A 249,714-nucleotide genomic window follows, 5' to 3' on the forward strand; every position below is an offset into this window, starting at 1 on the left:
GGATATTAGGAAAAACTTTTTCACTAAGAGGGTAGTGAAACACTGGAATGCGTTACCTAGGGAGGTGGTAGAATCTCCTTCCTTAGAGGTTTTTAAGGTCAGGCTTGACAAAGCCCTGGCTGGGATGATTTAACTGGGAATTGGTCCTGCTTTGAGCAGGGGGTTGGACAAGATGACCTTCTGGGGTCCCTTCCAACCCTTATATTCTATGATTCTATGATTCTATGACTTGCTGGCCTGCCCCCCCCATCCCCACTCCTTTGGAGGAAGGAGAAGCAAGGACCCCACTACCACCTCTTCTGCCTGGGTCCTCCCCTGGCTGGCCACCGCCTGCTTGCTGCTGCTGTTCCTGAGCCTGCTGCCCCGTCAAGGAGGAGAAAGACTGTTGTGAGAACTGTGGAGGGGACTGAGTACTATAACTGGACTGAGTGACTAACACCTGTGCTTCTGGGGTGGTGGTAGCCTCTGCTGTTGTGGGGGACCAGGGGAGTGGCATGAAGCCCTCCCCCAGTCCAGCTGCCTCCCCGCCCCCCACCTTCCACCTCCACCACTGCCACCCCCTCCACTGACCCAGCTAACTACCAACATCTGCTGCTCGCTCCTTGACGGGGCCACCTGCTCCCATCCCCACCACCACCACCTGGGACTGCCTGAAGCAGCAAGCAAGGACTGGAGTGAGCCCCACAAGTGCTCCTGGGTGCACTCCCCCCTCCCCTTTTTTTGGGCTTGGTCCCCATTCCCCGGTTGCATTGGGCGGGGGTGTAACAACGCTGGTTCTGGCGGGACCCAACTGAGAGTGCCAATTCAGGACAAATTGCTCTAAGCAGGGCAGTTACAACCCAAGGCTGGGGTTTCTATGCACACCAAGGCAAACCAAACCAGCCAGACAGAGAAGACTTTGGTTTTACCACACTGGCTAACCACAAGTCACACAAGCAATTCCCTTAGACACTCCAGTTTCTCAGTATCACCATCAATGCCATTCGTTATGGGGACAGATGGTTATGAAAACCAATACCCCAGTAAAAGAAAAAAGGGTCTCTTGATGCCAAAGGACCAAGCCCCAGACCCAGGTCAATACACTAATCAGATCTTACCCACAAATCACACTGTTGCCAATCCTTTAGAATCTAAAATCTAAAGGTGTAATCATACAGGGAAAAAGATATAGATGAGAGCTAGAATTGGTTTAATGGAATCAATTACATACAGTAACGGCAAAATTCTTAATTCAGGCTTGTAGCAACGATGGAATAAACTGCAGGTTCAAATCAAGTCTCTGGAGAACATCCACACCTGGGATGGGTCATCAGTCCTTTGTTTAGAGCTTCCTTTTGTAGCAAAGTCCCTCCAGAGATATGAAGCAGGATTGAAGACCAGATGGAGATGAGGCATCAGCCTTTTATAGTCTTTTCCAGGTGTAAGAGCCGTTCTTTGTTCTTACTGTGGAAAATTACAGCAAAATGGAGTTTGGAGTCACATGGGCAGGTCCCTGCATACCTTGCTGAGTCACGGGGCTTATCTGCCTTCTCTCAATGGGTCAGTTGTGTAGCTGTTGGTCCTTAATAGGCCATCAAGCAGGCTAGGCAGAGCTGACACCAATTTATCTGGGGTGTCACCCAGAAGCATAGCACAAGTTTGAACTACAGACAGTATAGAGCCAATATTCATAACTTTAACTACAAAAATGATACACACATATAAACAGCATAATCATAACCAGCAAACCCTAAACTTGTCTTAGACACCTTATTTGACCCGCTTTATACAAGATTTGGTGCCACTACTCGACCTTTGTTGCAACAATGTTGCAACATCCTTTTCTGCAGAACTGCTGCCGAGCCATTCGGTCGCTAGTCTGGAGCAGTGCATGGGATTCTTCCATCCTAAGTGCAGGACTCTGCACTTGTCTTTGTTGAACCTCATCAGATTTCTTTTAGCCCAATCCTCTAATTTGTCTAGGTCCCTCTGTATCCTCCAGTGTATCTACCTCTCCTCCCAGTTTAGTGGCATCTGCAAACTTGCTGAGGGTGCAATCCACACCATCCTCCAGATCATTTATGAAGATATTGAACAAAACTGGCCCCAGGACCTACCCTTGGGGCACTCCACTTGATACCGACTGCCAACTAGACATGGAGCCATAGATCACCACCTGTTGACCCGACAATCTAGCCAACTTTCTATCCACATTACAGTCCATTCATCCAGCCCATACTTCTTTAACTTGCTGGCAAGAATACTGTGGGAGACTGTGTCAAAAGCTTTGCTAAAGTCAAGGAATAACATGTCCACTGCTTTCCCCTCATCTACAGAGCCAGTTATCTCGTCATAGAAGGCAATTAGGTTAGTCAGGCATGACTTGCCCTTGGTGAATCCATGCTGACTGTTCCTGATCACTTTCCTCTCCTCTAAGTGCTTCAGAATTGATTCCTTGAGGACCTGCTCCATGATTTTTCCACGGACTGAGGTGAGGCTGACTGGCCTGTAGTTCCCCGGATCCTCCTCCTTCCCTTTTTTAAAGATGGGCACTACATTAGCCTTTTTCCAGTCGTCCGGGACTTCCCCTGATTGACATGAGTTTTCAAAGATAATGGCCAATGGCTCTGCAATCACATCTGCCAACTCCTTTAGCACTCTCGGATGCAATGCATCTGGCCCCATGGACTTGTGCTCGTCCAGCTTTTCTAAATAGTCCCAAACAACTTCTTTCTCCACAGGGGGCTGGTCCCCTCCTCCCCATGCTGTGCTGCCCAGTGCAGTAGTCTGGGAGCTGACCTTGTTTTTGAAGACAGAGGCAAAAATCCATTGAGTACATTAGCTTTTTCCACATCCTCTGTCACTAGGTGGCCTCCCTCATTCAGTAAAGGGCCCACACTTTTCTTGACTTTCTTCTTGTTGCTAACATACCTGAAGAAACCCTTCTTGTTACTCTAAACATCTCTTGCTAGCTGCAACTCCAGGTGTGATTTGGCCTTCCTGATTTCACTCCTGCATGCCCGAGCAATATTTTTATACTCTTCCCTGGTCATTTGTCCAATCTTCCACTTCTTGTAAGCTTCTTTTTTGTGTTTAAGATCAGCAAGGATTTCACTGTTAAGCCAAGCTGGTCACCTGCCATATTTACTATTCTTTCTACACATCGGGATGGTTTGTCCCTGTAACCTCAATAAGGATTCTTTAAAATACAGCCAGCTCTCCTGGACTCCTTTCCCCCTCATGTTATTCTCCCAGGGCATCCTGCCCATCAGTTCCCTGAGGGAGTCAAAGTCTGCTTTTCTGAAGTCCAGGGTCCATATTCTGCTGCTCTCCTTTCTTCCCTGTGTCAGGATCCTGAACTCGACCATCTCATGGTCACTGCCTCCCAGGTTCCCATCCACTTTAGCTTCCCCTACTGATTCTTCCCGGTTTGTGAGCAGGTTAAGAAAAGCTCTGCCCCTAGTTGGTTCCTCCAGCACTTGCACCAGGAAATTGTCCTCTACACTTTCCAAAAACCTCCTGGATTGTCTGTGCACCACTGTATTGCTCTTCCAGCAGATATCAGGGTGATTGAAGTCTCCCATGAGAACCAAGGCCTGCAATCTAGTAACTTCCGTGAGTTGCCAGAAGAAAGCCTCGTCCACCTCATCCCCCTGGTCCGGTGGTCTACAGCAGACTCCCACCACGACATCACCCTTGTTGCTCACACTTCTAAACTTAATCCAGAGACACTCGGGTTTTTCTGCAGTTTCATACTTGAGCTCTGAGTAGTCATACTGCTCCCTTACATACAGTGCAACTCCCCCACCTTTTCTGCCCTGCCTGTCCTTCCTGAACAGTTTATATCCATCCATGACAGTATTCCAGTCATGTGAGTTATCCCACCAAGTCTCTGTTATTCCAATCACATCATAATTCCTTGACTGTGCCAGGACTTCCAGTTCTCCCTGCTTGTTTCCCTGGCTTCTTGCATTTGTGTATAGGCACTTGAGTTAACTCGCTGATCGTCCCTCTTTCTCAGTATGAGGCAGGAGCCCTGCCCTCTCGCACGCTCCTACTCGTGCTTCCTCCCGGTATCCCACTTCCCCACTTACCTCAGGGCTTTGGTCTCCTTCCCCCCATTGAACCTAGTTTAAAGCCCTCCTCACTAAGTTAGCCAGCCTGCTTGCGAAGATGCTCTTCCCTGTCTTCGTTAGGTGGAGCCCGTCTCTGCCTAGCACTCCTCCTTCTTGGAACGCCATCCTATGGTCAAAGAATCCAAAACCTTCTCTCCGACACCACCTGCGTAGCCATTCGCTGACTTCCACGATTCGACGGTCTCTATCCAGGCCTTTTCCTTACATGGGGAGGATGGTCGAGAAGACCACTTGCACCTCAAACTCCTTTATCCTTCTTCCCAGAGCCATGTAGTCCGCAGTGATCCGCTCAAGGTCATTCTTGGCAGTATCATTGGTGCCCACGTGGAGAAGCAGGAAGGGGTAGCGATCCGAGGGCTTGATGAGTCTTGGCAGTCTCTCCATCACATCGTGAATCCTAGCTCCTGGCAAGCAGCTGACTTCTCGGTTTTCCCGGTCGGAAAACCGGGTGGTGTTGAAGACCCCACCCAGGACCAGGCACTCGAGAGGATCCAGGGTGCCGAGGAAGGCCGATGCCTGCTGGTAGAAACGCACTTGTTCTGGGCCTGTGTTCAGGGCGTAAACATTGACCAGGTGTAATGTCAGCCCCTCCACACAGGCTGGATGTGCAGCAGGCAACCCAGCACGACCTCGGCGAGTGCCTGGTCCTGGGTGGGGACTTCAACACCACCCTCGAGGACCGGGACTGCTCAGGAGTCGAGACATCCCAGGCAGCCGCGGGTGTCCTCAGGGAGATCGTGAACCATCACTCCCAGGTGGACGTCTGGCGCGACCATCACCTGGACAACGATGTCACCTTCACCTATGTCCGGGTGGAGAAGGACCAGTCATGCCACTCCCGGTTGGACCACATTTATTTCTCGTGTTTCCATCTGGCAAGAGCCCACGCCTCCGGTGTCCGGCCAGCCCCATTCTCGGATCAACACTTGGTGACCGTGACGGCTTCTCTCAGCTCGGAGAGGCCGGGGCTGGCCTATTGGCATTTTAATAACAGTTTGCTGGTGGACGTGGGCTTTGTGGCGTCCTTCTGGGAGTTCTGGCTGGCTTGGTGGGGGCAGCGACACGCCTTCCCCTCGGCAAGGCAGTGGTGGGATGTGGGGAAGGTGTGCGCACGGCTCTTCTGCCGTGACTACACCCGGGGCTCCAGCCAGCGGAGGGATGCAGTGATAGGGCAGTTGGAGCGGGAGGTCTTAGAGATAGAGAGGCGTCTGGCCTCCGGACCCGAGGATCCACCCCTCCGTGCAGCGTACCGGGAGAAGTGGGAGGAGCTCCAGGCCCTGGAGGACCATCGGGCCCAGGGCGCCTTCATTTGATCCCGCATCTGTCTCCTTCGGGAGATGGATCGCAGCTCCTGCTCCTTCTATGCCCTGGAGAAAAGGAGGGTGGCCAAAAAGCATGTCACCTGCCTCCTGGTGGAGGATGGCACCCCCCTCACGGATCCAGAGGAGATATGTGGAAGGGCCAGGGCCTTCTATGCCAGCCTCTTCTCCCCGGATCCGACCGATGCCTAAGCCTGCAGGGTGCTCTGGACCGAACTCCTGACGGTCAGCGCGGGCGACCGAGACTGGCTGGAGCTGCCTCTCTCTCTCGCCGAGCTCTCAGAAGCCCTCCTTCTCATACCCACCAACAAATCCCCGGGCATGAATGGGCTGACCATGGAGTTCTGGGACATCCTAGGCCCGGACTTTGTCACTGTCTGGGCCGAGTCCTGGCAAAGCGGGGTCCTCCCTCTCTTGTGCAGGTGAGCCGTGCTTGCCTTATTGCTGAAGAAGGGGGACCTCTGCGACCTACAGAATTGGCATCCCATCTCGCTCCTCAGCATGGACTATAAGGTTGTAGTGAAGGCCATCTCGCTGCGGCTATGGTCCATGCTGGCGGACATGGTCCATCCCGACCAGACCTACACCGTCCTGGGCCGGACCATATTTGATACCTTGTATTTGGTCCGGGGCTTCTTGGAGCTGGGGCGTAGGGATGGTCTGTCGTTCGCCCTCCTGTCTCTGGACCAGGAGAAAGCATTCGACAGGATGGACCACGGGTATCTCCTGGGCACTCTGCGGGCATTCGGCTTTGGGCCCCAGCTCTTGGGCTTTCTCCAGGTGCTGTATGCTGATGCGGAGTGTCTGGTCAGGTTCAACTGCACCCTGCCCGAGCCAGTCAGCTTCGGGCAGAGAGTACGGCCGGGATGCCCCCTCTCGAGCCAGCTGTATGCTCTGGTGATCTAGCCCTTCCTCTGTCTCCTCCGCTGGAGGTTGACAGGGATGGCACTTCAGGAGCCAGAGCTGCAGCTGGTCCTGTCGGCGTACGCCGACAACGTGCTCCTCGTGGTCCAGGACCCGGATGACCTGGTGCAGGTGGAGGCCTGCCAGGCCGTTTACTTGACAGCCTCCTCCGCCCGGGTCAGCTGGGTCAAGAGCTCTGGTCTGGTGGTCGGGGACGGGTGGCAGGCGAGCTCCCTCCCACCCGCACTTCAAGCCATCCGGTGGAGCACGGGTCCGCTGCTCTATCTTGGCGTTTATCTATCTGCCACGCATCCTTCTCCACTGGAGAACTGGCAGGGTTTGGAGGCCAGGGTGGGTGAGCAGCTGCGGAGATGGACAGGACTGCTCCGATGTCTCAAACTTGAGGGAGGGTGCTGGTGCTGAACCAGCTAGTTCTGTCCACGCTCTGGCACCGGCTCAACACCCTGAGCCCGACCCAAGGGATCCTGGCCAGGCTCCAGAGGATGGCTCTGGAGTTTTTCTGGCCGGGGCTGCACTGGGTCTCTGCAGGGGTCCTGAGTCTTCCCCTGGAGGAAGGAGGACAGGGCCTGGTCTGCCTTTGTAGCCAGGTCCATATCTTCCGCCTCCAGGCCCTGCAGAGACTCCTTTACGGTGCAAGTAGTCCGGCATGGAGCACGTTGGCACACACCTTCCTCCGCCTCCTCCGAGGGCTCCGATACAAACGGCAGCTCTTTTTTCTCCACCCGAGGGGCCTTCTGCGAGACCTCTCCGAGCTGCCGGTCTTCTACCAGGACCTCCTCCAGACCTGGAAGCTTTTTTCAACGTCCAGGTCCTTTGTGGCCACCAAGGGGGCAGACCTCCTGTTACACAGCCCCTGTTACACAGCCCCAATCTACGTGTGCAGGTGGCAGAGTCTCCCTTGGTGCGCTGGAGGTTGGTCCTGGCAGAGACCACCAGAGTCAGAGAGCTCCTGGACTACAACGGGGGGACTGGGTGGCGCCCCGCGTGCTCAGTCGACGCATGGGGCTCTCCACCTTTCCAACCCCCAGGCGCGTACTCCAGGAGGTGGAGGCCGCCTTGTCACCCATTTCTGTCATCTTCCTGTGGCGGGCCCTGCGAGAGCCCCCACACCCCCAGCCCTCTGGACATTTTTCTTTGGCCCCTGTTCTGCAAGCCCCCCCGGCCTCCCCACTCCCACACACCGAGCCAACTGCGCTCCCTGCAGCCGGTTCACTTCCGAACCATGCCCAGGGACCAACTGTACACACTCGTGTGCCACACACTGCATTTCCTCAACCTCGCGTCCTGCTCTGACACCAAATGGTAGGACTATCTTCCACTTAAAGAGGGTGAGGAGCCAGCCTTTATTCCACCTTGGTCCCACGGGCTGCCGGGGACATCGGTTGGCGGCTCCTTCATGGAGCCGTGAGCACGGGCGTGCACCTGGCGTGGTTCACCCCTATACCCGAGGCCTGCCCCTTTTGCAGCGTGAGGGAGAACCTGGCGCACGCCTATCTTGAATGCACCAGGTTGCAGCCCCTATTCCGGCTCCTCCAGAACCTCTTGTTGAGGTTCTGGCTGCACTTTTCCCCGCACTTGTTCCTTTTTGCACATCCCATCCGTGGCCCCATGAAGTCGCGAGACCTCCTGGTCAATCTCCTCCTGGCCCTGGCTACAGTCTCCATCTATAAAACCAGGAGGAGGATGTTGGACCAGGGGGTGCTCTGCGACTGTGGGGCCTATTTCCGTTTCTCCCTCGTCTCATGCATCCGGGCAGAGTTCCACTGGGCAGCGTCCGCTGGCTCCCTTGTTACCTTCGCGGAGCAGTGGGCGCTGTCCGGGGTTCTCTGCTCAGTATCCTCATCCAGTACCCTCGTTTTGAACCTATGACCTTCACTCCGATCCCTGTTTTTCATTAGTTGTCCTCCGCATTTATTTGGTCCCTGGGTCCAGTGGTCCCTCCCGCTAGTCTGGGGGAGGGGCCTTTAGAAGTGGGCGGGCTTGTGCCCGCCCACCTCCCGGGTTTCCAATACAACTACAGCAACTAACACAGGTCCATACCATGACCATGGAAGCCAATCCTACAGAGACGGGGTTACTGGGTTACTGGGGAAGAAAACAAAGGAAGATGAGATTTCTCTCCCTTCTTAGCATAGGTGGCAGGTATAATAGGCCAGAGGAGGCTAAGTCTCCCTTGGCGCAGCCACTGCTGACCTGCCACCAGACGCCTGAGCTTCCCTTCCCTGTGCTGCTCCCTTCCCCGAGGCCCCCACCGCCCGCCGCTGCCTGGCTGAGTCCCTCCTCTCCTCCACTCCACCCGACCTCTCTGCAGGTCCCCACCACTTACTGCATCCCTCCTCTCCTCCACCCTCCTCCTACCTCATGAGGCTCCTCTGCCCACCATATCCCTGTGGGCAGAGGGAGCCTCATGGGGAAGGGGGTGGAGGAGAGGAGGGACATGGCAAGTGGCAGCAGGGGGGCTGAGTGGGAGCAGGGACGGGGCCTGGGGCGGAGCAGGGACGGGGCCTGGGGCGGAGCAGGGACGGGGCCTGGGGCAGAAGAGGTGGGGCTGTGGGCAGAAGAGGCAGGACAGGGAGCTAGCCTCCCCCGGGGAAGCTTCACTTGCCGCCAATGCTTTAGATCCCAGTGGCTTGGAGGCATGGGAGTGCTCCCACCTTTTTGTTTTGTTCTGTTGTGTAAATGCTGATAGAAGTTTTCTTATAAAACTTTGCCATCTCTAGACACTCCAGATTCCTTCCTCAGGGCCTGAACAGGTCTCGGCAAATTGCCAGTCCCGCTTGTGAAGTCCTGGCTGCTACCTCCAGGCCAAAACAAACCAGTAGGGACCACAACCACCCATGGAGTCCTCTTCCAACACCTGCACCAAGTTCCCCTGCCAGGGATTTTTCTTTCTCAGCATCCCCACGGTTGTGCTGCTCAGTCATGCCTCAAACCTGGGCTTTCCTGTTCTCCAGCCTCCTGGAGGCAGCCCAGTCCCATGCCACACGGGGTCTGCTATACTGTCCCCTTTAAATCAATGCCCACTGTACTCCAAGGGTAGCATACTCAGACAGCGGGGAACTTGCCCTTTCACCCAGGAAAGTCCTTAGCTCTGCTGGCTATCTGCAAATCTCTCTTCCTTCCATCCCAGCGAAGGAAGGATTTACATAGGCTCTTCTCCCAGCATGCCTTGATTCAGCCTAGGACTACAGCAGCCTTGGGAACTACAAATCCCAGCAGCCCCTCAAAGCTGAGAAAGTTGGCTGGGGGATGAGGGGATTCTTGCTGACCATGGAGCCTATTTCTTTTGACTTGTTTATATCATGCTTCTGGGTGGCTTCTTCTGACTCCCTAATGTTTCCCATAGAGACGGGATAGATAATAAGACAGTAAATATAATAATGTAACTATATAAATCCTTGGTATGCCCATATCTTGAGTATGGTGTGCAGTTCTGGTCGCCCCATCTCAGAAAAGATATGTTAGAAATGGAAAAGGTACAGAGAAGGGCAACTATAATGATTAGGGCTACGGAACATTTCCCATCTGAGGAGAGATTAAAAAGATTAGGACTTTTCAGCTTGGAAAAGAGATAACTAAGGGGGATATGACAGAGGTTTATGAAATCATGACTGGTATGGAGAAAGTGAATAGGGAAGTGTTATTTACACCTTCACATAACATCAGAACCAGGGGTCACCCAATGAAATTGATAGGCAGCAGGCTTAAAAAAAAATAAATTACTTCCTCACACAAGGCACAAGTCAACCTGTGGAACTCATTGCCAGGGGATGTTGTGAAGGCCAAAAGTATAACTGGGTTCAAAAAAGAATTAGATAAGTTCATGGACGACAGGTCCACCAGTGGCTATGAGCCAAGATGGTCAGGGCCTCTATGCTCTGGGAGTCCCTCAGCCTCTGAGTGTCAGATGCTGGGACTGGACAACAGGGGATGGATCACTCGATAGTTGCCCTGTTCTGTTCATTCTCTCTGAAGCATCTGGCACCAACCACTGTTGGAAGACAGGATACTGGGCTAGATGGACCTTTGGTCTGACCCAGTATGGCCGTCCTTATGTTCTTATATTCTCTGCCTATTGTCCCTTACTGGATTCCTCCTTCTGAGCCTGGGACCTCACTTCTGTTCCCATTTTCATCATCTTGAGCCATTCAGTTGATCCCTGGGTCCTTTGAGCTCTCCCCTTTGTTGGGGGGCGGGGGTGTTGCTGTTTGCATGCTGTTTGCCATATGGGGATCTAAGGAACCCTCTGTGCTAAGGGGAGCTCCAGCCCACCTTGCAGCTTGGGACTGGACAGAGGCAGCCATTCAAAGCTTCTCCTTGCATTCACACCGCCCTCCCAAGAGTGCTGTTGTGCAGAGGCCTCTCCCCTGAGTCATCCAAGGGATCAAGAGCCCAGATCAGTCTGTTACATAAAATTGTTCATGACAATCAGCAAAAGCTGGAGACAAACTGGGACAGAAGGGCAGAAAGGCCACCCAAATCTGGCCAGGTGATGAGCCTCTGAATAAAAATCTCAGTTCGCACATGCTCAGTAGAGACTTGTTAGTGTTTGGTGGCTAAATTTTTCGAAGATTCTATCCACACTGAGCGTGCTCGATCACATGGCTGCCAGGGTGGAGCAGGACCAAGGATTATTATTATTTGTTGGGATTGCAGTAGTTGGTAAGCCCCAGTCAGGACCTGGGCCCTATTGTGCTAGGTGCTGAGACCAACACCCGTCATCCTGCCCAACATTGTCTCATTGTTTCCTTGGGCTCCCCTGTTGGTCTGTCTGTCTCCACCTGTTGTCTCTTGTGTTATATTTAGATTGTCCTCTCTTTGGACACACACACACATACACAAAAATACAGTCCCTGTCTCAAACATTCCTATATCTTTACAAGCTACTCCTCTCTGTCTCTCTTTGGCCCCTTCTGTGGAGTAATGACCCCACGGGGATATTTCTAACGCCTGTCTCTCAGCATATTTAGGGTAAGAAAAGCAAGAAATGAGCAAAGCCAAAGGCGGAAAAGAGGCTGTGCCATACATTGCTGAACCCCAGAAAGGTGAAATCACCCCAGAGACACGCTTCTAGCTGCCAGACTTTAGTTTGCACACAACTCCCAGCTCTCTGATCCATTCCTTGGCTCTCCCACAAAGCCGGAGAGCTCTCTGTGGAGGACCCAGGCAGCCATCTCTTCAGCCATCCCCCAGCGATTTGTACTGTAATATAGGCGAGGCGGTTTCCCCTGGGGTAACCTTGGGAGTGCAAAATATTCACCTCACATTAGAGGAATTCCAGGAAAGAAGCAGGGGCAAAATATAGGTCGGGCCGGAAGACACAAAAGTAGGAATGGAAACCTGGGTGTCACCAGTGTCCTGGGGTACGGCCCTGCGGCAGCAAGTCTCAGAGGCCAGGCCTACAGACTCATGTGATGGAGCTAAACATAGCAGGGTAAACTTTCCCGCTCGGGCTGGAGTTTGGCTCCAAAACCTGGAGCTGGGAGGGGATGGGGGGGGAAGCCCAGTCTCAGAGCCTGAGCTCTAGCCTGAGCAGAAACGGCTACATTCCTATTTTTAGCCCTGTCGTGCAAACCTGAGTCTGTAGAACCAGACTCAGACTCACGGCTGTGGATCTTTTATTTTATTCTGCATTGTAGACGTGGCCCTGGGACCCATGCCTCCTTGCTAGCCCCTCCCAGCCCCACAGACATGTCGAGCGATAGCACTGACCAGACATCACCCTGCCTAAGTGAACACGGGGGCGTCTCGGGGTATGAGACCAACTCCCCACATGACCCTCTGGGGCTTCCTAAACAGGCAAAGCACAGAGCTGCCCAGAGGATCTCCATCTACCCATGTAGCCAAGGCAGCTGGCAGAGCACATAGAGACCAAGTGAGTTCCCCAAGGCCACCCAGCAGTCTAGTGGCAGAGCCCAGAACAGGTTTCCTGAGTCCCAGCCCAGCACTCTATCCACTAGGCGGCACTGCCTCTGGACTCAATACTTGCCTGTTGCCAGCCAGGACAGACATGGCTATAACGAACACATTGCACCCTCTACTCCAGGCAGCATCGCCAGAGCTGCAGGTGCATGTTGCAGACACTGAAGAGACTCTGTGTTTGCTCCCCCAACAATCAGTTCTGCCAGACATCTCCTCCCTGCTCAGAGAGATCTTATCTGTGAAGGAACCTGAACACGCCTCACTCTGCAAACACCCGATCCTATCTCTGGATACCGACCGGATTAACCAGGCTGTCTGCTGCCCAGGATTGGCCTTTGCAGTTACAGGGCTGTAGGCACGGTACCGGTCCACCCCCTGCTGCCCAGCCCCGGGGTATGAGTCCTAAGACCCAGTTCTAAATGGGACTTGTGCCATAAGCACGCCAGCTATTGTCTAGTACAGAGGCTTACTTCTCCCCCTGCCTGTGATCCTGACTGGAGCAGGTACTGGGGTCCCCAGGTTTTATGGCTAGCAAATACTGCTGCGTGTACAGCACCGGACACCCAGAGCCTTTATTTTTACACAGAACAGGCGCAGTGTGGGTCAGCCTTCCACACAGACCCACCCCTGCATCTCAACCCTGCTTGGAGGGCGCTCTTTCAGGGGCAACTTCGGAGCTCAGCCTCCCTGGCCTACTCATTCCCTTGCCTCTCTGAAGAGGGCCAGTCAGTGGCGGATATTTCATGCAGCTCTATTACGTTCTGCTCAGAGTTCACCAGGTCACTTCCCAAAGTGCTACCACATACTATAGCTAGCAGAGAATACCAATGACCCAGGGTCACTGGTATACTCAGGGCTGACCCTAAAGAAAATGGCGCCCTGGGTCCACTTGTATTTTGGTACCCCTGGACTCCACTGCCTCCCTCTTGCCTCCCCACCATCACCCCTGTCCTCCACTGCCTCTCCAGGCTCCCACCCATCCCCCCATCAACCCTGGACCACACTGCCTCCCTGGGCGCCCGCCCCCCCCGCACAATCATCCCCCAGCTCCGCTGCCTCTTCCTCCCTCCATTGCCCCGAGCTCCCTTCTGTGACCTCTCACCCGAGGCCCGCCTTGCTCTTTGCCTTTTGCGCATGGTGCCCCTCTGACCACGGCGCCCTGGGTGGTCTCTCCAGTCACCCACCCATAAGGCCAGCCCTGGGTGCACTGGCCATGGACCTAAAATTAAAGGTTCTCTCTCATCACCCTTCCCCTGAACCATCAAATCTCCCAGACAAGGTGGCTGGACCAAGGTGTGAACTATGCCAGTTTAGACTCAAAAAGAAAAGGAGTACTTGTGGCACCTTAGAGACTAACCAATTTATTTGAGCATGAGCTTTCGCGAGCTACAGCTCATTTCATCGGATGCATTCAGTGGAAAATACAGTGGGGATAGATTTCCACTCCATACGGCTAAATTCAGTGCCTTGCATAATGACAGGTTTCAGAGTAGCAGCCGTGTTAGTCTGTATCCACAAAAAGAAAAGGAGTACTTGTGGCACCTTAGAGACTAACCAATTTATTTGAGCATAAGCTTTCGTGAGCTACAGCTCACTTCATCGGATGCGTGAGCTGGGCCCCAATTTCAGCCATCAGTGGCCTGCCCCAGGAGAAGCTCCAGCTGTGGAAACCTTTAGAATAGACAAGCTAAACCACTGTCAGCCATGACCGACTTGGGAACAGTGCTCACCGCAGTTTATACCAGTGCCGCCAGTTTCATTTCAGTGAAAGAAATGTGCAAGGTAGATTGCCCCAGCTCTCGCTACAGCTTCCCTAAAGTGGGTCAGCAAAGTGCAAAAAGTGACCACAGTGGAGATTCTGAGTCAGAAAATATTTATTTCCTCTTGCTTGCTCCCATACAGAATTTCCAAGCTGCATTTAACCATGGGGGAAAACCAGAAAAGGAAGTCACTCATCACAGTGTTTCAGAGTAGCAGCCGTGTTAGTCTGTATCTGCAAAAAGAAAAGGAGGACTTGTGGCACCTTAGAGACGAACCAATTTGTTAGTCGCTAAGGTGCCACAAGTACTCCTTTTCTTTTTACTCATCACAATCTATCTGAGCTGCAGTGAGTGAATATCCGCTAAGTGGAAGTTTGGTTAGAAAAAGGCCAAACAGATACTGGGATGTGATCACAGTATTTCTGAAGGAGCCATAAGCAAAGCCACCAACATGTACAATCCAACCACACAGCTCCCCATCTAGCCAGTGGCCCAGAGCTTGAACTATATTTCAAAGCATTTTATAGAGGTCTCAAAGCGAGATCCCCATTGACCTTAATGAAAGTGGCACTAAATTATCCAGGTGGTAATTTAATAATTCAGGGGATAATGTTTGGCACGTCCAGCCATGTTTCTGATGAATGTAACAAAACATCTTCATCTGAATATCTACAGGGGTATTTATTATCATATTTCACTCATACACAGCACATGGTGACCCGGCTAATCTGCACTTCCCATTGAGTTCATATAGCAGAGGGAAGTCTAAAAATCCAAAGTATGGTGGGTTCACACTTAATAAAACACCAAAGGGTAGTGTTAGGGTTCCTTCCCCACTCTGAACTCTAGGGTATAGATGTGGGGACTCGCATGAAAGACCCCCTAAGCTTATTCTTACCAGCTTTGGTTAAAAACTTCCCCAGAGTACAAACTTTGCCTTGTCCTTGAGCAGTATGCTGCCACCACCAAGCGTTTTAAACAAAGAACGGGGAAAGAGCCCACTTGGAGATGTCTTCCCCCCAAAATATCCCCCCAAGCCCTACACACCCCCTTTCCTGGGGAGGCTTGAGAATAATATCTAACCAATTTGTTACAAAATCATCAAAGACCCAAACCCCTGGATCTTGGAACAATGGAAAAATCAGTCAGGTTCTTAAAAGAAGGGTTTTGTTAAAAAAAAAGAAAGGTAAAAATCATCTCTGTAAAATCAGGATGGAAAATACTTTACAGGGTATTCAGATTCAAAACACAGAGGATCCCCCTCTGGGCAAAACCTTAAAGTTACAGAAAACAGAAATAAACCTCCCTCTGAACACAGGGAAAATTCACATAAACCAAAAGATAAACTAATCGGCCTTGCCTGGCTTACCTCTACTGGTTGCAATATTGGAGACTTGGATTAGGATGGGTTGGAGAAGATGGATTTCTGTCTGGCCTCTCTCAGTCCCAAGAGAGAACAACCACGTAAACAAAGAGCACAAACAAAAGCCTTCCCCCCACCCAAGATTTGAAAGTATCTTGTCCCCTTATTGGTCCTTTGGGTCAGGTGCCAGCCAGGTTAGCTGAGCTTCTTAACCCTTTACAGGTAACAGGATGTTGCCTCTGGCCAGGAGGGATTTTATAGCGCTGTATGCAGAAAGGTGGTTACCTTTCCCTTTATATTTATGACAGGTAGGTTAAGAAACAGTTTAACATTTTTAGCAATTACTTAGAAGAAAACATAAAAGCATCACTGAAAATTTGCAGATGACACAAAAATTGGGAAAGTGGTATATAACGAAGAGGACAGGTCACTGATACAGAGCGATCTGGATTGCTTGGTAAACTGGGCACAACTAAACAATATGTGTTTTAATACGACTAAATGGATACATCTGGGAACAAAGAAGGCAGGCCATATTGACATGACAGGGGACTCTACCCTAGGAAGCAGGGCCGCTGAAACAGATTTGGGGGGCACGGTGGGTCATCAGCTGAACATGAGCTCCCAGTGCAACGCTGTAGCCGAAAGAGCTCCTGTGATCCTGAGATGCACAAACAGGGGAATCTCGAGCAGGAGCAGGGAGGTGATTTTCCTTCTATATCTGGCACTGCTGCGACCACAGCTGGAATCCTGTGTCCAGTTCTGGTGCCCACAGTTCAAGGATGTTGGTAAATGGGAGAGAGATCAAAGAAGAGCCACAAGAATGATTAAAGGCTAAGAAAACCTGCATTACAGTGAGACACTCAAAGAGCTCCATCTATTTAGCTTAACAAAGAGAAGGGGTGGTTGATCAAAGTCTATAAGTATCTACAGGGGGAACAAGTATTTAATAATGGGCTCTTCAGTCTAGCAGAGGAAGGTCTAACAAGAGCCAATGGCTGGAAGTTGAAGCTAAATAAATTCAGACTGGAAATCAGATGTACCTTTTTAATAGTGAGAGTAATTAACCATGGGAACAATTTACCCAAGATCATGATGGATTCTCCATCACCGGCAATTTTTAAATCCATATGGGATGTTTTTTTCTAACAGCTGTGCTCCAGGGATTATTGTGGACAGTTGTCTGGCTTGTGTGTCTCACAATGGTCCCTTCTGGCCTTGGAATCTGGGAATCTATGTGAGGGAGTGTAAATCCAGTGAGAGATGTCTAAGGACCCAGTCCAGCTAACACCTTAATCTTGCCTCTGCTGCTTCCTACTGCGAGGAGTTCTGCTGACTGCAGACTGCAATGAGCATGCAATGAGTAGCCAGCAGCACACCCCGGAGTAAAGTGCCTGCAGAAACAGGCCTGTACCCATAGCATCCAAGCACTATAAGGTGTCTCGTGGGATCTGGGAGCTTTCTAAGGAGATCAGAACCTGCACCATGGCCCTGAGTCAGGAAAGCACATGAGCCGCACTAATTTGAAGCATGTGTTTAAGTGCTGTATTGCCCACAGCTGCTTTCCTGCCCTGGATCCCATGCAAGGGGTGCTAGGGGACCACCAGAGTATGCAGGGCTGCAGAATGCCGGACGGTGGGTATTCTCCAGCGGGGTGCCCTTGTGAGTCCCTGTGCTGATGGCAGATCATAGAATCATAGAATATCAGGGTTGGAAGGGACCTCAGGAGGTCATCTAGTCCAACCCCCTGCTCAAAAGCAGGACCCATCCCCAATTAAATCATCCCAGCCAGGGCTTTGTCAAGCCTGACCTTAAAAACTTCTAAGGAAGGAGATTCCACCACCTCCCTAGGCAACGCATTCCAGTGTTTCACCACCCTCCTAGTGAAAAAGTTTTTCCTAATATCCAAGCTAAACCTCCCTCACTGCAACTTGAGACCAGTACTCCTTGTCCTGTCCTCTTCCACCACTGAGAATAGTCTAGAACCATCCTCTCTGGAACCACCTCTCAGGTAGTTGAAAGCAGCTATCAAATCCCCCCTCATTCTTCTCTTCCGCAGACTAAACAATCCCAGTTCCCTCAGCCTCTCCTCATAACTCATGTGTTCCAGACCCCTAATAATTTTTGTTGCCCTTCGCTGGACTCTCTCCAATTTATCCACATCCTTCTTGAAGTGTGGGGCCCAAAACTAGACACAGTACTCCAGATGAGGCCTCACCAATGTCGAATAGAGGGGGACGATCACGTCCCTCGATCTGCTCGCTATGCCCCTACTTATACATCCCAAAATGCCATTGGCCTTCTTGGCAACAAGGGCACACTGCTGACTCATATCCAGCTTCTCGTCCACTGTCACCCCTAGGTCCTTTTCCGCAGAACTGCTGCCTAGCCATTCGGTCCCTAGTCTGTAGCTGTGCATTGGGTTCTTCCGTCCTAAGTGCAGGACCCTGCACTTATCCTTATTGAACCTCATCAGATTTCTTTTGGCCCAATCCTCCAATTTGTCTAGGTCCCTCTGTATCCTATCCCTGCCCTCCAGTGTATCTACCACTCCTCCCAGTTTAGTATCATCCGCAAATTTGCTGAGAGTGCAATCCACACCATCCTCCAGATCATTTATGAAGATATTGAACAAAACCGGCCCCAGGACCGACCCCTGGGGCACTCCACTTGACACCGGCTGCCAACTAGACATGGAGCCATTGATCACTACCCGTTGAGCCCGACAATCTAGCCAACTTTCTACCCACAGATCTAAGAGGGTCAGTGTCTGAACATGTTGCGTGCTCCGTTAATGGTTCTGCAGCATTTCCATGGGGCCACATGCTACGTGGGACCATATTTGTTAGTGCAATGCCCAATCCTATGTGAAACCATGTGACTGGGTCATGGGACCCTTGACGGTTGGCCCCAATGCAGGGGCTGGAGCTCCTTTTGGGATGGCTAGTGGGTACCCAGTGATGCTGGACAGAGATTCCGAGAGTGGGGGCTCATCCTGCCCTGCTCTGCTCTGCTCTGAGTTTGCTGGCTGTGACCTTTTGCAGGATCTTTAACAGCAAAAGCTTTGCTCCCAACTGTGTGTTGAGTATTTTTGTTAACTGGAAGTTAATAAAAAACAAGATAATAAAAGCCAGCCTGGCTAAATATCCCATCCCCTCTCAGCTGCTCAGGATTTGCTTCCTTGGTGTGGGTGATGTCATAATGCCATGAGTTCCAGAGTCACCAGAGAGTCTCCCAGGAAAAGGAGAGTAGACAATACTTTAATTTCCAGCACTAAAAAGAAAAAGGCAATATTGTCTGGGGTGTGCAGGGGAACCTCTGCAGCCTTCTTCCCATCGCAGGCAGCTATTGGGTCAGAATCCTTTTGAAATAGAACTCAGTGATCTCTGTCTCGCCTGGGTGGTTGGTGATGCGGATGGGCTCGCTGCTCTTCTGGGAGGTGCAGAGAAACCAGCCCGGGTAGGTGGCTGACTCGAAGCGGTGGGTGCTGCCTTCGGGAATGTTGTGGAAAGTGAAGCGAGCGGCTTGCTCCTTGTCTTCAAACAATTCCATTATTTTCTTATCCTGAGCGGGGAACAGAAAGGAAGATGCCGTTGCAGGAAGCTGGATTATTTCCTGGGAACAACATTCCCTGGGCGTTTAGCCCTTAGTTCTGCTCGCACATCGGTGAGCTGACTGATCAGGAGTTCTGCAAGCGTCTCTGTTATTCCTAACCAGCCTCAGGACCAGCTAGGATAACAGTTATCAGCCTATTGGTTATTTGTGCATGGTCACTGTCGGCAATTGGTCACCAAAGTCACACGCTACTGATCCTGCTCGCTGATTGGCTGAATGTAGTTTTATAAACAGGGGACTAAGAAATCGTGAATATCCCTGTTGGCAGGTGACAATGGATGGTTATCTATCCCTTCCCCAAACATTTATGGGAACATAAGCCCACTCGTAGCAAGGGCTTACCCGCCTCTGGCTTTGGGCCTGTCTGCTGCCTCGGTTTCCCTTTCCTCCCCGTCAAGGTTCCTCCCCCACTCTGAACTCTAGGGTACAGATGTGGGGACCTGCATGAAAAAACCTCCTAAGCTTATCTTTACCAGCTTAGGTCAAAACTTCCCCAAGGTACAAAATATTCCCCCCGTTGTCCTTGGACTGGCCGCTACCACCACCAAACTAATACTGGTTACTGGGGAAGAGCTGTTTGGACGCGTCTTTCCCCCCAAAATACTTCCCAAAACCTTGCACCCCACTTCCTGGACAAGGTTTGGTAAAAAGCCTCACCAATTTGCCTAGGTGACTACAAACCCAGACCCTTGGATCTTAAGAACAATGAACAATCCTCCCAACACTTGCACCCCCCCTTTTCTGGGAAATGTTGGATAAAAAGCCTCACCAATTTGCATAGGTGACCACAGACCCAAACCCTTGGATCTGAGAACAATGAAAAAGCATTCAGTTTTTTACAAGAAGACTTTAATAAAAAATAGAAGTAAATAGAAATAAAGAAATCCCCCTGTAAAATCAGGATGGTAGATATCTTACAGGGTAATTAGATTCAAAAACATAGAGAACCCTTCTAGGCAAAAACCTTAAGTTACAAAAAAGATACATAGACAGAAATAGTTATTCTATTCAGCACAATTCTTTTCTCAGCCATTTAAAGAAATCATAATCTAACACATACCTAGCTAGATTACTTACTAAAAGTTCTAAGACTCCATTCCTGTTCTGTCCCTGGCAAAAGCAGCATACAGACAGACACAGACCCCTTGTTTCTCTCCCTCCTCCCAGCTTTTGAAAGTATCTTGTCTCCTCATTGGTCATTTTGGTCAGGTGCCAGCGAGGTTACCTTTAGCTTCTTAACCCTTTACAGGTGAGAGGAGCTTTCCCCTGACCAGGAGGGATTTCAAAGGGGTTTACCCTTCCCTTTATATTTATGACATCCCCAAAAAGAAAAGGAGTACTTGTGGCACCTTAGAGACTAACCAATTTATTTGACTGAACTTCATGCTGCCAGTGTTTTCTCAATAACTCTCCCCTTCCGGGAGCCTGGTTTATTAGCACAAAGTTCTAAACACACAGATCTTCCCTGAGCCTTCCTAGGGGGCTCACCGCCTCGGGTCCAGGCTCTGAGTCCACTCCCTGCTGAGCCATCCTTCCTAGCAGGTCTCTCTCCCAGCTCTTCCAGCTCTGCAGAGACCCTCTACCTAGATCTCCTTGCCAGCTCTTTCCTAGAAGTGAAGCGAGCATCCACCCCCAGGTCTGCTCTCCCTGCAGTCTCCTCTGATTGCCCTCATATCCTGCAGCAGGCCTCGTACACCCCATCACATGACCCTTGTCTTCATTCCCTCCACCCAGGCAGGTGGGCTAAGATTGGCAGGGTCAGATCAAGATGAAAGGGTCAGATTGCCCTATGACGCTGTCCATACGGATGCCCATGAACCGTGCATCGCATGGGGCCACAAACATGGCAAATGGGGCAGCAGTTCAGAGCTCCAATGCATTTTATTAAGCACCATTCAGTCCATATTGGACCAGCTCCATGGTGGGGAGAGAAGATACCTTCATCAGCTCCGCTCCTGCCGGTGGCAAGGACAAATCCCGCTGAAAGTGAAACCAACCAGTGCCAGACTGTGGTTTCAAGGCCTGGGCAGGTGGGCTCAGAAGCTGAGGGGCAGGGGTCGGACCCTGATTTCCCCTGCCCCCATTGTGTCTCCATGATGGGGCAGGGTCCTGGGCAGGGCCTGCTGTCCCTCAGCTTCTTGTTGCCCCCTGATGGGCACATGGGTCCTACTCACCAAGCTCCCACGTGGGCAGCCTTATCCGGGAACCAAGTCCACCCCACTTAGCCCCCAGCACTTGTCTGATCCACGAGGAGCCCCGCAATGGCCAGACCGGAGCAGCCCACTGCCCCAGCTACTTCAGGATCCCGTCCCTGGTGGGGGCCACAAGCTGCCACCTCAGAGGAAGGTGCAAATTCTGCCCCCCAAGGCTGGTAACTACCCAGCTGAGGACACTCACCTCCAGCTGCAGCTTGGGTTGGGACAACGTTCCGCATGACAGGCAGCTACTTCCTCCCTGGACGCCCAGGATGATGGGGTACTGTTTGCCCTGTACGAACCGGTTAGGCACCACACTGAGTTTCTCTGCAGGTGGAACATGAGAGGGCTCAGGTCTCTAGACTGCCAAGAGTCACTTTTCCACAGGGGCACTCAAATGCCAGCGAGAGGCAGCATTAATTCACCCCCCCAGGGAGCAACCATGCAGGCAGCCCTTGAACCACAGACCTGGCCCCCTTGTGCCCCAGCCTGGCTCCTGCTCTGCATTGAGCTCCCTTTCAGAATCCGCTGGGCTGGGGAGAGCGAGAGATTCAGTACACAGATTTCCTCCTCGCCGGGCACCACCCCGGAGAGGGCAACATGGCCCTCAACTCCTCTCTGCCTCGGCTGGGGGAAAGCAGCAGGACAGCCAGCAAGAGTGGGAAATGAGAGGGAGCATGGAGCTCACCAGGGTCTGAGTTGGAGGCCTCGGCCACAAGATTGTTGCTCTGCAAGCGAATGACCTTCTGCTTGGCGTCACGCAGGGTGAAGATGAACGGCATGGGGAGGTCCAGAGGATTGGGAACACCATCTTCTGGATGATCGGGAAAGGCAAAATGTTAATGCAGGATCTTTAACAGTAGAAATTCTCCTATGGTGACGAGGACATCCGTCCTAAAGGGATCTGCCCCCCCCACCCCCCCGACAGCCCCATAGCTCCTTGCACTCATAGAATATCAGGGTTGGAAGGGACCTCAGGGTCATCCCCTCCTCCCCTTCATTGCCCTGCAATGTCATAGCTCCCGGCACCCCATGACCCCTCAGTGTGAATGGTGAATTCAGCTCCTTCCCTCTTAACTTGTCCCCTATAAACTATCCCAGGGTGAGCTCCTTCAAGGAAGCAGGTAACTGTGCGGGGCTTGCTGCTGCCCCTGCATCCGGTCCCCTGGGCTGTGCTCCAATGATACAGACTGGACTCTAAGAAATTGCATCTCTCTTTTCATGAGAGTCCGCTCCCCGGGAAGGATCTGGAAACTGGAGTTTTCCCCTGACATATGACCATAAAGCGAGCTGCTAGATCCCAGGGGAGATGGTTTAGACTGCACATAATTCAGGGCATGGCCCTGGGGCCAGATTCTGTTCTCAGGGATGCTGCTGTAAACTGGGGGTGCAAGCAGAGATACTGGAACAATTGTATAGTGGGGGTGCTGAGATCCATTGAACTATACTGTAAACCAGGGGGTGCAGCAGCACCCCCACACTCCTAGTTCCAGCACCTATCGGTGCAAGGCTTGTCATCTGACCCTGCCACGCCCCTCTTCAGCACTGGGCTGAGGACAAGAGTGAGCAGGAATTCGGCCGATGAGAAGGCACAAGAGGGGGTTTTGCCAGGGAGCCCTCTCAGGCCCTGAGGTTCTCCTTTATCTGGACCCCATGCCCAGAGACCCACCTTTCTTAATGAATGTGTTGAACAAATCCCTCATGTCTTTGTCCTGATTCCCACAGGGTCCACTCGGCCGTCTCCCTGTCCCTGCTCCTGGCTGGGATGCCATTGTGGTGGACGTGTGCCTGGTGTCTGTCGTGTCCTGGTGGGAGCGGGGTGGCTGGGAAGGACAGATGGACACGAGCTCTCAGGCAGGCTGGTCCCATAGGGGGAGTCCCATTGGCCCTGCTGAGCCAAGTTCCCCCCGGGGGGGGGAGAAGGTCAGGGCCCATCTTTGGCCCACAGCCCCCTTCAGATCTTGGTAGCCAGCAGCACATAGCATGGGGTGTGGGAGTAAGCGCCATCTGCCGAGCAATCTGATTGGCTTGGATCTTGGTGGGCAGCCAATCAAGGCTCGTTCCCCATCTCACCCTCCTTGGCCCAGCTCCGGGGCAGCTCCCCATGGAATCGCCAAAGGGGCCGCCAGCCCCGTGGCCGCAGCAGGAGGAAGGGCATGGACCAGCCACTGGCGATGCTGCCAGGGGTGGGATGCTTCCTCACTAGGGCCTGGCCCCAGGACGCAGCTGTGGGGACTATGGGCGGTGACCCCTCTCTGCACCGACAGGGCTCAGCCAGCCCAGGATGCCCTATGTAGCAGGATCCAGGCCTCACAGTGCCTGTTAGCTGCTGGCGGGATGTGCTGGGCAAAGGGTGTTTCTCCAGCCAGGCCAGAGCCAGGGAATGAGACAGACACCAGGGTCAGTTAGTAACTGACCCCCCCTTAACCTAATAGGCCACTGGCAATCCCGCCCCTCACTGCTCTGCCCAGGACAGGTCCCTGGGGGTAGAGCCAGGGAACAGCCTCTGCAAAGCAGGCCCCAGAGTGGGTCCAGGAGGCCAGGCTGGGTCCCCACCAGGAGGCTGTGCCCCTTTGGAACCCACTATGGCCAGCGCTCTGCGTATCCGGCTGCCCCTGACCCTGGGCGGGGTGACATGAGCACAGATCAGTACTGTGTGTGTGGAGGCCGATCCTGCCGCTGAGACTGGGCCCTCAGGGTAACTGGGGAAAGAACAAGGAGCTGTGAAATTTCTCTTTCTTGGGGGAGCTGAGGGTCTCAGACATGGGAGCAGCATCTGCCTCACTCCCCATTTACACCTTGGTATGAAATTACTGTCAGAGATTATGAGCGCAGACACTCTGCTGCCCTCCCAGCCCCCCTCCAGGCCCACTGACCCCTGCTCTGCTAGTTTGGCTGCTCTTCTATGATGGGGACAGGGGAAGATCTGATCAGTTCTGGAATTTAGTACCCAGAAGTGCCTTCATTTCTTCAACCCTCTGTCTCCCATAAATAGCGTCTCTACCTTGCATTGTCTCTTTCTCAAGGTGTGATGTATATGATGGTGGTGGTGTAGTAACATACGCCCCCCCACCCCCCGCCCAGAGGTACAGCCGCACCAGAGTTTATATCCACATCTGCTGTGTTAATATTGCAAAACGCCTCAATGGATGCAGCATTTCTTGCCAGAGCCACAGAGTCTAAAGTGCTGCTGTCTCCTAAAAGCATTGTCCATACGATGGGAACAGACTTACCTGGAGACTGTCCTCAGATCCGTTGGTTTTGTAAGATCTCTTGGCAGGGCTGATTCTGAAAAGGAAAGAGAGAAAGAGAGAATTGTTTCTTTATGCTTCCCCATCTGTCTGTACCCACCTGCTCTTACTTGGCTTATCCTTAGATTATCAACTCTTTGGGTTCTGTGTCTGTACAGTGCCTAGCACAGCAGGAGACTTGGCCATGACTAGTGCTCCTAGGTGCTACCACAATATAAATAAAATAATAGAAAAGCATCCAGAGGACAAGCACAGTAACAAGCAAAGCTAGAGGAAGGGCCAAAGCCATCTTGGGTGTTGCTGAAGGCCCAGGGGCTAGCAGTGGAGGGAGTATTCCCAGCAGCAGACCTGTCAACAGCAAAACCTGTTGGGTGTCTAGTGTCCTTCTGTCACATGCAGGCTCAGGCTGAGTTCTCTGTAGCAATCACCCAGCTATTTATAGTGGGAGGAACGGGGAGGGGTGGTTCTCATGAGAATGACTTCAACATGCAAATAACCCACGCATTAGGATTTCCAGCATGGATAAAAGATCCTTCTGGACAAACCGGCGGAGTAGTTGAAAAGAGCCAGGTACCAACTCATCCAGGAGACTCCTTCTGCAGACCCCCAACCAGGCTGGCTTCCAACAGCAGATGTCCTATTGTAGCTAATCAGCCACAGATAACTCAATGTAGCCCACTGGTGGGAGCACTAGGTCTGAGCATGCTGAGATGCACCAAGTGCCCACAAGCACATGGACAATGTGCTGTTCACACGCTCAGGGAGGGGGCCCTACTCTGCTCTCATTTACTCCAGTGTAGATCCAGAGTAACTGCATTGAGGGCCCAATCCAGTGACCAGTATTCAATGGCATTATGTCCACTGGCCCAGTGAAGAACACGACAATCGCAGCATCAAGTCCGGAGGGCACTTGTCTCCTTTGGTTGTTTAGTAATTGTTCCTCCCGACTCGGTTCCCTATTGCTTGCTGAGCTTGGCAGGCCCAGAACTCCTGTAGTTGTCCCAGCAGCAGCAAAGCTGCAATCATGTAACCACCGGACTTGGAGCTTGGACTAGGAGATGCCATGGGGAGTCTCTGGTGCAGGTGTGTAACCCACTGGTGAGTGCGTGTTCCAAGGCACCTCCATGCCTGATCCATAGAGGAGAGGAGCCTGGTATGGCCCCAGCAAAGACACGAGGCTATGCCAGGTCGGAAGGTCCCGAGGCGATGACAATTCCCCATAGAGGGTTACACTTGAGATTGGTCAGCGAGCTGGTATTTAATAGGGACTCACTGATTTGGTACAAGGCTAATTTTGTAATCAGAACATCTTGTGATACTAAATCAAATGCCTGCCAGAAGCTTGTTTTGTTAACACAGCTACATTTGTCAGCCCAATGTGTAATCTCATTGGGACCTGCTTTTCATGCTGACAGGTGTGCATTACCCTGCCATCTTGTAACTCTTTGTTCATTCAATTCTGGATCAGTCTGGGATGGACATCAGGCTAATCAGCCTCTAGTGACCCAAGTCACCCTATATAAATATTGGCCCATCATAAGCTTTATGAGGCCCTTCATGTGGGGAAGGGAAGAAACCCCCCTTCGTGGCTGTAGAAGCCCCACCCCCACCCCACCCCACCTGTCATGCTTGCTCTTTGAGCGGGGGCATGGCCAATGGATCTGTGCAGTCACAGCCACCACTGGGACCCTTCCCTGGCTGCCCCCCAAGCCTCTCTATGGCAAAGTGGATGAAGCCTCCTGGAGCAAAGAGCTGCAGCACGCAAGTGTGCAGACCCCCCCACCCCCGCCCTTCCCTTTACACAGTGGAACACCCAGGCTGCATTGAGCTCCAGGCCCAACCCCCACTCGTTCCAGTCCCCCCCTCCCTCCGTCATTTGCTCTCCCCCACCCTCACTTACTTTCACCAGGCCCAAGCCTGGTGAAGGCTCCAGCTGGGGGTGCGGGCTCTGTGGTGGGGCTGGGGATAAGGGGTTTGGGGTACAGAAGGGGGCTCAGGGCTGGGGCAGCGGGTTGGGGTGTGGTGTGTGTGTGGGCTGTGGGGTGGGGCCAGGGATTAGAGGTTTGGGGTGAAGGAGGGGGCTCAGGCTTGGGGCAGGGGCTTGGAGTGTTGGGGGGGTGCGGGCTCCGGGAGTTTGGGTGCAGGAGGGGACTCCGGGCTAGAGCAGGGGGTTGGGGTTCAGGAGGGAGTTTGGGATGCGGGATCCCGGTGGCGCTTACCCAGGAGGCAGCCACCAGGCCCCGCAGTGCAGCCCCTAGGCATATGGGCAACCAGGGAGGCTCTGCGTGCTTGTGCCCACAGGCGTCGCCCTCGCAGCTCCCTTTGGTTACAGTTCCCAGCCAATGGGAGCTGTAGAGCCAGCACTAGGGGTGGGGTCAGCATGCGAATCCTCCCTGGCCCCCCATGCACCTAGGGGCTGCAAGGACCTGGCAGCCACTTCTGGGAGCTGTGCAGAGCTAGGACAGGCGGGGAGCCTGCCTTAGACGCAAGCCCCTGCTGTGGCGCTGACCGGACTTTTAATGGCCCAGTTGACGGTGCCGACCGGAGCCACCAGGGTCCCTTTTTCTTATGAATTACACCTGATAGGACACGCACACAATTGCTGCGAATTACACCTGGTAGGACATGCACACCAGTGCTGCGAATTACACCTGGTAGGACACGCACACAAATGCTGCGAATTACACCTGGTAGGACACGCACACCAGTGCTGCGAATTACACCTGGTAGGACACGCACACCAGTGCTGTGAATTACACCTGGTAGGACACGCACACCAATGCTGCGAATTACACCTGGTAGGACACGCACACAAATGCTGCGAATTACACCTGGTAGGACACGCACACCAGTGCTGCGAATTACACCTGGTAGGACACGCACACCAGTGCTGCGAATTACACCTGGTAGGACACGCACACCAATGCTGCGAATTACACCTGGTAGGACACGCACACAAATGCTGCGAATTACACCTGGTAGGACACGCACACCAATGTTGCGAATTACACCTGGTAGGACACGCACACCAGTGCTGCGAATTACACCTGGTAGGACACGCACACCAGTGCTGCGAATTACACCTGGTAGGACACGCACACCAATGCTGCGAATTACACCTGGTAGGACACACACACCAGTGCTGCGAATTACACCTGGTAGGACACGCACACCAGTGCTGCGAATTGCACCTGGTAGGACACGCACACAAATGCTGCGAATTACACCTGGTAGGACACGCACACCAGTGCTGCGAATTACACCTGGTAGGACACGCACACCAATGCTGCGAATTACACCTGGTAGGACACGCACACCAGTGCTGCGAATTACACCTGGTAGGACACGCACACCAGTGCTGCGAATTGCACCTGGTAGGACACGCACACAAATGCTGCGAATTACACCTGGTAGGACACGCACACCAGTGCTGCGAATTACACCTGGTAGGACACGCACACCAGTGCTGCGAATTACACCTGGTAGGACACGCACACCAGTGCTGCGAATTACACCTGGTAGGAAACGCACACAAATGCTGCGAATTACACCTCGTAGGACACGCACACAAATGCTGCGAATTACACCTGGTAGGACACGCACACCAGTGCTGCGAATTACACCTGGTAGGACACGCACACAAATGCTGCGAATTACACCTGGTAGGACACGCACACCAGTGCTGCGAATTACACCTGGTAGGACACGCACACAAATGCTGCGAATTACACCTGGTAGGACACGCACACCAGTGCTGTGAATTACACCTGGTAGGACACGCACACCAGTGCTGCGAATTACACCTGGTAGGACACGCACACCAATGCTGCGAATTACACCTGGTAGGACACGCACACCAGTGCAGCGAATTACACCTGGTAGGAAACGCACAAAAATGCTGCGAATTACACCTGGTAGGACACGCACACCAGTGCTGCGAATTACACCTGGTAGGACACGCACACCAGTGCTGCGAATTACACCTGGTAGGACACGCACACCAGTGCTGCGAATTACACCTGGTAGGACACGCACACCAATGCTGCGAATTACACCTGGTAGGACACGCACACAATTGCTGCGAATTACACCTGGTAGGACACGCACACCAGTGCTGCGAATTACACCTGATAGGACACGCACACCAGTGCTGCGAATTACACCTGGTAGGACACGCACACCAGTGCTGCGAATTACACCTGGGAGGACACGCACACCAGTGCTGCGAATTACACCTGGTAGGAAACGCACACAAATGCTGCGAATTACACCTGGTAGGACACGCACACCAGTGCTGCGAATTACACCTGGTAGGACACGCACACCAGTGCTGCGAATTACACCTGGTAGGACACGCACACAAATGCTGCGAATTACACCTGGTAGGACACGCACACCAGTGCTGCGAATTACACCTGGTAGGACACGCACACCAGTGCTGCGAATTACACCTGGTAGGACACGCACACAAATGCTGCGAATTACACCTGGTAGGACACGCACACCAGTGCTGCGAATTACACCTGGTAGGACACGCACACCAGTGCTGCGAATTACACCTGGTAGGACACGCACACCAGTGCTGCGAATTACACCTGGTAGGAAACGCACACAAATGCTGCGAATTACACCTGGTAGGACACGCACACCAGTGCTGCGAATTACACCTGGTAGGAAACGCACACAAATGCTGCGAATTACACCTGGTAGGACACGCACACCAGTGCTGCGAATTACACCTGGTAGGACACGCACACCAGTGCTGCGAATTACACCTGGTAGGACACGCACACAAATGCTGCGAATTACACCTGGTAGGACACGCACACCAGTCCTGCGAATTACACCTGGTAGGACACGCACACCAGTGCTGCGAATTACACCTGGTAGGACACGCACACAAATGCTGCGAATTACACCTGGTAGGACACGCACACCAGTGCTGCGAATTACACCTGGTAGGACACGCACACCAGTGCTGCGAATTACACCTGGTAGGACACGCACACCAGTGCTGCGAATTACACCTGGTAGGACACGCACACCAATGCTGCGAATTACACCTGGTAGGACACGCACACAAATGCTGCGAATTACACCTGGTAGGAGACGCACACCAGTGCTGCGAATTACACCTGGTAGGACACGCACACCAGTGCTGCGAATTACACCTGGTAGGACACGCACACCAATGCTGCAAATTACACCTGGTAGGACACGCACACCAGTGCTGCGAATTACACCTGGTAGGACACGCACACCAGTGCTGCGAATTACACCTGGTAGGACACGCACACCAGTGCGAATTACACCTGGTAGGACACGCACACAAATGCTGCGAATTACACCTGGTAGGACACGCACACCAGTGCTGCGAATTACACCTGGTAGGACACGCACACCAGTGCTGCGAATTACACCTGGTAGGACACGCACACCAATGCTGCGAATTATACCTGACAGGTCATGCACAGTTCGAATCTAGGCTGAGGCACATAAACAAAGTCCACAACTGCAGAGTTCCCAAAGATACTAAGTTTATTACACTCGAGCGTGGTGCCTCCCTGCTAGCCAGGAGGGGACCCTGAATACAGATTATACAAAGGTTATATACTTTTTAGCAAAGCATGTTGCCTTCGTGCATTGGAAACCTTAGCCAATAAACAAACCCTTGTCTTATCTACCACCTATCCCTGCTTGGTGCATTCCTCGTGCTAAACCAGTATGTTAATTACACAGCATGGTCCTAAAGCCATGCATCAGTAACCTTTATTATTAGGATGGGAGGCCTCACATCAAGGCCAAGAGACAGGGAGTTAGAGACTGACAAAAACCAGATACTGGGAGTCAAGGCAGGCTGGAGACATGGAGGAGGATTTTCACAGGGATTCAGTATCTAAGGATCACTCCTCCTGGTGTATGATGTGCTGGCATTTAAACAATGGTGGGCCCCAAACCAAAATGGAGTCACATGTGCTAACTTTTTCTTAACATTTTCGACTGGGCGTTCAGGTCAAAAACCAGACATCTGGCAACCCTATTCCCAACAGCAACTCTGAGCAGCTGGCCCCTCCCATGTGTTTGTCATCTTCCTCGTTGCTGCGGAAGGCAGGACGGAGCAGAGTCTACGCAACATGAACAATGCAGGGCGTGAAGGGGAGACCAGCCCACTAACTCAATCTCCTTGCTCAAGTTAAACTGGTGCAATGATAATCATATAAAGAGTTGTAAACACTTGGCCTGCCTGAGTGTGCTTCACTTCCTTAGCAGTCAGGATTCAATGAGTTTCCTACTCATCCTTAGAGTCATCCTGGACAGGGCGAGGCCTGAATTTTGTCATCTGCCTCTGAACTTCGCAGTGGAGAATCAAACACAAAACACCTGCAAAACAAACACCTCTCAGGTCTTCACCTACCGCAAAGGAGCCAAAGCCACATTTTTTAACATTGCAGGTCACCCAGAAGCTCCCTCTAGTGTTTGCCTCCCTGTGCTGCATTTGCTCCCTCCTGCTTTAGTCCATTGCCATGAGCCTGGATATGTTTCCTCATCGTTGTGATTCAGCCATGCTGAGAGACCCCCTGCGACCCTAGGCAGCGGGGACCGGGCCCAGTTGGCTCTGGCAGTGCATGGAGATTCCCAGGTGGCACCAGCACCTCTCACACACCTGTCTCTCCAGTTTGTTTCTTTGTCCTTTTTGTTTGGTTTATTGACAGGTGTAAATAGTCCCCTCCTGCCTGCCCTCCAGCCTGGAAGCATCACTCACCTCTGCCAAAGGATGCCACACACAAGGTGGGCTCCCGACCAGCGCCCCTCAGTCCCCTCAGTCCCTTCGGTTTTGCTCCTCGGATGCAGCTGGGGAGCGGATAGAGTTGGCCCATGACTCACACTTCTGCTTATTGTTTCCTGCCTGGTTCTGTGACTCACGGGGATCCTTTGCGGACGGCTGAGAACTGTCCAGGCTCTCTGCTCAGCATCCTCCTTCGGCGCCTTCCTTTGGATCTCCACCACCGTCAGTTTTTGTCCCCCAGAACCTGTTGTTTTCTGGGTCTTACAGAGGGGTCAGTTGAGGGGGTGGGTCTTGAGTTCTGGACGGGCCAAGGATTCATATAGGCCTGTCTGGTTCTGCTCTGACCTGTGCCAGGTGATCTTTGGTGCTGGGTAAATGACAGATGTTTGCTCTGTTAACTGGCCCTTTCCTGTGCTGCGAATCTGTTCCCCAGCTGTCCCATGCTCACCTGCGGCATTTACAGAGCTAAAAGATTTTCATTCTACTCCCATTAGCTCTGCAGAAACCAACCCTGACCCGGATGAGGGGGCTGACATGCAGCCTGGTTTGCGCATCAACAACAGTCGTTCCAGGTGTGGGAATCTTTCTGGGGGTTGATGCATGGGCCAGGAAGAGCCCCACTTAGCTCTCAGATCCCAGGGTAGGTTGGCAGGGAGCTTTGACCTGGAGGCACAATAAACATGGAGCCCATGAGCCTCTTCTGACTGTCACTTTTCAGCACAGAGCCGCTCTTTAACTGCCAGTGCAGCTGAATCTCTCGCTCAGTTGCCCAACACCAGCTGGGTCTTGACAGTTTGCCTGCACTGACTCAGCTTGTGGCAGTTCCTCTTGCAGACCTACAGCTAGTTGTAGCAGTTCATCGTAAATGCTCTGCTGGAAGTTGCTCAGGTCTGGCACAAAGGCAAGTGGTGTTGTCTGGTTAGTCTCCCACCCCCCCCCCTTTTTTTTTTAGCACTAGTGGATCCATGTTGTGCAGCAAATATCTCCACTGGCCATAGATGGGACACTAGATGGGGAGGGCTCTTAGTTACTAGAGAGAATTCTTTCCCAGGTGTCTGGCTGGTGGGTCTTACCCACATGCTCAGGGTCGAACCGATTGCCAGATTTGGGTCAGGAAGGAATTTCCCCCGGGTCAGATTGGCAGAGACCCTAGGGAGGTTTCGCCTTCCTCTGCAGCGTGGGGCCCAGGTCACTTGCAGGTTTAAACTAGTGGAAATGGAGGATTCTCTGTAACTTGGGTTCTTTAAACTATGAGTTTAGGACGTCAGTCACTCAGCCAGAGGTTCAGGGTCTGTTACAGGAGGGAGTGGGTGCAGTTCTGTGGCCTGCAATGTGCAGGAGGTCAGACTAGACGATCAGGATGGTCCATTCTGACCGTAAAGTCTATGAGTCTACCAGAGCCAGGATCAACACAGAAGCCCGGATCCAAACACTCCAGGCTCTGAGAACGTTTGGAATCTGGATCAGAAGGCAGTAGCTCAAACACTTTGGTTACCAGCTGCTCCTGACTGAGGCATACGGTGTAGGGAATCCAACACACGTCGCAGCCACATGCAGTCCATGTGTGAGAGCCATGTCTCTCTGCTGGCATTGTCCCAGGCACCTCATCCGGCATGCAGGGCTGGGCTAATGAGTGTGAAAGGGAGGAAACGAGATGACACAAGGTGAGTCAAACAAGGCTCAACCCAGAGGTTGCAAAAGAGGTTACAGGAAGCAAGGGGACGAGGCACTGCCCCAGGCCCTGCTCCCTGACTAACAATAATTGCTCTGAATTTCCTCCATTGCTACTTGAGTGACATCTGCTTAGAGAAAAAAGAAAAGGAGGACTAGTGGCACCTTAGAGACTAACACATTTATTTGAGCATAAGCTTTCGTGAGCTGCATCCGATGAAGTGAGCTGTAGCTCACGAAAGCTTAGGCTCAAATAAATGTGTTAGTCTCTAAGGTGCCACAAGTCCTCCTTTTCTTTTTGCGAATACAGACTAACACGGCTGTTACTCTGAAACCTGCTTAGCGAAGTGTGAGCGAGTCAGAATGGCTTCCCCTCGTGTGCTAACATGACCCTATATATCCTTCCCCACTGCCGGGTCTCTTCTCCTTGAGGGCAGGACAAGTCTAGCATTATTTCTATCCAACACAATCTCCGTCACCTGACCCTCACCCCCCACCAGTGTCTGAAAGACAAGGAAGGAAGGAAAAAAGTGATGGGGCCATGGCTCCCTAACCCGCCCCCCGTTCTGGTGCCCCTGCCTTGCGTAATATCAGTACTGCACCCACCTGCCCAGCCTTACCTGTTCCAGTGCTTTGCTGATTCGTTATCCTCACCTCTGGCTTTCTTGCGCCCAAACGCAGACTGTAACCTCGTCAGGGCAGGTCGCTGCCCGCACCCAGCCCAGCGCACTCAGCAGTGCGCACACCAAATGGGGTGCAGTTCAGGATCCCTGACACTAGGCCCACCTGCTAGAGAGGAATGACAACAGATGTGTGAGCCCAGATCCTCAGATCCTCTGCAGAGCTGGGCCATAGAGTCTAAGGCCAGAAGGGACCATAGTGGTCATCTAGTCATCTGTCAACTGTCAACAAAATTGATAGGGCAACAAAAATGATTAGGGGTCTGGAACACATGAGTTATGAGGAGAGGCTGAGGGAGCTGTGATTGTTTAGCCTGCAGAAGAGAAGAATGAGGGGGGATTTGATAGCTGCTTTCAACTACCTGAAAGGGGGTTCCAAAGAGGATGGCTCTAGACTGTTCTCAATGGTAGCAGATGACAGAACGAGGAGTAATGGTCTCAAGCTGCAGTGGGGGAGGTTTAGATTGGATATTAGGAAAAACTTTTTCACTAAGAGGGTGGTGAAACACTGGAATGCGTTACCTAGGGAGGTGGTAGAATCTCCTTCCTTAGAGGTTTTTAAGGTCAGGCTTGACAAAGCCCTGGCTGGGATGATTTAACTGGGAATTGGTCCTGCTTCGAGCAGGGGGTTGGACTAGATGACCTTCTGGGGTCCCTTCCAACCCTGATATTCTATGATTCTATGATTCTATGATTCAACTGTTTGAAATGGGATACCTTGTTTACATTGGCCTCATTAACACTAAAAAAGTGATTTGCACTCCTTCTTGTCAACTGTTGAGAATTGCCTACTTCCAACTTAAATTGAATTAGCTCGTTAGCACAGACCCCCCACTTGGTAAGGCAACTCCCATCTTTTCATATGCTGTGTATTTATACCTCCCTACTGAATGTTCCACTCCATCCATCTGATGAAGTGGGTTTTAGCCCATGAAAGCTTATGCCCAAATACATTTGTTAGTCTCTAAAGTTCCACAAGGACTCCTCGTTGTTTTTGCTGATACAGACTAACACGGCTACCACTCTGAAACTAGTCCGATCTCCTGCACAACACAGGCCAGAGAACTGCCCTGCATTACTTCCTGCATGACCTTGAGCCGATCTGTTGGAAAAACATCCCAGCTTGAGTTAGAAATGATCCATGATGGAGCCTCCACCCCAGCCCTCGGTAAATTATTCTTGTGCGGAATTGCTCTCACTTTTAAAGATCTGCACCGTGTTCCCAGTCTGAATTTGTCTAGCTTCACTCCGCTCATTAGGCCTTTGGCTGCTAGAGGGGGGTCACCAGATCAGATTCATCGCCAGCTGCAAGTGAGTGACAGAAGCCTCGTGGAGGCAAACGCAGAGCAAATGAGGGCTGATCTTAGATGAGATTGTCATTCTTCAGGGCAGGGGCTATGGTTTTGTCCTGGGTTTGTACAGTGCTGGCGCAATGGGGGTCCTGGTCCAGAACGGGGGCTGCTGGTCAGTCCAGCAATCCAGGTAATCAATAAGAGGTACGGTTATGCCTGTGCAAATTAAGAAGGATTTAGTGTTACTGACACCAACTCAGCATCGTCCCTTACCGGGGGGCTGGAACAATGTGTACAGTGGGGGTGCTGAGAGCCATTGAACCAAACTGTAAACCCTGGATATGATGGAAACCACTTCAAGCCAGGGGGTGCTGCACCCCTAATTCCAGCACCTCTGCTCCTCACTAAACCATCTCACAGCTGGCCAGCGAGAGCTGCTGAGTGTGCAGACCAATAGCTCTGTGCTGGAGGTGCATGCTCAATCCACTTCCCCTTCAAAGTGTTGCCTCATTGGGTTTCCCCTCTTATTTACTGAATCCCCTCACTCATCAGTTTCAGTGACTGCCGGTATAAATCATAGAAATGCTGGGCAGGAAAGGCTCTCGACAGGACTTCTATGATTCTATAATCTAGTCCAATCCCCTGCACTCAGGCAGGAGCAAGTAAACTAAGACCAGCCCTGCCAGGGGTTTGTCCAGCCTGTTCTTAAAAACCTCCAGTGACGGGGATTCCACAACCTCCCTTTGGAGCCTGGTCCAGAGCCTTAGAGATAGACAAAAAGAAAAGGAGTACTTGTGGCACCTTAGAGACTAACCAATTTATTTGAGCATGAGCTTTCGTGAGCTACAGCTCACTTCATCAGATGTTGAAGTGATCATCTGATGAAGTGAGCTGTAGCTCACGAAAGCTCATGCTCAAATAAATTGGTTAGTCTCTAAGGTGCCACAAGTACTCCTTTTCTTTTTGCGAATACAGACTAACACGGCTGTTCCTCTGAAACCTGTCCTTAGAGATAGACAGTTTTTCCTGCTATCTAACCTAAATCTCCCTTGCTGCAGATTAAGCACATTGCGTCTTGTCCTACCTTCAGTGGACATGGAGAACATTTGATCACAGACCTCACCAGTGCCAAGTAGAGTGGGACAGTTACCTGCAGTGTCTTACCTACAACAGTCCTGCTTATTCACCTCAGAATGGTATTAGCCTTTTTCACAACTGCATCACAGTGTTCGCTCATATTCAATTTATGAACTACAACCCCCAGGTCCTTTGCATCAGGACTACCACCTACACTGTTATTCCCCATTTTGTAGGTGTGCATTTGATTTTTTTCCTTCCTAAATGTAGTTCTTTATTGAATTTCATTAAATTGATTTCAGACCAATTCTCCAATTTGTCAAGGTTGTTTTGAATTCTAATCCTGCCTTCCAAAGTGCTTGCAACCCTTCCCAGCTTGGTGCCATCTGCAAATTTTATAAGCCTATTCTCCAGTCCATTATCCAAGTCATTAATGAAAATGTTGAGTAGGATCAGACCAGGATTGACCCCTGTGGGACCCCACTAGATACATTACCCTAATTTGACAGCAAACCATTGATAACTACTCTTTAAGTAGGATCTTTCAACCAACTTTGCATCCACCTTGTAGTAATTTCACCTAGACCACATTTCCTCAGTTTGCTTATGAGAATCATATGGAACTGTGTCAAAAGCATTACAAAAATCAAGCTATATCACATCTATAGCTCACCCGCCCCATCCACTAGGCCAGTAACCCAGCTCCAGCCCCAGAGTCAGTGCCTATAAAAGGAGCCTCATGTGACGTATTACCCCATAATGCTTGATGGAAATATGCTTATGAGTGTAAATATGACATAACTGGAATATGTTTTATGCTAGATATGCCATGTAAAATATCTTTGCAAAGGTTATGTGCTTCTGCATGTATTCATCCTATTTGTATGCATGTATCATTTTTGTATTCAAAGTTATGAATATTGGCTGTGTACTTGTTTGATTTTAAGTAGCCTTAGTAAGGCATTTCATCAGCTTCTGAAGAAAGGAATTTGCAAGTTAAGCGCCCAATCAAGAAACACTGAATGGACAATGGACCTTGGAAGACTCCAAGCCACGTAAGAAGTCTACTTGAGGGTGTTCAAAGTAGCATGTGAGCAATGTCTGCCACCTGTAAAGTTCTGAGTCATGCATGGACATGTGACTTGCCCATGTGACTCCAAAACTCTATCTTGTAGCTGGGATTCTACACAGGGGGAGGGAGGGGTGTCCACCCACAAGAGAGGAACTATATAAAATCCTGGGAGACCCCTCCATTTTATCTTCAGCTGGCTGAAGAGATCACCTCTCCACCCCCAAGGATACCTGAAAGAAACTGGAATGACTACAGGAGGTGGGAGTGATTGCTGGACCCAGACTAGAAGGAGACTAGTCTGTAAAAGGAAGTTTACTGGAATTCCTCTAAGGGTGAGGTTTTTATCTGTATTCAGTTTTCTTTCTGTATTAGACATAGACTTGCGTGTTCTATTTTATTTTGTTTGGTAATTCACTTTGTTCTGTCTGCTATTACTTGGAACCACTTAAATCCTACTTTCTGTATTTAATAAAATCACTTTTTACTTATTAATTAATCCAGAATATGTATTAATACCTGGGGGGGGGGCAAACAGCTGTGCATATCTCTCTATCAGTGTTATAGAGCGCAAACAATATATGAGTTTACCCTGTATAAGCTTTATACAGGATAAAACGGATTTATTTGGGGTTTGGACCCCATTGGGAGATGGGTATCTGAGTGTTAAAGACAAGAACACTTCTTAACCTGCTTTCAATTAAGCCTACAGCTGTTCGGGGACGTGGTTCAGACCTGGGTCTGGGTTTGCAGCAGGCTAGCGGGTCTGGCTCAAACCAGGCAGGGCTCTGAAGTCCCAAGCTGGGAGGGCAGGGAAAGCAGGGGCAGAAGCAGTCTTGGCACATCAGTTGGCAGCCCCAAGGGGGTTTCTGTGATCCAACCTGTCACAGCATCAACCTAATAAGGTAATTTGGTCAGAGGTGTGCCAGAAAGGCTTCAGCAAGGTAAAAGCACTCTTGTCTGCGGAGCCTGTGCTGGCTAGCCCTGACTTTGATAAGCCTTCTGAATTGTGTACTGATGCATCAGACACAGGGTTGGGTGCTGTGCTGATGCAAACAGGGAAGACAGCAAGAAGCATCCCATTGCCTTCCTAAGTAAAAAGCTGTCCCCTGTCAAACAGAATTACTCTGTCGTAGAGAAGGAGTGCTATGGCATTGTGTTGGCCGTCAAACAACTAAGGCCTTACCACTTCAATAGGAGGTTCAGAATTGTAACTGATCATTCAGCTTTGGTATGGCTTCACCAGACTAAGGGCACAAACTCCAAACTGCTGTGCTGGAACCTGGTCCTGCAGGAATTTGACATGGAGATTATGCATATTAAAGGAAAGGAGAACTGGGTAGCAGATGCCCTGTCCAGAAAAGAGGAATTTTAGGTATACTGCCTCTGCCATGGACAGTGTCCAAGTCTCTGGCACTAAGTTCAGGAGAAGGGTGTGATGTTGCACCCCATAATGCTTTATGGAAATATGCTTATGAGTGTAAATATGACATAACTGGAATATGTTTTATGCTAGTTATGCCATGTAAAATATTTTTGCAAAGGTTATGTTCTTCTGCATGTATTCATCCTATTTGTATGCATGTATCATTTTTGTATTCAAAGTTATGAATACTGGCTGTGTACTTGTTTGATTTTAAGTAGCCTTAGTAAGGCATTTGGTCAGCTTCTGAAGAAAGGAATTTGCAAGTTAAGAGCCCAAACAAGAAACACTTAACGGACAATGGACCTTGGAAGACTCCAATCCACATAAGAAGTCTACTTGGGGGTGTTCAAAGTAGCATGTGAGCAATGTCTGCCACCTGTAAAGTTCTGAGTCATGCATGGACATGTGACTTGCCCATGTGACTCCAAAACTCCATCTAGTAGCTGGGATTCTACACAGGGAGAGGGAGGGGTGTCCACCCACAAGAGAGGAACTATATAAAGTCTTGGGAGACCCCTCCATTTTGTCTTCAGCTGGCTCAAGAGATAGCCTCTCCATCCCCAAAGGATACCTGAAAGAAACTGGAACCAAGGACAATAACCACAGGGGTGCGTGTGATTGCTGGACCCAGACTAGAAGGAGAGTAGTCTATAAAAGAAGCTTATTGGAACATCTCTGAGGGTAAGGTTTCATTTGTAATCACTTTCTTACTGTATTAGGCTTAGACGTGCATGTTTTATTTTATCTTGCTTGGTAATTCACTTTGTTCTGTCTGTTATTACTTGGAACTTAAATCCTACTTTGTGTATTTAACAAAATCACATTTTATTTAATAATTAATCCAGATTACGTATTAATATCTAGGGGGGGCAAACAGTTGTGCATATCTCTCTATCAGTGTTATAGATGGTGAGCAATTTATGAGTTTACCTTGTATAAGCTTTATACAAGGTAAAATGGATTTATTTGGGTTTGGACCCCATTGGGAGCTGGGTACCTGAGTGTTGGAGACAGGAACACTTCTTAAGCTGTTTTGAGTTAAGCCTGCAGCTTTTGTGGGACGTGGTTCAGACCTGGGTCTGTGTTTGTAGTCGCCTAGCTTGTCTGGCACAACCAGGCAGGGCTCTGAAGTCCAAAGCTACCAGGGAAAATGGGCTTAGAGGTAGTCTCAGCACATCAGTTGGCAGTTTCCAAGGGGATTTCTGTGACCCAGCCCGTCACACCGCATATTAACTTCTGAAGAGCCGGAGCCACAGGTTGGCCACCTCTGAGCTAGTATATGGATAATGGCTGCTATGACTCATCAAAGCATGCAAGGGCATGTAACTAGATCATGTGATACTGGACTCCATTGTGGAAGAAAACTCAGTCTTCACTCTTAGGTTGGTTGCAACATGTCAGAGACAATTTATTCTCAAACAATTGCAAAAAGGTGAGTGTGCACGGACAGGGATTCCCCCTTCCTAGGCAGGTCTCCGCCAGATAAACAATTAGAGCAAGCATTTATACCTTTTGTTGCATACAATAATGATCAACAGCCGCATCTTGCTTTACATATTCCTTCCTGATATCTTACTTTTTCGCAACGGTTCCTGCTACAGTCTCCATTCCAATTCTTATCTAACACAAGGTCAAAATAGCATCTCTTTCAGTTTTCCCACTCGCTTCCCATTCGCCCAGGCCCTGCCTTCAAGTCTCGCGTTATTAGAGTGAGAGTTAGTCTGATCCTTGCTCTATTCCAAAATCTGAGATGTCTGCATTCAAATTCCCTTTATCCCTTTTTCTACTTCCCCACTCCCCCTTTTGTGCTTCCAGCCCAACTATCAGTCTTAAACCTCCATTTTCATCAAACCTTGTATTTCTGACTCTAGGTCAAATGGTTCAGCCTCATGGGTTTGGCTGGATACAACGACAACACGCGGTTAGTATGAACGTAGAAGGCGTTACTATTATTACATCCTTTTCTACAACAATAACATAACCCTAAACTGAACAGCAACAATGAAAGCATTAACATTCCCATGGCGATAACATGATGGGGTTGTCTTATAGCCTTAGTTACCTAGCACAATGCATCATAATTAGTACATAACGTAGACACTCTACAGGCTGTATGAAAGGCATATTTTTCAATTTGCTACATATTTTGAAGCATATGAATTTGACCTTGTAATTCAGAGATTTCTCGGACCTCTGGTAGGAGTGAAAGCAAATTTTGGAACCGGGCAGGTACTAAGGCAGGTACTAAGGCAGTTCAATTAAAGGGTAACTGAAACCTAAGGGCTGATTGCAGGATTCTATCCACAGGCCAATAAATGATATAATTTCCTGCAGCAGTGGTGAGATTAAAATGTATGTCTTGCAAAGTGGTGACCTTAACATACACACAACTGTCATTAGCTTGGAAGAGCAGGTGTCCTGTCAGGGTAGTTCCTTGTCCCATACTCTCCCAACAAACATTATCATGAACAGTGACAACTTCCCCTGGCTTCAGTTTTCGTACACTGAAGCTGTGGGGGTTCTAAAGGCCAGAGTGTCCATTGACTCCCTATCCCTATCCAACTGTGCTGGGAACTTTGCTTGGAACAATGATATTCCGTCCACATGAAAGAAGCTCTAAAAGGGGGAAGTGACATTGTCCCTTCAGCTCACTCCCGCGCAGAACTGAATACCTGGAAACATGGCTAGATGACAAAGACTTTGACTGGGGAGGGGGTCCCAGGATGGAAAGGAGGAACCCCAGCCTGTGTGTGGAAGATTTGTGAACTGTTTGTACGATCAGGGTGAGACACTGCTTAATTCAAATCCTGTCTGGTTAATAGAACCCAGATTGTGAATTTGTTTTATTTCTTAGGTAATCAACTTTGATCTGTTTTATACTTATTACTTATAATCACTTAAAATCTTTCTGTAGTTAATAAATCTGCTTTATATTTTACCTAAAAGCAGTGTGGTTTGAGTGAAGTGCATGAAAAAAATCTTAGCTCAGTTAACAAAACCCTGTGCATGTCCTCTCCACTTTGAGGGAGGGGCAGAATGGGTTATAAACTTACACTGGCCAGCCTTTTGACCAGGGCAGAATGGTACAATTCTGGGGCCCTAGGGGTGTCACATATAGACACACTGAACCAGTGTAGAATGGGGCTTGTGCTGGTGCATCTGACTGGGCCAGCACATCTGCACTGGTGAATTACATCAGTGGTGCTATATTGGGGTCAAAAAACCCAGTTTAGATGGGGCCTCAGAGGGGAGGGTAGAAGCACATGGGAACCTCACTGGGTCGAGACCCCCTCCTCCTCCACAACAAAGAGGTGAGAGCACCTTTATCTCAGCAGAGGAAAAGGGGCTACGTGCTTCTCTCTCTGCCTATACAAAGTGCCCATGAGGGCAGTATCTGGGCATAGGATCCTTCCCAGGGTTCTGATGGGGAATTTTGCAGGTGAGAAGGGGGGAAGCTGTAGCTGTGGTTACACTCTGTGATTCCAGTTGCAGAAGAACAGGAAAGCGCCTGCAGGTTATAATGGGTTGGTGGTTTGCAGCTCGCATGCAAGGTCAGGAAGTAGGAGGCTGGGGTATTTTTTTATTTGCAGAAAGTGTCTGTTCTGGAACCCCAAGCTGGCCCTGAAGCCATGACGCACTGGAACCCAGCGGCCACAGTCACTCTGAGTTCAGTAGAAGTATCCCAGGGTGAGTTTAGCATCGACTCTCTGGACTTGCAAGCCACAAGTTCCACACCTGCTAGCTAGACATCCTCCATGACTCACAAGAGGAAACCGATGGTGCAAGTGCCCTGTCCTAGTTAGCAATAGCAAAGGAGCCCAGCACAGCCATGTCCTCACTGCAGGTCAAGCTGTGTTGGACGGTTCCAAGTGACCCAGTTATATCAGCTGTCCTAACCCCTGGACATGGACCCTTTTCCAGTTGGGGATCTGCCCCCTGTCACACTCTGCTGGGTCCCTGTTCTCCACATAGACCCTGCATCCGATGCTGCACTCCCTGACCGGCAAACCCTTCTCCCTGCCACATTGTCTAAGAGTCTATGACACAGATCTTGTGTAATTTCACAATGAAGCCTGGTCTCTGTGCTGAAAAGTTTTGCTACTAGATCTATGTTGGATAGGGGTGAGGGCGGGATGGATTTTCCACTGACATGCTGGCAAAAGCCCTAATGGAGACACAATTATACCATCAATAATGGGCTCTTCAATCTAGCAAAGAAAGATCTAACACAGGGGTCTCAAACTGAAATGACCATGAAAGCCACATGAGGACTAGTACATTGGCCCGAGGGTTGCACTACTGACCCCGCCCACTGCCCTGGGCCCGCCCCCACTCCACCCCTTCTGTGAGGCCCTGCTCCTGCCCCACCTCTTCCCACCCCTTCCCTGTGCCCATTCCTACCCCTTTCCTGAAATCTGATTTGTGTCCATTTATTCTTTTACATAGAGACTGTCCAGTTTGGCCAATGTACATGGCAGAGGGGCATTGCTGGGACATGATGGCATCAAACTGGACAGTCTCTACGTAAAAGAATAAATAGACACAAATCAGATGTAAAGAATTATTTTGAATTATAACATTCAAAAACCAGTCGGAGAACACTTCAATCTCTTCGGTCTCTCGATTACAGACCTAAAAGTGGACATTCTTCAACAAAAAAACTTCAAAAACAGACTTCAACGAGAGACTGCTGAATTGGAATTAATTTGCAACTGGATACAATTAACTTAGGCTTGAATAAAGACTGGGAGTGAATGGGTCATTACACAAAGTTTCCCCCCCCCCCCCGCATTCCTCAGATGTTCTTGTCAACTGCTGGAAATCGCCCACCTTGATTATCACTACAAAAGGTTCCCCCCCCTCCCCCGCCCCGCTCTCCTGCTGGTAATAGCTCACCTTACCTGATCACTCTCCTTACAGTGTGTATGGTAACACCCATTGTTTCATGTTCTCTATGTATATAAATCTCCCCACTGTATTTTCCACTGAATGCATCCAATGAAGTGAGCTGTAGCTCATGAAAGCTTATGCTCAAATAAATTGGTTAGTCTCTAAGGTGCCACAAGTCCTCCTTTTCTTTTTGCGGATACAGACTAACACGGCTGCTACTCTGAAACCTAAAATGATTAGGGGTTTGGAACGGGTCCCATATAAGGAGAGATTAAAGAGGCTAGGACTTTTCAGCTTGGAAACGAGTAGACTAAGGGGGGATGTGATAGAGGTCTACAAAATCATGAGTGGTGTGGAGAAAGTGAATAAGGAAAAATTATTTACTTGTTCCCATAATATAAGAACTAGGGGCCACCAAATGAAATTAATGGGCAGCAGGTTTAAAACAAATAAAAGGAAGTTCTTCACACAGCGCAGTCAACATGTGGAACTCCTTGCCTGAGGAGGTTGAGAAGGCTAGGACTATAACAGGGTTTAAAAGAGAAACTGGATAAATTCATGGAGGTTCAGTCCATTAATGGCTATTAGCCAGGATGGGTAAGGAATGGTGTCCCTACCCTCTGGTTGTCAGAGGGTGGAGATGGATGACAGGAGAGAGATCACTTCATCATTACCTGTTAGGTTCACTCCCTCTGGGGCACCTGGCATTGGCCACTGTCGGTAGACAGGATACTGGATGGACCTTTGGTCTGACGCAGTATAGCCATTCTTATGGTCTTATGTTCTTAACCTCCAATGCTTAAAGACAGAACTGATCAGACTCAGCTGAGGATTCTCTTAGCTGTTTGGTGATCAGAAGAGCGGAAGTCACCAATAGGCTAGGACCTGGTGAGGCAGTGAAATACAGCAGTGAGGTTCCCCCCACGCACTGAAATCACTAAGAATTGGGCTAGGTGGGGGAACCTCCGAATGCAGAGGTTTCATCACTTGCCCGCTCAAGGGGTTGGAAGTAAACCCACCTGGGCTCTGGGATTTTGCTGGCTGAAAGTTCTGCCCAAGGTCACACAGGGTGGAGCTGGGATTGGAACCCAGGTCTCCAAAGTCCTAGGTACACACCCTAACCATTAGGCCATCCTGCCTCCATAGTCACAGTGACTTCAACGGCACTGCACCGAGTTCCCCTGTGGATGCTATGGCTGACAGTTCTGAAGAGATGCTGAGCAGAAGGATGTGGAGTGTGGACCGGTGGTTCCCTGCCCGTTCTCCTGCCACAGCGAGAATTCCCCAGTAGCAGAGAAATGCCCACATTGCTCAAGCAAAGGTGCTTCTGTCGCAGTCTCACTTCCCTCCCAGCAGGGATTTTCAGTCTCTTCCTTGCCGGGTGTGTGTCACTTTAGGGCAGTTCCAGGCTTTCCACAGCAGGAAAGATGGCAAATAAAGAATGCTCCCGGGGCTGGGGTGGGGGGTTGTTAGATGCACAATGGAAGGTAAACTGAGGCAGCAACGGGGCTGGAAGTCAGGCCAGGTAAGGCCCTGCTATGAGATTTAAATCAAAGGAGAGCGAGTGATGCTGATCAGACCAGGAGCCCAGAGAAATGTAAATGCAGGCCCTTCCCCAGAAACTAACCAATTCCGTGGCCTCCTCCCTCTGCTGCATGTGCTAGGTCAGATCTTATAAGAGGGAATAAAATGCAACCTCATTGGAACCAGTTGGACCAATGTAATGCAACGACAGGGCAAGGAAAAGAACCCGCTCACGCAGATTGTTTACACTGCAATTACTTGCAGTACATTCAGGAAAGAGGGGCAGGGGTTATAAGTCTGTGACGCGCCACCCGGAGGCCAGACCAAGCGTCCTTTCTGTACCTGCAGAGTGACTCAGTACAAGGAAGGGATAAAAGGACAAGGGAAAACCTGTTTTTCCGACCAACCTAGGCTGCCCCATCCGGGGCCAGAGAGGCAAAGGGATGGAGGGTGGGAGCGTGTTCTCGAGGAGAGACAGAGGGCTTGAGAGATGCCCCAAGACATCCCCAGAGCGCATTAGTGATCAGAGGCCAGCGGCCACTCCACGGCCAGGAGAACAATTCCTTCTAGCCAGGGCTATCCACCGCCCCCTCGGCACTGCAGTCCTCCCAGCAGCAGTATCGCTGTCCACCCCGTAGGAGGACAGTTAGAAATATACCTGCCCACTCGGGTGTGTGTAGCCAGCCCCTTGCACTTGATTTTTTGTAACTGATGTTTCATAAAGTTCTCTCTTGTGGCAACCCAGATTGATGGTCTTTGTCTGATGGAGGCAAACGTCCCCTGAGGCAATAGCACCCCTTCCCAAGAACACCCCCACCACCACCACCCCATATCCACAACTGATAACATTGGCTGGCTCCTGCAGCCTGTCACTGTGCTCCTAGAGACACCCTCATCTGCACAGCACTCTCAGAGTATGCCTACACTGCAATGTACGCCCGGGCTCAATGCTAACCCCCTTGTGTCCACACTGCAATTGCCCTAACCTAGTGCTCAGACCCTGCAGGGCTGGAAGGTCCGAGCTCGAGTTAAGCCAGGACCCAGGGTCCGAGCCCTATTGTTTTGCAATGTAGACGCAGCCCCACTTGACTCGGCCCCTGGGAGTCAGCCAGAAGTATCCCACAATTCCATGGGCCAACTTGCTCAGTCCTCCCTATCCCAACAATCTGTCATCCACTCTACTGAAAATGGACTCCTGCCCCACTTTGCAAACAGCAGTGGCTCAGGTCAGTGTTAACCATTGTCTTCTGAGCACTGATCTGCAAGCGCCCTTGCAGAGAGCCTCCTGGCTCTGTGATGGAGAGCCAACCAGTGGAGCCTTTTACAAAGCAAGCTTGTGATGGGGCACACTTCTCATCTGGCACCACCTCCTGGCCACTCTGGGGATTAGTTCATCAGGCCAACACCCCTTCCCATGGCTGCATGCCGTCTCTCCCACTGGTCTGCAGCCCCTCCCTCACTCCAGGAACCGCAGCATCCTCTTCATGACAGCCCTTATATCAAAGTCTTTCCTTTAGCAGTCCTGGGCAGTCTTCCCATTCACTGCCTCAGGTGCCACTCTCTCAGTGGCTGGCAGGGGAACCCAACCCCATCCTCTACTCCAGATTCCAGACCAGGGACCCTCCAGCCAGCCATTCTTGGCTTTCCTCTCCCAGCCCTCACTGCTCCTTCCCTAGACTGCTTCCTGCACTCCTGGTTCCCCCACTTTCCCTGGGAGCTCCAACTCCCTTTTCCCTGGGAGTGACTGCCCCTTCCCAGCAGCCCCTGTCTGGTGCCAGCTTCCTGGCTTTAGCGGCCTTGCCTGTTCCTGCCTGAGCGTTCCGGTAATCAATTCCCTTCTCCCTGGCTCTTCCTCCAGGTGCAGCCTGTGGAGTTAACTAGTCTACCTGGCCACCTTAACTCCTTCCAGTCCTGGGTGGGGTGGGCACCCCACTTCCCGGTACCGGGCAGGGCAGGCAGTAAAGTTTTCCCACAGTACACCTTGGTTCTAGGGCTAGAGCAGCCACATTTTGGGGGCGGGGCCCTAGGAACTCTGGGATACGATTGCTTTGACTCGGGTCTGCACACCAGTGTGGACACCAGAGCCCCAGGTTCAAGCGCACGTCAGAAAATCTTTAACCTATGGTTAAAATACAGGGTAGATGCTCCAGTCCAGGGTTCCCTGACACGCGTCGGCTGCCTCAAGTCCCACTAACCCTGAGCTCACATGGAAGTGTAGACATTCCCTCAGGGTGCTAGTGACTGGCCTTGTCTCAGGCTGCTGGAAATCAGTGACCAGCCTGGCCACCACCCCACTCCCCTTTGGCAGCTGCGCCTCCCGCTCGGCCTCACAGATGTTATGCAATACACAGCGTGCCACAAGAGCCTCAGCAAGGTTTCCTCCCTGAGATCCAGGCCTGTCATGAGACACCTCCACCTGTCCTGTGATCGGCCACGGGCCCCTCCACGGCTGCCCTGCATCAGCACAGGTGTGGGTTAAATCTGTCCTTGCTGCTGTCCAGGTGCATGGACAGCCCCCAGCGTAGGTCGCCCACCCCCACACTGATTGCCTCATCCTTAGCCAAGTTAGCTACGTTAGTTCTCTGTGTGCCTTGCATCAGCACTTCCTCCAGTTACAGCATTTGCGGCCAGGAGTGATTCACCCTGTGACGTGGGAGCGGGCTCCATGCAAGGACATGGCAGGGCTGAAATGCTATTTTCACGGCAGGCTGCTGTTTGGCTACCTCCAGAGATCCTGCAATGGGAAGAGTTCATCCCCACCGTTCATCCTCAGTGGCTCCTGCTTCGCCCATCCACCCACCCTTAGCCTTCTCAGCAGCCAGAGAGGTGGCCACACTGCTACAGGCAGTACTGGGTTTCCAGCGCCCTCTCATTTGCACCTGGGTATTTCCTTTGGCCTGTTATAAATGAGGGTCTTTTGGATTTGGGATTTTGAATGCTCACAGCATTCAGGGGCAGGGGGGGTGGCTTGGATCAGGGTCCCCATTTCTCAGCAGAGATTTTCACAGCAAAGAGAACGTTGGCGTGATCTATGCTCACACACACATCGGTTTAATTACACTTGTCATTAGTAGCTTACATTCCCTTCACGAAGGACATGGCAGGCGATTTATAACCAGGCTGTAGAGCAGGAAGAATCTAAACTGACCCACTCCTGGGAACAAGCCTGCGACACAGAAGCTGTGGGAGCAGGGCTCCCTGAGGAGTTCATTGCCTGTTCCCTTGCTATTCTCAGCCACAGCTGTCAGCAATAGCCCGCAGCCAACCTCCCAGCCTCTAGTAGAGATCAGCAAGGATTTCTGGCAGCTGTGACCCCAAAGGGCCAGTCTGTGCCTGGCTGCATGAGGCGGAGGGGGCCAGAAGCTGAGGAAAAGCCCTCAGCCTGCCTCATGAACAGGGCCAGATTAAGGTTATGAGGGGCCTAAGGTTAATGGGAGGGAAGGGCCTAAGTATGAATTACATAGTGCAAAAAAAATTATGAAGTCATCAAACTTGTATCTACATACATATTTACATGTTATTTATTTATGTCAAATTAAAAAATGTATTCTACTCTCATGACACTCAAATCCTCAAACAAACCATTTTCCCCCCCAGCTTTAGCTGTGGCAAAGTCATGAATGATGTCATTGTAATTCAAAGACTTGACGATTTCATTCTCAATGCTCAAGAGGGACAAAGCACCAAGATGCTCTTGAGTTATGGTGGATCAAGGACATATTTCACCCTTGTTATAAAAGAGAAGGAACGTTCTCCACTACAGCAAGTGATCATTAGTGACAAATACAGCCATAAGGCAGTTTCAACATTTGGGAAACATTCGATCACATTGGGTTCAATGATAACTCGGTACATCCAAATAGATTTGCTTTCGTCATCTTTTCTCTCTTTATCTGAGGGTGATGTGAATTCAAAAAATTGAAGAAATTCTTTAGTAAAATCTACTGGGAGATTGTCTGGGTACTTCTGACACAGACATTTGATACCTTCACTGATTTCGGAACTTGAAATGTTAGCACTTTGCAAGCTTAGACTCCACCTGCTGAATGGCTGAAGTATATCATTCCAGACCTCACACAAAATACCAGTTTCCAAAGTATGCATTGCATCACTCAGGATCGTTGCATCTTTTCTTGTTGCTGATTTTTTAGATTCATCATTCTTGATGCTCTCTAGTGCTTCAAGGTTGTTGGGGTTTCCCAGAACAACTGCATTCACAGCTTCAGCTAACTGACAATGTATGCTGTTCACTCATTGCATGATTGGTAATGTATGCAGTATTCTTCCAATCACTGAAGCCTTCGCAGAACATGCCCCACTTTTTGGTATCATAAAACAGGTGGCAATAAAAACAATACTTTCTTCTTAGAAGGCAAATAGATGAGCAATTCTCGTGTGCCATTCTGTTTGTTAGGCTTCACATATTCAAATATTTGGTCAGATAATGATTCTAATTGGTGTACTCTTGCTTTGTCAATGAAAAGTCAGCACCTAGATTCTGGCATTTCTGTGGGCCCTTCTCAGTCCAATATGCAATGAAATCTTGAGAAGTCATGTCCCACTTGCCTGGATCATTGGAGAAGGAGGTGTTTGTGTTACTATCACTGGGAAACTCTTCAGGGGAGTGGGGTCAGACTGCAGCTAGAGAAGTCACAGGAGGCTGCTCCTTTTCATCAGGCACAGGTGCAACAGATTCACTTGGGCAGGTATTTGCCTGGACTTCCTCACCACCAGACTTAGTAGTAGGAAAAAACGTTAGGCGAGAAGGAGTTCCTTCCAGCACTGCATCTTGTCTTTGCCATCTTTCTCTGGCCTCCTTCAGGGAGGGATCGGAGGACAATCACATGACCGGCAGCCCCGTCTGCATTCCTGCCACTCGGCTAAATTCTCATGCACCTGTCAGGGAAGGCGGCAGGCATTTGCCTGCACTTGCACATTTTCGCTGCTAGGGGATGCTCTTGTGCCTGTGGAGCGGGGAGCCTGCCTGGCACCTCCCCTCCCTGCTGGAGCAGGACAGGAAAGAGCATCTGGGAGGCAGTGGCGGCTGGAGGAGAAGGTGACTAAGGAAGCAACCTGATGAGGTGCCAGGTGCTGGCTCCAGACTGTCTCACCCGTCCGCTGCCCAGCACCCACCCAGCCCCGGAACCCCAACTCCAGCCATCAGCAGGGGCCTCCTGCCCCCAGAGCAAGGCCAGGCACCTACCCCCACTCAGACTGTTGCACCCAGGCACCCGTGAGCACCACCCACCCCAGCCACTCTCCGTGCAGCGCCGGGTCCTGCTCCCAGCTGGCCCCAGTGCTGTATTGCAGTTATATCATAGCCCCTCCGTACATGCCCCACCGGGAAATGGCTTCTTTTCCAAACAGAAAAACAAGGCTCCCCCCGCATCCAGTCACACAGTACACGTGACTCAAGCTATGGGACATATTCAAGCACCTAACTTTCACCCAGCTACCACTCCGTTGGCAATAAGACAGTGTCCTGAACTGCAGGTTTAATATTAATCCACTAAAGCAGATTGCAGCCGTCTTCAGAGGAATCCTCCAAGCAGCCAGGTCTGAGGGCCAGGGCAGAGGTGAGGCCCTGAGAGTCATGCAAGCGGTCTGTTGCAGAGCAGTGAACTGAACCCTGAGTCCCAGGGTAATACCCTAACCACTGGACCATCCTCCCTCTGTGCTCCCCTTGGCTCTGCACACACCTGTGTGTGCTGCATGCACTCAAGGCTGAGTTACAGCTACTGCAGGACCCAGAAATATGGCACTTGAGCACTTCTGCACAGCGTCCCTTGACCACGGCGCCCTGGACAGTTGCCCGAGCAACCCACCCCTAAGACCAGCCCTGTTACTCCCTAACTCCTGGGCAGTGAAAAACTCAGTCTTAGCGGGGCAGGGAAACCTGGTGTCTTGGGGGAAAGGAAACTAGGGCAAATCATATAATGTGATCCATTCAGGCACTGCTGAGGCTTTATTTTCCCTAGTATCTGCAATACCGGGGGGGGGGGGCTGCAGTACTCGTGGGAGGGGCTTTTTGGCAGCAGGGAGGGAGTTACAAGCAACAAATCCTGAGATCACGAGTGAGAAGAACGTTAGACTGAAACCTGCCTTTAAAAGGCAAACGTCACTTTCCTGGATTAGTGGATGGCAAGTAGGGGCTGGCGAGAGGTGCAGGTCAGCGATATATGTATTATGGTCATGCCTCAGGGCCAGCCAAGCATGGGGCCCCATTGTGCTAGGTGCTGGACAAACACAGTGATTCTTAGATTCCCAGACCAGAAGGGACCATTGTGGTCAGCAGGTCTGAGCTCCTGTATAACACAGGCCAGAGACCTGCCCCAAAATAATTCCTAGGACAGATGTTTTAGAAAAAACATCCAATCTTGGTTTAAAAAATTGCCACTGATGGAGAATCCACTACAACCCTTGGTAAATTGTTCCCATGGTTAATTACTCTCACTGTTAAAAATATACATCTCATTTCCAGTCTGAATTTGTCTAGCTTCAACATCCAGCTAGTGGATCATGTTAGACCTTCCTCTGCTAGATTGAAGAGCCCTTTATTAAATATTTGTTCCCCATGTAGATACTGACAGACTGGGATCCAGTCCCCCCTTAACTGTCTGTTTGTTGAGCAAAATAGATTGAGCTCCTTGAGTCTCTCACTCTTAGGGTATATCTACACTACGAAATTAGGTAGAATTTATAGAAGCCAAATTTTTAGAAAGCGATTTTATACAGTCGATTGTGTGTGTCCCCACTTAAGACCATTAAGACCATACGGAGTGCGTCCACAGTACTGAGGCTAGAGTCGACTTCTGGAGCTTTGCACTATGGGTAGCTATCCCACAGTTCCCGCAGTCTCTGCCACCCATTGGAATTCTGGTTTGAGATCCCAATGCCTGATGGGGCAAAAAACATTGTCGTGGATGGTTCTGGGTACATGTCAGGCCCCCATTCCCTCCCTCCCACTGTGAAAGCAACAACAGACAATCATTTCACTCCTTTTTTCCTGGGTTACCCATGCAGACGCCATACCATGGCAAGCATGGAGCCCGCTCAGCTCACCGTCACCGTACGTCTCTTGGGTGCTGGCAGACGTGGGACTGCATTGCTACACAGCAGCAGCTCATTGCCTTGTGGCAGCAGATAGTGCAGTACGACCAGTAGCCATCCTTGTCGTCTCCTGGGTGCTCTTGGCCAGCCTTGGTCAGGTCGGCAGGGGTGCCTGGGCAGACATGGGTGCTCCTGGCAGATCTCGGTGAGGTCTGTCAGGGGTACCTGCACATAAATGGGAGTGATTCAGGTCATGCTCTTCTTTAAGTTTTGTCTAATGGAGATTCAGTCCTGCCTGGAATATTGGCAGAGGGATAGCTCAGTGCTTTGAGCATTGGCCTGCTAAACCCAGGGCTGTGAGTTCAATCCTTGAGGGGGCCATTCTGCCTCAGGCTGCTCTCCCACCCAGCAGCACCATCTGCTGCCAGCCTACCCCTTGCACCTCCCACCGTGAAAGCAACTACCAACAATCATTTCATGCCTTTTTCCGTGCAGGCACCATATTGCTGTCAGCATCGTCATCCACCCGCCGCTTCCGCTGCTACTCTGCTCTCCTGCTCACAGCAAGCACGGAGCCTGCTCAGATCACTGTGGCAGTTGTGACCACTCTAAACACCACGCGCATTATCATGCAGTATATGCAGAACCAGAACCTGCAAAAGCAGGCGAGTAGACGACGGCAGCGCGGTGAGGAGAGTGATGAGGACATGGACACAGACTTCTCTTAAAGAAGTCTGATGGGCCCCGGCAATTTGGCCATCCTTGTGGCAATGGGGCAGGCTCATGCCATGGAACGCCGATTCTGGGCCAGGGAAACAAGCACAGACTGGTGGGACCGCATAGTGTTGCGGATGATTCCCTGTGGCTGCGAAACTTTCGCATGCATAAGGGCATTTCATGGAACTTTGTGACTTGCTTTCCCCTGCCCTGAAGCACAAGAATATCAAGATGAGAGCAGCCTTCACAGTTCACAAGTGAGTGGCAATAGCCTTCTGGAAGCTTGCAACGCCAGACAGCTTCCGGTCAGTCGGGAATCAATTTGGAGTGGGCAAATCTACTGTGGGGGCTGCTGTGATGCAAGTAGCCAATGCGATTACTGAGCTGCTGCTATCAAGGGTAGTGACTCTGGGAAATGTGCAGGTCATAGTGGATGGCTTTGCTGCAGTGGGATTCCCGAACGCATATCTCTATCTTGCATATCAGTTTGATCCTCCAGTAGCCTCAGCATTGCATCCTGCCTCCTCTCATCACACTGACGCCACCTCTCCTCTCGCTCGTCCCTCCTCTCCTCGCGTTCATTTTGTGCTTTCCTGGACTCTGACATTGTCTCCCTCCATGCATTGTGCTGGGCTCTTTCAGCGTGGGAGGCCTGTATGAGCTCAGAGAACATTTCATTGCGAGTGTGTTTTTTTCGGCTTCTAATCTTTGATAGCCTCTGGGATGGAAATGATATGTGGAGCGATGAAACATTTGAAGCTGTGGGAGGGAAAAAAGGGAGATTAGTCTTTAAAATGAGACATTTTAGAGAACAATGGGTAGACTCTTTCACCGTGAACCAAGCTGTTAACATTACATAGCACGTGTGCTTTCTTTACAAGGTTGCATTTTGCCTCTTATAGCGAGGGCCTGCCGGTATGGTGTGAGAGATCACACATGCAGGGCTGGCGGGCAACAGAATTCAGCTTGCAGGCAGACATGGTAAGCCACAGTCTTTTGGCATCTTTAACCTTCCTAACATGTGGGAATGGTTTCAAACAGCACCCTCATTTCAAAACCAAGCACCCGTTGGGTTGGCCCTTTAAAATGGGTTGGCCATTTAAAAGGAGGGGCTGCGGTTTTCGGGTTAATGTGCAGCACAAACCCAACTAACACCCCCCCCACACACACACACACACAATTCTCTGTGATGATCGCTTCACCCCTCCCCCCACCACATGGCTAACAGCGAGGATGATTTCTGTTCAGCCACAGGCAAACAGCCCAGCAGGAACAGCCACTTCTGAATCTCCCCTTAATAAAATTCCCCTATTTCAACCAGGTGACCATGAATGATATCACTCTCCTGAGGATAACACAGAGAGAGAAACAATGGATGTTGCTTGAATGCCAGCAAACACCGGGACCATACACTGCCATGCTTTGTCATGCAATGATTCCAGACTATGTGCTGCTGGCCTGCCATGGTAAAGTGTCCTACCATGGAGGAAGGAATAAGGCGGCCCTCCCCAGAAACCTTTTGCAAAGGCTTTGGGAGTACATCCAGGAGAGCTTCATGGAGATGTCCCTGGAGGATTTCCGCTCCATCCCCATACACGTTAACAGACTTTTCCAGAAGCTGTACTGGCCGCGAATGCATCCCGAGTCTTCAGAGCAAATTAATCATTAAACACGCTTGCTTTTAAACCCTGTATTATATTTACAAAGGTACACTCACCAGAGGTCCCTTCTCCGCCTTCTAGGTCCGGGAGCCTGACTTCGGTGGGTTGGGAGGGTACTAGATCCAGGGTGAGAAACAGTTCCTGGCTGTTGGGGGAAAACAGTTTCTCCGCTCGCTTGCTTGCTGTGCTTCAACCTCCTCCTCCTCCTCATCTTCCTCTTCCCCAAAATTCGCATCCCTGTTGCATGAGAGTCCATTGACAGAGTCCACTAGAATGGTATGCAGCTCATCATAGAAGCGGCATGTCTGGGGCTCTGACCTGGAGTGGCCGTTTGCCTCTCTGGTTCTTTGGTAGGCTTGCCTGAGCTCCTTAAGTTTCACTCTGCACTGCTGCGGGTCCCTAGTATAGCCTCTGTCCTTCATGCCCTTGGAGACTTTTTCAAATATTTTGGCATTTCGTCTTTTTGAATGGAGTTCTGATAGCACGGATTCGTCTCCCCATACAGCGATCAGATCCAGTACCTCCTGTTTGGTCCATGCTGGAGCTCTTTTGCGATTCTGGGACTGCATGGTCACCTGTGCTGAAGAGCTCTGCATGGTCACCTGTGCTGATCCGCTCACCAAACAGGAAATGAAATTCAAAAGTTGGCAGGGCTTTTCCTGTCTACCTGGCCAGTGCATCTGAGTTGAGAGTGCTGTCCAGAGCAGTCACAATGGAGCACTCTAGGATAGCTCCCGGAGTCCAATACCGTTGAATTGCGTCCACACTACCCCAAATTGGACCCAGCAAGGTTGATTTCAGCGCTAATCCACTCGTCGGGGAGGAGTACAGAAACCGATTTTAAGAGCCCTTAAAGTAGGAAAAAATGGCTTCATAGTGTGGACGGGTGCAGGACTAAACTGATCTAATGCTGCTAAATCCGACCTAAACTCATAGTGTAGACCAGGGCTAAGGCAGGTTTTCTAATTCTTTAATCATATATAAATCATAATATATATATAATCATCTATATATAACCATATCTTTAATATACACCATTATGTGCCAGCAATGCCCCTCTGCTATGTACATTGGCCAAACTGGACAGTCCCTATGTAAAAGGATAAATGGACACAAATCAGATATTAGGAATGGCAATATACAAAAACCTGTAGGAGAACACTTCAACCTCCCTGGACACACAATAGCAGATTTCAAGGTAGCCATCCTGCAGCAAAAAAACTTGAGGCCCAGACTTCAAAGAGAAACTGCTGAGCTTCAGTTCATTTGCAAATTTGACACCATCAGCTCAGGATTAAACAGACTGTGACCTGCTCCCCAACGACAAAAGCAATTTCTCCTCCCTTGGTGTTCACACCTCAACTGCTAGAAGAGGGCCCCATCCCCCCTGATTGAACTAACCTCGTTATCCCTAGTCTGATTCTTGCTTGCATATTTATACCTGCCTCTGGAAATTTCCACTTCATGCATCTGATGAAGTGGGTATTCACCCACGAAAGCTTATGCTCCAATATGTCTGTTAGTCTATAAGGTGCCACAGGACTCTTTGCCGCTTTTAATCATTCTCGTGGCTCTTCTCTGCCCCCTCTCCAATTTATCAACACGCCTCCTGAATTGTGGGCATTAGAACTGGGCACCAGATCCTAGCAGCAGTCGCACCAGTGCCAAAAACAGAGGTGAAATAACCACTCTGCTTCTACTTGAAATTTCTCTATTTATGCATCCCAGGATCACATTAGCCCTTTTGGCCACAGCATCACACTGGGAACTTGTGTTCTGCTGATTATCCACCATGACCTGCAAATCTTTTTCAGAGTCCCTGCTTCCCAGGATAGAGTCCCCCAGCCTGTGAGTGTGGCTGACATTCTTTGTTCCCAGATGGTCCCTGCCCCAAAGAGCTTTCAGTCTCAATAGACAAGAGCAATAGGGGGTGGGAGAAGGGCAATAAGGGGTGGGAGAAGGGCAATGACACACAAGCGCTATGGCAGCAAATAGCACTTTAGGGCCTTTGTTTTTGTTGGGTGGGTTTATGCAGAAGGGGAGCAGCCAGTGGTGAGCTGGAGACAGTTCCCACCAGTTTGCTAGAACCGGTTGTTAAATTTAGAAAACCGGTTCTAAAAGGGTTCTAAATTTAACGGGCCAAACGTGGCGCCTTAGGCGCCGACTCCGTGTGTGCTCCGGGGCTGGAGCACCCATGGGGAAAATTTGATGGGTGCAGAGCACCCACCGGCAGCTCCCCACCCCGCCCCGTGCCCGGCCCCAGCTCACCTCCACTCCACCTCCGCCCCTGAACGCGCCGCCCCGCTCTGCTTCTCCGCCCACCCCCCCCACCCCCCCCGGCTTCCCGTGAATCAGCTGTTCGCGCGGGAAGCCGGGGCAGGCTGAGAAGCAGGCGGCGGCTTCACGCTCAGGCCCAGGGAGACGAAGGTGAGCTGGGGTGGGGGGGGCACAAGGAGGGCTGCCCGCGCCGCAGCAGGTAACCCTGGGGGGGGGGCAGGGGGGGCAGGGGAACCACTCCCCCCCCCCAGCTCACCTCCATCTCCCTGGGCCTGAGCAGGAAGCTGCCACCTGCTTCTCAGCCCTCCCAGGCTTCCCATGTGAACAGCTGATTTATGGGAAGCGGGGGCAGTGGGGGGGCGCGGAGAAGCAGAGCGGGGCGGCACATTCAGGGGAGGAGGCGGAGCGGAGGTGAGCTGGGGCCGGGCGCGGGGCGGGGAGCTGCCGGTGGGGGCTCTGCACCCATCAAATTTTCACCGTGGGTGCTCCAGCCCTAGCGCACCCACGGAGTCGGCGCCTAAGGTGCCACTTTTGATGTGATCAGTGGGGGGAGCAGCCGCTCCCCCTGCTCCCCCCAGCTACGCTCCCCCACCCCTAGGAGCCAGAGGGACCTGCTGGATGCTTCCTGGGAGCTGCCCCAGGTAAGCACTGCCGGGACTCCCCACCTCGCCCCCCGGCAGATCCCTCTGGCTCTTAGGGGCGGGGTGGGCACCCACTACGGTGGCCCACGAGACCCTCCTGCCTGGTTCTGGGGGCAGTCAGGGGACAGGGGAGGGTGGTGGATGGGGCAGGGGTCCTGGGGGGGGCATCAAGGAACATGGGGGGGGTTGGATGAGTTAGGAGTCCCCGGGGCGCGGGGGTGGGCCACGACCCCTCGTGGGGTGAGAAGGGAGCCGGTTGTTAAGACTTTGGTAGCTCATCACTGGGAGCATCTAAATGGAAAGGCCGGGAGGCAGGGCAGAGGAGAAGAGGGTGAGGTGTGGAGTGCATCACACACCCAACATCAGCCGCTAACTAGAGGGTGCAGGGCGGGGGCCATCCATGATATGCACATATACAGCTGCAGCACTGCATGGGAGCTAGACTGGACTTGAGCCCAGGTCCTGCCAGCCGAGTGCAGAGGAGCAGCTCCACTGAGGCTAATGGTGAGATGTCAGGATTCATTCTTTCCCAGAGCCAGACCCTTCGTCCATGGCTTTGTGTCCATTCAAGGAAGAGTCCCCCACCTCGGTTTATCCCTGGGGCCACAGTGGACCCCCTACCTGGCCCAGGATCTGCATGCCAGGAAGGCTGGGATGGAGGGATGGGTGTAACCCCCCTAGGTGGTGCTCTGGCCTCCTCTAGTGGTAGCCAGGCCACATACACAGGTGGCTGAGCCTGCTACAGCCTTGCCCAATGCAGCTGGGGCTTCTCATTCAGGCAGCAAGGCTCCCGGATTTAGCTCCAGAGACCCACGCTTCGATCTCGACTGTGGACGATCCAGCAAGGGGCTTGGTGTTACGTGTGCATTGTTTTCTATCTACAGCCCGGGGGACAGTCCTAGACCTGCAGTGACAGGGTTTTAGGGGAGCTGCTGGGGACACAAGGCTGTGCTGCGGGGTTTGGGTGTGCCTGCCATGGGGGATTACACCTGGGCCCCTGGAGATGGAGCATTCAGAAGAGTCTCCTGGGGGTGCATTCCTGGGCTTCCCACCATCTGGGCCAGGATGGTCCCATGCAGCACATGTGGATTTGCCATGGAAATGCTCTGTGCTGAGAACACTGTGATCCTACAGCCACCTTCACCTGGACTCTAACATCCTGTCCCCCAACTCCACACTGAGGAAATGATCAAACCTGTTCACCCAGCCAGCTCTGTGCGTGAGCCCTGCCAGGTCCCTGCAGTCAGAGGCAGAGTGTGCCCCTGCCTGGCAGAAAATGGACACAGGACAATGGGGAAAAAATCCAATCCAGGGTCACTGGTAGCAGGTGCTGCACTAGGGTGGACTAGAGCTGGGAGTGACTGGCTGGTCACCCTGCATCCTGAGATCAGCACCGGCTGCCAGGGAAACTTCAGGAGATTAACCTCTAAATGCTTTGCAGCTGGCTCCCGGAGAAATCTCCTGGCTTCTTGGGTGACCAGCGGAGTCACTAATTTGGGGGCTCCCTGCCAGGGCAATTTCTTGGCCTCCCCCTGCCTCTGTGCTGAAAACCCAGACATTTTAGGACACAGGGTGCAGGAGGATGGGTCCATCAATGGCTATTAGTCAAGATGGGCAGGGACGCAGTCCCATGCTCTGGGTGTCCATAAACCTCAGAAGCTGGGAGTGGACGACAGGAGATGTCTCACACAATAATTGCCCTGTGCTGTTCATTCCCTCTGAAGCACCTGTCAGAAAACAGGATACTGGGTTAGCCAGACCATTGGTCTGACCCAATATAGCCATTCTTATGGGGGTGGAGGGTTGTTACTGGGAAGACCCCTGCTGTTTGATTCCTCTGGAAAGTCTTCCCAAGACATCAACTGTTGCAATGGAGATGAAAGGGTCCCAGCACCCCTTGCACCAGGAGGAACCTGCTGGGACTTCCCACTGGGCCAGAGCAGCTGGCCTATATTGCTCTTACAACCCAAATACCCCCAGCCCCACAAGGAAATCTAGTGACTCTTGGGGCATTGGTGTAGGGTTGGGCCCAGTCCTCCCTCTTCCCCCAGTTCCTTTAGTAGCCAAGCTCCTGCTGGCACCCTGCCTGCTGCTGCCTCTCCTCTCTGGGATGCTGGTGTGCAGAGGAAGAAAGAACTTCAGGTGGCACTGACAGGGCAGGTATAAAGTGAGATGCCAAATTGCTGTCAGATCAGCATTGAGCTGTAGGCTCAAAGTAGGGATTGAGCTGTAGGCTTCAAAGCCAGAAGGGCCCATTGTGACCATTGAGTTGACATCATGCAACACACAGAGAACCCAGAAAACCCAGAGAACCTTAGCCAGCGATTCCTGCATCCAGACATATCAGGTGGTTGAGCTAGAAGGGATCTTATAGATAGAGACCTCCAGTCTTGATGTAGACGCTCCACCACCTCCCTAGGCCAGCTGCTCCCTGGTTAACTAGCTGCCCTGGTTACACTGCCTTGTTTCCAGTGGGAGGGGGGATGGTGTCCTGGAGAGATGCCACCCCTCAGCCCAGCCTCTCTGGTGGAGGAGAGGGAAAGCAGGCCATGGAGCCACTGACACCAGCCCCCTACTCACCCCTTTCCCCATCCCTGCCTCTCCCCAGCAGAGGGGAGCCCAGGCCTAGTGCTGAGCGCTGCATCCCACCTTCAGCACACTCATACACATGCCTGCCGAGTGACATGCAGCCTTTAGGGGGGAAATGGGGGAATGGCTTTATTGCCCCTGGAAGCTCACACAGCCCAGAGCTGGGGGGAGAGGGAGCCTGTGTTACAGCTTAGCTACCACTTAGGAGCTGAAGACAGCAGAGTCTAGTGGTTAGAGCCAGGGCCTGGATTCTGCTCCCTGCTCTGCCATGGTGTGAAGCTACTGCCTCTTTCTGTGCCTCACTTTCCCCATCTGCAGGGTGGATGCAGGGATGCTGGAACAATGTGTATAGCGGGGGTGCTGAGAGCCATTGAACCAAACTGTAAACCCTGGATATGATGGATACCATTTCAAGCCAAGAAGTGAAGCTGCACCCCCAGCACCCCAAGCTCCAGCACCTATGGACAGATCGAAGGAGCTGCAACCAGGTACAGCGAGGCTGGGATGAGGATGTCGGCGGAGCTGAGGAATGTTAGCTTCTAGCTCCCCCTAGCTAGCTTCTAGCTCTCCCTAGTGGATGCCTTTATGGATCCATGAGCCCTGCGCAGATATAAAATTTGTATCTGCATCCAACCGGCGATCCACAAACACAGCCCGCGGATATCTGCAGATTTGTAGAGCTCTATGGATCAACCCTTTCTGCAGGGACTTAAGCAATGAGATCCTGATTCGGCACATGCTGACCTTGAAGCCCGAGCTATGTGTGGCATGAATTGCGCTGGGCCAGCTCCACCCCAGTGCAGACAAAGGAATCATCTGCTATGGGGCAAGTGGGCAGTTGGCCCCTCCCACAGCTTGATTCCTCCACACACACACACACACACTTTTTCCATTATGTCTCCCACGCCACCCTTTCCCCAGGCTTTGCAGGATACAATAGAATTGCATGTAATGCTCTGTATGCTGCCACATCCCGGTCCTCTGAATTTTTCTGAAAGCAGGCCCCTGTGGGCAGGGATATTCAGGGCCTGGCCGCCAGTGCAGGATAGGGCAGTCCTCACTTGTGTCCCTGTTACAATAGCCCCTATGGACCATTGTAGGGGTGCAGGTCTGCCCCATCCACAACCCCTCCTGCCACAGCACAGGAGCTTGGTTGTGACAACTCCTTTTCCAGCAGCTTGGCCCAGCTCAGTGGTGCCTGCTGGCCAGCCTGGTACAGCAACTGCCTGGCAGGCATACTGGTCTCTGCTCCATCAACAGCCGTTTTGAATGTGGTGCCACTGAGAAGGCTGTGAGGAGAGTTGTGATACAGTCCCAGGTATTTCTAACACCCACTCAAGCCCTACCTGTAGCAGGACCAAGACAGGGGAAGAGGAAAGCTCAGCAGCTCAGATCTGTGCACGAACTCACCCTCCATGGGCAGGAATCCTGCAGCTGAGCAAAGGGCTCTGACTAAATGTGCTTTCCCTGCTGCTTGAATGCCACAAGCTCAAGAAGTATAAATCATGCAGAGACGGGATTGTATCATAGTGTATCATATCTCATACCATGCCTTGCCGTGTCCTAGAGCAGCCCAACTCCCTTCTTTATTCTAGGACGAATAGTTCTAGGAGGAACACACCTGTCTTTTAAGGCTTTCAATCTGAATTTAACAAACTTCTGGCAGACAGGCAGTGACCCCCTGAGCTGCCTCTCCCTTCCCTGGCATCACTCCTTTTCCTATTCCATCATTCATCTCCTTGGTCCTTCTCAACCCTCATAGCAACCCTGGGGGCTGGCAGAATAGATCAGACCAGGGGCCTGTGTCACCCAGTATGCCATCTCTGACAGGGCTTGGTCCCAGCCACATCAGAGGTTGGCGCAAGGAGCCCCCTGCCCTGACAGTGTGACCTGCCCCTTAGGAAAGGCCACTCATGAATTCAAGGCTGGCTTGTGCCCTAAAGAAAGAGTAATAGTTATTATAACTGTGACTGTTCCCATTCTCCATAACAACCTCTGATTCCTTAGCCTCACAGAGTTCTTGTGGCAGTCAGTTCCACAGGTTCCTTTGTCTTATGTGACATCTATCATCCTCACATCCACTCACCCCTCCCTGTCCCTTGTTGCTTCTCCTTTCCTTCAGGGCAGTAACTAGGCAGAAGCTGGTCTCCTGTAATGAGACCTGTCTGGAACCCTTCCACACACCCCTGTTACCCATAGGCCCCATCCATAGACCCTTTCTTTCTGTGAGGCCATTAACACATACCCTGTATGGCCCATCCACAGAACCCATTATCCACTGTAGGGCTCATATACAACCCCACCCCCACCCCCCGGGGCCTATCCACAGCTCCCCTGCCTTCCATGGGCCCATCCACACACACAGCCCCAATAGGACCAATCCACAACCCTCCTTAGGGCCCATGGGTTTATTTGTCTAGTGTGGCTAGACATCCATGTTCTAACCCTTTCGTTCAGTGTAAGACAATCCTCTGACCAGGCGGGTTGGAACAACTTGTGCAGTGAGGCTGCTGAAAGCCATTGAACCAAACTGTAAACCCTGTATATGATGGAAACCACTTCAAGTCAGGGGGTGAGGCACCACCCCTAGTTCCATCACCTACACCTCTGACCTGGCTCCACCATCCACACCATGTCCCAAACCGGCATCAGATGCCCCAGCCTGGTTGGCAGCATGACATAGGGATGCCATATTTGAGGAAGGGGCCTAGAAGCAGCGCTGCCCCACGAAGACTGGAGGGGGCTGTCAGACATTGATGAACGTTGTTTCTCAGAGAATTAATGCAGACTCAAGACTTCATTTTGCAGGGTGTGTGGGCATGCATGCGTGTTAACACAGTGTCTCATTTTGCCGGAGGTGTGCATATAATTCCTCCCCTCCACCCCCGGTCTAGATAACATGGGGCAGGATAAGCCAATTGGCAGACTGGAGCAGAGTCAGGCACAGGTTCTGTTGTGCAAGAGACGGTTGTGGAAAGGGGCCAACCATCTGGATTGCGACACCTTTAGCTTTGGCGACAAGATTCAGTACAGACATTCCTGCCTGTATTTACATGGAAGGCACCCAGATACTACAGTAATGGACAGCCAGATAAAACCTTAAGACAGATAGTGCCCCAGCCAAGACCAGGTATCTGCTGTTGGAATGACTGCAGGCATCCTAGGTGCAGGACACATTCAGCTCCACTAGGGGAGCAACTGGTCCATGAATTTCTGATGTGAGACTTTGATCTGGTTTATACAGGATTTACACTAGCACAATCATTCCAAGTACACTGGGTGGCAGGTACATCTGGAATCAATTGGTTAATAAAAAGCCAGCAGCGGTAGTAAATGTCTCTCTCTCTCCTAGGAACAGCACATTGAACACCTGGAGTTTCAGGCAGTCGTTTAAGATATCCTGCAAACCAGGCCCCTTGTATCTATCTCCCCCATTAGTGCAATCCTGCCTGCCCCAGGCAGATACTTTGGAGAGCACTTCCCTGGTACCTTTCCATGGCCACAGAGTCATTGAAACTGACTTGAATGTGGAGTGCGCAGGAGGGTGTGTGTGTGAGGGCAAGGTTTGTCTCAGGGGTGGGTTTGGCAGCTGGATGACTGGGTCCTCTTCCTTGTTTCTCCTCTCCTCACCCTTTCAGTTGATCAACAGCAATCTGGTTGACATGCATAGGAGGAGGCAGCAGCAAGCCCCTTGGGGAATCACATTCTTCAGTGGCATTATCTGTCTTCGGACACTGCTGAGCTTTATGTTCTCACAATGGCTTAGGGGTCTACATGCATCCCAGCCAGCTCTTAGCCCTGCTCTTTGCCAGGTGATAGCTAGATGGCAAACTGCAGCTGCAAGGTGTGCTCTGCCCATCAGTTCCATTCCCCTGGGACTTACTCTACCTCGGGAGGTGGTAATTTCTGCACCTAGTTACATACATGAAGTGACAACTAATGTGAAGGGGAGCTCATTCGGGCTCGCTTTGAGCATTCCTGCCCCCTGATTTCTCCTGGCCAGAGAAGACACTTGTCAGAGAGTTTACTATCAGAAGGACGGATTAGTCCATCTACTCAACAGACTCTCTGAACAGAAAGACCAACAGCAATAGCTGGTCTGGAGCCAGCAAGGACCCTGCACCTCCTGGAGGCCTTCTTGTGATTTTAGGGGCTGATATTGCGGCACTGGGGCAATGCCTTAGCATAGACATGCTGGACTGGTGCATATGTGACTTGCTCTAGCACATTGGGGTAGCTACTCCAGTGGCCAGCGCCCCACAGCACTGGGTGGTGAAGGCACGGGCAGGACAGCCCGTGCAGAAAAGGTTCATTGTGTTGGAAGCAAGGAGACCTTTTCCCCATAATGCCCTGCACACAAGGAGTTGCATAAGCGACAGGCCCTTCCCTTGTCTCTGGCCTGCCTTCAAAATAGAACTGTTTGCAGGCCCAGGAGCTGCTCTAACCCCAGTTTATCTTCACGGGTCAGTGCAGGTTAAACTAAAGTGAGCTCAATCTTCCCCTGAAGAGAGCTTATGGTTCTGTACTAGTCTGCAGACAGCGTCCCTGGCACAATTTTAAATAGGGCCTGGCTTGAAGCCTCCTTCTCAGCTCATAAACTTGTTAATTAGCCCCTAGTTCTACACTGAAACAATTAAAGCCAAGCACATGCCAAACAGTAATGAAGCCTGGGCACCCTGGTGGCATGGATAATTATTACCCTCTCCATTTTACAGCCTGAACCACGCAGCCAGTCAGTGGCAGAGCCAGACATAGAGCCCAGGAGCTATGATCCCTGGTTCAGTGCTCTACCCACTAAGCCACATGCCCCTCACAGCCAGGAACAAAACTCAGGCGCTCTGGTTCCCAGTCCCCAGCTCATGCTGACAAGGTGCTGGCAACTGCTGGTGCTTTTATCACACGTTGTAAAGCCCGGCTCTGCGAAGAATTAGATGACACAGCGGTGGATGTAAGCAAACTCCAAGATGATCCCCACATGTGTTCAGGGCAGCACTGAGGGTTGGTAGGTGTTTTGGATCTCCCTGGCTAGGCTGTGAGGGTACCCCGCAGAACCTGGTTCAGACATACAGGAAGCAGTGCATGGAGCTGGCACGGCCAGCTAAAGAGCTTTCCTGAAGTGGGTGAATGGGCAAGGGCTAAACTGTCCCAATCCTCTGTGCCCAGAACCATCACTCAGGCTTGACTGATGCCTCCACCCCATCCCCACCAGTGCCTAGCACCCTCTCCCACCTATGCCCCCCCATCACCAACCACCTCCAGTGCTCTGCACCCACCCCATCACCACCCAGCCCCACCTAATCCTGCATCTGCCCCCCATCACCAACCACCTCCAGGGCCCTGCACCCACCCCATCACCACCCAGCCCCACCTAATCCTGCATCTGCCCCCCATCACCAACCACCTCCAGGGCCCTGTACCCACCCCATCACCACCCAGCCCCACCTAATCCTGCACCTGCCCCCCATCACCAACCACCTCCAACATGGGGAATAGATGGCCAACCCTCTGTGGAGAAAGAGGTGGTTAGGGACTATTTAGAAAAGCTGGACGTGCACAAGTCCATGGGGCCGGACGGGTTGCATCCGTGAGTGCTAAAGGAATTGGCGGCTGTGATTGCAGAGCCATTGGCCATTATCTTTGAAAACTCGTGGCGAACCGGGGAAGTCCCGGATGACTGGAAAAAGGCTAATGTAGTGCCAATCTTTAAAAAAGGGAAGAAGGAGGATCCTGGGAACTACAGTCCAGTCAGCCTCACCTCAGTCCCCGGAAAAATCATGGAGCAGGTCCTCAAAGAATCATTCCTGAAGCACTTACATGAGAGGAAAGTGATCAGGAACAGTCAGCATGGATTCACCAAGGGAAGGTCATGCCTGACTAATCTAATCGCCTTCTATGATGAGATTACTCATTCTGTGGATGAAGGGAAAGCAGTGAATGTATTGTTTCTTGACTTTAGCAAAGCTTTTGACACGGTCTCCCACAGTATTCTTGTCAGAAAGTTAAAGAAGTATGGGCTGGATGAATGCACTATAAGGTGGGTAGAAAGTTGGCTAGATTGTGGGGCTCAACGGGTAGTGATCAATGGCTCCATGTCTAGTTGGCAGCCGGTGTCAAGTGGAGTGCCCCAGGGGTCGGTCCTGGGGCCGGTTTTGTTCAATATCTTCATAAATGATCTGGAGGATGGTGTGGATTGCACTCTCAGCAAATTTGCGGATGATACTAAACTAGGAGGAGTGGTAGATACGCTGGAGGGCAGGGATAGGATACAGAGAGACCTAGACAAATTGGAGGATTGGGCCAAAAGAAATCTGATGAGGTTCAATAAGGATAAGTGCAGGGTCCTGCACTTAGGACGGAAGAACCCAATGCACAGCTACAGACTAGGGACCGAATGGCTAGGCAGCAGTTCTGCGGAAAAGGACCTAGGGGTGACAGTGGACGAGAAGCTAGATATGAGTCAGCAGTGTGCACTTGTTGCCAAGAAGGCCAATGGCATTTTGGGATGTATAAGTAGGGGCATAGCGAGCAGATCGAGGGACGTGATCGTCCCCCTCTATTTGACATTGGTGAGGCCTCATCCGGAGTACTGCGTCCAGTTTTGGGCCCCACACTACAAGAAGGATGTGGAAAAATTGGAGAGAGTCCAGCGAAGAGCAACAAAAATGATTAGGGATCTAGAACACATAATTTATGAGGAGAGGCTGAGGGAACTGGGATTGTTTAGTCTGCGGAAGAGAAGAATGAGGGGGGATTTGATAGCTGCTTTCAACTACCTGAGAGGTGGTTCCAGAGAGGATGGTTCTAGACTATTCTCAGTGGTAGAAGAGGACAGGACAAGGAGTAATGGTCTCAAGTTGCAGTGGGGGAGGTTTAGATTGGATATTAGGAAAAACTTTTTCACTAGGAGGGTGGTGAAACACTGGAATGCGTTACCTAGGGAGGTGGTGGAATCTCCTTCCTTAGAAGTTTTGAAGGTCAGGCTTGACAAAGCCCTGGCTGAGATGATTTAATTGGGGATTGGTCCTGCTTTGAGCAGGGGGTTGGATTAGATGACCTCCTGAGGTCCCTTCCAACCTTGATATTCTATGATTCTATGATTCCAGTGCCCTGCACCCATCCCATTACCACCCAGCCCCGCCTAATCCTGCATCTGCCCCCCATCACCAACCACCTCCAGGGCCCTGCACCCACCCCTTCACCACCTACCGCCCGCCATGTTCTGCACACACCCCTTGGCCCCCCCGCCTCGCTTTGGTCACGTGGTGGCGAGGCGGGCCCTCACGCATAGGCGGGGAACCCAGCGCATCGCCACCGGACGGGTCAAGGGCGAATCCCCGACACGTGACCTGGGAGTGGGCGCGGCGGCGCGGTGACGCAGGGGGCGGGGTGGCGGTACTTGGCGCGCAGAGCGGCGGCCGCTGTCAGAGCACAACGGCGGGCGGGCGGGCCGGACGCGCCAGCAGGTACCGAGTGGCGGGGGGGAGGGCGCCGAGCAGGCTCGGGGAGCCCGTCTGCGGGGAGAGGGCGCCGCCTCGTGCCCTCGCCCCCGCCCCCGGAGTGCCCTTGGCGCCGCCGCTCGGGCGCCTCAGGCGAGGGGAGGGTGGGGTCACGGGGAGTGACGGCAGCAATGGCCAATAAGGAGGCGGCGCGCTGCCATCCCCGCTGTGGCTAGGTCGGGCCGTCGGCGGGAGCTGAGGCGGGGCCGCTCGCTGATTGGATGGCGGGGGGCGGGGCCGCAGTCGCGAGTGGCCGAGACCCCAGCCCCGTGGAGGCCAGGAGCGCGCAGCCCCACGTGGAGGGAGCTGGGGCGGGGGTCCTCTCGCCCCTGCGGGGTCTGGCCCCTGCTCCCTGGAGAGGGAGCCGGCATCGTCACCCCGCTCGCGCAGGCGGGGAAACTGAGGCACAGAGCGAGTCAGGGGCCGGGCCGGGGCTGGAGCCCGAGGGGCCGGCCAGCTCTGCCCGGTCCCATCGGGGCTCGGCACTGAGCCACGCTGCCCTTTCCCCGCATGGCGCTGTGGTTGGGTACCTCAGGGGCAGGCACGGGACCGGTTCAGGTGGAAGCGGTTCCCCTCCGCCGCCGTAATGCTGCGGCCTAGTAGTGGAGAGCCCGCATCTCTCCCCTCCCGCGGGGTCTTTGTGCCTGGAGGTGGGAGAGGCCCTTTCCCTTCGCGGTCAGGTGGTGGCAGGAACAGCTTCCATGACATCAGGTAGCTCCTAGCCAGAGGTCAATCTAACGTTCGTCTGCGGTCAGTATCGTGGTGAGAAGCCCAGAGTCCTTTTGCTTCTCACTCCTTGGGGGTGGGTGCCAGCCTGCTCCCTCGAGCCTTTCCCAAGGAGCATGCTTGTGGGTACCCTACTCACCTTCATGTTGACCTATGGTTGGTGGATTTTGCCTTGCTAGAAGTTATCTAACACAGTTACCAAGGCTGTGACCTCCATTTCCTCTTTTGCATGACTTAAACTCTTTCATGTAAACAAATTCCAACCTCTGGGGAATGTGCCCTGCTTCTCTGCCTGGCACCTCCTAGCAAGAATTGGAAACTGTTAGGGCAAAAAGGAAGCTGCTGGTCCAGGCCTGACCCTTCTGGGCATTAACTATTGTGTGAGTCAGTGCTTGTCTTCCTGTGCAGCTGCTCTGCTGTCGCACTGCACATGAAGATGCTACTGCACCGGCGGGAGAAGCAGCGTAATTAATCCACCTTTGCGAGAGGTAGCTGTGTTGGTGGGAGAAGCTCTTCTGTTGACATAGCGCTGTGTACACTGGGGCTGAAACCTGTGTTGCTCAGTGGTGTGGTTTTTTTACACCCCTAAGCAATGTAGTTGTACCAATATATATGCCTGTAGTATAGACTTGGCCATAGTCCTAGTCTTCAGTGAATGCTGTTAAATGTCCCTTCATGCCCACTTGGCCTATTTGAAAAAGAGAATTCTAATAGTGAAATTCAGCAGGTTTAATTGGCTCAAGTCAGGGAAGTGTAGGGTTGGTATGAAAAGTATTCTTACTGCTTGAATTACTGCTCTTCACTGCTTGATGTCATGATTTTGATTTAAAAATCTGATAGGGAGTTGAATGTAAGACACTCATTATACACAGAAGGTATGTTCTCACTGCAGTTAACAGAGATCTGGGAACCTAGATTGGCCAAGGTTGCATGTGAGCATCCACCCTGAGAAACCACACTCAAGTCAGACTGGTGAGCTGCATCTACTCTGATGTTTCAGTAACCTGGGTTAAGTGGTAGGATTTGTGGGGGTGTATCCCATGGTTCTTAGCACTGCACTAAGCTGCAGCGCTCTGTGATGTGAACCTCTGGCCAGGTAGTGGCATGCTGGGATGAGGATGACATCACTATTCAGGTGTTTGTGGGCTGTGTGGAATGGGTTTAAATGCCAAACTAGTGTATATAAGCACTGAGTGCTGGTGCAGAAGAAGGGAGTGGGTAGAAAGATAGGAAAATACACCCCTGAGGGAATTGTGGGATGGTATTGGAGGACTGTCAGCACTTAAGTTAAATAACTTGAGTTACAGCTAGATCCATACTACCAAATGAGCAGGTTACAGTCTGAATTAAAGCAGAACCAGGGTTCTGACCTGTACCCTCAACCAGATAAGGTAGTGCAGGCCCAAAAAACCTCCAAATCTGGGTCAAAGGTTTTTGTGTGTGGGTAGTAGGAGGCCTTGGACTAAAACCCACGTAAGAGCCTGTGTTAACTTGTAGCGAAGACATAGTTTGTCTTTGGATATCAGAAATGGCTTGCACAAAGAGGTGGACATATGCTGACAGTGGGGAGGAATGCAAGTGCCATTTTTATACACAGAATAGAATATGCTTGCTTTGCCTTTTAATAAAGTTGAAAAGTTTTGTTTTCATACAGATAGATCATTCTTGGTTTAAACCCTGTTGACTTCAGGGGAGTTATACCTCGGATGAATGTGCACCATTCACTTTATAATAATACTAAACAGCTCAGCAATTGTATCTTGAGGGCAGAAAGCTATGACCTGCATAGATTCCTATAGGATAAATGTGATCAGGAACCTCATTTAGACAGAATGTCCTGCGGAAAACTCTTCAATATTTTTAAGAGAAGTGGTCAAGATTTTTTGGGGGTCATTTTTACCTTGTCATTTACTTTATTAGTCCTGGTTGTAAGAGCTAATTGTCAGGAGTCTGTCTTTTTTTCAGTAGGCAGTACTGAATAGCTTAAGGTTAAACAAACTGATAGCATGTGTTCTGTAGTTGTTTAGAAACTACTGTCCCATCACGTCTGGATCAGTTCGTTTAGTGGGGTTGCACTGAATATGTGTGTCAGGGGTTTAGTTATTGGGAACATGACTGGATTGACTTTCTTAGAGCATTTTTTTTTTTAAACTCCAAATGAATTTTCAGCCCTAGCTGAGTGGAGGAAAAACTCACTCCATTTCCTGGTAGCACTATACTTAGTTGTCGTAGCTCCTGACCGAACCGTTCGAGGTGACCTTGAATAAGTACAGACCATCTTTAACAATAAAATGACTCTCTACAGCAGTAGTTAATGGTAAACATACTCAGACAGCCTCGGCCCCTTTCAACAAAAAAGTGCAAATTAATAGTTTTTACCAATATAAAAAAATACAACCATCATTTGGTCACCTAGTAAGGAACCTGTGTTTTTAAAACTAATAACTGCACTTAGCAGTCTCAAAATATTTAACAAATGTTAGCAAAACTCAGACACTTCAAGATTTTTTCTTTCCTGTTACTCTGATTCTTAGATACATTGGGTTCATTGCACTTACTTAGCAGCCTGATTTTCCTCTAATCAAACATTAATTCTATTTAAATCCTCTGTTTGTTTGGCTTGGTTCTGATTTAACTAAAAACAATTCCGAAGTATCTATTTTCAATGGCAGGTTTCATTGACTCTTCTGGGTGCTTTGGGGCCAAATTAGTAGCTTAATCTACATTGTTTAATAGTATATTCTTGCATAGTTTGAACACTAGGTTTATTATGAATATTCTCATTCATTGATCTTTCAGTGAAAACCACTAAAAACAGGGAATTAGGGAAATTGTGAGTTCAAATCCAGCTTTAACACTGCAGCCTTGCCCACACAGAAAGTTGTATGTGTGATACGTTGTATGTTTTAATACTGTTTTAGTTAAACTGGTGCAGCTTTGTGTCTAAACTCTTATCAGTTTATCTTGTATCAGTAAACTTACAGACACAAGCTAAACTGAAGTATTTCATTTTAAACCAATATGAGTCCCCACAGACAGAAGTTGTAATGATGTAACTAAGCTGATTCAAGTTAAACCTGTGACGCTTCTGTATATAGACAAGCTCAAGCACACTATTTGGAGCTGGACAGATCCCTTCTAAGCCAATGGATACCTCAATTCTTAGGAGCCTAATAAGGACTTGTATACACAGAGTTGTTGCTGAATAACTCCATGTGTAGGCATTGTTATTTTGGAACAAGGGTGCCCTGTCCCTATTTTAAAGTGGGTTAAGCTAAGCAGGAGCAAGGCAGTTTTGTTCCAAAATAAGAGTGTCTACACTTGGAGTTATTAAGAATAGCTATTGCTTGTTTCTACCTCCTTCACTGAGAGACGCAGAACCCCCATCAATTGCAGATATGAAATCAATAAACTTGTGTCCCAAAAGGCTGCCTTTTTTGTTTTATTGTGTTTGAAGCAAAACCATTGGGAATCTGGCAAGAGAGTTGGTGAGCTGTTGGCATACGAATAAGCAAAAGGCTAATAGAAATAAGATCGCTGCTATTTGTGATAGTAGCAATAAATTATATACAACAGTCAGATATTAATAAACAGTTTTATTCAAAACTATGGCCAAAAGGGGAATCAGTAAAGATACCCTAGTTGACTTTTTTTAGTGGATTGTCTCTGTCACAGTTTTGACTCTCAGAAAGAACTTTCTGATGCTTCTCTAGAAATTGCAGAAATTACTCAGGCTATGAAAGAAATGAAGGTTGGAAAGACGCCTGGAGCAGATGGATTCCCAATTGAATTTTACAAAAAGTTCTCTGAAACTTTAACACCTAGATTATTGAATATGTTCAGTGCGGCCAAGAATGAGCAAACTCTCTCACCTTCTCTAGCAGAAGCTGTTATTTCAGTTATTCGTAAACCTGGGAAAGAACTTGGACTATGTAGTAATTACAGGCCAGTTTCTTTAATCAATCGTGACACTATGATTTTAGCCAAAGTTTTTGTTATGCAATTGTACAAAGGTGTCTCACACAAGACAAGCTTGTCACATTAGACAGGTTCTAATTGGAATGCTTGGACCCGACTTTCAGAGATGTTGAGCTCTCTCAGCAGTCATTGAGCACTGTAAGTGCTCAGCATCTTTGCAGGTCAGATCCAAAATGTCTTAGGACATGGCTACACTTGCAGATGTAGAGCGCTTTGAGTTAAACCCGTCTTCAGAGAGTGCAGTAGGGAAAGCGCTGCAGTCTGTCCACACTGACAGGAACAAGTGCACTGGTGTGGCCACATTTGCTGCACTTGAAGCAGCATTGGGAGCAGTGCATTATGGGCAGCTATCCCACAGAACACCTATTCCCATTCTGGCGCTGTGGCTTGTGGGAAGGGGGCGGGGGTTGCAGGGCATTCTGGGTCCTGTCCTAACACCCCGTCATGCATCGGTTCGCATCCCAGCAATCCCTGTGCTTCCGTCCACATTTGGTGCCATCTTTCAACGTTTTTTGTACTGCGTGCTCTGTCTTACCTTTCGGTCTGCGGGAATGGAGCCCAAACTGCTGAGGAGTATGCTGATGAGTCTTGCCAGCACGTCATGTTTGGCAGTCGAGTTATTATGATCCAAAGTGACAGTGAGGGCTCAGACGATGATATCAACTCAAGTAACGCATATGACGCAAGTTTGCGTGTGGCATTCATGGGCATGCTCACCACCGTGGAACACCACATTTGGGCTCAGGAAACAAGCACTGAGTGGTAGGATCACATTGTCATGCAAGTCTGGGATGACGAGCAGTTGCTGCAGAACTTTCGGATGAGAAAAGCCACTTTCATGGGACTGTGTGAGGAGCTTGCTCCCACCCTGCAGCACAAGGACACGAGATTGAGAGCTGCCTTGACGATGGAGAAGCGGGTGGCTATTGCAATCTGGAAGCTGGCAACTCCAGACAGCTACCAATCGGTCGCTAAGCAGTTTGGAGTGGGGAAGTCGACCGTTGGAATCATGTTGATGCAAGTTTGCAGGGCCATTAATCGCATCCTGCTCAGAAGAACCGTGGCTCCCAATAATGTGCATGACATTGTGGATGGCTTTGCACAAATGGGTTTCCCTAACTGTGGAAGGGCGATAGATGGCACACACATTCCAATTCTGGCACCAGCCCACCTAGCCTCCGAGTACATAAATCGGAAGGGGTATTTCTCTATGGTTCTCCAGGAGCTTGTGGATCACTGTGGGCCTTTCATTGACATTAACGCAGGCTGGCCTGGAAAAGTGCATGACGCATGCATCTTTTGGAACACAGGCCTGTTCAGGAAGCTGCAAGCCAGGACTTTCTTTCCAGACCGGAAGATCACCGTAGGGGAAGTCAAAATGCCTATTGTGATCCTTGGAGACCCCACTTACCCTTTAATGCCGTGGCTCATGAAACCCTACACAGGGAGCCTTGACAGCAGCAAGGAGCGGTTCAACAACAGGCTGAGCCGGTGCAGAATGGCTGTGGAGTGTGCTTTTGGCCGTTTAAAGGGCCGTTGGCGCGCTCTGTATGGGAAGCTGGACCTGGCCAATGACAGCGTCCCTGTGGTTATATCCACATGCTGTACCCTCCATAACATTTGTGAAGGGAAGGGTGAAAGATTCACTCGGGCATGGAACTCGGAGGTTCAACACCTGGAGACTGAATTTGAACAGCCAGAGAGCAGGGCTATTAGAGGGGCCCAGCGTGGGGCTGCAAGGATTAGGGATGTCTTGAGGGACCAATTTGAGGCTGAAAGCCACCAGTAATATCTGGTGCCCTGCACAGGAATGAAGTGCAGTGGTTCCAATGTTAGTAGGAATCTGTGTTTGCTACGCTGACTTACAGTACCTGTTCCTTTCCTGAGCTAAGGTATCTTACTTTATGCAATAATAAATAATGTTTTCAAAGCCAAAAAATCCATTTATTGAAAAGAAACACAACTGCTTGGGAAACAGGGCAAGGGGGTGGGGTGGGGAACGGTACAATCACAGATTTGCGTATGTCCTGTTATCATACTCAGCCTTCCTGTCTGGTGTGCTGTGCAATGAGTGCTGCACTTCAGGATGGCTGTACTGCATGGTGATGGGGGTTGAGTGCAGAGGGTAAGGGTCATAGTTTTTAGGGCTGGGTGGTGAAGCTACAGGTGTTGGAGGCAGCTGATGGCAGTAAGAACCCAGATGTTGGGGAAAGTGGGTTGGAGGTGTGATACAGCATGGCCAGAGGGCAGTAGGAGAGTGTTAGAAGGGAGCCTTATTCCCTGTAGGGGGAAGAAAGTTTGCTATAAATTAATTAAAGCACCTGAAGCCAGTCACATGATAAAACCATCCTGCTTCAATCAGACAAGAGGAGGAATTGAAGCAGGATTGGTGTTGGAGCAGAGAGCAGTTTGGAGGAGATGAAGCAGAGGAGAGTTTGGAGAAGTGCTGCAGTGAGCTAAGAAGACCAAGACCCTAGGTAAAGGGACAGCTGGTTTGTGCAGAGGGAGGGCAGGAAGCCCCACAAGCTGAAGGGCAGGAGAGGGAAGTAGCCCAGGGGAAGGAACCGCTAGTTCTAGTGGTTTACTGCTATCCATAGGGCCCCTGCACTGGGACCCGGAGTAGAGGGTGCGCCTGGGTCCCTCTCTCTCCACTCCCTCCTCTAGGACACTAGTGGGGCAGTTAATACCCCAGTTCAGGGGCAAGAAACGGTGCCCTGAACATCATCTCCCTCCCCCCAGAAGAGGGAGCGCAAGACCCATCAAGACCCATCATTTGCCACAGAGGTGATATGGGGGCACAAGGAAAAGAGTTTTGCGACAAGGGCTTGCAGGGGGGGCGGGCATGGTAGCGTTCCACATGCATGGCTACAAGTTTCTGGATCGAGTCCGCTTGGCGCTCCGTTATGCTTATCAGCCGATCCGTGCTTTGCCGCCGGAGCACCGCACTTTTGTGCCGGCGCCCCTCATTCTGCTGGCTGATCCTTCTTTCACTGTCCCGCCACTCCTGCACTTTTTGATTTTCATTACTTGAATGCTGCATTATTTCATGCAACATGTCTTCCTTGCTTCTACGTGGCATCTTTCTGATGCTTTGGAGTCTTTCAGCCAGTGATAACACGGACCCCTGAGATCTCAAGGTTGCATCTGTAAAGGCAAAATGCAACACTTAACAGAGGCAGCTTTGCTCACACCAGATAGAGCAATGATTCCCCCGTACTTAAGGGCAAGCACAGTCTAAACAATAGCATAATTTGCCCGTCCCAAAGCGAGTGCACATAATCCACAGGAGCCCCAAAATGGTGAGTAAGCACAGGGTCAAGCATGACTGATTGTTTCATGGCTGTACTGTCCTCTGGGTTTCTGTGCCTTGGGGACAGCCAACAGTGGCAGGGGGCTCTATACTGAACACTGTCCCCACATTTTCCACAGGAGTTCATCTTGGAAGATATCTCGCTGCTGAGGGTGACCTGGGAAGCAAGGGAGGGTCTTCTGCCACTATGCAGATTCCGCCCTGTCCCATATGCAGCTTGCCTGTGTGCAACAATGGTCCCCCCTGCCCCTCACGGCACAGTGGCTTGGATAAGTTAGCCTTACTGGGACAAGGAACACGGTGGCTCTCCCGAGAAATCTGCGCAAGCGCATTGCCCAAGTTCTGGATGAGACCTTTGAAGAGATCACTGAGGCCAGTTACCGCGATGTGAGAGGGCACGTCAATGCCCTATTCCGCATCTAGGCGTGCATTCAGCCCTAACCCTCCTCGCCCCAAGAGCCCGCACCAAATAACTTACTTCCCAAATTAAAAGCCGCTTACCGGGAACCTCCTCTGGTGTTTGTCCTTCCCCCAGCACTGGCTGCCACGACTGGCTACCTTCTTCCTGGCTCCTGACTGCGTTCATCTAGGGATTCCGGGGTGTCTTCCTCCACCTCAGCACCCTCGCTCCCACTTTTCTGCTCCTCCTCCTCCTGCCTTGTTGAACTGGGCTCTGAAGTGTCCATAGTGGTACTCGGAGTGGAGGTGGGGTCGGCCCCAAGTATCACGTCCAGCTCTTTGTAGAAATGGCAAGTCGCAGAGGCAGCACCGGAGCAGCTGTTTTCCTCGCGGGCTTTGCTGTAGGCATTCCACAGCTCCTTCACTTTAATCCTGCACTGCAGTGTGTCCCGCTCATGGCCCCTTTCCGTCATGTCCCTTGATATCTGCCCGAAGGTATTGTAATTCCTACGGCTGGAGCTCAGCTGGGACTGGACAGCTTCCTCCCCCCAAACACTGATGAGGTCCAGCACCTCACCATTGCTCCATACTGGGGGATCGCCTGGCGCGTGGAGGCATGGTCACCTGGAAAGATTCACCAAGAGCACTCCACGCCTGGCTGAGCAAACAGGAAGGGGATTTTCAAAATTCCCAGAGAATTTAAAGGGCGTGTCTGACGGTTGGTCACCTGAGGGCAGGGCAGTAGAGTTCAAAGTGATGACCAGAGTGGCTAGCACAGGCATTGTGGGACACTTCTGGAGGCCTATCAGAGTGCACTAACAGACCAGGGCGTCCACGCTGGCGCCGCAGTGTGGACAGGTAGTGAGCTAGTGTGCCCTGGGCTCCTTTAATGCGCTGTAACTCACAAGTGTAGCCAAGCCCTTAGGTTGGGCACCTAAATTAGAGGCTACTCTATATGAAAAGTTGGTCCATAAGCCTCTCAGCATGAGGTAACTTCCATGAGGTAAAATCCTAGTGAAGACAAGGCAGTTTGTAGTTTTTCAAACAAGTTAGCAGGTCAACTTAAAGGCTATGTTTTCACTGCCAAAAAAAGTGTGGGGAAGCGGGTTAGAGTGAGTTATTTTGCTGTAAGATGCCACTCCTTTCTGTCAGAGAAGACATAGCCATAGACCGGGAGGGAGCTTAGGTGCTAAGTCATGTGAGAAACTGCAGCCTACCTTATCTTCACCACCCCTTAACTAACTCAAATTAAGAGCATACCTTTTTTCCTAGTGAAGATACAGCATAGGGTTGTGGCCTTTCAGTTCTTAGTCCCTGTTCTGAGACCTCTAACAAAGGAACCTGTTGCTAGGAGCCTTTGATGTGAACACCTGCCTCCTAGGAGCAGAACTGAGGCCCTAACTCATTTCACAGGTGTCATTTGCTAATGTGACCGACGCTCTGTATCCTGTCACAAGTTTCCTGAGGCATTCAGTTCCATGACCTGTGTTCTTTGTCTTCCTGAGCTCCCTTTTTAATAGTGCTGTGATGGGTGCATAGCAAGAAAGGTACTATACTTTTCAACTAGCACTCGACTGAATTTGGGCCAAAAGCACAATGATTGCTGAATGAGCAATGCAGCAAAATTGTATTTGGAAGAAAAAGTGCTGTTCCAGTTAACCAGTTTAAACTCTCAGCCGGTGCCTGCTAAATAGGAAAGAGGATAATGGAAAATGTTTCTAAGCTGGGTTCATGTAACTGAAGTTGTTTTCTTGTGGCTTTGGCTGTGATGGAGAGTTGTGCACTGTTTGAGTACATCGTCTTCACATTAGATTGGAACTGACAAAGTGTGACATTGAGCACTAAAATCCAGCTGCCAGACAAACGTTGCCAATGCTCAGCTAGGGATAGATCTGTTTTGATGTCCATTTAATGGGCACTCAGTGAACAAACTTAGGGGTTTTTTTTTGTGAATGTTTTGTAAACCAAAGGCTTAACCACAATCTCCTCCCCATCTTCCTCCAAACATTTTCTCAAACTTGCAAGCCAGTATGCTGTGGAAGTAATTTCCAGGAAGTAATTCCCAGCTCGTGTGTCACTGTCTTAGGAAGGTCACTAAAGGCAGTTCTACGCTACCGTAGGGATCAATGCTCTGAGATCGTTACGCTGGCGGTTGATTTAGCGGGTCTAGTAAAGACCTGCCAGGTCATCTGCAGATCGCTCTCCAGTCAATCTCTGTACTCTACCCTGGACAAGAAGAGTAAGGTAAGTTGATGGGAGATTTTCTCTCGTTGACCCCCCGGAGTGTAGACCCCATGGTAACTCGACTTAAGGTATGTCGACTCCAGCTACGTTATTCACGTAGCTGGAGTTGCATAGCATAGGTTGACTTACCATGGTAGTGTAGACATAGTCTGAGTGGTCACTGCCTTTCTTCTCCTTAAGATGGGTTTTTAAAAAAAAAAAAAACTGCTTGGTATTCTGCGGCCTAATCATAGCTCTGCTAACACATTCAGTTGTTTTATCTGTGCAACTAGATGCCGTCATAACTTTTTCACAGTCATTCTTTTTTAAAGGGGAGTGAGTGTTTTATCTCAAGCACTTGATTTGAAATGTTAACAGGAATAGCTGGTGAGGTGAGCAAAGGTGTAAGGGCCAGATTTTCAAATATGTTCCATCCACTCCCATTGAAAAAATTTCCTTTTTTTTAAATGGGAAAAGGCAACTGTAAAAGGAATTTGGCAGAAGGACCAGAAATTATCTGAAGCTTTTTTGAAGTCAACTTGATAATTATAGTACTTTCTCAGCTGAATTAATGTCATAGAATCATAGAATATCAGGGTTGGAAGGGACCTCAGGAGGTCATCTAGTCCAACCCCTTACTCAAAGCAGGACCAATCCCCAACTCAATCATCCAATATGCTTTAGGCATAAAATAACTTGAGGAGTCTGGCTAACTAAGGCTAAGTCTTCACTGCAAAAAAAAAAACTGCATTTTTTTTTTTTTTTTAAATGTTGAGATCGCTGTCTTGATGTAAAATCGTAATGGAGAAAAGGCACAGGTAGTTTTTACATCAAGGTTGCTACTTGTGGTCAACCCTATGATCTCTCCTCTCCACCTGGAGTTTACCTCCATGTAGCTACACAAAGGCAAGAAATATTTTTGTCTTGTCTCCACTAAGATTTTGCTTTGAGATGTTAAAATGGAACCTTTTATTTTTTTCAGTGAAGAGATAACCTCTGAATTCCAGTCCTCCACTCTCAAAAAGTGGAAATATGGGTTTCTAGCTATCTCTCAGCATTCTTAGTTGGTCAGCAAATCCATTAAGACTTTGTCCTTTTATACTTCTCACATGTAACTCCTTTAATTTCGCTTGATGATAGCTGATAATTTTTGCCCTGAAGCTTTAAGGACCTCTTCCTAGTGCAAGTAGGGACCAGTGGAGCACATGCTGTGAAATGCCGTGCATGCACTGTGCTGCAAGGAAGGACTGTTTTTTCCCTATTTCAGAAGTGAACACTAGTAAGGGCAAAAAGGTGAAGAGAACTGCAGAGAGGTGGGAATGGGAATAAAGTTCATCAGAAGTGTTGCTGTCTGAGTGGCAGTCTTAATCGCATGAAATAACCACTTTGCAGCCACTGCTTCCCATTAGTTATAATTACATTCTCTGGTGGGGTGCCTGCTCCTGTCAATAAATCCCTTTTCCCCACCATCCCCTTTGTTTATAATCATTCTTATCTCTTCTCTAACCTTGCTTCTGGTGGTCTTTGTCAGGAACCTAGTGACCAGCTTTCTCTGATCAAATTTACAGCCAAGATTTCCCTCCTCCATTCCTGTGCCCCGACAAGTATAAATGATCAGATCTTTCTCCTTTTGTCAGCTGTCATTAGAAAAAAATAGAATATCTATTCACAATGTAGTTGTACTTGATAACTGTGGAACTTACAAGTTAAGATATTAAATTCAGTTGCACCTGATATAAATTGAAAACAAAATAGGGGAGAAAAAAGTTGATGTTAGGTTTGATTGACAAATTTACATGTTTGGCTCAAAGCCATAAGTGATAACTACCCCCACCCCCACCCCCCAAAAAAAGCTATTCCATTTTCTACTTTAAATTCCCTTCCCCTAATGACTGCCTGCGACTTGCTGGGGTGATAACCCAAAAGGATACTAGTCCATATCTTAAATTAGTAGTTATGCAATGCCAATACCTGTATTAAACTATTGGTTTCAAGTAGCCTAATTAGAAATCAGATTATGTAGGGGATGCAGTGTGGCCTCATGGATGGAGCATTGCACTAGGACATGTTAGTGGCTCTGCTACTGGTCTCCTGGGTGACCTCTCTGTGCCTCCATTTCCCCATCTGTAAAATGGAGATTGAGACTGATCTTTGAGAAGGGCTTTGAGATCTATGGATGAAAAATACTAAATAACAGCTAGGTGGTTATTAGGTTGATTTCTCTTTGTATACTGTGCATTGTTCTTCTGTAATGTCTAAAATGCTTCTTATTCCTATACCAACAGGAGCTTGTGAGCGGCTACAGGACAAAAATGTTTCACTTAAGGACTTGTGCTGCTAAATTGAGGCCGTTGACGGCCTCACAGACTGTTAAGACAATTTCTCAACACAAGCCGGCAGCACCACGGACGTTTCAACAAATCAGGTGCTACAGTGCACCTGTTGCTGCTGAGCCATTTTTGAGTGGGACTAGTTCGAACTATGTGGAGGAAATGTACTATGCTTGGCTGGAAAATCCCAAAAGTGTACATAAGGTAAGGAGGAGCACCTGCCCCAGGATATTGTTGCTTCATCGCCTCTGTGTGTGCATGTGTGTGAGAGCCAAATGGCATGTTCAGGTAAGTGCAAATGTCCAGAAGGAATGTGGCACGAAGAGCCTGTGAATCATGAATCATCAGTTCTACGTCTGCTTTTGTGAAAAGAATCAACAGCATTTAGCTGAACAGTAGCGAAACAATATGATTTGTCTTTGTTCTGGATTGAATCTGACAAGCCCAGAGCATTCCGTCAATATTGGATATTCCACTTCGGGAATCAAACATGGATATGAAGAGGAGGAGTTGCCTTTCTTGGGAATCCCCCCTTTTGCTGAGCTGCTGCTTTTCCTTTGATGAAATGTAGGGAGAGCAGGGAGGAGGGAATTGAGTTCAAATTCTGATCTTTGTCCATTCCACTATTAATATGTAATTGTGCTCGATGCTGCTGTATTTGTTTTATGTGTAAGTACACTGACTCTGCTTTAGAGTTGTTCTTATAACACCATTTGGATGGCAGAAATGTGGCTAAAAAATTCAGCCTGCCACTACAACCTGGTGATGGGACTGGTTCAAATCCCCCATTGTGGTGAGCAGTGATCTTTCTACCAGCCATTTCTTAACTTTCCCTCAAGCAACTAACTTAAGAAGCTAACTGTTATAAGGTTGAAAGGTGCAGAACTGTAGTGGACATTAGTCTACACAGAGTTTATATCTGGGAGCATGCCACCTCAAAATCTGTCACTAACGTACACGTAGCTTTGGGCTAATGGCCATCAGAATACAATCAAATTTTGGCCATGCTCCCTGTGTTAAATTATTATACACTGAAACTTGTAGCCCTATTAGAAGGCCATATTCAACCATATATAAATGTGTGCAACTCTATTTGGCATAAGTGTCACTTAAATCCCTCTTCAGCAGGCCTGAATTTGGACTGCAGAATGCTGTCAGTTGGATGGTAATTGCTAGGAGCCATTATCAAGGGAAGTATCACTGGGAAGTCTGTGGAGTAATTGGGAGAAGCTAATAATAGACATTGAAGTAAGGCAGCTGTTGCTGTACACTGTGTAGTCTTACAGTTTTATAAAATGTGAAATTAAAAACACTGCCACTAGGAAGGAATGGTTGGTGGGGCTAGGAGGTAATCTTCTGCCTCATGTGTAAGGAAAGTCTGCTTTGCCTTCTCATCTGTGGCCAAGCTCTGGAGAGTCAGTTAACTGAGACCTAGAAGTGTGTGTGGAGAACTGAAGTTCTGAAAGCCTACTGCATGTCCCTCTTAATCTGGCATATGTAGCGAGATTTCTCTTCTGAGTAATTCAGATCTGCTAGTGTCATGGGAATTTATAAAGATTGCACTGAGAGATCTACATGTCCCTTGAGATACAAAGCAACAGAACAGGATTTCAGTTCCTGTTCAGTGAACTATAATGAACACCAGAACAAACATCCCACAAACCAAAACTCACTCATTTATTCCCCTTTTCATAAATGTTGCGCTTTTGATAGCAAATCTGCCCTCAACAGATATGCATGTCAATATTAAATACCTGTGAAATTTCGGTAGTGGTCTCATACAGCCAGAATACATAGCTCTATCTATCTCTGGGATGGTATTTGGCCAAAAGGCTTTCGGATGGGAGGAAAGCCAAATTTTGGTCTCCCTCTTAAATAAACAAGGGTTGTTTTTTTTTGTTTGTTAAACAATGGGCGTTTTTCCTAGGATTGTGGGGGTGGGGCACCTAAATACACAACTGCTCCCAGTCAAGGCCTTCTGTGTTTAATTATTGACGCAGAGAGCACTTAACTCTGAAAGAACAAAACTACATCATTTTGGATTATGTGCCATTTGGCACAGCAGTAATTTAAGAAGAAAGTTGTGTATTTTTCATGCAGTTCTTCTGTTATGTGGAATAAATTATTTTAAAAGGTGGCATATAGAACTTCTAAACTGCTACACATGCATCTTAATCTTATAATCTAATTTATAGTAAAGTGAGTAGGCGTCCTAACACTCATCCTTTTGATACATATGACTACACCCCTTAAAGAGCCCCACAACAGACTTCTTTAAAACGTGGTGGATTTGCCAGTCCACAGACCCTACTTAACACATCCTTCAAGGGATGTTCAAGGCAAAACACTGACCTGGTAATAAACTGAGAGCAATCTGTTGCAAGTGTCCTGTGAGTAACTTCAGGGCATGTTGGGCTTTTCAAAAATCTCATCGGCCCTCCCCCCCGCCCCTTTTTTTTTTTAAATATATATACACACTAAAGCAGGCTGTGTGCTGGCTGTGACCCTAAAATAAGAGTTACGTTTTTTCTTTATATAGACACATCGATACAGCTTAAGGTCAGATGAGACCGTTAGGTCCTCTGGTCTTACCTCCTGCACACTACATGCCATGGAATATCATCACAATTTCTTGTGACTAGGCTTCTGTGTAAGCCAGAACGCTATCCAAGGTGTATAGTTCTTGTTAACATAAGCAAAAACCCTTAACCCTGAGAAATGCAGGTAACTGGCACTAGATACATTCCAGAAACATTTTCCAAGAAGTATTTGTAAAGTGTAAGAATACTTAATACTCTCTGAACTTCTAACGCTGTCATCCTTTGTTTGATGTTTCACATACTGCAGGAGAAGAAGACTTCTAAAATAATCAGCTGATTTTAAAGCCGCCCTCCTAGAACTGTGTAAGCCACCAGCAGCTAAAATATACACAAGTTCTTGCTGTCTTGTGATCTTGCTCCAGGAGCAACCTTGTGTGCAAGGTTAGGGCTTATGGGTGGTAATTAAAAATCTGGTGCCTCTTTTCTACAGATACAACAGTTGAGCCACAAGTGGTAGAAAACTGGAAGTCAGCAGCTGAATTGTGCCTGCTGTTAGCCATGGAAACAGAGGTCAGGTCAGCTGAAATAACCTTCATATCCTGCTTTTCTAAACAACTTCATATTTATGTAGTTCCCTCTGGCCCCTGTTTCCATGGCTAGGCTGCTGGTAACTGGCAAGCAGCCATACCTGAGAGCGAACTTGCTTGTAGATGTCAACTGCTAACTCTTTAATGTAATCTCCATATTGACACTTCTAAAATCCATAGTTGGTTTCTGGAGCCTTTTGGTAACATAAAACCGTGGTCCTCAAATCAGAGAAATTGATCAAGATGTTATTTGGATGGGCAAACTGGTTACATAGCTGCACAGCTTGGTTAACCGTGTGATTTAAAATCTTTGCTAGCCAGCCAGGCCACTGTTTTTATAGTAATTGCCTTCTAATGGAGTGGAGGGATGAGTACAAGAGTTGGGAGTCTGCAGTCCTAGGTTCTAATCCCGGGGTCGGCAGCCTTTTAGAAGTGGTGTGCCGAGTCTTCATTTATTCACTTTAATTCAAGGTTTTGCATGCCAGTAATACATTTTAACGTTTTTTAGGAGGTCTCTCTCTATATAATATATAACTAAACTATTGTCATATGTAAACAAAATTTTCAAAATGTTTAAGAAGCTTCATTTAAAATTAAATTAAAATGCTGATCTTATGCCACCGGCCCGCTCAGCCCGTTGCTGGCCTGGGGTTCCGTTCACCTAGGCCGGCAGCGGGCTGAGCGGGGCCTGTGGCCGGGACCCTGGCTGGCAAGGGACAGGCAGCCAGAACCCCGGGCAGGCAGCCAGAACCCCAGACTGGCAGCGGGCTGAGCCGCTCAGTCCGCTGCCGGTCTGGGGTTCCATCTGCCGGCTCCTGCCAGCTTCTGCCAGCCAGGGTCCCGGCTGCTGGCCCAGAATCCCGGCCCTGTCCACACTGAGTAAGTACCTACCTTCTCCCTGGTTCTAGCCATTCTCTTACCCTCTCTGCACTGAGATGAGGGTGGGAGTGTGCTGAGAACAGGGCTGGGGGTGAAGGAGCAGGCTGGGGGTTGGGGTGCAGGGTCTGGCCAGGAGCTAGAATGAGGGAGGGGGCTCAGGGTTGGGGCAGGAGGTTTGGGTGTGGAGCGCTTACCTGGGCAGCTCCCATTTGGTGCAAGGGGTGCAGGTGGGAATGTGGGGGGGGGGCGGGGTGCAGGAGCTCCCGATTGGTGCTCAGGGTGGGAGTGGGGATGTGGGGGTGCAAGAGTCAGGGCATGAGGGGGCTGGGTATGTGTGTGGGGGTGCAGGAGTCAGGGCAGGGAGCTGAGGGTGTGTGAGGAGGGTGCAGGAGTCAGGGCAGGGGGTTGGGGGGCTGGGTATGTGTGGGGGGTGCCGGAGTCAGGGCTGGGGTGGGGGGGGGCAGGGGGCAGGGCACGGGGCTGGGGGGGGTGCAGGGGTGAGGGCAGAGGGCTGGGGTATGTGGGGGGGGGGTGCAGGGGTCAGGGCAGATGACTGGGGGTGTGGGCTGGAGTCGTGGGTGTGTTCCCAGCCCCCTACCCTGAGCATCTCACAGCAGGGGGCTGGAGGGGATGTGCCCTGATTCCACCCCCTTCCCCAAGGTCCCGGAGCAGGGAGCGTGCTGCGGCTCCCGCTTTTACCTCTCCCACCCCTGGCGAGGGCTGTCAGCTCATCCGCAGCAGGGAGAGAGGGGAGGAGGGACAGGAACCCAGCACGCTGGGGGAAGAGGCGGAGGGAGGGGGAAGCTTGCCTGCCCTGCAAGGAGAGAGCGGTGGGCAGGGGGTGGAAAAGAGCGGGCCGGGCAGGATTTTTAGTGGCACACTACTGTCTGCCCGGGTCCAGCAGACAGCAGCGTGCCATTAAAAATTGGCTCATGTGCCGTGTTTGGCACGTGGGCCATAGGTTGCCGACCTCTGTTCTAATCGCAGCACTGCAACTGATTTGCAGTGTGGTGTTGGACAAATCACTTTTCCCTCTGTGTTAAATGTGACTTCTTCAGAGATGTGAGGATTAATGTTTGTAAGGCACTTTGAATATTAACGTAGGTGTTCAAGTGTTATAAGCGTAATTTTAGAAAGCAGACGAATAAGCAAGACCATGCAGGTACAGTGCGGAGTAAAGACTCAACATGCACGTGGTGTTTAGAACAGTGGATAGGTTATAATTTAGTTCTTCTAATTTAACAGTGTCCCTAGGTTAAGGATTAAACCTTGGATACCCAAGCTAAACTGATTGCCTCTCAAACTATGCTGAGTTGCAACTGAGAATTGGAGGTTTAATTCTTAGTTATGAATGATCCAACTCTGTCCACATGGTGTGCTAATAGTGTGCCACTGTTTGTGGCAAGTGCCTCCAGGCATGAACAGATATTGCATAAAACGGAAACGTGTCTGCTTCTCACAGGGAAGCAAACTTGGTGTTTAAAAAAGCAAATGTATGTTAAATTGCTTTTTTAAAAAACCCCAAACTTTGCATGTATGATATTTAAAATGGGTTCTTGCTCTAGGGATTGGGGGATCACAGTTTTTATATTTCCTGCTTTTAAAACTTTTCTGGGCACTAAAATTTTTTTCCTAGTCTTGCAGACTTTCGGCATAGACTTTCATCTGTTCTTTCCTGTTTTTGGATCATTTTGGCTCGTGAAAAATCCATTTCAGTTGGAAGCCTTGTAACTGAGGATACAGGGTCCATGTGTTAGTATTTCTTCTATCCAAGATATCTGCCGTTTCTTGAAGCTGCGGTGTTAAATGAGAATATCATGGCTTTCCTTGCATTTGTCTTCAGGACAATGACTTCCAGTTCTGGCACTAACAATCATAATGCAGCATCATCAATGTCATGTTGGTGGTTATTTAGTTGAGGGCCAGATGGCCATAAATCTAAGCTGCCATTTATCAGTGGCTTAGAAATCCCTCCTCCACCAACATCCCTAAATAGCCTCTTAAAATAAAAATATACTAACATGCACAGAGTACCCTTAGTCCAGTCCCAAGTGCTGCTGGACTGGTGGGGTAATGTATACTGTCAGCAGTATCTTAATTGGACCAAAAAGAACAGGATGTGAAATTTTGTCTCTTATGGGTCTGTTAACCATCAAACTCTTGCCTGCCCTTTGTGTGACCATAATATCGCTTTCTGTTTCTGTACCTTTTCTGGCAGCATTAGCTTAAGTAAACACTTGACAGGATGGATTTTTCAGTAGCTTTCTTACATGCCCCTTCCAAACATCTTGTTTTTCTGCTCTCTTCCTCTGATCTCGTTCTCACAAGTCTGACAGCAAGCTTCCTTTTGACTCTGGCAACAAGGAGTTAGCTTCCTTATCTGGTTTTCACTGTGTGCTGACACACCCAGTTATTGCAGTAATTGGTGTAGTGCATTTATTGTTCCACACAAGTACAAATTTTTCTACTAGCTTCTCCAGGAGCAAACAGGGCACTGATCCCTGTGTGCACTTGAGTGCATTAGTGTTAGTATACCCTGTCCATGGCGAAATCTTTCAGTAGGGTCACAACTTGATGTCATAGAATATTGGTGGGGAGGGGGTAACTATGGTTGAGGGAGCTCCAAACCTGTCCCCACAGGAACAATGGACAGCAGTGAAGCCCATAAAGCCTCTCCGGAATTAGCATTGCTCAGAGTGGGTGTTTTACCTTACTGAAAACAAGCCTGCTCTCTTTTCATAGTACTTTTGTTGTATGTTGCTTTAAGCAACCTAATGGATAGAGCAGGGCACAGGACTGGATTCAACTCCTTGCTCTGCCCCAGCTGCCTATATAACCTTGGACAAGTTATGTCCCCTCTGCCTCAGTTCCTCCACCTGTAAAATAGGGATAGTGAAAACACTCTGAGATCTTCTGATGAAAACAGGTAAGCTAGATCACTATTGAAGTAGAGGCTGCCATGTCAAGTAAGCGGCACCAGACCGGAAACAGAGGTTTCAGACTAGTGAATGTACCATTGTACATGTACCATCATGTAACATGAATGTACCTCCTGCTCTCCATATTATCTTTCTGCTTCTCAAGTGGCTGTGATAGTGGAACTAATGTCTGAGGCTTTATTGCACTCTGTGCTTGGATAGCTTTCTTCACTAAAATCAGCAGACATTGGGCACAGTTTTTACCCATCATTTCCAAGTTAGTGTCATTCTCTTGTGTCCTTTTCTCTGGCCTTGAGAAATCCCTTCTTGCCCTGCTCATATCCATTCACAATGCTGCTTTGGAAGACCTGCTGTAAAAATCACTTTCTGGCCTGTCTCTTTCATAGAATCATAGAATATAAGGGTTGGAAGGGACCCCAGAAGGTCATCTAGTCCAACCCCCTGCTCAAAGCAGGACCAATTCCCAGTTAAATCATCCCAGCCAGGGCTTTGTCAAGCCTGACCTTAAAAACCTCTAAGGAAGGAGATTCTACCACCTCCCCAGGTAACGCATTCCAGTGTTTCACCACCCTCATAGTGAAAAAGTTTTTCCTAATATCCAATCTAAACCTCCCCCACTGCAGCGTGAGACCATTACTCCTCGTACTGTCATCTGATACCATTGAGAACAGTCTAGAGCCATCCTCTTTGGAACCCCCTTTCAGGTAGTTGAAAACAGCTATCAAATCCCCCCTCATTCTTCTCTTCTGCAGGCTAAACAATCCCAGCTCCCTCAGCCTCTCCTCATAACTCATGTGTTCCAGACCCCTAATCATTTTTGTTGCCCTTCGCTGGACTCTCTCCAATTTATCCACATCCTTCTTGAAGTGTGGGGCCCAAAACTGGACACAGTACTCCAGATGAGGCCTCACCAATGTCGAATAGAGGGGAACGATCATGTCTCTCGATCTGCTCGCTATGCCCCTACTTATACATCCCAAAATGCCATTGGCCTTCTGTGACGAAGTGGGACTGTTCTTAATGTTTCCTCTGAATAGTGTGGGGGTGCCTCAGTTTCCCCTAGGCAGTTCTTAAGTATCTAGGTGGTGGGGTAAGGGTGTATGATCATTGCAGTGCCCTAGAGGGCATGTGTGTGCAGGAGTCTGGACACAGAGAATGGCCGACACCCTGTTTCCTGGCAACTGATGGCCTGGGCCCTTCCCCCCCTGCAAGGTGAGAGCTGAAGGGTTGGAGAACAAAGGAATCAGGTGACCTCCTGGCCCGGGAAAGGAACAAAGCCCAGAGGAGGAGGGGCTGGAGGGGTTTTTCAGTTTGGGGCTGGCTGGGACATGGAGTGAAGTGCAGACGTGGTTGTCTGGCTCACTGCCCCCCAAAATGGACCCAGCTGAGGGGTCCCGTTCTCTGCACCTGCAAGCTCTGTTTTAGACCATGTTCCTGTCGTCTAATAAACCTTCTGTTTTACTGGCTGGCTGAGAGTCACGTCTGACTGCGAAGTTGGGGTGCAGGACCCTCTGGCTTCCCCAGGAGCCCCGCCTGAGCGGACTCGCTGGGGGAAGCGCACGGAGGGGCAGAGGATGCTGAATGCTCCGAGGTCAGACCCAGGAAGGTGGAAGCTGTGTGAGCTGCGTGTCCTGAAGACAGGCTGCTCACAGGAAGGCGACTGCCCCAGAGTCCTGACTGGCTTCATGGGGAGCAGTTCCAGAGCATCGCCCAGGGACTCCGTGACACCTTCTTGGCAACAAGGGCACACTGCTGACTCATATACAGCTTCTCGTCCACTGTCACCCCTAGGTCCTTTTCCGCAGAACTGCTGCCTAGCCATTCGGTCCCTAGTCTGTAGCTGTGCATTGGGTTCTTCCGTCCTAAGTGCAGGACCCTGCACTTATCCTTATTGAACCTCATCAGATTTCTTTTGGCCCAATCCTCCAATTTGTCTAGGTCCTTCTGTATCCTATCCCTCCCCTGCAGCGTATCTACCACTCCTCCCAGTTTAGTATCATCCGCAAATTTGCTGAGAGTGCAATCCACACCATCCTCCAGATCATTTATGAAGATATTGAACAAAACCGGCCCCAGGACCGACCCTTGGGGCACTCCACTTGATACCGGCTGCCAACTAGACATGGAGCCATTGATCACTACCCGTTGAGCCCGACAATCTAGCCAGCTTTCTACCCACCTTGTAGTGCATTCATCCAGCCCATACTTCCTTAACTTGCTGACAAGAATACTGTGGGAGACCGTGTCAAAAGCTTTGCTAAAGTCAAGAAACAATACATCCACTGCTTTCCCTTCATCCACAGAACCAGTAATCTCATCATAGAAGGCGATTAGATTAGTCAGGCATGACCTTCCCTTGGTGAATCCATGCTGGCTGTTCCTGATCACTTTCCTCTCATGCAAGTGCTTCAGGATTGATTCTTTGAGGACCTGCTCCATGATTTTTCCAGGGACTGAAGTGAGGCTGACTGGCCTGTAGTTCCCAGGATCCTCCTTCTTCCCTTTTTTAAAGATTGGCACTACATTAGCCTTTTTCCAGTCATCCGGGACTTCCCCGGTTCGCCACGAGTTTTCAAAGATAATGGCCAATGGCTCTGCAATCACAGCCGCCAGTTCCTTCAGCACTCTCGGATGCAACTCGTCCGGCCCCATGGACTTGTGCACGTCCAGCTTTTCTAAAAAGTCCCTAACCACCTCTATCTCCACAGAGTGCTGGCCATCTCTTCCCCATTTTGTGATGCCCAGCGTAGCAGTCTGGGAGCTGACCTTGTTAGTGAAAACAGAGGCAAAAAAAGCATTGAGTACATTAGCTTTTTCCACATCCTCTGTCACTAGTTTGCCTCCCTCATTCAGTAAGGGGCCCACACATTCCTTGGCTTTCTTCTTGTTGCCAACATACCTGAAGAAACCCTTCTTGTTACTCTTGACATCTCTGGCTAGCTGCAGCTCCAGGTGCGATTTGGCCCTCCTGATAACATTCCTACATGCCCTAGCAATATTTTTATACTCTTCCCTGGTCATATGTCCAACCTTCCACTTCTTGTAAGCTTCTTTTTTATGTTTAAGATCCGCTAAGATTTCACCATTAAGCCAAGCTGGTCGCCTGCCATATTTACTATTCTTTCGACTCATCGGAATGGTTTGTCCCTGTAACCTCAACAGGGATTCCTTGAAATACAGCCAGCTCTCCTGGACTCCTTTCCCCTTCAAGTTAGTCCCCCAGGGGATCCTGGCCATCCGTTCCCTGAGGGAGTCGAAGTCTGCTTTCCTGAAGTCCAGGGTCCGTATCGTGCTGCTTACCTTTCTTCCCTGTGTCAGGATCCTGAACTCAACCAACTCATGGTCACTGCCTCCCAGATTCCCATCCACTTTTGCTTCCCCCACTAATTCTACCCGGTTTGTGAGCAGCAGGTCAAGAAAAGCGCCCCCCCTAGTTGGCTCCTCGAGCACTTGCGCCAGGAAATTGTCCCCTACGCTTTCCAAAAACTTCCTGGATTGTCTATGCACCGCTGTATTGCTCTCCCAGCAGATATCAGGAAAATTCAAGTCACCCATGAGAATCAGGGCATGCGATCCAGTAGCTTCCGTGAGCTGCCGGAAGAAAGCCTCATCTACCTCATCCCCCTGGTCCGGTGGTCTATAGCAGACTCCCACCACTTCATCACTCTTGTTGCACACACTTCTAAACTTAATCCAGAGACACTCAGGTTTTTCTGCAGTTTCGTACTGGAGCTCTGAGCAGTCATACTGCTCCCTTACATACAGTGCTACTCCCCCACCTTTCCTGCCCTGCCTGTCCTTCCTGAACAGTTTATAACCATCCATGACAGTACTCCAGTCATGTGAGTTATCCCACCAAGTCTCTGTTATTCCAATCACGTCATAGTTCCTTGACATCACCAGGACCTCCAGTTCTCCCTGCTTGTTTCCAAGGCTTTGTGCATTTGTATATAAGCACTTGAGATAACCTGTTGATCGCCCCTCATTCCCAGTATGAGGCAGGAGCCCTCCCCTCACAGACATTCCTGCCTGTGCTTCCTCCCGGTATCCCGCTTTCCCACTTACCTCAGGGCTTTGGTCTCCTTCCCCCGGTGAACCTAGTTTAAAGCCCTCCTCACTAGGTTAGCCAGCCTGCTCGCGAAGATGCTCTTCCCTCTCTTCGTTAAGTGGAGCCCGTCTCTGCCTAGCACTCCTTCTTGGAACACCATCCCATGGTCGAAGAATCCAAAGCCTTCTCTCCGACACCACCTGCGTAGCCATTCGTTGACTTCCACGATTCGACGCTCCCTACCTAGGCCTTTTCCTTCCACGGGGAGGATGGACGAGAACACCACTTGCACCTCCAACTCCTTTATCCTTCTTCCTAGAGCCACATAGTCCGCAGTGATCCGCTCAAGGTCTTTGACCACGTCAGCCCTCCACTGGTTCCCCTTTCTCCATCCCATCAAACATAAGCTACTTATCTTCACTTCCAAGGCCCTTTGCAGTCTATCCCTATCCTACCTATCATCTCACGTGCTAGTGAGGTGTTGACAGCTGCCTGTGCTCTGCCAATCATGGTAGCCTTCATTGTCCACTTGCTATTCTTTCAGACCAGCTCCTTTGTGCTTTTTCCCCATGCCTGGGAGGAGCTCCCCACAAACATTGGCGGAGCCAGCTCTTTGTCCTCCTTTATAGCTCTTCTCAGCCATGGTGCCTACAAAAAACTTGTCAGTGGTTAAGCACATGCTGTGCGGTGAGCATTGCCAAAGGTCCAGGGTAATCCCAGCCTTTGTGCATACGTTTGCATGGTCTTGGCAACAAATATAAACTTGCTCTGTCAGTTGATGTTTTTGAAACACTAAATGGGCTCTGGTGGTCTCTGACTATAGCGCTTTAATTTTCCCATTATGATTGTTGCTGTTTGTGTACTTGTATAGTGCCATTCAGTTTGAAGGCTTCCAAAGTGACTTAGGGGTTATGGGTTTATCTTTGGAATACTTTATTTAGTCTTTCCTGTGGTGGTTGTAATATCTGAGCACTTACACCTCCTTACCAGCTGGATATGTGAACTCAGCTGGCTCTAATATATTGTACTAGTTTATAACAGACCTTTTCTTAGTCCTACATCTCTTGTACACACAGCATGTAACATGATGGTCCAATGCTAATCACACTATCTCAGTTTTCGTACAAAGAACAAACTTTCACAGAATTTCCCCCAGGAGTTATAACTTGTGAAAACGGGTCCACAAAATGTACTCTTGTCATTTTGTTGAATAAAGTTAATGCTGATTGGGTTTTTTTTATTCCCCCATACATACAATCGCTCAAACTCTAACCCCTGAGTCATCTTATAATTCATTTAACCCACAAACTTGAAGCTAAACTTTGTGGGGAAGGTTTAAGCCAGGGTAAGTATTGGGATCTTCTGAGGCCTTTTCTAAATGGCTTTTGCACTGGGGTGTCAGGATTGTGCATCTCTCATATGCACATGCACACTATCGCCCCAATATAGTTAAAGCAGTTCATCCCCAAATGTGGAACCAGTTATACTCATAGGTTTCAGAGTAACAGCCGTGTTAGTCTGCATTCGCAAAAAGAAAAGGAGTACTTGTGGCACCTTAGAGACTAACCATTTATTTGAGCATGAGCTTTCGTGAGCTACAGCTCACTTCATCGGATGCATACCGTGGAAACTGCAGCAGACTTTATATACACACAGAGAACATGAAACAATACCTCCTCCCACCCCACTGTCCTGCTGGTAATAGCTTATCTAAAGTGATCATCAAGTTGGACCATTTCCAGCACAAATCCAGGTTTTCTCACCCTCCACCCCCCCACACACAAATTCACTCTCCTGCTGGTAATACTCATATAGCTTATTCCCCTTCCTATATGATGATAACTATACCAGTATAAGCATCCTGATACCAGTCAAAGTGCATCTATGCTGTGCAGGTTATATACTGGTTAGTTAAAGCAGTACAATTTTCTAGTATAGTGAAGGCTTTTGTGCCAGTGAGTGATCTGAATCTCCTCTCCTTCTATGTTTCTTTGAAAAGATGATTTATCCAGCTGTGCGGAGCCTGCTAACATAGCCCTGGAGTATTGGTTTAATACTTGCTTATTCCCCAGAGGCATGATCTTCTGCAACATTGTGCGTTTCCTTAGTGATCTCCCATCAAAGTCCTGAGCTGGGTAGACCCTGAATAGCTTCACATGTAAACTAAAGCAAATCTGTGACATGGTCACAAATGCCACTGTAAAAAGTCTTGTATAAATCCTGTTGCATGTGTGTGAGCAAAAGGTGCATCTCGAGTGCAGTGATCTGGTAACGCTCCAGTGCCTCCCTGATGCTCCCAGAGCAGACTTATTTCACTTAAACTTGCTTTCAGTGACCGGGCAAAAAATGTGTGTATCTATATCTAACGCATTGAATAGAATCTGCAACAGCCAAGGGCCTTGCACTGTACTATTTAACTTCTTAAGCCTAAAAAAGGTCAAACTAGCACAATTTAAGTGCAAATCTAACCTTGAGACCACTCTGTGTAATCCTTATCTCCCCTCTCTGCTCTTATTCATGTCCCGTATCCCTTGTCATATTTCCCTGTTACACCTAATGTAGGGCTAGTTTGTGGAGTTACCATGAGCTCCCAGTGGGGGATGGTACATAGACTGGACCAAGAATTGTATTGTAACTTGAAATCCTTGCTCAAGGGAGAGGTAAGCTGTGCCATCCTATACCTAGTTCTGTTTACTCCCATCCCCCTTTCGAGCTGACTTAGTTGTGCTGGCTGGTGTGTTGCAGTGAGCAAAGCAGTGCTCCCCACCTGCTCTCTACCCACAGCCAAGCCATGTGAGCAAACTGCATAGGGCAGGGAGGAGGTGTTTTTATGCACCTTACTCCCGTGCATCGGTATGTAGAGAGCTAGGGTACTTAGAAGGTCTTCAGTCTTTTTAGCTGGCGCTAGCTTCAGTCTTGACACTGTTAGTAACAAACACTTGGTTCTGCATCTAGGGCCTAGTTCTGTAATCTTTATTGCTGTAAAGGTTGCAGGATTGGTCCCCTAATGTGTAGTGTGATGTAGGAGGCCTGGTGGTGCCTTGCTTGAACTGTTAGCAAGGTTACACTAATACTTTCTGGCCAGGAGGTGGAGGGATTGGCTAGTGCTAGCCGGGGAAAACTACAACTCTTCCTGTATATATTATTGTTAGTTATAGCTGGGATACACCTGTTCTGAGCCTTGATTAATAAGTTTAACTTTTCACACTGTTACATTGAAATGAAATATCAGCTTGATCCTACGTTTCCATCAATCCAGTACTGTTCACGAGTAGGGCAAGCTCCATGTGAGAGAACTGCATTGCTGTGAGATGACCATATCTGTGGACGCATCCTTGCGTATAACTGAAGTTGCCTGGCCTGTTATCACGCAGTGTATCCCTAACGCCACTTGGAACTATTGACTATGGCACAGCAAGTAACTGAATTGTAACTGAATCTTGCAAAACCATATGGCATTTAATAAATATTTCCTTGCAATAGGATCTCTGAGTCTGCAGAAAGATGAAAGGAAAACAAAAGCCAGGTGATTCTTTTCAGGTTAATGTACAATGGCATGCAAAGAAGTAAGTCTCTGACTGCTTAGTTTGGAGCCATTGGGCCGAGAAGGCCAGCTGGCTTCCTGACTTTGAGGCGAGGACTAGAGAGTTCTATGTGAGTGCTCTGTATAATCTGTTAGGACTCAGCAGGGATTGGTGTGGGGGAGATGTTCTTGAAGGAAAACTTTAAATAAAAAAATCTGGTGTTGTAATATGTATGATTTTTAGAACATGAAGCTAGCCTTGAATTTTGGCTTAGTATTAAGAGCAAGATGCTGTATCATGTTTGCTCCTCCTGTCCCATGCAGTGAGTGTGCTCAGCAAATGACAGACAGCATATACCTTTGGAATCCCTAAGGCCTGGTCGAAACTTTCAAGTTTCACCCTCAACTATGTTTGGGGTGTGACTTTCTTTTTCCTCCCGATATAGCTATACCATACAAGACCTAGTGTAGACAGCTATACAAGTATAAAGATGGTTATCCCAGTATAGCTTATTCCCTCATGAAGCTTTTAAAGTCGCAGTTTAAATCTTAGCAAAGAGGGGAGAAGGTTGAATAATGCTTCTCTGTGTTCTCTGTCTTTTAAAAGATGTGCCCAACCTCTCTGGCTATTTTGTAAACCTTGTATTGTACATATCTGGCAGCTGCTCAACACGGCCTGATATGTCTGGCCTCTTGTTTGCCTGCTGAACATAATGGGTCCTATTTATGCCCCCAGCGTACGCCACAGACTTCACTGCAGTTCCACTAGGGATGAATATAGACCAGCGGGTGACCTTTTTACTCAGATATGTTAGCCGCACTGTGTGTGTGAGCACTGGGATTGCCTTACCCACATGCATGAAGGTTGGAAAAAGCAATTAGGCTGCTGTGATACCCTCAGGGTGAGAGCTATGGAAATAGCTACTATAACAGTAGTGCAGGAATTTCTGCATTCTTTGGGCGAGGGAGGAAATGTGGGGTGGGGGGGAGGGATTCCTTCCAGAAAAACAGTTTTTACTTTGAAATAGCATGAATTCCTGCTTGATGGCCTTTCTCCCCCCCAGACAGGAAATTGCTCCCTCTTCCTGGGAACTGTTCGCAGCAGTACTGGCTCCCAGACAGCATCTCTGCCTTTCCTCTAGAGAGGAAAGGGACCCAGGAGTACAGCCCTACCTCTGGGACCTTGGGAGGAGGGCTAGAGGAGGTAGAAATGAATGCTGTGTGCTGTTTGACTGTCTCTAAAGCCAGGCCACTAAAAGTCATCACATGATCCAGCTTCTTAAACACAACTTGCTTCAATGTTAAAGCCTCAGTTCTTTGTTCTCTGAGGATGATTTGAAAACACAAGTATGTGATCCAGTCACAATCTAGTGACTCATAGAATCATAGAATATCAGGGTTGGAAGGGACCCCAGAAGGTCATCTAGTCCAACCCCCTGCTCGAAGCAGGACCAATTCCCAGTTAAATCATCCCAGCCAGGGCTTTGTCAAGCCTGACCTTAAAAACCTCTAAGGAAGGAGATTCTACCACCTCCCTAGGTAACGCATTCCAGTGTTTCACCACCCTCTTAGTGAAAAAGTTTTTCCTAATATCCAATCTAAACCTCCCCCACTGCAACTTGAGACCATTACTCCTCGTTCTGTCATCCGCTACCACTGAGAACAGTCTAGAGCCATCCTCTTTGGAACCCCCTTTCAGGTAGTTGAAAGCAGCTATCAAATCCCCCCTCATTCTTCTCTTCTGCAGGCTAAACAATCCCAGCTCCCTCAGCCTCTCCTCATAACTCATGTGTTCCAGACCCCTAATCATTTTTGTTGCCCTTCGCTGGACTCTCTCCAATTTATCCACATCCTTCTTGTAGTGTGGGGCCCAAAACTGGACACAGTACTCCAGATGAGGCCTCACCAATGTCGAATAGAGGGGAACGATCACGTCCCTCGATCTGCTCGCTATGCCCCTACTTATACATCCCAAAATGCCATTGGCCTTCTTGTCAACAAGGGCACACTGCTGACTCGTATCCAGCTTCTTGTCCACTGTCACCCCAGGTCCTTTTCCGCAGAACTGCTGCCTAGCCATTCGGTCCCTAGTCTGTAGCTGTGCATTGGGTTCTTCTGTCCTAAGTGCAGGACCCTGCACTTATCCTTATTGAACCTCATCAGATTTCTTTTGGCCCAATCCTCCAATTTGTCTAGGTCCTTCTGTATCCTATCCCTCCCCTGCAGCGTATCTACCACTCCTCCCAGTTTAGTATCATCCGCAAATTTGCTGAGAGTGCAATCCACACCATCCTCCAGATCATTTATGAAGATATTGAACAAAACCGGCCCCAGGACCGACCCTTGGGGCACTCCACTTGATACCGGCTGCCAACTAGACATGGAGCCATTGATCACTACCCGTTGAGCCCGACAATCTAGCCAGCTTTCTACCCACCTTATAGTGCATTCATCCAGCCCATACTTCCTTAACTTGCTGACAAGAATACTGTGGGAGACCGTGTCAAAAGCTTTGCTAAAGTCAAGAAACAATACATCCACTGCTTTCCCTTCATCCACAGAACCAGTAATCTCATCATAAAAGGCGATTAGATTAGTCAGGCATGACCTTCCCTTGGTGAATCCATGCTGGCTGTTCCTGATCACTTTCCTCTCATGCAAGTGCTTCAGGATTGATTCTTTGAGGACCTGCTCCATGATTTTTCCAGGGACTGAAGTGAGGCTGACTGGCCTGTAGTTCCCAGGATCCTCCTTCTTCCCTTTTTTAAAGATTGGCACTACATTAGCCTTTTTCCAGTCATCCGGGACTTCCCCGGTTCGCCACGAGTTTTCAAAGTTTTCATCTTTCTTCAAACCATCTTTCTTCAAACCATTTTCCAGCATTATAACAGTTAATTCTGGGACCAAGAGAAACAGAAAATTACATGCCACCCTTTGCTCCCCCCACAAAAAAAGCAGGAACAATTAGCTAAACTGTCTCTAGAGGCTAGACTGTTTCCTTCAGTAATCTTCTCTTGGGCAGCAAGTCTGAAGTATAGGTATTTGCAAGTCCTATCTGGGTCCATGTGCATCCATCCTTTTGTTCAGCAACGCTGTCAAGCAGTTATAAATGACCGCAAAGATTTTTAGCTGAAGCTGGAAGACTAGGCAGAAGTTCAGTATAGACCCCAGCTGAGTGTTCCAGCTATGGGAGAGTGATGTGTAAATCTCTGGATTTGTGTGCCTGGTTTATCTGATGGGAATGGGAACTTGGGTGTCAAGGCAAAAGGGAGCTGAGTTTGCCAGTAGTAAATTATGTAAAGTTTCTGGGCTAGCATCCATGCTTGAAACGTGTCTAGTTGTTTATAGTGCAAAGTACAGTACACACGTTTGGGTAAACTGAGGTGATAAATGATTCCCTTCATGGTCATACTGAAGACAGGCTTTGTTGCAATATGTTTTGCAGAATTCACAAGATCTGTCAGTGTACAAGGTCTCATCTCAAAAGTCTTTCTGGCATGACTCAAACAGACTTGTTTGGCTGACACTGCCCTTTACAATCAAATGAAGTTGTGATGATGAAAGCTAAGGATCCCAGCTTTTCAATGTGCTGGACCTTTTAACCCTTGATCTCCTAAACGATCAGACCAAGACAGTCGATGGCCATCGAGGTCTCTAGGTGGTCATTGGTTCATAAGTCTACCAGTGCATGTTTTGCTCCGATCAGAGTAACTTTCATATCCTACCCGTTGGTCGTCTGGCTTCTCTTGAACAAGATGTGACTGACTAGCAAACACTTAATTCCCGACAGCTGTGATGATACAAGGTCTGTGTTTCTCTGTAGATCAGGTATGAGAGCGGTCAGCCATGGACAGCTGGGAATCAGATTGTTGAGGAGACCATTTGAAAGAAAACAGAGGTCAGTAACAGTGGCCTTCACTGACTGTAGCAGAGAAAGATGCACTTCCCCTTACATGTTACACATGGGCTGTTTGAGATGGATCCAACTCTGTGTGGTTCAGTGGTTCCTAATCACCAATCTAGATTTTAATACTTTGCCTGTTTTGTGGTATCTGGGCCTGGGGAATGATACCTGGCCTAGTACTGATTGTGTCCCAGTGACTGGCACTGACTTTGTCCTGTCCTTTAGTGAGCCTCTGTATAGCGCCTGTGTGCTGCCAGTCTGCCACATTCCATGGGCACCGAAACCCACAGTGGAGTGTGAGCTCTTTCCAATCAGAGCTGTCACTCATTGGGAGAGTGTGTGGAGTTGTCTGGATGCTGCTTGGTGAGATGTTGCTGAGCAACTGGGCTAGTAAGGGACCCGCTTATAAATTTGTATTTGTGACGTGAGTTTAGTTCAAACGATCCACAACCACAAAATGGTACATTATTCTCGTTATGAGAATATTCATGTTTATATCTGTCTTGTAAATTTAATTGTATTTAGCTGTTGACTCTCCCAAGGCTATAAAATGGTACTTGTGGCTTGGTGGCCCAGTGGGGGAAGGTACAACATGGCTCCCAGCGCTCGGAGCCTGTCTACACTAGCGCTTTAAAGTGTTCAGACTTGCTGCGCTCAAGGGGGTGATTTTTTTCACCCCCCTGAGCCAGCAAGTTAGAACACTAAAATGTAAGTGTAGACATACCCTAAGCCTCTCTCACTAAAACCAGCCAAAATCTGATCCAGTAGTTACTGAAAGGGAAAGACGACATTCTGTGTGCGCACTGTGGAAGTGTCTGTAATGACTCCCTAGTTAATGTTGTGTTGTGACTTGCTTTCCAAGCAGAACTAACCTCCCTCTCTCATACCAATAGTTGAAGTTAGTTTCCAAGCTTGACACCATAACCCTGTGAAGCACAACTGAAACTTTCTATAATGCTTTGCCAAGATATTATCATATAAAGGGCTTCCTAACACTGCTGTTCTTGTCCTCTGAGCACAGACTCGGCAGTGCCTGGGTGCAGGCATCTTAGTCCCCCGACGCTGCAGCCTTGACTCTGACACGTCCAGCAACAGCAGTGCTAGTGGAGCGTCTCAGCATTGGCGCCTTAAGGGCTCCACTGGCAGCAGTGTCAGGAGAGTCCTTTCTGCATGATGCAGAGAAACTGAGCCCCTGTCAATACCCAAAATCTCTTCTCCGCCACCTGCCACCACACCGCTTCCCCCTAACACTCCTGCTCACTACCACCACCCTGTCGTGTTTCCACTGGCACACTATGCAGCAGCTCTCTCGAGAGCCAAGACGGGGCGAGCAGCTGCGTAGGTGGAGTAGGGTTTTTGTAAGGGGAAACCCAGGCGAAGGGGGTGCATTCGGCTTTATGGAGTCAGTGGTGTGGGGAAGGGATGATCAAGGATGTGCGGAAGAGGTATGGAGGAGCAGGGCTGTGTAGGGGGAGCACTGCCAGAAGGTGGGGCTTCAGCTGGAAGGAAAGAAGTGAAAGGGAGAGGAGCTATGTTTTTATATTCTTAATAAGGTGTTCTCAAAGGGCTCCACACTCTCTGGTTATTAGGAAGGCTTTTGGGGAGGTCTGTGACATTTTTGAGAGTAACTAACTCTGCCATGCTTCTAAAGCATGAAAAGCAAAAACTGAAATAACTAATTCAGGTAAAATAAAAATGTCCAGACTTCCAGATGTTTAGATGTATAATGTTCTCTTGACTTGTGGTAGCTACATCTAACTTACCCTTAATGCTCAATATTAAGGGTTCTGGTGTCGTTATGAATAAACAAGCTCTCAAACCTGGGAATGGGCAAAGGAAGAGGTATTTGGAGGGAGTACAGTATCTCCTAGGAGCTTTGTCTGTAATTCCAGTAAAGCAAGTGTGTATCAGAATTGCTCTGGGCTGAGTTAGCCAAAACAAATAAGAGCAGAAGGGAAAGAACAAGGAGTTTTGGCAATAATTGTCTTGTGTACCATCTTCCTCAGGTGCACAGATCTTCTGTTTGTCAAGGTGGGTGCTGCTCAAAAAGCTAGAGCATTCATGCAAACCAGTTCTTCCCACCAGTCTCTTGTAGTAGCAAGGTTTAGAATTGCATTTATCTTCATTCATTTGAGCAATGCTTGGAACACGGTCATGAGTACAAAGGAAGGTCAGAGGGAGGGAAACCTGATTAGAGTAATTGCATGCTGCAATTGACCTTCAGCATTTGCTGAAGTAAAAGTCAAAGTACATCGTCCTATGATAAGCCAAGATAGCATTTGGGAGGAGGATATTTAGTCATTTTCAAAAACATCTGTGCAGTATAAAGGTTTCCAAAGGGCAGACCAAATGTAGCCCCCAGACTCCATTAATCCTCACAGTGGAGGTAAGGCTCCATGTTCTCAAATCTCCTGGTTTTACTGGCTGTGCCAAAGTTGGAAGCAACACAACAATCATCAACTTCTATAACTTCGTTTATAACCCCAACTTCAAATACATTAAATTAGCAGCCCTCAGTGAGGGCAAAGCCTGTGGTAAGTTTGAAATGTTTGGGAGTTATCCAGTGTGATAAAGTACCTGGAAAAACATATCTGAGTGTGTACCACAGTTTGAAAATGGCTGAATGAAATTTTGTCTAATTTACTTTACTTTCAGCCTAATGAGTAACCTGAAGGCTCAGGCACCAGGGGCTAGTGATGACCGTAACTGTGGTGGTGTCATGTGGACTAGGCTATAGGTAGGGCTCTTTGTTTTCAGTTTCTATTTAATTTTTCCCAGAAATTCATCAGTGTTTATTACCGTAACAACAAAAACAGGTGAAAATCCGTGCAAAAAGCTAGTAATAATTTTTCTGGGTAAATATCCGGGTTTATTTTGGTAGATGGAAAGACGGGGAAAAAAGTATTCAGTAGATTGCTTTGAATTCCGTTCGTCAGTGTGGTTTGCTGCAGAACTAAAACAGAACTCAAAACACGGTGCCACCTCTGAGTTTAAGACGACAGTATATCTCTAATCACCAAATAAAACTTTTCATTTGAATAAACAGTTGACTGTTATGGACTAATAGTTCTGTGTCTACAAGTATGTACATACACTCAACTTCATCCTTTTCTCCTGTTTTTGTGTTTTAAAACTTTTGACTATTTCCTTGTTCTGAAACATTGTGATACAGATTTTCATTTTCTTCCTATTTTAGTGTCAGATCTTTAAATCGTTATCTGCTAACAGCTGGAAATGTGTATGTGGTGGGCATGAGATTCATCAGTACGTTTAGATGCACACACACTTCAGAATTTGCCTGCGTGCCTGTTTGTGTATCTTCTAGACTAACAAATAGCCTTACTTCAACAGACAGCTTTGCATATACCCACAGACTAAAGTATTTTCATAATAAAGCAAGTTATTTTTTATATATTTGAATGATACAAAAGTAAGGTGAAAATCAGAAAAAAATGAATAATTTTGTAAAACCTGGGAATTTTTCAATAAAAACCCGTTTAAACTGAGAAGGGGCTTAGCTATAAGTAAAGCTACGTTTTTTGTCACAGAGATCACAGAAGTCACAGAATCCGTGACTTCCAAAGACCTCTGTGACTTCAGCCAGCGGTGGTTGGGAGCTGCAGGGTCCCACCGCCACCCACAGCGACTGGGAGCTGTGGGGTACCCTGGCTGCCCACAGTGGAGCCCCGAAGCTACAAGCTGCTGTGGGGGACCCTGGACCTCAGCCCCCACAGGTGGTGGGGGGCCCTGGAGATCTGAGCTGGCCCTCGCTGCTGCTTAACAGCTCCCCATTTTGTCATGAATTTTTTTAGTAAGTCAGGGACAGGTCACAGGCTTCTGTGAATTTTTCTTTATTGTCCCTGACCTGTCCGTGACTTTTACTAAAAAATATCCTTGACAAAAATCTTAGCCGTAGTTATAAGTGACCATTGGTGAACTTGTCAAGTGAAGAGTGTGTTGGAAGAGAATCAACCAGCATGTTTCAGGATGCATACTGACCCCACACAGGATAGCCTAGCTCTTCTCTCCTCCCCGACCCCAAAAGAATGTAATACTGTGTGTTTAGTTGAGTTGCATTGGTTTCCCCTACTTTTGAATCATCAGGTGCTAGAAACTGGATGAGATGGGCTGTTGGTTTGGAAGAAACAGGATGGCACTATTGCTGAAATGGGTGCATTGTTAGTACTTCTGGTTGTATTCAGCTGTAGCCCATCAAAGAGATATTTGTGCCTTATTTTGATGGTGAATATAACTCCTTGTTGCAGGATTTAATACCCTTTCTAAAAGACTGTTTTGGTGCTGAAAGACCTGTATGAGATGGAGAGAGATCCTTATAGTTGAACAAAAAGATTCCTCATGCGGAAGAACCGAGATTCAGTGTGATCTCTGAGGGCTTTTCATAGAATCCTAGAATATCAGGGTTGGAAGGGACCTCAGGAAGTCATCTAGTCCGACCCCCTGCTCAAAGCAGGACCTTCGGGAGGGAGGGACAGCTCAGTGTTTTGAGCATTGGCCTGCTAAACCCAGGGTTGTGAGTTCCCTCCTTGAGAGGGCTATTTAGGGATCTGGGGCAAAAATTGGGGATTGGCCCTGCTTTGAGCAGGGGGTTGGACTAGATGACCTCCTGAGGTCCCTTCCAACCCTGATATTCTAGGATTCTGTGATTCAATCCCCAGTTTTTGCCCCAGATCCCTAAGTGGCCTCCTCAAGGATTGAACTCTCAACCCTGGGTTTAGCAGGCCAATGCTCAAACCACTGAGCTATTTGTTGACCTCCCCTACTTGTTTCATTTTATTTCTCATACTGCTAGCATTTGTTTGAACACAGTAATTTGTGGTGGTCTGTCACTGAACAGCTGTTGCTTAGTTAGGCGAGGAAAAGAACAGGTGGAGCACTGCTGGGCTCTTGGTCCTGCATATGATACATGGAGAGCAAAAATTACTTTCTGCATTTTGTTTGAGGAAGAAACTACTGCTTTTGTGTGTTGTAACCCTTGTTTTGCGTAGTAGATGAAGCAAGGGACTGAGACTTGGGGTTCTATTCCCTGCTGGGTGACCTTGGGCAAGTCGTGAACTCTGTCCCTCAGTTCCCCCCCTGTAAAATAGGGATAATGTTGCTGACCTTCCCTGAGGTGCTTTAAGATCTATGATGAAAAAGCAATATCTAAGAGCTAATAATGTTAGAGTGCCAGATTGGGGTGGTGGAGGGTGTTTAAGTTGCTCATATCTGCCTATGTGGTGGTTCTCCTAATCTCTGAGCCCCTGAATGGGAAGATCAATTTGACATCCCATGTCTGAGACCCAGCAATTGGGAACTCCGCCTTAAACCTGACAAAAGCCAAAGCCTCCCGAGTCTTCATCCTGCTCTGAGTCCCACATTTAAATCTGTCTTGAGAAATCTGGCAGCTGCACAGGATACTGTCAGCTGAGGAGGAAATCTCTCTGGTGCAGTCTCCCCATTTCTCAGTTCCCTTCCCAGACCTTTCTTTGGTCTCGAAATTCAGGCTTTTCTAATCTGTAGGAAAGCAAAGCACAGAGACAAACTCCCTTCCATCAAAAGCAGCATTAATTATCTCTTCAGATTCCATCATTATAATGTCTGAGCCATTGTGATGTCTATCACAATATCCAGCAGGATAGTGAGTTTGTGTGTGTGGTTTTTGGGAGGGGGGTGAGGGGGTGAGAGAACCTGGATTTGTGCAGGAAATGGCCCAACTTGATTATCATGCACATTGTGTAAAGAGTTGTCACTTTGGATGGGCTATCACCAGCAGGAGAGTGAATTTGTGTGAGGGGGTGGAGGGTGAGAAAACCTGGATTTGTGCTGGAAATGGCCCAACCTGATGATCACTTTAGATAAGCTATTACCAGCAGAACAGTGGGGTGGGAGGAGGTATTGTTTCATATTCTCTGTGTGTATATAAAGTCTGCTGCAGTTTCCACGGTATGCATCCGATGAAGTGAGCTGTAGCTCACGAAAGCTCATGCTCAAATAAATTGGTTGGTCTCTAAGGTGCCACAAGTACTCCTTTTCTTTTTGCAAATACAGACTAACACGGCTGTTACTCTGAAACCTAAAAGAATCCTGCAGCTTTCCACAGCATTGCTGTGATGAAGACAAGTATTGACTAAATGTGTTGCTTTGTTTCAGAATCCCTGTACCTAGCACTGCTTTGACAAGTAGCTGTCAGGCCAGAGTGAGGCTTATCAGGACAGGTATGGAAAACAGACATGGGTATTAGACTGCTAGAGTTCATCAGATTTTTATAGCACCATGACTTTTAAATCCAAAGAAAAGAAATGGGTAGGGTATATGTTTCTGCTCAGTCATAGAATCATAGAATATCAGGGTTGGAAGGGACCTCAGGAGGTCATCTAGTCCAACCCCCTGCTCAAAGCAAGATCAATCCCCAACTAAAGCATCCCAGCCAGGGCTTTGTCAAGCCTGACCTTAAACTTCTAAGGAAGGAGATTCCACCACCTCCCTACGTAACGCATTCCAGTCAGCATTTCAGACCCAGACTAGTGTGTGGCTAATTTGGTATTGTTCCACATTAGTTACTGGAAGTGTCAGAATGGGCACTGTGGCACAAAGGGTCCCTCAGAAAAGCCTTGATTTAAGAATCTTTCTCTGTCTAATAGCCCTATCTTCTTTTGACCATGGGTCCCTTTTTTATGTCATGGTTAGTCTGATGCCTGATTAACATGATTAAAATACAGAGAGCTCTTTGGCGCCAGGACCAATAAGTGAATTTTTAAAAACCACGGCTTATTTTCCTGCATTATGACCTCTTTCTAAATGTGTCACCTTGTGGAGCCATGTGAATGGTAGTCTGTAAAATCAGAACGGCTGGAAATAGCTTCCCATTACCATGTGAGCAGAGGAGAGCTCTTGCAGTGCTGGCAGAACACCAGTCCCTGGAAAACACCTGCTAGCAGAGAAAAGACTATTCTGCTTTCTGCAGAGCTTGGATGTATGTGTGTTCTGGCTTTCAGTAGTACTTGCTATTTCCTGACACCTGTAAACTCAGTTTTTTCTGACGCTTGAACAGAAAAGGCACTGAAATGGATCTGAAAGCCATCCTAGTATTAGCCAAAATTATGTTCAGTGCTTTAAGTGCTGCTGTGGATACGATGTAGTCCTATAAAAGTTACTGCATGTTGTAGCAAGGTCTGCGTGGTAGCATTCACATCTCCTTTTGGAACCTGACCTTTAGTGTTGCCCTCCTCTCTCTCTCCTTTCATTTGAGGATTAATTTCAAAGCTCTTCAAAAACTTCTCACAAAGACCCCATCTGCGGGTAGATACTATATATGTTTCAGAGGTGAAGAGAGTAAATCACAGAGAAGGGAAGTGACTAGCCCGTGGTAACACAGCCCAACACAGTCAGTGTAGTGTCAGCAAAGGGGCCCAGAACTCATGACCCCCACACGGTAGCCATGAGACTGTATTTTCTAAGAATAGCAAGAGCTAACATTACGGAACGATTTCTTAGTTCTTCCCTTTTATCTTAGAGGAGTTTCTTCCTCAGATAGCTGGTCCCATTCACCACTAAGTCTGCAGGTAGACAGTTTATAAACTTCCCGCCGTTGTTAATACTGGTTCATAGACTTCAAGGCCAGAAGAGACCATTATGCACATGTAGTCTGTTCAGTTTAGCACTCCCAGTGTTGCTAACACCAGTTAACATGGACAGGCCACCAGTTGCTGCACATGGTTTGTTAACAGTGTGTCTAATGGCTAATCAATATGAGGCTCAAAATGCTGGGAGAAGCCTGTCTACACTGCAGAAAAGTGGGCTGTGTTGGTTCTGAATAAGCCATATACAACTTGGGACAGTTGGAAGGTAGGAATTTGAGTTTGTCGTGTAAACGAACAAAGGGCCATCCATTAAGACCAGCTTTTGGTCACTCCTCTGTAAAATACAGATATGCTTGCAATAACTTTGTGATACAGTCACCCTCAGCCATTAGTTTGGTTTTCTTTCTAGCATAGGGTGTGAGGGCGAGTATTTAAATTAATGCATGAATGCTGCCTGCCTTTAAAAGTAACAAAACCATTTGAACAGAAACTTAACAGTCCGAGTGGGGCAAAGAGCGACACTAGAAAATGGGACCTCCTCTGGCTTCTAGGTGACTGGTTCAAAGCACACTAGTGACCAAAGCCCTCATGAATGGATGGCTCTTTGTTGGCTGTTGTAAAACAAGTTGCCCTTCCTACCATGCAACTGTCCCAAATTGCATTTGGCCTTATATCTAGGTACCTGTGTGGCCTACTTCCCTGCAGTATCTGAGTGCATCATTAGCAACCTGCAAAGAGAGAACTAGGATTAGATGTGTCATGCAGGCCCACCTATCCCTTCACTCTTAGGGTATGTCGACACTACGAAATTAGGTCGAATTTATAAAAGTCGAGTTATTAGCGGTTTTATACAGTCAGGTCATTCCCTTCTTTAAGTTTTGTCTAATGAAGATTCAGTCCTGCCTGGAATAGTGGCAGAGGGATAGCATTGGCCTGCTAAACCCAGGGTTGTGAGTTCAATCCTTGAGGGGGCCATTCTGCCTCAGGCTGCTCTCCCAGCCAGCAGCACCACAAGCACCCAGGAGACGATGACAGCTAGCAGTCGTACTGCACTGTCTGCTGCCAGCCTACCCCTTGCTCCCCCCTCCCTCCCTCCCTGAAAGCAATGGCCAACAATCGTTTCGTGCCTTTTTCCGTGCAGGCGCCATATTGCTGTCAGCATCGTCATCCACCCACCGCTTCCGCTGCCACTCTGCTCTCCTGCAGACGCCATACCACGGCAAACATGGAGCCCACTCAGATCACCGCGGCAGTTGTGACCGTTCTAAACACCATGCGCATTATCCAGCAGTATATCCAGAACCAGAACCTGCAAAAGCAGGCGAGCATGTGACAGCAGCGTGGTGAGGAGTGTGGTGCGGAAATGGACACAGACTTCTCTCAAAGTACGGGCCCCGGCAGTTTGGCCATCCTGGTGGCAGTGGGGCAGGCTCATGCTGTGGAACGCTGATTCTGAGCCTAGGAAACAAGCACAGACTGGTGGGACCGCATAGTATTGCAGGTCTGGGATGATTCCCAATGACCGCAAAACTTTCGCATGCGTAAGGGCACTTCCATGGAACTTTGTGACTTGCTTTCCCCTGCCCTGAAGCGCAAGAATACCAAGATGAGAGCAGCCTTCACAGTTCACAAGCAAGTGGCGATAGCCCTCTGGAAGCATGCAATGCCAGACAGCTACCGGTCAGTCGGGAATCAATTTGGAGTGGGCAAATCTACTGTGGGAGCTGGTGTGACGCAAGTAGCCAACGCGGTCCCTGAGCTGCTGCTAACAAGGGTAGTGACTCTGGGAAATGTGCAGGTCATAGTGGATGGCTTTGCTGCAATGGGATTCCCTAACTGTGGTGGGGCGATGGACAGAACGCATATCCCTATCTTGGGACCGGACCACCAAGGCAGCCAATACATAAACCGAAAGGGGTACTTTTTCAATGGTGCTGCAAGCGCTGGTGGAGCACAAGGGATGTTTCACCAACATCAACGTGGGAAGGCCGGGAAAGGTACATGACACTCGCACTTTTCTGGTCTTTGGGAACGGCTGCAGCAAGGGACTTACTTTCCAGAACAGAAAATAACTGTTGGGGATGTTGAAATGCCTATAGTTATCCTTGGGGACCCAGCCTACGCCTTAATGCGATGGCTCATGAAGCCATACACAGGCACCCTGGACAGTAGTCAGGAGCTGTTCAACTATCATAGAATATCAGGATTGGAAGGGACCTCAGGAGGTCATCTAGTCCAACCCCCTGCTCAAAGTAGGACCGATCCCCAATTAAATCATCCCAGCCAGGGCTTTGTCAAGCCTGACCTTAAAAACTTCTAAGGAAGGGGATTCCACCACCTCCCTAGGTAACGCATTCCAGTGTTTCACCACCGTCCTAGTGAAAAAGTTTTTCCTAATATCCAACCTAAATCTCCCCCACTGCAACTTGAGACCATTACTCCTTGTTCTGTCATGTACCACCACTGAGAACAGTCTAGATCCATCCTCTTTGGAACCCCCTTTCAGGTAGTTGAAAGCAGCTATCAAATCCCCCCTCATTCTTCTCTTCCGTAGACTAAACATCCCCAGTTCCCTCAGCCTCTCCTCATAAGTAATGTGTTCCAGTCCCCTAATCATTTTTGTTGCCCTCTGCTGAACTCTTTCCAATTTTTCCACATCCTTCTTGTAGTGTGGGGCCCAAAACTGGACACATTACTCCAGATGAGGCCTCACCAATGTTGAATAGAGGGGAACGATCACGTCCCTCCATCTGCTGGCAATGCCCCTACTTATAGATCCCAAAATGCCATTGGCCTTCTTGGCAACAAGGGCACACTGTTGACTCATATCCAGCTTCTTGTCCACTGTCACCCCAGGTCCTTTTCTGCAGAACTGCTGCCGAGCCATTCGGTCCCTAGTCTGTAGCGGTGCATTGGATTCTTCCATCCTAAGTGCAGGACTCTGCACTTGTCCTTGTTGAACCTCATCAGATTTCTTTTGGCCCAATCCTCCAATTTGTCTAGGTCCCTCTGTATTCTATCCCTACCCACCAGCGTATCTACCACTCCTCTCAGTTTAGTGTCAGCTATAAGCTGAGCAAATGCAGAATGGTGGTAGAATGTGCATTTGGACATTTAAAAGTGCGCTGGTGCAGTTTACTGACTCAGCTAGACCTCAGCGAAACCCGTATTCCCATCGTTATTACTGCTTGCTGTGTGCTCCACAATATCTGTGAGAGTAAGGGGGAGACGTTTATGGTGGGGTGGGAGGTTGAGGCAAATCACCTGGTCGCTGGTTACGCACAGCCAGACACCAGGGCTGTTAGAAGAGCACAGGAGGGCGTGCTGTGCATCAGAGAAGCTTTGAAAGCCAGTTTTATGACTTGCCAGGCTATGGTGTGACAATTGTGTTCGTTTCTCCTTGATGAAAACCGACCCCCTTGGTTCCCTCTGCTTCCCTGTAAGCCAACCGCCCTCCCCTCCCCACTTTGATTACAGCTTGCAGAGGCAATAAAGTCATTGTTTCAAATTCATGCATTTTTTATTAATTCATCACACAAATGGGGGGATAACTGCCAAGGTAGCCTGGGTGGGGTGGGGTGGTACTTGATCCAGGGTGAGAAACAGTTCCTGGCTGTTGGGGGGGAAAACAGTTTCTCCGCTCGCTTGCTTGCTGTGCTTCAAGCTCCTCCTCCTCCTCATCTTCCTCTTCCCCAAAATCCACATCCCTTTTGCGTGAGAGTCCATTGATGGAGTCCACGCACAGGGCTGGGGTAGTTGTAGGGGCACTCCCTAGAATGGCATGCAACTCATCATAGAAGCGGCATGTCTGGGGCTCTGACCCGGAGTGGCTGTTTGTCTCTCTGGTTCTTGGTAGATTGCCTGAGCTCCTTAAGTTTCACGCAGCACTGCTGTGGGTCCCTATTATAGCCTCTGTCCTTCATGCCCTTGGAGATTTTTTTCAAATATTTTTGCATTTTGTCTTTTCGAATGGAATTCTGATAGCACGGATTCATCTCCCCATACAGCGATCAGATCCAGTACCTCCTGTTCGGTCCATGCTGGAGCTCTTTTGCGATTCTGGGACTGCATGGTCACCTGTGCTGAAGAGCTCTGCATGGTCACTTGTGCTGATCAGCTCACCACACTCGCCAAACAGGAAATGAAATTCAAAAGTTGGCAGGACTTTTCCTTGTCTACCTGGCCAGTGCATCTGAGTTGAGAGTGCTGTCCAGAGCAGTCACAATGGAGCACTCTGGGTTAGCTCCCAGAGTCCAATACCGTTGAATTGTGTCCACACTACCCCAAATTGGCCCCAGCAAGGTCAATTTCAGCACTAATCCACTCGTCGGGGAGGAGTACAGAAACCGATTTTAAGAGCCCTTAAAGTAGGAAAAAATGGCTTCGTAGTGTGGACGGGTGCAGGGTTAAACTGATCTAATGCTACTAAATCCTACCTAAACTCATAGTGTAGACCAGGGCTTAGAGGTACCCCACCATGTCAAGATCGAGATACCTTCACAGAGCAGCTTGTGTGAGGCAGTTTGAATGACTGCTGCTTGCAGGGCATCTGCATAGGGCTGGGAGCTGTGAACTCCAGAGTTGTTCTCCCATTCCTGCCTCTGAAATACTGTTTGTGGCCTTGGTCAGGTGGTCTGAGGATCTGCTTTCTTGAGGTGCTCTGCGCCCCAAAAAATCAGACTCTTACCCTCAGGACTCAGTTTCCTCATTTGTAAAATGGGGGCAGTGCTTATCTGCCTTCTTCACTGGAGCAGGATTGAGGATCAATGAGCTAATGTGTGTGCTCAGAGCTGTCTGCAGTGGTGGTGTAGCTGTGTCAATTCCAGGATACTAGAGAGACAAAGTGGGAGAAGTAAAATCTTTTATTGGAGCAACTTCTGTTGGTGAAAGAGACAAGCTTTTGAGCTACAGAGCTCTTTTGCAGAAGAGCTTTGTGTAACTCAAATGCTTGTCTCTTTCACGAACAGAAGTTGCTCCAATAAAAGATTTTTTACCTCACTAACTTTATGGTTAGTACGGTCACTCCACCACACTCCCACATCCACAGCCTTTAGGGGGGCAGGGAAGCTGAAGTGTGGGGGGGACTTAAAATTCCTCCCTCCCACCAGGTTTTGAACCTTAAATCCGTAAAGAATGGGTTAAATGTAGTAAATTTCATTCCAATCTCCGCCTCTTTCCATGCTGCTCCATGTGCATGGAAATATTATCCTGAGTGCTTTGGCTCTACCATTCATTCCTCCTATACATCTGCTACTTCCATGTTACTCACAAGTGAATTGTCCCATTGAAAATATATATATGTGCATATAGTTTATAAGTTTATATCAGAGGGTAGTAACCATATAACCTTATTACTGTAACCCTTCTCTTTTCTCATGCTAATTCTGTCTGGTGTGTTGTATGGTCTCTCAGTTTGTCACAGATCTTAAGTACTCTTGGGGCAGGGACCCTGTCAGTGCCATCTCTTGCCCTTTCCACTTTCTGTGAATTGTACACAACATTATCTTAAATATGTTGTGGAGGGGGGATTTGTCCCAGTCATGCAATGTGTGCCATTCATGTGGAGCTGTGTTGGAAAAATCTATTAATTCATTGCTCAGTGTTAGCAAGTCTACATTGTTAATATTTAAAATCTTAAATTGTGTGCTTGGCCTGTAGGGTGGTGCATGGTCATGAGGCAGCTGTGTGTCTTCTTCCCCCAACCCCTTAAAATTCATCACTGTTGGCTGCCAAGAAGGTAGCACTAGTGTAGACTAGTCTCTAGAGTAAAGAGGTTCTGTTATCTCTGTGTCTGGCTCTGGTGTGGCTGCCGCTGGTGTCCAGTTCTGCTGTCAAGATTCAAGAAGGATGTTGATCAATTGGAGAGGGTTTGAAGAAGAGCCATGAGAATGATTAAAGGATTGGAAATCCCGCTTTAGACTGAAAGGGTCAAAGAATTCAATCTCCTTAATTTAACAAAGAGAAGGGAGGGATAGCTCAGTGTTTTGAGTATTGGCCTGCTAAACCCAGGGTTGTGAGTTCAATCCTTGAAGGGGCCATTTAGGGATCTGGGGCAAAAATTGGGGATTGGTCCTGCTTTGAGCAGGGGGTTGGACTAGATGACCTCCTGAGGTCTCTTCCAACCCTGATATTCTATGATTCTAAGGTTAAGAGGTGACTTAAGCGGTCTGGAAGTACTTACGTGGGGAACAGAAATTTGATAACAGAGGTGTGATGGGTTGGACGCCCTCGGAAGTCACCTGGTGTGCTGAGCTGACTATTCCGCCAGCCTGGGCCCCCTTTTACCTTGTCGTGCTGGGCTAGGCTCCCCAACGTCTTCCAGCCAAGCACACAGGCAGGGCCACGCCCCGCTGCACAGAGAGACAGAGGTCCACTCTGAGAAGGCTAAGCTTAAGGGGTTTGCCACAGCACCCAGATGTCCACCCCCACTTGGAGTACAAACCCAAAATTATATGAAATTTGCCTCTCCTCTCAATGTGGAGAAGGATATGCACAACTTCCCCTGCCCCCCCCCCCCGTTAAAAATCACATAAATTGGGTTATATTGTAAACCAGAAATAAATTTATTAACTATAATGGTTACATGTAAGTTCTCACCCTTATGTGATTCTAGTCGTCATCTTCACAGACCAGACGCCCTTCCAGACTGGGTTCGGTTCTTTCACCCCCAGTTAGTCTTTGTTGTTTCTTGCAGTCATCTTGGGTGGGGTAGCAGGGGAGAACTCACAACTTGGATTACCTCACTCCCCACGTCCTTTATTTCCTAGTGTGACATTCTTCTTCTCTCCCCTCCCCCCCCAGCTTCTGGTGGAAAAGTACAGAATTCGAGATGGGTTTCAGTATCAGGTGACGTGGTCACATGCCTCTGTAGGGTCCTGTAGCCATTCTTCACAGGCTGACCCACATGTTCGCAGGAAGACTAAGGTCTTTTACAGTCCATTGTCTCTTGCTGATGGGCCATCACAGGCTTTTTCATGGTTGTACTTGAAGTGTTAGCAGGGGGTGTCACCCAAAGTAACACAGTTGAAATATAGATACGTAGTCAGTATTCCTAATTTCAGATACAGACATGATACATGCATACAAATAGGATAATCATATTCAGTAAATCATAACCTGTCCAGTGATACCTTACAAGGCCCTTCTTGCTTAAAGTACATCTTGGTTATGTCATACTCCTATCACAAGCATATTTTCATAAAGAATATGGAGTATAATGTCACGAGGGCTCTTCAGTGTGGCAGGGAAAAAGTATAACAGGATCCAATGGCTGAAAGTTGAAGCTAGACAAATTCTAACTGGAAATAAGGCACAAATTTTTAACAATAAGGGTAATTGATTGTTGGAACAACTTACCAACACTTGTAGTGGATTCTGCTTTAACAGAAAATTTGTAAATCAAGATTGGATGTCTTTCTAAAAGATATTCTCTAGTTCATGCGCAGCAATTGGACTTGCAGATGGATTTAATTCAGGGCAGTCATATGGCTTGTTTTATGCAGGGGATCAGACTACACTACCACAGTGGTGCCTTCTGGCCATCAAATCTGACTCTCCAGCTGCTGTCAGTGTGTTTAGCTGTGTGAAACGGCAACTGTGAATAAGTGGGAGATCTTAGGCTACTGGGAGCCTGTCTACACTTGAAATGCTACAGTGGCGCAGCTGCACTGCTATAGTTCTTCAGTGTAGACACTACCCATGCCGACAGGAGGGGGTTCTCCTGTTGGTGTAGTTAAGGAACCCCTGCCCTCTCCCCTGACACCTTCCCCCCCCCCCCCCCCGCAAGAGGGAGTAGCTAAGTTGATAGAACAATTTTTCCAGAAACCTAGTCCTGTCTACACCAGAGGTTAGGTTGGCTTAAGTAATCGTTAAGAGGTGTGTGGATTTTTCACACCCCTGAGTGGTATAGCTGGGTCGACCTAACTTTTGAGTGTAGATCAGTCCTAATGCTAGTGTAGACAAGGTCTGGGGTAGAGTTTAATGCTTTTGAATTTTTGTGCAATGGATTTATCACTCTTTTTTTCCTTTTGTCTCCTTAGTCATGGGACATATTCTTTCGCAATGCCAATGCTGGAGCTGCTCCAGGTACTGCTTACCAAAGCCCCCCTCCACTGAGCACCAGCCTGTCTGCACTGACGCAAGCACAGTCCCTGGTTCAAGCACAGCCAAATGTAGATAAACTAGTGGACGACCATCTTGCAGTGCAATCTCTTATCAGGGCATATCAGGTAAGAACACTTTTTTGTGTGGTGGTAGTGAATGGATACCAGTCTTCAGTTCAGGATTTGCTCCTTTTTAAAGACATGGGGCCTGATTCTTGACTGCCTGCAGCTTGTATAGTCATTGCCACTTGCCTTGCACTGGTGTCAATGCCTCCTAGACAAAGTGCAGTGTAATGGAGAATCAGCCCTGTTACTATTCAAGTTGTTGCCTGAAATCACATGCAGTATTTTGGTGACTGGGTCAGCAGACGGCATGCTGTGTCACTTTTCTGAACTACTGGTGGAGCTAAACCCGTTGCTCTTGGGTGCTGGAAAAGGCTTCCGTGTTCTGGCTGTTTTATGTTGCATTTACATGGTAAGTATATCTTAATGTTTTCTTGCTGGTCTGTGTGTAAAATCTACCTAGTTTTAACTGCAAGCCACTGATCTGTTGGCGAGGACACATTAGCTGACGCTTCCTAGATAATAGGAGAGCCAAAACCATTGTTTTTACCCAAACAAATTGATTATCGCAGCTAAGCTAGTTATTAACCCCATCCCGGCAACTGCAAAACAAGAGACATACCTTTGCCCACCCCTGCCTGTTTGGTTGATGATTAGTTTCTAGAATTAACTTCTTAACAATAATGCATCTCCCACTTCATTCCTAGCTTAAAACGTGCTGCTGTACAACAACTGTCTCCAGTGTTCCCAACATACTTCCAGGATTAATCCCTGATACCCTAAAATAAAAATGCAGGATACATTTCTCATCTGCAGTTAGGAAGAGGCCATGCTGTCACTGACTACTTAAATACGTTTAAATATGCTGGCTGAAACATTCGGATCAATACAAAGCTTGATGCCAAAAATCAACCTGTCAAGGGGAGCAGGCATCCTGTCTTGGAGAGAACATCTATAAACTATGGAATCTGTACTGCTTCTGATTTCCTTGCAGAGGCTGGTTTTTCTCAAGATGCTCTTAAATTTACTTTGTTTTTGGTTTGTAGTGGTTTCCCATGCTGCTGCTGAGGGTGGTTCATATATTTTTTTAATTGCTCTCCACTTTGTCAGGCCTGTGATCTTTATTGTGCACAAGTCTCTCGCGATTTATACGCTTCAAAAAGAAAGTAATCTCATCTGATCATCCCTTCAACTCCACACACATTGTACCATCCCCTTTATTAGCAGCCCCATAGCAGGTTTGCAAAACTGCTAATTACCATTCAGGACTCTTTATTCTTAACTCTTGTCTCACCATCTCCCAGCTGCTGTCTGGCACTGCCGCTAAGGAAGAGCTCCCATGAGAAATTGGGATCACTCCAGGCATTGTAGGGGCCTGATCGCATTTGGAACTGTTGCCTAGGAAACTGGGTCAAGCCTATACTTTCTTAAAGGCTAGGTTTGTTTTCCCAGCCCCTGAATGCAAACCTTGTTACCTGAACTGTGTCGCCACTGGGAGAGCTGAAATGAGCTCAGTTAATACAGCTGTTCCAGCAGGATCGCTGTTGAGAGACATTGTGGCACCTCTATTCCTCCTGCTGCAGAGCTGAGTCTCTTCTCTGCAGGACTCTAGGCTTTGCATGCTCATGCAACAAGTGGTCAAGTTTGCAGTACTTAGCTCATACCCTGCTTTGGTAATGCATAGGCACTGGTTCTAGGCCAAAAGTCGGGCCATCGCTCAAGGTAAAGTTGAAATCTGCTGTAGATGGTCTTGGATCTCGTCCCTGATTGTGTGGCAGAATCATCCACTTCACTCTACTTCCCTCAGTCCCAATGCTAATTTATGTTAGCAGCTAAACCCAATGTCTGCCCATTCTTGGCTTGTAGAATAAGCAGGCAAACCAAAGAGAAAGATACTTGGATTTTAGTTGTGTATACATAGTCCAGCCTGAGGTTATTGTGGGTTTTGTTTTTTAAATCCGGTTACTGGTAAATATCAAATTCCCATTTCCTCCTTTTTTTCTCCCTGCCTTTGAAATGGCAGAATAAGAGTGTCCACACAGTGAGTTATACTGGTATAACTATTCTAGTAAAGTAGTGCCAGGATATCTCTCCCATGTAGAGAAGCCCATAAAGAAAGGGCTACAGAGCCTGGCAGATAAAGCAGATGTTTGTGACATATGGCCTTTTTAAAAGTACCAGGCAATTACCATCTTAAAAACTGGATTGAACGCGAATATCTCCAGATTAATCATAGGGGAACAGTGACCCTACTCTGCTGAGTTTCGTAATGGCAGCAATGGTGGTTTACTTTCTAATCATACCAGTAGTTATGTGTCTGATTAATTTTTGTAATAGCTGGTAGAGACTTGTTTTCCTGCCTCAAAACAAATCTGCCTTTGTATGATTGTAATGAAGGAAATAGTCATATGCCACCAACTCAGGCGGACTTCTATACCTTGCTGCTCTCATGGCTGCCTACACGGTTCAGCATGTCTGCACTGCAGAGCTGCTTTATGTTAAATGTAGAAGATAAAAGGAAACTAACTTCTCCCAGTTCCCACACTCATTCAGGGATTTGGGACTTGGGTTAGAAACCAGACAACTATCAAATCCATCTCCTGGTGCTCTGAGTTCTGAGCTGTTTGACAGCCATAACCAGCCAATCTGACCCTCCTCTGTTCACCGTTTCCGAAGAACAGGATTTCTAGTATTGGAACCCCAGACCACTTGACATGCATGATTTGAGAAGCTGAACTGGTTGATCTAATGGGTCTCTCCATCTTTCAGTTACAGGACAATCTTCGATTATCACAGGCCTGTTCAAAGGGTGGGGAGTGGGTCCCAGACGGGTGCAGGGGAACTTTTTTCTTATTCTAATCCAAGACTGTGTGGGGATTCATCAGCAGTAGCTCTGGAGATGTCACATGATGTAGGTGCTCAGCGCTTTCTCAGTGAGTTCCCCTAATTTCAAACACTAAATTATGGCTCCTCAACGGATTAAACCACAGAAATCACTTCCTAAACCTCACTGGGATCCTTGACAGTACTAAGGCCTTGTCTATACATCCAAGTTGTGCCACTAACTATGCCAATATAGCTACATCCCAGTTATATTCAGGAAAGGAAATTAACAATACCATACAGCGGTATAGCTTTATCTGTATAACTGGGTCCACACTCGAGTGGGAGCTGCATATATGATATCCTAACTTACAACTCAGAGTGGGAGCTGATCAGGAAGTGAGTCAAAATGTCTGCAAAATCCAGAGGCCTGGTCACCAAGATCAGGCAAGATACTGCCTTCAACTTGTAGTAAGCTTTCAGAAATCAAACTTTGTCTCTAGGCCCCCTAACTGAAACAGCAGGTCTGTTTCAAAATCAGCTGACACCAGTGGAATAAAGAACAGCAGTGTTTTAAGGCCCAAACAGATAGTTGTCCAGAAGCTGCAGATGGGTATATCTGTCTCCTAGCTGGAGCATAAAACTATAGATATTGAAAATAGAAGCTATTAACTCAAAGTTTCATCAGCTGAGCAAGCAGTTGGTGGGAATGACCCCAGTGGTTTCTGAGGGAAGAATTCATAACTCATTAGCAGGAAACTGTTTGGCATGAGACTTATTAAAACGACTAAGTTCTGATCTGGCATAGCATCTCTCATTGCGGGGTTAGGAAGCCAAGTCTCTCTGCATGTGTGAGCAATATCCAGATCAGAGCCCTCAGTAACACTTTCCTGAGTTTGAGTGTTATCTTCCCAACCTTTTCTGATATCAGAAGCTGAACTCCTGAAGCTGTTTCTGACGAATACCTAGCAACAATTCACATAAGTAGAAAACAACCCAAAGTCTGTAATAGACCAGAGAGAGACTGAGAAACATCCTTTATCAAACCAATGTCTGCACAGCCTTTAGAATTTTCTCTGTCTGGGTGTCTATACTGTGCTCCTTGCTGTGGTATCTGAGTGCCTATACTTATTCCTTAACAGCCTAAAGCTCTTTTAGAAAGATAATCTCCGAATCTGACTCGTAATATTGGCCTTTGATGGGTAACATCCTGCTTAGTCTGGAACTTGGTGTCAGTGGTAAGGTGGGGGCTCCGCTAGAATGAAAAAGACTAAACCATTTTGAGACTCACCTTAGGACCATCCTCTGTGTTGGAAGCACTTTGCTATTTCTGTGCTGAAACTTGTTGAGTAGTTTAAGTCTTGTTCCTTGGTTCAGTCAATCACCTGTGAAATGGAACTGATGTATCTGCCCAACTTCAGTCTTGGAGTACTACCAGCTGCTCTTCTGCTCCCAATCCAGCCCGCAACTCCTTCTCTTTGGAATTATTGTTGCAATGCAACAGGACTATATCTCTTCACTAACTAGTCATTCACATTTAAGCCTGCCAGCCAACTTGACATTGGTCTGATCGCTACCTGCCATTATTGATTTGGGAGTTGACTCTTAACGTGCTATGGTGCTTACAGGTTAGTCATGGCTGAGTTCTTAAATTCTGGAAACTTGTATGATAACAAGTGCCTCTCCTATACAGATCCAAGGTGGTGGTAGGTCTACTCTTAACTAATCCACAGAGACCTCCCTACTAACACTACAAAAAGAAGGATTCTAGGTGGACTCCTCCTGAAGGTCGAGACAGCAGACTGGACTTCTACATAGAGTGCTTCCGCCGACATGCATGGGCTGAAATTGTGTGAAAGCAGCATCACTTGCCCCACAACCTCAGCCGTGCAGAACACAATGCCATCCACAGCCTCAGAAACAACTCTGACATCATAATCAAAAAGGCTGACAAAGGAGGTTTTGTTGTTCATATTCCGACGTATTCATGATGACAACAAGAGGCTGCTTGGCAGCTCTCCAACACCACTTTCTACAAGCCATTACCCTCTGATCCCACTGAGAGTTACCAAAAGAAACTACAGCATTTGCTCAAGAAACTCCCTGAAAAAGCACAAGATCAAATCTGCACAGACTTACCCCTGGAACCCTGACCTGGGATAGTCTATCTACTACCCAAGATCCATAAACCTGGAAATCCTGGGCGCCCCATCATCTCAGGCATTGGCACCCTGACAGCAGGATTGTCTGGCTATGTAGACTCCCTCCTCAGGCCCTAGGCTACCAGCACTCCCAGCTACCTTCGAGACACCACTGACTTCCTGAGGAAACTACAATCCATCGGTGATCTTCCTGATAATACCATCCTGGCCACTATGGATGTAGAAGCCCTCTACACCAACATTCCACACAAAGATGGACTACAAGCCGTCAAGAACACTATCCCCGATAATGTTACGGCTAACCTGGTGGCTGAACTTTGTGACTTTGTCCTTACCCATAACTATTTTACATTTGGGGACAATGTATACCTTCAAATCAGTGGCACTGCTATGGGTACCCGCATGGCCCCACAGTATGCCAACATTTTTATGGCTGACTTAGGGGACGAGAGCTGAGGAAGCGTTGTTCTAACGCCCCTACTCTACTTGCGCTATATTGATGACATCTTCATCATCTGGACCCATGGAAAAGAAGCCCTTGAGGAATTCCACCATGATTTCCATCCCACCATCAACCTCAGCCTGGTCCAGTCCACACAAGAGATCCACTTCCTGGACACTACAGTGCTAATATATGATGGTCACATAAACACCACCCTATACTGGAAACCTACTGACCGCTATTCCTACCTACATGCCTCCAGCTTTCACCCTGACCACACCACATGATCTATTGTCTACAGCCAAGCGCTGCGATACAACCGCATTTGCTCCAACCCCTCAGACAGAGACAAACACCTACAAGATCTCTATCAAGCATTCTTACAACTACAGTACCCACCTGCGGAAGTGAAGAAACAGATTGATAGAGCCAGAAGAGTTCCCAGAAGTCACCTACTGCAGGACAGGCCTAACAAAGAAAATAATAGAACGCCACTAGCCGTCACCTTCAGCCCCCAACTAAAACCCCTCCAACGCATTATCAAGGATCTACAACCTATCCTGAAGGATGACCCAACACTCTCTCACAAATCTTGGGAGACAGGCCAGTCCTTGCCTACTGACAGCCCCCCAACCTGAAGCGAATACTCACCAGCAACCACATACCACACAATAGAACCACTAACCCAGGAACCTATCCTTGCAACAAAGCCCATTGCCAACTGTGCGCACATATCTATTCAGGGGACACCATCACAGGGCCTAATAACATCAGCCACACTATCAGAGGCTCATTCACCTGCACATCCACCAATGTGATATATGCCATCATGTGCCAGCAATGCCCCTCTGCCATGTACATTGGTCAAACTGGACAGTCTCTACGTAAAAGAATAAATGGACACAAATCAGATGTCAAGAATTATAACATTCATAAACCAGTCGGAGAACACTTCAATCTCTCTGGTCACGCGATTACAGACATGAAAGTTGCGATTTTACAACAGAAAAACTTCAAAACCAGACTCCAGCGAGAGACTGCTGAATTGGAATTCATTTGCAAATTGGATGCAATTAAGTTAGGCTTGAATAGAGACTGGGAGTGGCTAAGTTATTATGCAAGGTATTTTCCCCTTGTTCCCCCTCTCCCCCCCACTCCGTTCCTCAGATGTTCTTGTTAAACCCTGGATTTGTGCTGGAAATGGCCCACCTTGATTATCATACACATTGTAAGGAGAATGATCACTTTAGATAAGCTATTACCAGCAGGAGAGTGGGGTGGGGGGAGAGAAAACCTTTGTAGTGATAAACACCCATTTTTTCATGGTTTGTGTGTATAAAAACATCTTCTGTGTTTTCCACAGTATGCATCTGATGAAGTGAGCTGTAGCTCATGAAAGCTTATGCTCAAATAAATTGGTTAGTCTCTAAGGTGCCACAAGTACTCCTTTTCTTTCAGCAAAGAAGAAAATCTTTGCTTTGCCTGTATTGAATTTGACCCCCAGTATTATAAATTTCTTCACTGTGGAGAAGGTTTCTGCTGCATTCATAACCATGTGAGCCTTCTGGGCTGCTATCTGCTGTTGAGCTGAGAAACTTCACACTGTAAATGTTGTTTTAAATATAAAACCAGGACATCCTATTGGTCCAAGCAGAAACAAAATACGAACAACTTACCAAACCACAGAGCATGCAATAGGTCTACTTTCTTGTGTCCTAGCTACTGTGGGTTGGACGGGAACCTTAGAATCTGATTGGGACCAAGAGGCTATTAATAATGTTTCACTTAGGCATGTGTTCAGGTCATGCTTGTCAATCCCTTGACCTGTTTAGGAAATGCTTTCAGAAATTATCTGACAGAGCTCAAAAGTCCCTTTGCAGAACGTGAAGACATAATCCCTTCCCCAAAGCGCTTACAGCCTAAGTAATCATAGAATATTAGGGTTGGAAGGGACCTCAGGAGGTCATCTAGTCCAACCCCCTGCTCAAAAGCAGGACCCATCCCCAACTAAATCATCCCAGCCAGGGCTTTGGCAAGCCTGATCTTAAAAGCCTCTATGGAAGGAGATTCCACCACTTCCCTAGGTAACCCATTCCAGTGCTTCACCACCCTCCTAGTGAAAAAGTTTTTCCTAATATCCAACCTAAAACTCCCCCACTGCAACTTGAGACCTGTACTCCTTGTTCTGTCATCTGCTACCACTGAGAACAGTCTAGATTCATCCGCTTTGGAACTCCCTTTCAGGTAGTTGAAAGCAGCTATCAAACCCCCGTCATTCTTCTCTTCTGCAGACTAAACAATCCCAGTTCCCTCAGCCTCTCCTCATAAGTCATGTGCTCCAGCCCCCTAATCATTTTTGTTGCCCTCTGCTGGATGTTTTCCAATTTTTCCACATCCTTCTTGTAGTGTGGGACCCAAAACTGGACACGGTACTGCAGATGAGGCCTTACCAATGCTGAATAGAGGGGAATGATCACATCCCTTGATCTGCTGGCAGTGCTCCTACTTATACAGCCCAAAATGCCGTTAGCCTTTTTGGCAACAAGGGCCCACTGTTGACTCATATCCAGCTTCTCATCCACCGTAACCCCTTTTAGGTCCTTTTCTGCAGATCTGCTGCCTCGCCACTCGGTCCCTAGTCTGTAGCAGTGCATGGGATTCTTCCTTCCTTCCTGGGACTCTGCACTTGTCCTTGTTGAACCTCATCAGATTTCTTTTGGCCCAATTGTTTAATTTGTTTAGGTCCCTCTGTATTCTATCCCTACCCTCCAGCATACCTACCATTCCTCCCAGTTTAGTGTCATCTGCAGACTTGCTGAGGGTGCAATCTACGCCATCCTCCAGATCATTAATGAAGATATTGAACAAAACCAGCCCCAGAACCGACCTTTGGGCCACTCCACTTGATACCAGCTGCCAACTAGACAGGGAGCCATTGATCACTACCCATTGAGCCCAATGAACTAGCCAGCTTTCTATCCACCTTGAACACCATGAACACCTCATGGAGATGAGTGTTCATGCTTCCTTTCCTTAACGTCCCTTGCTACTGGAATCCTCAAAGAGCATTGCTGCTTTCTCGTCAACAGGCTGCTGCTGCTTCTAGGGGCCATGATGGTAGCCCTCAGCAGATTGGAGAAGATAGGAGCTTTGTTGGTATTCGCCATGCAAGAATAGTGCAGTCAAAAAGAAATCTCTCTCTTGAAATACCCACAGTCATATGTCATGGTGCTAATTTTGTGACAGTGCTGTTGCATTCCTTAATATCCCCTCCACAGTTTACTTTGATCTGTAAAATGGAGTTAATAATGGCTAACTCGGGGGGAGGGGCGGTGGCAGGAAGTTCTGGGGCCATATTGATAAACTTTGTATATAGTGTATACTCCATGTTGCTCTTAAACACAAGTTGTGATGTTTATGGGCAACTTTTTTATACATTCATGCAATGGATCCCTTTTGTACAGTGGCTTTGCAGGAAGGGTGGAATGTGAAAATGTGTGTGTCTCTTTTAATGAGCTTGTTTAATAACTGATCTATGTTGTTGCTTCCAGGTCAGGGGTCACCACATTGCAAAGCTTGATCCTCTCGGCATTAGTTGTGTAAATTTTGATGATGCACCAGTAACTGTTTCTCCAAACGTCGGTGAGAATTACTCTGCAAATTAATTTGAATGTAATTTAACTTTTTTTATCCCTTCCCTCCTTTTTTTTCTTTTTCTTTTACCCTCTCCCTTTTTGGTATCCACTTTCCTTTCCATTCCTGGCCCATTTCATAGATTCGAGGGCATCATGTAGCACAGCTCGACCCACTGGGAATCTTGGATGCAGATCTGGACTCGTGCGTTCCAGCTGATATTATCACATCCTCAGACAAACTGGGTGAGGGCTTTGAGAACAGTTAGTGCCGCATTGCTTGAGCTCCTCTCTCACTTTCACAGCTTTGTTGTAGATAGAACGCTTCACCAGGAAGAAAAGGAGTACTTGTGGCACCTTAGAGACTAACCAATTTATTTGAGCATGAGCTTTCGTGAGCTACAGCTCACTTCATCGGATGCATACCGTGGAAACTGCAGCAGACTTTATATACACACAGAGATCATGAAACAATACCTCCTCCCACCCCACTGTCCTGCTGGTAATAGCTTATCTAAAGTGATCATCAAGTTGGGCCATTTCCAGCACAAATCCAGGTTTTCTCACCCTCCACCCCACCCACACACAAACTCACTCTCCTGCTGGTAATAGCCCATCCAAAGTGACAACTCTCTACACAATGTGCATGATCATCAAGGTGGGCCATTTCCAGCACAAATCCAGGTTTTCTCACCCCCCCACCCCCATACACACAAACCTGGATTTGTGCTGGAAATGGCCCACCTTGATGATCATGCACATTGTAGGGAGAGTGGTCACTTTGGATGAGCTATTACCAGCAGGATAGTGAGTTTGTGTGTGTGGTTTTTGGAGGGGGGTGAGGGGGTGAGAGAACCTGGATATGTGCAGGAAATGGCCCACCTTGATTATCATGCACATTATGTAGAGAGTTGTCTCTTTGGATGGGCTATTACCAGCAGGAGAGTGAGTTTGTGGGAGGGGGGTGGGGGGTGAGAGAACCTGGATTTGTGCTGGAAATGGCCCAACTTGATGATCACTTTAGATAAGCTATTACCAGCAGGACAGTGGGGTGGGAGGAGGTATTGTTTCATGATCTCTGTGTGTATATAAAGTCTGCTGCAGTTTCCACAGTATGCATCCGATGAAGTGAGCTGTAGCTCACGAAAGCTTATGCTCAAATAAATTGGTTAGTCTCTAAGGTGCCACAAGTACTCCTTTTCCTTTTGCGAATACAGACTAACACGGCTGTTACTCTGAAACCTGTCACCAGGAAGAGGGGTCTTAAGTTTCCTTAGTAATGATCACACTCTCTAAATTTGTATCTGGTGAAACATTAGCTTCACCAGACTAGCTGCAACGCACCAGTTCGTCTACTCCTTCTAGTTATCCTAGTGGACGTGTATTGTGCCATGTGGTAGATCTAGGAGCCATGTTCTCTCTCGTCTCCTATCAACATTTGTTAATTTCACATTGCAGTTGTAAGGGGACTGACTAGTCCAATGGTGCAAACAATTGCATTTCTGTAGAAATATAAAGTGATAGGAGGAGACAGGTTTCATGGAGATGGGTGTTCATGCTTCCTTTCCTTAGCATCCCTTGCTACTGGAATCCTCAAAGAGCATTGCTGTTTTCTCATCAGCAGGCTGCTGCTGCTTCTAGGGGCCATGATGGTAGCCCTCAGCAGGTTGGAGAAGACAGGCGCTTTGTTGATATTCTCCACGCAAGAATAGTGCAGTCAAAAAGAATTCTCTCTTGAAATACCCACAGTCATATATCATGGTGCTAATTCTGTGACAATGTTGTTGCATTCCTTAGTTCCTTGGCTTGCTGTGGGACTTTAAAACAAGTTGAATGCACAGTTTCAATTTTGACCAATAATTATCTGCTAGTGATCATGACAAGGAAGCTTTGGAATGCCTTCCCATATTAAGTAGAGAGGTTGAAAATACAGTGCTTTTGGTTGGAAGATGCATGTATGTTGCACAGATGACTGTGTGTATTGTTCAGTACTTGAAATTCTATCCCAAAGGTGCTGAAATTCCAGTACCTCGCAACAGTTTCTAATTTTGATCTCTGTAGTATGCTACTGTTCTTCTAGTCTAGATTATGGTGGCTGATCTCTGTCAACTTGCTGGTACTTTCCAAGGGTTTATAAACCTGATTCTGTAAGCTCTCCCAAGCGGCATGCTTCTAACGTAGACTAGAGCAAGTGTAATGACCACTAACCCTGACATGGGTGAAACACCTGATCAGAATATATTGTGCATGTAAATGTATTTGATGATGTCTTGTCCAGCTACCAGTACAGGAAAAGGAACATCCTGCTGGAATCTATTCCGAAGTGTGCGAGGGGAAATAATTACAAAAATCAACTTGTTTAGCTTGGCTGAAGCATATAGGGTTATTGAAGCAGTAGTTGCATTGTGGCTATGAAGGGCAGGTAATCCTGTCTACGATCATTCATTGTTCCTAGAGCTCTTGACAGTTGGGTCCGATTTTGTATTAAGATTTATCGTTCACCATTCCTTCCCTTGTGGTGCAGTGCAACTTTAAAACAAAGTCTTAGCTGGTGCTGATTCTGTCAGGGAGCAATAATGAGGGACTTGCTTTCAGACACCCAGATTCACCAAATAAGGGGAAACCTTCCGCAATCTCAGCACAATGTCCAGAAAATGCGTATCTAAATAGAGTTGTCTGGGTCTGTGCCACAAAGACCAGTGAACTCTGGGTGAAGCTAGTTCTGTGGCTGGAATCCTTCACGTTGATGGCTTAGCCTGTCAGTTCCCAAGAGTCCAGATCAAGGAAAGAAAAGGAACGTTTAATCTCATGTCTGCTAACTGCATCACTGGAAACACCTGATGAGCATTTAAAATCATTTGATGGCTCTCATTCTAGTTCTTTGCCCATGTTTGTGGAAGCAGAAGGGGTAAAGGTGGTTTTGAGCCACATCTTGTGTTCCCTGGATTTTGAGATTGTGTGGCACCCTGCACAGCCCCTCATGTAAATTAAAGCAGCCTCGTGCTTCTTTAATTTTAAGCTCTACTTCCTGTAACTCCTGGAAAACACAAGTCATAGTGAGTGTGTTATGGCCATGACTCCAATGCACCCCCTACAGCTGGGGGATGGCTGAGAGAAGGGGCAGTGTAGACCCTGACACCAGTCTGAACACCAGCTGTGGGGGCCTCTGTGCTCGGTATTCTCATGAGGCTCTTTCTGCCCTCTGAAGCCACTTTTATGCTGCCAAAGTGGCCTAAAGGGGCATTAGTGTAGGCGAGAATCGGGCCCCATATCACAGCACTAAAAGGAAGAAACTTCTTGAGAACTAAATTAAATTTAACGCTGAGCGGAGTACTGTTCTAATCTGGAAAATGCCTTGTTTAAAGGTATAGTAGGTCTGTGCCTCACAGATTCAATATTCATTTTTAGATGCAAAACTGTTTTTTGTTGGGATTCTGCTCTTATTCTCAGCTCGTCGGCTTTGCGGCACTGACAGAAAACACATTTTAACTTGTTTAGTAACATTGTATTGATGTATGAGCTAGAATAGAGCTGGAGCCGAGCAGGCTGAAATCCTTTAAGGGAGAAATGGAGGGCCAGCGCAAAAAGACCTATCCTGAGACTTTAAGTGGTGTGTAGGCTATCCGCTGATTCTAGACCCTGACTAGACTTGGGAATGTATTAACATGTTTTCTAAACATACCGCTCAAAATCACCAGTTACTTTTTGAAATCTTGATCTTAACATCTTTTCCCCCAATCTTTACTAAGATCAGTGTAAAAAGCTACATAGGATTTTCAAGATTAGCAGGGTTACTATTTACAGCATTTTCCTCATCCTGTTGAGGAAACAATTTCAGCAGTACATCTGAGCATCCGGTTAAACACAGGTTGTTCTGCTCTGGCACAGTCCTCACCAGGATCGAAGTGTTTGCTTCATTAAATAAAAAGAATTTAAAACGGATGTCTTCCCCAAATGGACATTGCAAGATCTAAAAGCAGGAGCAGTGGACAGTGGAAAGGCTGTAGGAACATCTGGTGGGTCAACAAACATAAGAGAAAAGTAAACACTAGCACAGAGGTCTGCTGAAGAGTTCCTGCATTCTGTCAAAGTCTGTGTCAAGTAAAATCCTAACATTGTTAAAGAACAAGATAGGAAGCCAGTAAGAATGTTGTAGAACTTTTGTCTTGGAGTGTCTCAGCTTTCCCTGCTGCAGTTAAAACTCATTGTGGAGGAATCTAATCTGTCAGGAAGTTCTAAATGAAATTAGCTGGCTTAGCTGTGAGCAGATGTGCATCGGCTAAGACTCCAAAGGAAGAAATAGTCTTAGTAGCAAGTATAGTCTAGTTATGCTGAGGGAACAGACTTTCAGAAGACTGCTTTGCCCCCAGCAGCTAAACTGGAGTGTGTTTGAAAAGCTGGTTGCTTCATTTAGGAGCCAAAGGCCTTATCTAAACACACAAGATGTACTGCTTTAACTATGCCAATATAGTTAAGTAGTTAAAACACAATACGCACAAATATACAACCATGCTAGGAATTTTACTTGTATAACTAGATCAGTTTAAAAAAAATGCATCCCAGCCCAACCTAGTTTATACCAGTACAAAATCTGTGAGTAGGCCAGACCTAAATGAGCATCTGGCCCCAGGTGCTTAACCTGGCAAGAATTTGAGTTCAGCTCTCTTTAGAAGAGATTAAGTGGTGAAGAGCAGCCCAGGGAGACTTGTGAAGGACTTAGCGCCGCAGGGGAGGAAACTAAATCTACAAAGCAGATGTCTAGGATTCCTTTCTACAGAGAGACTTTGACACTAGCTCTAAGCAGAAGGCTGTGGGGTGGTTGGGGAAATATACTGTGCATTACTTGGTGTGTGGGCCAAATACTGTATTGAAATCAAAGCCCCTTGTGGCTGTTCAGGCAGTGCAAGGCAGGTGGGAATGGGCTGCAGCTGACCTGCAGAAATTTCCTCTGGTGTAGGGGGGCTCCCTGCTGGCTCAGATGTGCTTGATCTGAGCCCTGTCTGCACCTGGCACCTGGCCCACCACCAGTGCAGTGAGGAGGGAAGGAGCATGCCGGAGCTCACCACGTTGGTGCCCTCACTGGGGCAGACTGTGGGTTCCATTTAGGACCCTACACCAGTGGTGCAACTTCGAGCTGCTTATTGGCAGTTCCAGTTGGCGGTGGTGCTGGAGGGTCTGGGAGCTGTAACTGGTTACCTGCTGCTCCCTCCATCCTCTGGTGCTGATGGCGTCGGGGAGACTCTGGCATAGCGTTTCTCTGTAGTGCCTTTTCCTTTGGAAGGGCAGTGTGGATTGTCTGACCCTGCCAGGAAGTCATAATGCTGAATACATGGTACTTATCACACCAGCATCAGTGTGAAGTTACAAATAGGAGCAAGAGAAGAGTCGGAATGAACATTGCAACAGCTTTGGTGGGGCAGTTCCATCTCATTTATTGAGATGAATCATAGAAATGTAGAGCCAGAAGGGACCTCAAGAAGTCATCTAGTCCATCCCCAGCACTGAGGCAGGATTAGACCATCCCATCTACACCATGAATTTTGTTTAATTCTGATTATCTGAAAGCTCACCCCGGAATGAACGTCTCAAAGAGCTGGGCTATGCAAGGTTCTTGGACTGATTTAATCTTTGGCTAGGGGTGTGATTTGTTTTACCAAAATAGGTAAATCATTGCAGACTTCAGAGAAGCAGGCCTGATTCCCAGTGGAGGGCCTTCTGCAGCAGATGTGTTAATAGGAAAACAAAACTCTGCAATACTAGCTTGTCAATGAGAGTGCCCATAGGAAAATATTGGTGACAATGCCATAGGGAGGTACAGCCGAGGACACACCCAGGACATCTATTTGTACTGCAAGTGCTGACCTGACCTTCTCTGGAGCAGCTGGAATTCCATTAGAGAGATTAGAGTTCAAGAGGAGACAGATATGACTTATATGCAGTACTGCAAATAGCAGTACTGCCTTTCACAGCAAGACTGAGTCAAACCCAGCTGCAAAATCCCACATCATTGGTAGGCATGTGTTGCTGGGATTTCCTTTTTTTAAATTTTAACAATCTCCAGAGCCAGAAAGTGGGTCTAGATTGATGAGAATTTTGTTCTGATATGGCACCATAGCCAATCTAGTTCAGATCTTTGCCATCCTAAAAGCCATATGTGGCTGCTGAGTTCAGTCTGAAACCAGTGGGTTTGCAAGAGGTGCAAATTAACACATAGCTCTGGCCTATTGGATCAGATTGTGAAAAGGCAAGCTAAAAAGCTGTTGTGCAGTCAGTGTTTTTAAAGCTTAAAAAAAAAAGTGGTGACTGACAAAAACATACAACTGATCTGCCAGCTATGCAGCTTTGCTTACTCTCTGTTCCCTAAATTAGCCCCACCCCTTGGGGCTGCCACTGCCCTAGCAAGTAAACAAAGTTGTAGTGGTTGGACTTCATAAGAAACAGGACAAAACCAGATGTTTTCCAGATGCCAAAGAGCACAGTCAGAAAGCAGTAATTTCCCCTTCTTCAGACTTCTCTGCTATAAACAGAGGAGAGGTACTAAAAACAGAATAATTCACAAAGTTATTGTTTTGAAAACTGAGACTCCGATTGGATGGATGTTGGCGCATGATATAATCTAGCGACAAGTAAAGAGGTTGCCTTGCTCTGTTGTTCCAGGACATCCACAGCTGCGTAGTCAAGAGCCAGGCTGGCATCTTGCCACGAGCCCCAGGAGTGTAGAGATGTAGAACTGTGGGGATTACAGGACCCAGAGTGCATTATACCACTTTGATTGGAGCAGTCCAGTCTCATTACACAGCTGGACCTTTAATCTCTAGAATAAAATTGAGGGCAACACCAGAGCACCGTGGGCCATGTCTGGCTATGTAACTGTTGGCTGCGTACTGGCCACCTCGGTTTTTACTGAGGTATCCCTCGCTGCTCCTCCTCTCTTCCAGGAGTGAGAATCTGTGAGCCTCATTCTGAGCTCGTTTACAGCGGTGTGAATCACTGAAGTGGGTCGGGGAGAGGAGAATAGGGGTCTGTGTGTCTCTTGGTTTAATGCCTCTTGTGGGGAGGGATAGCTCAGTGGTTTGAGCATTGGCCTGCTAAATCCAGGGTTGTGAGTTCAATCCTTGAGGGGGCCATTTAGGCAAAAATTGGGGATTGGTCCTGCTTTGAGCAGGGGGTTGGACTAGATGATCTCCTGCAGTCCCTTCCAATCCTGATATGCTATGATTCTGCACTCATTTTTGGGATGGGTGGAGGAATAGCTCAGTGGTTTGAGCATTGGCCTGCTAAACCCAGGGTTGTCATTTCAATCCTTGAGGGGGCCATTTAGGAATCTGGGGCAAAAATTGGGGATTGGTCCTACTTTGAACAGGGGGTGAGACTAGATGACCTCCTGAGATCCCTTCCAACCCTGATATTCTATGATTCTATGAATGCCTTTCCCTATGTATGCCTTATTCATCTAAATCCCAATTTCAGCACTGGTACCCCCATGGCCTTAGGCAAAGACACCTATGCCTCTATTTCCTAGTCTGGAGGTATATACTTGCCTAGCATTCAGGACTGCTGGGACGTATATACTTTTGGTAAAGTGCTTTGACTGTGGGGAAATGCTATACTAGTGTCAGGCGATCATGTACTGTTACTCTTGCCACTGGGGGGCAGTTAGCAGACCTCTCTACCAGTGCTGTTCACTGGCTGGTAGCTCAGGGACCATTAGAGGGAGGAGGAACACCTAGGCCTTCTCTTACAACTTGTTCTTTGCATACTTAGAGTCAGCAGCAAGACAAATACAAATATTCTGGCCACTGGCCTGGGATCTGCAGTAGCCTGTTTATCACATATGAAGCTAATTTCTAAGCAAATCATGCTCAGTTTTGTATTAAAATGGTTTCCTGACACTTGGGCTGCAGTTAACAAGCAGAATGGTTAGTTGCTCAATGATTTTATTTGTCCTAGTGACACAACCTGCTTTCAACGTCCATGGAGTGAAATACATGGAGATCAGCTTTAGTACAAGTTCTGTAGCTAATAGTTTAGGTACAAGATACTGTTGGGTGTATGCTGTACTTAAGAGGGGAGTAGCACAGAGCCAGTTTCCGAAACTTGATCTCTTGCTTTTCAAATGGCTTTTATTTAGCAATTTGCTATTATCTCTGCTCCTTCGGAAACTCCTTTTGACTTAAACAATGTGACCCCTTTCATGCCGAGAAATGTGTAAGAGTATTGAAGCTTGTGTGAGAAGAAGGTTGAGGTTGGGATCTCCAGAAAGACTTAAGCACCCAGTTTCTCTGGAATGTTAGTGGGGTGTGGGTGCTGAACTTCCTTATTTTCCTTTGAAAATTCCAGCCTAACTCCCTGCTGCCAGTAATGGATCTGATGGACAGTGATACAAAGAGAGCCATGTTAGCTGTTAAAACCCAAGGTGTGCCTTGAGTCTTCGCAGCAGATTCCACCCTATGCTAGATGCTGGGGGAGCGGAGGGAACATATTGAAATCAAGGTACAGCAAGTGGTGCTTTCCTGTTCAAAATCTAGCCCCAAGAAGCTCAACAAGCAGGTGATTTCCCAAACCCAGACTGATCTTCTGTGTTGCTTATGTGATCACTGGGCAGCATACAAGATTATTTGTAACCAGAGGCTCCCAAACATGAAAATCTCATTTGCAAGCCAGTGAGTTTCAGTAGCTCGTTGGTCAGATCCAGTCCTGCCTAGATCTTGTATATGGAAGTGCACTGCTTCCTTTCTCACCAAGACAGCTGTGAACTTGGCCTTCACAGTTCACACTGGGGGTTTATGCTCCACATTCTCTGCTGCAGAGGTTCCCAGAGTGTAATCTGCTAAGAGCTGGCTGCTCATCTGTTGCTGGCTCTCCTCCTTTCTGGCTGCTAAAATGTCATTAAGACAGCTGAAAACACACTGCATACTTCACTGTTCTCCATGTAAACAATTGCCTAGGGTCGTTGTGGAGCAGCCAAAGGGAGGAGAGGGTCTCGGATGTGGTCCATGCTATGAAAATGGTTGAGCCCCCCATCTTTCTAACCCACAAATGGAGCTTTGGCACTACTAACCAGCTGTAGCCCATCCTGCGCAGGAGTCCAGCGTGTTGACTGTCTGTGTCCCCAGCATGTCCGACTCCATCCAGCATGCTCACAGCCAGTGTCAGAAATGACAAAGCATTTTGCATGCGTGGCTCTCCATTAAATGAGCAAGCCATTAATAACATTTAGACACCGGGCAGACTTGAGTCAGTGCAAAGACTGTGATCAGAACGACATCCCCATAAGGACAGGTGTGCATCCCTGCGTCTGTCAGTGTGCAGAGAACCTGTTCTCCTCTCTGTGCCTTGCACTGATGTTGCAGAGGCAGCTGCACTGCAGCTCTACATCCAGTTTCCTTGTAGCTGAATGCTGTCAGCAAATCCATCGTTGCTCTTTAGGGGTGACCTTGAAAATCATATCTCCCACCAGCAGCAATTGATCAGAGGAGTTGAGGCATTCAAAACACTGGCATTTGCAGAACAATTCCCAGCTTGATAAACTAGCTGTGAAGAAAGGACAGGGTCCCTTGTTCAGCGTCTGGAACTCTGTGTATGATACCTCCCCATAAGGCTTTATGCTGCTACAACGGCTTTTGACAGATAGTTGGTTTCCAGAACTTTGTCAGACTCCTGGCTGCTGTTACATGCCAGTGTGCTGTAATCTTCTCATGTGCATGTTTCGTTTAGGGGAACAATAAGAGGAGATCTCAAACCATGCAGCTCAATTGCTCCCCGGTGTCAGTGACATCCCTCACTCTCACCTGCACCCTCTTTGCGGCTGGCTTTCTGAAGGATTTCATCATGGATCTCTTCCCCAGTATAATGCATAGTCATCCCCCATACTAAGCCTTCTCTCCTACGGTGGTTTTGACCATATTTGAATTTTTTTTTTAACTTGTGCTTTCCATGACTTCTCTTCACAGTTCTGGTTTTACTAACTTTGACTGCATCTCTCTGTCTTCTCCCTTCTGCATCCCACCTTTCCCTCCCCTCCCAGATCTTGCAGTGTTCAAGGAGCGGCTGAGATTGCTAACAGTAGGAGGTATGCAAATAATGAGCCTTTAACCCTTCTGGAGTTCAGGACTCTCTTTGAATAGGTTATTCTGGGCATGTGCAGAGCGGGTAAAGTTACAAAACCCTCCCATGTTTCATCAACAGTGTCAAGTGTTTTGTATCATTTTTTAATGTCTCTCTCTGAATAACAGTGCCTGAGCTAAATGCTTGGTTAGTGATGCTGCCAACACGCATAGACTTATTTTAATCCTGACTTTTTCAGGTGCTTTCCATATTGTCCACTTGCCTGCCCGGCTTGCCAGAAATCCCATTTCGTTGTGCTCAGTCATTCTCTGGTATCCTGATGTCTTCTAGAGCCTACAACCTGTTTTGAACTGGCATAATAGTTGGGTAGCTTTCAATGCACCTACCTTTCTTTGACCAGATGACATTCATATTACTAGGTCCACTTTGTTTTCATCTGAATCGTTATTGTGCATGGAGGCCAATTTGCCCTGTTGGGCACCTAAAGTCAGGCCCTTCTCTGTTTCAGCCTCTAAACAGTTAGTCTGTCAGAGGTGCTGAGCATCTGTGTTGCCATTGACTTCCATATGCTCAGCACGTTTGAAAAATCAAGCGCCTAAAGAAACGGCCTAACTTCCAGGCATCCAAGCTGTGGAATTTTGGGCCAGTGTTTTAAAGAGGTGATCTCTGTGTTAGAATAAAATGACCCCTGTATGGCGAATAAATAGAAAGGTTAGGGAGAGCCCGACCACACTGTACTGCCATTGGACCACGTCTGTGTGCTTCTTCATAGTCCTGTTCTACAGGTTACATGCGGTGACATGGAGAAGTATGGGGGTGGGTAGCAAGGGAATTTGTCCCAGCTGTGTGGACTGGAAGCAGCCCACAATCAGATGTGCCCTCTTACAGACTGATTATATTCCTTTTTCCTGCTGTCACTAGATCGTTGAATCTCACCCTCCTGACTTGCGTCTGACCTAGATCTAAATTGCCTGTGTGCGAACTCTGCCCCTAATCCACACCCTCTCACACCCAGTTGTATGAATAGATCTCTGGGTTTCTATAAATACCAACATTAATCAAAAAGCTGGAGTGTAGCAAGTGAGCAGAGAAACAAAGGTCTGAAAACAACACTGAACGTTGATCCTAGTGTTCACGTAGCCACCATAAAATTAAAATTCAAAGCAAAAAGTCAAGGGAAGCTCAGAAACCTGAATCTGTAACTGCAGTCCCATTGTTCCCAGGTGCCCTCAAGCTTAGCATATCCCTTCTAGAGAGGAGGATGAAGGAGTGGGTGAGCCACCACCTTGCAAAGAGCAGGAGGAGGCAACCAGCCTGCACGCACCTAGCAGCTGTTGGGGAAACCTAAAGGAATGCTCCTCTATCTCCTGGGTCTGTAGTTCATCCTCCTCTCTTCCTAGTGTCCTGTTGGGTTCTGGGATGTGGGCGGGGGCAAGCCTGCCCACAGCTAAAGGCCTCTCTCCCAGCCTATGGGGAGCCTCCCTTGCCAGTGTGGCAGGCAGGCTTGGAGGGCCCCAGCCTAGTACCAAACAGTTTCAAAATGGCAGGTGGCTTTTCAGAAAACTCATTGGCATTAAGCACCCGCTTCCTTCTTGAGGCCAAATTTCTGCCGAAAGGCAGCATGGCCATGGCTGAGTTATCCGCTCAGGGCAGTGTATCACTTCCCTGCTGCCTGTGCTTTTTTAGCACTGCTGCTGGAGTAGAACTGAAATCCTATGTCCATCTTAATCCTCACTGCCTTTTAGGGCTTGACTACATGGGGAAACTGTTCCCGAATAAGGTAAGGTGTGAATTTAAAGCACTATAGGTATTGCGGAATAAGTGTCCACTGTGGGAGCTATTCTGATCAATTTCCTCATGTAGATTTCCCATTACACATCCTTACTCCTGTTGGGGGAACTGCCCTTAATCTAGTCACTGACTCAGCGTCCCTGAGGCTCTCAGCATTTTCTTTGGCATCAGAAAACCCCCAGCCTAGGACTGTTCAGGTGGCTGCCTGCTAGTCATGGAGAAGGAGTAAGGCACTCTGTGCAATGTAGTCCCATCTCCTATCCAGTGACCTTGCTGCATCTCACACAGAGGCTGTTTTGGCTTCTCCCCGGTGTGTGTAATTTATATATAAACAACAAATATATAAATAAGCTTCACTTAAATTGTGTTTAATTGCTCAGCACAGCCAAAAGCAAAGGCTGAGTTGAGCAATTGCTGGGCAAGCAATAAGTGATAGAGGAAGTAAAGAGACCAACTCTTTTTATGCTTATGGAGCCAGATTCTGCCCTTTACTCCCTTTGAAGGCAGTGGGCTCAATTATACCCCAGAGCAAGGGTGGGCAAACTCTTTGGCCCGAGGGCCACATCTGGGTGGGGAAATTGTATGCAGGGCCATGAATGTAGGGCTGGGGCAGGGAGTGGGGGTGCAGTGTGCAGGAAGGGGCTCAGGGCAAGGGGTTGGAGTGCGGCAGGGGGCTCGGGGCAGGGGGTTGGGTGCAGGAGGGGTGTAGCGGGGGCTCAAGGCAGGGGGTTAGGGGAGTCAGGGCAGGGGGTTGGGTGCGGGCTCCAGCCTGGCACCGCTTACCTCGAGTGGCTCTGGGGTGGCAGTGATGTGCAGCAGGACTAAGGCAGTCTCCCTGCCTGCCCTGGCTCTGCGCCACTCCCGGAAGTGGCCAGTATGTCTGGCAGTGGCTCCTGGGAGTGGGCGGGGGTGGCAGGTGGCTTTGCTGCACGCTGCCCTCACCTGCGGGTACCACCCCCAGAGCTCTCATTGGCTGCGGTTCCCCATTCCTGGCCAATGGGAGCTGCGGGGGGTGGTGCCTGCAAGTGAGGGTAGCACATGGAGCTCTCTGCCCCTCTCCTTCCCCCTTGGGGGGGGAGGGGGCCGGGGGGCCACAGGGACGTTGTGCTGGCCGCTTCCAGGAGCGGTAATCCCATGGGCCTGATCGAAAGCCTGGATGGGCCAGATCTGGCCTGTGGGCTGTAGTTTGCCCTCCTCTGCCCCAGAGGTATAAAATCCTATTGTGGAGAGGAGGCAGCACAAACCACCTGCCACTGCAGTTCAGCTGGAGACCCCAGATCTAGCTGGCTTGGCCTGGACAGGGCAAGAGCATCTTGGAGAAACACTGAATGCAGCGCACATGCCAGCAGCAGGACTCTGGAACTCCTCCAGCTGCTCCTTCACCCCCACAGAGAGTGGCTGCCACTTTGCTCATCACTTGCCCACGCCCAGGGTGACTCACCTGTGGTGCAGTAGCGCAGGGATACGCCCACTGAAGTAACTCAGCACCGCTGTGATTTGAGCATTAGAAAAGCCAAGAAGACAGACCAGGAAGTTGCCATGGACAGGTCCCTGCCCCATGGAGACTCCACTCTAGCCCATAGGATGTATAGTCATCTAATTGAGGCTTTAACTGCAGTCTTAAATTTGTGTTACTAAAGTTGCACCCTCCCCCCAAGGCAGAAAATTCTGAACAGCACCCATATTGTAACATCGTGCATTGTGGCCTCATGTAGCACAGCACGTACAGTGTGGGGAACGTAGGGACTGCGTAATACTGAGTTGAAACTTTAGAGGGCCTAGACTGTAGACCCAGAGGAGGTCACACACATTCAAAGACAGGAGTGTTGATATGAGCTGCAATGACTTTTCTGTGTCATTCAGGCTTCGGCCACTTCATGGAAAGTGTATACTGCCTTGTGGCCCCTAACCCTTCCTGTGGAAGGCACTAGTCACTCTGTAAATGTGTATTTAGCCACCCAGTAACAATCTTACTCCGTGATCTTACCCATCCCTTTGGTGTCATCCTGCCAACCTGTATGTGGCAGGTTTCCAGAGTTGTCACTGTTATGACACATGGCTACTCATCCCCATACAAGTGCAGAGGAGCTGCAGTGACTGCACAGATGCAAGTGGGACGGCCTGAGCCCTGGGCTGGGTTAAACCCTATATCAAAGCTAAGCAGATTTTTCAGCAGCAAAAGAGAACAAATCCTGTTTGTTTGCTTTTACTAGTTCACCACACTTCTAGTTAATAGGTAAGTGTGGCCTAATGGTTAGAAGAGGGGACTGGGGGGGGGGGGGTCAGGATTCCAGGGTCCTGTTCCCAGCTCTGCCACTGACTTGCTAGGTTATGAAAGGAAAGTCCTTTTCAGTGCCTCAGTTTCTCTGTCTCAAGCATTTTGACCTACCTCACAGAGGTTGAGGTTTCATGTTTCACTCATTTTGAGTTCCACTGAGGTGCTATAGGGCAGGATAGTAACTATTGAACATCAACAGGAAGGCTATTTTTGTGGATTTAAAAATACCCCCTTCACAACTTGAAACTTCCCGTCCAGAGTTCCAGCTTAGTTCTGTGGCCCATTTATGCCCTTTAAAAAAGGGCGTGACAGTATAAAAGCTAATGGGCACATGTCTGTAATTAGCTATGCTAATTATCTGCCTGTTTTACTAGTTCCCTCAAATGATGTTAAACAACCTTCAAATACATTCATGCCAATACATCATCCATGATTAAATTGCTCCATCAGTGCTCACTTTTAAATCCATGTACACAGAGGTCCTTCCACTTTCAAAAGTGGGCACTGAAAGGTGCTCTGATAGAGGGAGCCCTAAAAGGCCATTCACATAGAGTGACCTTGTCTAGATTTGACTTGGCAGCTGAGAATGGAGACAAACCACTGCATGGACACAGGATGGCTCCTATCAGTGGACTCCAGTTACCGCAGGCAGGTCAGGGACTCTGTCTCTGCCCAGAGGAGTTATTGCTAGTCCAAAAATATGGAATGAAAATAGAATTTCTTAGCAGATCTCTCTCTGCTTTGAAACCAGGTACAAGGAGCAGGGTTGAGTTGCATGTAAATAAGGGTGTGTGTACTAGCCAAACAGTCCCACCTATCTGCCTGCTTCTAAAAGGAGATGATCTTCTGCTCAGAGAGACCATTGTAATGGTGTTTAAATTTTAATCATGTGGGCCAGCGTACAGCTTTGGTAATGTCTGGGGGAGGTTGGTGGGGAAGAAACTGTGTGGCACAATTGGCCTGTTGGTAGAGGAGGAATGGCACATATAGGGCCATATCGGTAACATCTCTGGTTATCACTGGCGTACAGGTTAATCATTAAGGGATTGCCTCTGGTAATGGGATGTTGCATAGGCATTGCTGCCCTGTTCTGAGCCCCTCACCTCTCCCTTCCCAGTTCTTTGCTTTGAGCCTTGTATTTGAGTCCCGTGTAGATTTCCTTACAGACCATTAATTTATTTTAAGCTGAAACTTCCCATTTACTATGCTGAAGGCTTCAGCATCACCCCCTCAGATACACCACACCCACCACATTTTGGTAAGAACCTGCCCACCACAGGGGAAAACAGAGCTCCAAGGGTGGCCAAGTTTAAACCCATAGGCCTGAACAGGCTAACTGGGCCATCTCTTGGGAAGAGTAGCAAAATCCGCCTGCCTGCCTGCAAAGAGGGCTTTGCTCAAAGCACGTGGGTCCCATTTATTGTAAAACACTTCTCTCCCCTGCATGAGCTATTCAGAAGAGTCCACTGCAGAATCCTGAAACTGATGCAGCTTTCTTTATCTTGCTTTCCTTCCTTATTTTTTATTGTTTTGGGTCGGTCCATTTAACCTTTTTGTTTTCTGCTTCAACTTTGTTTTGTTAATTCCAAACGTGGTGAAATCTGTTTGCTCAATGACTCTGGCCAATCCTCTTTGTTTTTTCTTCTCTCACCTATATTATATTCCTGAAATGTATTTTGTGTATGTGGGACTCCAATCCTTCTCAATTCAACGCTCAATTTAATTACCAATTTATATGCATATATATTGCTTTGTTTTGTTTGTATCCTGGTGTTGCCTGCGTGCCTTTTGTAATAACCTTTTTGTTCTGTGCTCGCGTGTCTAATTACTGCTTGGTTATTTATTTACACAAACCTCCTTCATGCTTATTTTTTGTTTTTGTGCTGCTTTTTTGTCATCCTCCCCACAACCCTGGTTCCTGTGTGACTGTCCATGTCCAAAACATGCCCCCCCCCCCCCCCTCTCTCTCCTGCTTTGGCTTGTCCTACCCATGAAAATCCTGCAGGGTTTTATGGACTGGATGAATCGGATCTCGACAAGGTCTTCCACTTGCCCACGACCACTTTCATTGGAGGCAATGAGTCGGCTCTTCCACTCCGCGAGATCATCCGCCGCCTGGAGGTAAGACAAGTGCAGGGGAATTGCACAGCTTTCAGAAAACTACGCTGTTCCATTTGGTTCCGAATTCAGGATCTTTATCGGGAGACTTAATAATAAAACTCTGAATGCCACTTCCCCCTGCCTCACCAGAGATCAGGATTCTTTGTTCTCCTTTCCTTTATTACTCATATTCAGCACTTAACATGGCACTCTTCATCCATGGATCTCCGAGGTCTTCAAAGCAATAGGAAGCTCTGTTGTTCCCATTTTACAGCTGGAGAAAGAGGCCATGAGAGATTGCGATATGCCAGAGATCACACAGTTCTTACTACCAATCCAGAGACCAGTATTGCCAACCCCAAGTGTTCAGATTTCATAAGTGGGATCCCTCCCCAAGAATCATGAGATCTTAATAAAAATACTCCCAAATTTATCATTTGCCTTTTGGATTTTGAGCCTTTAGGATCACATTTTCTAGTCACACACTGCGATCATGAGGGAATAGAAACTTGTTTTTCACTTATGAAAGGTGAGATTCTCCCATCATCACAAGACTCCAGGAGCTGGGAATTCAAGAAAAAACCTAGATCTCATACGGCTCATAAATATTACGAGAGTTAGTAACACTGAGAGCCTGACCCACTGCAGACATCCCCAAAACATTACTGAAAGCAGGAGAATGTCACTCCCAGCTCTGCTCTCCAAGATAACAGTGGATGGAGGAAGCGCCTGGGACCTGTAACTCAAGGCTTGGCAGGGAGAAAGCTTACTGTCCCATGATGGACATTTGTAGTACTCCTCTCTTCCAGCAGCCATGTTATGTATCTGGAAGGCTCCGTGCCTCAGTCTGGGATTGCAGCAAATCTTTCCAACCCATAGTTGTGCTCTCATGCCAGGAGTTGGATTTCGGGAACTGGTGCTACATGGCAGTGGGGTGCTGTCATAAGTAACTTGTGCACCCTTCTGCCTCATCCAAGGAGCCACTATAGGGAGAATGAGAGCCAGATGCTTGTTAGGATGGTGGGTGCTAAACCCACTGGATGTCTGCGGATGGAGGAGTGAAGTGATTGCCAAAGTCAGCCTGCTGTTATGGGGTGGGCAGGCACAAGGAGGGAGAGCTGGGCACCGTCCCTCGAACAGATTCACTAAGGAGTTGAGATGGGGGGAAGAGAAGCCCTGGCACAAGCAGATGCCTTCCTCTGTCAGTGGTTGGAGCATGTACCCTTGGCCTGCCCCTCTTGCAGGAGTAGGGAGGAAGCAGGTGCTGCAGATCCTGCTTCCAATGAAGGAAGTAGGGCAAGGAGCCAGTTACTCGGGTACTGTCACTTCTTTGTGCACCTAGTCACAACAGGCACGACGATCCAACTTCCCAGCCCAGCTTTGTTCATTCACGCTATGAAGCTCCCTTCCCCCGGGGAGCCACTGGGTTTCATGCTTCACCCCGGTCCGTAGAAGGACCGTGATCACCTTCTATGCCTTGATGGTGGCAGCCGCACTGTAACACCTTATATACTTCAAGGGGTTGTGCAAACCCCAGATGATAAATATTGCACATGCTACGTTACCTTGATTATGAAAGGAGGAGCTGTGCATGGTAACTGTTCTGTCCCGAGGGCCGTGTTCTGGAGCTGTTGATCTCAGAACCAGTCAGTGTTCAGAAAGCGGTGTGTAATCTGTGGCTCACAATCTCAAATACAGTACATTTTCTCAGTAAGATGCATCTAGTCCAGGGGTGGGCAAACTTTTTGGCCCGAGGGCCACATCGGGGTTGCGAAACGGTATGGAGGGCCGGGTAGGGAAGGCTGCGCCTCCGCAAACAGCCTGGCCCCCTCCCACTTCCCACCCCCTGACTGCCCCCCTCAGAACCTCCCACCCATGCAACCCCCCTTCTCCTTGTCCCCTAACCATCCCTCAGGACCCCACACCCTATCTAAGCCCCCTGCTCCTTGTCCCCTGACTGCCCCGACCCCTATCCACACCCTTGTCCCCTGACTGACCCCACCCCCTATCCAACCCTCCCTGTCTCCTGACCACCCTCCCTCACCGAACCTCCGCCCCATCTGACCGCCCCCTGTCCCCTGACTGCCCCCCGGGACCTCCTCCCCCCGCCCCCCTACCATGCCGCTCAGAGCGGCAGGACAGGCTTGTTGGAAAGCCTGGGAGGTGACCGGGCGCAAGCTGCGCTTCTCGCACTGTGGTGTGGCTACGGGAGAGGGGGGACAACAGGGGAGGGGCCGGGGGTGAGCCTCCCCAGCCGGGAGCTCAAGGGCCGGGCAGGACAGTCCCATGGGCCGTAGTTTGCCCACCTCTGATCTTGTCTGAAACCATCAGCACAGCTTAAAAAAAAATAGGCCAAGCCATAGTCTCTTCATACCATCAACATCAAATCCTGAGTGATAGGTTCTATGTGCTAACATTAAGGACCAGATTTCCAAGAAAGCTGAATGCATTGGGTCCTGAGCAATCGTGACAATCTGGCTCCATATATCTTGTGCCTCAGCATGCTCTTCTCTGGTTGTCAGGCAAGTTCTTGTTCCAGGTAACTCCCTAATATGCACTGTGCTATTGACAATGCATCGCCCACACAACCCCATTGGGGCTATGCCTGTACCTTCTGCAGAATTCCTCTATTCTGTAAGTATGGACTAACCAGCTCCCTGGAGCCACTCTATGGCTGATACAACCTCAGCATCTTAGTGCAATGCTGGGAAATAGCTTGGGAGAGGAGTCAGCAGTCTGTATCAGGGCTGGATTTCACAAAACACTGGCAGGTCTCTTCGCTTTCTGATGTGCCAGCATGCCCTGGTGTTAGGGGGATTCAGAAGGCCATTCTAGTACTGCTTGGGCCTTCTGTGCCGTTTGCAGGGCTCCTTGAATTCTGAACGAGAAGCCCATGCCACATGCGGTGACAGGCATTTATTACATTTTATACCCTGCAGGGCAAAAGTGCCTTAAATCTCCTGCTTTACCTTATGTTCCTCTTTCCTGTGTTAAATAGATGGCTTACTGCCAGCACGTTGGCGTGGAGTTCATGTTTATCAATGACCTGGAGCAATGTCAGTGGATACGGCGGAAATTTGAGACTCCAGGTATCATGCAGTTCACCACTGATGAGAAACGCACCCTACTGGCAAGGCTGGTGCGCTCAACAAGGTATTCTGCCTATCTTTGGTGTCCTCCTGGTGCCGTCTGGATGGGGTGATTCAGTGATGTCTCACGGAGCTCTTAGTGCCACTGATTTGCCTGTGGTACTTGTCCGGTCCCGTCACCTATGTAACTGAAACTCTCACCCTTTTTAATGTATTTATCTCACAATACCCTGTTATACAGATGGGGCAGTTAAGGCACAGACAGGCTACAGGACTTGCCCAAGTCTGTAGCAGAGTAGGGACTTGAATTCAGGGTTCCTGAGTCCCAGCCTAGAGCCCTAACCACGGGCCATCCTGCCTCTGGAGGTCCTTTGTGAGGCCTGTCAGTCAAGTGACTCCACTTGTGATCACCCAAAAATTGTGGCTTTAAACTATTTATAGGATCGATCTCTCTCTCACGCTCACACAGAAATCACATAGATTTGCCTCTGGACAGTTATTTAAATATCATATTAGCAGGTGTAACCCAAATGTTAACACGTCTTTTCTGTGTGTTACACATATAAGCATGGTGAATGCCTTGGAGTGGGAGAGGGTAGCTGGGACTTTATCTTAATGTCCGCAGAAATGCAGTTCTTCTTCGAGTGCTTGCTCATATCAATTACTGTTACGTGTGTGCACATGCCGAGTGCACGGCTGCCGGAAACTTTTCCCTTGCAACTACCCATCGGGCCAGCTGTGGACCCCCTGAAGTGGCGCAAGTATGGCACTCTATATACGACCCTGCTGGCCCGACCCCCCTTCAGTTCCTTCTTACCGCAAGTGACGGTTGTTGGAACAGTGGTCTCTTGCTTGCAAGTGTCCCACTAATCCCTAGCTCTTCTGCTAATCTCTGTATATAGTTACCCCTTGTTAGTTAATAGTTCTTAGTTAGTTAATTGTAGTCACGCTACTTAGCGGGTTGTGGCGGCTCCCCCTCCAACACGTGCCCCGGAGGGCCTCCGGGCATGCTGTCTCAGGGCTTCAAATCCTGTAGTTCCTGCACTAAGCCTATACCCACGGGTGACCCCCACGACTCCTGCCTCCGATGTCTGGGGAGAAGCCCATCAGTTGGACAAGTGCAAGATCTGCAAGACTTTCAGGCCTCGCACCAGGAAGGAGAGGAACATACGCCTAAAGCAACTCCTCATGGAGTTAGCCCTCCGTCCGCAGCAGGACCCGGCCCCGAGCGCCTTGGTGCGGAGTGCTTCTCATTCTGCGGTGCCGAGAAAGGACTCGGCACGCCAACCCAGGAACCGCCGGTCCCCCAGGCCCCAGAAGCCCTCTCCCCAGCACCGCTCTCATTCCCCAGCTGCCTGCAAGAAACAGGCCGAAGGGAAATCTCCCCAGCGGGTTGCTACGGCTACTGCACCCCCAGAAGGGGATGGTGCCAGGGACGGGCCTATGGCCGCCAGACCCTCGGGCCATGCGCAGCCATCACAGACCCCTGTCTCTCCAGGAAGTCCTACTCTCCTGTACTCACCGCGGTTGCATGTGGGGGAAGTTATGATGCCTTCCACCCCGAACACCTTCAGAGCCGCTAGGGGGCTCATCGAGATGATGGCACCTAAGTCTCCCACTATAAGGATTAAGCCTCCACTCCCTTGGAGCATGGCACCATCTAGAGGCAAGCCTGCCATGTTGTCTGTCTGCCCCCTGACCTGGATCTCCCCGCCACTCTGAGTCCCGGCACTCCTCTGACTAGTGGCACTGGTCTGGCAGCCTTGATCCTCGGAGCCACTCCCATTCGAGGTGGTCATCGGCAGATAAGTCGTTGTCCTGCTTGAGGTCCAGATCCCATTCTGTGAGCTTGCAGCACTGTGCTCCGCACTGGCCTCAGCCTGCATGCTGTTCACCTTCCAGGTGTCGCTCCCCGACGCGGCACGACTCCCACTCGAGAGCCATGTCACGGCACCTCTCCCCACTTCGGCACCATCCTTGATCACTGCACCGTTCTTCATCATGGCATCGTTCCCCACCTCAGCGCAGCTATATGTGATGGCATGCTCTACTTCGCTGCACCATTCCACACCCTGCCATCATTCCCCACAGCGGCACCATCCTGCATCGTGGCACCGATTGACATCGCAGCCCCGCTACACTTCACAGCACGCATCCTGCCCATCGTAGGAGGATGTTTCTCCGGTGCAGTCCCGCACCGCTGCCCCTTGGCTATCCCGCTCAAGGTCGCCCTTCCTCCACTGAGGCAAGGCATCGGGGGCATCTGAGGCGCCCAGATCAGGGCTGGGCAGCCTAAGGCAGGATGCTTCAGCGCCCCAATGGCAGCCTCAGTGGCCGTTCTGGACCCCATCAGATCCAGGGCACCCCTCTTGGTATTCCACCGCCTCCCCGTTCGGGATCTCGCCTCCCTGAGGCAACTCTCAGCCGCCCACCCCAGGAACCTCCACAAAACCCAGACCCAGCACCACCTTTGCCTGTAGAGGCTACATCCAGTGCCTGTGAGGACCTGGTCCCTAAAGATCAAGAGGCTACCACGGAACCGGTCCTACTGCTGGCTTCCTCCTCATCGTCCCCTGATAAGGTGGTGGCAGGCACCTCCACCTTTGGGCCGCCACCCACGGATCACAGGGCCCTGCAGAAACTCCTCTGACGGATAGCCCTGAATATGAATCTTCAGGTGGAGGAAGTGGTCGAACAGGAGGACCCAATGGTGGACATCCTGGCACCAGAGGGCCTCTCTAGGGTAGCCTTACCCATTATAAAAACTATTCAATCCAATGCCAAAACCATTTGGCAAACATCTGCCTCCATCCCCACTACGGCCAAGGGGGCTGAACATAAATACTTTGTTCCCACTAAGAAATATGAGTATCTCTTCACCCATCCTCCCCCATGCTCTCTCGTGGTGGAGGCGGTGAATGAAAAAGAGAGGCAAGGTCAGCAGGCCCCCGCAAGGGAAGCTAAATAGCTTGATTTGTTTGGAAGGAAAATTTATTCCACGGGGGGTCTCTCTCTCAGGATTACAAACCAACTCGCATCCCTGAGTAGATACAACTATAACTCATGGTCCTCAATCCTGAAATTTAAGGAGCTCCTCCCCTCTGAGTCACGAGCAGAGTTGGGGGCCGTTGCTGAAGAGGGTAAAGCTGTCGCCCGGACTTCCCTCCAAGGCTCCCTCGATGCCGCGGACTCTGCGGCAAGTACTCTGGTGTCCGGGCTTGCAATGAGGAGCAATGCTTGGCTCCAGTCCTCTGGTCTTCCCCTGGAGGTCCAGCAGACCCTATAGGACCTTCCCTTTGATGGCCAGGGCCTATTTGCTGAGCAAACAAATTCCAGACTGCATAGCCTAAAGGACTCCCAGAGCACAATAAAGTCAGAGAATCATAGAATATCAGGGTTGGAAGGGACCTCAGGACGTCATCTAGTCCAACCCCCTGCTCAAAGCAGGACCAATCCCCAATTTTTGCCCCAGATCCTTAAATGGCCTCCTCAAGGATTAAGCTCACAACCCTCAGTTTAGCAGGCCAATGCTCAAACCACTGAGCTATCCCTCCTCCCTCGGCATGCACACTCCGGTGACCCAAAGGAAGCCCTTTAAACTGCAGGCCACCCAGCAGTGGTCTTTTTCCCCTAGGCCCAGACAGGACTTCTCTCGTAAGAGAAGTAGATACAATTGACGCATACCGTCGTGTCCTCCATCTGGGCAGGGCCAAGGGCAATCCAAACCCCCTTTGGACCCTGAGTGCCCCTTTTGAACATGTGCACGAGGACAGAATACCAGTCCACAACCCGGTTGCCTCCCCTCCTTTCCTGAACCATCTATCCCGCTTCTACCTTGCATGGTCCCTTATTACGTCAGACCGGTTGGGTGCTCCGCACTGTAGAAGTGGGATATTCTATCCAATTCTGCTCTTTCCCACCCTTCCATCCCCCTTGCCCGTCCCTCTTCAGGGACCCCTCTCACAAGCAACTTCTTGTCCAGGAGGTCCAGGCTCTCCCCGCCCTAGGAGCGGTGGAGAAGGTCCCTCAGAAACTCAAAGGCAAGGGTTTCTACTCCCAATAATTCCTCGTCCCAAAAGTGAAGGGAAGTCTCCAGCCCATTCTGGACTGCGGGAACTCAACAAGTTCATAGTCAGCTTGAAGTTCCGCATGTTCTCCCTAAGCACAATCATCCCTTCCCTAGACCCGGGAGACTGGTACTTCGCCCTCTACATGAAGTATGTTTATTTCCATCTATCTATCACCCCGGCTCACAGATGGTTCCTCCACTTCATGGTGAACAAGGTGCATTACCAGTTCACAGCCCTCCCGTTCGGGCTTTGCACAGCGCCTCACGTCTTCACCAAGTGCATGGCAGTTGTAAAGAACTCAATAATAGTGGGGAATTTCAATTATCCCCGTATTGACTGGGTACATGTCATCTTAGGATGAAATGCAGAGACAAATTTCTCAATACTTTAAATGACTGCTTCTTGGAGCAGCTGGTACAGGAACTCACAAGGGGAGAGGGCAATCCTCAATTTAGTCCTGAGTGGAGCGCAGGATCTGGTCCAAGAGGTAACTAGAACAGGACCACTTGGAAATAGTGACCATAATGTAATGTTCCTGTGGTGGGAAGAACACCTCAACAGCCCAACACTGTGGCATTTGGTTTCAGAAAGGGGAACTATGCAAAAATGAGGAGGTTAGTTAAACAGAAATTAAAAGGTAGAGTGACTAGAATGAAATCCCTGCAAGCTGCATGGACACTTTTCAAAGACACCATAATAGAGGCCCAAGTTAAATGTATACCCCCAAATTAAAAAACACAGTAAAAGAACTAAAAAAGAGCCACCGTGGCTTAACAACCATGTAAAAGAAGCAGTGAGAGATAAAAAGGCATCTTTTTAAAAAGTGGAAGTCAGCTCCTAGTGAGGTAAATGGAAAGGAGCATAAACGCTGCCAAATTAAGTGTAAAAATGTAATAAGAAAAGCCAAAAAGGAGTTTGAAGAACAGCTAGCCAAAAACTCAAAAGGTAATAAAATGTTTAAGTACATCAGAAGCAGGAAGCCTGCTAAACAACCAGTGGGGCCCCTGGACGATCAAGATACAAAAGGAGCACTTAAAGACTATTAAGTCATCGCAGAGAAACTAAATGAATTCTTTGCTTCAGTCTTCACGTCTGAGGATGTTAGGGAGATTCCCAAACCTGAGCCGTCCTTTGTAGGTGACAAATCTGAGGAATTGTCACAGATTGAAGTGTCACTAGAGGAGGTTTTGGAATTAATTGATAAACTTAACAGTAACAAGTCACCGGGACCAGATGGCATTCACCCAAGAGTTCTGAAAGAACTCAAATATGAAATTGCGGAACAATTAACTGTGGTTTGTAACCTGTCCTTTTAAATCAGCTTCTGTACCCAGTGACTGGAAGATAGCTAATGTAACACCAATATTTAAGAAGGGCTCTAGAGGTGATCCCGGCAATTACAGATCGGTAAGTCTAATGTCAGTACCAGGCACATTAGTTGAAACAATAGTTAAGAATAAAATAGTCAGACACAGAAGAACATAAATTGTTGCGCAAAAGTCAACATGGTTTCTAGAAAGGGAAATTGTCTTACTAATCTATTAGAGTTCTTTGAGGGGGGTCAACAACCGTGTGGACAAGGGGGATCCAGTGGATGTAGTGTACTTAGATTTCCAGAAAGCCTTTGACAAGGTCCCTCACCAAAGGCCCTTACATAAATTTAAGTTCTTCTTCGAGTGCTTGCTCATATCTATTCCAATTAGGTGTGTGTGTGCACTGCATGCATGGCCGTTGGAGAATTTTTACCCTAGTAACACCCGGTGGGTCGGCTGTGGAGCCGCCTGGAGTGGCGCCTTCATGGCGCTCAATAGATACCCCAGCCGACCCAGCGCCCCCTTAGTTCCTTCTTACCACCCATGATGGTCATTGGAACTGTGGAGTCCTGCTTCGTTGCTCTCCACTCTCCCTAGTGTATAGTTAATAGTTATAGTTGGTTTACTTATTGTTAGTGCGGTTAGGGGGCGGTGGTTTCCCCTCCTCCCCGGTTCTTCTCTCGGGCTCATGCCCAAGGCTCCGGGATTCAGGCCCTGGGGTTCCTGCTCTAAGCCCATGCCAACGGGCAACCACCATGACTCTTGCCTGAAGTGTCTGGGGGAGTCTCATCAAGCAGAGAAGTACAGGATCTGCAAAGGGTTTCGTCCCCGGATTAAGAAGGAGTGGGACTTTCATTTAAAACAGCTCCTAGTGGAGGCCGCTCTTAGCCCTCAACCCCCTGCGGCGCACCAAGATCTGGCACCAAGCGCCTCGGTGCACAGCACCCCGGCGGCAGCAGTAGGAGTGGCCACCACAGTTGGAATAAATTATGTCAAGGAATTATGACGTGATTGGAATAACAGAGACTTGGTGGGATAACTCACATGACTGGAGTACTGTCATGGATGGTTATAAACTGTTCAGGAAGGACAGGCAGGGCAGAAAAGGTGGGGGAGTAGCACTGTATGTAAGGGAGCAGTATGACTGCTCAGAGCTCTGCTACGATACTGCAGAAAAACCTGAGTGTCTCTGGATTAAGTTTAGAAGTGTGAGCAACAGGAGTGATGTAGTGGTGGGAGTCTGCTATAGACCACCGGACCAGGGGGATGAGGTGGATGAGGCTTTCTTCTGGCAGCTCGTGGAAGCTAGTAGATCGCATGCCCTGGTTCTCATGGGTGACTTTAATTTTCCTGATATCTGCTGGGAGAGCAATACAGCGGTGCATAGACAATCCAGGAAGTTTTTGGAAAGCATAGGGGACGATTTCCTGGTGCAAGTGCTAGAGGAGCCAACTAGGGGGGGAGCTTTTCTTGACCTGCTGCTCACAAACCGGGAAGAATTAGTGGGGGAAGCAAAAGTGGATGGGAATCTGGGAGGCAGTGACCATGAGTTGGTTGAGTTCAGGATCCTGACACAGGGAAGAAAGGAAAGCAGCAGGATACGGACCCTGGACTTCAGGAAAGCAGACTTCGACTCCCTCAGGGAACGGATAGGTAGGATCCCCTGGGGGACTAACATGAAGGGGAAAGGAGTCCAGGAGAGCTGGCTGTATTTCAAGGAATCCCTGTTGAGGTTACAGGGACAAACCATCCCGATGTGTCGAAAGAATAGTAAATATGGCAGGCGACCAGCTTGGCTTAACGGTGAAATCCTAGCGGATCTTAAGCATAAAAAAGAAGCTTACAAGAAGTGGAAGGTTGGACATATGACCAGGGAGGAGTATAAAAATATTGCTCGGGCATGTAGGAATGAAATTAGGAGGGCCAAATCGCACCTGGAGCTGCAGCTAGCGAGAGATGTTAAGAGTAACAAGAAGGGTTTCTTCAGGTATGTTGCCAACAAGAAGAAAGCCAAGGAAAGTGTGGGCCCCTTACTGAATGAGGGAGGCAACCTAGTGACAGAGAATGTGGAAAAAGCTAATGTACTCAATGCTTTTTTTGCCTCTGTCTTCACGAACAAGGTCAGCTCCCAGACTGCTGCGCTGGGCATCACAACATGGGGAATAGATGGCCAGCCCTCTGTGGAGAAAGAGGTGGTTAGGGACTATTTAGAAAAGCTGGACGTGCACAGTTGCATCCAAGAGTGCTAAAGGAACTGGCGGCTGTGATTGCAGAGCCATTGGCCATTATCTTTGAAAACTCGTGGCGAACGGGGGAAGTCCCGGATGACTGGAAAAAGGCTAATGTAGTGCCAATCTTTAAAAAAGGGAAGAAGGAGGATCCTGGGAACTACAGGCCCGATATTTCCTAATCCCCGAGGCAAAGGGTGGGCTTTGGCCCATTCTGGACCTGAGCGGACTCAACAAGTTCATGGTAAAGTTGAAGTCCCACATGGTCTCCTTAGGCGCTATTATACCTTCCCTGGATCCTGGAGACTGTTACGCCGCCCTCAACATGAAGGACGTGCATTTCCACATAGCAATTCATCCGGCGCACAGACATTTCCCCCGCTTTGTGGTCAACCACGAACACTATCAGTTCACGGCCCTTCCCTTCGGTGTCTCCGTGGCCCCCCAAATGTTCACCAAATGTATGGCAGTCATGGCGGCCTTCCTTTGTTGACAGCGGGTACAGGTAGACGCTCACCTCAACGACTAGCTTATCTGGGGGCGCACCAGAGAACAGGTGCGGTCCCACTTCCGCTTGGTCATGAATACGTTTAGTCAGTTAGGGCTCCTTCTCAACGTGGCAAAGTCAACATTAGAAGCGACCTAGAGAATAGAATTCATCAGGGCAGTTCTGGACTCCATGCAGGCATGAGCCCTCCTGCTGGATGCTCGTTTCCAGGCTATAGTGGTCCTCATCTGGAGCCTTCAGAGCTTCCCAACCTTGTCGGCAAGAAGTTGCTTGAGTCTTTTCGGCCACATGGCTTCCTGCACATACATGACCACGCACGCCAGACTTCGACTACGTCCATTACAAGCCTGGCTGGCATCAGTCTATCGCCCAGATCGAGACAGCCTGGACTTGGTGGTCACCGTCCTGGAGCCTTCCTCAAGGTTCTTCTTTTCCATGGGTCCAGATGATGAAGATGTCATCAATATAGCGCAAGTAGAGTAGGGGCATTAGGGGACAAAAGCTGAGGAAGCGTTGTTCTAAGTCAGCAGAAGCCCTTGAGGAATTCCACCATGATTTCAACAATTTCCATCCCACCATCAACCTCAGCCTGGTCCAGTCCACACAAGAGATCCACTTCCTGGACACTACAGTGCTAATAAACGATGGTCACGTAAACACCACCCTATACCAGAAACCTACTGACCGCTGTTCCTACCTACATGCCTCCAGCTTTCGAGCCACTGGCCACCTGCTCTCTTTTATACCTCTCCTGGAAAACGGCTTTCCCTGTCACTGTCACGTTGGTGAGGCGTGTCTCCGAGCTCAGAGCCCTTACCTCAGAACCACCCTACACGATCTTCCATAAAGATAAACTGCAGCTTTGGCCTCACCCGGCCTTTCTTCCCACGGTGGTATCGGCCTTTCATATCAGCCAGGACATTTTTCTTCCATTTTTTTTATCCAAAACCGCACGCCAGTCACCAGGAACAGCAGCTGCACTCCCTCGATGTCTGTAGGGCCCTTGCCTTGTACACTGAGTGTACAAAGCCGTTCAGGAAGACAACCTAGCTCTTCGTTGTGGTGGCAGACCGGATGAAAAGCCTCCCAGTCTCCTCTCAGCAGATCTCTTCATGGATCACGTTCTGCATCCGTGCCTGCTATGATGTGGCCGGTGTTCTGACCCCGCCTATCACTGCTCACTCCACAAGGGCCCAGGCCTCGGTGGTGGCTTTTCTGGCCCAGGTGCCAATCCAGGAGATCTGCAGAGCTGCAACTTGGTCCTTGGTACACACTTTTGCTTCGCACTATGCCATCGTCTGGCACGCCAGAGGCGATGTGGCGTTTGGTACAGCAGTCCTACAATCCACGTTGCTTCACTCCAACCCCACTGCCTAGGTAGGGCTTGGGAGTCACCTAATTAGAATCGATATGAGCAAACACTCGAAGAAGAAAAAAGGGTTATTCACCATTGTAACTGTTGTTCTTGGAGATGTGTTGCTCACGTCCATTCCAAACCCGCCCCCTTCCACCTCTGTTGCAGTAGCCGGCAAGAAGGAACTGAGGGGGCAGGGCGCTGGGTCGGCTAGGGTATGTACCGAGAGCCATGAAGGCGCCACTCCAGGGGGCTCCAGAGCCAACCCACTGGGTGTTGCTAGGGTAAAAATTCTCTGACAGCCGTGCACGCAGCGTGCACACACCTAATTGGAATGGATATGAGCAACACATCTCAAAGAACAACAGTTACAAAGGTGAGTAACCATTTTTTGTCATGGGATAAAATCCTTTTATGGACTGAGAATTGGTTAAAAGACAGGGAACAAAGGATAGGAATAAATGATAAATTTTCAGAATGGAGAGGGGTAACTACTGGTGTTCCCCAAGGGTCAGTCCTATTCAACTTATTCATAAATGATCTGGAGAAAGGGGTAAACAGTGAAGTGGCAAAGTTTGCAGACGATACTAAACTGCTCAAGATAGTTAAGGCCAAAGCAGATTGTGAAGAACTTCAAAAAGATCTCACAAAACTAAGTGATTGGGCTACAAAATGGCAAATGAAATTTCATGTGGATAAATGTAAAATAATGCACGTTGGAAAAAATAACTCCAATTTATACATATAATATGATGGGGGCTAATATAGCTACAACTAATCAAGAAAGAGATCTTTGAGTCATCGTGAATAGTTCTCTGAAGATGTCCATGCAGTGTGCAGCGGCAGTCAGAAAAGCAAACGGGATGTTAGGAATCATTAAAAAAGGGATAGAGAATAAAACAGAGAATATCTTATTGCCCTTATATAAATCCATGATACGCCCACATCTTGAATACTGCCTACAGATGTGGTCTCCTCATTTCAAAAAAGATATACTGGCATTAGAAAAGGTTCAGAGAAGGGCAACTAAAATGATTAGGGGTTTGGAACAGGTCCCATATGAGGAGAGATTGAAGAGGCTAGGACTTTTCAGCTTGGAAAAGAGGAGACATGATAGAGGTCTATAAAATCATGAGTGGTGTAGAGAAAGTGAATAAGGAAAAATTATTTACTTGTTCCCATAATATAAGAACTAGGGGCCACCAAATGAAATTAATGGACAGCAGGTTTAAAACAAATAAAAGGAAGTTCTTCACTCAGCGCACAGTCAATCTGTGGAATTCCTTGCCTGAGGAGGTTGAGAAGGCTAGGACTATAACAGGGTTTAAAAGAGAAACTGGATAAATTCATGGAGGTTAAATCCATTAATGGCTACTAGTCAGGATGGGTAAGGAATGGTGTCCCTAGCCTCGGTTTGTCAGAGGGTGGAGTTGGATAGCAGGAGATAGATCACTTGATCATTACCTGTTAAGTTCACTCCCTCTGGGGCACTTGGCATTGGCCACTGTCAGCAGACAGGATACTGGGCTGGATGGACCTTTGGTCTGATCCAGTATGGCCATTCTTATGTTCCTATGTTAAGCGTTTCTCCGCTGCCACCACGTGCATGTCTACCCTTACCTGGACGAGTGGCTCCTCCGGGGCCGCTCCCGTCAGCAGGTGGAATCACAGGTGCAGTTAGTCGGAGACACATTCGACCAATTAGGTATCATACTCAATGTCAGCAAATCAGTGCTTACCTCAACTCAAAGGATAGAGTTCATTGGAGCCGTTCTGGATGCGACTCAAGAACGTACCTGCCAGGGATGTGTCACCTGGCCCTCTCGCAGATAATCGGCAACCTTTGCAGCTTTCCTACCACAATGGCGAGGCAGTGTCTCAGGCTGTTAGGCCATATGGCATCCTGCACATATGTGGTTCAACACGCCCGGCTGCAACTCAGACCCTTGCAAGCGTGACTCGCGTCTGTGTATTGCCTGAGCCACGACAGTCTGGACACAGTGCTGACCATCCCTTGGCACACCCTCGATTCCCTACGGTGGTGGCTGAATCCCCGCGCGATAGTCGCCAGGGTTCCTTTTCACCCACCCCAACCCACCTTGACCTTAGTCACGGACACGTCTGCATTAAGCTGTGGAGCGCATCTGGGAAGCCTGACAACTTGGGGCCTATGGCAAGTAGAGGAAGTGGATCTGAATATCAACGTCAAAGAACTCGGGGCGATCCGCCTCACCTGACCAGCTTTTCTGATTCGCTTGCAGGGCCACTGCGTTGCGGTATTGACGGGAAACCCCGCAGCTATGTTTTATATTAAGAAGCAAGGCAAAGCTTGCTTGTCTCTTCTGTGTCAGGAAACCCTCCTACTGTATGAATTTTGCCTAGCCCACTCCATCCTTCTGCAGGCTTCATACCTGCAGGGTGTTCAGAACATGCTAGCAGACGGCCTGAGCAGACATTTCCTCACACGAGTGGTCGATTCGCCCAGACATCATCCACTCCGTATTCCACAGTTGGGGGTTTCCCCAAATCAACCTGTTCACCACACGAGCCAACAGGAATTCCCCAACCTTTTGCTCCTTCAGGAGCCGTAGCCCAGGCTCAGTCATAGATGCGTTCATGATTCCATGGTCCAGGCAGCTGCTATATGCCTTCCTGCCATTCCCGTTCATCCACAAAGTGTTTCTCAAAATCCGCAGGGACAAGGCGGACGTCCATTTTGGTGGCCCCAGCCTAGCCTTGCCAGTGCTGGTAACCCACCCTCATGGACTTGTCGGTCCAGTCACCGATACGGATACCTCTCATTCCTGACCTTATTATACAGGACCGCAGTCGCCTCCTTCACCCAGACCTTCAGTCTCTCCACCTCACAGCGTGGAGAATCCGTGGCTGAATCAGGCAGAGGTCGCCTGTTCGGATCCGATGAGGCAGGTAGTTCTGGAAAGCCGCAAGCTGTCTACTAGTGCCACATACAGGGCGAAATGGAAGAGGTTGTCCAGCTGGTGTGCCCAAAGGCAGGTGTTCCCACTCCAGGCTCCCATTCTTTGTATCCTGGACTATCTTCTGTACCTAAAGGACCAGCGTCTGGCGTTTGGTTCCCTCAAGGTCCACCTCGCAACCATTTCAGCCTTTCACCCAGGCGATTCTGGGCGTTCGATGTTCGCTCACCCCATCATGAGACGTTTTCTGAAAGGCCTGGAGAAGATACATCCCCCCCCCCCCCCGATGAAGCCCCCCATCCTGGCCTGGGATCCTAACGTAGTCTTCTCCCGCTTCATGGTCCCTCCCTTTGAGCCTTTAGCTTCTTGCTCACTCCTCTACCTCTCTTGGAAAGTAGCTTTTCTTGGTGGCTATCACCTCGGTACGACGTGTGTCTGGGCTGCAGGTCCTCACCTCTGAGCCCCCGTACATGATCTTTCATAAAGATAAGGTACAACTTAGACCTCACCCAGCTTTCCTTCCCAAGGTGGTGTCCCACTTCCATATTAGCCAGGACATCTTCCAGCCAGTCTTTTATCCAGAGTCGCACAACAGTCCTCAAGAACTACATCTGCACTCACTGGATGTTAGGAGAATGCTCACTTTTTATATTGAGCGGGCAAAGCTGTTCCGAAACACAACCCAGTTGTTCATTGCTATAGCAGAGCGGATGAAGGGATTGCCAGTCTCTTCCCAGTGGATCTCCTCCTGGATCACAGCTTGTATCTGCGCCTGTTATGACTTGGCGAAGGTTCCTCCGCCTGCCATCACTCCACGAGGGCTCAGGCCTCGTCGGCAGCCTTTCTAGCCCAAATACCTCTCCAGGAAATCTGCAGGGCTGTGACATGGTCTTCTGTGCATACTTTCATGTTGCACTATGCCATCGTCCACCAATCTAGGAATGATGTGGCCTTCAGCAGAGCGGTACTTTGATCGGCAATACCTTGACTCTGACCCCACCTCCTCGGTAAGGCTTGGAAGTCATCTAACTGGAATTGATATGAGCAAGCACTCGAAGAAAAAACGGTTACTCACCTTTTGTAACTGTTGTTCTTCGAGACGTGTTGCTTATATCTATTCCATTCCCCCCACCTACCCTCTGTTGGAGTATCCTGCAAGAAGGAACTGAAGGGGGGGTCGGGCCGGCAGGGTTGTATATAGAGCTCCATACCCAGTGCCACTCCAGGGGGCTCCACAGCCGGCCCAACGGGTAGCTGCTAGGGAAAAGTTTCCGACAGCCGTGTACGCGGCGCGCACACACACCTAACTGGAATAGATATGAGCACCGCATCTCGAAGAACAACAGTTACAAAAGGTGAGTAACCGTTGTTGGTTTTTTTTTTTTTCTGTATTGAGTCTGATCTCTAGCAACCTCATTCGCTGAGACCTCTGTTATCTCACTGACATCCTGTTTGACCCCTCGGCCTTCCATCTCTTTTCCACTGCCTCCTTGTTGACCTTAACCGTGGATTAATTCCCACACTCCTCACAATGGCTCCTCTCTCGACCTTGTCTGAGCACTGCTCTCACCAATCTCCTATCACCAAGTTCCTTCTCTCAGGCCACCATATCGTCTCTTTCAACATCACCTCCTGCCCCACACCCCGAAGCTTTCTGTGGTCTCCAGACCATCAACGCCTTTGATGGCCTTGCTGTTCTCAGATGTTTCCTCTGTTGGTTTTTGTTGTGGAACCTCGCTCTGCTGTCCCCCGTCTCCCCTAGTGCCTGATTCCTCTGCTCCTAAATGTTTCCAGGGGGAGCTTTGATGAAGTGAGCTGTAGCTCACGAAAGCTCATGCTCAAATAAATTGGTTAGTCTCTAAGGTGCCACAAGTACTCCTTTTCTTTTTGCATTATGGGTGTGTTACTCTTCCTTCAATCCTACCCTCCTCTTTGCCATACAGTGCTATTCATCACTGCCCACTAGTTCCAGCTCACAGAAACTCAGCCTTTGCCTCCCTTCTGAAATGCCTCCCATCTTGCATCTTTTTCCCTCCCCGCTCAAGGTCTTCTCGGCTCCTTCAAGGAGATCAGCAAGATTGAGTCTTCCACCAGCCCCCACTTTCCGTCTTCTCTCCTGTCACGGACAGAGGTTTTTGATTGCTCCCTACCTTTGCCTCCTCCCTCTTCCCCCCCCCCCCCATCTCCATTCACTATCACTACCCCCTGCGCCTTTCTTCTAACTCCTGGAACCCCCCCACTTGGACTTTGCCTCCATTCCATTCACTGCATCCACTCTTCCCAAGTTCCCACTTTGCAGCCGCTTCTCAGGGCCCTCTTCTGCCACCCCTCTGCAGCTTTTGATGCTCTTGATTATAACCTTCCATTTTGAAATCTTGACCCCCTTTTGGTTTCCACCACTCCAGCCTACCTCTGCCTGTCAGCCAGCTGGCTGTTGGCTGCTGTGACTGTATGAGTGTAATATAATATCTCATTGAAAGGTGACGGGGCCAGAAAGAGTTAATTAACTCACAGACTGACCTGACCCTTGGCCGAACTTTAAAGATTGGTTAGGAAGATATGTAAATGAATAGAGCTTTGAAATGCAAGCCTGCATTGTTAGAGATAGAAGGGTAGATGTTTGCTCAGGTCTTGTGATATACGCAAACATGTCTTGTCTATTGCTATAGCTTTGATTCAAAGATCAAAAGAGGAATATTAACATTTAGGAAGACACTTGAGTGAAATAGAATTATTGTCTATGCCTGTTTGAAGGTTATGATAACCTGTATCTGAACTGTTTAATGGATAAATTATCCTGTGCTAATTGCCATGATGTTTGGAAGATGGAAATGTATAAAAACCTTAGGACACGATCCTTCTTCATCTCAGATCTGCTTTGGGTTTCAAGAGGGGGAAACCTTAAGCCACAAGGATTGAGATCCCCAGTCACTGACTGGAGTCGCCCTGAATGTGGCCATTGGACTATAACTTATGGACTATTTCTAAAAGGACTTTTGGCCACTACAAACTCATCTCCGCTCTGTATCTGAACCTCAAGAATTGAATTGTATGTATATTGATCTTTTAACCAACACTCTCTCTTTTCTTTTTAAATACATTTTAGTTTAGTTAACAAGAATTGACTATAAGCGTGTATTTTGGGTAAGATCTAAGTTATTATTTGACCTGAGTCTGGGGCTTGGTCCTTTGAGATCCGGAGAACCTTTTTCTTTTATATGATGAAATAAGATTTTCAGAATTTATCATCCTATGTTTGACATGTGTGTCTGGATGGAGACCTGAGGCTGGGTACTTTAAGGGAACTGCATTATTTGAACGTCTGAGTACCCAGGGAGGTGCTATAGAAGCTGTTTTGTGCTGGCTGGGTAAATCTAAGTATTGAAATATCCACCAGAGTTTGTGGTTTGTTTGCCCCATTCTGTTTGCAGTTCACCCTAATTGAGTGACCTCAGCTGGCTCCCACAGGCAGCACCGTCACAGCTGCTCATGGGAATTCTTGCATTTACTTAAGGCTATATTTCGATTGTATATTTTATCCTTCTCTCTTGCCCTTCATATGTTCCTTTCATTCTTAGATTAGGACCAATGTTGGGCAGGGACTGTACTGGGTGTGGCTAGCACTTTGTGCATAGTGGGTTCTATCCTAGTAGTAATAATTATAAAGGCATAATGCAGCCAATGGTGCATAGAAGAATCACTTGCACAAGTGACCTGTCAGTCTGAGTACTTGTGGCACCTTAGAGACTAAGTTAGACTTAGTTAGCCTCTAGGGTGCCACAAGTACTCCTTTTCTTTTTGCGAATACAGACTAACACGGCTGTTACTCTGAAACCTGTCAGCCTATATCATTCATCTGTGACTCCCCCACTAATGTCTCTGTGGGTTCTCTGGCCCATGCAATAGGCTGTAGCCTGACCGTTGACTTCTGTCTGACTCTGTCTTTCAGGTTTGAGGAGTTCCTCCATCGGAAATGGTCTTCGGAGAAGCGTTTTGGCTTGGAAGGTTGCGAGGTGCTTATCCCAGCCTTAAAGACTATCATTGACAAGTCAAGTGAGAATGGAGTCGATTATGTTATCATGGGGATGCCACACAGGTAACAGGATCCTTATCTCCTCACCCCATATTTTGGCGGCGGGAGCAGCTGGCAAGTCAGAAAGATGCGGGCGGGTGGCAGTTGGCGGGGCTGAGGTTTAAAGGGAAGCTGGCTTCCCCTAGAACTCTTGCTCCTGGCATAAGCTGACTGTTTTTCCAAAGATTAAGTTTAATTTGATTGAAAATGATATAAACAAACTGAGATTCAAATGCATCTTGGGCATTAGCATCACCCATTCATAGCTAACATCACCCATTATACAAGGCTGCAGGAAATGTATCTTAATTTACAGGGAACACACTGTGCTTTCTAAACAAAATGCCCAGCAAGCCCTTGTTTATTATCTGCATAACTGCATGCGGGGATCTGCAGAATAATAGCTTCCCCAGTGAGTCCTTAATCTAGGATATGTGTTGTATCTCCTGCAGAGGAGACTGGGATTCCCTGTGGATATTGAGGCCCCATTGCACAGGTGCACAATACTAGGCAATTTGGACCTGCGTTTGAAGAAGGTCTGGCCTTGCACCACGGATTTAACTGGTGTCTGGATCCAAAATAATTGGGAAGTGTAAAGAACAGTCTTCCTGAGGTGGCTTCCAGCATAAGGGAATCTCATGTGGCTGTTTCTTCCTGAGTCCAGCATGAGTAAATCACAGTATTGTGAAAAGAACCCCTCATGAGACAGGGTGCTGCCAGGTGACCCACCTTGCTTTCCTCTTCAGAAGGAGCGCAGGGTACCAGTACCAGTTTGTCAGGGCGTGGGGAAGAGTAAAACTGCTTGTTCTTGGTGTAACATAGGAAGAGGAATGGGTCCTTTGCCTTGGCTTGAAGCATGGGGTGAGAAGCACTCTCTCCAGACAGGCAGCATAGAGTGCAAGGTGAGCTGTCCACCTGTAGCTGACTGTGGCATTCGTTTCACAGAGGGCGTCTGAATGTTCTCGCCAACGTGATCAGGAAGGAGTTGGAGCAGATCTTCTGTCAGTTCGATTCCAAGCTGGAGGCTGCTGATGAGGTGAGTGAGGTTTGAGTAGAGTCTAAGCAAGCAGCCACGTGAGAGTATAGGTACAATATGCAGCAGGGCTCTTTCTCCAGACAGCAGACTACACTTGGCAATCCCTGTCACCGAGGGTCCCATCTAGCCTGGTATCCCATCTCTGACAGTGGCCAGCACCAGCTGTATCAGAGGGAGGTGCAAGAATCCCCTTAGTGGGCAATTCTGGAATAACCTGTCCATGTGGGAAACCTCTGCCTGTTCCTGACCCTCGTCAGTTATTGACTTGCTTGCCCTGAACCAGGAAGGTTCATAACCCTTCTGTTTTCCTTATCCTGTGAATTATCGCTGGGTGTTCTCATTATCCAGACGGATAACTAGTTATTTATTGGTCCTGCTCAGTTCGTGGCCTCAATACCTTGTGGCAGTGAATTCTGCAGGGTAGATGTTGTTTTAAATGTGTTGTCTCAGTTGATCCAGTTTCCAAGCCAAGATAGTACTTTACCCCATGACTGTTCTGTCTACTTTAATAGCTTCTTGTGAGACTTGGTAGCCTCTTCAAAGTAGTCTTGAGAGTCCAGCAAATTATGAATCTTGGTTTTCCTGTAGCCTCTGCCTTGCTGTCAGATATGCTAGCGGATTAGAGAGACGTGACTGTTCCTTGGCACAATATGGGCTGATATGTCCCTATCCTATCATGAACTTCTAGGTCAGGCTTCCCCCTTTGTTCCATAGTGTGGCCCACATGTTGGTAGAGAGATCGTCTTATGGAGCACTTCCCCTCTATAGCATGTTCTGATTTTTGGCCACATGCCATGCCACTAGCAGCTATAATAATTCCTTGTTCTTCAAGTGATTGCTGATGTGCATTCCACAATAGTTGTGTGTGCTTGACACATGCACCAATGCTGGAAGATTTTCCCTTAGCAATACCCGTAGGGGAGTGCCCCTAGCGACTCCTGGCGTGGTGCCACCATGGCGCAGTATAAGGGGCGCTGCACACTCCCCCACCATCAGTTTCTTCTTGCTGCCAGTGTAGGTGCTTCAGAACTGCTCTGCTTCAGCTCTGCTGTAGCTTTCTCTCTTGGACTCTGTTAGTTCATAGTTAGTAGTGCCTGTAGTTTAAAAACAAAAACAAAAAGTAGCTTTAGTTAAAATTCGTTAAGTGTGCCTGGGTCGGGGCATGCCGCATGCCCCGGGCTTTAAGTCGTGTGACACTTGCAAACGGCCTATGCCCATGAGTGATCCGCACGCGAACTATTTACAGTCTGGGGGAAACCCATCCGCAGCAAGATGTGCAGATCTTTCAAACCTCGGACCAAGAAGGAGCAGGACATTTGGCTCCAAACCATTTTGATGGAGTCTGCCCTGACCCCGACACCGCTGCACTGCTCCGAGTCAGCACCGAGCACCGCGGCATCAGTGCATGGCAACCCAACGGTGCCCTCCACCAGTCGGCACTGCTCCCTGTCCATGGGACACTCTAAAAAGGCGAAGAAGAGGTTTTATCTGCCAAGGCACCGGAGCAGGACTGGGGGAGAGACTAGACCCACATTGGGCAGCTCTCAGTCCCCACCAGCCTTGCGGTCTCCGACTCAAGTTGAGCGGAGTAGCCCAGCCTGCTCTAAGCCGACTTCCCCGGATGCCAGTGACCACGTTCAGGTGCCCTCCATGCCAGAGGACCTGCAGGCGGCTCGAGACTTTGTCTCCACCGGTACCAGTAGCACCACTGTCGTCGGCTCCCCAGTCCAGAGGCAAGCCACCTCTCGGACCCCCACAGTCACCGCCTGGACAGTACCGCTCACAGTCGAGGGAAGGTTCCCGACTCCGTTGCCTGCTCAGTGATTGCCCTGTGCGCAGTCTGCGCTGATCCCAGTCGACCTCCACCAGGTTGTCTGGCTGGGTACCAACCGGCAGGGGTTCCAGGCACCATTCCACCTTGAGGGGGAACGTAGACTTCACGAAGAGAGCGTACCCTGCCAAGACCGGGACAGATGGCACCAGAGGTCGTTACCTCCAAGAAGCTACCATAGCCCCTTGCGATACACATGTCGATGCTGTTCCCGCTCTTCATCTCGCTCGAGGTCCCTGCCGCGGCACTGCTCCCGCAGCCCCAGGGGCCAATCGCCTGCACCCTGCCGTTGCAGATCCACCCATCAGAGCCGTTCGCGGAGCAGCTGCTACAGATGGTACTCCCGCTTCTCCACGCCAGCATCACTGCCTCGCGTTTGGCATCACTCCCAACGCCGCCACTCATCCCAGTCCCAGGACAGTGGTCGATCGTGCGCCAGCCCGGCCTCCCTTCGGAGTCGTCAGGCTAGTCAGGCTGGACAGTCTGCTTCACTGGTGCCACAGCAGATGCACTGGCACCGGGCTCCCTGGCTGGCACCATGATACCAGTGGGCCCCGTGGGCCCCAACGCAGCCCCCAGTGGTGGCTCACTTGGTGGCCGGAGCCTTGGAAAGACCGTCGGCCTCCCTCTCTCAGTTGCTCATCCTCGGTCCTGTGCTCAGAAGGGGACCAAGTGGTGGGACCTGCGGTACCGGTGGGGACACAGAGTACGGCATCCACAGCCGCCTCCTCTCCAGATGAGGTGATCACAGCCCCTCCTGCTCCCATCCCACAGGAGGACACAAAAGCCCACCAAGAGCTGTTGAAAAGCGTCAAGCCTCAGCCTACAAACCGAGGAGGTGGAGGAATCCCTCGGACTCCCTGTTCAACATCCTCTTGGCTTCGGCTCCGGCCAGGGTGGCTCTCCCACTGCATGAAGGAGTGGCAAAGATCTTGAACACCTTGTGGCGAACCCCGGCTTCCTTGCCCCCCATCTCTAAGAGGGCAGAACAAAAGTATTTTGTGCCTGCCAAGGGGCATGAATACCTATACACCCACCTGCCCCCAACTTGAGTCAGTCAACCATAGGGAGCAGCAAGGTCAACCTGCTATTACTCCTAAAAATAAGGACTCAAGGAGACTAGATCTATTCGGTAGAAAGGTTTATTCGTCCTCGAGCTTCCAACTGAGGGTGGCGGACCACCAAGCCCTGCTGGGTAGATACGATTTCAATTTGTGGAGCTTTATGCCCAAATTTGCGGACTCCCTCCAGGAGCGTGGTAAGGAGTTCAAGGCCCTGGTCGAGGAGGGCACGGCTGCCTCCAGGGCAGTCCTTCAGGCAGCCTCGGACGCCGCAGATATGGCTGCACGGTCTATGGCCGCCGCAGTTTCCATGAGGAGAGCATCGTGGCTCCTGCTGTCTGGGTTGTCCAGCGAGGCACAGAATTCCTTATAGGACCTTCCATTCGATGGCAAGGCCCTGTTTGCGGAACAAACAGACTTGAAGTTACACGGTCTGAAGGACTCCAGAACAACATTAAAGACCCTCAGCCTCTATGTCCCGGCCCCGTCCAGGACCAAGTTCAAACCGAAGCAGGCTCCCAGTCAGGCCACCCACTCCAGATATGAGCCCCCTTATAAAAAATCAAGGGACTATAAAGAGCACCCACAAAGGCAATCCCGGCCTGGGCCCTCTAAGGGCAAACAAGTGGGGAAGCGCCAGTTTTGACAGGACGCCCGGGGGCGACTTACCAGTTCATACCAGGGATCCACCCGGAATAAAACTTCCCTTCTCCAACCAGTTGTGTGCTTTTTCTCTCAGAGTGGTCTCAGCTGACCTCAGACCGATGGGTCCTCAACACCGTCTCCCGGGGCTATACCCTCCAGTTTATTTCTACCCCATGCACCTTCCCTCCCCATCCCTCTTCAGGGACCCCTCTCAAGAGTCTACTTGAACAGGAGGTGAGGCGGCTCCTTGGCTTAGGAGCGGTGGAGGTGGTGCCAGCGGAGTTCAGACGCAAGGGGTTCTACTCCTGTTATTTCCTTATCCCGAAGGCCAAAGGGGGCCTCAGGCCCATCCTGAACCTGTGAGGCCTGAACTAGTACATGGTAAAGCTCAAGTTTCAGATGGTCTCTCTGGCCTCCATCATCACCGCCCTCGATCTACAGGACGCATACTTCCACATTCATATATTCGAGGGACACAGGTATTTCCTCCGCTTCCAAGTTGGGCAGGAACACTATCAGTTCACTGTCCTCCCGTTTGGCTACAGCTCACTTCATCGGATGCTCATGCTCAAATAAATTGGTTAGTCTCTAAGGTGCCACAAGTACTCCTTTTTTATGTTTACCTGGAAGCCCACCACTTACCGGGCATCCGGAACTCTCGGGCGGATCGGCTGAGCCAGGACTTCTCCTCTCAGCACAAATGGTCACTTCACCCAGAGGTGGTGCACAGGATTTTCCAAACATGGGGCACTCCCCAAGTGAACCTGTTCGCAACCTGGCAGAACCACCAGTGTCCCCGCTTCTGCTCCAGGGGAGGGTTGGGCATGGGCGCAATCTCCGACGCCTTCCTTCTGTCCTAGTCAGGCCAGCTGTTCTATGCCTTTCCCCCATTTCCAGTGATCGGCAAGGTCTTGGAAAAGATAAAAACAGACAGGGCCCAGGTCCTCCTGTTCACCCCGGCATGGCACAGGCAACATTGGTACGGGACTCTCACAAACCTGGCAGTCGCCCCGCCGTAGCCGTTGGCACCTGCTCTCGGACCTGCTCTCCTGGGACCTGCTCTTCCAGGACCAAGGTCATCTCCTCCACCCCAAACTAGCAGCACTCCACCTCACGGCATGGCTGCTCAGTGGTTAGGCTGGGGGGGGAGGACTTGCTCGGAAGGGGTTCAGCGCATCCTCCTGGAGAGCAGGCGGCCCTCCATTCATCAGGCCTACCTGGCAAAATGGTCTCGGTTTTCCCGGTGGGCTGCTGATCGGGGCTTCTCGCCTGTGGCTGCTCTGATCCAGCTTATACTAGACTACCTCCTTCATCTTAGAGCCCTGGGCCTAGCGCTCTTGTTCTTCAAGGTGCACTTGGCGGCCATATCGGCCTTCCACCCGCCAGTACAGGGTCACACGATATTCTCTCATGCCATTACTGGCCAATTCCTTAAGGCAGGGATGGCCAACCTGTGGCTCCAGAACCACATGCGGCTCTTCAGAAGTTGATATGCGGCTTCTTGCATAGGCACCGACTCTGGGGCTGGAGCTACAGGCACCAACTTCCCAATGTGCTCTACCCCCACTCCACCGCTTCCCGCGCCCTCCCTTGAGCCTGCCATGCCCTCGCTCCTCCCCCCTCCCTCGTGGAGCCTCCTGCACGCCACGAAACAGCTGATCAGGAGGTGTGGTGAAGGAGGGGGAGCTGATGGGGGGCTGCTGACATGTTACTGTGGCTCTTTGGCAACATACATTGGTAAATTCTGGTTCCTTCTCAGGCTCAGGTTGGCCACCCCTGCTTTAAGGGTTTGGATCACCTCTTCCCGTATGTTAGGCCCACAGTGGGACCCGAACTTGGTGCTGGCCAGGTTAACTGGACCTCCATTTGAACCGCTAGCTACATGCTCCTGGTTACACCTCTCTTAGAAGGTAGCCTTCCTGGTGGCGATCAGGTCCACTGGGAGGGTCTTGGAGCTCCAGGCACTGACCTCCGAACCCCCATACACGGTGTTCCATAAGGAGAAGGTCCAGCTCCAACCACATCCTTCATTCCTCCCTAAGGTGGTCTCTGCCTACCATATGGGCCAAGACATTTTCCTGCCGGTGCTCTGTCCCAAACCCCATGTGTCCAGCGAGGTGTGCTGCCTCCACATGCTGGATGTGGGACAGGCTCTGGCCTTATACCTGGCATGTACGAAACCGTTCAGGAAGTGCTCACAACAGTTCATTGCCTCGGCCGAACACATAAGAGGCCAGCCGATCTCCATTCGGCTGCTCGTGTATCTGTACTTGTTATGACCTGGCGGGAGTTCCCCCGCCACCGATTGTGAGGGCACACTCGACTAGGGTGTGAGCCTCGTTGGCTGCCTTACTGGCCCACGACCCTATTCAGGACATCTGTAGGATGGCCACATGATCATTGGTTCACAATTTCACCTCGCATTATGCAATCATCTCCCAAACCAGAGAGGACACTGGGTTCGGCAGGGCAGTGCTTCGTCCTGAGTGTCTGTGAACTGCTACCCACCTCCAACAGATATAGCTTGGAATCGCCTATTGTGGAATGCACGTGAGCAATCACTCAAAGAAAAGACAGTTACCTTTCCGTAACTGTTGTTCTTCGAGATGTGTTGCTCATGTCCATTCCACATCCCGCCCTCCTTCCCCTCTGTCAGAGTTGTCTGGCAAGAAGGAACTGAGGGTGGGGGGAGCACGCAGAGCCCCTTATACTGCACCATGGCGGCACCACGCTCGCTAGGGATGGTCCCTTATGGCTACTGCTAATGGAAAAACTTACGGCACCAGTGCACATGGCAAGCACACACACCTATTGTGGAATGGACATGAGCAACACATCTCGAAGAACACCAGTTACGGAAAGGTAACTGTCTTTTTGGCGGGAAGGGGAAGCTTGTGTATATTTGTGCCCCTTCTTACACTTACACAATTTTGCTTCACCGGTCCCAATATTTCTCCCACCTAGTGAGTTTCATAGTCTGTCAGGGTTGGAAGGGACCTCAGGAGGTCATCTAGTCCAGCCCCCTGCTCAAAGCATAGAATCATAGAATATAAGGGTTGGAAGGGACCCCAGAAGGTCATCTAGTCCAACCCCCTGCTCGAAGCAGGACCAATTCCCAGTTAAATCATCCCAGCCAGGGCTTTGTCAAGCCTGACCTTAAAAACCTCTAAGGAAGGAGATTCTACCACCTCCCTAGGTAACGCATTCCAGTGTTTCACCACCCTCTTAGTGAAAAAGTTTTTCCTAATATCCAATCTAAACCTCCCCCACTGCAACTTGAGCAGGACCAATCCCCAACTTTATTCCCACTTCTTCTTGATCTCCCTCTTCCAGACCCTGCTTCCTTCTCTACTCTCCTCTCCCTTGCCCTCTCCAGACCCCATGCACCTGCCTCCCAACCAGTCCTTGCCTCCTTTCCTTTCCTCAGTGCTTCTACCTCCTGGCTGTTCTCCCATCTCTAGGGTATAAATGAGGTCAGATGCTTATCAGAGGTGCACAGAATACAGCTGGTAACCAGGACCCATGTTGTTGAACTTGGATGCTTAAAGCTAGTAGTACTTAGGAACCCAAACAAGAGCCCTGCCTTGGCTTCAGTGGGAGCAGGATTGGGTTCTTAAACCATATAAATGATTTTCACCTTTGTGGCCAATATTTGGGCCATCTCTGTGCTGCTGTTACTCTCCGATATCAGCAAATGCACATGATCTGTGGGCTCCATGTTTCTGGTAATTGCAGCTCTAGCTGAAGAGCTCCAAATTCATGGCCCTTATATACTCCACGCAGCACTAGCAGATGCCGCGTACCCATGCTGTGAGCCTGTGAATGACGGGAGGCATCAGGGACTCCTGCTCTCAATCTCCCCAAGCTCTGCCGCCCACGCTCCTTTCTTGGCCCTGCTCTTTCTCTCCAGGGCTCGGGAGACGTGAAGTACCACTTGGGAATGTACCACCGGAGGATTAACCGCGTCACTGAGAGGAACATCACCCTCTCCTTGGTGGCAAACCCATCTCACTTGGAGGCTGCAGATCCAGTGGTTATGGGCAAGACGAAGGCAGAGCAGTTTTATTGTGGGGACACTAAAGGAAAGAAGGTAAAGGGCACCGAATACCTCTGATCCAGTGTCTGTTATAAGTTTATTCAGACTTGACTTGTAGTTGACCGAAGGGAGGCAAACTGCTCCATGAGGGAGCCAGATTAGCCAAGGAAATCCATGTGGTTTGTTTGTCAGTTTGAATTTCCCCAGAGATCTGGAATGCTGTCTGCCACAGGAAGAGTTCTGGTCCCATGTAAAGCACCCTCTCCTGTTTTATTGCTCCATCAACAGTCAGAACTGTGCTGCTTCTGTCCTGCTCCAACTTAACCAAGCCATAGCGAGCAGCGGAAGTAGTGGCTCAGCCAAAACGTATTCTCTGATTTGGGTGGCTTGGAGTGGGAGGCCAGATTGTTAGAAACGGTGGACGCACGAATCTCCAGTTCAAGTCAGGGGAAGGGATGGGTGTTCAGCACCTCTGAAAATGGGGCTCAGGGTATTGCAACTGGGGCATCTGAGAACCAAGGCACCCCAAATCGGTGGCCATTTAAAAAAAAAAATCAGCTTGGTCCTCGTGCTGTGCTGCTACTCAGCAGCAGCTGGATGCCGGGGCGGTATTCTTGGAGGGGCCAGGGCTGGGAATGGGAGGGGTATTGACGTTGTTGAGATGGCAGAAGGTTGAGAGCATGCCACAATTAAGCTTTGTATAACTTGCTGGAAAGCCAGTATTTGGTGGCTGTGGTGGTGGGTTACAGATCTAGGCATGGCCATGTCTAGGTGATGCAAAGGGGATTCACTCAGACTCAGAACCACTGGCAGTTACTCTGGAAGTCACTGAGAACAGCAGAGACTGGAGAGAAACAGAACAGCAGAAAGGGTTGGAGAAAAATATCTGTGGTGCGGATCCTCAAAAAGAAAAATAGAATGATCCTGGCAATTTAACAGCCAGGTTCCCCTGTAAAAAGACACCAGGTGAGTGACTGGCCCATGAGTAATAAGAGATGGGGCTTATGTGGAATCATCGCAGACTCTTCTTCACTTTGGTCTACTAACAAAATGTACAGGTTTCAGAGTAGCAGCCATGTTAGTCTGTATTCGCAAAAAGAAAAGGAGTACTTGTGGCACCTTAGAGACTAACAAATTTATTTATTTGTTAGTCTCTAAGGTGCCACAAGTACTCCTTTTCTTTTAAAAAAAAGTAGTGGAGGAAGAGGATGGAGAATCTGTTTGTTTCGGTGAATTTGATCAAGTGCCTCATTTAGTTCAGATGCCCTTGTATAGGAACACTCTTTTAGGGTCTGGACAATGTCTTAAGGCATATTGTAAAGTGGGGTAATGGAAAGCCCCAGCGAATGGACCCATGAGTGTCGTCAGTGAGATCAGGGTTAGATCCATTCTGAAAGAGTGGTTAACAACCAGACCCACCCTGGAACTGCAAACCCCACCAGCAAAGAAATAACATTAAGAAACCTCAAGAGGGAGTAATGTGAGAGTCAGGCCGCAATGATGCGGACTAAGGCATCAGGGGATGGGGAGGGAGGTCCCTCTTGCAGAAGGAGATCGCTGCGAGAAGTAACCAGGTGTGAGACTGTATGGGTCACGTCCTGGCTCCATAGCAGTTGGTGGGAGTTTTGCCACTGACTTCAGCATAGCCAGGAGTTGAATGTCTAGAGTCATGTTGTGCAGCAGGGGGTCACTTTCTCTTATAGAAAACTACTATAAACAAACTCTCCCTCCCCAGATAAATCTGACCAAACTGAAGGAACTGAATGTAAATCGAGGATCACTGTGATCCTGAGATATGTCGTTGGCTTGGAATAGGTAGTGGGGACCAGAGGATCCATTCCTTGAGAGAGAACAGCTGTGTCCTTCAACATGTACCCTAATATGAAAGAACAAGCCACAAAAAATGGGCTGTTGTAAGCAGCTTCAGTGTCTGGCTTATAACAAACGTATCCAATACCGTGGGAGAGGTATACGGGTAGCTCCAATGAGATCAAAAATAACCCTGGTCCTTTGTGGGAGGACGGAGAATATACCAAGACGAACACTGTCCTCTGGTACGGCAACATCTGTAGACAGCAATCCACGTCTAGTGTGATTAGGCAGAAGCCTCACACAGATACTGGTGGAATTCCCATTTTAATGGCTGCACCTGAAGTGTCCTCACTAACGTTTGAAGTGGCTTGTGAAATGCACATCCTTTCTCTATGCGCATGAATTTTTTCAGCCCACACTTGGGAGGGAAGTCTGTTATCAGTAAAATCAAAAGCAACCACTTAATTTTCATTTAGGATATTCCCTTTTTCCAAAAGCTGGAGAAGTGAGATGGGCACTGGTTGGTGCTCAGTAAACTTCATCCACCACTGGAACTGGTTCCAGTGTAACACTCAGTTGATAAGTTAATCGGCATAATCCACTGATTGCCTTTAATTCCAAGAATCACGTTTTAACTAGGGCTGTAAATTAATCGCGGTTAACTCACGCAATTAACTCAAAAAAATCACGATTAAAAAAATTAATCACTATTAATCGCACTGTTAAACAATAGAATACCAATTGAAATTTATTAAATATTTTTGGATGTTTTCAAATATATTGATTTCAATTACAACACAGAATACAAAGTATACAGTGTTCACTTTATGTTTATTTTTGATTACAAATATTTGTACTGTAAAAAACAAAAGAAATAATATTTTTCAATTCACCTAATACAAGTACTGTAGTGCAATCTCTTTATCATGAAAGTTGAACTTACAAATGTAGAATTATGTACCAAAAAATAACTGCATTCAAAAACAAAACAATGTAAAACTTAGGAGCCTACCAGTCCACTCGCTCAGACAAACAAGTTGGGTTAAAATTTGCAGGAGATAATGCTGCCCGCTTCTTGTTTACAATGTCACCTGAAGATGAGAACAGGCATTCGCATGGCACTTTTATAGCCGGTGTTGCAAGGTATTTATGTGTCAGATATGTTAAACGTTCGTATGCTCCTTCATTCCTCAGCCACCATTCCAGAGGACATGCTTCCATGCTGATGATGCTCGTTAAAAAAATAGTGCATAAATTAAATTTGTGGCTGAACTCCTTGGGGGGAGAATTGTATGTCTCCTGTTCTGATTTACCTGTATTCTGCCATGTTTCATGTCATAGCAGTCTCGGATGATGACCCAGCACATGTTCATTTTAAGAACACTTACTTTCACAGCAGATTTGACAAAAGGCAAAGAAGGTACCAATGTGAGATTTATAAAAATAGCTACAGCACTCAACCCAAGGTTTAAGAATCTGAAGTGCCTTCTAAAATCTGAGAGGGATGAGGTCTGTGGCATGCTTTGAGAAGACTTAAAAGAGCAACACTCCAATGCAAAAACTCCAGAACCCAAACCACCAAAAAAGAAAATCAGCCTTCTGCTGGTGGCATCTGACTCAGATGATGAAAATTAATATGCATATGCACTGCTTTGGATCGTTACTGAGCAGAACCCATCATCAGCATGGACGCATATCCTCTGGAATGGTGGTTGAAGCATGAAGGGACATATGAATCTTTAGCGCATCTGGCACGTAAATATCTTGTGGCGCCGGCTACAACAGTGCCATGTTCTCACTTTCAGGTGACACTGTAAACAAGAACCTGGCGCATTATCTCCTGCAAATGTAACCAAACTTGTTTGTCTGGGGGATTGGCTCAATCAAGTAGGACTGAGTGAATGTGCAGGCTCTAAAATTTTACATTGTTTTATTTTTGGATGCAGGGGTTTTTGTACATAATTCTACATTTGTAAGTTCAACTTTCATGATAAAGAGATTGCACTATAGTACTTGTATTAGGTGAATTGAAAAATACTATTTCTTTTGGTTTTTTACAGTACAAATATTTGTAATCAAAATTAAATATAAAGTGAGCACTGTACGCTTTGTATTCTGTGTTGTAATTGAAATCAATATATTTGAAAATGTAGAAAACATCCAAAATATTTAAATAAATGGTATTCTATTATTGTTTAACAGCGCAATTAATTTTTTTAATCGCTTAACAGCCCTAGTTTTAACCTAGTCTTCTAGAATTTCAGGAGGGGAGGGCTGTGAATCCACCCAGTATCTTCCTGAGTCATTGCACCAGAGACACTAGCCATAGTCTGTTCAGATCCAGCCTCACATGGAGGAGCTTTGTTGAAACATCAAACTGAAACCTCACTTCCTAGTGCAGTCACCTGGGGGCTAAAGTATCAGACCTTCCTTGCTATGAAGGTTACGGACAGACAATGGAAAGGATGAGGCAAAGAAGCTGCCACCAGAGAGATGTGGAGATGTATGTACAGTGGGGAGATGAAGAACAGTTTTCCATGCCCAGTCAGAGCCTGCTTGTAGCTGCTGCCCCATCCTAGCCAATAGCCCCTCCTTCCCCAACAATGCTGGGCCCCCTCTGTGTGCACTTCTGGGCACCTTTAATGCTGAAAAGAAGCCAACAAGCCACCAGCCTTCAGTTTGATCCTCTTGTCCCCACAGGTGATGTCCATTCTCTTGCACGGAGATGCAGCTTTTGCCGGGCAGGGTATAGTGTATGAGACGTTCCATTTGAGCGACTTGCCATCCTACACTACGCATGGGACAGTTCACGTGGTTGTGAACAACCAGGTAAAAACTGGGCCCCATGGCTGCAAGACTGGGTCCTTCAGCTCCACTGATACCAGAATCTTTGAGAACATGCACTTTAAATGCCATGGGAAGGGAGAGTGGTTTGTCCGTCTCTGACGTATCATACTGGTGTGCTAGCAATGGTAAGCATGTGTCAAGGATGTGTTTTATGCTAGGGATGGGGCCCTGCATCAGGGTCTTCTCCCACTAAAATGGTGCTGTGTTGTACCTGTGAAACTCCAGTTATGGTTCAGTGCCGGAATTGGGGCTTCTGGGGATGTATATAGGCAGATCTATAAGCAGGAGAGCTCCTATGAGACAAGGCTAAGGAACAAGAAGAACTGATGATAACTTGCTCTGGGCTATAACGGTGAAGTCCCTAGTGTCTAGGGCCTGGTCTACACTACAAACTTAGGTTGACATAAGGCAGGTTACTTCAGCCTAATTATGTCAGTGTACACACTACAGCCTTGCTCCCACTGATGTAAGTGCCGATGTAACTCCATCTCCACAAGAGGCGTAGGGCTTATGTTGGCATAGTTAGCGTGAAGCAGTGTCACTGCAGGTTACTTACATGGGTTGCTGGCTGTCATTCTTGTCAACTTCATGGCTCCATGCTGGCATCCTGAAATTGACAAGAAAGCCGGGCTGTCGACCCTGGGATTTAGGGGGGGCTCCAGCTAAAGCCCAACTGCCCCCTGGGTCCCTGCTCCCCACTCCCAGCCTGGCAGCTACCCAGGCTCCCCTCTCCCAGCCCAGCTGCTCCCCCTGGTCCTGGCTCCCAGTCCAATTGCGTCCCACTACCCAGGGGTTCCTGAGCAGGGAGCTGCATGCAGAGCTGACAGCCCACTCTCTCAGCTCCCTCACACTTAAGTCATTGGAAGCGCTCCTGGTGATGACACGCATCACCGACAGGAGGAGGGCAGTGTGGACATGAACCACCACAGTGGTGGCTGTAAGTCGACCTACCATAGGTCAACTTAAGTTTATAGTGTAGACATGCCCTAAATTATTGTGTCTTTTATCCCCTGTTTTGTTTTGAGCTCAGGTGACACTGACTTGATTGATATCCCGTTCCCTGATGCTGGGCGGGCTGGTTCTGAGCAGAGTCCAGTGGGAGAATGAGGGGGACTGTTTGAGCTTTAATATGGTCTCTCTGAAAGAGTCTTTACCCCTGTCTTACCTCTCACAAGCACCACCCTTTATGTGGACTCCATTAATGCTCTACCCTGGTGACTGCCCTCCCTCTGCTGAACAGAGCATAACAAAATCACAACAGAGCTAACTTAAAACTGACCTGGATAGCTTCTCTAGCTAGACCAGGGATCTCAAACTCAAATCACTACGAGGGCCACATGAGAACTAGTACATTGGCCTGAGGGCCGCATCACTGAAACCTTTTCATACAACGATACAAAAGTATAGTCAAAAATTTTTTAAAAATGAAGAGTAATATAGTATGCTATTAAAAGTCAATTTATTAACTTTTTAAAAACTGTAATGCAAAAAGTCAGTGCTAATTTTGACAGTCATTTCATTTTTGACCACTTAGAGTATGTCTACACTACAAAATTAGGTTGAATTTATAGAAGTCGATTTTTTAGGAAGCAATTTTATACAGTCGATTGTATGTGACCCCACTAAGCGCATTAAGTCGGCGGAGTGCGTCCACAGTACTGTGGCTAGCATCGACTTTCGGAGCGTTGCACTGTAGGTAGCTATCCCACAGTTTCCGCAGTCTCCGCTGCCCATTGAAATTCTGGGTTGAGCTCCCAATGCCTGTTGGGACAAAAACATTGTCACGGGTGGTTTTGGGTACATGTCAGTCGCCCCTCCCTCCGTGAAAGCAACGGCAGACAATCGTTCCGCACCTATTTTCCGTGCAGACGTCATACTGCTGTCAGCAGACGGTGCAGTAGGACTGCTAACCCTTGTCATCCACCGCTTCCGCTGCAACTTTGCTCTCTTGGTGCCATGAATCCATCTCGCAGGTCCTCTCTTCGTTCTGTATAAATATCTATTCTCGTGGCAACCGTTGTCATCCACCGCTTCCGCTGCAACTCTTTTCTCCTGCAGACACCATACCACGGCAAGCATGGAGCCCGCTCAGCTCACCACTACTGTTGTGAGGATTGTAAACACCTCGCGCATTATCCTGCACTATGTGCAGAACCTGCAAAAGCAGGCGAGGAGGCGACAACCGCGCGATCACGATAGTGATGAGGACATGGACACAGACTTCTCTCAAAGCACAGGCCCTCGCAATTTGGACATTGTGGTGGTAATGGGGCAGGTTCATGCCATGGAATGCCGATTCTGGGCCCAGGAAACAAGCACAGACTGGTGGGACCACATAGTGTTGCTGGTCTGGGACAATTCCCAGTGGCTGCGAAATTTTTCCATGCATAAGGGCGCTTTCATGGAACTTTGTGACTTGCTTTCCTCTGCCCTGAAGCACAAGAATACCAAGATGAGAACAGTCCTCACAGTTGAGAAGCGAGTGGCGATAGCCCTCTGGAAACTTGCAACGCCAGACAGCTACCAGTCAGTTGGGAATCAATTTGGAGTGGGTAAATCTACTCTGGGGGGCTACTGTGATCCGAGTAGCCAACGCAATCACTGAACTGCTGCTATCCAGGGTAGTGACTCTGGGAAATGTGCAGGTCATAGTGGATGGCTTTGCTGCAATGGGATTCCCTAACTGTGGTGGGGCGACAGACGGAACTCGTATCCCTATCTTGGGCCCGGACCACCTTGGCAGCCAGTACATAAACCGCAAGGGGTACTTTTCAATGGTGCTGCAAGCACTGGTGGATCACAAGGGACGTTTCACTGACATCATAGAATATCAGGGTTGGAAGGGACCTCAGGAGGTCATCTAATCCAACCCCCTGCTCAAAGCAGGACCAATCCCCAACTAAATCATCCAGCCAAAGCTTTGTCAAGCCTGACCTTAAAAACCTCAAAGGAAGGAGATTCTACCACCTCCCTAGGTAACCCATTCCAGTGCTTCACCACCCTCCTAGTGAAAAAGTTTTTCCTAATATCCAACCTAAACCTCCCCCACTGCAACCTGAGACCAGTACTCCTTGTTCTGTCATCTGCTACCACTGAGAACAGCCTAGAGCCATCCTCTTTGGAACCCCCTTTCAGGTAGTTGAAAGCAGCTATCAAATCCCCCCTCATTCTTCTCTTCCGCAGACTAAACAATCCCTATCCCTCAGCCTCTCCTCATTTGCGCCAGTCCCTTAATAATTTTTGTTGCCCTCCGCTGGACACTTTCCAATTTTTCCACATCCTTCTTGTAGTGTGGGGCCCAAAACTGGACACAGTACTCCAGATAAGGCCTCACCAATGTTCAATAGAGGGGAGCGATCACGTCCCTCGATCTGCTGGAAATGCCCCTACTTATACAGCCAAAAATGCCGTTAGCCTTCTTGGCAACAAGGGAATGCTGTTGACTCATATCCAGCTTCTTGTCCACTGTAACCCTTAGGTCCTTTTCTGCAGAACTTCTGCCTAGCCTATCAGTCCCTAGTCTGTAGCGGTGCATGGGATTCTTCCGTACTAAGTGCAGGACTCTGCACTTGTCTTTGTTGAACCTCAACAGATTTCTTTTGGCCTAATCCTCTAATTTGTCTAGGTCCCTCTGTATCCTATCCCTACCCTCCAGCGTATCTACCACTCCTCCCAGTTTAGTGTCATCTGCAAACTTGCTGAGGGTGCAATCCACACCATCCTCCAGATCATTAATGAAGATACTGAACAAAACCGGCCCCAGGACCGATCCTTGGGGCGTTCCGCTTGATACCGGCTGCCAAGTAGACATGGAGCCATTGATCACTACCCATTGAGCCCAACAATCTAGCCAGCTTTCTATCCACCTTATAGTCTATTCATCCAGCCCATACTTCTTTAACTTGCTGGCAAGAATACTGTGGGCCGTACCAAAAGTTTTGCTAAAGTCAAGGAATAACACGTCCACTGCTTTCCCCTCATCCACAGAGCCAGTTATCTCGTTATACAAGACAATTAGGTTAGTCAGGCATGACTTTTTGGTGAATCCATGCTGACTGTTCCTGATCACTTTCTTCTAAGTGCTTCAGAATTGATTCCTTGAGGACCTGCTCTATGATTTTTCCAGGGATTGAGGCTGACTGGCCTGTAGTTCCCCAAATTATCCTTCTTCTCTTTTTTAAAGATGGGCACTACATTAGCCTTTTTCCTGTCGTCCGGGACCTCCCCGATCGCCATGAGTTTTCAAAGATCATGGCCAATGGCTCTGCAATCGCATCCGCCAATTCCTTTAGCATTCTCGGATGCAACGCATCCGGCCCCATGGACTTGTGCTCTTGCAGCTTTTCTAAATAGTCCCTAACCACTTCTTTCTCCACAGAGGGCTGGTCACCTCCTCCCCATGCTGTGCTTCCCAGTGCAGTAGTCTGGGAGCTGACCTTGTTCATGAAGACAGAGGCAAAAAAAGCATTGAGTACATCAACGTGGGATGTCCGGGAAAGGTGAATGACAATCATATCTTCAGGAACTCTGGTCTGTTTGAACAGCTGCAGGAAGGAACTTACTTCCCAGACCAGAAATTACCATTGAGGATATTGAAATCTTAGTTATTTTTGGGGACCCATCCTACCCCTTAATGCCGTGGCTCATGAAGCCATACACAGGCACCCTGGACAGTAGTCAGGAGCTGTTCAACTATAGGCTGAGCAAGTGCAGAATGGTGGTAGAATGTGCATTTGGATGTTTAAAAGCTTGCTGGCGCAGTTTACTGACTAGGTTAGACCTTAGCGAAACCAGTATTTCCATTGTTATTGCTGCTTGCTGTGTGCTCCACAATATCTGTGAGACTAAGGGGGAGACAAATATTTTATGGTGGGGTGGGAGGTTGAGGCAAATCGCCTGGCGGCCGATTACGCACAGCCAGACACCAGGGCTGTTAGAAGAGCACAGGAGGGCGCGCTGCGTATCAGAGAAGCTTTGAAAACCAGTTTCATGACTGGCCAGGCTACCGTGTGACAGTTCTGTTTTTCTCCTTGATGAAAACCCACCCCCTTGATTGACTCTACTTCCCTGTAAGCCAACTGACCTCCCTTCTTCGATCACTGCTTTCAGAAGCAATAAAATCATTGTTTCAAAATCATGCATTCTTTATTAATTTATCATACAAATAGGGGGAAAACTCGCAAGGTAGCCCAGGATTGGTGGGTGAGGAGGGAAGCACCGGGTGGGGTGGTGGATGAGGGGAAGAGGGAAGGACAGGGCCACACTACAGTTCAAAACTTACTGAATGCCAGCCTTCTGTTGCTTGGGCAATCTTCTGGGGTGGAGTGTGAGGAGGATATGGAACTTGGGGAGGAGGGCAGGAGGTTATACAGGGGCTGCAGCGGCAGCCTGTGCTCCTGCTGCCTTTCCTGCAGCTCTACCAGACGCCTGAGCATGTCAGTTTGCTCCCCCATTAGCCTCAGCATTGCATCCTGCCTCCTCTCAGTGTGCTCCTCCCTCCTCTCATCACGTTCATTTAACGCTATCCTGGACTCTCCATTGTTTGCCTCCACGCATTCTGCTGAGCTCTTTCAGTGCGGGAGGACTGCATGAGCTCTGAGAATATGTCATCACGAATGCGGGTTTTTTTCACCTTCTAATCTGCACTAGCCTCTGGGACGGAGATGATAGGGGAAGCATAGAAACATTTGCAGCGCAGGAGGAAAAAAAGAGAGAGTAGTATTTAAAAAGATACATTTTAGAGAACAAAGGGAAGACTATTTCACACTAAATCAAGTGATTCACGTTACATAGCACATGTGCTTTTGGTAAAAGGTCGCATTTTGCCTCTTATATTGAGTGCCTGCCGGTTTGAATCATAGAATATCAGGATTGGAAGGGACCTCAGGAGGTCATCTAGTCCAACCCCCTGCTCAAAGTAGGACCAATCCCCAACTAAATGCTTAGTGTGAGACATCACACACGCTCGGCTGGGCAAAAGAATTCGGCTTGCAGGCAGCCTTGGTAAGGCAAAGGGTTTCAGCTTCTTCAACCTTCATAACGTGTGGGAACAGTTTCAAACAGCAGTGCCCTGCTTTCCCATACCAAGCAAAGGAGGGGCTGCAGTTTTAGGGTGAATGTGCAGCACAATCCAAACCCCCCGACCCCAATTCTCTGGGATGATCGCTTCACCACCACCACCCCATGCGCACACACTGCGTGGCTAGTATCATGGAAGATCCCTGTCAGCCAAACGCGAACAGCTCAGCATGAACGGGCCTCCCGCCACCACGTGGCTAACAGCGGGGATGATTTATTTTCAGCCAAAGGCAAACAGCCCAGCAGGAACGGGCACTTCTGAATGTCCCCTTAAACAAATTTCCTGTATTTCAACCAGGTGACGATGAATGATATCACTCTCCTGAGGCTAACACAGAGAGATAAAGAACAGATGTTGCTTGAATGCCACCAAAGCCCGGGCCCATTCGCTGCAATGCTTGTTCTGCAATGATTCCAGACTACTTGCTCGTGGCTTGGCGTGGTAAAGTGTCCTACTATGGAGGACGGAATAAGGCTGCCCTCCCCAGAAACCTTCTGCAAAGGCTTCTAGAGTACCTCCAGGAGAGCTTCTTGGAGATGTCCCTGGAGGATTTCCACTCCATCCCCAGAGACGTTAACAGACTTTTCCAGTAGCTATACTGGTCGCGAATGCATCCCAAGTCTTCGGAGCAAATTAATCATTAAACACGCTTGCTTTTAAACCCCTGTTTTATATTTGCAAAGGTACACTCACCAGAGGTGCCTTCTCCGGCTTCATGGTCTGGGAGCCAGTGTTGGGAGGGTATTGGCTCCAGGGTGATGAACAGTTCCTGGCTGCTGGGGAGAAGGGATTCTCCGCTTGCCTGCTGTGTGCTATCCTCAACCTCCTCATCATCATCATCTTCCTCATCCACAAAATCCTCATCCCTGTTGCTTGAGATTCCCCCCTCGCAGGTGTCCACGGACAGTGGTGGGGTAGCGGTCATGTGGACGGGTAGGGTTAAATCGACCTAACGCTGCTAAATTCGACCTAAACTCATAGTGTAGACCAGGGCTTAGTTGGCAGCGTTTTCCATCAACCAGAGCATCAATATAAGGTTTGATATGCTGAGACGAAACCAATCTCAGTGTTGCTTTCAAATGTTCATCGGTGAGCCGTGACTTTAGAATCATAGAATATCAGGGTTGGAAGGGACCTCAGGAGGTCATCTAATCCAACCCCCTGCTCAAAGCAGGACCAATCCCCAACTAAATCATCCCAGCCAGGGCTTTGTCAAGCCTGACCTTGAAAACCTCTAAGGAAGGAGATTCCACCACCTCCCTAGGTAACCCATTCCAGTGCTTCACCACTCTCCTAGTGAAAAAGTTTTTCCTAATATCTAAGCTAAACCTCCCCCACTGCAACTTGAGACCATTACTCCTTGTTCTGTCATCAGCTACCACTGAGAACAGTCTAGATCCATCCTCTTTGGAACCCCCTTTCAGGTAGTTGAAAGCAGCTATAAAAACCCCCCTCATTCTTCTCTTCCGCAGACTAAACAATCCCAGTTCCCTCAGCCTCTCCTCATAAGTCATGTGTTCCAGTCCCCTAATCATTTTTGTTGCCCTCTGCTGGACATTTTCCAATTTTTCCACATCCTTCTTGTAGTGTGGGGCCCAAAACTGGACACAGTACTCCAGATGAGGCCTCACCAATGTCGAATAGAGGGGAACGATCACGTCCCTTGATCTGCTCGCTATGCCCCTACTTATACTTCCCAAAATGCCATTGGCCTTCTTGGCAACAAGGGCATACTGTTGACTCATATCCAGCTTTTCGTCCACTGTAACCCCTAGGTTACTGAAACTCCAGGTGTGATTTGGCCTTCCTGATTTCACTCCTGCATCCCCAAGCAATATTTTTATACTCTTCCCTGGTCATTTGTCCAAACACAAAAAAGAGGCTTACAAGAAGTGGAAGATTGGACAAATGACCAGGGATGAGTATATAAATATTGCTCGGGCATGTAGGAATGAAATCAGGAAGGCTAAATCACACCTGGAGTTGCAACTAGCGAGGGATGTTAAGAGTAACAAAAAGGGTTTCTTCAGGTATGTTGGCAACAAGAAGAAAGCCAAGGAAAGTGTGGGCCCCTTACTGAATAAGGGAGGCAACCTAGTGACAGAGGATGTGGAAAAAGCTAATGTACTCAATGCTTTTTTGCCTCTGTCTTCACGAACAAGGTCAGCTCCCAGACTACTGCACTGGGCAGCACAGCATGGGGAGGAGAGGCCAGCCCTCTGTGAAGGAAGAAGTGGTTTGGGACTATTTAGAAAAACTGGACGTGCACAAGTCCATGGGGCCGGATGCGTTGCATCCGAGAGTGCTAAAGGAATTGGCGGATGTGATTGCAGAGCCATTGGCCATTATCTTTGAAAACTCATGGCAATCGGGGAAAGTCCCGGAAGACTGGAAAAAGGCTAATGTAGTGCCAATCTTTAAAAAAGGGAAGAAGGAGGATCCTGGGAACTACAGGCCAGTCAGCCTCACCTCAGTCCCCGGAAAAGTCATGGAGCAAGTCCTCAAGGAATCAATTCTGAGGCACTTAGAGGAGAGGAAAGTGATCAGGAACAGTCAGCATGGATTCACCAAGGGCAAGTCATGCCTGACTAATCTAATTGCCTTCTATGATGAGATAACTGTCTCTGTGGATGAGGGGAAAGCAGTGGACCTGTTGTTCCTCGACTTTAGCAAAGCATTTGACACTGTCTCCCACAGTATTCTTGCCAGCAAGTTAAAGAAGTCTGGGCTGGATGAATGGACTATAAGGTGGATAGAAAGCTGGCTAGATTGTCGGGCTCAAAGGGTAGTGATCAATGGCTCCATGTCTAGCTGGCAGTCAGTATCAAGCAGAGTGCCCCAAGGGTCGGTCCTCGGGCCGGCTTTGTTCTATATCTTCATAAATGATCTGGAGGATGGTGTGAATTACACCCTCAGCAAGTTTGCAGATGACACTAAACTGGGAGGAGAGGTAGATACGCTGGAGGGTAGGGATAGGATACAGAGGGACCTAGACAAATTGGAGGATTGGGCCAAAAGAAATCTGATGAGGTTCAACAATGGCAAGTGCAGAGTCCTGCACTTAGGACGGAAGAACCCCATGCACTGCGACAGACTAGGGACCGAATGGCTCAGCAGCAGTTCTGCAGAGAAGGACCTAGGGGTGACAGTGGACGAGAAGCTGGATATGAGTCAACAGTGTGCCCTTGTTGCCAAGAAGGCAAGTGGCATTTTGGGAAGTATAAGTAGGGGCATAGCGAGCAGATCAAGGGACGTGATCGTTCCCCTCTATTCGACATTGGTGAGGCCTCATCTGGAGTACTGTGTCCAGTTTTGGGCCCCACACTACAACAAGGATGTGGAGAAATTGGAGAGAGTCCAGCGAAGGGCGACAAAAATGATTAGGGGTCTGGAACACATGACTTGTGAGGAGAGGCTGAGGGAACTGGGATTGTTTAGTCTACGGAAGAGAAGAATGAGGGATTTGATAGCTGCTTTTAACTACCTGAAAGGTGGATCCAAAGAGGATGGATCTAGACTATTCCCAGTGATAGCAGATGACAGGACAAGGAGTAATGGTCTCAAGTTGCAGTGGGGGAGATTTAGGTTGGATATTAGGAAAAACTTTTTCACTAGGAGGGTGGTGAAACACTGGAATGCGTTACCTAGAGGGGTGGTGGAATCCCCTTCCTTAGAAGTTTTCAAGGTCAGGCTTGACAAAGCCCTGGCTGGGATGAATTAGTTGGGATTGGTCCTGCTCTGGGCAGGGGGTTGGACTAGATGACCTCCAGAGGTCCCTTCCAACTCTGATATTCTATGATTCTATCTTCCACTTCTTGTAAGCTTCTTTTTTGTGTTCAAGATCAGCAAGGATTTCACTGTTAAGCCAAGCTGGTCGCCTGCCATATTTACTATTCTTTCTACACATCGGGATGGTTTGTCCCTGTAATCTCAATAAAGATTCTTTAAAATACAGCCAGCTCTCCTGGACTCCTTTCCCCCTCATGTTATTCTTCCAGGGGATCCTGCCCATCAGTTCCCTGAGGGAGTCTAAGTCTGCTTTTCTGAAGTCCAGGGTCCGTATTCTGCTGCTCTCCTTTCTTCCCTGTGTCAAGATCCTGAACTCAACCATCTCATGATCACTGCCTCCCAGGTTCCCATCCACTTTAGCTTCCCGTACTAATTCTTCCTGGTTTGTGAGCAGCAGGTCAAGAAGAGCTCTGCCCCTAGTTGGTTCCTCCAGCACTTGCACCAGGAAATTGTCCCCTACCCTTTCCAAAAACTTCTTGGATTGTCTGTGCACCTTCTTCTCTTCTGCAGACTAAACAATCCCAGTTCCCTCAGCTTTAACACAGATTCGTTAATCTTCATGGAAGAGAAAAACTGTTCACATATATATGTACTTCCAAACATTGCCATTATCCTTGCAGAAGCAGAGAATAACATGAAATCTTTCTTGTGAAAGAAACCTGTAGAATTCTGAAATTCCAACATCTGTAGGATTCTGCTTCAAAATGGTATCACACTGAAGCTCCACTCACTCCATCTGCATTTCTTCTGCAATATTGTCAATTTCCACAGCAAATGGTGTGGAAAAAAGTTTAAAATGTGGTTCAAGTGCCTTGAAATCTTTAAACCGCACATCAAACTGCTTGTGTAAGTTAGAAATGATATCTGCATATTCTTTCAAGGATTTTGGTTCAACTTTTCCTTAGGAATTCAGAGTCGAGAAATGGACCAAATTGCCAGCAGTCAGCTGTTTCCCCCACAAAGTAAGCTTGACTTTGACTGACTTAACACTGTCATACATGTGTGTTATATCACCTGTTTTCTACCCTGAAGCTTCAAGTTCAGTGCATTCAGGTGATCAGTTACATCTGTTAGAAAAGCAAGGTTGCAGATAAAAGTGGAATCAGCAAGCTGTGGAGCCTCCTTGTTTTTCATTTTCATGAACGAATCAATCTCCTCTAAGTGGGAAAAAAACACTTCAAAACATTTCCATGACTCAGCCATCTAACTTGAGTGTGATACAGAAGTTCCCCATATTTGCTGTCCATACTTGCTAGAAAAGAAGTGAACTGTCTGTGATTCAGCCCTCGTGCATGTATAAAATTAACAGTATTAATAACTACGTCCATAACTTCCTTCATTTGTAGACTTTTATTACACAGGGCTTCTTGGTGCAAAATACAATGTGTATTGGTGAAGCTAATTCCTGGTATATTGAGGCTGTTCAGGTTGGTCTTCAATCATCCAACCACACCAACGTTTTCAGAGCACGCTGATGGCGCACCGTCCATAGCCCAAGATACGAGTTTGTTCCATGGCAGCGCAGCTTTCAATGCACTCTTCCAGTCCTTGAACCATGTCACGTCCCGTTGTGGGACCCTTCAGTGGCATTAAGTCTAGCAATTCTTCAGTTATATTCAAATTGCAGTCCACACCCCTAATGAACACTGCACTCTGTGCGGTATCTGATACATCTGTACTCTCATCAAGAGCAATTGAAAATGCTTTAAAGTCTTTTGCCATTTGAATCAATTGTTTTTGCACATTATCTGCTAAATCCGTTATCCTGCAGGAAGCTGCATTGGCAGACAGCTTATGCCTTCAAAAACTTTCTTCCTATCAGGACATAAAATTTCGCTGGCCTTCATGAGACATTCTTTTACGAATAGGTCTTCTGTAAAGAGTCGCAATGATTTAGCTATCATTTCACTTATCACAAAACTTGCTCTTACTGAATCTTCACTAGACTTGTTAATCTCCAAAAAGAAATGTCTTTGCTTGACAAATGCTGCTTTAAGTTGCCGAACTTTTTCCGCTCGGATTTTTCCAGTGAATGCATCATATTTTTCACAGTGCATCGGGTCGAAGTGCCGATGCACGTTTTACTCCTTGGGAACAGCAATCGTTTGCTGACAAAAAAGGCATCGAATTTGATCTTTTACCTCTGTGAAAAAAATAAAAATATAAATATAAATTCTCCCATTTGTGTTGGAAAACTCTCTTTTCTTCCATGAGTGTTCTTTTTTTCAACTAAGTCATTTCCGAGCAGTTTTAATAAAATACATACACGCAGTAATGCACCTCACTCAAAGGACAAAACACACACTTAGTTTTAGAATTACTTCTGTTAAAGCCCGCACTCTGGCCCTGCCTCCACTCCACCCCTTCCCCAAAGTCCACACCCCAACTCCGCCCCCTCCCCGTCCCTATTCCAAACCCTTCCCCAAATCCCTGCCCTGCCTCTTCTCCCTCTCCTCCCTTTAGTGGCCTTGGAAGCTTTCTCCAGTATCTTAACCTCCTCCTAGGAAAGGTGTTATCCTTGTTCTGTAATACTTACCTCTGGTTGGAGCTCTATTATCCAGCAGGTGGGGTAAACTGTTGTAAAAAATCTCGTCATCAATCATGACAGCTCCTTGGTCTAACCTGACATGGAGGCAGTGTGGCCTTGTGGTTAGAGCGGGGATGAGTAGGTAGTTGGAAGCTTGCAAATTTACTCCCAGCTCTGCCAACAACTCGCTTAAAATCTGTCTGTTTTCCTTCTGCAAAGTGGAGGGAACTCTCCTTTCCCCCACTCTGTGTGAAGCATTTTGAGATATTGAGTGATGGGCACTTTCTGATTGCCAAGCAAAACTGTTTTCTAGACCTTTCTGTATCTGCCTTCTGCTGTTTTCCATGATGGCCCCAAATTGCTCTGTTTCCAGATCGGATTCACTACAGACCCTCGTATGGCCCGTTCCTCTCCGTACCCAACCGACGTTGCCCGGGTGGTGAATGCACCTATTTTCCATGTCAATGCGGATGACCCAGAGGCAGTGGTGTATGTGTGCAATGTAGCAGCAGAATGGAGAAGCACTTTCCACAAGGATGTGGTGGTTGACTTGGTAAATGATTGAGAACCAGTTGGGGCTTTGCTAAAATCCTGGCTTTGTTTAGTGAACTTCTGGGGAAATGACAAAATGCTCTTCAGATGGACCATTGGAGGCGTCTTGGACTGTTTGTACAGCACCTAGCACAATGGGTTCGTGGGCCATGACTGGGGCTCAGAGGTGCTACTGTAATCCAAATACATCTCTACCCTGATATAACATGACCCGATATAACACGGGTTCGCATACAACACAGTAAAGCAGGCCTCCACGCCCCCCACAATGGTCTGGGGGGCAGGAGCTGTGGGGGGCATTTTTGGGGGTCCCGCAGGCCCAGAGTGGCCTGGGTGATTAGTGGGGGGCTGGGAGCAGCCCGCTCCGCTTCCCTCGCCCCGGCCCCCGCACTCACTAGCGGTGGGAAGCGGAACGCCACAGCTGGGAGCTGGCGGAGTGGAGTGGGCTGGGGCCACGTTGCTCCGCTTCCCACCACTGCCGGTGAGTGCCTGTCAGGGGGCGGGGGTGTGGATAGGGGGCGGGGCAGACAAGGAGCAGGGGGTTTGGGTAGGGGGTGGAGTCCTGGGGGTGATTAGGGATGGGGGTCTCTGGAGGGGGGTGGTCAGGGGACAAAGAGCAGGGGAGCCAAAGCAAGTTCGATATAACGCGGTTTCACATATAACGCGTTAAGATTTTTTGGCTCCCATAGACTGCGTTCTATCGGGGTAGAGGTGTAATAAATAATGACCCTCTTGTGCTTCTTTGCACCTTAACCCTTTGTTCTCTGGTTCTGGTAGTTGTGGTGGAGAGGCATCTAAAGAAATATCTAAGCGAAAACAAGGCACTGAAAATGTAGCTGTGTTGTGCTTGAAGAAAAGTAGATGCTAATTTTCCTGTAACAGCTCAAATAGCTGTAGTTTTTCTTTTAAACTGGGGTGAAACCATTCCATTAAGTCATTAGTTACTCTAGTTTTACACCAGAGTCGCTCCATTGACTTCTGTGGAACCTATTCCTGATTTACACTAGTCTAAATGAGATCAAAATCAGGCCCTCTGCCTTCAGGCTGTACATGATTTCCTTCATCATGGGTACATCCCACATACAGATCAATGTAAATGCGACTGCTTTTTTGGCTTCTGAAATAGGGATTGAAGACTGGCTATTTTTATGGCTTTCTTTCCTTGTGCACTAGGTGTGTTACAGGCGGAATGGTCATAACGAGATGGACGAACCCATGTTCACCCAGCCGTTGATGTACAAGCAGATCCGGAAGCAGAAACCTGTGCTGCAAAAATACGCCGAGATGTTAATTTCAGAGGGGGTGGTAAATCAGCCGGAGTACGAGGTATTGTCCCCCAGTGCTTTAGAAGAAAGATGCAGTCCGTGATCAGTCACAACCCCTTAAATCTAGCTGGCAAATAAGAATGCTGAATGGGGGGAAATGCAAATGTAATATAATGCAAGAAATATGTGAAGGTTACCAGTGTACCAAGCATAGTTGCATAACATGACTGCACCCCTCCCTGCTGACTTGGCAGTGTAGTGTAGTGTAGTGTAGCATTGCCTTGCCCTGAGGGGTCTGGGTTGGGGAGTACTGAAGGGGTGCCTAAAGATCTGCTGATGTGTTTGTAAGGAAGGAGCTCAGAGTTAGGCATCCAAGGGTCCTAATACTTGTTGCTAGCATTCCTAGCAAGGTTCCCCTGACTAAAGAAGCTAATGCTGTTTCTGAGAGCAGCACAAGACCATCCATGCTGTTGATTAGAACCTGCTCTTGGGCAGAAAATCCCTCTCTGCACTGGTCCTGGAAACACACGGACTCCATTTAAACCCAGTTGTAGCTGGTACAGTTATAGACCCAGTGTGAATAAGGCCTGTGGTCTTTATATGCTACCATTTTGGTTACCCACTTACAATACAGTAATTGTACCAGCATCGTTCCACCTTCAGTGTATTTGGGGCACAGCAGTAATTATCTGTGTTTTTGAGCCATGCTGCAGTCTTGAGGTGAAACCCTGGCCCCATTGACATCCATGGCAAAACTCCCTTGAATTTTAGCAGGGTTGTAGACATAGTTCAGGAACACAGGTGACTCGTGCACTGTAAGCCTTGCCTGCACTATAAGATCAGACGGTATTGTACCTGTGCTCCTCACATAGTTGCTTGCATTGTGTCAATGGGACCTAACTGAAAAGTGCTTTATTCTGCCTCTTGAGCATTCAGACCCATTGACTGGCTGCGGCATTTCCTAATGTCAGGGATATATGGGATGCCTCACTGGAACTGGATTTTGTATTTCATGTAGCTTTGGCATCAGTGAAGGACATAAGCTCTTAACTGGCACACAGCCAGCAGTAGGCAGTGCCCTGGCAGTGCTGACCTCTCGTCCCTAATGTCGTATGGTCAGGCACAAGCACAGCAGCGTGCAGCAGCCATGAATGTGATGGCTACTTGGCTACTTCTCAGTAATGATATTCTGCCCTATTGCTCTCAGGAGGAAATTTCCAAGTATGATAGGATCTGTGAAGAGGCCCATGCCAGATCCAAGGATGAAAAAATCCTGCACATCAAGCACTGGCTGGATTCCCCCTGGCCTGGTAAGTAACTAGTGGCTTCCCTGACAAATGGCCACAGTTCAGGAACTACTTCTGCCTCCAATGGATTAGACCTTTGACTTCTGGCACAGATAGGGGCTGTATGTCTCCAAGGACATGTAATGAAGAGAGTGGGAAATATACCAGTCGAGCCTGGTGAACAAAATGCATCCCTTGGGAAAGCATGGGGGACTGTATCACTGTATGGGCTCTGTCTGTACTGACAGAGGTGGAACAGCTCAGGGTTTGCTCTGCATCCCAAATTCCCTTCCACATCAGAGAGTACAGAAGGTTCTGTAACATAGTCATCAAATACTCTAACTACAGAGACAGCCTGGCATTCACCAGGTCACGGATGATCTCTCCTCCTTCCCCAGGTTTCTTCACTCTTGAGGGCCAGCCCCGGAGCATGACCTGTCCCTCTACTGGTCTGAATGAAGAAGACTTGGCCCATATAGGCAAGGTGGCCAGCTCAGTGCCTGTTGAGGATTTCACAATTCATGGAGGTACAGACGTGCTGGAGTAGATGCCCCTGGCACCCCAGTCTCGGCGGTGGTTATTCTGTGTAGAGCTGGATGCTTTACAGAGTAGAGGAGATGGTTAATACTGTGGGTTTTTTACCCACAAAAGCTTATGCCCAAATAAATCTGTTAATCTTTAAGGTGCCACTGGACTCCTCATTTTTTTGTGGATACAGACTAACACGGCTACCCCTGTGATATGTGAGTGAGAGTTGTTCCACCACGATCTACAGGGAGTCGTGGTCTCTGGTGCTGTAGACTGAAGCCGTAGGCCAGCCTGGGGAGTGGGAGAGAGAAGGTCTGCTAGAATGGTTAACTATTGGAACAAACTACTAAGGGAAATGGTGGGTTCTCCCTCTCTTGGTGCCTTCAGATGGACTGGCTGCTTTTCTGGAGATGCTTTAGTCATACACAAGTTGTTGGGCCAGCGAAGGGGTAACTGGATGAAATTCCTTGGCCTGTGTGCTGTACAGGACTAGGTGATCTAATGTCCCTTCTGATCTTCCACTCTGAGTAAACAGGGACTTCAATATGGTGGTTCAGACCCAAAGTATGATGATTGGGATGTGGGTGACCACCTGAGTGCTAATGAGACTTCTGAGAGTGCTTATCTGGCCCCCATTACTAGTATCTGAGATGTTTCCCATCTTTAATGTGTTTATCCTCATACCTCTGTGGGGCAAGCAGGGCTGGTATCGCCATTGTGCAGAGGGGAAACTGAGGCCCAGAGAGGCTAAGGGACTAGCTCAGGTCACATGGGCAGCCTGAGGCAGAGCAGGGACTCGAACCCAGATGTCCCATGTCCTAGGTTAGTGCCCTAACCACTGGACCATCCTTCCTCTCAAAAAAAAGAAAAAAAGCCTCCTTATGGCAATGCCCAAAGGCCCCAGCTGGTATTTACAGAGATTCATAGAATATCAGGGTTGGAAGGGACCTCAGGAGGTCATCTAGTCCAACCCCCTGCTCAAAGCAGGACCAATCCCCAACTAAATCATCCCAGCCAGGGCTGTGTCAAGCCTGACCTTAAAACCTCAAAGGAAGGAGATTCCACCACCTCCCTAGGTAACCCATTCCAGCACTTCACAACCCTCCTAGTGAAAAAGTTTTTCCTAATATCCAACCTAAACCTCCCCCACTGCAACTTGAGACCAGTACTCCTTGTTCTGTCATCTGGTACCACTGAGAACAGTCTAGATTCATCCTCTCTGCAACCCTCTTTCAGGTAGTTGAAAGCAACTATCAAATCCCCCCTCATTCTTCTCTTCTGCAGACTAAATAATCCCAGTTCCCTCAGCCTCTCCTCATAAGTCATGTGTTCCAGTCCCCTAATCATTTTTGTTGCCCTCCGCTGGACTCTTTCCAATTTTTCCACATCCTTCTTGTAGTGTGGGGCCCAAAACTGGACACAGTACTCCAGATGAGGCCTCACCAATGCCGAATAGATTGCCAGACTGGCTCCTTGAATCTTGCTAAGTTCTTGACCTTTAGAGCTTCTTGTGAGTTCCACAGTCGGGTGACATGAATCTAGACCCCTCATCCTCATTATAAACACATTAACCATACCTGTCGCCCTCGGAGTGGCTAATCTTTCCTCTGCTGCACCAGCCTACCCAGTTTGTTTGTAGTACCTTCTGGCCGTGGGCCTGGCAATGCCCATGCTTTTGACCCAGCCCTCAGAAATTGTTCTCTCCACTACCACTCGGACTCCTCTGAGATTAGAGTTCAGGTCTCCTCTCCCGGCGGGTGATGTCTGGCAGTGAGTGCTCCTAATGCTGGTGAAGTTGGCTCAGTGAAAACCATGTTTGTAAAAGAAAACAGAGAATGACCAGGAACTCCAGTTGTTTTTCAGAGCTGGTCTCCTCTGCTCTTTACCTATATGTGCTTTACCCTGCCTTTACCCTGTGCTAAGCTGGAACAGTCCACCTCCCTTTTGTCCCGTTCTGTCCAGAGCATCTGCATGTCAGGGAATCCAGATTGCCGATGGATGGGTTGATAGCATGAGCTGTGTTGCCCCAGCCTCAGGCTGCTTGCATAGTATGTTGCTGCAGTTCCTCTCCAGCGGGCTGCAAACTGTTTTTTATCTCTGCAGGTTTGAGCCGGATTCTGAAAACCCGCTGGGAATTGGTTAAGAACAGGACAGTAGACTGGGCATTAGCAGAGTACATGGCATTTGGCTCCCTCCTCAAAGAGGGAATCCACATCCGACTGAGTGGCCAGGATGTCGAGAGGGGGACATTCAGGTAAAGCCGGGGGTTTCCCCCAGTAAAAGATGATCCCAGCCCTCCTCAAGGGGCTGCTGAGTGGGGAATAGAAGAGGCCAGTCTTAAATTGCCTGCCAGGCTGGAGCTCTGCTGAAAGGCAAGGGAGGAGCCCAAATTGTGGGTGGAGGGGTCCCTTTCACAGCACTAATGGTGTTAGTATGGGCAGCTCCTAGATATGATCGTAACCTGGCTTCATTGCATTCGACAGTTGCAAGCCAAGCCTCTCAGCAGAGCAGCGTGAACCAGGCAGCCACTTGCGTGCAGGCACTTACTCTGACCCATTGGGTAGGATAACACTTAAGTAACATTACTGCTGGACGTTGTCTCCTCCCACAGCCATCGTCACCATGTCCTGCATGACCAGAATGTAGACAAGAGGACCTGCATCCCCATGAACCACCTCTGGCCAAACCAAGCTCCTTACACTGTCTGCAACAGCTCCCTGTCGGAGTATGGAGTCCTAGGTCAGTGTCGCTGGGGGTTCTTCGCCTGGCTCATGACAGCCACAGGGCTAGTTAGTGCTGGGCTGTCTGTGCCAGGTGCTGGTGGATATGGCCTCTTCACTCTTCTTCTCTCTTCTCTGCAGGTTTCGAGCTGGGCTTTGCTATGGCCAGTCCCAATGCCTTAGTGCTGTGGGAGGCCCAGTTCGGTGACTTCCACAACACTGCTCAATGCATCATTGACCAGTTCATCTGCCCCGGCCAGGCCAAGTGGGTGAGACAGAATGGCATCGTGCTGCTGCTGCCCCATGGCATGGAGGGCATGGTAAGGATGCACTCACTTCCTATCTTTCTGGGCAGTACTGACAGCTCAATGCCACAGTTCTCATAGCGCCCCAGGACGCTTCCTCAGGCCAGACACTGCATAGACCAGGTCTCTGTGCGACCAGTCACCTGGGAGCATTGGGGTAGTCCTGCAATCTGGAGATTGCCCACCTCTTTAGCTGTATTACCTGGCCTGCACCAGCCCATGTCACTGCATTCCGTACAGCTGTGTGTTAACAGCTTGCAGAGGGGCCTGGACTCCATGTGGCTGGGAGCAGTGCCAGCCGCTCTGCAGGTGAGAGTATCTGGCTGAATGGAAGAGGATTGGGAGCAACAGGGCTCGGCCTAGGGGCTTGTTGGGGCTCTGGGAGTGGAGTCTAGAGTTCAGTACTAAGGGACGGCTGCAGCTGTTCGACCTACTTCTTAGTAAAAATCAAAACTTCTGCACTTTTAAACCAGAGTGAAATCCTGTTGGGCAGTACATACCAAGGTCCTCCTCAAACAGTGACTAGCATCAGCCAGCCTCTCTACGAGGCGTGGAGAGCTCTCTTAAAGATGGAAACTTGCATGTGTGGTTCGCTTCACCTCTTGTTGGTTTTGCCCACAGGGTCCCGAGCACTCGTCAGCCAGGCCAGAGCGATTCCTGCAGATGTGCAACGACGATCCAGATGTCTTCCCCGTAAGTGTCTGGCTGTGCTGAATTCACACACTTTCCCTTTGGGGCCTTTCCCATCTCTCCCCTCCTGCATCTTGGAGCACTTGCTCTGTCCCTGACTTTGACCACTACACAGCAAAGGCTTCCAGAAACAGCTTTGGGGGATTTTGTGGATAGGATGGTAACACATGGAACAATTTTACAGAGCACCTGGATTCTGGGCAGCAGGCCGGGGGAGCAGGATATAGGAAGCAGTGTTGTGCTGGTGACTCACATTTAATGACTCCTGGGCTTCCCCTGTCCCCAGAGTCAGGAAGACTTAGGTTGGGTTATCAAGGGGGACTCAGAAATGTCCCTTGCTGTGTTAGCACAGAATGAGCAGAGCTCTAGTTAGTGCACTAACGTGGGGGCAGTAAAGGCTGGCTGTAACCCAAGCAAGGCCAGCGCATGGAACTCCATGCTTCTCCTCTTTCCTCCTTGGCTTTCTCCAGAAGCTGTCATCAGAGTCACACCCATTGCTCTCAGGCCCATTTATATTAGGGAGCGATTTCCCGGTGCCATAGCTGGGGGGGTTTATTGGAGTACTTCGGAGTGGCTCCAAAAGCCCTGTACAAACCTGCAGCTCCCCTGCTCTCAGCCTGTGCTGTCTCCACAGCTGGCCCATGCACTTAGGGGGGCTGTCCCTTTTTGGATTAGGGACACGGAGGCACTAAGAAGCCGGGATAGGCTGAAAACCACCTAAGGGGGTCATGTAAAAGGGAAAGTAGAAAGTTACACTGGCCCAGGATTTGCTGTGTTCATTCTTGAGCAGTGTCCTAAAAGCCCTGCTAGGCAGAAAAATCAATGGAGAGTATAGATCGGGACTCCAGTGGCTTTGAGATACCTGCTGCTAAAATCCTACCTCAGTTGAAATGGAAAAACTAAAGTGACACACTTAACTAAGGTTTCAGAGTAGCAGCCGTGTTAGTCTGTATTCGCAAAAAGAGAAGGAGGACTTGTGGCACCTTAGAGACTAACCAATTTATTTGAGCATGAGCTTTCGTGAGCTACAGCTCGTTGTAGCTCACGAAAGCTCATGCTCAAATAAATTGGTTAGTCTCTAAGGTGCCACAAGTACTCCTTTCCTTTAACTAAACTTGACTTTTAAGAGCCAAGTTGTCCCAATTTGCCTGGGCTTGAAATACTCTAAGGTTGAGCTTGCAGGTTAGGGCCGCTGCATTCAGCTAACCACTGGTCCTGGGCTAGTGATGAGCAAGAGAGACTCTTGGCCCCCATGTTGGGGTACTGCAGTTGACTCACATGGCATGTCTCTGTTCATATTGGAGCCGCTGGCAGGCGTAAATGCAGGTTGTTAATGTGGGACGTTCACGATTTTGTCTAAACCGTTTCTACTTTTCATATGCTGTAGAAACTCGATGACTTTGATGTACGCCAGCTGTACGACTGTAACTGGATCGTTGTGAACTGCTCCACTCCAGCAAACTTCTTCCACGTCCTGCGGAGGCAGATACACCTCCCGTTCCGGAAACCGGTCAGTGAGCTCTAGACACTGCCCTGGTATGGACCCGGCAACGCACCATTGTCTTGTAGCTCAAGTGCTAGGTTAAAGCCAATGCTTGGGGGGGCATGGGTGCTGGTGCTGGGAGGGCTTAGGACCTGGATTTAAAGCTAATTTCTAGAGTGCTCCAGTAGGGCTAGTCAAATTTTCCACCAAAACTGTTTTTCAGCAGAAAATTGAGATTTTGACCAAAATTTTTGCAAAATGTGTTTGCTTTCCATGCAAAAAAATAAAATTTTTTGTCCAAAAATAAAACAAAAAACTGAGCACCCAAAAACAAAAATACTTCAATTCTGGAATGCTGCCAAGGTGCCTTGTTCTTCAGGTGCTTCATGTTCTCTTCTGTGAGCTGGGTTCCCCCAGCCAGACTGCAGGGGGGCTCGTGGCACCTGAGAGACAAACCCATTTATTTGGGCACAAGCTTTCATGGGCTAAAACCCACGTCATCGGATGCATGCCGTGGAAAATATAGGAAGAGATATATACGCAGAGAACATGAAACAATGGGTGTTACCTTACACACTGTAACGAGAGTGATCAGGTAAGGTGAGCTATTACCAGCAGGAGAGAAAAAAAACCTTTTGTAGTGATGATCAAGATGGGCCATTTCCAGCAGTTGACAAGAACGTGTGTGGAACAGTAGGGGGGAAAAATAAACATGGGGAAATAGTTTTACTTTGTGTAATGACCCATCCACTCCCAGTCTTTATTCAAGTCTAAGTTAATGGTGTCCAGTTTACAAATTAATTCCAATTCAGTAGTCTCTCGTTGGAGTCTGTTTTTGAAGTTTTTTTGTTGTAATATTGCAACTTTTAGGTCTGTAATTGAGTGACCAGGGAGATTGAAGTGTTCTCCAACTGTTTTTTTAATGTTATGATAACACCCATTGTTTCATGGTGTGTGTGTGTCTATCTTCCTACTGTATTTTCCACTGCATGCATTCAGTGAAGTGGGTTTTAGCCCACGAAAGCTTATGCTCAAATAAATTTGTTAGTCTCTAAGGTACCACAAGTACTCCTGTTCTTTTTGCTGATACAGACTAACATGGCTGCTACTCTAAAACCAGCCAGACTGCACTTCCCATGATGCACTACAGTCACATGACTGCCTCCTCTCCCAAGAGCGGTGACTGTGATGCATCATGGGAGATGTAGTCCAACAGGGAGCCCTGACTATAGAGAACTACAACTCCCATAGGGCACTACGGTGGCATTTCAGGATTGAAATATTTTGCCAAAAACTCCCCTTTTGGAAGGAGGGAAACCCAGTTGTCTGACCAGTTCTGTGCTCTGTCCTTTACCTGGTTAATGGATAGATACTAACAAGCTCTGGTAAAGGTCTATTGCCTAATAAGAGACACCGGTATTAAGAACAGCCGTACAAAGCCAGGTATAAATGGGGAAGTCCTGTTAAAGGCTGGGCAGTCTGTGCCTGTACATTGGTAATGTACAGGTGAGCTGTACATTACCAAGCACACTGGGGCTCTGTGACTGGCACTTATTAAATAACCATGTCTGCCAAGGTTCAGTTGAGCTCTGCCCAGACTGGAAACGCCTGTCCTTCTATCTCGGCAGTGGCATTCGAGCCACCTTCACGTTATTCCATAACGAAAGGGCTAGAAGGAGCAAGTAGCCCTGAGTGCTGTGCAAAGGAAGCAACACGCAACCAGGCCTGCTGGCAGGGCCAGAGTTCTGCACACTGCTTCACGTTGCCCTGCCCCGGAGCAGCCTTTGGCTTCAGTCTTTCTCTCTGGCTGGCATGGGAGAATTAGGACATTTCTGTGATTCCTGCCTGGATTAAACATACAGTTCATCAATGGCACTTGAATTAGGGGGCTGGGCAGAGGCTGGGCGGGAACCAGCTGACCGGAGACTGGGGTGTGGAGGGAGGGTCTGTGCTCTGGCTCTTGTAGTGATGATCCAGTCTCCAATGTGCAGCTTGTGTGCCAGAAAGGCTATTTCCAGCCCATTCTGATTGCCTTGCCTTGATCTTCCAGCTGATCATCTTCACTCCAAAGTCACTGCTGCGCCACCCTGAAGCCCGCTCCAGCTTTGATGATATGTTGCCAGGTATGAAGGGTGTTTCCAATGTCCAAGGGTGCGAGTGAACCGGAGAGATGCAGAACAGGGTTCATACCACAAGAGGGCAGTTTCTCTCTCCTCTTTACAGCACCCTGCCCTGCTCCCAGGTCTCTGAATTCTGGCTCCTGTCCACGTGTGTGACAGTCCAGAACTGCACCAGGACGGTGTGTGCTTCAGACTGTTTGTTTCCCCCTGTCTCTCTCCCTGCACAGCCCCCAGCTCAATGGAGCCCCAATCTCAGTGGGGTCTCTAGGCTTTAACCATCTCTGAGCTAGCCTGGTCCTTCTGCAGGCGTAGCCAATCCCGCAGGGTCCAGGCCCGTAGCTGGCCCCCATTAACATTCCCCCTCCCACCACGTGTGGCCCCTGGGATGTTGAGGCGTGTCCCCGACTGCTGTCTGTGCTGCACTACAGGCACTAACTTCCTGCGCGTAATCCCTGAGAGCGGCCCTGCAGCCCAGAACCCCGACCACGTCAAGAGGGTGCTCTTCTGCACTGGCAAAGTGTATTACGAGCTCACCCGGGAGCGCAAGGCCCGGGACATGGAGCCAGACGTGGCCATCACCAGGGTGGAGCAGGTGAGCGTGTCTATACCACAGGGGGCTCCATGTAGGCCAGGGGCCAATGGCCAATCCCGCTGCTACCCTGCTTCAGCTCATCACTGGGCTTACTCCACATCCCCAGGAGCCATGAGGAGTTTGAGCCACAGCAGACACGTCTTGGATTAGACATAGAGCGCTCTGTCCCTTGCCCCACTCCCACTGCTTAATGGCCCAGCCCAGCCTCAGGGCAGAGAGCAGGCAGAAATACAACATCACCACACCTGAGAAGAGACGGACAGAGGGGCCAGCTCGATCCTGTCTCTTCAGTCTGAGCCCAGGAGACGCTGCGCAGCACCCCTGGGTGGGCAGCAAGGGCAGAGCTGAGGTATCTGTACAGATTTGCAGGGGAGAGCCTGTTGCTGGTGGGAGTGGTGCTGGCCAGCCCAGCGTGCTCCCCACCGTACAAGCTCCTGGGCCTGGAAGGGTTGTTCAGGCTCAGCCCAGGCGACCCCAGAGCTTCTAAGTGTGTCCGTGAGGGATTGGGAGATGCTGCTGAGACAGCACAGGCTGAACTGTGAGCACGGAGGCTGCATGGCCCACTGCACAGCCCAACAGTGGCTGCAGCTGCCTGCACCCTGCCTCCGCTGCTTGCGTGCCCCAGTGGAACTGAGCCCTCCCCATTCCCCTGCAGCTGTCCCCGTTCCCCTTCGACCTCCTCCAGAGGGAAGCGCTGAAGTACCCCAACGCCGAGCTGGCCTGGTGCCAGGAGGAGCACAAGAACCAGGGCTACTACGACTACGTGAAACCCCGGCTCCGCACGACTATCGACCGTGCCAAACCCGTGTGGTAAGGGCCATCCCTCTGCACCGTGACGGGCAAGTGCCGTGGGAGGCAGCCGCACCTTGTCCTGTTCTCGGGACCTCCCCACGGGTGGGCAGTGTGGCATGGTGCTACAGGTGGTATATCTCAGGCCACTGGCTCCCTAGTGGATTTCAATGTCGCATGGAAGTAGGGATGGAGATCTCACAGTGGCGCTGGGGAGTGGAGTCTTTTGGGTGGGTGTGACAGAGTCACAGGCCCGATGCTCTGGAACTGCTTTTTATGAAGCCAGGCAGGACTCTGGGGTGGCGCAACTCCCTTCAGGCTGTCCAGAGCAAAAAGCCTCCTTGGCTATGGCCTTCCTGGGACTGACCTCGGAGCTTTCAGCATCCCTGTTCACACACCGTATTCTTCCCCTTGGTGGGACCACCTAGACAGGACCCCTGGGGAAGCCAGAGGGCCCTGCACCCCTGCTCCACAGCCAGCTGTGACTCTCCGCCAGTGTGTAACACAAGTTTATTAGTTGATAGGAACGCAGCATAGAACAGAGCTTGTAAGCACAGGAATCATAGAATATTAGGGTTGGAAGAGACCTCAAGAGGTCATCTAGTGCAACCCCCTGCTCAAAGCAGGACCAACACCAACTAAATCATCCCAGCCAAGGCTTTGTCAAGCCGGGCCTTAAAAACCTCTAAGGATGGAGTTTCTACCACCTCCCCAGGGAACCCATTCCAGTGCTTCACCACCCTCCTAGTGAAACAGTGTTCCCTAAAACCCAACTTAGACCTCCCCCACTGCAACTTGAGACTATCGCTTCTTGTTTTGTCATCTGCTACCACTGAGAACAGCCTAGCTCCATCCTCTTTGGAACCCCCTTTCAGGTAATTGAAGGCTGCTATCAAATCCCCCCTCACTCTTCTCTTCGGCAGACTAAATAACCCCAATTCCCTCAGCCTCTCCTCGTAAGTCATGTGCCCCAGCCTCCTAATCATTTTTGTTGCTCTCCGCTGGATTCTCTCCAATTTGTCCACATCCCTTCTGTAGTGGGGGGACCAAAACTGGACACAATACTCCAGGTGTGGCCTCACCAGTGCCGAATAGAGGGGAACAATCAGTTCCCTCAATCTGCTGGTAATGCTCCCACTAATACAGCCCAATATGCAATTGGCCTTCTTGGCAACAAGGGCACACTGCTGACTCATATCCAGCTTCTTGACCACTGTAATCCCTAGGTCCTTTTCTGCAGAACTGCGGCTTAGCCAGTTGGTCCCCAACCTGTAGCAGTGCATGGGATTCTTCCGTCCTAAGTGCAGAACTCTGCACTTGTCCTTGTTGAACCTCATCAGATTTCTTTTGGCCCAATCCTCCAATTTGTCTAGGTCACTATCCCTACCCTCCATCGTATCTACCTTTTCCCCCCAGTTTAGTGTCATCTGCAAACTTGCTGAGGATGCAATTAATCCCATCATCCAGATCATTAATAAAGATGTTGAACAAAACCGGCCCCAGGACTAACCCCTGGGGCACGCCGCTTGATACTGGCTGCCAACTAGACATCGAGCCGTTGATTACAACCTGTTGAGCCCGACAATCTAGCCAGCTGTCTATCCACCTTATAGTCCATTCATCCAACCCGTACTTCTTTAACTTGTTGGCAAGAATACTGTGGGAGACCATATCAAAAGCTTTGCTAAAGTCAAGATGTATCACATCCACCGCTTTCCCATATCCACAGACCCAGTTATCTCATCATAGAAGGCAATCAGGTTGGTCAGGCATGACGTGTCCTTGGTGAATCCATGTTGACTGTTCCTTCCTCTCCTCCAAGTGCTTCAAATTGGATTCCTTGAGGACCTGCTCCATGATTTTGCCAGGGACTGAAGTGAGGCTGACCAGTCTGTAGTACCCCAGGTTCTCTCTTTTCCCTTTTTTTAAAGATGGGCACTAGAGTTGCATTTTTTCCAATCATCTGGGACCTCCCCCAGTCGCCACAAATTTTCAAAGATAATGACCAGTGGCTCTGCAATCACATCAGCCAACTCCCTCTGCACCCTTGGATGCATTAGATCTGGACCCATGGACTTCTGCATGTCCAGCTTTTCTAAATAGTCCTTAACCTGTTCTTCCACCACTGAGGGCTGCTCACCTACTCCCCATGCTGTGTTGCCCAGTGCAACAGTCTGGGAGCTACCCTGGTCTGTCAAGACCAAGGCAAAAAAACGCATTGAGTACTTCAGCTTTTTCCACATCATCTATCACTATGTTGCCTCCCCCATTCAGTAAGAGTCCCACACTTTCAGTGAGTTTCAGCCAAATCCATCTTGTGGGGACCCCAGGTCGGACGCACTGGACTCCCCCCGTCCAAGTCCCAAACAGGAGACTGCCCAGCTTCCAGTGACCTGACCTCTGACACACCTGTTGCCCCTCTTCTTGGTCTTTGTCCTCCGGTCTCCTCCCCCTCCTGGGTCTCAGGTTACAAAGGGAATCAGCCATCACTTTATGTGCAGGCAGCTGGAGCTTCCTCACCTGCCCCCGAGGGTCTCAGCAAAAGTCACACACCCTTATTCCCACCACCTAGGCATTGGTGCAATATACAGGGAAACTGAGGCACACACAGCATTCATGCAAAACAGTAAGACTCACATAGGCTCATGTATAACCTAATAAGGAGGAAAGATCCGCTTGGTCTCAGTGGGCATGTTGCTCTCGTGGCACTCTCCGCAAGATGGTAACTGAGTGAGGGACAAGGGCTTGATACAGGGTCTGTGCTGTGGCCAACAACCAGGGGTGGGGTGCTGCAGGCAGCCGGGGCTAGTCCCTGGTTGGTGGGCACTGGGCTTTGGGCAGTGGGGGTCTGCACATGATACAGCATTTCTTTCTAGGCGAGGTGACTAGATCTTGGCCCTCTCTCTCTTCCATCCAGCTTTCCTGTTGCTAGACCAGGCCTGTATGTAGCCGTCCCAGACCTGAGTCCAGCATAATGCCCCGTCCCTGCACTGGCCCTCATCTGAGCTGCTTCTTCTCCCTCCCTTGCCATAGGTACGCCGGCCGCGACCCAGCTGCTGCACCAGCCACTGGCAACAAGAAGACCCACCTGACTGAGCTCCATCGCTTCCTGGACATCGCCTTCAACCTGGATGCCTACAAGGGCTTCTCCTAGACCCCACGTGGCTGCTGCAGCACGCTCTGTCTGTCTCTTGCTCACCTCCTGTGTCCGTCCTTAACTACAGACCTTGTAAACTAAACACCCGTGCCTGGAGTCCTTGTTCATCGCTCTGGATTGTTGCCTTTCACTAAAATCCCTCTGCAGGATGCTTGGGTTTTAACTCCCGTGTCCCCCCCGTTTCCCCCCTTGCTCTGTCCCTGAGGGGATGCAGTCTCTGTGCTCCCATAAACTGGCCAACTCTACCCCAACACTGCCCCAGAAGCCCCCAGTGCCAGCCAGCTGAGGAGGCCCTGCGATCAGCCTTTGCTAGCTTCTGTCCTTAGCAGCCCCACAGAGAGGGGATGGGCTGCGCTGCCCTGTATCAGGCTCAGGGGAGCAGGTGGGGTTGGCAGAGCCAGAAGGAGGTACATTGCAGGCACGCCTCTCCCCGGCAGAGGTAAGCTGCTCACAGCAGGGGATGCAGTTAGGCTCTCCATAAAGAGGAGAACGTTCCTTTTTCCTTCTGCCTGTGGCGGTTCCTCCCCAAAGATCAGAGCCTCTGTGGCTAACTCCCTCAATCGCTCCTGGCCGGCTGTGCTTGGGTCATAGCCTCAGGCCCCTGGGACTGCAGCCCGCTCAGTCAGATTAAGATTTAGTGAGGCTCTAGGCACAAAAAACCATTTGGATCCCAAAGCCAGAGCTGAGCCGTGGTTAGAGCTGCCCAGGGAGCCCTGGCCACTGTGGGGAGCCCTGGACCCTCCACCTGCCCTGGGCAGTATGCCCTAGGGGGCAGGGACATGGGCCGGAAGCTGGAAGGGCCGGAGCTCAGCTCCTTAAGAGCTGCCGTACCACAGCCTAGAGTGAGTATGTGTCCCATTTTGGCTGGGACAGTCCCCTTTTTAAGACCTGAGCCAGACATCCTGACAAACGTCCAGTTTTGCCAAAAAGGGCCTGGGGAGGGGGCGGGGGGATGAGCGGCATGGTTTGGGTGGGGACCCTTGGACATGGTCTTGTGGGCCTGTGTGTTAATCTGCCACTGAGTCCACTCCCAGCTGTGTAACCCCAGATCCCTGCCACCTTGCTAACAAACCCCAGGGCAGGGCACATCCCTCATGCCCCCAGTGCATGTCCACCCCGCAACTGCTGTCAAAGGAACCCGGTGTTGGGTTTTCAGAGCCCCATGTGCTGGGTAACTGGGCCTTGGCTGAATCACGGGCGCTTGCTGCTTGGCTGAGCCCGGCAGGGCCGTCTCTAGTGCAGGGACAGGGATGTTGGCGTGACTCTACTGTGCTCCCGTGAAGGGGGGAGCCTGGGGCTAGTGGCACACAGCGCCGAATGGCAGATTCCTCATGGCACTCCCTACTATGGCCTGTCTCTCCCCAGGAGGAAGGGGCCACTTGACTTTAAACAGCTTTCCTACCACCAACCATTAATCTCCAGGGTTGCATGGAGCCTGGGTCTGTTTCTAAACACTGCAGCAAGGGGACTGTGGGTGCTGGAAGGCTGCAGAGCCAGTGTTGGGCTAGCATGGATCTCTCCAGAGCTCTGCTTACAGCATAGGCAAGTCCTTCAAGTCTTTCTGCCCCCCAGCTCTTCTCTCTGCACCCCCCATGGGAAGTCCCAGCCACATGCCCGCACCCAGCAGCTGGCCCTGGGCTGTAGTCTTGGGCCTGCTGCCCTCCAGGCCGCCCTGCCTTCTCTGCTGGAGCCCCTCATCCCCAGTACAGGCAGCCCCTGAGCCTGACAGCCTCAGCCGTGGCTGGGGCAGTGCAAGCCTATGGCCCAGCCCCACTGCGGCTGAGTGCAGCACTCTGCTTCTCCTTGAACAGCCAACATCAAACCTGCTGGGGGTGGGGAACACCCTGAACCAAGGGCCCTTCCTCTGCTGCTCAGCCCAAGAGGCTTTGAGTCATTTCCCCAAGATGCACCCTGCTCCCAGCTGCTCTAGGTGAGCCACCAGCACCCCTCTGTCCTCCATGTGAGCAGAGCTCCTAGCCTGGTACCTTCCCTAGCTCCCAGCACCTGCCCTCGCCCAGCCCTTCTCTGGGGAGCCCATTCACTCTCCCAGCACGGCCAGCTGTGCTGCTTGGGTGGGGCTTACACCCTGCGAGGCTTTCACTCAGCTCTGAGCCCAGCCTGGGTAGTGGGATAGTGCTCTTGAGACGACTCCTGAAGCCCAGCCCTGGGGAACCATCCCTTCCTGGGCCGTCCAGCACCCATCGCTGCCCCTTGTCAGTCAGGTCTCTCCCCTGAGCTCTTCAGACTGCTCTGTGTATGCTGCTCACTTGTCCCTGTGTTGGAGAACATCCCCCTTGCCTTCGTGGATCGCAGCAGCTTTTCCCTCATTTCCACAGGAGCCCAACTGCTTTGCCTTCTGTGCCAGGTGCCCAGGGCCTAGGCTGCAGGCCCCGTCCTGGCTTATTGCTCGTATGGCACTGAAACAAGCAACGCCTCTTAAGGGTGAAGGCTGCTCTGATCTCACTGGGCCAGAGCCAGGCTGCGTACAGCGATGCAAAGCCATGTTGCCCCTGGGCATTGCTTTGCTACCTCCCTCCCCCCACATGCTCTCAGACTGACTTATTTTGGTTTTAAAGAAAAAAGAGCTAAGCGCTGAGCTTGTCTCTGGTTTCCCCAATAAAAGCTGAGGCTCCTCCTCTCATTCCTCATGGTGCCTGCTGCTGGGCCCTTCACCCATCTGGGCCCCATCAAATGGCCCTGACAGTACCCATGGGCCAGGCCTGTGCACTTCTGGTTCATCCTCTGGCTCCAGGCCTGTACAGTGCCCCTGGGCTCACCACTCAGCCAGAGGGGGTGTGGCCCCTGCTTGCCCAGGTCCTGTCTCTGCCGCCTTCTTCCTGGGGGCAGCTCAGATCCTGCACTCCTTGCTCCCAGCTTCCACGATCTAGCCTCCCTGGGAGAGGGCCAGGGTCCTACCTTGGCTAATACCCCCCTTGGCCCAGGATGGGGGTCCCTTGGGCCGAGCCTAGCGCCCGTTAGAGCAGCCGTGTGCTCCCCAGGCCCAGGAATTGCCCTGTGCTTGGGGCAGTGATAGCCCTCTGGCCTCTTTTCCCTGGGGAGGCCTGTCTCTAGGGGTCGGGCAGCAGCGATGCAGCCCCAGGGCTAGTTCTAGCAAAGCCCCCTACTGCCCCCGCTGGGCCTGGGTTACACCCGGGGGCACCAGTCATGCAAACTGCGTCCACTAGGTGTCCCTGGTGCACCACAGCCTTGCCCCATGTCAGTATTGGGGGTGGCCTGGGAGTGGGGTATGTCAGGCAGCAAGCCCTGCTCTGCCTTTGGTGGTAATTTGGGGGGTGGGAGTTCAGCGTGTGGCTCCTTCCCCTGGGCCCAGAAATCTCGGGCCTTTCCCTTTCCCAGCGCCTGACCAGGAGCAGGGCTGCCCCTCTGCAATTCCAGCACAGCATCCCCCAGTGCCGCAGCCTGCTGCTGTGGTCAGTCCTAGGGCTTAGGCATGGCTAGGAATGGAGTTTGGCCACCCAGTCCCCAGCAGCAGGGACAGACACCTTTGACAAAGGCAGTGTATTAGATGAGTGAGACAAGGAGGGACCCAGCAGCTACCTGCACCGCTCCAGTGTCAATTATTCCGTCCTCAAGGCTACTACATGGTGGCAGAGCATTGGCAAAGCAGCCAGGGGCCCAGGGTGGCAAAGCCCAGGAACCATCTTACACCCAAAGACAGGAGAAGTGGACACCTGGCTGGCGAGAGGCAGGGCTGTGGGCAGTGCCTGGGGAGCTAAGGGTCTGCATGGTGCAGGGGTCTGAGCAGTGGCCTTGCTCAGAGAAAATATGTCTGTTTTCTGGCTGTCATCCCCACAGGGACGTTTCTGAACTTCCCACAAACGCCAGGGAGTTGGTGTAATTGTCCGTTTCTGTTCAGCCAAGGCCTAGGGCAAGAATGGCTGCACACTGGGATGCAGCGGGATTGGCAGAACTGTGGGGAGACAAATGCAGGGCTGGGTTAGCAGGGGGCTGCGGGTCAGGCTTAAGGGGCACTGGCAGACCTGGGGTGGGAGAGCACAGGGCTAGGATAGCAGAGCACAGTGGGTTGGGATCCAGGGGCTCCAGCAGAGCTGTGTGTGCAGAGGGAGCCCGGGGCTGGGATCGCGGAGGGCTGCAGGTCAGGACCAGAAGAGCTGGGGCAGGGAGGGAAGCCCAGGGCTGGGCTAGCAATGTGGGTTTGTGGGTTTTTTGTGTCGGGGTAGGAGCATCAATTTTCATGGCATTTTGCTTGGTTCTGCAGAGGCTGGGCACGCTCATGGCACTGGTGCCAGTGCTTGGCTACCCCTCCCTTCCCAGCCTGGGAGATGACCCCCCACTGCTCTTCCCCTTTATATTTCAATCCTTGACTCTTAATCCAAAGTAGCTTTTGGGAGCTCACGAAGCATCTGAATTGGGCTTACCTGAGATCCTGACAGCAGCCGGACAAGGAAGCTAGTGAGAGAGGTGTAGCAGGAAGGAATATTAACATCTGCCAGTGGGGGAACACATGGTATGGCGCAATAATTCTGGAGAGAGAGAAGTACACAGAGAAGAATCAGGGAGGGGCTGCTTGGAGCTGACAAAAGAACCAGCCTGAAGTGCAGAGGCTACTAAGTGCACGTATTCTCTTGGCTAAGGTTTGTAAGGAAAACATACCGGGCCTGCTTCTCCCAGCACTGAGCAGCAACTAGACTGTTGCACGGTGGGGCGGAGTCTGACTTGGGCACGGGTGTAAATGCCACCATGGTGCCAGGCAGGGCAAAATAAAGATGGCACCCAAAAGGCTAACTAGAGCAAGAGGGAATTTTGAAATTCCATCGGCATAGAGAGAAAGCAAATCCTTTAATAACCAAGGTCCAGAGGTGAACTTAATAATGAGACCCTGAACTCTTAAATCCGATGGCATCAAATGAAAGTAGACGGACAGGAAGAACTTATAAAATAGAGGCAGGCACACTCGGAACATATAAATCAATGAATCTCTGGGCAATTGCCAGAGCAAAACAACAGCCTGAGGATTATTTTAGAAAAGGAAGGTAGCGGGAGCTTGGGATAAAAGCAAACGTGGTACCACTAAGAAAAAGGATCCTGGCGATGACTTAGTGCTAATTATTAATGTTGTTTATTAATTAACTTCTGACCCTTGTGAAATAATAGAAGCTTCCGGAGGAGTGATGAGAAATAGGCCATGGAAGTGCTTAAAAATAATAGAACAGTCAAACAACTCCTGACTGGGAAGAATTTCACAATGGACTGACACCATTGTGTTGCCTGCATTCTTACGCATGGATTCTGTTAAATGGGGATTGAAAATTCAGCTGGGGGCCCATGATGAAAAGATCGACCCATACAGTGCTGAGTTAGAGTGGAGGTGTTTAGTTAGGTGCTGTGGGAACCTGCATCCTACCTGGTTTTATTTCTTCTCTTCTTTAATGAGCTGGAAGAGAGTGGAGAGAACGTTCATTAATTGCATTGGCTAGATGGGGCAGGGCTGCGAATACCAGTGAGGATGGAGAAATAACCAAAGGAGACATAGAGGTCATAAAACTTGGGGGAGAACATAAGATCATGGCACTTAGTTGAGAGGAAGGATTGCCCAATGGTTAGGGAGCTAGCGTTCAGGTTCCTAATCTGCACTGTGTGACTTCAGGTAGGTCAGTTAGGCCCAGATCCTCAAAGGTATTGGACGCCCCACTCCCACTGAGTTCATACCACTGAGTATCTGTGCCTCAGTTTCCCATCTGTACAATGGGAACAATAGCTCTGCCCTGCCACACAGAGGTGTCGTGAGGATAAAAGCTGGGGAGGGGTCTAGCTGCCATCCTTCAGTTATGATAGGTGTACAAGACAGTGCGACTCCATTATGAGATAATAGCAGTCTTCACCCCAAATGTGGCCCAAAACAAAGGCACACGTGGGTCTGCTGAGGACTCAGAGCTATGTGGGTGAAGGAAGTTTTGCTTGGCAGTGTTTGGTGGGAGCATGTGCCTCTGAGAGGAGAGGCAGAAGCGGCCAAAAAGCCAGGCAGACAGTAACAGAAGGACTGATATTGCAGCTCTGAGAGAAAGCCTATCAAAATCCAAGCAGTGCTGCGCACTTCTGCCCCTAGGTGGGGAGTTTCTTTCCCTCCTCTAGGATTTCTCGCACCCTGTAGGATCTCAGAGGCATGTCCAGCCATTTACATGAACCGGAGTCATCGGAAGAGGTCATTCCCTTGGAAGCTTCAGTGGGAGGGTTAGGCACCTTCTGGCTCCTCGGGTAGCTGGTCCCCCAGACAGTAGCCCTCCACTGACACAGCTCTCACCCCTCACCCCCCACCCCCCGGGGCTGCCCTGAAGCTGCATTGCCCTGGAAGAATTCTGCGGGAGGGTGGTGGGTGGAGCAGCCAGTTCTGCTGGAGGCAGGACCTGGCTTGGGAGGATAAGACCAAAAGCTTTGAGCTGGCTTCAGGTGCAGGGGCAGCTCGGGAGGGACAGATGTCACACTCTGCTGGGGACAGTTCTGTAGCGGTGTCACTAACCAAGACATCAACTGTTACTTTTGGTTCCTTCTAGTGTGTCTCAGCGGCGTGAGGCCAAGCAGGATTCAGCCCTGGACCGACAACGCTCTGGGAGCCCTATGCCTCCCTGCCCGCGTGGCCGGGCTGGTCCAAGGTCCCTGACCTCTTCCTCACTCCTTGGTCTCTCTGTGCACTGAGTCCCATCCTGTGGGAGCCACGGAGCCCCTGTGGGATTGCAGCAGCTTTGAGCCTGGGCTGGCTTTGACCCGTGACCTTGGAGCCAAAAGGCAGGGGGGGATAATCTCACACCCAGCCTTGCACAGCCTGGCCCCGCTGCTTCCTGCACTAGTCTGGCTTCTCTCGAGTGCCGGGTGTGAGTGCTGGAGCCTGCGGGGAACATAATGGCAGGGCCCGGGCAGCAACTGGCCAAACTGGACCCTTGCTCCAGCCCCTCAGGAAGGGGAAAGGAGCAGCTCCCTGGATGAGTCATTTCCTGGCCTCCTGCTCGCCGCCTACTTCCTTCCTCCCCCAGGGCCATGGCGCAGGACCGCCTCCTGCCTGAGGCAGGAGATGGTGCCTGTCATACGGGGCGGGGGGCCAATTAAGACTGGGGTGGGGTGGACTAAGAAAATGATGTGTCGGTGTGTGAGAGACTCAACGGGGGGAAGTTTTAATCCCAGCCCCTCAAAGAACATGGGCCCCGAGGGCAGGGGGGCCCAGCCGCCCTGTGCCCCCAGCTTGCTGCCCATCTCTCCTCTGGCTGTCCTTCACAGCATTCCTGCCTCCTCCCCAGCTGATGGCTACGCTGAGGTGGGGCAGGAGGCAGAGGCTCAGCAGCCGCCCTTAGGGCTGCCTGGCTAACCGCTGCTGCAGGGCGAGCGAAGCATAGTGGGAGCATAGCTGCTGTCGCCACGGCAACAGCCATTCACCCTGCCTGGCAGCAAGAGACGTGGTGGGAGGGAGCAATACAGCCCCCCTCTGTCCTGCTTCCCGTTCCCTCTCTTTCAGCCAGGCTTGCGGGGCTGAGAGAGGAGCCAGAGGTGCCAGCAGCATGGCCCATAGGCTGCCGGGAGCGGCCCACGGTGTCCTGCCCACACTCCCTCTGAGCCAGGCTCCATGGTGGTGAAAGGCCCAGGGCACCAGCCTGAGCAGCCCCCACCCAGTTCATGCCACCAAGGGCTGCTGAGCAGCTTGGCACCATGCTGGGGGGCCGAGGGGTTGCCACCCAGCCCTGGGGGGTCAGCATTGGCCCTATGCAGCAAGCTGGGAAAGGGGCCGCTAGACTCCTAGTGAGGGAGGTGCAGGTGTGGGAAGCCCCAGATGGGTCGAGGGGGAGCAGACCCGCAACCAGGAGAGAACAGGAGCTCAGGCAGCCTCAGCATCTCACAGATCAGGGCCCCAAATCAGCTGGGAATGATGCAGCTGACCCCCTCCGATGCTTTTCAGGGCAGCCTCCCCCCAGCATGAGGGGCTCTGCTGCTTGTGCCAGCTGGGAGTGAGCTCCCCGCCACTCACACGCTCTCCTCCAGGCCATGCCAGCCCTGCCTTTGCCCTGCTGGTTGCACCCTAGCCCCAGAGTCCCTTCAATGTGCCCCCTGCAGTGTCCAGCCACTGATCATGGGATCCCCACAAAAACCCCAGCACCGCCATTCCCAAAGGTATAGCGTCCCGCAGCATAGCAGCCTTCCCATCACCCACTGCTCCCGGGCCACACGCAGCCCTGCAGGCCAAGGAGAGTGAAGCAAAAGGAAATGTATTATGAGGAAAAACAGAGACTCAAACAAAAGCAAGTGTGAGTGATGGTCACAGCTGGTTACAGTGCAACAGATATGACAGAACGTGAGCTAGGCCTCGGAGCACGAGTAGTCTCATCCCGTGCTCAGCAAGGAGCCTCTCGCCCCCATAGGCAGGGCTGCAGCACTTGCCAGCCAGCAGATAGGCCCAGCGTTTCATCAAGTCCTGACTCATTGAGGTACAGCCTCAGGAAATGGGTACAGAGGGTCCTACCACTCCGGGCTGTACTGCATCAGGCTTCTGGCTTACATACACAGACACACACACTCTCTCGCTCTCTGTCCTATCTCACAAACACACACAGCGGTTATAATCTGCCTTTGCTGGGTTCCCATTGATTTTTCTGGGTTGATGCAAAGGTGGACACTTGAGCAATACCTTACGTCAACGGTCACGTCAATGGTGGCTGGTCTGTGTCATGCTAGGAGCTCGACAGCTGCTGCTTGCCAAGAGGAGGTGTCTGGCACCAGCTTTTACAGCTGGGTGCACTGTGCCGGACTCTCCCTCCAACAGTCCGGCACTCACCTAGTGCAGCGCTACGACCCTGCACACACCTGGCCAAAGCACCTGCATTTATCTCCCCATGTGTGTGGGCCAGGAGCAGGGGAGGTGCGAGCAGCCAGGTGCCTTGATTGGGAGAGTCAAACTCCCCTCCAATCCTCCCTCTTCACCACAGTCCCTCTGCCTTGCACCTGCCCCCCTGGGGGAGGGGATTCCAGCTCCTCTGTCTTGGCCTTACTGGAGACTTCCTACTATCATCGAGTGAAAATCTCCCTCTCAGCCTTGTGCTTCTGACATAGGTCAGCAGGGACCACTGGAGGGCAGGGGCCAGGGGTTGGCATACCCCTGGATCCAGAGCTGCTTTGCACCCCCAATTGCTTATTTGAATGATTTGGGGGTTCTGCTGGAGAGCTCATATTGGACACCAGTCCCTCCCTCTCAGCCTCTAGGATCGCTATCCTTTGTAGGAGTTGTGAACTAATTGATGAGCTTGCACTGTCCAAGGGACTCTTGAGCAGTGTAAGATGGTATATTTCTGGGGTGCAGGGCTGGGTGATTGGCCGGTGCCTCTCTCTGTATAATTCATGACTGGCTTGGAGAGCCTTCATGTAATTTAGCTGGGTGTGGATCTCCACATGCTGATGGCTGAGTGATCACACTGCCTGGAGGGGTTTGCTGTTTGTCACTGGCATAGCTTTGTGACAGACATCCCAGGGTGGAGAGGTAAGGGGGCCCAGCAATCCCACAGTTCCAGGTTGTACCCCAAGGATCCCATCACAGTGGTGCAGTGAGCAGGATGAAATACACAGCTTATAGCTCTGAGAGAGATTCTAAGTGAAACTTTAAGTGTAGAGGCTGGAAACAGTCAAGGAAAGGTTACGCTTTTTCTGACACTCTGTACCTTGGGGGGGGGGAGCACCCTGCATTCCCATGTTCATCCTTTTACTACGATTGTGTGGTATCCAATGCAAAGTTTGTCATGTCAGGCGTCTTCAGAAGGCTCATGATGCACTGAGCATTGTTGTTATAGTAATGTTATAGGTTGTATTTTCATGTATATAGTTACGAAGCTGAAAATGTGTCCTCATGGCTAAAACAAGCCCAGGCAAAAACTCTCTGGGAGGCAGTGACCATGAGATGGTAGAGTTCAGGATCCTGACACAAGGAAGAAAGGAAAGCAGCAGAATACAGACCCTGGACTTCAGAAAAGCAGACTTTGACTCCCTCAGGGAACTGATGGGCAGGATCCCCTGGGAGAATAACATGAGGGGGAAAGGAGTCCAGGAGAGCTGGCTGTATTTTAAAGAATCCTTATTGTGGTTACAGGGACAAACCATCCCGATGTGTAGAAAGAATAGTAAATATGGCAGGCGACCAGCTTGGCTTAACAGTGAAATCCTTGCTGATCTTAAACACAAAAAAGAGGCTTACAAGAAGTGGAAGATTGGACAAATGACCAGGGATGAGTATATAAATATTGCTCGGGCATGTAGGAATGCAATCAGGAAGGCTAAATCACACCTGGAGTTGCAGCTAGCGAGGGATGTTAAGAGTAACAAGAAGGGTTTCTTCAGGTATGTTGGCAACAAGAAGAAAGCCAAGGAAAGTGTGGGCCCCTTACTGAATGAGGGAGGCAACCTAGTGACAGAGGATGTGGAAAAAACTAATGTACTCAATGCTTTTTTTGCCTCTGTCTTCACGAACAAGGTCAGCTCCCAGACTACTGCACTGGGCAGCACAGCATGGGGAGGAGGTGGCCAGCCCTCTGTGAAGGAAGAAGTGGTTTGGGACTATTTAGAAAAGCTGCACGAGCACAAGTCCATGGGGCCGGATGTGTTGCATCCGAGAGCGCTAAAGGAGCTGGCGGATGTGATTGCAGAGCCATTGGCCATTGTCTTTGAAAACTCATGGCAATCAGGGGAAGTCCCGGAAGACTGGAAAAAGGCTAATATAGTGCCAATCTTTAAAAAAGGGAAGAAGGAGGATCCTGGGAACTACAGGCCAGTCAGCCTCACCTCAGTCCCCGGAAAAATCATGGAGCAGGTCCTCAAGGAATCAATTCTGAAGCACTTAGAGGAGAGGAAAGTGATCAGGAACAGTCAGCATGGATTCACCAAGGGAAAGTCATGCCTGACTAATCTAATTGCCTTCTATGATGAGATAACTGGTTCTGTGGATGAAGGGAAAGCAGTGGATGTGTTATTCCTCGACTTTAGCAAAACTTTTGACACGGTCTCCCACAGTATTCTTGTCAGCAAGTTAAAGAAGTATGGGCTGGATGGATGCACTACAAGGTGGATAGAAAGTTTGCTAGATTGTCGGGCTCAACAGGTAGTGATCAATGGCTCCATGTCTAGTTGGCAGCCGGTATCAAGGATTGGTCCTGGGGCTGGTTTTGTTCAATATCTTCATTAATGATCTGGAGGATGGTGTGGATTGCACCCTCAGCAAGTTTGCAGATGACCCTAAACTGGGAGGAGTGGTAGATACGCTGGAGGGTAGGGATAGAATACAGAGGGACCTAGACAAATTGGAGGATTGGGCCAAAAGGAATCTGATGAGGTTCTACAAGGACAAGTGCAGAGTCCTGCACTTAGGACAGAAGAATCCAATGCAGCGCTACAGACTAGGGACCGAATGGCTTGGCAGCAGTTCTGCGGAAAAGGACCTAGGGGTGACAGTGGACGAGAAGCTGGATATGAGTCAACAGTGTGCCCTTGTTGCCAAGAAGGCCAATGGCATTTTGGGGTGTATAAGTAGGGGCATTGCCAGCAGATCGAGGGACGTGATCGTTCCCCTCTATTCGACATTGGTGAGGCCTCATCTGGAGTACTGTGTCCAGTTTTGGGCCTCACACTACAACAAGGATGTGGAGAAATTGGAGAGAGTCCAGCGAAGGGCAACAAAAATGATTAGGGGTCTGGAACACATGACTTGTGAGGAGAGGCTGAGGGAACTGGGATTGTTTAGTCTACAGAAGAGAAGAATCAGGGGGGATTTGATAGCTGCTTTTAACAACCTGAAAGGTGGATCCAAAGAGGATGGATCTAGACTATTCTCAGTGATAGCAGATGACAGGACAAGGAGTAATGGTCTCAAGTTGCAGTGGGGGAGATTTAGGTTGGATATTAGGAAAAACTTTTTCACTAGGAGGGTGGTGAAATACTGGAATGTGTTACCTAGGGAGGTGGTGGAATCCCCTTCCTTAGAAGTTTTTAAGGTCAGGCTTGACAAAGCCCTGGCTGGGATGATTTAGTTGGGATTGGACCTGCTCTGGGCAGGGGGTTGGACTACATGACCTCCAGAGGTCCCTTCCAACCCTGATATTCTATGATTCTATGAATCTCCAGGAGCAGAGGCCCAGGCAAAACTCTCCAGAAGCAGCTCACACCTCATCAGGGCAAGTATGGGACAAACCCAGCCCAGGCTCACAGAAACAAAGGACACTGGCCTAGGCAGTAACAAAGGGTCTGTTGGACTCTTGAGTGAGTTATTCCCTTTCTCTTGGTCAGTTTGGGACTACGATGAGGTAATGCTCACCCAACTCTGAAGGCGGGGGGGGGGGGCAAAGCCAAGGGGGAAGAAAGAACATGGTAAAAGGGAGAGATGTCTGCCATGCTCTTCCTCTCTCTTCCATCTACATCTACAGACACCACCACCACCAAGCGACTGAAGCACTGATCAAAGGGGAGAGCCTGGCTGAAGAGCAACCAGCCAGCCTGTGGTGAGAAGCGTCTCTGGGCTTGGCTACACTTGCAAGTTACAGCACAATAAAGGAGCCACGGGCGCACTAGCTCACTACTCATCCACACTGGCAAGGCACACAGAGCACTCTGACTCTGCAGCTACAGCGGTACTGTTACTCCACCTCAGCGAGTGGAATAACATTTGCTGTGCCCTCACTGGAGCGCCGCGGCACCACTGTGGGCAAGGTGTTGCTTTACTGTGCTCTGATCAGCCTATGGAAACATCCCATAATCCCCTTAAGTCAAGTGGCCATTCTTGTCATTGTTTGGAATAGGCTGTAGGAATGCGGAAATGCCCTTTGAAAGCTCTGTTTCTGACAGCCGACTGCTTATCTCCTCCGAGACAAAGCAATCATTAGTGTGGAATGCTGTGTGTGAGAAAGAGAGGCCGGGGGGGGGGGGCGAGGCTGCTTATCTCCTCCGAGACAAAGCAATCATTAGTGTGGAATGCTGTGTGTGAGAAAGAGAGGCCGGGGGGGTGAGGGGGGTCTGCTGCTGTCTGAACTTACAAGTTCCCCAAAAACTCACTCTCACTCCCCACACATACACACAACACACTCCCTGTCACACTCCACCCCACCCCATCCCACCCCATTTGAAAAGCATGCTCCCAGTGCCGCTGCAAGTGCTGCAAATGTGGCCATGCCAGTGAGCTTGAAGCTGTCAGTGTGGACAGACTGCAGCGCTTTCCCTACTGCACTCTACGAAGGCTGGTTTAACTCAAACCGCTCTACATCTGCAAGTGTAGCCATGCCCTAAGTTTGTAAGAGCATTGAAAGTGTTAAGATCAGCTTAGAATGTGTTTTGCTTTTATTTCATTTGACCATATCTGACTTCTTGTGCTTTTATTTATAATCACTTAAAATCTACCTTTTGTAGTTAATAAATTTGTTTGTTTATTCTACCTGAAGCTGTGTGTTTGGTTTGAAGCATGTCAGAGACTCCCCTTGGGATAACAAGCCTGGTACATATCAATTTCTTTGTTAAGTTGATGAACTCATATAAGCTTGCAGCATCCAGCGGGCATAACTGGACACTGCAAGATGGAGGTTCCTAGGATCGTGTCTGGGACCAGAGATATTGGCTAGTGTCCTTTGGTTGCACAAGCCAAACAGTGGCTGGCCAAAAGTGCTCACTCACAGAACTGGGAGCAGCTTACATGCTAGAGGCTGTCTGTGAACAGCCCAGGAGTGGGGGTTCTCACAGCAGAGCAGGGTAAGGCTGGCTCCCAGAGTCAAGGACTGGAGTGATCTAGCAGATCACTGATCCAGATAACACCAGGGGAACATCACACTTTCGTTATTTTCTGTTTGCTTACTTTGGGAAAGGGAAATAGAAACAGAAAGGCATAAAAAGGACAAGGAGCGAGGGTGATGCAGTTGCAAGGTTAGCGCTGTAGAAACTGCATGTAGCAGAAAAGGAGAAAGAGCACTAACGAATCTTGGAGCTAAAAGAGGCAGAAAAGGCCAAAGGGGAAGCTGCACATAAAAGGGCCATGGAACTGAAAGAACTGGAAATAAGGGCCCAGAAACAAGCTACAGCATTAGCACATTGGAGGGCCTTGGAACTGAAGCAGGTAGAGGTAGCAGCAAATCAGTAGGCTCTAGAGCTACAAGCCAAAGAAGCTGAGAAAAAGGAAGAAGAGCAGAGACACCAGTTGGACTTGCTAGAAGAGCAGAACCAGAACCCACCCCACTAATCCCCATTGCTCCAAAATTCCACAAATGGGACCAATTGTGCCCTGCATACAAAGAGACAGATGATATCATGGAATATTTTACTACTTTGGAGAGGCTGAGTGCAGTTCATGAAATTTCTGATAACAAGAGGATCCCCACTTTGATTGCAAAGTTAACTGGTAAAGCTCTAAATACAGTCAATGAGATGCCAATTCAAGATGCTTTAGGCTACTGTAATTTCAAAGAAATTGTTTTGAAACAATTGCAGATTACCCCTGAAACTTATAGGGTGAAATTCAGAAATCTTAAGAGAAATGCTGGTATGAGTAATGGAGAATATGTAAACAGGATGAAAGATCGAAAGAGAAAGTGAATGAGGGGAAAAGGTGTTGAAAGTTTTGAACAAATGTTTGACCTCGTTGCTCAGGAGCATTTAATGTGAAACGGTGTCTATGAGATGAAAAGGCAAAAGCTGTGGATGACCTGATGTCTCTAGTCAGTGCCTTTGAGCAGAGCCAGGCATCTATTGAGAGTAAATTGCAGACAGGAGGGTTTAAACCTGGTGGGAAGGGAGGGTCCCATTTTACCCCTGGGAATAAGGAGAATGGCTGGGAGCCTGGGCACTCACCTCCCCAGAACCATTCCTCTCATCCCGGTCCCAACCCCCCTGTAAAAACAGACGAGCACCTATTGGTGTAATTCCACTGATCCCCTGAGGAATAAGTGCCCTGTGCTGGGAGGAAGCAGGCAGCCCGTAGCCCCTGTTAATACTGCTGTCCTCAGCACAGAAGCCTCTGAGGCACCTGACACATCATTCTGGTTGTGTGGGATTGGAGCACATAAAGGTTGTCAAAATGAATGGCAGGGAATACTTAGGATGGGAAGATACAGGTGCAGAGATTTCTGTGGTTAAGCAGAGTGTAATTTAAGAAGGTGACAAATTGCCAGGGCAGATGGCAGAGCTTTTCTTAGTAAGAGGTGTCAGGATTCTTGTGCCTCTGGCCAAAATGCACATAGAAACTGAGGGTTTAGAGAGTGTATTACAAGTGGGAGTGGTGGAAGATATCCCCATTGACATGCTTACTGGAAATGCTTTTTTCCATGTAGCTCACACTGGTAAGGTGTTTGCCTGCAGTAAGAAGGAGCATCCTGCTGGGACCTCAGAGGGAAAGGGTAAAGCCCCAGGAACAGCTGAAGGAAAGGGAGAAAGTCTCTGTGATTCCTCTGCAGCAGAAAGAAGCAGCTTGCTTTCAGGTATGTGTGTTGAGAGATCTGAGACCGGCTCCTACACTGCTGCTGAAGGCAGCTCCTCCTCAGGGAGGGGGATAGAGTGCCTATCACTGAGAGACCTGTTCCAGCTGTGAGCCCTTTGCAACTGAACCAGGGATACATCCTGCTTTACACAGCACAGAGAAGGTCCTAGAGGGGTCCCAGAGAAGGAAAATGGGGTAAGAATAGAGGGAGCACATGAATGTCTCCTCACTGGTCCTCACTTTGGGAGAGGATTGCCCAGGAGAGAGTGGCTGATTCGGAATCTGTGCACCTAGGCACGCAGCCTGTGACTCAAGTTTTGAGAGGGAACTATGCAACTGACCTTCCAGAGTGGAGCAGTCACACAGCTGACCTCTCGGGGACAGAGAAAGGGGTGATGGAGGGTACCCCAATCCAGGTCCGTTTTCCAGGACACCGGTCCAGACATGCTTGTGGTAAGTAGCTGTCTTTCTTTAAGTCAAGATGCAGCTCCCACACCTGTAACAGCCAAGAAGTGGAGTCCAGGAAGTTGCCAGGCAGAGGTTGTCTGTGAACATGCAAAGGACCCAGCTGGCAGAGGGGAGGGGGGCTTCCCCCAGGCGGGTAAGACACAAAAAACAGCTGAGTAAGCTGCTGGGAAAAGGTGCATCTGACCAAAGAGCAGACACTCTTAGCCCAGAGAGCACAGATCACAACCCTCTAGGAAAAGGGGGCAGGAAAGGTCCCCATGCTGGGAGTGGGGATCACAGGGTAACCCCAAGGGGGGAGATGGATTTTTTGCATATGTCCAGTCCTGGGGTTGGGACACAGCTCCACAGGGGGCCAGCCAATATGCAGAATCCCCTTACATCCTCAGCTCACCAGGCCCTGGAGTACCAAAGCCCCAAAGAAATGGCTGAACTGAGAACCCGTACTGAGAACCCGTACTGAATGAAAAAACAGGAACTGATTACAGGCAAAGGTTCAGGAAGGAGTTAAAAGACACAATGGGTATGGAAAAAACCAGACGGTCTAAACATGGGGCATGCTATGGCAAAGACACTTGAGAATGCCCAACTGTGATCAAGGGTTTGGTTCTACTGTCAAACCTCAGGATAAAACATTTGATGCTAATATTAAACCTGATAACAGAAAATTTGGTACTGATGGTAAACCCTAGGAAAAAGGTGCAATCTGCATGATTTCCTTAGCCATGCTGGGAGTGGTAAATAAGAACACACCCTGTGTTATGAAGCCCTATGGTAATGCTGCTTCTCAGCTGCTACCTGCAAACAGACTTGAAGCTTGTCACAGCCTTAGAAACCATAATAAATCTGGCCTGCTGAATGCAAGGGGAAACTGAGGCATACTTCATTGCTTTGATGGCTGAATGCCAAGATACCTACACTCTGGAAAACATTAATATCTGCACTGAGTTAATGCCAGCTGGAAAAGCAGAAAGGTTAACAATGCTGCCCTGATACAAAGAGATGCTATCTAGCAACCCAGGGAAGGCACACTGGCTAACTTTTGAGATCAGACTGATCCACAAAGTGTGAGAAGGTACACAGAGCTTTGCAAGAGCATATGTGGGTAACACAACAATGTTCAGCAACACTTGGGACTTATATGGTCAAAACCTAAAGAGGAACTTTGGCACACTGCCTCCGCATTAGTCAGTGACCAACAGTCCTGCAGTAAACTAAAGGGGGGCCGGGGGAGGAGTGACACTATATATGTCAAAATAGCACCCTGTAATTCCCACATTCACCACTGTGATGTGATGATGATGTGTTTTGTACAATGCAGGCCTACTGAGGTACCATTTAAAAAACGTTGTTCTGTTGAATACTAATACCCTGTTGAATTGTGTGTGCTCTCCCAGTATGGGAAGTCATGGAGTATTGCTATTGTATAAGCCCCTTTGTTTTCAGTTTAAACCGATTTTTACGAACATGTTCCTGGGTTTTACAAAAAGCATTGTTCAGTTTTTTCTGATTTTCACCTTACTTTTGTATCATTCAAATATATAAACCATAACTTGTTTTATTAGGAAAATACAGTACATTGCATAGGATCTATGCATGATGATAATCCATTAGTCTGTGTATAGATGCAAAGCTGCCTGTTGAAGTAAGGCTCTGTATCAGTCTAGAAGATACGCCCAATAAACAAACAACTCTGCAGTGCGTGTGCATCTGAACGTACTGATGAATCTCATGTCCACCACGTACACATTTCAAGCTGCTAGCAAATAATGGTTTAAAGATCTGACACACTAACATGAGAAGAAAACGAAAATCTCTCTCAGAACACGTTTCAGAACAAGGAAGTATTCAAAAGTTTCAAAAAAACAACACCAGGAGAAAAGGATGAAGTTGAGTGTATGCACTGCAAATGATGTGGCCCAATTATTAAATGTAAATATTTATAGGCTAATAGTTCTAAATCTACAACATTCAACTGTTTATTCAAATGAAAGGTTTTATTTGGGGATTAGAGATTATATTGTTTTCTTAAACTCAGAGCTGGCACTGTGTTTTGAGTTCTGTTTTTGTTCAGCAGCAAACCACACTGATGAACAGAATTCAAAGCATACTGAATACTTTTTTCCTGACTTCCGTCCACCAGAATAAACCCAGATATTTACCCAGAAAAATTATTAATAGCTTTTTGCACGGATTTTCACCTGTTTTGTTGTTGTTGTAATAAACACTGATAAATTCCCGGGAAAAATTAAATAAAATAAAAACTGAAAAAGAAGGGCCCTATACATGTGTTCCTGAAATATGTTGTGAGATTGGGAGACGCCCACAACCAGCCTTTCGGTGGCAACAAAGGAGCAGCCATCAGTAGTCAGACAGGCACTAATGGCCCTTCACTAAGAATCCACTCTCCCAGGGGCTCCTCCGAGAGAACAGGTACACAGTGGGGGCTGTCTGACCCCACCTCACAGCCAGGATTTTTCCACTACATGCATCCGATGAAGTGAGCTGTAGCTCACAAAAGCTTATGCTCAAATAAATTTGTTAGTCTCTAAGGTGCCACAAGTCCTCCTTTTCTTTTTGAGGATATTTCTAGCAGCTGGAGGAAAGTATAAAAGAGGGGTAGTGACATCATCATTTGGCCTCTTACCGACCCCTTCCCCATCTCAACACCTAGACCAGGGGTGGCCAACCTGTGGCTCCGGACCCACATGCCGCTCTTCGGAAGTTAATATGTGGCTCCTTGTCTAGGCATCGACTCCAGGGCTGAAGCTACAGGCGCCAACTTCCCAATGTGCTGGGGGGTGCTCATTGCTCAACCCCTGGCTCTGCCACAGGCCCTGCCCCCATTTCACCCCTTCCCACGCCTTCCCCTGAGCCTGCTGTGTCCTCACTCCACCCCCGTACTCCTCCAGAGCCTCCTGCACGCCATGAAACAGCTGGTTGGGAGGTGTGGGGAGGGCGCGGGAGATGCTGATCGGCGAGGCTGCTGGTGAGGGGTGGACCTGATGGGGGGCTGCTGATGTATTACTGTGGCTCTTTGGCAATGTTCATTGGTAAATTCTGGCTCCTTCTCAGGCTCAGGTTGGCCACCCCGGCCTAGACGATCATCTGGAGGACAAAGACTTTGAACCAGAAAGATTGGGCCCAGGCTGAAAGGGAATCCAGCCTATGTATTGAGAACTGTGAGCTGCTTGTAACCTCTACTAGGGTCCAAGACTGCTTGATTCAAATCCAGCATAGGCTGTAGAATTTAGACTACAAATTTATTTTTATTTTTTATGTAACCAACTCTGATCTCTCTGCCTGCTACTTATAATTACTTACAATCGATCTTTCTGTAGTTAACCTGTTTTATATTTTACCGAACACAGTCGGGTTTGGTTGAAGGGCTTGGGGAATCTCAGCTCAGGTTAACAGGGGCTGTTGCATGTCTACTACTTTTTGATGAAGCGGTGAACTAATTAATGAGCTTGCACTGTCCAAGAGAGTCTTGAGCAGTGTAAGATGATGCAGTTCTGGGGTACAAGGCTGGGGGCTGGGTGATTGCCTGGTGCCTCTCTCTGTATGATTCATGTGTGGCTTGGAGAGGCTTCATGCAATTTCGCTGGGCTCCACCTGCTGATGGCTGAGTGATCACAACACCTGGAGGGGTTCACGGCTTGTCGGTGGCATAGCTTTGTGAGACATCCCAGGCTGGAGAATTAAGGTGGCACAGCAGTCCCAAGGCTCCAGGTTGTACCCCGGGGATCCCATCACATCCACCTAACCCACCTGGAGATGGCTTGCATGTGCTGGATCATGGTGCCACCCCCGTCCACCATGTGCCCTGCCACTGCATACAGCTCGCACAGGCATGTGCCCTGACCCCCATGTTATGGGAGCGCACCCTCCTGATCTGCCCAGTGCATGCACAAACTGGCCTGCGCACACACTAACCATCCGGGAGATGCCCACAGAGCACAGAGGGGGCGGGTATCTGGCTGATTCCCCCTTCCAGTGGAGCGGGTTGCAAGACAGATTCCCTTAAGGATTGAGCGCAATGATGATTCCCGCATGGCAGCCTGCTGGAGGGAGCTGATCGTAACAGAGATGCCCATCTCCCTGTGTCGGGGGTCAGGAAGGGCAGATCAGTTCCAGGCTCTGGCACCCCATTGGGCATAGCCGCAACCTGATGTGCCCTGATGTGCTGCACAAGGAACCTCTCCTGGGGAACCAGCACTCTGCAGGCAACGACAGGGCAGCTCACTGTCTGGCATCGGTGGCAGGGATGCCCATGCGTGTACGCAGAGCACACGTCTGCAATCCCCCCTTCCCCCGGTGCCCCTGTGTGATGCCCCCTGGATGTGCCAGAGGACAGGAGTGACACAGCTGTGGTGGACCTGTCTGATTTATAACCCCCAGGCCCTGGAGCACGAAGGCCACAGACAGCATGTGGCCATGGCTTCATCCAATTAAAATGCCCCTCTCTCCTCTTTCTTTGTGCCATCTTGGCACCTAAGCTTGCCACTGCCCAGCCCGGACAGCCCAAGGAGCCAAGCTCCCTGGCCCAGCGCCTACAGGATTGAGGCCAGCCAGCCAGCTGGCAGCATAGCACTGCTGTGCCGTTAAGCCATTGCACACTTTGGACTCAGCTCTTCGGGCTGTGCTGAGCCCTTGGCTGGCTGGGTGGGTGCCCACACGGCAGAGACTCCTGCAGGCTGCACTGTGCGAGGAGGGGTGTCGGTGCCAGGGTGCCCTGCTCCCCCCAGTGCCCTGATCTGTTAGACCCCCCCTGGGATGCAGCCAATAAAAGCCCCCCAGGCCCAACCCAGAGTGTTTCCCCTTTTTGCTCTGTAGAGATTGGATCTGTGCCGCCTAGCACACGTCTCCTCCAAGGAGAGGGTGAAATGCCCATTCTTCACTGTCAGGCCGCACTCATCGGCTCTGGTGGGGGAAGGAGGGAGGGACTTAAGGTGACAAAGAGAGAAAAAATTAAGGTGGCACAATCTGGGATTGCAGCCGCGTGCAGCAAATAATCCTGGTGGCCAGCAGAGGCCAGGATGCCAGCACCCTGGAGCCTTCTACGCTGCCAGAGCCAGCTGTGTCAGGGCTGACTGCGCGATGGACAAGTGTCCCCCGGCCATGGCTGCTGCTCTGGGCGGGCCCTGTTTACAGCTGAGTCTCTCTGCTTAGGGGAACAGGCCCTAGAGTTATTAGCCAAGTTTTTTGCCTGACCCTACTCTGCCGGCCCAGGAAACCTCCCAACCCAATGGGTAGTACCGGAGCTCCCAGGTCTGCCTCTGTTCCCCTCCCCACCTGCCCCTAGGGTCCCTCCAACCCTGGTACCTAAGGGAATAGACCCCTATAGAAGGCACGGATGCCACTCTTCGGTGATGCTCCAGGGACTTCCAGGAAGCAGCACAGAAAGCACTGGGTCAATCTCCCTGCTGATCACGCAGTCGCCCGCATCCTCCCTCGCACATGAAGGTGCCACTGGCCCTCTCAGCCTGGCTGTGACTCACCCAGAAAGGCAGCTGTGCAGAGCAGGTTCTCTCAGCGTGTGGGTCACTATGTGACAGCCAGGGCCCGTGCTATGGAAATGACCTGAGCCATCGTGCCGTGAGTCCAGGCCCACGAGACTGCTGCGTGGCCAGGAGGAACGTCGCTGTAGCAGCCAGGCCAGAACCCAGTTCTTCCTGCTCCCGGAACTAAAGGAGACTCCCCACTAGTTGTTGGTACTATAGTGCATATGGTAAACACCCAAGAGTTTGGATTCTCTCCAGTAGAGGGCAGCATTGTTTTCTAGACATGTACTTTAATTATAACACGCGCCTTCACTGGTGGCAGCCCTAGGTCAGTACTTTTACTAGGTCCCTGCAACTCTTCAGCAGCACTTCCTCCTCGAAGGGAGCCTGCACCTTAGCCCTTGGCTGCAGCTGCCAGGCTGGTCAGTGGAGCTCAAGTGTCTCCCTCCCTGGGCTCCTACTCCCAAGGCCCCCAGTGCAATCTGTGCTACACACCCAGCACAAGACCTGCTGGGCAGCGGCTCCCCAGCACCATTCAGCTGTGCGCTGCATTGGCACCTGCCCTCATTCCAGGAGGCACCTCTGCAATGGAGAGGACTGGGGACATGTTATGAGCCAGGGCACCAGTAGATTATAGTATCATAGAATATCAGGGTTGGAAGGGACCTCAGGAGTTCATCTAGTCCAACCCCCCTGCTCAAAGCAGGACCAAGCCCCAATTTTGGGCCTAGATCCCTAAATGGCTCCCTCAAGGATTGAACTCACAACCCTGGGTTTAGCAGACCAATGCTCAAACCACTGAGCTACACCTTCCCCATGGTGCTCACGAACCCACAGCTAACCCGATAATAACTATTGTCCTGTGCAAATGGAGTTTTCTGTGCAGCTCCACTCAGACCTCATAGCATTATCTAGCTCCATATGCACCCCTCTGTGGGCTGGTCCTCTGTCCCTCTGTCCCCAGGCACACTCATCTAGCTATACTCTGTCCCCATACACCTCCTCTATCTAATTCAATACACACCCTTCTCACTATCTCCCTGCACACACACCCTATCTAATCTATCTAGCCATCTACCCCGTCCACACCCTCCTCGCTATTCACATACACACCCAGCTATCCAATCCTTCCATCTCCTCACATGCCCCTTTATGTATCTCCGTACACATCTATCTGTCCATCATTTCGCTACTGCAGTCCCAGCATTTTGAAGGGCAGCAGACAAATTTCCCTTTTCCAGCCTATCTTATGCAGCTCTTCCTCGCAGATTGCCTGAGCCAGAGCAGCAGGACAGGCACATGGAACTGCAGCTGACTGTGGGCTCTGGGCCCCCACAGGACCCAGGCTGTCCATGTGGCTTGCTGTCTTCCCCTGGCATCTAGGCGACTCTGGGCCCCTGGTTTGGTCTACACGGCAAGGTTTCAGGCTTTTCTGCAGGGCCCCCTGTTTGCTATGAACCTGAAACACTTTGAGGCTGCAGCAGCCCTCACCTCAAAGGGAATCGAAAGGAAATTCTTTACAGCTAGACCTTGGGGGGGGCCTCTCTAACTCCCAGCCAGCCCTGCTCAGTGTCCCTCCATGGGACCTCCTGGAAGCCTGGCCTGAGCAGTCACAGAAGGGACCACTGATTGCAACTCAAGAGTAACTGAGCGGCAAAGCCAATCTTCACACGGGCTTGGCAGGGAGTGGCAGAGTTGTTAACTGGTTACATTTCTGTCTCAGTACTTCTCCGCCCGCATCACCCTGATGTCCAAGCCCCTTGCAATCCCAAGTGGCCCGAAGCCTTTTCGTTGTACAGATGGGAAACTGAGGCACAGAAAGAACAAGTGACTGCCTTCAGGGCGTGCAGGAATTGAACCCAGGGCTCTGCAAGCCCATTCCAGTGGCCTGTCCCCAGGCCCAGCTTCCTCGCCCCTAGCCCCACAAATCTTGGTCTGACACATCAAGCTGCATGTGAGTTTCAGCCCCTGTTGCTGCATGGGCCATTCCTTTTCTCCTGGCCACAGAGACGTGACACCACCCCCGCGTGATCTGTAGAGTCTCCCCTTTCTTACTGCAAAGGAGGGAGAAACCACTCCGTTGTGGTGTGGGATATTTACAGCACAGGGGAGCTGGGGAGGCGGGGGCTTGGAAGTCAGTCTAGTCCCACCTCTGAGAGCAATGCAGTCTAGTGGCTAGAGCTGGGGGAAACTAGGAGTTGAGACTTCTGGGATTCTTCCAGTGACCCCCTGTGTTACCTTACACAAGTCACGTCCCCCCATCTCTTTGCCTCAGTTTTTTCCCTCTGTGAACTGGAGATCCTGATTCTCACCCACCTGCTAGGGGCATTCATGAATGCTTGTCAAATGCTTTGAGAGCCTCAAATATTTGTCCAGACTCAGTCACACTGGGTGTGTCACCCTGCCCAGCTCCAGGTCTTCGCTTCACGGCCCAGATGCTCCAGCAGAGGCTGCCTGCTGGCCCGGGACGGTTTGGGCTTGGACCAATGTCGGGGGTGGGGGTCCTGCGCATGACACTGTGGGTAGCACTGAAGAGGCTCATGGGAAAAGTTGCTTGTTATCTTCTCAGGGTCAGGAAAACGAAGAGGAACTTCTGGCTGCCCTTGGGCTGCCAATGTATGGGATCTTCCTGCCTGCTGGAGCTGGGGGACCGGGCCTTGGCGTGACCTTCTGCAGCGCTAGAGGGGCTGGCGATGTTTACAGCAAATCCTTCTGGGGCTGCCGCATCTGTGGGAGGTTGCAGCTGGGAAAACTAGCAGCTCTCTGGGCAGCATTGCCCACTGAATAGAGCACAGGACTCACTCCTGGGGGCTAGCACTCAGGAGACCTGCGTTCTCTTCCCAGCTCTGCCGCTGGCCTGCTAGGTGACCATCCCCGCTCTGTGCCTCAGTTTCCCCATCTATAAAATGGGGGTAATGACACTGCTCCTCTTTGTAGAGCATTTTGAGAATTAGGTGTTCACTTGTTATCGTCTGGCTACCCATTTCCTCCCCTCCAGCCCTCCTGTCCTTTTTCAGCCAGTCAGTTGTTTTCAGGGATCTATGCCCTCTGCGGGCTCCAGGAGAGAGCAAGGTCTAGAGGGACCCAACCCTGACCCCCACAGCTGGAGGTGCTGGGTGGGGTTCTGGGGATGTCCCTGCTCTGGGAGCAGAAAGGTTGGATGGATGGCATCCGACCGCTGGCTGAACCAAGTGCTCAGCTGATCGTCTTGACTGGTCTGCACCTTTGGCTGTGATTCTGACGGTGTTGCAGGCTAGGGCAGGACAGGTGAGCTGGGCCCGGGGGGACCTTCAGGGAAAACAGAGGGCTGCCAGGGTTGCAGGTGGCCTTTTCCTCTCAGAGGCATTGTTAAGCCCCATGCCTGGGGGCGGGGGGGGGGCGGACGACACTGTGCTGCAGGGCACTTCCTTTCTGCATCAGTGCTGCCCCCCAGCGTCACAGTGCAGCGCTAGGGGATACTGCGCTGCAGGGAGCAGGATGGGGGGCTCAGCAGGGGGGCTCCCCTTCAAAGGTGATGCTGACCCCAGTGCCCCAGCCCATTGCCTTTAGAGCTGTGATCTTTCAGAATAGAAGCCGGTCTGAGGCCCTAAATGTGAGGTCATCAAAGACCCCATGGCCCTTTCTGAGAGCGCTGGGAAGCAACCCTGGCACCTGTAATGCTTAGACCTGGTCTACACTAAAAAGTGAGGTTGACCCAGCGACATTGCTCAGGGGGTGTGAAAAATACCCACCCCCCAAGGGCAGTACTTAAGCCGACCTAAGCCCCGTGCAGGCAATGCTAGGTTGAGGGAAGAATTCTTCCACTGGTTTAGCTATCGCCTCTCAGAGGTAGATTACAATGATGGGAGAACCCCTCCCCCCTCGGCGTACCTGGTGTCTACACTGAAGCACCACACCTTTGCCGCTGAAGCATTTCAAGTGTAGCCAAGCCCTTCATGGGCTTTCTGGAGGCAGGCAGGCAGGCGGGGGAAGCCCCAGCCCTTCATCAGCTGGGTCAACCCTCAGCTTGGTCCAAGTTCACCCAGCATCTGCAAACAGTCTGCTCGCACTGGGCACACTCAGATGTTTAACCCAGACATGAGCAAAGTCTTGCTCATACTGGTAACTACACACCCAGCCTTACACTCCCAGACTGGACACAGTATCTGCTAGATAAGGGGCTTTGTGTAGTGTTCCACGTAGCACACAATTAACCTGTGGAACTCACTGCCAGGGGATGTTGTGAAGGCCAAAACAGAGCTAGGTAAGTTCAAGGAGGATAGGTCAGTCAATAGTTATTAGCCAACATGGTCAGGGATGCAACCATATGCTCTGGGTGTCACTAATCTCTGACTCCCAAAAGCTGGGAGGAGAAGACAGGGGTGTCTCTCTTCAGCTTCCCTGTTTGGGACACTCCCTCTGAAGCACCTGGCACTGGCCACTGTCAGAGACAGGATACTGGGCTAAATGGACCATTGGTCTGACCCAGTATGGCAGTTCTTGTGTTCCAGTTTATCCCAGCAACAAAAGGGTTAATTCTTTCCACAGGGGAGGCTGGAGTCACCTGAGTGGCTTATGTGCTTGGCTGGAAGTGAAAGATAGTGCATTCATGGTCTAATCTTCACCAAGCTTTAATGAATCGGCCACGCTCTGCTGGGTACAGAGCCATGGGGAGGTGCCTTGCAGAACTGTCTGGCAATTTCCTGGTCTCAACTCCTCTGCTGTCACAGGCGTTGGAGCTGCATCTTGATGTAAAGAGACACAGTTACTTTCCAAACAGTTATTAGGAATAGCATCCTGAAAAACTGGAACCTGGATTGGGGTACCCTCCGCCACCCCTTTCTCTGTCCCTGGGAAGTCAGCTGTGTGACTGCTCCCCTCCGGGAGGTCAGTTACACAAATCCCTCTCAAAACCTGACCCAGCCATCCTGCTAGTGTCCTGGGCATCCTGCCCCAAGTGTCTAGGGTGGAAACATTCCTGTACTCCCACTATTCCTTCCCCAGTTTCCTCCTCTGGGCCCCGTCCCAAAACACAATTTTTCGTGCTCCCTAGGAAGGGTTCTATCTTTTGTTCATCTGCAAAACTCTGCCAGCTAACAACTGGGACAGTTAAAGTTTCCTTAATCACTGACCACCCCTCTCCTGCCCCTGCGCCTGAGGGCATGTTGCCTTCTGCTGGAAAGGAGCTTGTCTCAGCCCCTCCCATACTTGGAAGCACCCTGCTTCCCTGTGTTACAGAGTCACAGGAATCCTCACCCACCTCAGTGGTTTCTGAGATTCCCTGCCCCTTCTCCAGGCTCTCTGGGACCCATTTCTCTCTGCTCCCTAGAGCTGGGTCTGTCTCTGGTTCAGCTGAAATTTGCTGGCCGCTAACAACCTGGACAGTTCTCTCCCTGGCAGGCATCACGCCCCCATCCCTTCCTGAGGTGGTGTTTCCTCCAGCTGCAGTGCAGAGATTGGTCTCAACCACCCTCCCACCTGGAACCATGTAGCTTCCCCCTGCTGCCGAAGAATCAAGGAGACTCCCTCCCATTCTCTCAGCAGTTCCCGAGACCTTCCCCTTTCCCTCGAAGGTCCCAGCATAACACTCCCTCCTGCTGCAGGCAAATACTTTAACCTGAGCTACACGGAAAAAATCATTCCCCAGGAGCAGGTCGACTAGGAGGTGTTCTGTTACTCCCACAGTCAGAACACTTTCCAAACCTTCCCAGACCACATGGATTTTAGCTAGTGGCACAAGGAATCTGCTTTCACCCTCCCCCACAATCTCTGCCATTTGGCCAGGCAACATACTGGCCTTTGGGACCACACTCTGCTTAACCACAGAGAGATCTGGGCCCCTGTATCCCTCTGCCCCAAGTATTCCCTGCCATCGATTTGGGCAGCCATTACATGCTCCATATCTGGTTCTGCAGAGGCTAACCTCACAAAACCAACATGATCGGTTTCAGTGTTGAGGGCAGCAGAACTAACAGGAGCTATTGGTTGCCTGCTTCCTCCCAGCACAGGGTGTTTATTCCTCAGGGGATCAGTGGAATTACACAGATAGCACCTTCTGGGCTCTTCTGCTTTTACAGGAGGTTTGGGAGGACGGTTAGAGGAATGTTTTGGGGTAAGGGAATGTTTAAGCTCCCAACCCCCTTCTCTCTTTCCAGGGGCAAAATGGGATCCTCCCTTCCCACCAGTTTTAAACCCTCTTTCTGTGGCCTGCCCTCAATAGACACCTGATTCTGTTTGAAGGCATCAGCAAAAAAAGCCAGCTGCTCCCCAGACTTTCCATCTTTGTCCCATAGACACTGGGTCACATCCGCCTCACACACGCCTAGGAAATGCTCTTGAGCAACAAGATCCAACATTCCCTCAAAACTTGCCACCTCTTTACCCTTCACCCCTTTTCCCAACAAATCTTTCATATTGTTTACATTATTACTCATTACTCATCCCAATATCCCCCTTAAGATTCCTAAATTTAACTCTATGTTTCAGGGGTAATCTTAAAGATACTGTTTTGCGAAGTTTTCAATGTACAATAGTCTAAAGCATCTTCAATAGGCATTCCGCTGAATACATTTCGAGCTTTACCAGTTAATTTTGCAATCAGGGTACAAACGCTCTTATCAGGGATTTCATGTATTACACACAGCCTTCGAAGGTAGTCAGATATTCTGCAATATTATCGTCCTCACTGTGTGTAGGACATAAGCATTCCCACCTGTGGATTTTTGGAGTGATGGGAGTCGTTGGGGTCGATGGGTTCTGGTTCTGCTTCTCTAGCAGGTCCAGTTGGTGTTTTTGCTCTCTTTCTTCTCTTACTTTTTCTTTTATCTCCAGTTTTTTGAGTTGCAATAATCTCTGGTGCTCCCTCTCCTTTCCTGCAGACTGTAGCCTAAAAAGCTCCAACTTTGCAATTGCTTCATTGTTTTCACTCATTTCCCCTTTCCCAAAATAAGCAAACAGAAAATAATAAAACTGTGACCTCCTCCAGACTGTTCTTAGCCACTGCACTTAAGACTCACTTTAAGCACTGATATTTGTGATTTTAAGTGTGAACTTCACTTGGAGTAACAAGCTGCACATACACCCTGCTCGCAGCGCCACTGTAACGTTCCCCTCTGGTATTATCTGGACCGGTGATCTGCTAGGTCCCCCAATCCTTGACTCTGGGAGCCAGTCTTACCCTGCTCTGCTGTGAGAACCCCCATTCCTAGGCTGTTCTTGCACAGCCTCTGGCATGTAAGCTGCTCCTTGGATTTTGCAACCAAATGACACTAGCCAATATCTCTGGTCCCAGACAAAACTCTAGGACCCTCCGTCTTGCAGTGTCCAGTTATGCCCACTGGATGCTGCAAGCTTATATGAGTTTGTCAATTTAACAAAGAAATTGATATGTACCAGGCGTGTTATCCCAAGGGGAGTCTCTGACACGCTTCAAACCAAATGCACTGCTTCAGGTAGAACAAACAAACAGATTTATTAACTACAAAGATACATTTTAAGTGATTATAACTCAAAGCATAAGTCAGATTTGGTCAAATGAAATAAAAGTTAAGTTTAAGAAGTTTATTAAGTTTAGAAGTGTGAGCAACAAGAGTGATGTAGTGGTGGGAGTCTGCTATAGACCACCGGACCAGGGGGATGAGGTGGATGAGGTGGATGAGGCTTTCTTCCGGCAACTCGCAGAAGCTACTAGATTGCACGCCCTGGTTCTCATGGGTGACTTTAATTTTCCTGATATCTGCTGGGAGAGCAATACAGCGGTGCATAGACAATCCAGGAAGTTTTTGGAAAACGTAGGGGACAATTTCCTGGTGCAAGTGCTAGACGAGCCAACTAGGGGGGGAGCTTTTATTGACCTGCTGCTCACAAACCGGGAAGAATTAGTGGGGGAAGCAAAAGTGGATGGGAATCTGGGAGGCAGTGACCATGAGTTGGTTGAGTTCAGGATCCTGACACAGGGAAGAAAGGAAAGCAGCAGGATACGGACCCTGGACTTCAGGAAAGCAGACTTCGACTCCCTCAGGGAACGGATAGGTAGGATCCCCTGGGGGACTAACATGAAGGGGAAAGGAGTCCAGGAGAGCTGGCTGTATTTCAAGGAATCCCTGTTGAGGTTACAGGGACAAACCATCCCGATGTGTCGAAAGAATAGTAAATATGGCAGGCGACCAGCTTGGCTTAACGGTAAAATCCTAGCGGATCTTAAACATAAAAAAGAAGCTGACGAGAAGTGGAAGGTTGGACATATGACCAGGGAAGAGTATAAAAATATTGCTCAGGCATATAGGAATGAAATCAGGAGGGCCAAATCGCACCTGGAGCTGCAGCTAGCAAGAGATGTCAAGAGTAACAAGAAGGGTTTCTTCAGGTATGTTGGCAACAAGAAGAAAGCCAAGGAAAGTGTGGGCCCCTTACTGAATGAGGGAGGCAACCTAGTGACAGAGGATGTGGAAAAAGCTAATGTACTCAATACTTTTTTTGCCTCTGTCTTCACGAACAAGGTCAGCTCCCAGACTGCTGCGCTGGGCAGCACAGCATGGGGAGTAGATGGCCAGCCCTCTGTGGAGAAAGAGGTGGTTAGGGACTATTTAGAAAAGCTGGACGTGCACAAGTCCATGGGGCCGGATGCGTTGCATCCGAGAGTGCTAAAGGAATTGGCGGCTGTGATTGCAGAGCCATTGGCCATTAACTTTGAAAACTCGTGGCGAACGGGGGAAGTCCCAGATGACTGGAAAAAGGCTAATGTAGTGCCAATCTTTAAAAAAGGGAAGAAGGAGGATCCTGGGAACTACAGGCCAGTCAGCCTCACCTCAGTCCCCGGAAAAATCATGGAGCAGGTCCTCAAAGAATCAATCCTGAAGCACTTGCATGAGAGGAAAGTGATCAGGAACAGTCAGCATGGATTCACCAAGGGAAAGTCATGCCTCACTAATCTAATCGCCTTCTATGATGAGATTACTGGTTCTGTGGATGAAGGGAAAGCAGTGGATGTATTGTTTCTTGACTTTAGCAAAGCTTTTGACACGGTCTCCCACAGTATTCTTGTCAGCAAGTTAAGAAGTATGGGCTGGATGAATGCACTATAAGGTGGGTAGAAAGTTGGCTAGATTGTTGGGCTCAACGGGTAGTGATGAATGGCTCCATGTCTAGTTGGCAGCCGGCATCAAGTGGAGTGCCCCAGGGGTCCGTTCTGGGGCTGGTTTTGTTCAATATCTTCATAAATGATCTGGAGGATGGTGTGGATTGCACTCTCAGCAAATTTGCGGATGATACTAAACTAGGAGGAGTGGTAGATACGCTGGAGGGCAGGGATAGGATACAGAGGGACCTAGACAAATTGGAGGATTGGGCCAAAAGAAATCTGATGAGGTTCAATAAGGATAAGTGCAGGGTCCTGCACTTAGGACGGAAGAACCCAATGCACCGCTACAGACTAGGGACCGAATAGCTAGGCAGCAGTTCTGCGGAAAAGGACCTAGGGGTGACAGTGGACGAGAAGCTGGATATGAGTCAGCAGTGTGCCCTTGTTGCCAAGGAGGCCAATGGCATTTTGGGATGTATAAGTAGGGGCATAGTGAGCAGATCGAGGGACGTGATCTTCCCCCTCTATTCGACATTGGTGAGGCCTCATATGGAGTATTGTGTCCAGTTTTGGGCCCCACACTACAAGAAGGATGTGGATAAATTGGAGAGAGTCCAGCGAAGGGCAACAAAAATGATTAGGGGTCTGGAACTATGAGGAGAGGCTGAGGGAACGGGATTGTTTAGTCTGCAGAAGAGAAGAATGAGAGGGCATTTGATAGCTGCTTTCAACTACCTGAGAGGTGGTTCCAGAGAGGATGGTTCTAGACTATTCTCAGTGGTAGAAGAGGACAGGACAAGGAGTAGTGGTCTCAAGTTGCAGTGGGGAAGGTTTAGGTTGGATATTAGGAAAAACTTTTTCACTAGGAGGGTGGTGAAACACTGGAATGCGTTACCTAGGGAGGTGGTGGAATCTCCTTCCTTAGAAGTTTTTAAGGTCAGGCTTGACAAAGCCCTGGCTGGGATTGGTCCTGCTTTGAGCAGGGGGTTGGACTAGATGAGCTCCTGAGGTCCCTTCCAACCCTGATATTCTATGATTCTATGAAAAGCAAAATGCATTCTAAGATGATCTTAACACTTTCAGTGTCCTTACAAACTTAGATGCATCTCACCAAAAGGTGGCTGGTTGCCCTTCGGCCAGGCTCTCCCCTTTGATCAGCGCTTCAGTCGCTTGGTGATTGTGGGAGTGGTGTCATCTGTAGATGTAGGTAGAAGAGAGAGGAAGCATGGCAAACATCTCTCCCTTTTATCATGTTCTTTTTTCCCTCTTGGCTTTGCCCCCCTGAGTCAGGTGAGCATTACCTCATTGCAGTTACAAAGGGACCAAAGGAAGGGTGGGGTGTGACTCACTTGAGAGTCCAACAAATCCTTTTGTTGCTGCCTAGGCCAGCGTCCTTTGTTCCTGTGAGCCTGGGCTGGGTTTGTCCCATACATGCCCTGATGAGGTGTGAACTGTCTCTCAGCTCTTGGAGAGTTTTTGCCTGGGCTTATTTTAAACCATGAAGACACATTTTTTCAGCCTTATAGGTTATAATTTCATGTATTTAGTTTAACATTGCTGTAACAATTACTACAACAACAATGCTCAGTGCATCATGAGCCTTCCAAAGACACTCAACAGGACAAACTTTGCATTGGATACCACACAATCATTTTATAAAGATGAACATGGGGGTGTAAGGTGTTTCCTCAAGGTACAGAGCCTCACAGAGAGCCAAGCCGTGCTGCAAGGAAGAATTTTACAGGAAAGAATGCGAGTAGAGCAGGTGGAGGGGAGGAGCTGGGAGTCAGGACTCTTGAGTTCTGTCCTGGGCTATTGGAGGGGAGTCGGGTCTAGTCTAGTGGTAATAGCAGGGACTGGGAGTCAGGACTCCTGGATTCCATTCTTAGCTCTGACACTCACTATGTCTGTTTGGCCTTGGGCAAGCCCTTTGCCCGCTGTGTGCCTTAGTTGGTCCCCTGGTGCATGGGGGAAATCACCCTCACCCGCTGCTTTCTGTGGTTAAGTCAGGGCTGATAAGTCCACTGAGATCCTTGTGTGCTACATGGTGCAGAACCCCCTGGGAGCTGAGGGAAGGGAAGGCTCATACCACAGACTCCTCCCTGCGTGATATACAGGCCGAGGCGTACGGGCACTGACAGGGAAGGCCACCTGGCAAGGCTGCCAGCATGCTTGGACTGAAGCCATGGCAGGCAGGGCTGTGGGTAATGTTCTCTGTCTGACGAACAGCAGGAAAGGTCAAGCCAGGTGAGTGCCAGCCTGCCTGGCTCCCAGGGACCTGCCAGATATGCTCCACTGATGGGCAAAGCCGCATCTGAGCCACACTGCATTCAGGGAAGACATCTCTAGGTGGGCTGTGCGCATGGACTGGAAGGTGTCCTAGCAGTAAGCCAGGAGCTTGCCTGTGGCAGAGGCAGGGCAGTGGCTCATTCCCCATCTGGGGAGCTGGGTTTAGTGAGTTAGAACAGCTGGAGCCCAGTGAGGTCAGTGCTGAATTCCCTTCTGTTCTGCTGCTTCCCAGGGTCCTTGAAGCAAGGCCCCAGAGCTCGCCCCTGCTGGTGTCAGCAGTCACTTCCAGATGACCCCCTCTTCCTTGCCCTGGGGGTGTGCTTGAATAATCAGGGGGTGCACAGAAGAGGCAGACAGGGCATGCACTGGCAATGCCATTGGGGTCAGAACCCTAGGGTGATGCCACAGCCAAGGCAAATGGGCCGTGGGGGGCAAGAGTAGTGTTGGGGTGTTGCAAAGTGCCCCTGAGATGTCCTTGGCCAAGTGTTAACTTGCTCTCTCTGGCATGTAGTTTGCCCCTCCCCCAACCACCACGTAGCCTGAGCACCTTCCCATCTGTCATGCCTTGATCCTCTGGGGGAGGGCAGGCAGCACACTGTACAGATGGGAAACAGAGGCATGTAGCAACTCAATGATTCACCCAGGGGCAGCTTTGGTAGAGCAGGGAACAGAACCCAGGTGTCCTGAGGCCCCAGCTTGCCAGGCAGCCCTGCCTCTCTTACACACAGCCTGGTAGACCCAGGGAGCTTAGACAATGAACCAAAGGCCTAGTTAAGGGTTCCCTGAAAACACACCCAGGTTCAATCAGACTCAGTTAGGCAGCTCCGGGGCTGTCACATGGGCAGAGCTAAGCCATGGCCCCTCAGCAAGGACATTAGCTGCACGATAAGATCCTACATCTCAGTTCCTGCTTCTGCGCTGAGCAGGGCCCAGGTGCAAGTGACTCAGATCTTCAGGCTGCTCCCAGGCAGTAGCAAATAGCCAGAGCACAGTAGACTGTGCCCACAGCTCCTCCCCTAACTGTGCCCTTGCGCCCTGGCACAATGCTGGGGCCAGAGCATGGTATGAGGGCCTGAAAAGGTGGTGAGTGTAAAGGAGTGTAAATGGCAGCAGGATGTAAGTTGTGACACTTTCCCAGGGGGCACCCACAGTTCATTAACACCAAAGTCTTGTCCTAATGAGACCATCCCAGCCAGGCCTCGTATATTGACCAACCATCTGGGCCACAGGGACAGTAGTCTCTATGTTCTTGGTGGGCTTAAGGCACCCAGGTTTCTCCTACCCATAACTGGGTGGGCAGGGCAGGAAGGGGGGACTGGCATAAATGCAGCAGCCCCCCAGAGAAGGTCCAGGCAGAAGGGGAACAGGAGTGACCTGGAGATACCTGGCTGGCACAGACTGACAGGAACTGGGGGCATCTTGGAGTGTGGGGGAGCCTGTCTGTCCCCTGGATGAGTGGGCAGGAGACCAGCTGGCTGAGGGCTCCCCACTCTGTATGGGGTGCACACACCGGTAAGGCAGCTGTCAGAGGGGTAGCTGTCAGAGGAGTAGCTGTGTTAGTCTGTAGCCACAGAAACAATGAGAAGTCCGGTGGCACATTAAAGACTAACATTTATATGGGCATAAGCTTTCGTGGGTAAAAAAAAGCCCACTACTTCAGATGCTTGGAGTGAAAATTACAGATACAGGCATAAATATACTGGCACATGAAGAGAAGGGAGTTACCTTACAAGTGGAGAGCCAGTGTTGACAAGGTTAACTACAATGCATTGGTGATCTTCCTGAAAACACCATCCTGGCCACCATGGATGTAGATAGAAGCTCCTTACACCAATATTCCACACAAGGATGGACTACAAGCTGTCAGGAACAGTACCCCTGATGAGGCCACATCACACCTGGTGGATGAGCTTTGTGACTTTGTCCTCACCCACAACCATTTCAGATTTGGGGACAACTTATACCTTCAAGTCAGCGGCACTGCTATGGGTACCCGCATGGCGCCACAGTATGCCCACATTTTTATGGCTGACTGAGAGGAGGGGTGCTAGGGAACGAGAGCTGAGGAAGCGTTGTTCTACTTGTGCTACACTGAGGACATATGGACCCACAGGAAGGAGGCCCTCGAAGAATTCCACCTGGATTTCAACAATTTCCATCCCACCATCAACCTCAGCCTGGCCCAGTCCACACAAGAGATCTACTTCCTGGACACTACAGGGCAAATAAGTGATGATCACAACCACCACCCTATACCAGAAACCTACTGACCGCTATACTTACCTACATGCCTCCCGCTTTCATCCAGACCACATCACAGGATCCATTTTCTACAGCCAAGCCCTCAGATACAACCACATCTGCTCCAATCCCTCAGACAGAGACAAACACCTACAAGATCTTTATCAAGCATTCTTACAACTACAATACCCACCTGGGGAAGTGAGGAAGCAGATTGACAGAGCAAGACAGGTACTCCAAAGTCACCTACTAGGATAGGCCCAACAAGGAAAACAACAGACCACCACTTGAAAACGTACAGTCCCCAGCTAAAACCTCTCCAGCGCATCATCAACGATCCTTCACTCTCACAGATCTTGGGAGGCAGGCCAGTCCTCACTTAGACAGCCCCCCCAACCTGAAACAAATACTCACCAGCAACTACACACCACAGAAACATTAACCCAGGAACTAATCCCTGTAAAAAACCCTGTTGCCTACTCTGTGCCCATATCTACTCTAGTGACACCATCAGAGGACCCAACCACATTAGCCACACTATCAGGGGCTCATCCACCTGCACATCTACTAATGTGATATCTGCCATCATGTGCCAGCCATGCCCCTCTGCCATGTACATTGGTCAAACCGGACACCCTCTATGTAAAAGAGTAAACAGACACAAATCGGAAATCAGCCAGTAGAACACTTCAATCTCCCTGAATATGCAGCAACAGATTTAAAAAACAGCCATCCTTCAACAAAAAAAAACTTCAAAGACAGACTTCAAAGAGAAACTGCAGAGCTACAATTCATTTGCAAACTTGGACTTGAATAGGGACTGGGAGTGGCTGGCTCACTACAAGAGCAATTTTCCCTCTTGGTATTGACACCACCTCCTCAATTATTGGGAGTGGACCACATCCACCCTGACTGAATTGGCCTTGTCAACACTGGTTCTCCACTTGTAACTCCCCTCTCTTCATATGCCAGTATATCTATGCCTGTATATGTAATTTTCACTCCATGCATCTGAAGTGGGTTTTTTTTAAACCTATGAAAGCTTATGCTCAAATAAATCTGTCAGTCTTTAAAGTGCAGCAGGGTGACACTTCCCAGTCCTTGCTGTGGGGTGGGATGGACTGGCCCTGGGCTGAAGGTTTATTGGCTCATGTGGAACTGCTCTCCCCCCCCAGCCAAGACGCCCACTGTCCTCATCGTGCAGAGCCTCCTTTGCTGCCTGCCTATCAGGTGCTGGGCAGCAGGTGGGGGAGGCAGGAGCCTGTTCCTGCCCCCCAGTGATGGGGGGTTGGGGCTGGCGAGGGTTGTATGGGGGCAGTCTGAGAGGGGCCATGAAGCATCTGGGGCAGCCCCAGGATCTACACTGGCCTGGCACCAGCAGAGGGAGCTGCCTGAAATGGGGGGGGGGGGAGGGTATGACAGCCCTGGCGGCCTCAAGGAGAAACTACAGGTTTCCCATGGCCCTGCTGGCTGCAGGAGGCTAGTGCCAAACAGGGGAGCTTTGCGAGGGAGTTTACAGGAGGAGTGTGAGCAGGGTTAGAACTCAACATTCTTTAAACTTAAAAACCAGAAACACTCTCCTTGATATAAACAAAACAAAGGAACCAGCTGCAGGCAGAAGTCCAACAGCAGCATGGGAGCTACCCAGTTTATAGCAGCACGTATGATTACCTGCCCTATAGGCAGGTGGCATGGGTGTGCTTTCGGTGCAAGGAGCTCCTGGCCCTCAGAGACCGTGTACAGGCTTTGGAGACCAGAGTGGCTGACCTGGACAAGCGGAGGAAGACAGACAGAGAGATACATAGATGAGACTTTCCGGGACACAGTAGAACGGTCCCACACCTGGTCTGACAGCCAGCTTCTGTGCTGCTGAAGAGGATAAAGTCCCAGGGAAGAAGCTCTAGCTCACGAAAGCTTATGCTCAAATAAGCTGTTAGTCTAAGGTGCTACAAGTCCTCCTTTTCTTATTAAAAAGGTTGTAGAGCAGATTTTAAACTAAGGGCTGGGGGAAAGCTGACAGGCGTGGAGGAGCACGTGGTTCGGACATCCCTTAGGGGAGGATCTCCTAGTGAGGACAAGAGGATGGAAAATGATAAAAATACAGGCAGGGTCTGATCAGAAACAATCAAATAATAATAATAAAAGAGTCCCATTCAATTACATTGTGTAATGGCAGACAGCTAAAAGGAGACAAGTTTTTACAGTGCTGATATACCAATGCTAGAAGTCTAAATAATAAAATGCGTGAATTAGAATACCTCGTATTAAATGAGGCTATTGAGATAGGTATCACAGAAACTTGGTGGAATGAGGATAATCAATGGGATACAGTAATACCAGGGTACAAAATATATCAGAAGGACAGAACAGGTCGTGCTGGTGGGGGAGTGGCATTATATGTGAAAGAAACCATAGAATCAAGAGAAGTAAAAATAGTAAATGAATCAAACTGTACCATAGAATGTCTGGATAGAAATGCCACAGTCTTCTTGTTAGAGCATAGCGGTAGGGATATATCACCCACCACCTGACCAGGATGGTGATAGGAACTGTGAAATGCTCAGGGAAATTAGAGACGCTATTAAAATTTAAAAAAACCTCAATAATAAATAAGGGATTTCAATTATCCCCATATTGACTGGGTCCATGTCACCTCAGGACAGGATGCAGAGATAAAGTTTCTTGACACTTTAAATGGCTGCTTCTTGAAGCAGCTGGCCCTGGAACCCAACAGAGGAGGGGCAATTCTTGATTTAGTCTGAAGTGGAGCACAGGATCTGGTCCAAGAGGTGAAATATAGCTGGACTGCTTAGTAACAGTGACCATAATATAATTAAATTTATTATCCCTGTGGCAGGAAAAACACCACAGTGGCCCAACCCGGTAGCATTTAATTTCAGAAAGGGGAACTACACAAAAATGAAGAGTTTCAGAGTAACAGCCATGTTAGTCTGTATTCGCAAAAAGAAAAGGAGTACTTGTGGCACCTTAGAGACTAACCAATTTATTTGAGCATAAGCTTTCGTGAGCTACAGCTCACTTCATTGAGTTGTAGCTCACGAAAGCTTATGCTCAAATAAATTGGTTAGTCTCTAAGGTGCCACAAGTACTCCTTTTCTTTTTGCGAATACAGACTAACACGGCTGTTACTCTGAAACCTGTCAAAGTAAAGCAGTAGTCAGAGGCAAAAAGGCATCCTCTAAAAAGTGGAAATTAAATCCTCATGAGGAAAATAGAAAGGAGCATACACACTGGCAAATGAAGTGTAAAAATTTAATTAGGAAGGCCAAAAAAGAATTTGAGAAACAGTTAGCCAAAAAGTAATAGCAAAAAAAAATTTTAAGTGCATCAGATGCAGGAAGCCTTCTAAACAACCAGTGGGGCCACTGGACGATCAAGATGCTAAAGGAGCACTCAAGGACAATAAGGCCATTGCAGAGAAACTGAATGAATTCTTTGCATCAGTCCTCACAGCTGAGGATGTGAGGGAGTTTCCCCAAACCTGAGCCATTCCTTTTAGGTGACAGATCCGAGGAACTGTCCCAGATTGAGGTATCATTAGAGGACGTTTCGGAACAAAATTGACAAATTAAACAGCATTCACTCAAGAGCTCTGAAGGAACTCAAATGTGAAATTGCAGAACTACTAACCTTATCATAGAATATCCAGATTGGAAGGGACCTCAGGAGCAGGACCAAAGCAGGCCCTCAAAGCAGGACCAATCCCCAATTTTTCCCCCAGATCCCTAAATGGCCCCCTAAAAAATTGAACTCACAACCCTGGGTTGAGCAGGCCAGTGCTCAAACCACTGAGCTATCCAATCCCCCTGCCATAATCTCTAATTTATCATTTAGATCAGCTTCTGTACCAGATTAGCTGGAGGCTAGCTAATGTGACGCCAATTTTTTAAAAAGGACTCCTGAGGGGATCCTGGCAATTACAGGCCTGTAAACCTGATTTCAGTACTGGGCAAACTGGTTGAAAGTATAATAAAGAACAATATTGTCAGACATATCGAACATAATTTATTGAGGAAGAGTCAACATGGTTTTACTAAAGGGAAGTCATGCCTCACCAATCTACTAGAATTCTTTGAGGTGGTCAACAAGCATGTGGACCAAGTGGATATAGTGTACTTACATTTTCAGAAAACCTTTGACAAGGTCCCTTACCAAAGGCTCTTATGCAAAGTAAGCTGCCACAGGATAAGAGGGAAAGTGCTCTCATGGATTAGTAACTGGTTAAAAGATAGGAAACAAAGGGTAGGTATAAATGGTCCATTTTCAGAATGGAGAGAGGTAAATAGCGGTGTCCCCCAGGGGTGTGTTCTGGGACCAGGCCTTATAACAGACCACAGAGTCACTAGTTCGACACCTCCTGCTGGTCATCTGGGAATTAGCTTTTTTCAGCCTTAGAGCACCCTCTGCTGGCCAGTGGCTCGCCTGCCCCAGGCCCCTGTGTCCCTCCCTTCACCTCAGGATTCTGCCCCAGCAGTACCCCCACACTCTGGGTCTCCCCTCCCCAGGGAACCCCCAACCCCTCAGTAGCTACTGCCAGTCATCATCTAGCCCTCTCACTGGGGCAAACTGCAGTCTGTAAAAGCCACTCATCCTTGTGTAAGCAGGGGAACAGTCCCGCTCTTGTGGGGAACTTTCCTGGCTTCTGCACTACCCCAGTGAAGTGGGCTAGCGAAAGGATCCGAGTCCTCGCTCCCACTTCCTTTACCCAGTGGCCTCCCTGTCCTTGAGGGCTCCCCTTCCACTCTCCTTTCTGGCAGAGTCCTCGTAACCCCAACAAGGCTGGGCCCAGGAGTCCTGGGGGGCTCGACCCCCAACCCTGCTGTGGTCACCTAGGACAGGGGCTAGGGTGACCCCACTCCAGAGAACTCTCTCTGCACTGGGCACTTCTCCGACCCACTGACCGTTACATACAACGTATTTAATCAACAATTAATTGTAAAAAGAATAAAGGGGAAATGGGAAAGGTGAAAGGAAACACATCACAAACAGTGGCTCTGTAACGTCTGGGCAGTTCACAGTCTGCTCCTTGTAGGTCCCAGGCCCCTCCTCAGGCCCTGGCCGTGCTGCAGGGATGCTGTGGGTTGGACACTTGCTCTGGTGGTGGCCACATGCTTTCAGGCTCTAAGTGGTAGGACCCTTCTGTCCAGTGTCGCCCCCAGCCTGTCAGGGTTACGATCCAAGCCTGGCCTGCAGAGCCCCTTGGCTGAGGCGTCTCCCTGTGCTGGGCCTGCTGCCCAGGGTCCCCCTCGCTCTCCCCAGCTGCTCCCTGCACCCAGCTCCGGACGGCTCCAGCCCCAGCTCCACCACTCGGTCTCTGCACCGCGGCTGCTCTGCCTCCAGCTCCCTGGGCTGCCTCTCTGGCCCCTCTGGCTCTGGTCGCTGCAGCTCTGCTCCCAGGACAGGTCTGCTCTACAGGCTGCTTCTGTGACTCTGCTCCCGGCACTGACCTGCTTCCTGGGCTGCTTCTCTGGCCCCTCTGGCTCTGGTCGCTGCAGCTCTGCTCCCAGGGCAAGTCTGCTCTCTCTGGGCTGCGCCTCTGGCTTTGGGGCTGCAGCTCTGCTCCCAGGACAGGGTCTGCTCTCTCGGGGCTGCTTTTCTGGTCCCTCTGCATCTGGCCCAGCTCTGCTCCCCAGCTTAGCTTTGGCCCCTGCTTTCTCCTTAGCTCAGCCCCACTCTGTCTGACCCAAATCCAGCTCACACAGAGGACGGGACCTCCCTGGCCTCCTGACTCCCTGATTAGCCTGCCCGCCCTGTCATTCAGGCTGACCTGGAGCATTGGCCTCTCCCCATTGTTCCTGGGGGCTGTCAGTCTCAGGGTCCTGATTCCCCATCGACCCTTCCCCCTTTTTAGTACTGGGAGCTAGCAACTAAAACACCCCACTGAATGTTAGTAAGGGGGCAACAGTCCCCTTACACTTGTCAAGGGGGTTGGACCAGCTGCTTCTGCCTATCCCCAGGCTGCACCTCCCAGCCAGGGCCGGCTCTAAGTTTTTTGCTACCCCAAGAGTGCAACTCCCCAAGCAAAAAAATAAAATAAAATAAAATAAAATAAAAAAATGGCTAGAATGCCACCTCAAGCACATGCTTGCTTTGCTGGTGCCTAGAGCCAGTCCTGCTCCCAGCCCCAGTACTTGTTTAGGCCTTTATCAAGGCCTCAGTCTGGGGAGTTGTCAGGCTGGAGCTCCCCAGCACTGCTCTGCTCTGCTCTGCTCTGCTTCAGGTACCCTGTTCTAGCTGGGTCCTTCTCTCTCTCTCTCCCTCCCGCTCCTGGCCCCCCAGCCCTCTTATCAGGGCCAGCTAGGCCCTGACTAAGCTGACCACACCTGTTATCAGCTACTCCCTCATCTGCTCTCACTCCTTTTATCCCAGCCGCAGCCCTCTCCCAGGCTGCTTTTAACCCCTGTTCTGCTGGAGTGGGGTGGCTTTTCTAAATAGTTCTGAACCACTTCTTTCTCCACAGAGGGCTGGTCACCTCCTCCCCTTGCTGTGCTGCCCAGTGCAGCAGTCTGGGAGCTGACCTTGTTCGTGAAGACAGAGGCAAAAAAAGCATTGAGTACATTAGCTTTTTCCACATCCTCTGTCACTAGGTTGCCTCCCCCATTCAGTAAGGGGCCCACACTTTCCCTGACCTTCTTGTTGCTAACATACCTGTAGGAAACCCTTCTTGTTACTCTTAACATCCCTTGCTAGTTGCAACGCCAATTGTGATTTGGCCTTCCTGATTTCACTCCTGCATGTCTGAGCAATATTTTTATAGTCCTCCCTAGTCATTTGTCCAAGCTTCCACTTCTTGTAAGCTTCTTTTTTGTGTTTAAGATCAGCAAGGATTTCACTGTTAAGCCACACTGGTCACCTGCCATATTTACTATTCTTTCTACACATTGGGATGGTTTGTTCCTGCAACCTCAATAAGGATTCTTTAAAACTCCTTTCCCCCTCATGTTATTCTCCCAGGGGATCCTGCCCATCAGTTCCCTGAGGGAGTCAAAATCTGTTTTCTTGAAGTCCAGGGTCCGTATTCTGCTGCTCTCCTTTCTTCCTTGTGTCAGGATCCTGAACTCCACCATCTCATGGTCACTGCCTCCCAGGTTCCCATCCACTTTTGCTTCCCCTACTAATTCTTCCCGGTTTGTGAGCAGCAGGTCAAGAAGAGCTCTGCCCCTAGTTGGTTCCTCCAGCACTTGCACCAGGAAATTGTCCTCTACACTTTCCAAAAACTTCCTGGATTGTCTGTGCACCACTGTATTGCTCTCCCAGCAGATATCAGGGTGATTGAAGTCTCCCATAAGAACCACGGCCTGCGATCTAGTAACTTCCGTTAGTTGCCGGAAGAAAGCCTCGTCCGCCTCATCCCCCTGGTCCGGTGGTCTACAGCAGACTCCCACCACGACATCACCCTTGTTGCACACACTTCTAAACTTAATCCAGAGACACTCAGGTTTTTCTGCAGTTTCGTACCGGAGCTCTGAGCAGTCATACTGCTCCCTTACATACAGTGCAACTCCCCCCCCCATTTTCTGCCCTGCCTGTCCTTATGAGCGACAGGGGATGGCTCACTGGATGATTCCCTGTTCTGTGCATTCCCTCTGGGGCACCTGTCACTGGCACTGACGCTGGTCGGAAGACAGGATCCTGGCCTAGATGGACCCTTGGTCTCACCCAGCTGGGTGACCATCGGAAAGGAGGGGAGCAATGCCTGGCTGCTGACAGGTGGAAGTGTGCATTCCCCAGTCCAAGGCTTCCTGCCTGACATCCCAAGCCCTATTGATCTGCCAGTGAGGCTCCTGTACAGGAGCCATAGGGAAGGGGTGAGGGCCCCTCTGTGTTCCTATCTCGGGAACCCCCTGTGCTCAGCAGGCTGCAGAAGCCCTGGGCATGGGGTGGGCCAGAGGACGAAGGGGTGTGTGGCTGAAGTGGACCTGTCCCCAGAGATTCTTGCACCCCTGCAAAGCGCCAGAGAAATAGGGTCACAATTTAGGGTAGCCCTCAGGCCAAATTAGCTGCCAGATTGGAGAGGCAAAAACCGGTGCAGGGGTGACGGGCTCAGAGTGCAGGGCCTGGCTTAGGGAAAGTCAGCAAGGCCCAGGCTGTTCCAGCAGCACTGGTTCCCAGCTGTGAACATGTCTCCTCTGCCCACGGAGAAGGTGCTGGGAGAATGTGAGGGGTCCCAGACAAGAGCTCTTCTCCTTCTGCAGCTGCTGTCCTGACTCTGATTTGCCCCTTGCCCCTCTCCCCGCCCATCCCTAGGAGCTCCTTCTCTGCCTTGCGCTGGCCTGGCTGCTCAGCGCTGCCCTTAGCCTGGAGGGATGGTGATGGGGCACTGTGCTCTCCAGCTTGCCCAGGGCTCCTTTTGGTCATTGTAAGAGCTAGCTGGACTCTAGCATCATGTCTGAGCTCCAGGCCAGCCAGCCCAGTAGCTGGGGGAGACAGGCTGTCTGGGTGTGGACTTGAAACGTTGGACTAGACATTCAAACAGAAGGCTCCACTTCAGCAAAAAGCACAGACGCTACGAAGTCTGGGGATGAACCTCAGGGATTCTTGCCGCTCGCGCCCGAGCGGTGAGCGGAAATCCAGGGCCTCACTGGCTTGTTTCTGTGAGGAGAGAAAATTGATGATACGAGGTAGGTATTTCTTTGGTGCCATCTTGTTTATTTATGGGGAATATACACTGTGTCCTCTTTCCCTGCACACAGTAGGAACAAAAAGCAGCAGGCAGTTTCCTTGCTCAGAAATCCCGCAGTCCACCTCTCCAGAGGGCTCCCTGCTTCCTCTCAGGGCCAGGCTCATGACTGCGTCTCTCAATACCAGCTTCTTCTGCTCCAGCATACACACCGTTTGCCAAATAATCCCTTGGCACCATAGGCACCAACTCTGTGGGTGCCTACAGGGAAAAATTAGTGGGTGCTCTCGGGCAGCCAAGCTCCCTGCCCCACCCCACCTCACCTCACCTCTTCCCTGCCTCCTCCCCTGAGCACGCCGGGTCCCCGCTCCTCTGCCTACCTCCCAGCACTTGCCGCTGCCAAACAGCTGTAGCAAGCTCCGGGAGGGAGGGGGGAGGAGCGGGAATGTGGCACGCTCAGGGGAGGAGGCAGGGAAGAGGCAGGGCCAGGGCGGGGATTTGGGGAAGGAGTCGAATAGGGGCAGGGAGGGGGCGGAGTTGGGGCAGGGACTCTGGGGAAGCGGTTGGAAAGGGGGGCGGGAGGGGGCAGGACAGGGGTGGAGTCAGGGCAGGGCTGGGAGCAGAGAGGGGTCAAGCTAAACTGGGAGGAGTGGTTGATACACTGGAGGGCAGGGATAGGATACAGAGGGCCCTAGACAAATTGGAGGATTGGGCCAAAAGAAATCTGATGAGGTTCAATAAGGATAAGTGCAGGGTCCTGCACTTAGGACGGAAGAACCCAATGCACAGCTACAGACTAGGGACCGAATGGCTAGGCAGCAGTTCTGCGGAAAAGGACCTAGGGGTGACAGTGGACGAGAAGCTGGATATGAGTCAGCAGTGTGCCCTTGTTGCCAAGAAGGCCAATGGCATTTTGGGATGTATAAGTAGGGGCATAGCGAGCAGATCAAGGGACGTGATCGTTCCCCTCTATTCGACATTGGTGAGGCCTCATCTGGAGTACTGTGTCCAGTTTTGGGCCCCACACTACAAGAAGGATGTGGATAAATTGGAGAGAGTCCAGCGAAGGGCAACAAAAATGATTAGGGGTCTGGAACACATGACTTATGAGGAGAGGCTGAGGGAACTGGGATTATTTAGTCTGCAGAAGAGAAGAATGAGAGGGGATTTGATAGCTGCTTTCAACTACCTGAGAGGTGGTTCCAGAGAGGATGGTTCTAGACTATTCTCAGTGGTAGAAGAGGACAGGACAAGGAGTAATGGTCTCAAGTTGCAGTGGGGGAGGTTTAGGTTGGATATTAGGAAAAACTTCTTCACTAGGAGGGTGGTGAAACACTGGAATGCATTACCTAGGGAGATGGTAGAATCTCCTTCCTTAGAAGTTTTTAAGGTCAGGCTTGACAAAGCCCTGGCTGGGATGATTTAATTGGGGATTGGTCCTGCTTTGAGCAGGGGGTTGGACTAGATGAGCTCCTGAGGTCCCTTCCAACCCTGATATTCTATGATTCTATGAAGCACCCACTGGCACCATTAGAAGTCAGCACCTATGCCTGGCACCCACATTTGCAACCAATTCCAAGGAAACCTCTCAGACCATACGGCCTAGTGCAGGGGTGGCCAACCTGTGGCTCTGGAGCCGCATGCTTCAGAGGTTAATATGTGGCTTCTTGCATAGGCACTGACTCTGGACATAGGGCTGGAGCTACAGATGCTAACTTTCCAATGTGCTGGGGGGTGCTCACTGCTCAACCCCCTGCTCTGCCCCAGGCCCTGTCCCCACTCCACCCCTTCCCCCAAGGCCCCTGCCCCTTCCCCCGTGCCTGCCATGCCTTCGCTCCTCCCCCTCCCACACAGAGCCTCCTGCACATGCCAAACAGCTGATTGCGGCACACAGGAGGCGCTGGGGTGGGAGCTGATGGGGGGCTGCTGACGTATTACTGTGGCTCTTTGGCAATGTACATTGGTAAATTCTGGCTTCTTCTCCGGCTCAGGTTGGCTACCCCTGGCCTAGTGCTTTGGGTGGTGTCTTCTATTGCTTCCAGCTATCGCTATATAAAGGGCCATTTAATTACTCCTTCCACTTAGTCTGAAAGAAAGGTGCTTAGCACACCAGGTCTGTGATTTTCCATGTATCAAATACCCACTTCATAGGAATCATTAACCCTTTGCAGCATGACGGCACAATTCTACAATCATGAACCAATTCATCACATCAGTAACCGGGAAATCAGCTAACTAGACTGTATCTTTGATCTGTTAACAGGCTCTGCGTTTTCTCAGCGAAGCACAGCGTTCTCCAAGTGTCTCCCCCTAAGGTAGGTGACACATAGAAGTTAACAAAGATTTTTTTCCTGGTCATTTTCCCCATGTGCAATTGGCTTTATTCTCCGTTTGCAAATTGCTGCGTTGGCCCAGTTGTGATTTGGCTTCGTGCTCCAGGCAGGGATTGAGAGAGAGTCAAATCATGTAACATTTGCTGAAAGATTTGGAAACATCGTTTCTCTGAGGGATCTCCAGGGAGGTCACAGCAACCGCAAATCCCAGCTCTGCTCAACAGCCACCTGGAGGGAGAGTGAGCTTGGAGGGGGATGTTCCAGAAAGGTGACCTGCGAAGGAAATAACGATTCTTCAAGTCCTTAACTGCTGTCTGATAGTGAACAAAGGCCTGAGATGAGCTTGCAGGAGGACTCCGTAGAGCTCTCTCAGCCTTTCTCTGGAGGGAAGAGGGTGCTGGATTGCAGAGAACTTTTCCCCCAAGGGTTTGGCAGGCATTTGAGAGAACTCTGAGGAGTCTGAAGCAGTCAGAGCTTGGTTGGCGTCGTAACCCTGCCAGATCTCCAGCCATCTACAGGGCCTTCCAGGACCAGACCTGAATTTACAGTGTTGAAAAGCAACTGGGCCCTCTCCAACTTGCGTTATCCGTCATTCAGAAGTGTCCCCCGCCCTTGCTGCTGACTCAGGAGTGGGGTACAAGGATCTGAGCCACCCTGGGCAAGTCTTCACCACAAACACATTCCCCAGAAGTCCAGCCACAGCATGCAGCGGCTTCAGTGGTTGTTCAGTCTGTTTTTCAGCAGCAGATCAGGGAGGGGACATCCCCACGTCACTAGCTCCTGGCTTCATACCACAGCAGTGGGGGGTCGGGCAGTGAGCAGAGCCCTGACATGATGCCTATTATCTCAGCTTTGGACAGTGGGTAAAAATTAACATGTTCTTCTGTATCCAGGGCCAGTGGGAATAACTGCCTCAGAGCCCCTGCCCTCCTCTGAATGAAGGTCTCCTGTGGAGGAGCAGGAGTGAAATATCCAGTATGTCCTGCCAGATTTCAGCTTTCATTCAAGCAAAGCCCTTTTTAGCTGGGAAGGAGAAAAGCTTCTGTGTGACACTAGGCTGCATTCCTGAGTCTGCAGCCAGCCAGTGTGAAGCAGTGTGCTGCATCCATTTAACAGGTTGTTGTTTGGAAGAGATGGACTTGGGGGAGAAAGGGAGGTGAGAATAATACTGTAGTGTGATCAGCTGTCCTTCCCATGACTGGGGACTCTGGGCCAGAACTTGGATAGACCCTCGGTCTGTTGGAAACTTGGAGAGGGTGCAGAGAAGTGCCACAAACATTATTCAAGGACTGGGTCTGTTCAGCTTGTCAAAAAGAAGCTCAAGAGGTGATGTGATTGCAGTGTGAGTATTATTATTATTATTCAATCTTTGTATTCTCATAGCACCTAAGAGCCCTTGTCCTGGACACTTTGTGCCCAGTGCTATACAAACACATAACACCCTTCCCAGGGAGAAAACACCAGGTGCTAATAGAGAGAAAGGCAGAGGCTGACACCAGACAAATTAAAATGAGAAATAAGGCACAGATTTGTACTAGCGCTGGTGAGTAACCACTGCAACAGACTCCTCAGAGAAGTGGTGGCTTCTACCTCTGTTGATGTCCTCAGATCAAGACTGGCTGCCTTTCTGGAGGATGCTGTAGCCAAACACAAGGTATTGGGCTGCATGAAGAGTTAAAATTCTCTGGCCTGTGTTATGCTCCTGAACCAACAGGCAGCAGCACCCTCCACTGGGAATAGGCATGGCTGCTGTCTCCAGGGGTGCTAATACCAAGGAGTCAAGGAAGGGGGTGAAAAAGAGAAGAGCTGAAGAGGAAAAGCCAGGTGGAGGAAGTATAAAGATGAGACTGGAGAGGCCTTTAACATCATCATCCCACCAAGCCACATGCCTGCATTTATTCTGCAACATCCATGGATGACTAACACAATCCATGGTGCTGAAACAGAGTTGTGTGCCTTGAGTGTTCATTCTGAACTCTAATGGGAAACCACATGGAAGTGCTGTGCACTATTCCACTGCTGATCAGCCGGGGCCTACTCTGAGAGCCCCGGTGGCTTGTGGCTGGCACTCTGGCACCCTCGCACCTATTTGTTTTGTGTTACAGCTTACAATACAGACGCCTCTGCACAGGGAAGGGCTCATGCTTCGGCACATGGAGGGCACCAAAAACCTACACCAAACTGTATTCCAAGCCAGTGGAGCGTGTGTGTGTGTGGGGGGGGGGGGGGGTGGACAGACGGACGGATGACACATTCCCTGACTCTTTGGCTGCACTGCTGGAAAATAAAATGGCGATGAAATATGCCATTGAAACAAACTCAAGCAAACAACAAATCTGCTCCCAGGAGACACCCAGATCATGTCCTGGGGAAAACCAGACTAGTTAAGTGACAGGAAGGAACAGGAACTGTTTGAAAAAAAGAGGTAAAATGTTCCACTTTCGCCTGTCAGAGTGGGTGACAGCTGTTCCTCTGGGGCCCTGCAATGGGCTCCCCCCTGCGCATGAGCTCTGAGGCACCTCAGCAGAGGGGAACTGAAGCTGCTGTGTAGGCCCAAAGAGGAATGTGGCTGGGTTTTATAAAAACTGACCAGTTTCCTGGCTCCTTGGAAAGCTCCTGTCCCTAATGGCCTCTAGGGAGCAGTGATGCCCAGGGGAGGGATGGGTTCTTCCCTGCAGTGCTGCCTCTGCTGTTCAGGGCCTGATTCAAGCCCTGTGCATGTTCCACCATCATAGCACCATGGTGGCTGCAGCAGCAGGAAAACATCAGGTCAAAGGACTGCCCTGGCCAAACCTCCTCTTGCCCCCCTCATCTGACATGCTCCTGCCACAGGCTATTACTCAGAGAGCGCCTTATGCCTGTGGGTGTTCTATGTCATTGCTGGTCCATGGGGCTACCAGGGCCTTGGGGGAGTTTACATTCAGAGACGTTTCTACAATATACTGCACCTGAATCTCTACAGTACAGAGCATGGCAGCTCAGCTTGGCTCATTCAATGCAGGGTGTACCAGGGGTGTGTGTGTGGGGATGGGGGTTTTATGTTCATAACAATAATACATAGCTGTGCTTTTCATCTGGGGATTGTGTCCCAGCTGGTGAGCGTGGGAGATTGTTAGGGATGGAGTGCCTGGATGCGGGGCCGCTGGGCTGTTTTGCCTGAATTGCATAAGGTGCTGTGTTGGGGAGCAGAGTCGGGTGCACACACGTCAGGGGTGGGTGGCAGCAGTGTCTTGGCTGCCATAAGGAATGAAGCCTAGGTATGAGCAAAAGGGCC

The 249,714-nt window shown here is 49.5% G+C and overlaps 2 protein-coding genes across 14 annotated transcripts; one reads left to right on the forward strand and one right to left on the reverse strand.

Annotated features, from left to right (window-relative positions):
* Nucleotides 1-17,879: 17,879 nt before the first annotated feature.
* Nucleotides 17,880-31,388, reverse strand: LOC125626343 (interleukin-36 receptor antagonist protein-like). Of its 3 annotated transcripts, none has more exons than XM_075123396.1 (6): nt 24,813-24,864; nt 24,447-24,501; nt 22,883-23,036; nt 21,902-22,024; nt 21,416-21,540; nt 17,880-18,967 (listed from the first exon to the last, which is right to left on the reverse strand). In XM_075123396.1, the coding sequence occupies exons 3-6, from the start codon at nt 22,983-22,985 to the stop codon at nt 18,749-18,751; spliced, it is 570 nt and encodes a 189-aa protein (XP_074979497.1). In that variant the 5' UTR covers nt 22,986-23,036; nt 24,447-24,501; nt 24,813-24,864; the 3' UTR covers nt 17,880-18,748. The 3 variants fall into 3 exon arrangements, with proteins under 3 accessions (XP_074979497.1, XP_048685123.1, XP_048685124.1); XM_048829166.2 differs by lacking the exon at nt 24,813-24,864 and adding an exon at nt 31,228-31,388 and having other exon boundaries at nt 17,883-18,967; nt 21,902-22,027; XM_048829167.2 differs by having other exon boundaries at nt 17,883-18,967; nt 21,902-22,027.
* Nucleotides 31,389-67,169: 35,781 nt separating this feature from the next.
* Nucleotides 67,170-200,540, forward strand: OGDH (oxoglutarate dehydrogenase). 11 transcript variants are annotated; one of them, XM_048829147.2, is made up of 24 exons: nt 67,171-67,278; nt 80,233-80,565; nt 114,317-114,505; nt 123,421-123,511; nt 133,529-133,573; nt 139,644-139,759; nt 142,737-142,891; nt 159,186-159,332; nt 160,254-160,344; nt 167,792-167,971; nt 172,430-172,558; nt 185,345-185,524; nt 186,697-186,849; nt 187,996-188,098; nt 188,473-188,601; nt 190,706-190,856; nt 191,214-191,341; nt 191,464-191,642; nt 192,249-192,320; nt 193,705-193,827; nt 195,851-195,923; nt 196,349-196,512; nt 197,168-197,322; nt 200,335-200,540. In XM_048829147.2, the coding sequence occupies exons 2-24, from the start codon at nt 80,260-80,262 to the stop codon at nt 200,453-200,455; spliced, it is 3,180 nt and encodes a 1,059-aa protein (XP_048685104.2). In that variant the 5' UTR covers nt 67,171-67,278; nt 80,233-80,259; the 3' UTR covers nt 200,456-200,540. The 11 variants fall into 11 exon arrangements, with proteins under 11 accessions (XP_048685113.2, XP_048685104.2, XP_048685103.2 ...); XM_048829146.2 differs by lacking the exon at nt 123,421-123,511 and adding an exon at nt 123,645-123,747; XM_048829152.2 differs by having other exon boundaries at nt 80,233-80,481.
* Nucleotides 200,541-249,714: the final 49,174 nt, after the last annotated feature.

The sequence above is a fragment of the Caretta caretta genome, chromosome 26 (assembly GCF_965140235.1).
Source record: "Caretta caretta isolate rCarCar2 chromosome 26, rCarCar1.hap1, whole genome shotgun sequence".
Classification (NCBI taxonomy): Eukaryota; Metazoa; Chordata; order Testudines; family Cheloniidae; genus Caretta; species Caretta caretta.

Excerpts from the sequence above, each read along its gene's own strand:
- LOC125626343 (XM_048829166.2), bottom strand. The coding sequence starts at position 22,985 with ATGGCATCCCAGCCAGGAGCAGGGACAGGGAGACGGCCGAGTGGACCC. Across the intron at positions 22,028-22,882 it reads CAACACATTCATTAAGAAAG|AAGATGGTGTTCCCAATCCT; the intron begins GTGGGTCTCTGG and ends CCGATCATCCAG. Across the intron at positions 21,541-21,901 it reads GGCCTCCAACTCAGACCCTG|AGAAACTCAGTGTGGTGCCT; the intron begins GTGAGCTCCATG and ends TTCCACCTGCAG.
- OGDH (XM_048829146.2), top strand. The coding sequence starts at position 80,260 with ATGTTTCACTTAAGGACTTGTGCTGCTAAATTGAGGCCGTTGACGGCC. Across the intron at positions 133,574-139,643 it reads GAGATTGCTAACAGTAGGAG|GGTTTTATGGACTGGATGAA; the intron begins GTATGCAAATAA and ends AAAATCCTGCAG. Across the intron at positions 191,643-192,248 it reads CCCATGGCATGGAGGGCATG|GGTCCCGAGCACTCGTCAGC; the intron begins GTAAGGATGCAC and ends TTTTGCCCACAG.